Raw genomic sequence first — 288,358 nt, forward strand, 5'->3', positions numbered from 1 at the left:
AGTGTAAGGAGGCTTATAATTCATGCAATGCTCCTGTGTCAAGGGGCAACAGCCCAAAGCTCCGTGTCTGAAAAATGAGATTCTGGTTTGGATTTTATCCTAAGTCGTTACGGCTTGTTAAAGAGTTGACATTGACTTTTAGGATTGCTACTTCTAATAGGTGGCACTAGAGTCTGATTCCTCTCTGGAGATACAATATGCATATTTAATTTCCCAATTGAGCATTGCATGGCTTATAAGCCTCCTTACTCTGGCATACCAGGCATGGCACTCTCCACAAGGAGAAACGTTGCCCCTTAGATCCCAGTAAGAAGCCACTCATACAGTCAAATTATATATTACGCTTTGCACTGATGAGGAGCAACACCCCGAAACACGTGTCTGCAAATTGAGATTCTGGATTGGCTTATATGCTAAGTCATATGACAAGGGGTCAATGTTGACTTTTAGGATTGCTACTTCCTATAGATGGCGCTAGAGTTCGATTCCTCTTCCTCTCTGATGAGACAATTTGCATCTTGTAGTACGATAACTTTTCTCTTTAAAAGTACAGATTTCTCATTTTATTGAACACATTGCGGAGCTGCATAATAGCTGTGCAATGTAAGATCAAATGCATGCTCTGAGATGATCACTAATCGGTAAGTATAAAAATACCACATCGAATTGTCAAGAAAACAACACTGTCTTCTACCTGCAAAGCAGTGAATGGAGCTCATTGCTGTTTTTGATGAGTCTCTAAAGTGCATTTTCTCCAAAGCAGAGAATAAGACCAGCAGGAAAATACAAGATGATTCAGAATGTCACAGTGCGGGAAGAGGTGCAGCAGAATGGTTGCCTTGGATAAACAGTAATGCAGCAACACAATGAAGAGTTCATGCTGCGGCAAATCTTCATCTATCCGGCTCGCAGCAGCAGCATGACGGCTATTAGAAGCAGTAGTTGGGGGAAAAAAAAGGTTCATGGATGTGCCGCACCAGTAGCCCACTGTGTCCAGCCATACAAATCTCCCTGACAGGCGCTTCTTTCTTACTTAGAAGTTTGTTTCTTGTGTCCGAAGTTAGGTCTCCACATTCTGTAATTGTTTCATTTGGTCTATGGCATCATGGCTTTTTGATTTCTTCTGACCATTGACTGGCAAAGTTTTCTTGCCGGACCTGCAGATACGAGCAGTAATCATCATCGGTTTATTATAAATATCTCTATAGACAACAATTACAAACAGTTCGCAAACTCCAAAAATGTTTAAACACATTCCAATAAAACAACTTTTAGAACAGCGGGACATGCGCATACATGGCAACGCAACAGATAACAGCTCATAAAAAATTACTGTACTGTACATTAGAAACCTGTATGAATTATACCAAATAATATTCACATTTAAAATATCCTATGCAAAGCATACACCCAGTATATTATAGTAGATAGCCTCCAAACACCATGCCTGTCAAAATATGGCCACACTCTCCAGTGTCCCAACACCTGTTTCGCTTCCTGCTTCATCATGGGGTACTGGAGTAGTGTTGGCCACCGATTTAAATAATGCTCCCACTTACTATGCTGTACAATTCCCTTCCTGGTCACCTACAGTGGGGGAAATAAGTATTTGATCCCGTGCTGATTTTGTAAGTTTGCCCACTGACAAAGACATGAACAGTCTATAATTTTAAGGGTAGGTTAATTTTAACATTGAGAGATAGAATATCAAAAATAAAATCCAGAAAATCACATTGTATAAATTAGATACATTTATTTGCATTTTGCAGTGAGAAACAGGGCCGCCATCAGGGCATGACAGCCCTTACATGTGTATGGGGCCCAGTGATTAGAGGGGCCCGACCACGCTGGCGGCCCGGTCCGCGCCAGGGCCCCCCTACATTTTATTCAGGCTTTCTGCAGCTTTATTTTAAATGAAGACTCAGCGCCTGCTGGGCCCTCCCCCCCGCACCATGGTCCAGCCAGCGCCGCAATTCTCCCCGTGCACAATGGTCCAGCCACAGCACCGCCCTCAACTGACGTCACACACCGCTCTGCTCCTCCACTTCCTCATTAGGTCAGTGTGCCACGTGGGACTGTGAGAGGGACGGAGCCTCGCCGCTGGAGCGCGGCCAGATAACAAGGTAAGAAGAAATGTATTTATTTTTTTTTTAGAGCGGCAATCCGGTGGGCCCAAGGCAGACTGTGAGATGGGGGCAGCATGCTGGAAGCTGGGGCAGAATGCTGGACATAGGGCAGAATGCTGGGGCAGGATGCTGGATGTTGGGACAGAATGCTGGACGCTGGGGGCATGATGCTGGACGCTGGGGGCATGATGCTGGACGCTGGGGGCATGATGCTGGACGCTGGGGGCAGAAAGCTGGACGCTGGGGGCTGAATGCTGGACGCTGGGGGCTGAATGCTGGACGCTGGGGGCAGAAAGCTGGACGCTGGGGGCTGAATGCTGGACGCTGGGGCAGAATGCTGGACGCTGGGGGCAGAATGCTGGACATGAGGGCAGACTGTGAGAAGGGGCAGAATGCTGGAGGCTGGGGAAGAATGCTGGACATGGGGCATAAGAATGCTGGACGCTGGGGCAGAAGAATGCTGGACGCTGGGGCAGAATGCTGGGGCAGAATGCTCGAAGCTGGGGCTGGATGCTGGGGCAGAATGCTGGACATGAGGGAAGACTGTGAGAAGTGGCAGAATGCTGGAAGCTGGGGCAGAAGAATGCTGGACGCTGGGGCAGAATGCTGGAGACTGAGGCAGAATGCAGACATGGGGCAGAATGCTGTATGCTGCAGGCAGAATGCTGTACGCTGCGGGCAGAATGCTGGACGCTGGGGCAGAAGAATGCTGGACGCTGGGGCAGAATGCTGGAGACTGAGGCAGAATGCAGACATGGGGCAGAATGCTGTATGCTGCGGGCAGAATGCTGGACGCTGCGGGCAGAATGCTGGACGCTGGGGCAGAATGCTGGATGCTGGGGGCAGAATGCTGGACATGGGGACAAACTGTGAGACGGGGCAGAATGCTGGATGCTGGGGCAGAATGCTGGACATGGGGCAGAATGCAGACATGGAGGCAGAATGCAGACATGGGGGCAGAATGCTGGACGCTGGGGGCAGAATGCTGGGGGCAGAACGATGGACGCTGAGAGCAGAATGCTGGACGCTGGGGCAGAATGCTGGACGCTGGGGGCAGACTGTGAGATGGGGCAGAATGCTGGACATGGGGCAGAATGCAGACATGGGGGCAGAATGCTGGAGACTGGGGAAGAATGCAGAAATGGGGGCAGAATGCTGGACGCTGGGGGCAGAATGCAAGACACTGGGGCAGAATGCTGGACATGGGGGCAGAGTGTGACAGTGAGACACAGGAGGGGGCAGAATGTGACAGACACAGGAGGGGGCAGAATGTGAGACACAGGGCATCATTGGAGACACAGGGCATGATTGGCGACAGATGGGGCAGGGCGATGGGGCAGGATGGATACGATTTAGACAGATGGTGCAGGAGGGGAGATCATATGGGGCACAATGGATACTCATGAGGGTGGGATGGGAGAACATATGGCTGAAGCCAGGAATGAGACACACGGGGGTCAGGATGGGGTTTATTATTACCATGGGGGTTAATTAAGGGATATTATTACTGCAGTGATGTATTTATTTTATTTTTTTGAGTATACTGTTTTTAATGGGGGGGAGCAGTCCTGTTACTGTGTAGAGTGATACTATGTCGCCTTTTTTTCTTCATGTGGTGTAATGTAGAAGTTGGGAAAAAATAAGTAATGTGTTCTGCAAGCAGAGCTCTAGATAACTGTGTTATTTCCTGCAGAGACGAGCCCTGGCTGGAAGACGTGATGATGATGTGTGCTGGATGAAAGATGAAAAGCAAGGATGAAGGACTTCACCTAGAGACATCACTGGTGACGAGTTAGTGTGTTACCTATACACTGACACTATACATTGTATACTATATACAGAGGTCCTGTGTATAATGTCACCAGTGATCACTGTGTTACCTGTACATTATAAACAGAGCACCTGTGTATAATGTCATTGATCACTATATTACCTGTACACAGACACTGCATACTAAATACAGATCTCCTGTGTATAATGTCACTTATGGTCATAGTATTATGTTTTTTTTTATTAATGGTCAGTATTGTAGTATTCAGTCACCATGTGGTGGTAATATGTGGTCTGGGCGTGGTGCGGTGGTATTTGTCCCTTGTATGTGCTATTATTTGGTCACTTTGTGGTGTTAATTTGTGGTCTGGTCATGGTGCGGTGGTATTTGTTCCTTGTATTTGATATTATTCGGTCACTATGGTAGTAATATACAGTCATATGTAAAAGTTTGGGCACCCCTATTAATGTTAACCTTTTTTCTTTATAACAATTTTGGTTTTTGCAACAGCTATTTCAGTTTCATATATCTAATAACTGATGGGCTCAGTTATATTTCTGGTTTCAAATGAGGTTTATTGTACTAACAGAAAATGTGCAATCTGCATTTAAACAAAATTTGACCGGTGCAAAAGTATGGGCACCCTTATCATTTTCTTGATTTGAACACTCCTAACTACTTTTTACTGACTTCCTGAAGCACTAAATTGGTTTTGTAACCTCATTGAGCTTTGAACTTCATAGCCAGGTGTATCAAATCATGAGAAAAGGTATTTAAGGTGGCCACTTGCAAGTAGTTCTCCTATTTGATTCTCCTATGAAGAGTGGCATCATGGGCTCCTCAAAACAACTCTCAAATGATCTGAAAACAAAGATTATTCAACATAGCTTTTCAGGGGAAGGATACAAAAAGTTGTCTCAGAGATTTAACCTGTCAGTTTCCACTGAGGAACATAGTAAGGAAATGGAAGAACACAGGTACAGTTCTTGTTAAGCCCAGAAGTGGCAGGCCAAGAAAAATATCAGAAAGGCAGAGAAGAAGAATGGTGAGAACAGTCAAGGACAATCTACAGACCACCTCCAAAGACCTCAGCATCATCTTGCTGCAGATGGTGTCACTGTGCATCGGTCAACAATACAGCGCACTTTGCACAAGGAGAAGCTGTATGGGAGAGTGATGCGAAAGAAGCCGTTTCTGCAAGCACGCCACAAACAGAGTCGCCTGAGGTCTGCAAAAGCACATTTGGACAAGCCAGTTACATTTTGGAAGAAGGTCCTGTGGACTGATGAAACAAAGATTGAGTTGTTTGGTCATACAAAAAGGCGTTATGCATGCGCTGTATTGTTGACCGATGCACAGTGACACCATCTGCAGCAAGATGATGCTGCATGTCTTTGGAGGTGGTCTGTGGATTGTCCTTGACTGTTCTCACCATTCTTCTTCTCTGCCTTTCTGATATTTTTCTTGGCCTGCCACTTCTGGGCTTAACAAGAACTGTACCTGTGTTCTTCCATTTCCTTACTATGTTCCTCACAGTGGAAACTGACAGGTTAAATCTCTGAGACAACTTTTTGTATCCTTCCCCTGAAAAGCTACACTCACTGGCCACTTTATTAGGTACACCTGTCCAACTGTGTGTTAAGACTTAATTTCTAATCAGCCAATCACATGGCGGCAACTCAGTGCATTTAGGCATGTAGACATGGTCAAGACAATCTCCTGCAGTTCAAACCGAGCATCAGTATGGGGAAGAAAGGTGATTTGAGTGCCTTTGAACGTGGCAAGATTGTTGGTGCCAGAAGGGCTGGTCTGAGTATTTCAGAAACTGCTGATCTACTGGGATTTTCACGCACAACCATCTCTAGGGTTTACAGAGAATGGTCCGAAAAAGAAAAAAAATCCAGTGAGCGGCAGTTCTGTGGCCGGAAATGCCTTGTTGATGCCAGAGGTCAGAGGAGAATGGGCAGACTGGTTCGAGCTGATAGAAAGGCAACAGTGACTCAAATTGCCACCCGTTACAACCAAGGTAGGCAGAAGAGCATCTCTGAACGCACAGTGCGTCGAACTTTGAGGCAGATGGGCTACAGCAGCAGAAGACCACACTGGGTACCACTCCTCTCAGCTAAGAACAGGCATCTGATGGCTACTTTCAGCAGGATAATGCGCCATGTCATAAAGCTCGAATCATCTCAGATTGGTTTCTTGAACATGACAATGAGTTCACTGTACTCAAATGGCCTCCTCAGTCACCAGATCTCAATCCAATAGAGCATCTTTGGGATGTGGTGGAACGGGAGATTCGCATCAGGGATGTGCAGCCGACAAATCTGCGCCAACTGTGTGATGCCATCATGTCAATATGGTCCAAAATCTCTGAGGAATGCTTCCAGCACCTTGTTGAATCTCTGCCACGAAGAATTGAGGCAGTTCTGAAGGCAAAAGGGGGTCCAACCCATTACTAGCATGGTGTACCTAATAAAGTGGCCAGTGAGTGTATGTTGAATAATCTTTGTTTTCAGATCATTTGAGAGTTGTTTTGAGGAGCCCATGATGCCACTCTTCATAGGAGAATCAAATAGGAGAACTACTTGCAAGTGGCCACCTTAAATACCTTTTCTCATGATTTGATACACCTGGCTATGAAGTTCAAAGCTCAATGAGGTTACAAAACCAATTTAGTGCTTCAGGAAGTCAGTAAAAAGTAGTTAGGAGTGTTCAAATCAAGAAAATGATAAGGGTGCCCATACTTTTGCACCGGTCAAATTTTGTTTAAATGCAGATTGCACATTTTCTGTTAGTACAATAAACCTCATTTGAATCCAGAAATATAACTGAGTCCATCAGTTATTAGATATATGAAACGGAAATAGCTGTTGCAAAAAACAAAATTGTTATAAAGAAAAAAGGTTAACATTAATAGGGGTGCCCAAACTTTTACATATGACTGTATGGTCTGGTCATGGTATGGCGGTATTTGTTCCTTGTATGTGTTATTATAGGTTACTATGTGGTGGTAGTATGTGGTCTGGACATGGTGTAGCGGTATTTGTTCCTTGTATGTGGTATTATAGGTCACTATGTGGTGGTAGTATGTGGTCTGGACATGGTGTAGCGGTATTTGTTCCTTGTATGTGATATTATTGGTCATTTTTAAAAATTGAAAAATAAAAATATACTTAAATTGTATTGCATATTTTAACAAATATTTGATACGTTACAGCAGAGTAGGGCCTGGCCAAAAGTGTCTACCCTGTTATGGTGGCGGCTTAAAAAAATCTTTTGGCCAAAGCAAAAGCTGCTGGCTATATGTATGACCTGGTGATGGGAACTGTTAATGTGTGATAGGTGAGAAGTGGAGTTTATCCAAGAGAGAGCGGTGGGACGGTGGACAGTTCGAGGGATGGAGGCGGGACTGGGTGGAGCCTGTACGGAGTCTCAAGGGGGCCCTGAAAATTTTGCCAGTATGGGGCCCCGAAATTCCTAGTGGCAGCCCTGGTGAGAAATAAGTATTTGATCCCTCTGGCAAGCAAGACTTAATACTTGGTGGCAAAACCCTTGTTGGCAAGCACAGCAGTCAGATGTTTTTTGTAGTTGATGATGAGGTTTACACACATGTCAGGAGGAATTTTGGTCCACTCCTCTTTGCAGATCATCTCTAAATCATTAAGATTTTGAGGCTGTCGCTTGGCTACTCGGATGTTCTACTCCCTCCATAAGTTTTCTATGGGATTAAGGTCTGGAAACTAGCTAGGCCACTCCGTTACCTTAATGTGCTTCTTTTTGAGCCACTCCTTTGTTTCCTTGGCTGTATGTTTTGGGTCATTGTCTTGCTGGAAGACCCAGCCACAAGCCATTTTTAATGTCCTGGCGGAGGAAAGGAGGTTGTCACTCAGGATTTTACAGTACATGGCTCCATCCATTCTCTCATTGATGCGGTGAAGTAGTCCTGTGCCCTTAGCAGAGAAACACCCCCAAAATATAATGTTTCCACCTCCATGCTTTACAGTGGGGACGGTGTTCTTTGGTAGGGGATAAAATACTTATTTCTCACTGCAAAATGCAAATAAATTTATATAATTTATACAATGTGATTTTCTGGACTTTATTTTGATATTCTATCTCTCAATGTTAAAATTAATCCTACCCTTAAAATTAGAGACTGTTCATGTCCTTGTCAGTGGGCAAACTTACCAAATCAGCAAAGGATCAAATACTTATTTCCCTCACTGTAAATGGTTCATGGCCTGGGGCACACTTTTAAGTCTTATTGGACTCTCCGGACTATGTACTGAGAGGACGGGCACAGTGGGCTTCCGTAAGGCTGTGTGCCCACGTAAGCGTTTTTTAAGCGTTTGTCCCGGTCAAAACGCTTCAAAAACGCATCAAAGAAGCATCCCATTCATTTTAAATGAATTCAGCATAAAACGCAGCATGCTCATTAATTTTGCGGAAAAGTCCACGTTTTTGCTATTTTCTATGAGTCAGAAAACGCAAGGAAAAAACCGCATCAAAAACACGTGGTTTTTAAGCAAAAAATGCGTGGAAAATGCACGTTTTCTGGGAAGTTGTCCGGTTTTGAAGCAGAAATTTTCTGCATACGTGGGCACATAGCCTAAGAGTCAGGGCCAAGGTGCCTGGAACATCTGCACATACAGGAGGCCGGAAACATGGCCTAGTTGTCCTGTGGTGGAACAGTCCTTGATATCAGGGTCTGAGAAAAGAGTCGCCAGGTGAAGATTGAGATAGAACTATGTGAAAAAAAAAATAGTCTTGGGTGTCTTTAAGCTTCTCTGCATAATTCCCTTGTGAGTCACAGCTCCTTGTAAAGACCATAAGAATCAGCAAAATATAAATAGACCTATATCCCGGGAACCATATGGCGAATTTCTAAAAAGAAAAGAGTGGAATAATCAAGGGAACAGTAAGGATAAGATCCAAGCACAAACTGAACACTTGATCTGGTGGCAGGTCCTCTTTAAAGTGTTAAAGAAACAATTTTTGAGTTAATTATTCATACTTACTTTACTTCTTCAAATTTCTTGTCTCTGTAAAAATTGCTCTTTTTGATGAAATACAGTAAGACCAAGTCACAGAAGAAGGCCCCCTAAACGACAAGAGAAACACTATTATTCTGTTTATAAATGATATGAACAACTTTGGGGACCATTGTGTTACTCACATGCCTGTATTTTATGCTGAAAATATTTTTTGCCTTTTAGTTTAATTCATAATTTAGTCTTTTATCTCTCTGGCTCTGTGTGTCACAACAGCCATTGCTAGGTGCAAAATGAGTTATCTGAGAATCTGTCAATGAGCTCCGTCTGATGGGTGGGAGGTGTTTGTAACTATTATCTGATTTATAACTTCATGACCTTTCCTCAATCATACCATCTGATCGCCAATTGTTAGATTTGCTGACCATTTCCTTATAGTGGCATTTGTAGGCTGGGTTCACATGTTGCAATTGCTGTGGATTTTTTGCCGCAAAAAAAAAAAATATCGTTCTGTGTCAATTTTTCAAAATTATGGCAAAACGCTGCAGTGCTACTGCGTGAAAAAGAAAATGCAATGTAGCTACAACGAGAGAACGGAGCCTTTATTTATAAATAGAATGTGGATTTATTATAAATATTTAATTTAAGTACGGTACCGTATTTTGCGGATTATAAGACGCACCCCAAATTTTGAGGAGAAAAATAGGAAAACAACTTTTTAAATAAAATGGTGGTGCTTCTTATAATTCATGCGCCTTATTGCTTATCGAGGGTGGTGGCTGCGGTGAAGCGGGGTCCCAGGGTCGCTGCTGGAGGAGGCAAGAGTGGAGCATTGCTGCAGGCCGCAGGCTGGGATGAGGGGTGTACCGATATGCGCCGTGCCGCTGTGGGTGTCTGCTGCTGCCGCTGCAGGGGGCTCTGCCGACATTTTGTGAAAGGCCAGAGCCCCTGGCAGTTCCATTGTTTCCTGTGCAGTGGGCTCTGGGAAAATGGCTGCCGGTGGGCGGAGTATGTGCAGATGGAGATCTCTGCACCAAGATCTCCGGAGATGAGATCTCAGCGCTGAAAACTCATCTCCCGAGATCTTGGTGCCGAGATTGCCATCTGCGCTTGTGCCACCCCCCGGTGGCCATTTTCCCGGTGTCCACTGCACTGGAAACCACGGAACTGCCAGGGCTCAGGCCCTTCACAAAATGTTGGCAGAGCCCTCTGCAGCTGCAGCGCACCAGACACAGGGCAGTGGCATCGCATCGGACTCCCGCAGCGGCGTGCTGATAAGGTATATCCGCATTATATAGACGCACCCCCATTTTCCCCCCAAATTTGGGGGGTGGAAAAGTGCATCTTATCCGAAAAATACGGCAAGTCTCTAAGTTTGAAAAAAAAAAAAAGAAAAACTGGAATTAAAAAAGTTTCAGTGTGTAAAAAAAACTAAAGAGGTTATCGATTTGTAAGAAGGAAGACCGGGCCGCGGGTGCTTGTATGATACCGGGTCCGGAACTGTCGAGGCTGCGCCCAGTGTTGCCGGGGTGAAAGAATGAGGGACCAGATAGGTCCCGTGATCTGAGAGGAAGGGGCTAAGCCGGGTAGAGGGCTGGAAGCGCGGTAAAGAGTCCCCAGTTTCCTGCCGATAGCGAATTCAGAGGAAAGCATGTGGCGTGCTCCGCAGGGTGAGAGACAGCGCGGGGTTAAGCAGTGGCAGAACTTTTGCGTACGCGCAATTCAGCCAGTGAGTGAGCAGAGCGCCCGGCTAAGCAAGGGACGGTGTTCACGTGGAGGACCGGATGCCACATGCAAGACCTGAGTTGCGGTCCTCTTTGATCATAGACGCGCAGCAGCATCCGTGTTGGACAAAGACCTCTGCAGCGATTCCCACTTTGTCTGCACAGATTTATGGACTAGGGGCTCAGCGGGCAGAACCGATGACCACACGTTGCAGCCAGAAGCCGGACTGGGATCCACCTAGAGGACTCCATACCAGCTGTTGCTGATTCTACAACCCCCAGTGGACTGCCTGCGGCTGAGGAACCTACAGACACGATAAGTTTAATAGCTGGACTGTTGTTATATTGCAATTCCTGTTTTCAATTTAACTGTTGTCTCCCTGCCAGAAGTTCCCTTATTTGTTATAATTAAATTATTTTTACTGTTAACCCTTGCTCTGCCTTCCCTGCGTCACTGCATCCTGTAACCTGCTTACAGATTCATGAATTCCTTTGGACAATGATCATTTGTATTTACCTCGAATAAGGTGGAGCTTTTTCTAGCTGCTAGTGTTACATACTTGTGTTTCCATGTTATATACACTGAATGGTCAACATGCTCTACCCAGACCGAGAATTAGGACTGAAGTTATGTCTGGTACCTGTGGGAAAGACTGGAACCCATAGAGCCCTATCTTATAAGCTGTCACGCTTACCGCCGCGGGTCCCGCTCCCGCTGCCTCCACCGCGGTCACGGCTCCTGCAGCCTCTGTCTCTGCTCATGGATCCGCACTGCCCACGACCCCCTGGCGCGCCCGCCGCTCCCGGAGCGCTCCCACAGCAGGCGCGTGCCCGCCTGCTCCTCTGCTTCCTGCCCCGCGGTCAGCCTTAGTGCTCCGTCCGGTGAGCATGTGCACCTCGCACCATAAATTACAGCACAGGCTGGACCTCTCTATCTCACCGCCCCCGTGACCCTGGAGGACCCTGACCCGGAAGTCCTGCTACACTTCCTCTATATGGTAGCTTCACCTGCTGATCACTGCCTGACTATCAATTGTGTCCCACGACTGATTCTCGGGTCTACCTTCCCCTGCGTATCCCCTGCCTAGCGCCCTGCTTTGTGCCTGTAGCCTGTCTTGTCTCCCCAGCTGACCTCCTTTGTCTTTCCTTCCAGAGCCCGCCGTTTCCAGTCCGTTCCTGCCTGCTTCTGTGTCTCCTGCCCTCTCCTCCTTCATATTCTGTAGCAGTCCCTCCTCTGATCGCCAGTCTTCCCTGTCCGTCTTCCAGCCCGGTGTCCGTCTAACTCCTCCTCCAGCTGTCCCCAGGTATCAGCTTCCGCGGCGATAGTCTCCTCCAGGCCTGCCCCTAACGCTCCCTGTATAGGGGGTGGTACACCTGGCCCGCTCGCCCGGGGGCAGGCTTATCGTCGCGGTCCTGTGGGTTCACCCTTGGAGTCTGCCTAGCCTCACATAAGCTTCTTTGTAATGACCATAAGCTGCCAAGTAAAAGTATGACTAAATTCAGTGTCCTCTGGATTGTTTGCTGTGAAGGTTTGGAAAGATGAAAGTCAGGAGGCAGTGGAGGTCTATAGACCACAAGTAAGTGTGATCCAGCCCACACATAGCAGCATACTGGGACTGGGTCATGATTTGCCTGTAGGGTGCTATAGTGTGAAGAAGCAGCAGCAGCTCTCCACGGCTTCATTGCTCAGGCACCTTACAGAAGCAAGGATTGAAGAACCCTTCATGTCAGGTGTGAACAGTTCAGGCTGGTGGAGGTGGAGACCTGGTGCGGGGAATGTTTTATTGGTACAACTGAGTCCTCTGATACCTGTACATGGATATTTAGAGAACCAAATTCATCTCTTCCCAATGGATAGTTACCCTATGGCAGAAGGACATTTTTAGCAGGACAATGTATCATGATAACATACAGGTGGTATAGTCTTGTTTGTCAGGCTGGCGGAACGCACCAAATAATAAAGGTGTTAATGAGGTGCGTTCACAGCCCGGGGTCCACCGTGCAGAGATGGAAACTGTGCTAGACAATGATGGATACGATATAACAGGTGGAAGCCGGACACTGGCAGGTAACCACTGACCCGGTGCTTGCAAGAGCGGACTCTGTTACTACACAGAGTCCGCACTAGCCGGCATATAACCGTGCCCTGTTAAGCTTCACAGGACACGACTGAGAGTAGTACACCGCACAGAGCGGATGCTACGACTACACTGGCGGTCGCCACTAACCAGTGTGAGAACGGTGCTGGAAGGCGCTAGTAACTGCGCACGGCGCCGCACAGATAGCCGCTGTGGTAACTGCGGAGTTGTGGTGTCTGCACTGTCTGGTGCCCACTGGCGCTAATGGAACCTGAGTTAACTGCACTGCGGCGCTAAGCAGTACTAGTGCTAGGTGCTGAGACTAACTCTAAGACACTAACTCATACACAACCGAGGAAGGGGGATCTTAATGAGTCAGTCACTAGAATCATACATCCATCATCAGACACACCACTAAAGCAAAAGACTCCATGTCTATCATAGCGCATGGCGGGGTGGCGATGCGAACCTTTTATAGCAGCGTCTTTCTGGGACCCTCCTTATGGTCCAATCCGAGCTGGAGAAGGACCTGAACATGTGACCTCCGATCTCCAATGAGAGATCGTCCCACGGGCATGCTCAGTGGACCAAAAGGAGGACTTAGTCCCTGGAGTAGTTCGCTGCTGGCCAGCATGCGTTGCTATAGCTGGACCAGAGGTGGCAGCAGTAGCAACCAAACCCACAATGCTGGTGTGAGCAGAACGCTGGGATCGATGAGTCTGCCGAGCAGGCTCCTCTGCGGCTGGAGAGGAATGGGAGACCACTGAAGGCAAAGCTCGGGATTCCTGCTGTGCAGCGACAGGAAACTGATGCCTAGCAATGTTTTGATACTAGGAACATGACAGAATGTTTTCCTTATGTTCCTGGTCTTCACAGTCCACAGATATTATTGCTATATATAATCTGTGAGACAGAAGATAGAACAGACTGTTTGGACCATGTCAGAAGCACCATCTAATTTCCTGCACAACAAATAGTAGAATTCATGACGATTTTAATGGGGCTCCCAGATGTTGCTTTCTGTGAGGTAACATATTTTGCTGCCTGCTTTCTCACAGGAGTGAGTGTTTGTGCCACGTCTTCAGTCATCCGAGTTCATCATAAATCAAGTCAGTGACATAGGAGCTGTGTATTTAGCTTGCATGTCACTGACTTGAATTATGATGAATTCAGAAGACTGCAGACATGGCAGCAACACCCACTCCTGTGATAAAACAGGCTGAGAAATGTGTTGCTTCACATAAAGAAGCAACTGCAAGCCACTGCTGTGTCGTCTGTGGGTTGCCCTCCCAGGGCGGTGGGGTACTCCGTACCGGGCCCGATGAGCTTCAATGGGAGATGTCACGGCAGCTGGGACCCGGCCCGTGGCCCTGGGCGCCCATTGTAAAAGGGGAATGTTCAGTGTGCTTATGGTGATGAAAGTTTATGAGTGAATCGTGACGCCACCTGTGGTGTTTGGTAATGAAGATGTTAAGCCGACGCTGCAGACAGATCCTCTGGGACAGATGGTGTGGTGCAGCAGTGATGTTGTAGCCCTCCACAAGCAGGGCTGTAGTCCCAGGGCAGAGTAGGTGAAGTGACAGATAGTGTAGTGTCAGGCGCAAGGGATGTAGCGGTGCTGGGCAGGTTGGCGCAGGAATAAGTGGAGGACACCGGGGCATGTAGTTCCAAAGCTTTTCTCACAGTCTGTTGCAGTTACAGGTGCCCGCATCCGTGCCGTGTCCTCCGGGTCAGGAGCTCAGCCAACTTCCAGGCAAGATGAAGTACTCCTTTCGAACAATCCGCCAACATATGTGCCTTTTCCGAACGTCTCCCTCTTAGCGCCTTTAGTGAAGTACTCACAGTACTGCGTTACACTGGAGTTCCTCCTATCAGATGTTCCTATGAACTCTACTTGTATGGCAGACAGCTGTAGCCTACTTTGGGGACTCCTTACTACTTAGTCCCGGCTCTCCGTTATGTTGCTGTTGTGCCCCCAAGTCTTGTGTGGGAATAAAGCGATGACAACTTCTATTCCTCCGGTGTCTGCTGCAGGACCATTAGTATCCATACAACCTTGGGGACCGGACCCTGGCCTTGCGCTGTGAACTGGGGAAGGGTTCTCTTCCAACCCTGATCCTTAGTCCTCCTGTTCTCCTTACGTTCCGTGCTAATCCTTCTTCCCAATGGAGAATCAAGCTTCCTTTCTCTGTCTCTTTCCTGTGTCAGCCGACCCAGATCACTGTGGCCTGCTGCAGCACTTCCTTCTTCCATCTCTCTCCCAGGGATCTTCTCTGGCTCACCCTCTGTCCTTCTACATCCTCACTCACTCACTGAAAGCATGACTCAATCACTGAATGACTGACTCAACTCTTCCCGCTCCTTTATGTAAACTCAGCTCCACCCACCTCCCAGCACGTTTCGTGTTCCAAGCAGGGAGCCACCAAGGGGCGCTATGCTACACTCCAAGCAGGGAGCCGCCGAAGGTGCTTTGCTACACTACTTTGTGGTGTGGGGTGCAAGTGTTGGAGTGTGGTCAGGTGTCTCCACCTTACCTGGATGGTGGGGTACCACACCTCAGGAGGAGGCGCAGTACCTCTGTGGCGACTGAACCCTCAGGGGCGCCAAATCTGTATTTTCTCCTATGCTTAGAAGATGTGGTATGTGCCGACCATGAACTGTAGCAACTCTGCATGGTTGTTTGTAAAATGTTGTGCCAAGCTAACATTTGCTACATCTCTGATTAGTGCATAGCCTTATGTGAATTTCTAGGTATGAGAATTCTATAATTTGCTTACCACACCCATAAGTGCCAAGCCTGAGCCAATATTGATAACTGTTGGTATAATATTGAACTTTCCAGCCTGGAAAGAAACACATTGATAATTATATATAAATTGAGAAGTACAGTATAACTGGCAATTAAACAGGGTTACCAAATTAAGGATAATTATCACCTACCCACAAATTGTTGAGTGTCTGAACACTGGAAACCGGATTGTTCACTAAAACAGGTCTTCTTTAAACAGTTCCTAGTGATATCAGTGAGCTGTCAGTGGGATTCAGCTTGTTTCCTCTCTAACTTAAGCCCCCGTTAGGCCGGTTTCACATTTGCGCTTTATAGCGCATTGACGGCCTGCGCACGGCCGCCGCTAAGCCCCGCCCCTGCCGGCTCCCTGCCCGCCCCATCCGGTCATCGCCGCCTACTAGCGCACATGGACGCTTGCGATCTGCGCACCCTATCTTTAGCATAGGGTGCGCAGATCGTGCGCTGGCCGTGCGCTAGCAGGATTTTGCCGTGCGCTGCGCACTTTTGAAGGTGCGCCGTGCGCGCAGAAATGCAACATGCTGCGTTTGGCGCACACGGGCGCACCTTCAAAAGTGCGCAGCGCACGGCAAAATCCTGCTAGCGCACAGCCAGCGCACCCTATGCTAAAGATAGGGTGCGCAGATCGCAAGCGTCCATGTGCGCTAGTAAGCGGCGATGACCCGATGGGGCGGGCAGGGAGCCGGCAGGGGGCGGGGCTTATCGGCGGTCGTGCGCAGGCCGTCGCTGCGCTATAAAGCGTAAATGTGAAACCGGCCTTAGACTAAATGATGTCCCAGCGATCCCACCAACGATCCAACATGATGGGATTGCTGGGACATCGTTAGACAGCCCCAGCAATCAGGACCAGCGACGCTGGACGCTGGTTTCTAATGTAAACGTCGGGTATCCAGGAGCCGCACGACTCAAGGACACCCGACGTTTACCTTGGAAACCAGCGTCCAGCGTCGCTGATCGCTGGTCTCTCGCTGCCACACGCAGCAATGCGTGCTGGGCAGCGGGAGACCAGCGATCGAAAAACGTCCCTGGCCGATGCTGCACGATCAGCGATAACTGGCAGGGGGGGGTCGGTCGCCGATCCCCGCACACACAGCGATGAAATAAAACTCTTTTTTTTCCCATTTTGCCTCTCCGTTGCGGAGATATTAGCAATGTGAGCATTGACAAATAATGAATGAACTTTTGTTTAGTCCAAGTGGATGTTATCATATAGTATCTCATACAGGGATAGCCTCTATCCCCTGATGAAGCCAGGCCTCTGGTGAAACATGTCGGGGAGGCTTAGGGCACAGTTGACAGTCATTTACTGTGGTCTTGGCACTCATTTGGTGTAATCAACATGGATGTGTTTATTTATTGTAAGAAATCCAGACAGAAATACGAGACATTTCGGTCAAAAAAATGACCTTCATCAGTCAGCTGGATGGTGAAGAAACTGCATGCTACTAGCCACTAGCATACAGTTTCTTCACCATCCAGCTGACTGATGAAGGTCATGTTTTTGACCGAAACATCTCGTATTTCTGTCTGGATTATTCTACAATAAATAACCACATCCAAGTTGAATACATCGAATGAGTGCCAAGTTATTTTTTTTACAGTAGAATTGAAGGATTTGGATCCTACTTGTGCACCACCTGTTGCCAGAAGTGCCTTGGTCATTATTACATTTACCGTGGTCTGTCTATTTAAACAGGCTATTAATATGGTGGTTCGAAAACTAAATTTAATATCATAATCTAATCTTTTTTTCTAATATTCTTTAATTAAAAAATCCCTATCCTTCTCTCACTATACTAACTGCTTTATTTTTTTTGACTACTTACTCATTGTTGACGCTTCATTTGAGAATCCCAGTGCATGCAGGGATACTCAAACGAAGTGTCAGTGACCTCTGCAACCTCCTTCCCCTCTCTGAAACAAAGCATCATCTGTAACTTTAGTTTCAGGGTCTGAGCTGGTCCCTGCCCTACTGAGCAGACATTGATTATCAATTCCGATGTATGCTTAGTAGATACCTGTCACTGTGCACTATTCTACCCAGTGTACAGTGACAGTGCGCTCTCTCACCGGCTCTGATCAGAAGTGACATCACTTACGGGAGCAGCGCTGGTCTCTGTTCAATCGTTCTCTCCTTACACTGTGCACTGACCATGCACTCTGTTGCCGGCTCGTCCCTTCTGATTAGAGCTGGTGAGAGAACGCATTGCCACCGTGCTCTGAAAGTAACACCGCACAGTGACAGGAATCTACTGAGCATCTATCGGAATGGACAACCAATACATGCTAACAAGAACAGAGCCTAGCCCAGCCTCTGAAATATAGGTCACAGAGGAAGCTTCCTTTGAGAGCGGGGGAAGAGGTTGCGGTAGTGACAATAGCCTATGCCCCCTGATGATGACACTTCGTTTCAGTATCCAGCATGCACTGGGGATTCTTACACGAAGCATGAAAGAGGAAGTAGTAGAAGAAAAAAATAAAGCAGTTAGACAGTGTAGTTAGGGAAGTATGGGGATTTCTTTGATTGAAGTATATATATAAGAAAAAAAAAAAAGATTATGGCATTAAATAAGGTGTAGAATGGAAATATAAAGATGCGCACTGAGTGATCTGTCCCATAATATATAGCATTCGCTGTTGTTATGTATAGCACTGCCCCATATCATATAGCGCCCTCTTGTTATGTATAGTGCCGTTCCGCATTACATAGCGTCCTCTTGTTATATATAGTGCCGTCCCATATCATATAGCCTCCTCTTGTTATGCATAGCGAAATCTCATATTAAATAGCATCCCCTTGGTATGTATAGCACCATCCCATATTATATAGCATCCTCTTGCTATGTATAGCGCAGTCTCGTATTATATGGTGTCCTCTTTTTTATCCATAGCACTGTCCCATATTTTAATGTTCTCTTGTTATATATAGCGCCGTCCCGGATTATATAGCGTCCTTTTGTTATGTATAGCATCATCCCCTTTTTTATAGCGTCCTCTTGTTATGTATAGCGCTGTTCCTTATTATATAACATCCTCTTATTATGTATAGCGCCGTCCCGGATTATAAAGCGTCCTTTTGTTATGTACAGCGCCGTTCCTTATTATATTGCATCCTCTTGTTATGTATAGTGTCTTTTCTTATTACATATTATACTCTTATGTATAGTGCTATGTTATTTATAGCGTTGTACATAAAGTGAAAAAATTTGCCCTGCATGCATAGCACGCCGCTGTCTCTGTCGTCTTAGGCTGGTTTCACATTAGCGCTTTTTAAGCGCACGCACGGCCGGGGGTAGCTCCGCCCCCTAGCCGGCTCTCTGCCCGGCGTGCCCGCCCCTTGCTTGTAGCGCCGCCTCCTAGCGCACAGCGGCGCCTGCGATCGGCGCACCCTATCTTTAGCAGAGGGTGCGCAGATCGTGCGCAGGCCGTGCGCTAGTTGCGCTTTGACCTGCGCTGCGCACTTTTGACGGTGCGCCGTGCGCGCCGAAATCCGAAAAGTTTGATTTTGGCGCGCACGGCGCATCGTCAAAAGTGCGCAGCGCAGGTCAAAGCGCAACTAGCGCACGGCCTGCGCACGATCTGCGCACCCTCTGCTAAAGATAGGGTGCGCCGATCACAGGCGCCGCTGTGCGCTAGGAGGCGGCGCTACAAGCAAGGGGCGGGCACGCCGGGCAGAGAGCCGGCTCGGGGGCGGAGCTACCCCCGGCCGTGCGTGCGCTTAAAAAGCGCTAATGTGAAACCAGCCTAACATCTGCACATGTGCACAAGTGTGTTAATCACATGACCTATCACGTGATTTCTCAAAGGGGATCATGTGACATGTCATGTGATACATCGAGTGCTGGGGGTGCCCACACTCTCTAAACTGCATGGGGTAACACCATAGTCTTCCATGATCACATGCATTCTTTTTTCCCACAATGTTCAGTACTAATAACTAAACAATTTTCAATGAATGTATTCTAATATATTAGAAATCACGTACCTTTCCATTCACCATGATATCAAAGCGAATTCCATAAGCTTTTATCAGTGTCCTATAATCAGTCCCATTTGCATCACGGTAGTACTTGGCATATCTTCATTAAGAAAGATATGTTTGGACATGAATATATGCCAGAAGATTAGCTGCGCAGTGATAGGCAAAATTATTGTAGGTGTACAAAATTAAAAACTGACTAGCTGAATCCTTCTAACATCTATGTAGAAACAGGAGGTCAATTTTGCCTGTATTACTCATGAGTCACTGCAAAAGTCTATGGCAGGGGGAGGAGGGAGCAGCTGGGTCAGGAGTTGAAGAGAGGAATGATTTATGCAGGGACAAGAGACTTCCTGTTTCTACCTAGAGCGGAGAAAAGAGAAGAATTATCTCGGTAGAAAGGCAAAATGAGCAATTGTGAGTGCACAGTGTTATATAATATGATGACTGCAATATATTAAAGTGATAAAATCTTTGTTTGGAGTGCTCTTTTTTAATATCACCCCTCTTTTCCTCCATTAAAAATTAAGGTACAAAAAGAAAAAAACAACATACTTGATTTCGCTGTGTTCATAAAAGTCTGATCTATTAAAATATGGACATAACAAGATTGGCAAGCTTCATAATGAGAAAAGATCATAACACAAAAATAATGTTTTTTTGGTTACCTCTCCTCCCTAATAAAAATATAATAATAAACAATCAAAGGATCGTATGTTCATGAAACTGGTATAAATAAAAATGTCTGCTCACCACATAATAAAATAAACATTCTCTCATTATTATCACCAGAAAAATAAAAATATTTTGGATGTCACAAAATAACATATAGAAAAAATTTTTTTTTGCTATATGCTGAATTTTTTTTTCATTTTAAGTGAAAAAAAAAATTCAGAATATAGCAAAAAAAATTGCTGCATATTTATTATGAACATAATAAGACTGACATGTGTAATCATTATTCCAGGTCATTTTAAATGCACAATATCTACCGTAAAAACAAGATTTGCATATTTTTCACTCTTTCATCCCACTTGGATTTTTTTTCCATTCAAAACTGCAGTTCATCCCGCAAAAAGAAACAAGCCTTTGATGTCACGGAAAAAGTAAAAAAAAGAAGGCAAGGAAAGAACGAAAGAGCAAAAAATGAAAAATTCCCTGGTCCTCAAAGGGTGAATCTCATGCACATGCTGAACTTTTTCATGGTAGAGAATATATGCAGAAATTAGCTTTTACTGCATTTTTTTTTTAAATTTTGCAGAGTGTCGATTTCCATTGCGGAGATGCACCTCTTTGGTACAGTTTAGAAATTCAAGCCTAAAATCTGCACCATATGAACCTAGCCTTAGGCAACAGTGAGCAGGGAGCCTGGCTTGAGACCTCCCCATCCTTTAGCCAGAGGAGAAACGGATTTGGCCGACCATTCAGTTCTTGTTTAATGAGAAATTTATACCTGAAATTGTATCCAGAAGAAACAGATTTTCCTGTGAATTTATTGTCCAAGCGAGTAAATGAATACTGGGGATCGCACTCGGACGCATCTCTGTCCAGGTTACAGTCCCATTCTATCTGAATGCCAATAACCCCTCCCTGAGAAACGAAGCACATTTAGTTAAAGTCGTATCTTACATTTTCTTGCTATGTGTATGTGACATGGTAAATAGGTCACCACCGACTTCTCTTCCTTTTCTTTTCCTATAACATTTTATATAAGTCTTCTGACCACAATAATTAAACACGATATAATCAGCACTCATGCAGTCCCTCCAAAATCCGACTAGAGGGCACTATAACTTTAATGAATAAAATATTGGATCCTAACCTGTAATATTTTATACTATAAGGTGCTCAAAATTGAAATTACAACCAAGACGGTAAAGTCGTGGAATTATGGAAATCACATAACGTTCTGGCATGAAGGCCTTTTCATGGTGTTGCCCATGTGGCCTCCAGCTCATTCTCTGGATATTATTACGTCCATGACAAAGTCTTATCCCTGATGAGTATAGACCTCTATTCGAGCCTCCATGTCAGCCTCTGGTCTCCATCTGGAGAGCATGTAGGCAACATCTTGAAGAAGCTTTCACGAGGGATTGTCACCTAGGTCATACTCCCTGGATACTGGTGTGGGGTGGCGTAATATACGATTGTCGGACTCTAGCCCCCTTTTATAAACACTAACAGCTTGGCATTACTTTGATTTGGTCTCAAAACTGGTGTATCTGCAAAGTGTCCCTGATGCCGTATCTCAGCACAACGCCCAGCCGCATGTTACTTCTGCTACTCTGAGCAGCCTGTGTGGCCTAAACATGCTACCATGGCTGCAGTGTCTCTGGACCTGCCTTCCATCAAGACAAATGTGACATCAGTGGTTGGTAATTGCAAAGGGAGCTGCCAGCAGCGGATCTTGATGATTTTTATTGAAATGTAATTAAGCACGGCAGAACATTCTTCAGACAACTATTAATAATTTCATTAATGGCAGCCAAGATGTGGAAGTGCCGGGATTTCTGTATGTAGCGATTATATTCCATTCTGAATAAATCAAGACGTTTTAAAAAAGATTGTCTCCAATTTTTTCATTATTTGCATATCCTTAAAGAGAGCCTATAATGTAAAATACAGCTATTAATCTAGATACGGGGTTAATCTGCTGGTTAATAGCGTTCGGACACTGCACTGAGAACCCCGCTGCCGGGAGAAAATTAACTTTACTCCCCTCGGTAATGGCTCTCCAAACAAAAAAAGATAAATGTATAATTATAAGGGTTTAAATGGTTAATTATAAGGGATTATAATCAACTGAATGTGTCTGCAATACCAGAGACAGCCACCGAAAAGTGTGGCGCTGCTGGATCATAAGCTTCTCGCAACATTAAAGAGCAGCCCATAATCACATGAAGAAATTTGATTTTTCATCTAAATATTTGCGTTTATTCTTGTCTGAAAAATATGATAAAACCAGTATCAGTATTCAGACAAATCCAATTAGCAGCAGAAATGACAGCTATAAATACAATATACACATCCACCATTTTCCATAATGACATATACTCATGTAACTTACTTCCTTTGCTATATCCTGAAAGTTATTTCCAGTCCAGGAGGCAATTTTGCCCAAGTAAAATATTGGACAGTAGTTGTTTTTTTTATCATATCGACATGTCTTCAGAAATGAATCGTTTTCTGTGTTCAGAATGTTAGTTCTATGAGAGAGAATGTCGACAATACATGAAAGTGAAAACATGTCTTAGGCTAGCTTCACAAAGTGTGTTTCTAAGAGTCTTTTGGGTTGAAAAGTGCATTTTATTAAGTCTGAAAAGTTTCTTATAATTGTTTGTACTACTTTAAGCAAAGTTTGTCGAAACAACATTGATAATACTGTCCATCTTTACTGCCACAGCTGCTTTGAACATGTGCTACAAGGGAATACGGGGACTGGAATCACCCATTTATCTTTGTAATGTGTATGGGAGACATCATAGGAGCCAGTCTCCATCCACCAGCTCAGAGACAACTGAACACTGGAGACAGAGGCTGCAGAAGTGATACTGGTACAGGAAAGAAGTCATATAATGAATAGAAACTGTATTACTGCTCATGATCGCACAGATGACAGCGTAATCTGAAAAGTAGAAAAAACTTCTACTGTAGTAATTACAAATGAACAAGGTGGCTTTATTCAATTAAATGGACCCTGGTGCAAACAGGTTAAGCCAACGTTTCTGCCAAATAAGGTCTTTATCAAGGTATATCTTGAAATTAATTCTACCTAATATTCATATCGATATATTATACTTATTATATTATCGATACACAGGTCAACGAAAAAAATTTTTTTTTCTGGTGTCCAAAATATTTTAATGAATTTGGGGTATTTTTGGGGTGCTGATTCTGAATATGTCATCAGTTTTGCCAGATTGGCTCAAGTTTTTGAGATTTTTGGTATCTTATTTATAGCACTTGTTGGTAAATGCGACGCATCATCTCATTAATTTCTTTGGATTAGTACTTGAACTGAGCAGTTCTCAATATAGTTTTGTGTTAATTAGTGTTCTAAAAGTTTGTTCATAGCTTGATTTTTGCACTAACTTTATGTTGTTGTCTGTTTTCCAGTGAAAAGCATGAACTCATCATGAAGAAGTTGTCTTAACGATCCAGACTCATTCTGTTACATTTGTGGTGAATATACACTGCCAAAACATAGAAGAAACATAACACACTTCGTAAAAAAAGTGTATTTTGCCTATTTTGGGGTTATGCTTGGGGACCAAGACAAGTTTTGGGCACCACACATAGTGTGCAAAGCATGTATCGAATTATTACGAAAATGGAGCAAAGGACAAAGAAAAAGCTTCAAATTTGGTGTTCCAATGGTGTGGAGAGAGCCAAAAAATCATCATGATGACTGTTATTTCTGTGCAGTGCAAGTGCAAGGATTCAATAAGCATAAGAAACGAAAATGGGAGTAACATGGAATCTGCAAGAAGGCCTGTCCCTCATTGTGAAGATGTGCCTGTACCTGTGTTTACCATAAATAACAGTCATCATGATGATTTTTTGGCTCTCTCCACACCATTGGAACACCAAATTTGAAGCTTTTTCTTTGTCCTTTGCTCCATTTTCGTAATAATTCGATACATGCTTTGCACACTATGTGTGGTGCCCAAAACTTGTCTTGGTCCCCAAGCATAACCCCAAAATAGGCAAAATACACTTTTTTTACGAAGTCTGTTATGTTTCTTCTATGTTTTGGCAGTGTGTATTCACCACAAATGTAACAGAATGAGTCTGGATCGTTAAGACAACTTCTTCATGATGAGTTCATGCTTTTCACTGGAAAACAGACAACAACATAAAGTTAGTGCAAAAATCAAGCTATGAACAAACTTTTAGAACACTAATTAACACAAAACTATATTGAGAACTGCTCAGTTCAAGTACTAATCCAAAGAAATTAATGAGATGATGCGTCGCATTTACCAACAAGTGCTATAAATAAGATACCAAAAATCTCAAAAACTTGAGCCAATCTGGCAAAACTGATGACATATTCAGAATCAGCACCCCAAAAATACCCTAAATTCGATGAAATATCTTTGGCACCAAAAATGCTGTTGACCAGTTAGTAATATTAATTGTATCACTTAATATTGAGCAGAATTAAGAATGTTGACAACCCCCTATATATTGTTTGAACCCGAGTACAGCCCCTTCTGTATATCGTATGAGCCCTCCAACAGTCCCTTATATACTGTAAGAGCCCCACACAGTCTCCCCCATATGCAGCATGAGCCCCACACAGCCTCTCCCATATGCAGCATGAGCCCCACACAGCCTCCCCCATATGCGGCATTAGGCCCACACCTTCCTCCCCCATATGTAGCATGAGCCCCACACCAACCTCCCCCATATGCGGCATGAGCTCTAAACAGCTTCCCCATATGCAGTATAAGCCCCACACAGCCTCCCTATATACACTACATGAGCCCCACGCAGCCTCCTTATATACACAGTGAGGGAGAGAGGGTCCCCGTCGAGTGTCCAGGTTGGAACCAAGGGGACCGTCACCTGGGTTCCGGGGAAAACTGTTTCCGGGGGACAGAGTTCGGGGATGGACTGTTGTGACAGACAGATGGGCTGGGGGAGGGACCAGTATAAAGGAGGAGGGGAATTCCCGGGACGATGAGTCAGCAGAACGACACAGAAGGAGCAGGAGATCGTGGGAGCGACTGAGAGCCAGAGCGACTCACCAGAGCCAGGAAGGAGGCCGGAGACAGGAGGGATACTTCCCCTGGACATCAGTGGGACGGCGCCGAGACGACCATCCGAGAACCGCTGCCCCATGTCGACAAGCGGCCGCCGCCTTCTTCTAGCCCGAGGCTGCGGCCTGCCCGCGGTCATTTGCGGCCGTTGCCGCCCCGCTCCAGCCCGCAGCCACTGCGGCCCCAGTTCAACCCGCGGCCGCTGCCGCCTCCCCTCAGCCCGCAGCTGCGGCCTACCCGCGGTCACCCGCGGCCGCTGCGGTCTCGCTCCAGCTCGCGGCTGCGGCCTGTTCCCCGCCACCAGCAGCCGCCCTGTTCTCACCAGTGGCCGCGGCAAGTACAGCACCGCCGGCGGCCATCACTGTCCCTCTCCGGTCCACAGCAGGGGCCGGGCCTCTGCTGACCGCGGACTCCCCGTCGCAGCCGTTAGCTGCGCAGGTGGCCTGTCAATCGCCACCACACATTGCTGCCGCTTGCCCCAGGCCAGGGGCTGCGGCCCAACCGTCCAAGGACTACGCTGGAGCCTGTGGGGCTCCAGTGTCATCAACGCGCCGGAGTGCGCGAAGTCTTCGTCATCACCTCAGCACCTGGGTCCAGCAACTACTACGCCGAAAGACCACCAACCCGAACGGCGAGGGACGTCTGGACGGCTAAGTTGACTTTATAGTTAAGGACCCGTAGTCGGCCATACCGCGGCCCTATAGTGACCGACTGTTGCCGGAAGTAGTCGTGTTCTACCCGTTTGTGTGTGCTTGTATAGAACCCCCTGCGAGGGCAACCCGTGTTACCCCTTTTGGTGATCAGGCCGGGACTGAGGTAAGTTCCCTCTGGTCTTATAAACGTTAATATAGAAAGCACCTAACTGTCTCGCGACTCGTCACTGCATCCTGCTTACCTGCAAACACCACAAATGCATGAGCCCCACACAGACTTCCTATATACACTGCATGAGCCCTACACAGCCTCCCCATATACTGCATGAGGCCCCCATAGCCTCCACATACACTGCATGAGGCCCCATAGCCTCCCCATTTGCAACATGACACCCCATAGCCTCCACATGTGCAACATGATGCCCCCATAGCCTTCCCATGTGCAGCATGACACCCCTTAGCCTCCTCATTTGCAGCATGTCACCCCCATATGCAGCACCATGTACAGCATGTCACCCCCATATGCAGCACCATGTGCAGCATGTCACCCCCATAGCCTCCCCATACCCACCCAAACATCCCACACACATGAAAAAAAAATAAAACACCACATACTCACCTCAGTTCCATTCTCCAGCGCTCTGGTCTTCTCTCTGCCTTCTGTGTGCTGACTCTCCAAAGTACACAGCTGATGCGATGTTTTGACATCATCGCCTCAGATGTTTTCACAGGCTGATTGGTGGAGGAAGTGGGCGGAGGTCACTCCTCCACCAATGCTGACTGCACATAGGGAGACAACGGAGAGAGCCAGCGGGAACGGTGTGAACCTTGTGCCTCTGGTTTACAGCCCTACGGCTATCTTGGTCCGCGGGTTGGATTGAGACAGCCAGGGGGCCCGTGGGCTGCACTTCGCCCAGGTCATCAAAAAAAGGTGATATATAAATTATAGTGCATGTACATCCAAAGGGATTTATATAAGATCACAGCTATAATTAGGGTCACTAATTATAAATAATGGGATATGAATTTACACACCTATCTTAACATACGCTGGGGTAATATTAAAATATTACACTCGGCTAATATAAAATACATATGGATATCAGAACAGATAAATCATATTTGATCCATATGTAACTGGGGTAGTAGGTATGTATTTATAAAAATGGTATGGTTCCACTGTTATTAGGTTAACGTGCACGCCACAGGTCACACAGGTGCATCCAATACATAAATATAATCAGTATGCGGCTAGTGCAACCCACATATGGTGTAATCAAGTTGCACTAGTGTGGGAGACTACTGTGCATCTGACACTGCAGCAGACATGCCGCTGTGAGTAAGCTGTGAGAGACAAGTCCACTCTGCATGCGCTGTGAGAGACAAGTCCACTCTGCATGCGGCTAGCGCTGTGACCGCAAACAGATATGACAGCCGAGCCAGTGCAGGCGCGGTCTGTCTACAGCAGTGGCCACGCCAACATTGGATGATCAGTGTGTCATTTCGGACAGGCGGGCGGGCTATCTCGGCAGCTACAATCATTGGAGCCTTGTTATTACCGTATGTTTTACATAAGCTGGTATCCTGGCGAAACGCGCGTCAGGGACGCATGTCCCAATATTATGCCTGGAATGATCTTGATAGGAACATCTAATTGATTTACAAAGAGGTTACGTTATGAACATGTCAAACATAATAACATTGCGCCAATGATATATCGTATCCCATCTAATATATAAAGCTCAAGTGTGTGTATGTATGTATATATGTATGTATGTATGTCCGGGATTGACATCCGCAGCGTCGCAGCTACAGCCACAAAATTTGGCATAGTCACACGTCTGGACCCCTAGAGTGTCCTAGGCTATGTTGTGAGGCAAAATTTTAACCCCGCGTGTTCCAATTCACCAATTTTGCCCCTATCTACATAATGGGGAAAAAGTGTGTGTGTATCAAGCCCCGCCCCTCATTATGATGTCATAATGGTTGCCATGGCGATGCTGATGTCATCATAGGTTGCAAGCCCCGCCGCTCATTATGATGTCATAATGGTTGACTATGGGAAGGAGGATGTGTGATGGGTATATGGGCACGGGACTATGGGATGGAGGATATGTATGATGGGTATATGGGCAGGGGACTATGAGATGAAGGATGTGTGATGGGTATATGGGCACTCGAATATGGGATGGTGAATATGTATGATGGGTATATGGGCATGGGACTATGGGATGGAGGATGTGTGATGGGTATATGGGCATGGGACTATGGGATGGAGGATTTGTGATGGGTATATGGGCACTCGACTATGGGATGGAGGATATGTATGATGGGTATATGGGCACGGGACTATGGGATGGAGGATAGTTATAATTTGCTATAACTAACCACAGTTAGTTACTATGCCCGGGCAGCGCCGGGTGTTATGAATGGGTCACCGAGGAGGAACAACAAAAAGCTAAGTCCCAGAAAACCAGAGAGGTTGGTAACTATGCAGATTGCAGATCCCTGATCTTAACCACACAACTAATAGTAGCAGTGGAGCGTTCCTACGATGTTCCAAATGCCTCGTCACTGCCAGATGACTACATAAACCTAAAGCAAGAAAAGGGAAAACTAACTGCCCCAGAGCAGACCCCAAAGGAATAGATAGCCCCCACACATGTATTGATGGTGAAGCAAGATGAAAACACAAACACAGGCAGGAAAATAGGCTGAGCAAACGATGGGGCCCAACTAACTATAAAGAACAGGAAAGGAAAGACACTGTCTGCAATCTGCCAAAAAAAACCCTACAAAATAATGTCCAACACATCGGATAACAAAATTAACCCTAAGGGTACGTGCACACGCTGCGGAATCCGCTGCGGATTAATCCGCACGGATTTTGCAAAAACCGCAGATAATCCGCAGGTCCAAAGACCTGCGGATTATCTGCGGTTTTGCCTGCGGTTTGGTCCTGCGGATTCACTATCTCCACAATGGTGGAGATAGGAACCCGCAGCGGTTTCCGCAGAAAGAATTGACATGCAATTCTTTCTGCGGATTCAAAACCGCAGCAAATCCGCGTGGTTTTTTCCGCAGCGTCGGCACAGCGGTTTTTTTTTTCCCATTCAAATGAATGGTACTGTACACCGCAGCTAAAACTGCTGCGTGTCCGCAGCGGCCAAAACCGCTGCGGAAACGCAGCGGAATCCGCAGCGTGTGCACACAGCCTTAAGTCACTAGACTTCTCCCACTATATCAGCACTCTGAAATATTCTGAGACAGAGCAAAAAGAGGTCAATCTAATAAGGGACTAAAAAGCAAATTGGCAAATAAAGATAAATAAGAGTGGAAATTCAGCCCAGCCCAGCTGGGGCTGGCTGAACACACAAAAAACTGAATAGACCAACAAAATCAAGTGTGAACATTAGCAAAAACACTTAGCTTTGAGAAGGCTGGAACAGAGCTGAAAACCAAGACTTGAGCAGCCTGAAGCAATCACCAGCACTGACTTGTGGCGTCGGCAGTCTTAAATCCAATCTAAGATTCCTGAGGTCCAATCGTCATCATCACCATCAGGTGGTAGATCTCCACTGACCAAATCAGCCTCACCACCTCCTGTCACCACCAGAATGGAAAGCGAACTTACCACTGGTGGACCAGAGAATGAACTCACAACAGCCGGGCTCTTCAGCTAGTTAACATATAAATATCATATCACTTTATTTATAATTAGTGACCCTGCAAATATGGCCATTAGACCACCTGACCAATAATTGACAAGGGACTTTTGGTCAGGAACCCTACTCATAACATTTATTTATTTACATCTTGGCACCTTTTGGGATTTAGTGGAACACAGCTGTGATTATAATTCTTATAGCTGTGACCTTATATACATCGCCATTGGATGTACGTGCACTATAATTTATATATCACATTTTATTAATGACACAATAAAAGTTTATTTTTAGTCACACTTTTCTCCTTTTACCTTCCTTATTAGTCTATTATCTTTCTGGTGGTGGACACCTATGTGAATGATGTCCAATGAGATATGAAAATCTGTGTAAGAAGTGGTCAGAGGATCTGAGCTGTGCAGATCTAGTCACGCCGTGGCCATGATCCAGTTGCGCAATGACTAGATCCGCACAGCTCAGGATCCCCTAACCCCTTCTTACACATATATACCTTAAGAAAGGCCTTATTTGGCAGAAACGTTGGCTTAATCTGTTTGCACCAGGGTCGATTTAATTGAATAAAGCCACCTTGTTCATTTGCAACTACTAGAGTGCTGATGTTTTTTTTCTATTTATTTGAAGATTATGTCTTACTTCTGAGCACCTACTCGACAGCAACAGCACTAATACAAAAGAAATAGAAGTTAATGTGCCGGACTACGGTAAATTCAGTACAGATAGGAACATGCAATCATTTAGAAAAAAATGTATACCAGAACCGTGTATATCAGAAAGCAAATGTCACATCTTATTAGATACAATATACAACATTTCCATACATTAAACATAGTAACATAGTAATTAAGGTTGAAGGGAGACTTTAAGTCCATCTAGTTCAACCCATATCCTATCCTAACTTGCCCTAACATGTTGATCCAGAGAAAGGCAAAAAAACCCATGTGGCAAACAGTAAGCTTCACATTTGGGAAAAAAATTCCTTCCCGACTCCACATACAGCAATCAGACTAGCTCCCTGGATCAACGCAACACTAAGGAAACTAGTGTATATACCCTGTAATATTATACTTTTCAAGAAAGGCATCCAGTCCCTTCTTAAATTTTAGTAGGGAATCACTCATTACAACATCATATGGCAGAGAGTTCCATAGTCTCACTGCTCTTACAGTAAAGAATCCGCGTCTGTTAGTATGCTTAAACCTTCTTTCCTCCAGACGTAGAGGATGCCCCCTTTTTCCCATCACAGGTCTAAGAGTAAAAAGATCATTAGAAAGGTCTTGGTATTGTCCCTGCATATATTTATACATTGTAATAAGATCACCCCTAAGCCTTCGATTCTCCAAACTAAATAACCCCAAGTGTAATAACCTGTCTTGGTATTGCAGACCCCCCCAGTTCCCTAATAACCTTGGTCGCTCTTCTCTGCACCCGCTCCAGTTCAGCTATGTCTTTCTTATACACCGGAGACCAGAACTGTACACAGTATTCTAAGTGTGGTCGCACTAGTGACTTATATAGAGGTAAAATTATGTTCTCCTCATGAGCATCTATGCTTCTTTTAATGCATCCCATTATTTTATTTGCCTTTGCAGCAGCTGCCTGACACTGGCCACTAAATGTGAGTTTGTCGTCCACCCATACACCCAGGTCTTTTTCAGTGACAGTTTTGCCCAGTGTTTTACAATTAAGCACATAATTAAACATCTTATTCGTTCTACCCAAATGCATGACCTTACATTTATCCCCATTAAAGCTCATATGCCATTTATCAGCCCAAGCTTCTAGTTTACATAAATCCTCCTGTAATATAAAATTGTCCTCCTCTGAATTGATTACCCTGCAGAGTTTAGTGTCATCTGCAAATATTGAAATTCTACTCTCTATACCCCTTACAAGGTCATTAATAAATATGTTAAAAAGTGGGAAACCACAGGATGGCGCCACAGTCCCAATAGTATGTAACACCAGGCTTTGCACGAAAGTCTGCTACTTACTATATTAGCATCATATCATATGAAACAACTAGTCACGGCTCCCGGGTGTAACTGCTGCGAGGAGGGCTGCGCACCGCAGCAAGGGAGCTGAGAGCAGAGCGGTGGAGAACTCACCGGGTAGCAAGCAGGACCTGAACCACGTGACAGAGTGGGAGGTGGCCGAGGGTGGCGCCAGGGTGCAGAGGAGACGATAGATGCCTGAGAGTAGTCAGATGTGCCAAGGTCAAAACCAGGAGATAACGAGGTACCAGAGGGGTGAGGCAGAGGGATAGTCAAACGGAAGCCAGAGGTCAGAAAGCCGAGAGAGTAAAGGGACTGAGTCAAGCACGGAGAGCTATAGGCCCCGGACACCACAGCAGCCACGCAACATTGAAAAAGTAAAGCCCAGTCATCCAACACAACAGGACATCACAGCAGCGGGCAGATATAGTTGGGGAGCCAATAATGGTTCCAGTATGTGGCAACTCATCGCATGGGCAGACACCCTCAGGGCCAGGGTGAAACGGCTGGAGGAACCTACAGATGCAGTGAGTATTGACAGAAAGGACGTGGTACAAGTTCAGGGAACAGCACAGAAGGGCAGGTCACTGTCCCAGTGGCTTCTGACTCTGGGAAATAATGATCTTGTGTCTGGGATGAAACAGACCAAGGGATGCATATCCGTAGCAGAGCTGTGCAGACAGTATGCTGAGAAATCATCAGGGACGGTCCGACCCAGGCCCGCGCCTTGTGACCACGAGAGTAGCGCAGGGAAAGAAAAGGAATATTGTTTTGCAAAGCCTGTTGTAAAAGCTGTGAAGACTTTGGATGTGCTGTGTAACGAACCCAGTAAAGATGTTCTTGTTAAAGTTGAAATGGACTGTGTCTCAGTTAATGTAAATTCGCCTGGAGAGGGTCCCCCGCGACGTAGGGAAGATCCTGACGGAGCCGGACCTGGAGACACAGGTATGCTGACCAGTGGACATTATTTTTCTGTGATGAGAGGCCAGGATACTAAAGCTCAGGTGTCCTCGGCTACGACTATGGTCTTGGCTGAACCTTACAAAGTCACCGAAAATTCTAGGTATGCTGTAGATAACATTTGTGAACTGCTCAAAAGCTGGTCCATAGATCAAGGTGGGTGAGGAAGGTCATTAGTAGAGATAAGCGACTTTGCCTTTTTTCGGGTCGAGTCGGGTTTCATGAAACCCGACTTTCTCAAAAGTCGGGTCGAATGAAATCGGTCGATTATCGTGAAAAGTTGAAGGCCGACTGAAACACAAAACCTAATGCAAGTCAATGGGGAAGAAAAGTCGGCAGTGAGTGGAGGACAGGAAACACACCTACAGTGCCCATTTTAATGCCAAAAACATCAATTCTTATTACTTAAGCTTGTCAACCTTAATTTACTTTATAATAATGGTTAGGCATTGAAAACTGGGGGCTATTTGGCTAAAGTTGTGGGGGGGGTAGGGCTGGCTCCAGATTTTCATGGGCCCAGGGCCAAAGCGTGTCAATGGGCTCCTTTAACACATGCCACAATTCATGATCCTCTGATATGGCAGAGAAATAGCGGTATAGTACAATGAAAAATACTTCACTTCTTACATCTCATGACTGATATCCATTTTAAATTCTCCAATAGCTCCAAAAACGGACAGTATATAACTCCATACAGTATTATGGCAACCGCATAGTGCGCTTTACAGAGTAATGAGGCCCATATACAGTGTGGAAAAAAAGTATTTAGTCAGTCAGCAATAGTGCAAGTTCCACCACTTAAAAAGATGAGAGGCGTCTGTAATTTACATCATAGGTAGACCTCAACTATGGGAGACAAACTGAGAAAAAAAAATCCAGAAAATCACATTGTCTGTTTTTTTTTAATTTTATTTGCATATTATGGTGGAAAATAAGTATTTGGTCAGAAACAAGCAATCAAGATTTCTGGCTCTCACAGACCTGTAACTTCTTCTTTAAGAGTCTCCTCTTTCCTCCACTCATTACCTGTAGTAATGGCACCTGTTTAAACTTGTTATCAGTATAAAAAGACACCTGTGCACACCCTCAAACAGTCTGACTCCAAACTCCACTATGGTGAAGACCAAAGAGCTGTCAAAGGACACCAGAAACAAAATTGTAGCCCTGCACCAGGCTGGGAAGACTGAATCTGCAATAGCCAACCAGCTTGGAGAGAAGAAATCAACTGTGGGAGCAATAATTAGAAAATGGAAGACATACAAGACCACTGATAATCTCCCTCGATCTGGTGCTCCACGCAAAATCCCACCCCGTGGGGTCAGAATGATCACAAGAACGGTGAGCAAAAATCCCAGAACCACGCAGGGGGACCTAGTGAATGAACTGCAGAGAGCTGGGACCAATGTAACAAGGCCTACCATAAGTAACACACTACGCCACCATGGACTCAGATCCTGCAGTGCCAGACGTGTCCCACTGCTTAAGCCTGTACATGTCCGGGCCCGTCTGAAGTTTGCTAGAGAGCATTTGGATGATCCAGAGGAGTTTTGGGAGAATGTCCTATGGTCTGATGAAACCAAACTGGAACTGTTTGGTAGAAACACAACTTGTCGTGTTTGGAGGAAAAAGAATACTGAGTTGCATCCATCAAACACCATACCTACTGTAAAGCATGGTGGTGGAAACATCATGCTTTGGGGCTGTTTCTCTGCAAAGGGGCCAGGACGACTGATCCGGGTACATGAAAGAATGAATGGGGCCATGTATCGTGAGATTTTGAGTGCAAACCTCCTTCCATCAGCAAGGGCACTGAAGATGAAACGTGGCTGGGTCTTTCAACATGACAATGATCCAAAGCACACCGCCAGGGCAACGAAGGAGTGGCTTCGTAAGAAGCATTTCAAGGTCCTGGAGTGGCCTAGCCAGTCTCCAGATCTCAACCCTATAGAAAACCTTTGGAGGGAGTTGAAAGTCCGTGTTGCCAAGCGAAAAGCCAAAAACATCACTGCTCTAGAGGAGATCTGCATGGAGGAATGGGCCAACATACCAACAACAGTGTGTGGCAACCTTGTGAAGACTTACAGAAAATGTTTGACCTCTGTCATTGCCAACAAAGGATATATCACAAAGTATTGAGATGAAATTTTGTTTCTGACCAAATACTTGTTTTCCACCATAATATGCAAATAAAATGAAAAAAAAAACAGACAATGTGATTTTCTGGATTTTTTTTTCTCAGTTTGTCTCCCATAGTTGAGGTCTACCTATGATGTAAATTACAGACGCCTCTCATCTTTTTAAGTGGTGGAACTTGCACTATTGCTGACTGACTAAATACTTTTTTTCCCCACTGTATTTCTCCATACAGAATCATAGGTCCCATATAATGTTTGAAACAGTATATGATGAGCTCCACATAATGCTACAGTATATGTTGGTCCCCATGGATGAAGCTCCACTGTGTTATGGGCCCAAATAATGCTCCATTTTCTAATGCTCCAGTGCATAATGGGCCCTGTAAATGCTGCTCCAGTGTCTGATGTCCAACTTTGGAATGCTCCAGTGTATGGTGGGCCTCATATATCATTCTCCAGAGCATAGTGCTCCCCAAAAATAGCTGTCCCAACATTGAAAACAATTAAATAAGTCTCCTCGCTAGGGAATCCCTGTACTAGTCTGGAGTCCTCGTCGTCCCCATCTTCCATCTCACTGCACTTGGACTGTTTAGGCAGAGGGCGTGCAGACGTGATGTCATCGTGCTCTCTGACCAGAATGTCACTGTCAGGAAATGGGGAAGACGTCACGGCGGTGGAGCAGGGAGAGCTAAGTATTTCAACTTTGCAAGTGCTGTGATCCTGAACAAGCAGGGAGGGCCCACTCGTTGGCACAGGGCCCTTCATAGTATGCCGGTGTGTCTGACAGCGGGTGTGCTCCCCCACCATCAGAGACACTTCATTGTACTATGAGGGACCTTGTGCCAGTGCCGTTGCCAAACAGTGTGCCCACCCACCTGTCCAGGGCAGCGGCACTCGCACGGGTGCGTGCGCCAGGTGGTGACCCCGGCCCTGTGGGGGGAGGCAGCCCAGTTAGGGAGGTGGAAAAATTGGCATACGTTGATGTTGGACATTCAGAAGCTGCAAATGGAGTAATTGGAGAAGTCCACAGAAGAGGAGGACAAAAGAAAGCCATTTTTCTGGCAACGTACGTGTCAGCAAGGGAGGGTGGGACAAAATCCTTTGAAACCCATGCATGGTTCATTTTAATGAAGGTTAGATCATCAACATTTTGGGTCGACAGACGGGTCCTTTTTTCTGTCAGGATTCATGCAGCAGCACTGAAGACTCGTTCAGATAACACACTAGCAGCAGGGCAAGCGAGCTCCTGTAAGGCATATTGTGCCAATTCAGGCCAGGTGTCAAGTTTACTGGCCCAATAGTCAAAGGGGAATGACCGGTGAGGGAGAACATCGATATGGGAGGAGAAGTAGTTTGTTACCATAGTTGACAACTGCTGTCTCCTGTCACTTTCGATCGATGCAGTATTACCAGTCGTGTGGGCGGTACTTGAAAATTCAGTCCACAACATGGTCATGAAACCCCTGTGTCCAGCGCCACTTCGGCTGTGTGCACCACGAACACCTCTTTCATGTTGCTGGGTCACCCTCCCAGGGCTGCGGGGTACTCGGTACCGGGCCGGTGTCAGGGGGGTGATGTGCTGCGGTGGCGGTGACCCGGTCCGTGGCCCTGGGCACCCAATAAAATGGTGATGTTTGATGTAATGGTTTATAGGAATAGTTCGTGATGCCACCCGTGGTGTTTGGCAAGTATGATGTTAGGCCAACGCTGCATACAGATCCACTGGGACTGATGGTGTGGTGCAGCAAAGATGGCGTAGCTCCCCACAGGTGGAGCTGTAGTCCCAGGGCAGTGTAGGTGCAATGGATCAGGAGGCACGGGCAGTGTGGATGCTGATGCCCAGATGTAGCGGTGCTGAAGATGTTGCGCACGAATGAATGGAGGTCGCCAGGCTTGAAGTTTCAAAGCTTTACTCACAGTTCTTGGTACACACTGGTGCCTGCCTCCGTGCCGTGTTCTCCGGGGATGAGACTCAATCGACCTCCCGGGCAAGTCAGGGCTCTTCTCTCCAACACTCCACCAACATGTACCTTTCCTGAACGACTCCTCCAATGCGCCTTTAAGTGCGAAGCACTCCAGTACTTAGTTACCCTGGAATGCTTCTCTTCAGATGTTCCTAGAACTCTACTTGTATGACAGACAGCTGTAGCCTGCTCGGGGACCTCCTGGATCCCGGCTCTCTATCCGTGTGCTGTTGTGTCCCAAGTCTTTGATGGTAGTAGTGCATTTACAGCCAGGAGGAGGAGGAGGGTCGAATGCCTACAGCCAACTGTTTCCTATACCGTGGGCTAGGCAGCACTGTCCCACCGCCGCTGTCCCCTGAGGACCCTGCATCCACCACATTAACCCAGTGCGCAGTGATGGACATGTAACGGCCCTGGCCATGCCTACTGGACCATGCATCTGTTGTGAGGTTCACCTTTCCACTCACTGATTGCTTGAATGCATGGACAATGCGGTCTTTCACATGCACGTGGAGGGCTGGGATGGCTTTTCGCGAAAAGAAGTGCCGACTCGGTAGGTCATAGCGTGGTACTGCGTAGGCCATGAGCTCGCTGAAAGCTTTGCTTTCAACCAACCGTAGGGCATCATCTCTAACGAGATTAGTTTGGCAATGTGGGCGTTCAAAGCCAGTGTACGCGGATGAGAGGATGAGTACTTTCTTGTCCTACTCAGAGTCTCTGGTAGGGTGAGCTGGAGTTGAGAGCTGCATGTGGTGGAACTAGTGGTGGACATGGTGGACTGAGAGAGGGTTGGTGATGGTGATGGTGTTGGTTGTGTTGCTGATGACCTAGATTCAGTCTTTCGTAGCAATAACATTGTGATTCCATGACTGCTTTGCCCTTGCGACGACACCTCGACATTTGGTGGTGTGCTAACCGGTGGGCTTACAGTGGGGGAAGTGATGTAGCGTTGCTGACTACCTTCATTCGGAGCAGGTGCACATGTGGTACGTGAGGTTTGTAGTCTGTCCACGCTTGCAAGTGCATGGTGGTTAAATGTCTAAGCATGCAACTGGTATTCAAATTTCTCAGATTTTTCCCTCGGCTAAAGGTCTTTGCACACTTCTTACAGATAACTTTTGCCTGATCATTAGGATTTTGTTCAAAAAAGTGCCACACTGCACTCTTCCTACTATGGAAGACATTTTGAGACCTTGCACACTCTGCTAATTTGACCGTCTGGCCAAGCTGTCCTGCAACTCTTTTGGTTTTTGTAACACATTTTTGGACTGCTATGGTTCTGCCAAATAACAGCTGTTGCAATGTCGTTGCCTGCTGCGGATCCTCCTCCTCCTCTTCTGAGCTATTGGCAGCGGCACCCTCTTCCCCCAATGGATGCCAATCTGGGTCAACCACTGGGTCATCCATCACTTCCTCTTCAATTTCATGTGCACCTTCCTCTGTGTCACTGTGTAAGGTGGTATAGTATGCGGGAAGGGGCACCTGAGTTTCATCAGGGTCTGATTCTGCCTCAGTACACTGCGAGGACAATGTAGTGCTCTGAGTGAATGTACCAGCAGAAAAATCTAGCAGTGGCTGTGCATCAGTGCACTCCATGTCAGATCCATCTTGGACTGGGGAATTCACGATTTGACTTGCTAACCCAGGCATGGTATGTGAAAAGAGCTCCATGGAGTAATCGGTAGTGTGGCCTGCCACATCCTTCACTTTTGGTAGGGGTGAAGGACACAAGGAAAGGTGTTGTTCCTGACCAGGAGCCTCCAATGACAACTCAGTGCTTTTATTTTTTGAAACTTCAGAAGAGGAGGTGAGAGAGCTGGAGGCTGTGTCAGCAATGTAAGCCAAAACTTGTTCCTGAAGCTCTGGCTTTAAAAGTGGTTTACCTACTCCCAGAAAAGAGAGCCTTCGAGGCCTTGTGGAGCCAGACGATGATGCAAGCTCAACACCTCCTGCCTTAGGTGCTATTGTGCTTTTGCCACTACCAACAGATGCAACACCACCACCACCATCGGGACCAGCTGGCAACCCCCGCCCACTTCCATGGCGCCTTCCACCATACTTGCTCATTTTTGTGAAAATGAATCCAAAATACCACCAGCTATATGGTATTTTAAAACAAGGTAGAAGGTGTATCTACTATTGGTGATAATTTGAATCTCACTAGAGATTTGAGGACGTTGAACTATTGTCTCAGGCCCAGTAGAGATTACACCTCAATGTAACAGGCTGAAATTGAATGGTTGGATGGTGTATGACAAGGTGGAGGATGTCTATAGGATTGGTGAGAATTTGAATCTCACTATAGATTTGAGGACGCAGAACTATTGTCTTTGGCCCAGTAGAGATTACACCTCAATGTAATAGGCTGAAATTGGATGGTGAAGACAAGGTGTAGGGTGTCTATAGGATTGGTGAGATTTTGAATCTCACTATAGATTTGAGGACGCAGAACTATTGTCTCTGGCCCAGTAGAGATTACACCTCAATGTAACAGACTGAAATTGGATGGTGTATGGCAAGGTGTAGGGTGTCTATAGGATTGGTGAGAATTTGAATCTCACTAGAGATTTGAGGAAGCTGAACTATTGTCTCAGGCCCAGTAGAGATTACACCTCAATGTAACAGGCTGAAATTGATTGGTGTATGACAAGGTGGAGGGTGTCTATAGGATTGGTGAGAATTTGAATCTCACTATAGATTTGAGGACGCAGAACTATTGTCTTTGGCCCAGTAGAGATTACACCTCAATGTAACAGGCTGAAATTGGATGGTGAAGACAAGGTGTAGGGTGTCTATAGGATTGGTGAGATTTTGAATCTCACTATAGATTTGAGGACGCAGAACTATTGTCTCTGGCCCAGTAGAGATTACACCTCAATGTAACAGACTGAAATTGGATGGTGTATGACAAGGTGTAGGGTGTCTATAGGATTGGTGAAAATTTGAATCTCACTATAGATTTGAGGAAGCTGAACTATTGTCTCAGGCCCAGTAGAGATTACACCTCAATGTAACAGGCTGAAATTGGATGGTGTATGACAAGGTGGAGGGTGTCTATAGGATTGGTGAGATTTTGGATCTCACAAGAGATTTGAGGATGCTGACAATGATGCTCTCAGTCCAAGTATGAACGCAGGCAGCCTAATAAGCAGGACTGCTGCACAGTGCACACACAAAAGGGTGGAAAAATGAACGTTTGGTAACTGTGCAGAAAAGAGGATGAAAAGTATTTTTGCTTTTAAAAAAGCAGTTTGCACAGCATTGTGCAAACAGCAATGCAGCTATCAGGGAGCCTTATAAGGCAGCCTATTAACCAACAGAGCTGATGCACAAAAATAGAGCCTCCCCTGTCACTGCACACAAAGTGTTGTGTTGTAAGTGGAAATTGCTAACAGCAGAAGCAGTTTTTGGTTCTTCTTCCCTTCCTAACGCTCTCCCTTATTCAGAATCAGCAGCTGTAACCTCTCCCTAATGCTAAGATCGTCAGAAGTAAGATGGCGGTCGGCATGCACGCCATTTTATAGCCCCTGTGACGCCACACAAAGCCAGCCAATCACTTGTATGCCCTTCTCAAAGATGGTGGTGACCGATGCCTATGTCATCACGTTGCACACAGTGTGCGTCCTCCATCATTGACTGAAAAAGGGCGCTGGAAGCATCTTTTGAAACGCGATTTTGACGCTCTGGTCACCGACCTCGTGGCCGACCTCACGCTATGGTTGGGTTTCGTTTCATGAAACCCGACTTCAGCGAAAGTCGGCGACTTTTGAATATGACCGACCCGTTTCGCTCAACTCTAGTCATTAGATAAAGTCATTGCTCTTTTCCCTGATGTTAGAGGCCACGTTCACACCTTCAGTATTTAGTGAGTTTTTTATCTCAGTATTTGTAAGCCAAAACCAGGAGTGGGTGATGTGTTTCTATTATACTTCTCTGATTGTTCCACTCCTGATTTTGGCTTACAAATACTGATGTAAAATACTGACCAAGTAAATACTGAAAGTGTGAAAGTGGCCTTAGTGTAGCTTCTTGTTAAAGTATTGTTGGGTGTGTTTGGTACTTTGTATACTCCCTGTATATAAAATAAGATACAACTAAGGTGATAAAAACACATTCAAAGCATAATTATTAATTTACCAATGAAATATTAATGGAATGTTAATAAACATTCCATTATTTATCAGGATTAATGCATAATACAATGTAGCAAACATATCATTTACTGACACTTACTTTGAAAAATTGAACTTTGGAAAGCGTATGGAGTTTTTAATGTAGACTGTGAAGTTCTCTGCTTTTCCTAATAGTGGTATTCTAAAAAAGATCATATAGTATAAGTTTATACTAATATATAAAAATGAGCTAATAACACATGTTCACAATTTCTTTCAATACACGCTCACAAAATGTTGTGCTGAATCTTGTTATAATTTCATGGCTAAGCGGATTTAATTTTTTCCTAAACATAAAACCAACTTCCTTATCTTATCTACAGTATGTCTGGGGTCTCTCTAAATCATTGCATTCACACATCTACATGTACAGGCCAGACAAGTTGGAAATGTGTGTGTCTGCGGTAATAGATACCTAGATCAGCAGCGGGTACTTACTTCGATATTGCAGTACAGTAAGAGAAAATAGTCCCATGTATGCATATAGCTTCTAATTTTAGATAATTAGATAGAATAATCTAATTTGGAACGCTTCCATTTGAAATTATTTATTAATAACATTTTTAAGAAAGTGTCCACTAATTGGTGAGTAGCAGAGCTGTGGTATTAGTAGAACTATAAAGAGCGCAGCACAAGTTCTGCCTTAACACCATCAGCTATCAGTGAAGTTCTGAAGTGTATACTCCTATTATTATATTTACACATAGCAATAAGGAGACGTTGGAACAAACAAACAGCTCCAGACAGCGAGAGTCAAAAGCTGTGATATTAGGTGAACCTCTCTGGAAGAAGCCTATGGTGGTGATTTTGCAAGATTTATATCAGCAGCTTGTCAGGAGCTGAGAGGGAGGTGAGCACATAACTGCTAAGTTGGTATGTAAAAGTTTGGACACCTCTGATCAAAATGACTGTTATTCTGAACAGTTAAGCAAGACGAAGGTAAAATGATCTCTAAAAGGCCCAGACGTTAACATGCCACTATATATAGAAATCAATGAGTTGGAGAGAGGTGGCTGGGATCTTAGGAGTTAAAACATCTGGACTGTAAATACTGCACACGTGGCCATGGTCTAAGCAGGCACTAGTGACCAAGTTAGATCTGGGCATGAGATTTTTCTCGAACTAAGGAATGTTTACACAGGGAAATGGAAATATACCAGCTTCTTGTCTAGGTGGAAAAGACATCATATGAAGAATTAAAGCCTGATTATTAAGGAGGAATATTTTTTTGTGAGTGTAGACCAGAAGGCCTAGAGCAATGGTACCAAATCAGTGGCTCAGGAACTACTTATAACTTGCAGATCTCAGCTTGTGACTTGTCATAGGAGCTTTCATTAATGGGAATAGGCACAGATTATAAAATACTATACACTGGTATTATTGGGGAAAAATTAAAAATGTGCTCTAGAAGCTGTGCTCTAGATAACTGTATTATTTTCTGCAGAGACGAGTCCTGGCTGGAAGAAGTGATGCCGGTCTGCGCTGGATGAAGAAGAAAAGCAAAGCTGAAGGGATGAAGGACTTCAACTACAGACATCACTGGCGAGTCAATGTATTATCTGTACACGGACACTATAGACTATATACTATATACCGAGCTCCTGTGTATAATGTCACTGGTGATCACTGTATTACCTCTAAACTATATACTATATACATATCTCTTGTGAATAATGTCACCAATGATTACTGAATTACCTGTACACTGACACTATCACTGGTGATCACTGTATTACCTGTACACGGACACTATATACAGAGCTCCTATGTATAATGCAACTGGTGATCACTACCTGTACGCTATGTATTATATACAGAGCACCTGTGTATAATGTCACTGGTGATCACTGTATTATCTGTACCCTATGCATTATGTACAGAGATCCTGTGTATAGTGTCACTTGTGATCACTGTATTACCTGTACACTATGCAATATATACAGAGCACGTGTATAATGTCACTGGTGATCATTGTATTACATGTACACTATATACAGAACTCCTGTGTATAATGTCACTGGCGATCACTGTATTACCTGCATACTGACACTATGTACAGAGCGCCTGTGTATAATGTCACTGGTAATCCCTGTTTTACCTGTACACTATATTGTATACACAAAGCTCCTGTGTATGATGTCACTAGTGATCACTGTATTACCTGTATACTATATTCAGAGCTCCTGTGTATAATGTCACTGGTGAGTCCCTGTATTATATGTACACTTACATTAAACACTGTATACTATGTACAGAGAAACTGTCTATAATGGCACTTATGGTAGCATTAGTGTGGGTTTTTTTTTTGTTCCTTGTAAGTGGTATTATTCGGTCACTATGTGGTGATGATATGTGGTCTGGTCATGGTGTGGCAGTATTACTCCCTTGTATGTGGTATTATTTGGTCACTATGTGGTGATCATATGTGGTCTGGTCATGGTGTGACGGTATTTGTTCCTTGTATGGGGTATTATTCGGTCACTATGTGGTAGTAATATGTGATCTGGTCATGGTGTGGTGCTATTTGTTAACTTTGTTCCATTTTTTCATGGTGGCTCCAGACAACGATTTAAAGTAAATATTGGAACCTATGACTTAGAGGAAATCAGTAAGAGAATAGAAAATTGTTAGGGTTGCGGATCGCACTAAATATAAAATATAATAAAGTGCGATCGCAACCCAGAGTCCACCGTGCAGAGATGGTAAACTGCTGCTTGGTAATGGCAGACACTAGTTGAACACCGGCGGAGTAACTGCTGACCCTGTGTGAGAAGGAGCGAACTCTGTTACAGGACAGAGCCGCAGAAAGACACAGAAGCCTGTTACCTCACAGACTACGGCTTAGGGAACCGCTACTGTGGTGCCAGCGATTAACCCTAGAGAAACGCTGTGCCTTATTAGCAGTCACAGGGTGCAGCCGACAGTTGTGTTACCGCACTGTGTGCGTACAGCGCCGCCCTGGTGGATGCCACTAGCCAGCCTAAGCTTAGCTCTGGAAAGTGCAGTAACTGCGCACGGCACCGTTGAGACGGACACTGCAGCGTATGCGGTACAGAGGTGTCTCGTGCAGATGACACTCTCTGGCATAACGTATGAGAGAAGCTGGAAACACTGCGGCGCTATGCAGTGCCACCGCTCGGCCCTGACTCAGGACTACCAACATGCGTATCAAAGAGAAGGTTTTTCATAATGAGTCATTCAGCGGTTCACAAGCATCCATCATCACACACATCACTACCAATTACTGTCTATACTAGCGCATGGCCCAGCGGCCATGCAAACCTTTTATAGCAGCGTCCTTCCGGGACCTTCCTGATGGTCCAATCCAAGCTGGAGAAGGACCTGAGCATGTGACCTCTGATCTCCAATGAGAGATCGTCCCACAGGCATGCTCAGTAGACCGAAAGGAGGACTTGGTCCCTGGAGTAGCTCGCTGCTGACCAGCATGCGTTGCTATAGTTGGACCAGAGGTGGCAGCAGCAACCAAACCCAAAGTGCTAGTCTGAGCAGAGCGCCGGGATCGACGAGTCTGTTGAGCAGCCTCCTCTGTGGCCGGAGAGGAATGGGAGACCGCCGAAGGCAAGGCTCAGGATTCCTGCTGTGCCTAACATTACCACCCCTCCTAGGGCCCCCTCCTCTAAGCCTCGCTACACTCAAATGCCGCAACGAGAAGCGGAGCATGGATGTTCTCCACTGGCTCCCAGGTCCGAGCCTCTGGACCATGACCCTTCCAGTCCACCAAATAAAACTCTTTTCCACATACCAGGCTGCATTCCACAATGGCATTAACCTCAAACTCGTCCGAAGACAGGTCTGATGTCCCGGGAGATGACTCGGAGAACCGGGACATGTGGACAGGCTTAAGGAGGGACACGTGGAAGGTGTCAGTGATAGCCAAGTGTGGTAGAAGGGCTAGACGGTAGACCACCAGGTTGATCTGCTCAAGGACCTTGAAGGGGCCAATGTAACGTGGTGCGAATTTAGTGGACTCGACCCGCAGCCTGATGTTACGGGCAGAGAGCCAAACTTAGTCGCCAGGAGCAAAGGTCAGAACGGGGCACCGGTGCGTGTCGGCGGAGGCCCTCATTCTCTCCTTGGGGGCCCGGATGGCATCCTGAGTGCAATCCCAAATGTCACGTGCCTCCACCGTCCAGTATGTCACCCTGGAATCAGTGGACGACACGGGCATAGGGACAGCAACACGTGGATGCTGGCCGTAATTAAGGAGGAATGGAGTCTGACCAGTGGAATCGGCCACAGCGTTGTTCAAAGTGAACTCCTCCCACGGCAGCAAGGATGCCCAGTCATCCTGCCTGGCCGAGACAAAATGTTGCAGATATGTGACCAGGGTCTGGTTGGCTCTCTCCACCAACCCGTTTGTCTCGGGATGATAGGCCGAGGAGAGATTTAGCTCAATGCTGAGCAGGCTACAGAGTTCTCTCCAGAACCGAGACGCAAACTGGGGACCCCGGTCGCTGACAATCTTGTCCGGCATACCGTGCAGGTGGAAAATGTGCTTAATCAACAACGCTGCCAGGTCCCGTGCAGAAGGTAACCGGGAGAGAGGTACCAGATGCACCATCTTAGAGAAATGGTCGGTGACAACCCAAATGACCGTGCTGCCACTGGACTTGGGTAGTCCCACCACAAAGTCCATGCCGACCATCTGCCAGGGCCTGTCTGCTACTGGCAGGGGGTAAAGTAGCCCAACAGGCCGCTTCTGAGGAGACTTATTCTGGGCGCAAGAGATGCATGCCTAAATATAGTCCCTGATGTCACGGGCCATATGCGGCCACCAGTATGTCCTCGCCAGAAGCTCAGAGGTCCATTTTGTCCCAAAATGTCCACCCACCCTGGAAGAAAGGACCCCCGGTCGCAGACGTGCAGCAACAAATGTCTTGCCTGGAGGAACTGACTCAAGGGCGACCAGAGCCACGGTCCTCAGGCTCTCGGATGGGACAATCAGCCGAGGTTCCTCCTCCGATGACACCACGGAGCGAGAAAGAGCATCGGCGCGAACGTTCTCCCCGGAGAGAAAATGTAGGGTAAAATGGAACCGGGAGAAGAACAGGGACCATCTGGCTTGGCGAGAGTTCAGCCGCTGGGCCGTTTGCAAATACACCAAGTTCTTGTGGTCGGTGAACACCTGGAAAGGTTGGCGAGCCCCCTCCAGGAGGTGTCTCCACTCTGAAAAGGCCCACTTCATCGCTAGCAACTCCCTGTCCCCGATGGAATAATTCCTCTCCGTCGGTGTGAAGGTCTTGGAGAAAAAGAAGTATAGCTGCTTCCGACCTTGCGTGTCCTTCTGGAAAAGGACCGCTCCAGCACCAATGGAAGAGGCATCCACCTCCAGTATGAAGGGCTTATCTACATCGGGGCGATGCAAAATGGGAGCGCTAGTGAAATGAGACTTAATGGAGGAGAAGGCCTTGGAGACAGACACCGACCACAACTTGGGATTTGCACCCTTCTTGGGGAGGGCCACCAAGGGGGCTACCAAAGTCGAGAAGTGGGGGATGAATTGGTGATAGGAGTTTATGAACCCCATAAAGCACTGCACCGCTTTGATAGAAAGGGGCTCCAGCCAATCCATCACCGCCTGTAGCTTGGCAGGATCCATGGCCAATCCCTGGGTGGAGATGATATAGCCCAGGAAAGGCAAGGACTCCTGCTAAAACACACACTTCTCCAACTTGGCATAGAGGGAGTTTGCCGCAGGAGGTCAAAAACTTTGCGAACATCTCTCCGGTGGGAGTCGATATCTGGAGAGTAGATGAGATTATCATCCAGATAGACTACTACCGAGGTGGTAAGCATATCCCGGATGATATCGTTCCCAAAGTCTTGGAAGACGGCCGGAGCATTACAGAGCCCGAATTGCATCACCAGGTATTCATAGTGTCCATCCCTGCTGTTAAATGCCCTCTTCCATTCATCCCCCTCACGGATGCAAATCAGGTTGTAAGCCCCCTGCAGATCGAGTTTGGTAAACACTCTCACTCCTCGTAGCCTATCAAACAGCTCCGATATCAGGGGCAGAGGGTACTTATTCTTAACGGTGATAGCGTTAAGACCCCTGTAAACGATGCAGGGACGCAGTTCTCCGTTCTTCTTCTGGACTAAGAAGAATCTCGCCCCTGCTGGTGACACTGACTTCCTAATGAATCCCCTTGCCAGATTCTCCCTGATATATTGAGACATAGCCTCTGTCTCCAGGAGAGAAAGGGGATAGACTCAACCCCGAGGAGGTTCAGCACCAGGCAAGAGGTCAATAGGACAGTCGTAGGGGTGAAGGGGCAGAAGAGTCTCCGCTGCCCTTTTGGAGAACACGTCTGCATACTGTTGATAGTGTTTGGGGAGAGAGGAAAGATCTGCGGGGCCTTCGGTGGAAGCAACCTGAACGCACTCCCTCTGACATCTACCCTCACAGGCTTTACCCAAACCGAGAATCCTCCCCGAGGACCACTGTATATGGGGAGAGTGGAACCGTAACCAGGGAACCCCTAAGAGGACCTGATTATTATTATTATTATTTATTTATATAGCGCCATTAATTCCATGGTGCTGTACATGGGAAGGGGGGTTACATACAAAGTTATAGATATCGTTACATACAAAGTTATAGATATCGTTAACAGTAAACAAATTTACAATGACGGACTGGTACAGAGGGGAGAGGACCCTGTCCTTGCGGACTTACATTCTACGAGATAGTGGGGAAGAGACAGAAGGTAGGGGGTGCAGCAGCTCAGGCGGTGGTGAGACGGCAGAATGGTTATTGCAGGCTGTAAGCTTTCCTGAAAAGATGGGTTTTCAGGTTCCGTTAGAAGGATCCGAGGTGGTGGATAATCGAACGTGTTGAGGCATGGTATTCCAGAGGATAGGGGATATTCAGGAGAAATCTTGGAGGCGGTTGCGTGAGGAACGAATAAGTGTGGAGGAGAGTAGGAGGTCTTGGGAGGATAGAAGATTACATGAGGGAAGATATTGGGAGATTAGTTCAGAGATATAGGAAGGGGAAAGGTTGTGAATGGCTTTGTAGGTCAGTGTTAGTAGTTTGAACTGGATTCGTTGGACAATTGGGAGCCAATGGAGGGATTTGCAGAGGGGAGAGACAGGGGAGTAGCGAGGAGAGAGGTGGATTAGTCGGGCAACAGAATTGAGGACAGACTGGAGTGGTGCAAGAGAGTTGGCAGGGAGGCCACAGAGGAGAGTGTTGCAGTAGTCAAGGCGGGAGATGATGAGGACATGTACAAGAGTTTTAGTAGATTGAGGACTGAGGAAGGGACGGATTCTGGAAATATTTTTGAGTTGGAGGGGAGTCGAGAGTTACTCCGAGGCAGCGGATTTCAGGTGCAGGAGAGAGCGTGATGCCGTTTACCATAATAGGTAGATCGGGTAGGGAAGATACGTGAGATGGAGGAAAGATAATGAGTTCAGTTTTGTGTACTTTGAGTTTTAGGAAGCGAGAGGTGAAAAGGAGGATATGGCTGATAGACACTCCGGGATTCTGGACAGCAGAGAGGTGACATCTGGGCCAGAGAGGTAGATCTGAGTGTCATCTGCATACAGGTGGTACTGGAAGCCATGGGACTTTATGAGTTTTCCTAGGCCAAGGGTATAGATGGAAAAAAGTAGGGGCCCCAGGACAGAGCCTTGGGGGACTCCAACAGAGAGGGGGCGGGATGAGGAGGTAGTGTGGGAGTGGGAAACGCTGAATGTGCGGTCAGAAAGGTATGAGGAAATCCAAGACAGGGCAAGGTCTTTTATGCCAAGGGAAGAAAGAATCTGTAGCAGTAGGCAGTGGTCAACTGTGTCAAAGGCAGAGGACAGGTCAAGAAGGAGGAGGATGGAGAACTGTCTGTTAGCTTTGGTTGTAAGTCATTAGTAGTTTTGGTCAGGGCAGTTTCACTGCAGTGGTGGGGGCGGAAGCCAGATTGCAGGATGTCAAGGAGGGAGTTAGATGAGAGGTGTGAGGAAAGTTGAGCATGGACATGCTGTTCGAGGAGTTTGGAAGCAAACGGGAGCAGTGAAATGGGGCGATAGCTGGGCATAGCAGTTGGGTCAAGGTTTGATTTTTTGAGGATGGATGTAATGGTGGCATGTTTGAAAGCAGAGGGGAAGGTACCAGAAGTTATGGATAAGTTGAAGAGATGGGTTAGGGCTGGAATAATTATGTTAGTGAGGTTGGGGAGCAGGTGGGAAGGGATGGGGTCAAGTGCACAGGTGGTGAGGCGTGATTTGGAAAGGAGATGAGTAAGCTCTCCTTCAGTGATGTTGGAGAGGGAGGTTGTTAGGGAAGGGCAGAGGTCTGGTATGTGGAGCAGTTGGGGTGGTGGAACAGTAAAGGTTTGCCTTGTTTGGTCGATCTTGTTTTTGAAGTAGGTGGCAAAGTCCTCAGCAGAGATGAGGGGAGTTGGAGGTGGCAGTGGTGGGCGGAGGAGAGAGTTAAATGTGCTGAACAGTTGTTTTGGGTCGTGGGATAATGAAGACACAAGGTTTGTGAAATAGGTCTGTTTAGCAGAGGTGAGGGCTGATTTAAAGGCAAGTGTAGCTTGTTTGAAAGCAGTGAAGTCATCTGGCAGGCGTGTTTTCTTCCAACGCCGTTCCGCAACCCTTGATGCTTGTCGAAGTTTTTTGGTGAGGTTGTTGTGCCAGGGTTGCCTATTGGTTTGTCGCACTTTGCCATGCATGAAAGGAGTGACTGAGTCTATGGCTGATGTGAGGGTGGCGTTGTAGAAAGCGGTGGCACTGTCCGTGTTGTGGAGTGAAGATATGGAGGACAGCGGTAGAAGAGACCAAAAACGAATATATTCAGCTCACCTTTTTTACTTGTCACGTTGGAAGCAGTTCTTTGCTGAAGGTGCTAGGAAATGTCACAAGCTCTACGAAACGCATAAATGCCTGTCTTCACCATGGGTTTTTAACCTGTATCCTGCTTTTGGATTTTTTAATGAAGATTTCTCAATAAAGATTCTATTTTTAAGTAAGAAGATGTGCTGGAATATTTGGATCAGAGGTAGAAGAGAGTCTGAGAGTCTGTGGATGTCTAGGTGTGTGAGGTTTCTGCAAGGATGTGCTAGTGGCTGGACATGGGGGGCAGGTGAGGAGGACAAAAATGAGAAGGTGAGTAGATGTGATCAGATAGGGGAAGGGAGAGGCTGTGAGATTAGATAGGGAACAGAGGCGAGTGAAGATGAGGTGTACTGTATGTCCATCTGTGTGGGTGGCTGTGGAGAACCACTGAGTAAGTCCAAAGGATGAGGTAAGTGACAGGAGTTTGGAGGCTGCTGGCTGGTGGGTGTCAATGGGGATGTTGAAGTTCCCCATGATAATGGTGGGGATGTCAGAAGAGAAAGTGGAGGAGCCAGGTGGAGAATTGGTCGATGAAGGCAGTGGCTGAGCCCGGTGGTCGGTATATGACAGCCATTTGGAGATTAGAGGGAGAGTAAATACGGACAGAGTGAACCTCGAAAGAAGGGAGGATAAGGGAGGGTGGGGGTTGGATAGGGTTGAAGGAGCAGTGTTTAGAAAGGAGGAAACCCACTCCTCCACCTTGTCTGTTGCCAGGGCGAGGAGTGTAGGTAAAGTGGAGGCCGCCATAACTCTGTGCGACCGGGGAGGCCGTGTCAGGGGGTGTCAGTCAAGTCTCAGTGAGGGCCAGGAAGGAAAGTTTGCAGGAGGTAAAGAGGTCGTGGATCACGTGGAGGTGGTTGCTGATCGATACTCTCAGGCATGACGAGGAGGGATATCATCTCCTGATGAGACGGAGACACCGAGAGTATTAACGGGGCAGTCTGGTGGGTAATTTGAGAGGGTAGAGTCACGCCGTTCACCACCCTGACGATGACTAGCTTGGCCATCATAACCAGGGGTATTGCGTGCCGTTGAGCGAAGGCTGAAGACATGAAATTGCCTTCCGCTCCGGAGTCCACGCAAACCTCCACCGCCAGAGGCGGAGAACCAGCCTCAAGCATTCCTTTAAAGGTCAGCATGGAGGAAAACGCCGCTGATTCCAGTGAGCCCCCTCCTATGACCAGACTGCTGGCAAACAGGACGGACCACAGGTACTCGAGCGGACTGGGGCCTGAATCCCACGCGAGAAGACCCCATTGCCCCCTGAGGCTTGGACGCCCGATTGGAAGATCCCAGAGGTTTAGCAAAACCTCTGCCTACACTGGGACCGCTCCAACCTTCACTCAGTAAAGCGAAGGTCAATACGGGTGGAGACGGTGATGAGCTCCTCCAGTGTGGCGGGAACCTCCCTGGTGGCCAGGGCGTCCTTCACATGGTCAGCCAAACCTCTCCAGAACGCCAGTATGAGGACCTTATCTGGCCACTCTAACTCAGAGGCCAGCGTCCTGAACTGGATGGTGAAGTGGCTGACCAAGGACGAGCCCTGCGATAATGCCAGCAGTCGGAGCGCGGTGTCATGGGTGATTTGCAGTCCCAAGAAGACCTGTGTCAGAGTGGCCAAGAACAGAGTGGCACTCTGCACCACATGATCACCATGCTCCCAAAGCGGTGTGGCCCATTCCAATGCCCTGCTCGACAAGAGGGAAATGATAAATCCCACCTTAGCCCGCTCGGAGGGAAATCATGCAGCCAGCAACTCTTGCTGTATAGAGCACTGGCTCACGAAACCCCTATATGACGCTCTATCGCCTGAGAACTTCTCAGGCAGCGGGAGGTGGGACAAAGTCGGGACAGGGATGGCAGTGGACACACGGGAGACAGCCTCAGTGGCTGCCTGGAGCACGATTGCGGTAACATCCGCAGCTGAGGCTGGATGCTCAAGAGCTGCCAACCTGCCCTCCAGCTGCCGGATGCACACAAAAAGTCGCTGCTTGTCCACCATTATAGCCAGACTCTGGCGCTAGTATACTGTTAGGGTTGCGGATCGCACTACTGTAAATATAAAATATAATAAAGTGCAATCGCAACCCGGAGTCCACTGTGCAGAGATGGTAAACTGCTGCTCGGTAATGGCGGACACTAGCTGAACACCGGCGGAGTAACCGCTGACCCGGTGTGTGCAAGAGCGAACTCTGTTACAGCCCAGAGCCGCAGAAAGAGACACCAAAGCCTGTCACCTCACAGACTACGGCTTAGGGAACCGCTACTGTGGCGCCAGGGATTAACCCTAGAGAAACGCTGTGCCCTGTTAGCAGTCACAGGGTGCAGCCGACAGTTGTGTCACCACACTGCGTGCTTACAGCGCCGCCCTGGTCAATGCCACTAGCTAGCCTAAGCTTAGCGCTGGAAGGCGCAGTAACTGCGCACGGCACCGTTGAAACGGACACTGGGGCGTATGAGGTACAGAGGTGTCTCGTGCAGATGACACTCTCTGGCATAACGTGTGAGAGAAGCTGGAAGCACTGCGGTGCTATGCAGTGCCACTGTTCGGCGCTGACTCAGGACTCTAAACCCTACCAACATGCGTATCAAAGGGAAGGGGTTTCATAATGAGTCATTCAGCGGTTCACAAACATCCATCATCACACAGATCACTACCAATTACTGTCTATACTAGACAGCCCAGAGCCTCAGAAAGAGACACCAAAGCCTGTTACCTCACAGACTACGGCTTAGGGGACCTGAGCATGTGACCTCCGATCTCCAGTGAGGTCATCCCATGGGCATGCTCAGTAGACCGAAAGGAGGACTTAGTCCCTGGAGTAGCTCGCTGGTGACTAGCATGAGGTGCTATAGCTGGACCAGAGGTGGCAGCAGCAACCAAACCCACAGTGCTAGTCTGAGCAGAGCGCCAGGATGGGCGAGTCTGCTGAGCAGTCTCCTCTGCAGCCGGAGAGGAATGGGACTCCACTGAAGGCAAGGCTCGGGATTCCTGCTGTGCAGTGACAGGAACCTGACGCCTAACAGAAAATACTGTTGTATATGGATCACTGATATTGAGAACTTCTCCTTCATGTCCTTCTTGTTAGGAGGTAAGTATTCAGTTATTAGTGGTACATACGTAAAGGGTTTTTTCTGTGAAAAGAAGTTGTCACTTATTCACAGAATAGGTAAACACTTAATGATCTGTTGGAATCTGACTGCTGAGAATGGGCCACATTTACCCCGTTAGAATGGAGCATCAGTGAGCATGCTTTACCGCTGCTACATTCATTTCCTATTGAGACACTGAGCACTGTGATCTGCTTTTTCTGGGAGCCCTATAGAGAATTAATCGAGTGGCGGTAGGGCATCCGACCTGCCGATCTAGTCTATAACTGGGATAATTGTGCCCCGTTGGAGAAAAAAATTCCTTCTCTACCAATATGCAGATCCCAGTAGTTGGTCCCACAATGATCATTAAGTTATCACCTACAGTTGTGGCCAAAAGTATTGACACCCCTGCAATTCTGTCAGATAATACTCAGTTTCTTCCAGAAAATGATTGCAAACACAAATTCTTTGGTATTATTATCTTCATTTAATTTGTCTTATATGAAAAAACACAAAAAGAATTGTCCTAAAGCCAAATTGGATATAATTCCACACCAAACATAAAAAAGAGGGTGGACAAAAGTTTTGGCACTGTTCGAAAAATCATGTGATGCTTCTCTAATTTGTGTAATTAACAGCACCTGTAACTTACCTGTGGCACCTAACATGTGTTGGCAACAACTAAATCACACTTGCAGCCAGTTGACATGGATTAAAGTTGACTCAACCTCTGTCCTGTGTCCTTGTGTGTACCACATTGAGCATGGAGAAAAGAAAGAAGACCAAAGAACTGTCTGAGGACTTGAGAAACCAAATTGTGAGGAAGCATGAGCAATCTCAAGGCTACAAGTCCATCTTCAAAGACCTGAATGTTCCTGTGTCTACCGTGCGCAGTGTCATCAAGAAGTTTAAAGCCCATGGCACTGTGGCTAACCTCCCTAGATGTGGACGGAAAAGAAAAATTGACAAGAGATTTCAACGCAAGATTGTGCGGATGTTGGATAAAGAATCTCGACTAACATCCAAACAAGTTCAAGCTGCCCTGCAGTCCGAGGGTACAACAGTGCCAACCCGTACTATCCGTCAGCGTCTGAATGAAAAGGGACTGTATGGTAGAAGACCCAGGAAGACCCCACTTCTTACCCCGAGACATAAAAAAGCCAGGCTGGAGTTTGCCAAAACTTACCTGAAAAAGCCTAAAACATTTTGGAAGAATGTTCTCTGGTCAGATGAGACAAAAGTAGAGCTTTTTGGGCAAAGGCATCAACATAGAGTTTACAGGAGAAAAAAAGAGGCATTCAAAGAAAAGAACACGGTCCCTACAGTCAAACATGGCGGAAGTTCCCTGATGTTTTGGGGTTGCTTTGCTGCCTCTGGCACTGGACTGCTTGACCGTGTGCATGGCATTATGAAGTCTGAAGACTACCAACAAATTTTGCAGCATAATGTAGGGCCCAGTGTGAGAAAGCTGGGTCTCCCTCAGAGGTCATGGGTCTTCCAGCAGGACAATGACCCAAAACACACTTCAAAAAGCACTAGAAAATGGTTTGAGAGAAAGCACTGGAGACTTCTAAGGTGGCCAGCAATGAGTCCAGACCTGAATCCCATAGAACACCTGTGGAGAGATCTAAAAATGGCAGTTTGGAGAAGGCACCCTTCAAATATCAGGGACCTGGAGCAGTTTGCCTAAGAAGAATGGTCTAAAATTCCAGCAGAGCATTGTAAGAAACTCATTGATGGTTACCGGAAGCGGTTGGTCGCAGTTATTTTGGCTAAAGGTTGTGCAACCAAGTATTAGGCTGAGGGTGCCAATACTTTTGTCTGGCCCATTTTTGGAGTTTTGTGTGAAATGATCAATGTTTTGCTTTTTGCTTCATTCTCTTTTGTGTTTTTTCATTTAAGACAAATTAAATGAAGATACGGTAATAATACCAAAGAATTTGTGTTTGCAATCATTTTCAGGAAGAAACTGAGTATTATCTGACAGAATTGCAGGGATGTCAATACTTTTGGCCACAACTGTATAAGGTGACAACCACTTTAAAGGAAATTAAAATATTTCTTAGAAACATCTGCATATTGGATAATACTATTTGAACTATGAGTCCTTTAGCATAAATGCTCCATTTTCAGTGGATCTTACTTTGGTATTTGCCTCTTCTCTAGTGGACACCAAGCAAATATTTCACACGTTCCTGTTGTGTTAACAGCACCTGTCTTCAAGCATTTTCCTGTCTTGACCCCTGAAAAGAGAATATTGAATAATGATTACATAATCCTAAATAAAATGATGCGCCCGTGACTGGTCATTTTAAAAGGAACCCATCATCTAAGGAGAGACCTGTCAATCACCTGCACTGCTACTGGAAGAAGTCGGCTGGGCACGAAGCAGGAGTAATCTTGCCTCAGGCAGTAGACCTAGGCCAGATCTTTAAAGTTTATTTTCTCCGATACGGTTCAGATAAAAATATACCTGGTTGCAATCCTCTGATACGTGCTGGTCATTGTTTGGTCAGCACATATCAGATCACAGGTTTCCTTTAAATTCTAGGATCACTTTAGTGTTGAAATGATTTATTTTAAAAGTATGGGCTATGAGAACTGCTGCATTTAATATGTTTTCCATAGATAATTAAATACTACCAGCATTTGTATTTTTGGTAGGATTTGCATGACATGCACAATTATGAGAGTATTTGAATTTTACTCCAAAATATATATATATTTTTTATATGGGCACATTAACCCATTAACCATTTATGGCTGAAGCGTGAACGTTAACATCATACATGTTTGCAAAAGTAAAGTTAAAAGTGGTGATGGGTCAATGCTTGGCCAGCAATCAGACCCAACTATGAAATGTTACTTTTTATATAAAAATTTTCCAGAAAGCTGCAAATGAGAAAAAAAATCCACACATTCCCCTTTTGTCAAAAGTGGTATCTTTTTTAGCCCAGCTAAATTATTTGTTGTGCCATGTCTGTAACTAAATATGGCTTGACAACTCATGGTCTTCTGTGCATTCCCTGAAACCTTTGTTAACAATGAGAAGAGTCAGAAGGAACAAATGTCCTCCCAAAAGGGTCAAAAAGGCATGAGCCTATAATAAAATAATGGGTATACCAGCCTATCCATGGACATCTTAAAAGGGTTATCCACATGGTAGAAATTTGGTAAAAAAAAGCTGGCAAAGTTATAGAATAATAAAATCATTACTTTTTACCAGCACCTTTACCCAGAGTTCCGATGCTTACCCTTCTGCAGCACTCCTGGTCTTTGCTTAAATATGGGCAGCACGTGACCATGAAATCCAATCTGTGCCTGCAATGGTTAAATGCTTTACTACTGTTATCATCATTCTGTAATTGCAGAAGCAAGTCTAGGTTTTTCTTCACCTGCGGCAAAAATTCAGTTTGGTGCCCCCTCCTATATACAGGTTGAGCGGTTCAAGTAGTTGTCATATGTGACCACTCATATGTGTTTTGCACACTTACAGTCATGTGCAGACTGATACCCTCAATAGTCAGTAATAAACTGCATGCACTGCTTCACTGAGAGATGAAGGAAGAGAAACATATACAGTAAGCACAGGACTGTAAGAATGATATGCATATGAGTGGTCAAGTGATTACCGTTGGAACCAGCAAGCAGAGCTGACTCCTGACAGTGAAATATTGGTGGAATTCTGCAGTGCTGAATTTCATAATTAATGCTTCTAACATAAATACAGATGTAGTAATCCTTAACTTGTCAGAATGCACAATACTTTTTTAACATAGCCATGTATCATGTTACTTGACAAGTCATGGATTGCTACTTCTGTACAGGATCAGAAACAATAACAGTACATGAATACACTACCAGTTCCACCATCAGTACAGGAGTACATCAACAGAACTACCATCAGTACAGAGATACAACACCAGTACTACGAACAGTACAGGAATATATCACAAGAACTACCATCAGTACAAAAATACAGCACCAGAACTACCAAGAGTACAGAAATACAACATCAGAATCACCATCAGTCATCAATATATCACCAGAACCACCAACAGAACGAAAATACATCACCGGAACCATCATCAGTATAGAAATACAACATCACAACCACCTTAAGTACAGAAATGCATATCGAGAACCACTATCAGTGCATGAATATATCACCAGAACCACCATCAGTATTGAAATACAACACCACAACCACCATCGGTACAGAAATACATTACTAGAATCATTATCAGTACATTAATGCATTAGCAGAACCACCATCAATATAGATATACAGTATCACAACCCCTATCAATACAGAAATACATCAACATAACTATCATAAGAACAAAAAAAATCACTAGAACCACCATCAGTATAGAAATACATATTCAGAACCACCATTAGTTCATGCCTACATCACCAGAACTATCATCAATGCAGAACTACAGAATGACAGCCACCATCAGTACAGAAATAAAGCATGAAGCTTACTAGACCAATCAATTACAATGTCAGGTCAGCCTCATATACAATTGTATCACAAGAACCCATGAACCCCAATATGTCCTTGACAATGGTACGGAGATGGTGGGAGTAGTTGTTACCAGCCATCATAAGACTGCAAAATGAAGAGTAACCACAATACTGGTAAGATGTATTTAGTATCACAAATAAACATATACTGTACATTCATGTATCTTATGTCAGGAACACCGCACTGCACTTGCTCACTGAGCCAGTGCGCGTCCTGAGTACAAAGACTGTGCACAAAGATACCTGCGGAGCGGGGGTCTCAGTGGTGACAATGCATGCTCCAAGCTCACAGGACCTGAAGCATGTGACTGCTCGGGGCGTGGCCTCAGCGCCACAGAGCCAGGAGCTGCAGGGAAACTCCTAGAAAGGTAACTACTGGACAATGTAACCAAGGGGCACAGACAGAGACAGAAACCAGATCAAGCCGGGTCAAAGCACGAGATAGCAATACAGTACCAAAGGGTTAGACAGAATGGATAGTCAGGACGTAGCAATAGATCAGAAAACCAGAACGGGCAATAGACGGTACAATAGGGACAAACTGTAACGGAGTAACGATAGCCAAGCCAGGAGGTCAGAACCGGAAAAGACAATAATGCCAAAACGAGAAACGGAGTACTGAGTGAGGGAACGAACCGGGTCATACACGGCAAGCAAACAAGCAACGCAGAATACACGCACACCATGGGTCAGACACACCAGAACAACAATATAGCTGACAGAGAACCCTGGTAAAGAGTGAGTATAAATACCCCTCCCAGATCCAGAAAGAGGCCACGAACACTTAACCCTGTGAGTGCAGGGCAAGAACCCTGTTCAAACCATCACAGTACCCCCCTCTTAACGGGGGGGCCACTGGACCCCCAGGCTTGTCTGGGTATCTGGCATGGAAAGCCCGCACCAGACGATCGGCATGCATCGAACTGGCCGGAACCCATGACCGATCCTCCAGAGAGTACCCCTTCCAGTGTATCAGATACTGGAGTCTCCGGCGCACCCACCGGGAGTCAACAATGCGCCCTACTTCATACTCCAGCTGCCCCTCTACCAGCACTGGCGGAGCATTTGATCAGGGATCCTCTCTCACCATCCCTACAGGCTTTAACAGGGACCTGTGGAAGACATCAGAAATTTTAAAGGAGGTGGGCAGCTGCAGTCGGTAGGCTACTGGGTTAACAACCTCCGCAACTTTGTATGGGCCAATAAACTTGGGGCCCAGCTTTATAGATGGTATCTTAAGCTTGATATTGCGGGTGGATAGCCACACCTTCTCCCCTACTGCAAATGCTGGACCTGACCCCCTCCTCCTGTCAGCAAACCGCTTATAGTTTTCCTGGGCCTTGGAAATATTCCTCTGAACCTCCCTCCAAAGAATTCTAAGACGTTGTGTCGCACCCTCAGCTCCAGGACAACCTGAATCCATGCTGGAAAACTCCAAAATGTGTGTTAAACCCATAGTTGATCTGAAAGGGAGACTTCCCAGTAGATTGACTCACACGACCGTTGAATGCAAACTCTGCCATGGGCAATACCTCACACCAGTCCTCCTGCCTGGAAGAGGCCAAGCATCTCAGAATCTGCTCCAACGATTGGTTCGTGCGCTCCGTCTGTCCATTAGACTCTGGGTGGTAGGCAGTGGAGAAGGACAACGAAATCCCCAGCTTTTTGCAAAAAGCCCTCCAGAACCAGGCTACAAACTGTACCCCTCTGTCTGACACCACATTCATAGGCACTCCGTGCAACCGAATTATATGCTGCATAAATAAACAGGCCAGGGTTTCAGCAGATGGTAATGCGGGGAGAGGTACAAAGTGAGCTTGTTTTGAAAACCTATCCACCACCACCCATATCACCGAGTTGCCCCTGGAAGGAGGAAGATATGTGATAAAATCCATGGACAAATGTGTCCATGGTCTATCCGGAATTGGTAAAGGCACTAACTCCCCGGCCGGCCGGACCTGAGAACTTTTAGAACGGGCGCACACTCCACATGCAGTCACAAACTTTTTAATATCTGTTACCATAGAGGTAATAGAACAAACTGACGGCACATCTAGAACTAGTCTGAATAGGTGCATACCAAAAGGCAACTTACATATTAAATTAGAAAATAGTAACACACCAAATATGAAATATGTGAAATACGAAATTTGGTGTGCTACCATTTTCTAATTTAATATGTAAGTTGCCTTTTGGTATGCACCTATTCAGACTAGTTCTAGATGTGCCGTCAGTTTGTTCTATTACTTGTATACTAGTTTTCTGACTGAGCACTCCGCCCTTCATCAAGTGGTGATTTTAATCACATTCAATCACATGTTTGGTTCCTATCGTCCTATATATACAGGCTTTATCATGTTACTAGCCAGAGGTCAGTTCACACCAGGCAGTCAGTATAGGGACCCATTCAATCTGAGATCACCTTGTCGTTGGTGAATGGGCTCACATCTTTTGGCCAAATTTTGTGCTAAGTATCTTATATGTTTTTCAAGATTACAAAAGCCATTATGCTATTCATATTTCACTTATTTTATATTTGATATGCCTTACAAAAGCCATTATGAAATGTATTACTAAAGCCATTTTGCTATTCGTATTTCACATATTTCATATTTGGTGTGCTACCATTTTCTAATTTAATATGTATGTTACCATAGAGGGCCACCAGAAACCCATCGCAATTGCCCCCCCGGGTGGCTGCAATCCCAGGGTGAGCACTCAACATAGAATAGTGAAATTCCTGCATAAGTCTGAGACGCAAACGTTCCGGTACAAACAATTTACCCGGGGGATTACCACCCGGAGCCCGAGCCTGGGCCTCCAAAATCTCTCTCTGTAACTCAGATGAGATTTCAGCCACCACTACTCCTGGCTAAAGAAAGGAGGAGGGAGGTTCTGGAGGGGACACCGAATCAAAGCTTCGGGATAAGGCATCAGCCTTGATGTTTTTAGATCCTGGGCGGAATGTGATGGTAAACTGAAATCGAGAAAAAAAATGTGCCCACCGAGCCTGTCTGGCGGTCAATCTCTTGGCAGACTCGATATAGGCCAAATTTTTGTGATCAGTGATGACTGTAATGGGATGAATAGCCCCCTCCAGGAAATGCTTCCATTCTTCAAAAGCCAACTTTTATCGTAATTTCTCTCGGCAGAGGAAAATTTTTTAGAGAAGAAGGCACAAGGCCTCAGATTAGTAAGGGTAGGAGGGCCCTGAGACAAAACTGCCCCCACCCCTACTTCCGAGGCGTCAACCTCCACGATAAAAGGTCTTGTCGGGTCGGGTTGTACCAATACGGGGCTGAAGAAAAGCACTTTTTTAATGTCATGAAAGAATTTTTTGCAGCTACAGACCAATTTTTTACATCAGCTCCCTTGAGAGTGAGGTCCGTTAGAGGCTTTACCACCTGCGAGAAGCCCTTAATAAATTTCCTATAAAAGTTAGCCAAGCCTAAAAATCGCTGCAACCCTTTCAAGTCATGAGGCTGCACCCAATCTGTAACAGCCTGGACCTTCTTAGGATCCATGCGGAACCCCTCCCCTGACACAATCAACCCCAGAAAGAATACTTCTTGCATGAAAAATGAGCATTTTTCCAACTTGGCATACAAATGATTCTCTCTCAGTCTCAGGAGAACCATCCGCAAAGGGTGCAAGTGAGATTGGCTGTCCACAGAGTACACCAGAATGTCATCCAAATAGATGACCACAAAACGACCAATTAAATCAGAGAAAATTACATTAATAAAATTCTGAAAAACAGCAGGAGCGTTGGTGGGACCAAAGGGCATAACCAAGTTTTCGAACAGCCCTTCAGTCGTCAGGAATGCTGTTTTCCATTCGTCCCCTTCCCGGTCTCTTATAAGGTTGTATGCCCCACGTAAATCCAGTTTAGAGAACCACTTGGCCCCGGTGAGTTGGTTACATAGATCAGGAATTAGGGGGAGAGGGTATGTATTTTTCACAGTAATTTTTTTTAATTCCCGAAAGTCAAGGCACGGCCGCAAACCACCATCTTTTTTCTTAACAGAAAAGAAGCCCGCCACCACAGGTGAAACAGAAGGCCTAATATGCCCTTTGCGGAGACACTCGGTAATGTACTCCTTCATGGTTAGACGTTTGGGCCCGGACAAATTGAACAGGTGAGCCTTGGGTAATTTGGCTCCAGGGACTAGATTAATGGCACAATCAAAGGGTCTATGTGGTGGTAGCGCCTCAGCCTCACTTTCAGAAAATACGTCTTCAAAATCTTTCAGATACTCCGGAATACCTTCCAGATCGACAGACGACACTGACACAGATTTTACTGGGGTGACAATAGTTGTCAAGTTACAACATAGACCGTTAGCCATACAACCCCACTGAATGATCTCCCCCATGACCCAGTCAATAGTAGGATTGTGACGTTGAAGCCAAGGCATACCCAGTACCAGTCCAGCCGGCAGATTATTTAGAACAAAACACCTTAATTTTTCCACGTGAGTTGAACCCACTTTCAGCGAAAAGGTATCAGTCATGAAACAAATTCCCTCCTGGGTGATAGGAGAAGAATCAATTGCCACAATTTTAACAGGATCTTTTAACCTGACTGTCCCAATCTTATGAAAAGTCACAACTTTGGCATCGATCAGATTGATAGAAGAACCACAGTCAACAAAGGCGGTAGTCCCAACTGGACCGCCTGTAAGTTCTAGTTTCACCGGAAGCAGAATTTTAGTAAGTGAGGAAAAGGGTACCTGGGAGTCTGGGCAACCTCCTCGATTGTTACCCAGACTCAGTCGTTTTCCTGACGGCTTCACTGAAGAAGGGCAAGAAGGACAGTTCCTTCTCCAATGTCCAGCGGATCCACAGTAAAAGCACAATTGGTTGTTTCTACGGTGTCTCCTCTCTTTTTCCTCCAATGACGTGGCACCAACCTCCAAGGGCTCAGGACTAGATGCAGAGTCTCTCAGATTGGAGAATAAAGGGGTCTCCTGCAGCATGACCCCTCTTGCCCGCAGCCTACGGTCCATGCGGACAGCCTGGATCATAGCGTTCTCCAAAGAATCCGGTGGAGGATGAAGGGCTAGGACATCTTTCAAATGTTCAGACAGGCCTCTGCAGAACAAACCCCGGAGGGCAGCAGCATCCCAGGAGACTTCCGCTGCCCAGCGACTGAACTCAGAGCAGAACCATTCAGCAGAGTGCCTCCCCTGTGTCACACTTATCAACATATCCTCTGCCAGATGCACTCTATCAGGCTCATCATAAATGTGCCCCAGAGCCTCAAAGAACAAATTCACAGACATACGTTCAGGAGCAGAGGAAGAGAGAAAGCCCATGCCTGTGGAGCCCCCCCGAAGTAGGGAAATGACGACCCCCACCCTCTGGAACTCATCCCCGGAGGAGCGGGGCCTCAGAGAAAAAAAAGCTTGCATCCTTCTCTGAACGACCTGAACTCCCTTTTATCCCCTGAGAAAAGGTCTGGCAATTTGACTGGAGATTCAGGGGATGCCAATGACACATCTCTATCCCCAGCACTAGGAGGTCCTGCAGCGACAGCCCCCTGCACAGTATCCACCAACTGTTGCTGGGTATGGGCCATCGTGCGCTGTTCCACATTAAGTTTGTGGAACATTTGGGTCAGGTGCTTGACCTGATCAGCCAAAGCTTGTATGGAATCCATGAGGATAACACACTTTTTTTTTCCCTTCAGAGGAAAAAAAAAAACTGAAATGGTCAGCTATAATGTCAGGAACACCGCACTGCACTTGCTCACTGAGCCAGTGCGCGTGTCCTGAGTACAAAGACTATGCACAAAGATACCTGCGGAGCGGGGTCTCAGTGGTGACAGTGCATGCTCCAAGCTCACAGGACCTGAAGCATGTGACTGCTGGGGGCGTGACCTCAGTGCCACAGAGCCAGGAGCTGCAGGGAAACTCCTAGAAAGGTAACTACTGGACAATGTAACCAAGGGGCACAGACAGAGACAGAAACCAGATCAAGCCGGGTCAAAGCACGATATAGCAATACAGTACCAAAGGGTTAGACAGAATGGATAGTCAAGACGTAGCAATAGATCAGAAAACCAGAACGGGCAATAGACGGTACAATAGGGACAAACTGTAACGGAGTAACGATAGCCAAGGTCAGAGGTCAGAACCGGAAAAGACAATAATGCCAAAACGAGAAACGGAGTACAGAGTGAGGGAACGGACCGGGTCATACACGGGAAGCAAACAAGCAACGCAGAATACACGCACACCAGGGGTCAGACACACCAGAACAACAATATAGCTGACAGAGAACCCTGGTAAAGAGTGAGTATAAATACCCCTCCCAGATCCAGAAAGAGGCCACGAACACTTAACCCTGTGAGTGCAGGGCAAGAACCTTGTTCAAACCATGACATCTTATAGATGACAGCTTCCCTGATTGGAGTTACTCTCTTTTCTTCTCCATCTAGTGCAGATGGTATGATGACTTTTCAAATCCATATCTATTCTCTGGAGACTTAGATCTTGTCTGAACTTCTGAAGCACATCCCAACATGGTGCCCTTATAAATTAAAATGTCATTATAATGCTCCTGAATAAAATTATCTGCCCCACGCTGTGTCCCTAGATAATTATCCATCTCTGTGCCTCTGAATAATTGCCTCTCTCTGTGTTCCCAGTATGGTACTCACAGGTACACAGGATGCAGTGACGAGACGGAGGTGGAGCAAGCTTAAATTCAACTGTTATATAGGAGTTATAGGAATAGCTAGCAAGCTAACAACAGTTTTCTTCGCAGGGAGTTAGACAATAATACACATAAACAACCAGAAATTAACCACCCGGTCAGAGCCGGTAACTATATGACTGTGATAAGGCCAACTACGAGTCCTGGAATAATTAGAACTACCAACAGAGTGTCACTTATCCTTCTCTGACGTCCTGCAGAGTTGTTGTCCGGGAGGAGTCTGTTCGGCGTCTCAGCCGCTGGGCCCAGCCGATGAGGAGTTGTCGTAGGCTTCTAGAGTTCTGACGCCCAGGTGTAGAAGGGGCACAACAGGCCCCAGGAGAGTTCCGCAGCATTGGGCCCCCTCACAGAGGCGAGGTGGTGGCAGCTGCAGACCTGAATGTATAGGCCGCGGCCGCGGGACAGAACGGGGCAGTGGAGGCCGCGGGTGGCAGTGGTCAGGTTGCAGCCGTGAGACAGAGTGGGGCAGTGAAGGCTGAGGGTGGCAGCGGGCCGGCCACAGCCCCGGGCTAGAGTCGGGTAGTGGCGGCCGTGGGTGGCAGCGGGTAGGCCGCAGCAGCAGGCTGAAGTCGGGCAGTGGTGGCTGCAGGTGGCAGCAGGCAGGCCGGAGTCGGGCAGTGGAGGCCGCAGGTGGCAGCAGTCAAGCGACAGCCGTGGGCTGCAGTTGGGCAGTGGCGGCCGCGGGTGGCAGCGGGCAGGCTGCAGCCGCTGTCTGGAGCAGGGCTACGGCGGTCGCGAGACTCTCTGGGGCGCAGCTGCGGGTGTCAGGTCTGTGTCACTCCCTCGCGCTGCTCGGTGCCTTCCTCTCCTTGGATCAGGCGAGTCCCCGTTCCATCTCCCTGGAAAACGCTGACTTCCTCCAGTTTTCCAGCGCCACCTAGGTTCCTGCTCCCTGCTCCTTCTCTCTCTCCGTCGAGTGCCCCCTGCTGTGTCCCTGTCCTCCTTTTTATAACCACTCCGCCCCCACACTTTCTAGAAGAGTCTCTTGTCCGTCCTCTAATCACATCCCCCGGGAACAAACCCCCTAGGAACCTTGGTGACAGCTCCCTTGATTCCGGCCCGGTTACACAGCGGGGGCCCTCTCTCCTACACTTGGACAAAATATGACCCCCACACTGTCCCTCTTATGGTACATGGCCTCCACAGTCTACGGCTTTCAATTTTGTGTCGCCCCCTCATGCTCCCCTCTATGCATGCTGTCCTCTCTATCCTTTGCCCTCGTACTGTCCTCTATGCTTGCCCCTCTCTATACTGCCCCCACACTACCCAGTTTCTATACTGTGCACCTGCAAACTTTTCTTCTCTAAACTGTTTAATCACATATTGCCCCGATACTGTCTCCTCTCATGCCCACCTGCCCATAATGTCTTCCGCTACATTTCCCCACCTGCCCATCAATATGGAGACAGTTTTCACACATTCCTCTTTGCCCACATTGTCTCCTTACCCATTCCACCCTGCTCATACTGTCTACTTACACATTCCCTCCTGCCCATAATGTCTACTCAAATATTTCCAGCCTTCCCTGCGCATACTGTCCCCTAACACATTCCCACAGCACCCCTGCCTATACTGTCTTCTTACATATTCCACCATCCCTCTCTGACAGATCATGATGCTGATGTTTCTCTGACCCGGGAGAGCTGGAAGCAGGGCTTCAATAGTACTCCTGCCTGAAACACATGAATGCTGAGTGTCAGCTGTTGTTGGAGAACAGACAAATCCGACTACAGGTGGTGGAAAAATGGTGGAAAAATGCAGGTGCCTGTGAGGCACCTCGTACCGATGCATCAGGTGGCGCCAAAGGGATCCACTACCAGCTGCGCCCATAGAAAATGCACAGGGTGCCCCCTCTCTAGATATGTCCTGGCTACAGGAACAATATTGCCAGTAGTACGTCACGTAACACTTAGAGCCACAGATTGGCTGCAGTGCCCACATGTTAGCAAAGACCAGGAGCATCATGGAGGGTCAATGCAGAGTCTGTGGGGGTGAGAAAATGGGAGGTCATTTTTTGTTATTTTACAGTATCAGTAGCCATTTTTTACAAAATTTCTACAAGTTGTATAACCTCTTTAACTTCCATAACCAATTAGTGTACGTGCACACAACGTCTGCTTCATATGGATATCGCCTGGAACCTGTCTGTAAAAGTGCTTAAAAAACACCAAAAAAAAAAACCGCGGCAATGTATAAATGACTTGTTGAGCACATTTTCCATCCTTCTGAACTTCTTTTAACCACTTCAAGCTTCCAAAAGCAATGAAGCAGCTAAAAAAAAGTGACCGGTCCATTCTCCTGTCGATTTCTGTTGGGAAGACCCCCAGTCGTTTATATACACAACTAAAAAAAAAAGTCACCGGCAACAATGCTGCCTAGAAAACTACCAAGTACCTGCCATCAAGGACGCTTCACAAAAAACTGCCATCACTTTCCAGAAGCATCTTCTGCGGGTACACAGACATCTATAAGGCGTCATGTGCACATACCATTATTGGGCAAAGAAACCATAAAAATGTTAACATGGCTTTTGGTTTTTCTTTCCACATTTAATCTAGAACAAATAATTATTTTTAAGTTAAAATAAAACAAGTGGTAAAAATAATTTTGAAAAGTCAAAATGATGATTTCATAATTTTATACTTTGATGCATTTGGTAAAAAAAAATATTCAACTCTTTCTCTTCCTGTCTGACGTGAGATGAATTTTCAGACTAAATGGTTCTGCTGTGGAATCTCTGGATGGCCTTTCTTTACGCTGTACGTTATTTTGACTCATTCTCTGCGTTTCTGTTCAATTAATGGAGGCAATTTCCTCTACATATTTATGGCTTTTCTTCTCTTAGCAAAGTAATTTGTGCCATGAACAAGACATGCTGCCAGTACATTAGTAAATGTGGTCACGTTATACCATTGCCGGCAATGACTGGTTCACCCGCAGGACAATCGCTGTCGTTTGTACAATTTGCATCAGGGATCCCAAAACTCTGTAATGGAAAATATAGAAACAATATAGATTTTATTTCAAATTTTTGAGACTTTATGTTTTATTGTTAAAATAAACAATTTATTAGGATCAACCTAATCATAGAAAGGTCATAGGAAGCTGATTAAAATGATACCTTGATATATGTGATCCGATGTCTTATTCCAGAGAAATCCCCATTTTTCTTAATACGTAAATGAGCTGTTAAGATCTATGGGCCGGACATAGATCTCCCTGAGAATCTGCCTCCAGAGATTATTTTAAAAGAACTTGTCTTTTTTTTTTAAGTATTTTTTTTTCCTTGATGACTTTGTTTATCCAGATATTTTAGATGGATTTATGAAATACGACTTTTACCAAATGTAGTTTTTTTTTACAAATCTCACTCTAGTCCCAGCCTGGAGTAAGGTTTCTGGTGGAATTTTCAACTTAGTGCATATTTAAAACAAATGTAAAACTTTTTAAAGGGTAAGGTTTCTCCTTGTGGAGAGTGACATGCCAGCTCTGGTTTGTCAAGGTAAGGAGGCTTATTTGCCGTGCAATGCTCCTCTGGGAAAATAATATACAAATTGCCTCTTCAGAGAAGAGGACTTGAACTCTATAGCGCCACCTGTTGGTAGTAGCGATCCTACAAGTCACAATCAACCCTTTAACGAGTCTTGTAATATGTCTTAAGATAAAAGCCAAATCAGAATCTCATCGCACGGCGAAAAGCCTCCTTACCTTGACAAGCCAGAGCTGGCATGTCACTCTCCACAAGGAGATACCTTACCCCTTAGACCTCAGTCCTGAGCCTCTCACCTAGCCAAATCAGTTCTCATACTTTGCACTGACAAGGGCCAATAGCCAGAAACACCGTATCTGCAAATTGAGATTCTGATTTGGCTTTTATCCTAAGTCATATTACAAGACTCGTTAAAGGGTTGATTGTGACTTGTAGGATCGCTACTACCAACATATGGCACTATAGAGTTCAAGTCCTCTTCTTCTCTGCAGTGGCAATTTGCATATTATTTTCCCAGAGAAGCATTGCACGGTGAATAAGCCTCCTTACCTTGACAAGCCAGAGCTGGCATGTCACTCTCCACAAGGAGAAACCTTACCCCTTAGACCTCAGTCCAGAGCCTCTCACCTAGCCAAATCAGTTCTCATACTTTGCACTGACGAGCGCCAATAGCCCGAAACACCGTTTCTGCAAATTGAGATTCTGATTTGGCTTTTATCCTAAGTCATATTACAAGACTCGTTAAAGGGTTCATTGTGACTTGTAGGATCGCTACTACCAACAGGTGGCACTATAGAGTTCAAGTCCTCTTCTTCTCTGAAGAGGCAATTTGCATATTATTTTCCCAGAGGAGCATTGCACGGCGAATAAGCCTCCTTACCTTGACAAGCCAGAGCTGGCATGTCACTCTCCACAAGGAGATACCTTACCCCTTAGACCTCAGTCCAGAGCCTCTCACCTAGCCAAATCAGTTCTCATACTTTGCACTGACAAGGGCCAATAGCCAGAAACACCGAATCTGCAAATTGAGATTCTGATTTGGCCTTTATCCTAAGTCATATTACAAGACTAGTTAAAGGGTTGATTGTGACTTGTAGGATCGCTACTACCAACAGGTGGCACTATAGAGTTCAAGTCCTCTTCTTCTCTGAAGAGGCAATTTGCATATTATTTTCCCAGAGGAGCATTGGACGGCGAATAAGCCTCCTTACCTTGACAAGCCAGAGCTGATATGTCACTCTCCACAAGGAGAAACCTTACCCCTTAGACCTCAGTCCAGAGCCTCTCACCTAGCCAAATCAGTTCTCATACTTTGCACTGACGAGGGCCAATAGCCCGAAACACCGTTTCTGCAAATTGAGATTCTGATTTGGCTTTTATCCTAAGTCATATTACAAGACTCGGCAATTTGCAACTTTTTAAAGGATTTGCAACTTTTGATACTCAACACCTAGCAGTTAAATGGCATGTCAACATGTTTGTCGCATTTTTCTCCCACAAGATCGAAAAAAACAAAACTGACTTCAATAAATAACAAATGATGAATCGAGGCCATAGGGTTTTATTTGTGGATTTTTGAAGAAAAATCCACTAAAAAAATTCTTGAAAATACGTATTTTGGCACGGATTCTGGTATAGTTTTGTGAATAGAGATTTATTTCTGCTTCAATTGATTTAGTAGAGTAAAATACATAGAAAAAAAACAGTATCATTTTACATTAGGCATGTTTTCCCCATTAAAATCTACAGAAAGCGCCATTCAGATATTATTTGAAGTGGTTTTTGATATGGATTCTGAAGCAGAATCTACTCTAAAATTCACATAAAACCCTCAGTGTGAACACTCCCTACAATACATGCCTGCCTAGAATTGTTTGGATTTTAGCAGTGATCTCGATGTGACCATAGGCTTCAACATTCCTGAGTGGTGTTTATCCCGATAGCTCTCATCCAGTTTGTTTTTTCATTAGATGCTATTATAGGTAAATGTGATAATGGAGCTTTCTATCATATAGTAGAATATTTATATGTTCTAATTTCACTTAGTGTATAAACCACTGCTGTGGTATCCTTCTGGTAATGAGCACTTACTGTAATTTTATCACGTTTTATGACTTGACTTGAATGATACGACTTAATGTGGTGCCTAATTGAGGAAAGGTACTTTTTAAGGGAACCACATTTTTTGAACACAATACAGAACCACGGTTGTAAAATGCATGCAGTACTGTTTTCAACAGCATCACGTAATCATACACAAATTAACCCTGTATCTACATGGTGTGTCCTGAGCCTTTAACATATATATTTGGTCTGGATATTTTTTTCTGACCCTATTCTGGGGAATTGTTGAATTTCATTCCAGGACCAGGAAGCCTAGATGACCATGTCTGATCTGGAATGGATTCTACAGGGTGGGCGATTTATAAGGATACACCTAAATAATATGGGAATGGTTGGTGATATCAACTTCCTGTTTGTGGCACATTAGTATATGGGAGGGGGGAAACTTTTCAAGATGGGTGGTGACCATGGCGGCCATTTTGAAGTTGGCCATTTTGGATCCAACTTTATTTTTTTCAATGGGAAGAGGGTCATGTGACACATCAAACTTATTGAGGATTTCAAAGAAAAACAATGGTGTGCTTGGTTTTAACGTAACTGTATTCTTTCATGAGTTATTTACAAGTTTATGACCACTTTTTAATTGTGTTCAAAGTGCTGCCCATTGTGTTGGATTGTCAATGCAACCCTCTTTTCCCACTCTTGACACACTGATAGCAACACTGCAGAAGAATTGATAGTCTAAGGGGGTCAGATTCCTTGTAGTAATGCTATAATACTGTATGGAGCAATATGTGGGAATCATTATACTGTATTGAGCAATATGTGGGGCTCATGCTATATGGAGCATTATATGGAGTCCATTATTCTGTATGTAGCAATATATGGGGCTCAATATTCTGCATGGAGCACTATGTGGTGCCAATAAAAGTGTATGGAGGACTATACTGTCCGGTTTCTGAGCTATTGTACAATTTACAATAGATATCACTCATGTAATGTAAAAAGTAAATGAATTCATTGGTATTATACTATACCTATATTTCTCTGCCGTATCTGTGCATCATGAATTGTGGTATGTATTAAAGGGGCTCACTGAGACTCCTTTGCCCAGGGCCCACAAAAACCTGGAGCCAGCTCTGGACTTGGGAGTTGCCAGTGATAGTTTCAACTTCCTGGTTTGGTGGGGAAGAAGAGTTCTGAATATATACTCGTGTATAAGCCGACCCGCGTTTAAGCTGACCCCCCCTTAGTTTGCCACAAAAAACTGGGAAAACTTATTGACTCATGCACAAGCCGAGGGTGGTGCTGCACAAGGGTTAATGGTGGTCCAAAAAGATGCTCCATAGATAAATATCCCCATAAAATGCTGCAAAAGGGTTAATGGTGGCCCAACAAGATGCTCCAAGGATAAATACCCCCATATATTGCTGAACAAGGGTTAATGGTGTCCCAAGTAGATGCTCCATACATAATTACCCCCATATGCTGCACAAGGGTTAATGGTGCCCCAAGTAGAAGCTCCATACATAAATATCCCCCTCATATGCTGCTGCCGCTGCTGCTATAAAAAAAAAAAGACATACTCACCTCTCCATCACTGGGTGCCAGGTGCCGGTGTAGCCGCTGGCTCAGGCCCCCGGCACTGGTTATATTTATTGCTCCCGGTTCCATCGCTGTTTCCCGGGTCCTGTGCAGTGACGTTAGTAGACGTCGCGCCCTGACTACGTCATCGTGCCCTCCGCTAAGTCACAGCCAGAGGACCCGAAGACAGTGATGGAACGGGGAGCGGTAAGTATTGGTCTGCTCCCCCGTCATAATCTCCAGCCCCCTCCTGGAGCCCAGTCTCTTCAGCCCAGAGCCCCTGCTTCCAGCATGATGTCGGCGTCCCAGGCTGCTCCTGCATTTAGCGGTCACGTGGTACCGCTCATTAAATATGCGCATATTCATTAGTTTAAAGAGCGGTACCACGTAACCGCTGAATGCAGTAACAGCTGGGACACTGAGATCATGGGGGAAGCAGGGGGGCTGCAGAGACCGTGCTCCAGGAGGGGGGAGTATGGTCTCTGACACCCCCCAATCCCCCTCCCCTGCCGACCCCCGTGTATGACTCGTGTATAAGCCGAGAGGGAGACTTTCAGCCCCAAAAAATGGGCTGAAAATCTCAGCTTATACACGAGTATATACGGAAGTAACAGTTAGTTGGTGTAGTTTACAGGAGATATTAGCGTGGTTTTTATATTGTGTGTTTATCCTAATCCTCTCCCACTTGGGTTACCCATCCCACTGTTCTCTTAATTTCCACTCTGTTGATTTGTGAGTGTATTTGTATGATTGTAGTTTTCTTTTATTCCTATTTGTTTACCCCTGGCTGTCTGGTTAGTGTTTTCCAATACACTTTGGCCTCACACCTCCCTGGGTTTGTGTAACTGAATGGCTTAAATTAAAATGTATTGTTTGAGTTGATGTCTGAGCTATTACAATCTGCAAACATCAGAAAAGGGATCAGTGACACTTGGATGACTGTCATTAGAGTTGAGCGACTTTTGGTTTTTTAGGGTCGCGTTTCGTTTCGTGAAACCCGACTTTTCCAAAAGTCGGGTCGAGCAAGATCGTCCGATTATAGGGAAAAGTCGGGGTCGTCCCGAAACACGAAACCCAATGTAAGTCAATGGGGAATAAAAGTCGGCAGTGAGAGGAGGACAGGAAACACACCTACAGTGCCCATTTGAATGCCAAAAGCATCAATTCTTCTTACTTAAGCTTGTCAACCTTAATTAACTTCATAATACAAGTTACGCACTGAAAAATGGGGGTTATTTGGCTAAAGTTGTGGGGGGGTAGGGCTGGCTCCAGGTTTTCATGTGCCCTGGGCGAAAGAGCGCCCCTTTAACACATACCACAACTCATCATGCTCCGATACGGCAGAGAAATAGCGGTATAGTACAATGAAAAATACTTTTTACATCTCATGACGAGGCCCATCTATTTCTCCATACAGAATCATTGGTCCCATATAATGTTTGAAACAGTATATGATGAGCTCCACATAATGCTACAGTATATGTTGGTCCCCATGGATGAAGCTCCACTGTCTTATGGGCCCAAATAATGCTCCAAACATAATGGGCCCCATTTCTGCTGCTCTAGTGTATAATGGGCCCTGTAAATGCTGCTCCAGTGTCTGATGTCCACCTTTGGAATGTTCCAGTGTATGGTGGGCACCATCTATCATTCTCCAGAGTATAGTGCTCCCCAAAAATTGCTGTCCCAACATTGAAAACAATCAAATAAGTCTCCTCGCTAGGGAATCCCTGTACTTGTCTGGACTCCTCGTCGTCCCCATCTTCCATCTCACTGCACAGTATTTCAACTTTGCAAGTGCTGTGATCCTGAGCAAGCAGGGGGGGGCCCACTCGTTGGCGACGGCACTGGCACAGGGCCCCTGATAGTACGGTGGTGTGTCTGATGGCGGGTGGGCCGAACCTGCACTTTCATCTGCAGCTTCCTCTTTGTCACCGTGTAAGATGGAACTGTATATGGGAAGGGTAACCTGAGTTTCATCAGGGTCAGATTCAGGCCGAGTAGCGTGCGAGGGGAATGTAGTGGTCTGGGTCAATGTACCAGCAGATTCATCGAGCAGTGGCTGGGCATCAGTGCACTTGTGTCGCCCCCAGGAGTATGTTCGCCACAGTGGCATTACCTTCTTCCTAGGGAGTGTGATGTCATGCTTGGGAGCAACGAACGATCTCTCTAGCAGGTTAACTGATTGGGCGGCGTTATTCCCACGAGTCATGACCCTCCAAACAGCGTTCATGAAGGCAAAGTGTTTGTTTCACGTGGGCAGTATGGTTGCAAAGCTGAACCTTAAAGGAATGTCCAGAAGGGCACCACCAGGAGTGGAGCCTACGGTTAAATTCGACTCCACCTGGGAAACCTCAACCATGCCAGCTACAGAACAGATGCACACATTGCAAGCTTAATTCCGTTAATGAACGAGACTCCGTCATGCCCCGCGGTCCGAGTCCGGCTTACTAGAGGGACACGTGAGGCTCTGGCACATGAGATTGGCCAATAACTGGTGTGTCATGCCATTACATGTCCGTGTGCGCTACACTGAAAAGGCCAGCGTTTGTCGCTTACAGGTGCAGATAACCCGCTGAACAACGTTAGTGATGGGGATCACTGATGACAATTATTACCCGCGAACAATGATTTCCCAGTAAGTGCAGGTCAACCGCAGTTCCAGAATTAGGCCTAACCGTCATTCCTGAAAAAATGAAAAACTTATGTGTGCAAACCACAGGTGCTGTAGCTTGCTTAACAGCTCGCCAGCCGTTCTCACGCCCAGTATGGATTGATCAGGAGGCAGGCTCAGACGGTGTTAGGCCCAGTATGGATTGCACGTGATTACACAAAGGTTAGAAAGGGTACCGTATCCCTGGATAACATGTATGGATAGCGTACACATTCAAAATATATGTCTATACATCAGGAGGCAGGCTCAGACGGTGTTAGGCCCAGTATGGATTGCACGTGATTGCACAAAGGTTAGAAAGGGTACCGTATCCTCGGATAACATGTATGGATAGCGTACACATTCAAAATATATGTCTATACATCAGGAGGCAGGCTCAGACGGTGTTAGGCCCAGTATTGATTGCACGTGATTGCACAAAGGTTAGAAAGGGTACCGTATCCCTGGATAACATGTATGGATAGCGTACACATTCAAACTATATGTCTGTACATCAGGAGGCAGGCTCAGACGGTGTTAGGCCCAGTATGGATTGCACGTGATTGCACAAAGGTTAGAAAGGGTACCGTATCCCCGGATAACATGTATGGATAGCGTACACATTCAAAATATATGTCTATACATCAGGAGGCAGGCTCAGATGGTGTTAGGCCCAGTATGGATTGCACGTGATTGCACAAAGGTTAGAAAGGGTACCGTATCCCCGGATAACATGTATGGATAGCGTACACATTCTAAATATATGTCTGTACATCAGGAGGCAGGCTCAGACGGTGTTAGGCCCAGTATGGATTGCACGTGATTGCACAAAGGTTAGAAAGGGTACCGTATCCCCGGATAACATGTATGGATAGCGTACACATTCAAAATATATGTCTGTACATCAGGAGGCAGGCTCAGACAGTGTTAGGCCCAGTATGGATTGCACGTGATTGCACAAAGGTTAGAAAGGGTACCGTATCCCCGGATAACATGTATGGATAGCGTACACATTCAAAATATATGTCTGTACATCAGGAGGTAGGCTCAGACGGTGTTAGGCCCAGTATGGATTGCACATGATTGCACAAAGGTTAGAAAGGGTACCGTATCCCCGGATAACATGTATGGATAGCGTACACATTCAAAATATATGTCTGTACATCAGGAGGCAGGCTCAGACGGTGTTAGGCCCAGTATGGATTGCACGTGATTGCACAAAGGTTAGAAAGGGTACCGTATCCCCGGATAACATGTATGGATAGCGTACACATTCAAAATATATGTCTGTACATCAGGAGGCAGGCTCAGACGGTGTTAGGCCCAGTATGGATTGCACGTGATTGCACAAAGGTTAGAAAGGGTACCGTATCCCTGGATAACATGTATGGATAGCGTACACATTCAAAATATATGTCTGTACATCAGGAGGCAGGCTCAGACGGTGTCAGGCACAGTATGGATTTGACGGCCCAGATTACACAGCGGAGGAGCAGGGAGAGGTAAAGATTGCAAATGCTGGGGCCCTGCCCAAGCAAGGGGGGCCCACTCGTGGGCGTCGGTACTGGCACTGGGCCCCTCATAGTACGGCGGTGTGTCTGACGGCGGGTGTGCACCACCACCGTCAGAGACACTTGATTGCACTATGAGGGACCCTGTGCCAGTGCCCGCACCCAAGAGTCGGCCTACCCACCTGTCCAGGGCAGCGGCACTCGCACGGTGTCGTGCGCTAGGTGGTGACCCCGGCCAGGGGGGGGGAGGCAGCACAGTTAGGGAGTTTTAGAAAGAGGCATATGTTGATGTTGGACATTCAGCTGATGCAAAAGGCGAAATAGGTGAAGTCCCAGGAAGAGGTGGACCAAAGCAAGCCATTTTTCTGTCACCCTATGTGTCATCAGGGGAAGGTGGGACAAAATCCTTGGAAACCCATGCATGGTTCATTTTAATGAAGGTTAGATCATCCACATTTTTGGTTGACAGACGGGTCCTTTTTTCTGTCAGGATTGATCCAGCTGCACTGAAGACTCTTTCCGATAGCACACTTGCAGCTGGGCAAGCGAGCTCCTGTAAGGCATATTGGGCCAATTCAGGCCAGGTGTCCAGTTTAGCGGCCCAATAGTCAAAGGGGAATGACCTGTGTGGGAGAACATCGATATGGGAGGAAAAGTAGTTTGTAACCATAGTTGACAACTGCTGTCTCCTGTCACTTTCCATCGATGCAGTATTACCAGTTGTGTGAGCGGTATTTGAAAAATCAGTCCACAACATTGTCATGAAACCCCTGTCTCCAACGCCACTTCTGCTGTGTGCACCACGAACACCTCTGCCAAGCTGCCCCCGGCCCGTACGGCTCGTGTGAGAACCATCACCGCTGCTGTGTGCTGGGAATGCCTCAAGCAACCGATTTACCAGAGTTGCTTGTTTATTAGCCAATATTAGGTCAAGGTTCTCCTGTGGCATGATGTTTTGTAATTTGCCTTTATAGCGTGGATCCAGGATGCTGGCCAACCAGTAGTCGTCATCGTTCATCATTTTGGCAATGCGGGGGTCCCTTTTTAGGATCTGCAAGGCATAATCTGACATGTGGGCCAATGTTCCCGGTGTCAATGATGCACTGCGAGTGCTGGGTGGAGGAGCACTTTCTGGCAAATCCACATCCCTCCAGTCACGCACAAAACCCTGTACCAGACCTTGCCACGCCAACATTTTCACTTGCCCCACGAGATGCATCCTCCTCCCCTAAGTAATCATCCCCATCATCCTCCTCCTCCTCTTCTTCTTCCTCCACCTCGTCCAGGAGAGGTCCCTGAGCAGACAATGGCTGAATGTCATCAAGGATTCCCTCCTCCTCTTCCTCCTCATCAACATTGGCTGCAGACGCCTGCTCCTTAAGGTGCGTCAAAGTTTGCATGAGCAGACGCATAAGTGGGATGCTCATGCTTAGGATGGCGTCGTCTGCGCTTACCAGCCGTGTGCATTCCTCAAAACACTGAAGGACTTTACAGAGGTCTTTCAGCTTCGACCACTGCACACCTGTCAACTCCATGTCTGCTCTCAAAGTGCCTGGCCGTGTATCCTCCCACAAATGCATTATGGCCTGCCTCTGCTCGCACAGCCGCTCCACCATGTGCAGGGTGGAGTTCCACCTTGTTGCAATGTCGATAATGAGGCGGTGGTTGGGAAGGTGGAGCAATTGCTGCAGCTTCTGCATACGAACGGAGTGTACAGGCGACCGGCGGATGTGCACGCACAGTCTTCGCACCTTCTGGAGCAGGGCTGTTAACTCCGGATAATTTTTGAGGAAGCACTGCACCACCAGGTTCAAGGTGTGAGCCAAGCAAGGTATATGGCTGAGTTTTGAAAGGGCTATGGCTGCCACAAAATTACGGCCGTTATCAGTAACTACCTTGCCTGCCTCAAGATGTACACTGCCCAGCTATGACTCAGTTTGTCGCTTCAAGTACTCGGCCAGCACCTCGGCGGTGTGTCTGTTGCCCAAACACATCATCTGCAACACAGCCTGCTGACGCTTTCCACTAGCTGCTCGATAGGGGGACACATCGTGTGCAACAGTGGCAGCTGCAGATGGAGTGCTCGTACGACTGCGCTCTGTGGACGAGCTTTCGCTTCTGGAGGAGGAGGAGGGTCGAACGCCTACAGCCAACTGTTTCCTATACCGTGGGCTAGGCAGCACTGTCCCACCACCGCTGTCCCCTGTGGACCCTGCATCCACCACATTAACCCAGTGCGCAGTGATGGACACGTAACGGCCCTGGCCATGCCGACTGGACCATGCATCAGTTGTGAGGTGCACCTTTCCGCTCACTGACTGCTTGAGTGCATGGACAATGCGGTCTTTCACATGATGGTGGAGGGCTGGGATGGCTTTGCGAGAGAAGAAGTGGCGACTGGGTAGGTCATAGCGTGGTACTGCATAGGCCATGAGTTCGCGGAAAGCTGTGCTTTCCACCAACCGAAAGGGCATCATCTCAAACGAGATTAGTTTGGCAATGTGGGCGTTCAAACCCAGTGTACGCGGATGAGAGACTGAGTACTTTCTTGACCTACTCATAGTGTCTGGGAGGGTGAGCTGGACTTGAGAGCTGCATATGGTGGAAGTAGCGGTGGACAGGGCGGACTGAGAGAGGGTTGATGATGGTGATGGAGTTGGTGTTCTTTCTGATGGCCTAGAATCAGTCTTTCGTTGATATAACAGTGGGATTCCCTGACTGCTGTGGCCTTGCAACGACACCTCAACATTTGCTGCTGTGCTAACCGGTGGGCTTACAGTGGGGGAAACAATGTAGCGTTGCTGACTACCTTCGTTGTGATCAGTTGCACATGTGGCACTTGAGGTTTGGTGTTGTGTCCACGCTTGCAAGTGCATGCTGGTTAAATGTCTAAGCATGCAACTGGTATTCAAATTTTTCAGATTTTTCCCTCGGCTAAAGGTCTTTGCGCACTTCTTACAGATAACCTTGGCCTGATCATGAGGATTTTGGTCAAAAAAGTGCCACACTGCACTCTTCCTACTTTGGCAGACATTCTGCGGCCTAGCACGCTGTGATCTTTTGACCCTCTGGACAAGCTGTCCAGCAACTCTTTTGATGTTTGGAACCTGTCTTTGGAGTGCTCCGGGCCTGCCAGATAACAGCTGTTGCGATGTCGATGTCTGCTGTGGATGCTCCTCATCTGAGCTATTGGAAGCAGCACCCTCTTCCCCCAATGGATGCCAATCTGGGTCAACAACTGGGTCATCCATCACCTCCTCTTCTATGTCATGTGCACCTTCCTCTGTGTCACCGTGTATGGTGGTATAGTGTGCGGGAAGGGGCACCTGAGTCTCATCAGGGTCAGAATCTGGCTCTGTACACTGCGAGGACAATGTAGTGCTCTGAGTGAATGTACCAGCAGAATCATCCATCAGCGGCTGTGCATCAGTGCACTCCATGTCAGATTCATCTTGGCCTGGGTAATTCACCATTTGACTTGATAATCCAGGCATGGTATGTGAAAACAGCTCCATGGAGTAATCAGTAGTATGGCCTGCGTCATCCTTCAATCTTGGTTGGGGTGAAGGACACAAGGAAAGGTGTGGTTCATGAACATGAGCCTCCAATGACGACTCAGTGCTTTTACTTTTTACAACTGAAGAAGAGGAGGCGATAGAGCTGGAGGCTGAGTCAGCAATGTAAGACAAAACTTTTTCCTGATGCTCTGGCTTTAAAAGCGGTTTGCCAACTTCTAGAAAACTAAGCGTTCGAGGCCTTATGTAGCCAGACGATGACGCAGGCTCAACACCTCCTGCATTCGGTCGTATTTTGCTCTTGCCACTACCATCAGATCCACCACCAACACCATCATTACCAGCTGCCAACCCCCGCCCAATTCCACGGCCTCTTCCACCAGCCTTCCTCATTTTTGGTAGAAATGTAGACAAAATCCAACAAACTATATAGTAATGTAAAACAAGGTACAAGGTGTCTATAGGACAGGGGAGATTTTGAATTTCTGCAGACACTTGTGGACACTGGACACTTTTGGATTGTGTGAGGCCCACTGATATCTGAGTGCTATGTCACAGGCTCGATGGCACAGCTGTGACAAAAGTAACGAGAGGATAAGGGAGATTTTGAATTTCTGCAGACACTTGTGGACACTGGACACTTTTGGATTGTGTGAGGCCCACTGATATCTGAGCGCTATGTGACAGGCTCGATGGCACAGCTGTGACCAAAGTGACTAGAGGATAAGGGAGATTTTGAATTTCTGCAGACACTTGTGGACACTGGACACTTTTGGATTGTGTGAGGCCCACTGATATCTGAGCGCTATGTGACAGGCTCGATGGCACAGCTGTGACCAAAGTGACTAGAGGATAAGGGAGATTTTGAATTTCTGCACACACTTGTGGACACTGGACACTTTTGGATTGTGTGAGGCCCACTGATATCTGAGCGCTATGTCACAGGCTCGATGGCACAGCTGTGACAAAAGTGACGAGAGGATAAGGGAGATTTTGAATTTCTGCACACACTTGTGGACACTGGACACTTTGGGATTGTGTGAGGCCCACTGATATCTGAGCGCTATGTGACAGGCTCAATGGCACAGCTGTGACAAAAGTGACGAGAGGATAAGGGAGATTTTGAATTTCTGCACACACTTGTGGACACTGGACACTTTTGGATTGTGTGAGGCCCACTGATATCTGAGCGCTATGTGACAGGCTCGATGGCACAGCTGTGACCAAAGTGACTAGAGGATAAAGGAGATTTTGAATTTCTGCACACACTTGTGGACACTGGACACTTTTGGATTGTGTGAGGCCCACTGATATCTGAGCGCTATGTCACAGGCTCGATGGCACAGCTGTGACAAAAGTGACTAGAGGATAAGGGAGATTGGATTGCTTTTAAAAAAGCAGTTTGCAGAGCAGTGGGTAAACAGCAATGCCAGCCTGTCAGGAAGCCTTAAAAGGCAGCCCAACAACCAACACCACTGATACACCACAATATAGCCTCCCCTTGCACTGCACACACAGTGACTGGTGTGTTGTGCAGGCCAAATCGCTAGCAGAAGAAGCAGTTTTTTTTTCTTCTCAGCAGGACAAAAAAAAAAAATGGGAATGCTTTTAAAAAAGCAGTTTGCGGAGCAGTGGGTAAACAGCAATGCAGGAATGTCAGGAAGCCTTAGAAGGCAGCCCAACAACCAACACCACTGATACACCACTATATAGCCTCCCCTTGCACTGCACACACAGTGACTGGTGTGTTGTACAGGCCAAATCGCTAGCAGCAGAAGCAGTTTTTTTTTCTTCTCAGCAGGACAAAAAAAAAAAATTGGGATTGCTTTTAAAAAAGCAGTTTGCGGAGCAGTGGGTAAACAGCAATGCAGGAATGTCAGGAAGCTTTAGAAGGCAGCCCAACAACCAACACCACTGATACACCACTATATAGCCTCCCCTTGCACTGCACACACAGTGACTGGTGTGTTGTACAGGCCAAATCGCTAGCAGCAGAAGCAGTTTTTTTTTCTTCTCAGCAGGACAAAAAAAAAAAATTGGGATTGCTTTTAAAAAAGCAGTTTGCGGAGCAGTGGGTAAACAGCAATGCAGGAATGTCAGAAAGCCTTAGAAGGCAGCCCAACAACCAACACCACTGATACACCACTATATAGCCTCCCCTTGCACTGCACACACAGTGACTGGTGTGTTGTGCAGGCCAAATCGCTAGCAGCAGAAGCAGTTTTTTTGTCTTCTTCCCTGCCTAACGCTCTCCCTACAGAATCAGCAGCAACCTCTCCCTATACTGAGATCGGCAGAAGTAAGATGGCGGTCGGCGTGCACGCCCTTTTATACCCCCTGTGACGCCCACCAAAGCAAGCCAATCACTTGCATGCCCTTCTGAAAGATGGTGGTGACCCCTGCCTATGTCATCACGTTGCCCACAGTGTCCGTGGATCCTGATTGGCTGAAAAAGAGCGCAAAACAAACTTTTGAAACGCGACTTTGGCGCGTAAGTCGCCGACCTCGTGGCCGACCTCATCCTAGGGTCGGGTTTCGTTTCATGAAACCCGACTTTGCCAAAAGTCGGCGACTTTTGAAATTTTTCGACCCGTTTCGCACAACTCTAACTGTCATACTTGACCAGAAAGAAATGAAATATTGTAAGGAAGCAGCAGGTTCTATAGCATATTCCTGTAGAGACAGAAGGGACATTGGCTGAAGCATCCAACCAATGTAAGGGCTCATTCAGACAAGCATATTATATGGATGTGTGCGGTCCAAGTAAGGATTCACTAATGTAGTTCAATAGGGGGCTGTCAGATGGCAGGTTTTGCACACGGACTAATCGTCCATGTAAAAAAAAGAAAAGTTTTTTTCTGGATTAGAAAAAAAAGTTTATCTACCTTCTGTTACATAGAATCTGTGAAAAATGAACATCAATCAGATGAAATTTGAGTGCCGTCCGATTTTTTTTTTCACATACCCATAGTCTTGCATTGCTTTTTTAAATCCAATACTCGGGGCAACATCGAATATGTCTTCTCAATTTTGCGAGGAATCCATGGTCCAAAAAGTTTTTAAAAAAAATCAAACATCTGAAGAGCCCAATCGACTATAATAAGTGCGATTCCAATCCTGGTCAGTACAATTATGGCAATATTAAACTTACATAGATTTTTTTTAATTAAGTGAGGAAAAAGTTCAGAAGTTTGCAAAAAAAAAAGTTTTGGCTTGTGATGCCATTTAGTGAGATTTGTAATGTTTTTATTTTGCCATCAGTTGAGCTGTGTGTGGACTTGTTTTTTGCACTACCATTTTTGGGTTAGGCTACTTTCACACATCAGGTTTTCGGCGTCAGGCGCGATCCGGCGTCGTGCCGGAATGCCGGATCCGGCAAATGTTTTGTAAAACCTGATGTGCCGGATCCGGTTTTCTGCCGGATCCGTCTTGTTCTTGACAGACAAAACTGGATCCGTCTCATCCGGTTCATCCGTTTTTCTATCCGTTTTTTCGACGGATTACGCCGGATCCGGTTTTTAAAATTGACCCTTGTGGCCCCTCAAGGCAGAGTACACTGGCAGGATGACAGAGTGTGAAAGATTTGTGCCCTAACCAAACTTGTGTACCTTCTGGACCAACAGTATATACCTTTGCCAACCAAAGTTGGCTATCTTGTCATGGTCTTACTATTTTTAGCTTTAGGCCACAGGTGTGTACCTGGTTGTGTTTTATGCAAAGTATTTCACCTTTTAACAAAAGTTGTGTACATTGTTAGGAAATCACCAACAATAAACACAACTTTTTAGGTGAAATACTTTGCTTCAAACACAACCAGGAACACAACTGTGGCAAAAAGCTAAAATTTACCCACAGTTATATACCTGGTTTTGAATACCTTTTTACCTTTGAAATACCCTGTATTTAACCTTTTTTTTAAACATAGTTCGCCGCAGAAAGAAAAGACAGACAACCATTGTGAAACGATAATTTAACTTTTATTTAAAATTTTTTTTTTTTTTTTTTAATTTTTTAAAGTGCAAAAAACTTTTTTAATAAAGGTTTTAAACCCAATGGGCATTTTTATTAAAAAACACACATTACAATTCTGTGTATTGTGGGGTGGAAATACTGCTGGAGGGGCTGCGGGACACTTCGACACTGGGTGTGTGGAGAGAGGACTGGGATCGTGGTGGGGAAGGAACAGTTAGAGGTGAAGGTGTGGAAAAAACTACAGAATGGGTGGACATGTGGGAAGCAGAAGAGGTGGTGGGTGGTGGAGTGGAGGGTTGGGCAGGGACTGTAGGAGCAGATAATGTTGATGGAAAGTTGTATGGGGAAGGAGTTTGGTACGGGGAAGGAGTTTGGTACGGGGAAGGAGTTTGGTACGGGGCAGGTTGCTGGAAGTGGGGAGATGACTGGTACTGGGGAGGTTGCTGGTACTGGGGAGGTTGCTGGTACTGGGCAGGTTGCTGGTATGTAGTAGGAGGGGGAGGATGAAAAGTGGCTGGAGGGGGTGCAGATGTAATAGGAGGGGGAGGATGGAAAGTGGCTGGAGGGGGTGCAGGTGGAGGAACTACAGTGGTGGGAGGTGGAGGTTGGGAGGTAACCTGCTGTAGAGCACCGTGGCACGAATGCATTACATGCATCTGCTGGGCAGGAGAGCGTTTCCATGCGCTCCACAACAGACCTGAAAAAGGTGTGGTTTGGCGAAGATCTTGCTTCTGAATGCATGGTTTGCAGAAGTGTCTTCACCTCCAGAATGCTGGAGTTGATCTGCTGAAAGCCTGCGGAGATTTGCTCTGACAAGACTTTGAGACAGTTCTGGAAAGATGCATTCAGATGCAATAACTCTTGCGCATAACTCTTTTCCTGACCCCTCTGCCGCTGCCGCCCAGTACCCGCAGGTGTACTAGAGGCGGCAGGGGCAGAAGGGTGGGGTAAAGGGAAAGCGATCTCCTCACCAGCAGCTTCATGTAATGTAGGCGGCCACGATGCTCCTGTGCTGGTGGATGGGACAGATGGGTCGAATGTGTGGGAAGGCAGGGAAGGTGCAGATGTACCGGGGCGGTCGAAGTGTCCCTCGGTGCCGGTCTCCTCAGGGATCGCCTCAGAAGGGTCCAATCGTGCAGGCTCCCGAGTGCTGCTCACCGTGCTGTGGAATAAAGAGAAAAAAAACCAATTAAAATACTGACATGGTATGGCCCTGGCTGAAAAAAAAAAGTTACATCTTTTTCACATGTGGTGTGTAATATTTACCTTCTGGTGAGCATTGTTTCCCGGAGGAACGACAGGGCTTGTGCGTACTTGTACTTGCTCCTGCGTCCTCCAGATCCACTCGGGGCCCGCATCTCTTTATTGAACTCCTTCTTGAAACGATCCCTCACAGACCGCCACCGATTCACAATTCTGTTCCCTGAAACGAGAAAGGAGTGGTTAGTATACAACATCAGTGTTTCACAAACTCCAGTCCTCATGGTCCCCAGGGGTCATGTTTTCAGGATTTCAATAGTAAATAGAAATCCTGAACACATGATCCGTGGGGACCACGAGGACTGGAGTTCGGGAAACACTGGTTTACATCAAGCAACCGTTACTGTATATACTTACGCTCTTTAATCTGGTCCCGAGCTTCGAGGTCCTCCCAGCGGCCCACAAGGAGAGAACAGATTTCCTCCCAGAGTCGTCGGGTAATGATCAGGTCAGCGTGGCGGCGGTCAGCCATATTCCAGAGCGGCTCCCTTTCTCTGACGAGATCGATGAGGCGGTCCACATCAATCCCTCCATCCTCACCGTCAGAGTCGGGAGCACGCTGTGAAGGCTGTTAAAGAAAAAGACAAAAATAACATAATTAGCCTCCACAAAAGAAATGAAATAAAAAGTGCAAAAAAACAAAGCAAAAATATTTATACTTACACGCTGGTGACCGCCGCGTTGCTGTCGCCGACGACCCTGGGAGGCACTGCGAGGACCTCTTGGCCGAGCACCAGATTGGGAAGACTAGAGAAGAAAACAAAAAATGTTATGAGTTTGGATGTAGGCATTTGTTTGCTGTGTGTGGTCTGCAGAACATTGTTTTCTATGTGTTGTGTGTAGTGTGATGTTGTGTTTCTGCGTTTGATGCAAAAAACTTACGAATTGTGAGCCCACTCCAAGCGTCTGTCCACCCCTTCCTTCTTCTTCTGGGAGCTCCTCTTCATCTTGTGATTCCTGTTTTGAAATAAAAGGCAATGAATAGACATATATTACAGAGATGATGGATTTTGGAAATAAAAACTTACCGTCAAACGCTGACGATGCGAGGGAGGGCTCCCAGAAGAAGATGTGCTGTCCTGTTGATGGCCAGACTCCATGGCTGTGGGTATTGCTGCTGCCAGTGATGCCATTTCTGCTGCTGCTGCTGCTGCATCTCTTTGGCGGCTGTTGAATAAAGAGAAACAAAGGGCCAATGAATATCTTGATATTCCATGGCCCTAGTTTGGAGGAATGGGGGATTTGATAATTACCGTCTCTCATCTGCTTCTGGACTCCCCTCCCGTTCAGCATGCTGCTCCATTTGGGGTGGTGCTGATGGTGCTGCTGCTGCATCTCTTTGGCGGCTGTTGAATAAAGAGAAACAAAGGGGCAATGAATATCTTGATATTCCATGGCCCTAGTTTGGAGGAATGGGGGATTTGATAATTACCGTCTCTCATCTGCTTCTGGACTCCCCTCCCGTTCAGCATGCTGCTCCATTTGGGGTGTTGCTGATGGTGCTGCTGCTGCAGATGTCTGCTGCCTTCTCCTGCGCCTGGTTGCTGTCTTGGGTGGCATGTTGGGTGTGGCTGAGGGTCCCATTGTCTTGCTTATATATCTCCTGTGGGCAGAGCTACTGAGCATGCTCAGACCAAAAAAACCGGATCCGGCCACCGGATCCGGCTTTCGCCGGATCCGGCGCATTGCGGCGCTCATAGGCTTTCATTGTGTGAAAAAGCCGGATGCGCCGGATCCGGCGTGTCCGGCTTTTTCGCCGGAGACAAAAAACGTTACAGTAGACGTTTTTTCCAGACACCGGATCGCGACACATTGCGACACATTGCCGGATCCGGCGAAAACCGGATGAAACGCATGGCCATCCGGCGCGATCCGGCGCAAATGCAAGGCAATGGGGGGGAAACCGGATCCGGCATTGCATTTCGCCGGATCCGGTTTCTGTCAAAAGCGCCGGATCGCGCCTGACGGCGAAAACCTGATGTGTGAAAGAGGCCTTACACACCAACATTTTGATTCTTTTCTATTGTATATTTTTAGGCAGGTTTTGTTATGGAAAACCTCAATTTTGTCATTTCATTTTTTTTCCCCCTTATGGCATTTACAGTGGGTACAGAACGTATTCAGACCCCTTTAAATTTTCGGAATACTTATGACTAGAGATGAGCGACTTTCCCTTTTTTAGGGTCGAGTTGGGTTTCATGAAACCCGACTTTCTCAAAAGTCGAGTCGAGCGAAATCGGCCGATTATCGGGAAAAGTCGAAGGTCCGACTGAAACACGAAACCCAATGCAAGTTAATGGGGGAGCAAAGTCGGCGGGGAGTGGAGGACAGTAAACACACCTACATACCGGACTGCTTTTTTAAAGTGTGCGAAAACTCTCTCTCCCTCTCCCCGGACGCTGCATGTATCATCTTGTTGCCCACAGTGTACGTCCTTGCTCAGTGGCTGAAAAAAGTCACGTGCAAGCACTCTGGGAAATCCGACTTTGGCGCTTGTTTTGCCGACCTCATGGCCAACTTCACACTGTGGTCGGGTTTTCGGTCGGTGAAACCCGACTTTGCCATAAGTCGGCGACTTATGAATCTGGCCGACCTGTTTCGCTCAACTCTACTTATGACTAGAGTTGAGCGAAGCAGGTCAGCCAGATTCATAAGTCGCTGACTTATGGCAAAGTCGGGTTTCGCCGACTGAAACCCGGCCACAGCGTGAAGTCGGCCATGCGGTCGGCAAAACGAGCGCCAAAGTCGGATTTCCCAGAATGCTCGCACGTGACTTTTTTTCAGCCACACTGAGCAAGGACGTACACTGTGGGCAACGAGATGACGTGCAGCATCCAGAGAGAGAGATTTTGCTCACTTTAAAAAAAGCGGTCGGGCATGTAGGTGTGTTTACTGTCCTCCACTCCCTGCCGACTTTGCTTCCCAATTGACTTGCATTGGGTTTCGTGTTTCAGCCGGACCTTCTACTTTTCACGATAGTCGGCCAATTTCATTCGACTCGACTTTTGAGAAAGTCGGGTTTCAGGAAACCCGACTCGACCCTAAAAAAGGCAAAGTCGCTCATCTCTACTTATGACCATGTGATATTTCAGTTTTTCTTTTTTAATACATTTGCAACAATTTCTACATTTCTGTTTTTTTTTCTGTCAAGGTGGGGTACAGAGTGTACATTAATGAGAAAAGAAATGAACTTCTTTGAATTTACCAAATGGCTGCAATGAAACAAAGAGTGAAAAATTTAAAGGGGTCGGAATACTTTCCATACCTACTGTACCTTACAGGTTAATTCAATATTTTGATAGACTGGATTTCTATGTATGAGGCAATGCCAAATAGATTTACTTTTTTTCATGTCTTTGCTTTCAAAGGGAAGGGTGATTCATATTTTTTTACTCTTTTTTACATTTTTTTATTTTCTACTTTATTTTTTTTAGTCCTCCTAGGGGACTTGAACTGCGACTGGCTGATCTCTTGTTTTATATACTGCAATGCAGCCTGTGGATGGTCTTCACATGAGCAACAAAATGGCAGCCATGGGGGCTTTCGACAGGCCCCCTGCTACCATGGTGACCCATCAGTACCCTTTGGCGAGCATTCCATCTAAATGGCTCTTACAGTGATTGACAAGTGATTAACAGTAGCAATCTGATTTTACCTCCGGCCATGGCTGTTAGTGACCAATGCTCACTATGTAACAGTCGACATCTACCACGTGAGGAGAGAATTCAGCTCCTTAGCCACATTTCCACTTCCACAATTATGGAGCCCAGCACGGATGAACAATTATGTCCAATTTTCATTAAGGCGATGTGATATTCTATTCTAAAAGCATGGCTTTTATTGGATAATAGTCCATGATTGTGCAGTCCAGTAAAGCATGTCTCAGTTCAGAAGTTGAGTTCTCATGGGGAACTGAGGAGATTCCTGTAGACCAGCAGATTGATATAGGGTCTGCTTAGGCCTGTTTCACACTTCCGTTTTCAGCCATCAGTCACAATCTGCAGTTCCTAACTTTTTCTCTGCCTTGTCCATTTTGATGACATGTCTAATAAGAGTTAAGGGCCATCTAGATTGGGTATACCTTGCTGCAATGGGATGGCTTTTACGCTTATTTGATCAAAAACAAGGACCCTATGGTTTTACATCTGTTACTAATTTTTATTAAGTTACTGAAGGGTACATGTGGCGCCCCTGAGGCTCAGTCGCCACAGAGGTACTGCACCTTCTCCTAAGGTGTAGTGCCCCACCGTCTGGGTAAGTTGGGAGCTCCTTTCCACGCTCCAAGACTCGCACCCCACACACACAGGGTAGTTCTGCACAGCCACAAGCGGCTCTGTGCTTAGAGAGTAGCAGAGCACCTTTGGTGGTTCCCTGCTTGGAACACTGGACGTGCTGGGAGGTGGGTGGAGTTAGAATACATAAAAGACTGGGAAGGTTTAGAATTACAGTTCAGTCTGCAGAGGTCAGTCTGTGGGGGCAGTCTGCGAGAGCAGTCCCCTAGGAAAGTAGGAGAAGGAAGTCACTCAGAGAGGAGTGAGGATCCCTGGAAAAAGGGATGGAGGAAGGAGTGCTGCAGCTGCCTCGGTGACCTGAGCCAGCTGGCACGGGAAAGGAGAGAAAGGAGAGAAAGGAGAAAGACGTAGAACTGTAACCTAAGTTTCCATGAGAAAGAGAGTCAAGTACGGAACGAAGGAGTAGAGAACAGAGGAGACGTGGGTTGGAAGAGGAACCCTGCCTGTAGGTTCTCAGTGCAAGGCCGGGGCCCGGTCCCTGAGGTTGTATGGACACTTATGGTTCTGCAGCAGATATCGGTGGAATAGTTGGCTGTAAATGCATTACTCCCATCCAAGACTTGAGGCACAACAGCAACACAGATAGAGAGCCGGGAGTGAGGCGTCCCCGAAGCAGGCTACAGCTGTCTGCCATGCAAGTAGAGTTCTAGGAACATCTCTTAGGAGGCATTCCAGGGTTACTAAGTACTGGAGTGCTTCACACCACAAGGCGCATTGGCGGAGTCGTTCAGGAAGGTACATGTTGGCGGAGTGTTGGAGAGGAGAGCCCTGACTTGCCCGGGAGGTTGGTTGAGTCTTTACCCCAGAGGACACGGCGCGGAGGCAGGCACCAGTGTGTACCACGAACTGTGAGTAAAGCCTTGAAACTGCAAGCTCTGGTGTCCTCCATTTATTTGTGCGCTAACACCTTCAGCACTGCTGAATCTGGGTACCAGCATCCATACCATCCTGTGCCCCTCCTGATCCATAGCACCTACACTGCCCTGGGACTACAGCTCCACTTGTGGGGAGCTACACCATCTTTGCTGCACCACACCATCAGTCCCAGCGGATCTGCACGCAGCGTCGGCTTAACACCTCCCTTGCCGAACACCACAGGTGGCGTCACGAAATATTCCCATAAACTACATTAAAAACCACCATTGATTTGGGCGCCCAGGGCCACGGACCGGGTCACCGCCGCTGTGACACATCCCCCTGATACCGGCCCGGTACCGAGTGCCCCGCTGCCCTGGGAGGGCGACCCATACACATTATTGTTTTCATTCTAGGCTGTGTTTGTCTGTTTCGTGGCTGCAGTGTGAATGCGTGCCTACACATTACACTTATACCAACATGCTTGCTGGCCCAAGTTTTCGGCTTTACAATAAAGTTGGTGGAGTAGAAAAATGGGGTGGATGGTGGAGTAGAAAAATGGGGTGGATGAGCCTAGGAGACCATGCTGCCTTAGTGTAGGAGTCAGTAAATACACATTGGGCTTGAATGGCTTAGAGGTCTTATGGGCAGCATGGTGGCCCAGTGGTTAGCGCTGTTCCTTTGCAGTGCTGGGATTGTGGGCTCATATGCCACCAAGGCAAGGAGTTTGTATGTTCTCGTCGTGTTTGTTCCTTTAGGTCCTCCGGTTTCCTCCCATGGTCCAAAGATATACTGATGAGGAATCTAGACTGTGATTCCCTATGGGAACAGTAATGATAATGTCTGTAAAGCGCTGTGGAATAAGATGGCTCTACAGAAGCAATACAAAATGATAATAATAGGCCGAATGGACATTGCAGAAATTGTTGTGTGTTAGGCTGGAGTCACACTAACCTGCGCAAAATACGCTCCGTATTTTACATGCGTAATACGGATCAATGACCACTAAATAGTGGTCCGTAGGTCATCCGTAAGCAAGGTGAGGTCGCGTATTTTGCGCATGTGTGTCTCCGTATGCAATCCGTATGCAATCCGTATGGCGAGATTTTCTCGCAGCCTTGCAAAATGGACATTTAACGGTTTTGAGGCCTGCAAACAATTTAAATCATTAGCCTGCACCCTATTTAGACACTCAGAAACAGGTGGCTGCCTACATTCTGTACATTTCTCACCTTGCTTTCACGAGGTGTGTTGGTGTTCTTTGTGCAGCATGTCAGAGGGTCTGACATTCAATACAACCGAGCAGGTTCTCTTTACCTGGCTTTTGTCACGGCGCTTTGGCCAACCATATCCTGTGATAGTGGATCCGCGGAGGAGGAGACGCATGTGGGTACATCCACTTTTGAGGCAACGACTCACAAGAGGGCATTTTCACCGCCTCTATTCGTCTCTGCGGGAGCATCCGGACAAATTTTACCAGTACTGTCGAATGAGCATTTCCACATTTGATCGCCTCTTGGAGACAGTGCGCCCTGGGATCACATTTCAGGACACTAGGATGCGCCAAGCCATATCTGCAGAGGAGCGACTTCTACTCACAATATGGTATGTACTCCACAACCACATTCTCTATGTTCATAATGTGTGTGTTAATTTATGTTTTTTGGCCTTCTTGGACAATGTTTAATACCCTCATCTTACTCAAAATATGTTTCACCTGACACAGCACAATGTTACATCTAATATGTACTGCATATCACTTATTCATTGTGCCACCAAATATGTGTGTGTTGTTCTCTCTCATTTCCTACCAAGTTTGGTCGGCATGTAACTGATTTTTTTTTACTTTAGCCATTCTAACCTGGACTATTTCTGTTGTTCTACAGCTTCCTGTCCACTGGCCTGTCTTATGCCGCCCTCCACCATGAGTTTCTCATTGGAAAGTCCACCATTTCAGGCATAGTGAGGTCTACATGTGCACAAATCTGGACAAGACTCCATCAGGTGTTCCTACCCGAGCCCAGGATGGAAGACTGGTTAAGGATTTCAAGGGACTTTGAGGAGGACTGCCAGTTTCCAAATTGTATTGGGGCCCTGGATGGCAAACATATCAGGGTGCGTAAGCCGCCGAACTCAGGGTCCCAATTCTTCAATTATAAGCAATACTTTTCTGTTGTATTGTTGGCTCTGGTAGACCCTCAATACAAGTTTATAATTGTTGACATTGGGGCCTATGGAAGGACGGGAGACTCTAGAGTCTTCAATACTTCCATAATGGGTCGGCGGCTACGCACCAACCAGTTGGATCTACCACCACCACGCCAGCTACCAGGCTCCCCCGAACAATCAGTCCCTTATGTCCTTGTGGCAGATGAGGCCTTTCAGTTATCACGTAATGTCATGAGGCCATATCCCCGGCGCAACCTTGACCACAGGCGCAGAATTTTTAACTTGCGCCTATCACGTGCTAGGCGACTGGTGGAGTGTTCCTTTGGGATTCTTTGTGCCAAATGGCGGGTACTCCAGTCTGCCATTCAGTTGAGTGAGCAAAATGTGAATGAAGTTGTGAAAGCCTGTGTTGTTCTGCATAACTTCACCAGGATACATGATTGCTCCTCCTCTGATGGTGTTGTGCGTAGGCCGGACAATGTGCGCAGGGTGAGACCACCTATCATCCCTCAACGTAGACCGCTCTCTGGCCTCAAAGTGCGTGATATATTCACTAATTACTTTATCTCACCTGAGGGGGCTACTTCTTGGCAAGAGAATGCTGTGTCTATGTTCTAATTTTTTTTTGGTCAAAGTGTGTCTAAATATATATTACTCAAGCCTTTTTATGATTCTATGAGTGTTTCTTTGCATTGGTTGGTGTCTGTTAGTATGTTGTGAGGGATAGTGAGAAATCACACAGAGACATTAACTAAAGTAGACAAATTTTTAGTTTTGCCTTTTTTTTTTGGGTTTTGCTTAAAGGCAAACATAATTTTGCCATAACACAAATTTGGCAATGGCCAAAATGACCCTTTGGGCCTTCGTTAAGTTGATGTAACATTAACATACCAGAAAAAAACTGCAACAAACATTATGCAATAACAACATTGCTGCATGCCTACATTAACCTGGATTAGGCAACAAAGGGTGAGCTCCATCACCAAAATAAAGTCAATAAGATAACACTCACATTTCCTCATAATGTTTTCCAAACATAGAAAGATTCCACCATGACAGGCAAGGCTACCTCACATCTTTCACACAGATATTACCTGTCTGTAGAACAGACAATATTTAAGCATGCTATACTGGAAAGGATGAAAATACAAAACTCACTTGTTAAGACATAGAGAATGCTGGTCGCCTCAAATTGGTTTACTAGAGAATGCTAATAACAAAGTTGACTACTTAACTAAAGGCAAGCACACCTTTCCTATGCATTAACAAGTGATTAGTGTATTTTCATCCTTTCAGGTAACAGTATAGCGCATTTAAATATTCTCTTTTATACACACACATGTAATATCTGTGTGAAAGGCGTGAGGTAGCGTTGCCTGTCATGATGGATTGTTTCATATGTTTGGAAAACATTGTTTACAAATGTGAGTGTTAAATTATGTTCTAAATGTTGGTGAAGGAGAACACCTGTTTTTTTGTCTAGATTAGAAGCACCAGTTACATGTCACTGGACATCTCCAAAGTTTTGATTCATAAATCCTCATATGTAGGGGAAGGGGAACGGGGAGGAACAGCCTGTGGGTGCTGCTGGACATTGTGGCCAACATCGCCCTGTGTGGGGCCATACTGTTGCCCATGATTCTGTTGTTGTCCAGCCTCCTGGGCCTGTTGGTGATACTGGCCAGAGTAATAATGATGATGGTGAGGGGCTTCTTGTTGGCTATGGTAGGCCCGTGGCTCATACCCACCAAGATAGCCAGATCGTCCCCAACCAGGTTGGGACCAGCCTCCAACACTGGGTGGGTACAAGTGGCCATATTGGTGGGGTTGGCTTGATGAAGACATTTGGGGCTGCGGAATAGAAGGATGGGTAGGGGGAGGAAGGGGTTGAGGTGTTGGCCCATGTATTAGGGGCTGTTCAGACCCTGCTTGAGCAAGCATCTGTGTGGATGGTCTCATGCGCATTAAATTTCTTGGTGACAGCTGCCACCTCTCCAGAAATTCAAACACCTCATATGGGGTATTGGGGGGGGTGCTTGCATCAAGCAGGGTCTGAATACACCCCCTAATACGGAGCCTGACCTCACGGGTAAGGGCACGGAGATAAAGGGTGAGGCTACGTGCATAGGCCTCCTCACCAACATCTGTAGTGACTCTGGACAAGTAATTCAGCATCCCAGTGTCCACATTGGTCCTGCTCTCTTGAATGGCGACCTGGCGCCTTCTTCTTATTCGCCGTGTTGCTAGAGCAGCCTGTGGGGAGGGCCTGATCTGGGCAGTTGGGCTGCTGCTCAAGTTGCCCATCTCTTCCAGGATGGGTGAGGTTGCAGCTGCAGACCGTCCTGGTGGTGTGTTGTGTCGGGCAGCCATTGTGTGCTCTTGTGATGCCTCCTCTTCAGACATCCTTCTTGTAGGGGGAGAAGATGGGCCAGCCACCTCATCCCCTACAGGATCGATAACGGGATCTGCCTCTGAGGCCGTTACTCGATCCGTAAGGTTGGATTGAGTTCTGTTATGAAATAGAATAGAGGCAAAAATACATCAATATTTTTGTCCCTGTAAAGTATTTGTGTAATGTTTTTGTGTCATGTGGTGTGAGGTATGTACTTACGGTCTCAGAGCCAGAATTGGGGCGAGGAAGTTCAGCCGGTCATAATATATATATTTCCGCTTGACATGGCCAGCATCCCCACTCCTGGACCGCTGCTGGCGTTCCCGGCGGTACTGGTCCCGGATGCTTCTCCACCGTTTCATCACATCTTCCACTGCAATGTGACAGGAAAGATTGTCAAAATCACATATTTGAGAGGTCACATTTTCAAACAGTAGTCTAGGCATTGGGCCTTATGGGGTGTGCGTTCTACCCATGGTGGCATATGTAATTGGGCTGATACCCAGGATCTCATTAGCTCCCCTGAAACTAATTTTTGTGGCTAGGAGGATGAGGAGCTTGTGGCCTAAACCCCTAATTATGGCTGTGTGAAGCCACGTGTCACATCCTAATGTAACGGCCTCATGAGGCTAAAATTACATGCCCAGGAAGGGGGGGGGGGCTGATTGTAGAGTCATTTTATAGCGCGCGCTAACGTTAATTACATTTTTATGGGTGCACTTACGAATTTTCTGCTGCTCATCACGTGGTCTGTCACCGAAGTCATGGTACATCTGGCGACAGATGCGCCTCCATGACGCCTCCTTTCTTGTGCGGTTCGCATAGTTTGCATCGCGTGGGTCCCATATTTCTGGACGCTCCTGCACCAGCACAATTAGCATCTCCACATTTATGTAAGTGGACGCCATGCTGCTGCTGTACTCCGTGGAGGCGTACTTCCTGGATGTCTGGAGCGCTTTTTGAGCTCATTTGCATGTCTACGCTTCCTGATGATGGATTGGCCCATTTCCTGTTCACCAGCCAAAAGACCTGCGTATTGCTCGCAGGTCACATGTGTGGTCCGTGTGTAATCCGTATTTTTTGCGCACCCATAGACTTGCATTGGCGTGCTACGGGCGTAGTACGCTGACAATCGCAGCATGCTGCGAGTGGCACGGAGCGGAGGATACGGAGGAGAAATATACGCCTGGTGCGAGTGACCCCATAGAGAATCATTGGTCCGTGTCTAATGCGTGTTTTTGCGCCTCTCACGCACCCGTATTCCTCGCCAGTGTGACTCCGGCCTTATTCTGCATGATGCATGTTCAAACCAGCAAGCATATTGTGTTTCTGGAACAGGTAATAATCAAAATGCTTTCTGTACCATAGACAGATAGATAGATAGATAGATAGATAGATAGATAATTAGATAGATATTCATATCAGGCAGCACTACAAAAATGGACTTTATTAGTCTAGAAAATGTGATGATTTAACTCATAGAATATTATTGTTAATTAAGCAGGAATGATGCCATATCTTATGGCCTAAAAAAGTCTGTTGTATTTTTCAACTATTTTTTTTCCGGAGTTTGTATGTTATAGGTAGTATGGGAAAATACCAAAATCGCAAAGGACAGAGTAAAGAGGGTGAAAGATAAAAGTTTCCCTGCACAGTGGAGTTTTTACATTGATATGATTACAATAATGAAGTTAATGACTCTGAGCTGCGAAATCATACAAATCGTTCTGTGTGTACAAGAATGGCACTGTTTCTGGAAAAAAAAATAATTTATTTTAATTTCAAAGTACTGATGTGCACCTCGTCCTAATTGTACATGCTTATGAACAAACGTTTGCTTCATTTTTTTCCTTACCTCTCTGCATTTTTCTTGTCTTTGATTTGGGGTGACAATTAAATTTGTTACTACAAAAAAAACATTTTCCCCCTAAAAAAAAATGAAAAATGAAAAAATTCAGTGTTTTGGGTTTTGTTACTTGCATAATTTAAAGAATATTAGTTACACCAACCTGAGGCGGTATGACATAATCCACCACGTCCCAAAGTCTTGACCCGAGTTCAGTGGTGTTTGTGAAGGCAACTCCCTTTACCTTTGTTATGACAGAGCTTTGTATGGACGTGTCTGTATCTTGATAACCTTTTTTAACCACAAACACCCACCTGTCCAAAAAAAAAAAACAGGAACATATATGAGTGATTGCTTGAGGTGTCTTATGAGATAAATCTGTTCTGTTGCCCAGATGGCCTAAAGAACTAAACACAATTCTGTACCACTTTATACAAATTCTTGGCCACACGACTGAAAATCTGAACAAAACTACTGCTATGGAGAAATAAGTTATATTTTTAGCACTTTTATAAAAATATGTAAGAGGACCACATCAATTTTACTTGTAATTTATAGTTCTGGTTTCATCTTATGGGCAAAAGAACCACTGGGTCACCTTACACAGCAGTGCCATGGTGACTCTATAAACCAAGCACCTCCTAAATATATACTTGGAAATGCACACAGTAATAATTCTTTGAGTGATGTCACCAAACATATATATTACACATAACAATATAATAAAAATAGTGATATCACATCACAACCATAGTGGATGAACAGGGATAATGTAGTGATAATGCACTAGGTGATGTCACAACTGGGACATAAATACAGTGATGTCATAACTACTGTAAATATAAAGTACAGTGATATCCAACCAATGACTAAGGACCACAGTTATTTCACAGTAAAGAGAACACCATCATGATAGAGGGTTATTTCATTCATTTTTACAGTGATTCTCTGGGAGTGTTGAACATCTAAGGAGAAAATCACATATTTCAATGGATTTCTTACATTACAAGTTTTGCAAAAAGGTTCCCTGTCTACCACCTTACCCATGCTCTACAGTAGGCCAGTGATCTAAAGAATAACATTTTTCCATAAATCTACCCTACCACTCCTGTCTACTAGACGTTTGTCATTCTGCACAAGTTCTCTCTATGAGGGGGCACTGTTTCCTCTTCTAGACACTGCCAGATGTCATGGGAATTTCAATAAACCAAACAATGGTCTATGAAAAAAATGCAAATCAGCTCTCTGTTCCTGAAGAATTAAAGTTGTCTTTTCCATGCCATCTATTGGAGCTAGCTGCCCATTAAGCCAATATCCAAACCTTTTAAGAAACCTTTTTTTCCTAGGAAGCATTACCGGGCATAAAAGACTCTCTCTGGCTCTCTATTTGGTGGTCTGAACAAGGAGAACCGGTACTCCCCTAACCCTATAGTTCACTTCTTATCTGTGCATTCGCAATTATTGGTCTGTCACCAGCTCACACAACTTTAGGCTGAGGCTAGATGGAGGACTTAGGCCACATCATCAAAGATTGCTTTGTATATTTTCTACATCACAGTGTACTGCGACATATAAGTCTCAAAGTAAAAACTAGCTAGATTCTTTGCAAATTGCTTGTTGCGATCCCAGGACTTTGCAAGTCACATATTCACCTATATTATGCTGCAATGTGACAACGACAAAGAGTGATCTTGGGGCTCTCAACCTGTGTCACGGCCAAAGTCACCATGTAGAACCACTCTTATGTGTACCATCTTGTTTTGCTTTTTTTTACTTAAAGATGACTGGTTCGTTGTGTAAAACAGAAAAATATCAAGTTTGGGACAACACCTCACCACACAAATTGATATGTAGGTAGTGGCTGCAAGTCAAGTAAGGTAAAAAGAGGATGATTCCAATCCTCCATAAGATCCAAAGGTGAAGAGAGCGACAGCAATCCATGGCTTCATAAAGACCTATCTGTTTTGTAAGGTCTTCCTGTATTATGTGATGTATTAATATAGAAAAAGATACTTTTTCTGCCGTGGATCCTGTTGTTGCTCTCTTCACCTTTGTGTAAAGCAAGCACTTTTTTTTACCTTTTGAGTCATGCTTATTTCCTTATCATCTGCAAGCTTCCAAGCGAGGTCCTTACGCCCCTTGTTTTAATTGCTAATCAGTTTGTTACTATCACTGGTTGAGTTCTTCTGTGCATGTTCCCTCTGATTGATTGCAAAGTATTGAAGAATAAGTCAGCACTTGCTAAAGTAGCACGATGATCACAGATGCAGAGATAGATGCAGCGACCGGGCCCAGATGATCAGGGGCTCACCAAACCCAGCAGAAATTTCAACTGTTGATGTCGGTGTGCACATGAACGGGGGGCATGGCATTTATACTCGCATCTGTAAGACGTGACCCAATCATAACAGAATCACCAGCCTAAACCGCAGATTCTAGGGTACTCAAAAGCAGGAGAGAATTGTGAAAAAAAAAAAAGTGTCAGAATTTTTTTTTTATATGTATTTTTTCCTCTTTTTCTCTGGGGCCATAGGAGAATTTTTTCTTTAATGGAGATTAAGCAATTGTCTGATCGTGTTGAGCAGCTCGCTGCTGAAGTGTGGGGAATTTCCACCTATCTTGCTCAATCATCTGCTGTTGAACCAAAAATCCCTACTCCTGATGTGTTTTCTGGGGATCGGTCTAAATTTTTGAATTTTAAGAATAATTGTAAACTATTTCTTGCCTTGAAGCCTAACTCATCGGGGAGCTCTGTGCAGCAGGTTAAAATTGTCATCTCCTTGCTGCGTGGCGATCCCCAGGATTGGGCTTTTTCTCTGACACCTGGAAATCCTATTCTGACTAATGTGGACACATTTTTTCAAGCCTTGGGGTTGTTGTATGATGAACCTAATGCTATTGGTCAAGCTGAGAAAACCCTATTGGCATTGAACCAGGGTCAGGATTCTGCAGAGTTATACTGTCAAAAATTCCGAAAGTGGGCGGTCCTTACTACATGGAATGATGGTGCCTTAGCAGCGCTCTTTCGGAAGGGTTTAGCAGAAACCGTAAAAGATGTTATGGTGGGATTTCCTGTTCCCTCCGGTCTTGATGATTCTATGTCATCAGCCATTCAAGATGATCGGCGTTTACGTGAACGTAAAACTACACGAGAGGAATTGCCACCTTTTGGACAAATGTCTGAACCTATGCAATGTGATAGAGTTTTGACTAGGGCGCAATGTCAGGAGTTTAGAAGGCGTAATAAGCTGTGTTTTTTCTGTGGAGACGCCTCTCATACTATTTCTGTCTGCCCTAAACGAGAAAAACGTTTTGCGCACACATTTGCTGTGGGCAGTGTACAACCTAAGTTCCTTTTGGCAATTACTTTGATCTGCTCCTTGCCTACATTTTCAGCTAAGGCTTTTGTAGATTCAGGAGCAGCTTTGAATCTGATGGATTTAAACTTTGCTAAACGTTGTGGTTTTCTTATCATACCCCTGCGGACTCCTATCCCTTTGAGGGGTATTGATGCTACTCCTTTGGTGGAGAATAAACCCTAGTTTTGGACCCAGGTGATAATGCGGGTCGCCCCGGACCACCAAGAAAATTGTACATTTTTAGTGCTGCACAACTTGCATGATACTATTATTCTGGGTTTTCCCTGGTTGCAAACTCATAATCCTGTTTTGGATTGGAAATCTGTGTCTGTGGTGAGTTGGGGTTGTCAGTGTGTTCTTAGTGACACTCCTGTTTTCTCCACCGTCTCATGATATTCCTGACTAGAGTTGAGCGACTTTTGGTTTTTTAGGGTCGCGTTTCGTTTCGTGAAACCCGACTTTTCCAAAAGTCGGGTCGAGCAAGATCGTCCGATTATAGGGAAAAGTCGGGGTCGTCCCGAAACACGAAACCCAATGTAAGTCAATGGGGAATAAAAGTCGGCAGTGAGAGGAGGACAGGAAAACACACCTACAGTGCCCATTTGAATGCCAAAAGCATCAATTCTTCTTTCTTAAGCTTGTCAACCTTAATTAACTTCATAATACAAGTTACGCACTGAAAAATGGGGGTTATTTGGCTAAAGTTGTGGGGGGGAGGGCTGGCTGCAGGTTTTCATGTGCCCTGGGCGAAAGAGCGCCCCTTTAACACATACCACAACTCATCATGCTCCGATACGGCAGAGAAATAGCGGTATAGTACAATGAAAAATACTTTTTACATCTCATGACGAGGCCCATCTATTTCTCCATACAGAATCATTGGTCCCATATAATGTTTGAAACAGTATATGATGAGCTCCACATAATGCTACAGTATATGTTGGTCCCCATGGATGAAGCTCCACTGTCTTATGGGCCCAAATAATGCTCCAAACATAATGGGCCCCATTTCTAATGCTGTAGTGTATAATGGGCCCTGTAAATGCTGCTCCAGTGTCTGATGTCCACCTTTGGAATGTTCCAGTGTATGGTGGGCCCCATCTATCATTCTCCAGAGTATAGTGCTCCCCAAAAATTGCTGTCCCAACATTGAAAACAATCAAATAAGTCTCCTCGCTAGGGAATCCCTGTACTTGTCTGGACAGGTGCTGTAGCTTGCTTAACAGCTCGCCAGCCGTTCTCACGCCCAGTATGGATTACACGTGATTGCACAAAGGTGAGAAAAGGTACCGTATCCCCAGATAACATGTATGGATAGCGTACACATTCAAAATATATGTCTCAGGAGGCAGGTTCAGACGGTGTTAGGCCCAGTATGGATTGCACGTGATTGCACAAAGGTTAGAAAGGGTACCGTATCCCTGGATAACATGTATGGATAGCGTACACATTCAAAATATATGTCTATACAGCATGAGGCAGGCTCAGACGGTGTTAGGCCCAGTATGGATTGCACGTGATTGCACAAAGGTTAGAAAGGGTACCGTATCCCCGGATAACATGTATGGATAGCGTACACATTCAAAATATATGTCTCAGGAGGCAGGCTCAGACGGTGTTAGGCCCAGTATGGATTGCACGTGATTGCACAAAGGTTAGAAAGGGTACCGTATCCCTGGATAACATGTATGGATAGCGTACACATTCAAAATATATGTCTCAGGAGGCAGGCTCAGACGGTGTTAGGCCCAGTATGGATTGCACGTGATTGCACAAAGGTTAGAAAGGGTACCGTATCCCTGGATAACATGTATGGATAGCGTACACATTCAAAATATATGTCTCAGGAGGCAGGCTCAGACGGTGTTAGGCCCAGTATGGATTGCACGTGATTGCACAAAGGTTAGAAAGGGTACCGTATCCCTGGATAACATGTATGGATAGCGTACACATTCAAAATATATGTCTATACAGCATGAGGCAGGCTCAGACGGTGTTAGGCCCAGTATGGATTGCACGTGATTGCACAAAGGTTAGAAAGGGTACCGTATCCCTGGATAACATGTATGGATAGCGTACACATTCAAAATATATGTCTCAGGAGGCAGGCTCAGACGGTGTTAGGCCCAGTATGGATTGCACGTGATTGCACAAAGGTTAGAAAGGGTACCGTATCCCTGGATAACATGTATGGATAGCGTACACATTCAAAATATATGTCTATACAGCATGAGGCAGACTCAGATGGTGTTAGGCCCAGTATGGATTGCACGTGATTGCACAAAGGTTAGAAAGGGTACCGTATCCCCGGATAACATGTATGGATAGCGTACACATTCAAAATATATGTCTCAGGAGGCAGGCTCAGACGGTGTTAGGCCCAGTACGGATTGCACGTGATTGCACAAAGGTTAGAAAGGATACCGTATCCCTGGATAACATGTATGGATAGTGTACACATTCAAAATATATGTCTATACAGCATGAGGCAGGCTCAGACGGTGTTAGGCCCAGTATGGATTGCACGTGATTACACAAAGGTTAGAAAGGGTACCGTATCCCTGGATAACATGTATGGATAACGTACACATTCAAAATATATGTCTCAGGAGGCAGGCTCAGACGGTGTTAGGCCCAGTATGGATTGCACGTGATTGCACAAAGGTTAGAAAGGGTACCGTATCCCTGGATAACATGTATGGATAGCGTACACATTCAAAATATATGTCTATACAGCATGAGGCAGGCTCAGACGGTGTTAGGCCCAGTATGGATTGCACGTGATTGCACAAAGGTTAGAAAGGGTACCGTATCCCTGGATAACATGTATGGATAGCGTACACATTCAAAATATATGTCTCAGGAGGCAGGCTCAGACGGTGTTAGGCCCAGTATGGATTGCACGTGATTGCACAAAGGTTAGAAAGGGTACCGTATCCCTGGATAACATGTATGGATAGCGTACACATTCAAAATATATGTCTCAGGAGGCAGGCTCAGACGGTGTTAGGCCCAGTATGGATTGCACGTGATTGCACAAAGGTTAGAAAGGGTACCGTATCCCTGGATAATATGTATGGATAGCGTACACATTCAAAATATATGTCTATACAGCATGAGGCAGGCTCAGACGGTGTTAGGCCCAGTATGGATTGCACGTGATTGCACAAAGGTTAGAAAGGGTACCGTATCCCTGGATAACATGTATGGATAGCGTACACATTCAAAATATATGTCTCAGGAGGCAGGCTCAGACGGTGTCAGGCACAGTATGGATTTGACGGCCCAGATTACACAGCGGAGGAGCAGGGAGAGGTAAAGATTGCAAATGCTGGGGCCCTGCCCAAGCAAGGGGGGCCCACTCGTGGGCGTCGGTACTGGCACTGGGCCCCTCATAGTACAGCGGTGTGTCTGACGGCGGGTGTGCACCACCACCGTCAGAGACACTTGATTGCACTATGAGGGACCCTGTGCCAGTGCCCGCGCCCAAGAGTCGGCCTACCCACCTGTCCAGGGCAACGGCACTCGCACGGTGTCGTGCGGTAGGTGGTGACCCCGGCCATGGGGGGGGAGGCAGCACAGTTAGGGAGTTTTAGAAAGTGGCATATGTTGATGTTGGACATTCAGCTGATGCAAAAGGCGAAATAGGTGAAGTACCAGGAAGAGGTGGACCAAAGCAAGCCATTTTTCTGTCACCCTATGTGTCATCAGGGGAAGGTGGGACAAAATCCTTGGAAACCCATGCGTGGTTCATTTTAATGAAGGTTAGATCATCCACATTTTTGGTTGACAGACGGGTCCTTTTTTCTGTCAGGATTGATCCAGCTGCACTGAAGACTCTTTCCGATAGCACACTTGCAGCTGGGCAAGCGAGCTCCTGTAAGGCATATTGTGCCTATTCAGGCCAGGTGTCCAGTTTAGCGGCCCAATAGTCAAAGGGGAATGACCTGTGTGGGAGAACATCGATATGGGAGGAAAAGTAGTTTGTAACCATAGTTGACAACTGCTGTCTCCTGTCACTTTCCATCGATGCAGTATTACCAGTTGTGTGAGCGGTATTTGAAAAATCAGTCCACAACATTGTCATGAAACCCCTGTCTCCAACGCCACTTCTGCTGTGTGCACCACGAACACCTCTGCCAAGCTGCCCCCGGCCCGTACGGCTCGTGTGAGAACCATCACCGCTGCTGTGTGCTGGGAATGCCTCAAGCAACCGATTTACCAGAGTTGCTTGTTTATTAGCCAATATTAGGTCAAGGTTCTCCTGTGGCATGATGTTTTGTAATTTGCCTTTATAGCGTGGATCCAGGATGCTGGCCAACCAGTAGTCGTCATCGTTCATCATTTTGGCAATGCGGGGGTCCCTTTTTAGGATCCGCAAGGCATAATCTGACATGTGGGCCAATGTTCCCGGTGTCAATGATGCACTGCGAGTGCTGGTTGGAGGAGCACTTTCTGGCAAATCCACATCCCTCCAGTCACGCACAAACCCTGTACCAGACCTTGCCACGCCAACATTTTCACTTGCCCCACGAGATGCATCCTCCTCCCCTAAGTAATCATCCCCATCATCCTCCTCCTCCTCCTCTTCCTCCACCTCGTCCAGGAGAGGTCCCTGAGCAGACAATGGCTGAATGTCATCAAGGATTCCCTCCTCCTCTTCCTCCTCATCAACATTGGCTGAAGACGCCTGCCCCTTAAGGTGCGTCAAAGTTTGCATGAGCAGACGCATAAGTGGGATGCTCATGCTTAGGATGGCGTCGTCTGCGCTTACCAGTCGTGTGCATTCCTCAAAACACTGAAGGACTTTACAAAGGTCTTTCAGCTTCGACCACTGCACACCTGTCAACTCCACGTCTGCTCTCAAAGTGCCTGGCGGTGTATCCTCCCACAAATGCATTATGGCCTGCCTCTGCTCGCACAGCCTCTCCACCATGTGCAGGGTGGAGTTCCACCTTGTTGCAATGTCGATAATGAGGCGGTGATTGGGAAGGTGGAGCAATCGCTGCAGCTTCTGCATACGAACGGAGTGTACAGGCGACCGGCGGATGTGCGCGCACAGTCTTCGCACCTTCTGGAGCAGGGCTGTTAACTCCGGAAAATTTTTGAGGAAGCACTGCACCACCAGGTTCAAGGTGTGAGCCAAGCAAGGTATGTGGCTGAGTTTTGAAAGGGCTATGGCTGCCACAAAATTACGGCCGTTATCACTAACTACCTTGCCTGCCTCAAGATGTACACTGCCCAGCCATGACTCAGTTTGTCGCTTCAAGTACTCGGCCAGCACCTCGGCGGTGTGTCTGTTGCCCAAACACATCATCTGCAACACAGCCTGCTGACGCTTTCCACTAGCTGCTCGATAGGGGGACACATCATGTGCAACAGTGGCAGCTGCAGATGGAGTGCTCGTACGACTGCACTCTGTGGACGAGCTTTCGCTTCTGGAGGAGGAGAAGGAGGAGGAGGAGGAGGGTCGAACGCCTACAGCCAACTGTTTCCTATACCGTGGGCTAGGCAGCACTGTCCCACCACCGCTGTCCCCTGTGGACCCTGCATCCACCACATTAACCCAGTGCGCAGTGATGGACACGTAACGGCCCTGGCCATGCCGACTGGACCATGCATCAGTTGTGAGGTGCACCTTTCCGCTCACTGACTGCTTGAGTGCATGGACAATGCGGTCTTTCACATGATGGTGGAGGGCTGGGATGGCTTTGCGAGAGAAGAAGTGGCGACTGGGTAGGTCATAGCGTGGTACTGCATAGGCCATGAGTTCGCGGAAAGCTGTGCTTTCCACCAACCGAAAGGGCATCATCTCAAACGAGATTAGTTTGGCAATGTGGGCGTTCAAACCCAGTGTACGCGGATGAGAGACTGAGTACTTTCTTGAACTACTCATAGTGTCTGGGAGGGTGAGCTGGACTTGAGAGCTGCATATGGTGGAAGTAGCGGTGGACAGGGCGGACTGAGAGAGGGTTGATGATGGTGATGGAGTTGGTGTTCTTTCTGATGGCCTAGAATCAGTCTTTCGTTGATATAACAGTGGGATTCCCTGACTGCTGTGGTCTTGCAACGACACCTCAACATTTGCTGCTGTGCTAACCGGTGGGCTTACAGTGGGGGAAACAATGTAGCGTTGCTGACTACCTTCGTTGTGATCAGTTGCACATGTGGCACTTGAGGTTTGGTGTTGTGTCCACGCTTGCAAGTGCATGCTGGTTAAATGTCTAAGCATGCAACTGGTATTCAAATTTTTCAGATTTTTCCCTCGGCTAAAGGTCTTTGCGCACTTCTTACAGATAACCTTGGCCTGATCATGAGGATTTTGGTCAAAAAAGTGCCACACTGCACTCTTCCTATTTTGGCAGACATTTTGCGGCCTAGCACGCTGTGATCTTTTGACCCTCTGGACAAGCTGTCCAGCAACTCTTTTGATGTTTGGAACCTGTCTTTGGAGTGCTCCGGGCCTGCCAGATAACTGCTGTTGCGATGTCGATGTCTGCTGTGGATGCTCCTCATCTGAGCTATTGGAAGCAGCACCCTCTTCCCCCAATGGATGCCAATCTGGGTCAACAACTGGGTCATCCATCACCTCCTCTTCTATGTCATGTGCACCTTCCTCTGTGTCACCGTGTATGGTGGTATAGTGTGCGGGAAGGGGCACCTGAGTCTCATCAGGGTCAGAATCTGGCTCTGTACACTGCGAGGACAGTGTAGTGCTCTGAGTGAATGTACCAGCAGAATCATCCATCAGCGGCTGTGCATGGCAGTGCACTCCATGTCAGATTCATCTTGGCCTGGGTAATTCACCATTTCACTTGATAATCCAGGCATGGTATGTGAAAACAGCTCCATGGAGTAATCAGTAGTATGGCCTGCGTCATCCTTCAATCTTGGTTGGGGTGAAGGACACAAGGAAAGGTGTGGTTCATGAACATGAGCCTCCAATGACGACTCAGTGCTTTTACTTTTTACAACTGAAGAAGAGGAGGCGATAGAGCTGGAGGCTGAGTCAGCAATGTAAGACAAAACTTTTTCCTGATGCTCTGGCTTTAAAAGCAGTTTGCCAACTCCTAGAAAACTAAGCGTTCGAGGCCTTATGTAGCCAGACGATGACGCAGGGTCAGCACCTCCTGCATTCGGTCCTATTTTGCTCTTGCCACTACCATCAGATCCACCACCAACACCATCATTACCAGCTGCCAACCCCCGCCCAATTCCACGGCCTCTTCCACCAGCCTTCCTCATTTTTGGTAGAAATGTAGACAAAATCCAACAAACTATATAGTAATGTAAAACAAGGTACAAGGTGTCTATAGGACAGGGGAGATTTTGAATTTCTGCACACACTTTTGGACACTGGACACTTTTGGATTGTGTGAGGCCCACTGATATCTGAGCGCTATGTGACAGGCTCGATGGCACAGCTGTGACAAAAGTGACTAGAGGATAAGGGAGATTTTGAATCTCTGCACACACTTTTGGACACTGGACACTTTTGGATTGTGTGAGGCCCAATGAATATCTGAGCGCTATGTGACAGGCTCAATGGCACAGCTGTGACAAAAGTGACTAGAGGATAAGGGAGATTTTGAATCTCTGCACACACTTTTGGACACTGGACACTTTTGGATTGTGTGAGGCCCAATGAATATCTGAGCGCTATGTGACAGGCTCGATGGCACAGCTGTGACAAAAGTGACTAGAGGATAAGGGAGATTTTGAATCTCTGCACACACTTTTGGACACTGGACACTTTTGGATTGTGTGAGGCCCACTGATATCTGAGCGCTATGTGACAGGCTCGATGGCACAGCTGTGACAAAAGTGACTAGAGGATAAGGGAGATTTTGAATTTCTGCACACACTTGTGGACAGTGGACACTTTTGGATTGTGTGAGGCCCACTGATATCTGAGCGCTATGTGACAGGCTCGATGGCACAGCTGTGACAAAAGTGACGAGAGGATAAGGGAGATTGGATTGCTTTTAAAAAAGCAGTTTGCGGAGCAGTGGGTAAACAGCAATGCAGGAATGTCAGGAAGCCTTAGAAGGCAGCCCAACAACCAACACCACTGATACACCACTATATAGCCTCCCCTTGCACTGCACACACAGTGACTGGTGTGTTGTGCAGGCTAAATTGCTAGCAGCAGAAGCAGTTTTTTTTTCTTCTCAGCAGGACAAAAAAAAAAAATTGGGATTGCTTTTAAAAAAGCAGTTTGCGGAGCAGTGGGTAAACAGCAATGCAGGAATGTCAGGAAGCCTTAGAAGGCAGCCCAACAACCAACACCACTGATACACCACTATATAGCCTCCCCTTGCACTGCACACACAGTGACTGGTGTGTTGTGCAGGCCAAATCGCTAGCAGCAGAAGTAGTTTTTTTGTCTTCTTCCCTGCCTAACGCTCTCCCTACAGAATCAGCAGCAACCTCTCCCTATACTAAGATCGGCAGAAGTAAGATGGCGGTCGGCGTGCATGCCCTTTTATACCCCCTGTGACGCCCACCAAAGCAAGCCAATCACTTGCATGCCATTCTGAAAGATGGTGGTGACCCGTGCCTATGTCATCACGTTGCCCACAGTGTCCGTGGATCCTGATTGGCTGAAAAAGAGCGCAAAACAAACTTTTGAAACGCGACTTTGGCGCGTAAGTCGCCGACCTCGTGGCCGACCTCATCCTAGGGTCGGGTTTCGTTTCATGAAACCCGACTTTGCCAAAAGTCGGCGACTTTTGAATTTTTTCGACCCGTTTCGCTCAACTCTATACCCGAACATGATGCTATGCGATCTTATATCAAGGAGTCATTGGAGAAGGGTCATATTAGACCATCCTCTTCACCTTTAGGTGCAGTTTTTTTTTGTGGCCAAGAAAGATGGTTCATTAAGGCCTTGTATTGATTATCGTTCCCTTAACAAAATCACTGTTAAATATCAGTACCCATTACCCCTGATTTCTGATTTATTTTCCAGAGTTAAAAGTGCCTGCTGGTTTACCAAGCTTGACCTCAGGGGGGTGTATAATCTTATTCGCATCAAGCACGGGGATGAATGGAAGACGAAGTTTAATACTTCGGAGGGACATTTTGAGTACCTGGTGATGCCTTTTGGGCTCACTAATGCCCCTTCTGGCTTCCAATCTTTTATGAACGATATTTTACGGGACTTTGTGGATAAGTTTTTGATCATTTATTTGGATGATATTTTGATCTTTTCCAGTGATTGGGATTCTCATGTGGAACATGTCCGGACTGTGTTCCGGATTTTGAGGGAAAATTCCCTGTATGTTAAGGGATCGAAGTACCTCTTTGGTGTACAGAGGATTTCATTTTTGGGATTTATTTTGTTTCCGTCGGCTATTGAAATGGACCCGGACAAGGTACAGGCCATTTATGATTGGGTTCAGCCCACTTCTTTGAAGGCTCTCCAGAAGTTTTTGGGTTTTGCTTATTTCTATCGTAAATTTATAACTAATTTTTCTGGTATTGTCAAACCACTGACTGATCTGACCAAGAAGGGCGCTGATGTGGTGAATTGGTCTCCAGAGGCAGGCACGGCATTTCAGGAGCTTAAGCGGAGATTCACTTCTGCTCCGGTTCTACGGCAACCTGATGTCTCACCAGTGCCGTAACTATAAACTTCAGGGCCCCGGGGCAAAACTTCACAGTGGGGCCCTTCAACATTTCAATTACTAGAGGTTGTGCGGAACGTGGTGAAGCCTGCTACGCATTGTTGTATACAACACACAGGCTTCACCACGTTCCGCAAGACCTTTAATAGATTTTGTTTATGATGCAAGTTTTAGAAGTTAAATATTCAGTGAATATGTTTGGACAATTAATAAGGTGAATAATAATTCCAAATATTGCACAATTTTCAAATAACTGTATATGTTTATTAAATATTAAGTAGTTTTAAACAGTATATAGTTAAACTTTGTTCACTTAAGCATAACATTACTTAAACATTACCAATTTGTTAAGTTTTAAACAGCTACTTAAACATTTCTTTCCTAACTTTCAGAGAAGCGAATTCATCAATTACTTTGTCAAAGTTGATCTGTTGAGCTCAATCATTCTCAATTGAAAGTAAAGCTAAGCTGCTGAGTCTTTCTTGATCCATAGTACTTCTCAAGTAGTTTTTGATGAGTTTAAGTTTAGAGAAGGATCGTTCAGCCTTAGACACAGTCACAGGAACAGTCAAATACATGATGCACGCTATGCAAACGTCTGGATAGCTTGATGAAAGTGAAGAATGCTCAACTATTAGGAAATCAGCAAATTCCTTAACACTTCATTTTTTCCAGTTGCTTTTGAAACAAATTTTTTACTGAACATAACTGTGAAGGAAATGCTGGAGTTACATCATCTGCAAACTTGTTAACAAAATCAACAGCTTTTTTGTGAATATCTCTTTCACTTGCACTGGCCAAAAAATCAGGTTGTATTACTTCATAAGAGTCAAGAATAGCTTTCATCCCTTCAAAGCGGCGATGAAGTTGAGTACAAAGTGTGTCTACCACTGGATAGAACACAGTAACTCGGAAACAAGTTTTTGGGTCTGCTAATCTCTCGTCTTCACACAACTCATCAAAGTGTTTCTTCACTTTCCTTACTCTGTTCTGGTGAAATTCATTTTTTATTCCCCATCGACTACACACATCTGATGCTTCAGAAACAAGTGCTTCCAACCTTTCACGCATTTCAGTTATCTTTAACAATGCATTACCCAATAACTCATATGCAGACAAGAGGTCCATGGTTTCAGATTGTAAGGATTTCGATACGAGGTTGAGAGTCTCTAGACTTCACACTGCACAACCAAAAGTAATACAAAATCAAAATTTCAAGTTTGTTCTTTAGCTGCTGTGCTTCATTTCTTTCCTTGCTTTTTTTGGGAGTCAAAGTTATGTGAGTAAGACTTTTCATCACGTCACAAAACCTGTGCTTCAGTGCATACACTGCATCATGTCTGCCAGACCAACGAGTTGGATTAAGAGTTTTCAGTGTTACTTTCGATTTCGAATTCAGTGAATCGGGCTGAGCTTCGATGCAGTACACGGATTTCAAATCTTGCCAGCGAACAATACTATTACCAAAAAAGCAATATACACTTTGAATTGTTTCAAAAAACTGGCTCACCACTCGGTTCTCTTCCACAGCATCCTTCAACACTAAATTAAGGTTATGAGCAGCGCAGTGCACAAAGTATGCGTGTGGGGCTTTTTCTTTAATACGCTGCTGTACTCCATTGTGTACCCCACTTATGACTGCAGCACCATCATAGCCTTGTCCCTGACATTTGGTCAAATCCAAGTTTTTCTCTTTCAATGAAGTTATTATTTCTTCTGCAAGACCTTGCGCAGACTGATCTTTTATCTCTCTAAAGGATACAAAAGTTTCACATAGTTTGATTTCAATAGGTTTCCCCTCTTCATCATGAACTATTTTGACACAACGGTAAACTTCACTCATCTGATCAATTTTAGCTATGTCCTGGGTGGTATCTAGGATCAATGAAACAAACAAGAAATTTTGAAGCTCAACTACAATTTCATCCTTCATTTGTAAGGCTAATAGATTAATAAGCTCATTCTGAATTTTAGGACTGAGGTATTTCACAGTCCCTTGCGGACCTGGAAGCAATTCTTGTAGTACTGGGTCATATTTTGACAAAAGCTCAACTATCGAGAGAAAGTTTCCTTTGTTACTATATTCTAACTTTTCAATAGATCCACGAAACGCAAGATTACATGTTGCAAGGGTTAATGTCACATTCAGGATTCTTTCAAGAACTTTACGCCAAAAGCTTCTTTCACTCTCCACATTTTTGTCGAAAACGTCTTCTAAAGTACCACGTTTCCACCATTGCTCATAAACTACACAAGCATGTGTATGGCTTTTGGATGCTTCATGAACTGAGATATGTTCTGAAATATGCTTCCAGTCTCGAACTCCGGTTGTTGAAAACGGTATTACACGATTTCTGTATTCAAGTGCTTCCGACTGTGACTGAGGGAATAGCCAACATGGCAAGCAGTAAACACAATCTAATTTTGTTGAGTAACGTAACCAACTTCTTTTAAGCTTCAACCCTGACTTTGTGTTGATAAAATAATAGCTACTTGAAAAAGATCGACCTTGTTGATTGATATCCTAGGGAAATTGTCCATCAGGCTGAATTGGACCAGACGCTATCAGCATACGTTTCTTATCTTGATTTTCAAACACAGTAGGAAAGGCATTGTAGTAGGCAGAATCTTCGTCTTCCAAAAAATTTGGTGTATCATTGGTTGGGTCTGTTATATCTTCTTTGCCTATAAATTTTTGGTTTTTCGAGTCATTATCATTATTAAGGTTGCCTTGTTCCGACGTATCTGAATTTAATTTTTGTGAGATTTCAATATCATTCCCTGTCGAGTGGTTTTCAACATCCAGCCATGCTGCTAAGTTCTTCGAACTTTTTTCAGCCTCCAAGTTCCTTCTTTTCGCAGTCTGTCTTTTTTTATTTCCACTTAGCTGGTGCCGAATTTGTTTTATAATAAACGGTTTTATTAACACACAATCACAGTACCGTATTTTCCTTTTCCGGCATATGACTACTTTTTAACCCCTGAAAATCTTCTCAGAAGTCAGGGGTCGTCTTATACGCCAGGTGCAGGGCGCCACCTACTGGCAAAGAGTCGAGACAGTGTGGCAGCCCAGGATATGTGCACTGAGTCCAGCTGCTCTCTCCAGGAGGAGAGAGACTGGAGCTGACATTTCTGCCTCCCCCAGCAGGTGCCCGACATCAAATACTACAACCCCCGACCACAGGTACAGCAGTCACTATTGCTCCCTCCCTGTTGTGAGGAGAAACTGAGTGGGGGTTGTACACAGCTCTGATTATTGAAAACAAGAGGCAGATGACTCACTGAGAAGATAGATACTGCATGACCCGGACCGGGAGGAATGTATAATTATGAAGACTTCCTCCTGATCTCCTCCCCTCCCCCTCGCAGCAGTATAGACCTGCAGACTGTAGAGAGGCAGGGCTTCTCACAGTTTGTCACAGAGATATTTGTGTCTGCTGAGACTGTCTCCTCTCAATGCTGAGAGTTTGTTACAGTGTGCACTGTGCCTGCCTTGCCAACTCTCTGTGATCTCCAGACTAACATATTGTTACAAATCTTGTGCTATGAGACTCTCCAGGCCAGTGCATGTTTCCATTCATTGACAGCTGGCAGAGCTCCTGGAAATTATTGAAATGAGAGTCTCCTGTCCTCCGGGTGACATTGTCTGACAGGAAAGTTTGCCCCCTGTACTCCCCCAACCCCCCCATCTTGACACAGGCACAAACCCCTCTCCATGTCACCTACCCCCTCACGGTGCTGGCACATCCCAATCCCCATATTCCACCCCTCTCCATGTTTATAGTATATGGAGGACTATGGGGGTGCAGTATACTATATGGAGCACTATGATGGTGCATTATAATGGGTGACTATGGATGATGCACTATAATATACGGAGCCAATTATACTATGTGGAAGTCATTATATTACTGGGAGGGCTCTGTGGGGGGCATGATAATACTTGAAGGACTATGAGGAAGCCTTTATACGTCACCAGTGTCACTTACTGGGCTGCTCAGTGTAGTTTTCATAAAATCACAGTTCAATCAGTTTGAGATTAACATTGTAGGACTAATCAAATAGTCCAGCACATTCATTTACTGCTAAATATGAAGCAGGGAAAACAGTAATTATATTAAAATTACAGCAAGCAGCTCAGTAAGTGACACATCGCTAGAATCCGGGTCTCTATCTCTACATTAGGCTGCTATAAGATGGGATGGCAAAATCCTGGTGACAATGTCCCTTTAAGGCTGTGTGGGGGCCATAATACAGTGTGAAGAGATGTAGGGGCCATTATACTGTATGAAGGGCTGTGTGGGGTTCACAATGGGAATCATACCGTAGAAGAGGGGTAGTCTTATACGGCGAGTATATTCCAAACTCTATATTTTAACTGGAAAAGTTGGGGGTCGTCTTATACTCCCAGTCGTCTTATACGCTGGAAAATACAGTATTACTAAATACTATCTACCTACACACGCACTACAACTACTATATGCAACACAGACTGCACTGACGATCCGACACTGGCCTCTGACGGATGAGCAAAGGCCAATGAGCAGTTCAGCAGTTGGGGTAAACAAGACCTCACTGTTAGTGCACGTTGCGTCGCGTCCGCTGCCTGAACTATTGGCTGAGTCACCGCCTGGCGCGACACCACACGATCAGCTAACAGTCTACTGTCTACCATAGAGCTCCTGTTACTAAGCGAAATAGCATTTCCCTGTTCAAAGTATAAATGAACAAAAAACATTTACGCTTGCACTTTCATGGATCTTTTCGTTATTTTTATTAACTTTAAACTCAAATAATATAGGAGCTGGGTATTTTATGAGAAATTAAAGTATTAAAATACAATTTTTTACCATCAGTTTGGGGCCCCTTGGGTGGTTGGGGCCCCGGGGCAGTGCCCGGCTGCCCCGGTTGTAGTTACGGCCCTTTGTCTCACTCCCATTTCAGGTGGAGGTAGATGCTTCTGAGATTGGTGCAGGAGCCGTTTTGTCACAAAAAGATCCGGTGACTTCTAAAATGAATCCCTGTGCCTTCTTTTCTCGAAAATTCTCCCCATCTGAACGTAACTATGACATGGGGAATCGGGAATTGTTGGCCATGAAGTGGGCATTTGAAGAGTGGAGACATTGGTTGGAGGGAGCTAGACATCAAGTTGTGGTCCTCACCGACCACAAGAATTTGATTTATCTTGAATCAGCCAAACACTTGAATCATAGACAGGCTAGGTGGGCCTTGTTTTTTACGCGTTTAAATTTTGTGGTCTCTTTTCTTCCGGGCACTAAGAATGTTAAGGCGGACGCCCTTTCTAGGAGTTTCTTTGAGGATTCTCTTATTGTGACCGAGCCTACTACCATTCTAAATGAGGGGGTAGTTCTTTCCGCCATCTCACCCGATTTGAGATGTGCCCTGGAGGAATTTCAGGAGGACAAACCTGAACATTGCCCTATGGGAAAATTGTATGTTCCTGACCAGTGGAGGAAGAGAGTAATGTCTGAAATTCATAAATTCATTGCTCCGCGTTGGCTGGTCATCCAGGTATTTTTGGTACCAGAGATTTGGTGAGTCGGTCTTTTTGGTGGCCTGCCTTATCTCGTGATGTCAGAAATTTTGTGCAGTTCTGTGGGACTTGTTCTCGGTCTAAACCCTGTTCTCACTCTAGTGGGTTGTTGATGCCCCTGCCGGTGCCCAAGAGGCCATGGACTCATATTTCAATGGATTTTATTTCTGATCTACTTGTCTCTCAGAGAATGACTGTTATCTGGGTGATTTGTGATAGATTTTCTAAGATGATCCATCTTGTACCACTCCCAAAGTTGCCATCTTCTTCAGAGTTGGTGCCCTTGTTTTTACAACAGGTGGTTCGGTTGCATGGGATTCCTGAGAACATTGTGTCGGACAGAGGAGTCCAGTTTGTTTCCAGATTTTGGAGAGCTTTTTGTTCCAAACTGGGAATTCAGTTATCTTTCTCCTCTGCATTTCATTCTCAGACCAATGGGCAGACTGAGAGAACAAACCAGACTTTGGGAGTCCTATTTGAGATGTTTTATATCTGCTGAGCTGGATGACTGGGTCTCATTTTTGCCCTTGGCCGAATTTGCACTAAACAATAGAGCTAGCTCTGCCTCTTTGATGTTGCCCTTTTTCTGTAACTTTGGGTTTTATTCTCGATTTTCTTCAGATTTTCTTCAGGGCAAGTGGAATCTTCGACCTGCCCAAGTGTGGACACTGTGGTAGAGAGAATGCAGCAGATTTGGGACCAAGTGGTGGATAAGTTGTCCTTCTCTCAGGAAAAAGCCCAACGGTTTTCCAACCGGCATAAGACCATTGGTCCCCGGTTTAAAGTGGGTGATATGGTCTGGTTGTCATCAAAGAATATTCCTATGAAGGTTGCGTCTCCAAAGTTCAAGCCAAGATTCATTGGACCTTATAAGAATTTGGAGATTCTTAATCCTGTTTCTTTTCGATTGGCTCTTCCAGTTACGTTTAAGATCCATAACGTGTTTCATAAATCTCTGTTGAAGAGGTTTGTGGACCCAGTAGTTCCTATGGCGGTGCCTCCTGACCCTGTATTGGTTAAAGGCAATGTGTAATATGAGGTAGAGAAAATATTGGATTCTCGTTTGGCTAGATGGAGACTCCAGTACTCAGTACTTGGTCAAATGGAAGGGTTATGGCCAGGAGGATAATTCTTGGGTCTCTGCTTCTGACATTCATGCCGATAGATTGGTTCATGCTTTTCACCGGGCCCATCCTGATCGGCCTTGTGGCATGGATGAGGGTTCAGTGACCCCTCCTCAGGGGGGGTACTGTTGTGAATTTGCTTTCTGGCCTACCTCTGGTTACTAGTGAAAGTAGTGGAGCTGGTTCTCTTTCCGGGCTCCCTCTGGTGGTTACTGGAGGTAATGGAGCTGATCTAATTAACAGAGGCCTGCCACCTGATGATGAGGAGGATGACTGGAGATCTGGAGTTTCTGACTGGATTTAAGACAGCTGACTCCCTCTATCCCTGCTGGTGATTTTTTCCTGCCTCCTGAGGTCAGTCCCTGCATGCTCAAGCTAAGTGTTCTTTTGCTATTGTTCACATTTGATCTGGTTTTGTCCATTTCAGTTTTGTGTGGTCAGCCAGCTCCGGCTGGTGCTGAGCTGAATCACCATCCATATGTTACTGCTTGTGCCAGTTTGTTTTGTCCCTTATTAGATTGGCCTCTTTTTGCTCTGCTTTTAGAATATACCAGAGTGCTGATATAGTGGGCGAAGTCTAGTGACTTAAGTCTTTTTTCTATCAGAAGTGTTGGGCTTTTTTTGCGTGATTGCAGTCAGAGTCTTTCCTTTCCTGTCTAGTCATTGTGGGCCCCATCGTTTGCTCAGTCTATTTTCCTGCCTGCGTTTGTGTTTCCATCTTGTCTCACCGACAATATATGTTTGGGGCTATCTATTCCTTTGGGATCTGCTCTGGGGCAGTTTAGATTTCCCCTTTCTTGCTTTAGGCTTATTTAGTTCTCCGGCTGTGTCGAGGCATCTAGGATCATCGTAGGTATGCTCCACGGCTACTGCTGGTTGTGTGGATAGGATCAGGGGTCAGCAATCCACTTAGTTACCAACCTCTCTGGTTTTCTGTGGCTTGGTTTGGTCTTGCTTTCCTCCTCGGTGACCCAATCATAACATGGCAGATTTGGAGTGGATATGGGGGATTCAATGTGTGTGAGGAGATTTGTAGTGGGGATGGGTGTATTTAATGTGTGTGGGGGTGTGGGGAAATTTGGAGTGGGGATAGGGATATTTAATGTATGTGGGGAGATTTGGAATGGGGATGAGGGTATTTACTGTGTGAGAGAAGATTTGGAGTGGGGATGGGGAATTTAATGTGTGTGGGAAGATTTTCAGTGGGGATGGAGGATATAATTTGTGTGGGAGGAGATTTGGAGTGGGGATTTAATAAGTGGGGAGATTTGGAGTGGGGATGGAGGATTTAATGTGTGGGGGAAGATTTGGAATGGGGATGGAGGATTGTTATGATTAGGTAACCGAGGAGGATAACAGGGGAATAGGCGAGGCAGCCAGTTAACCAGAGAGGTTGGTAACTTAGCGGATTGCAGACCCCTAAACTGACAACACAACTAGAATTAGCCGTGGGACGTACCTACGATGCCCTAGACGCCTCGGCACAGCCAAAGAATTAACTAAGCCTAAAGAGAGATAGGAGTAAAGCTAAACTGCCCCGAAGTAGACACCCAAAGGAATAGATAGCCCCCGAACATATATTGCCAGTGAGACAAGATGAGGCACAAACACAGGCAGAAAATAGAGTAAGCAAATGATGGGGCCCAAACTGGCTAGATAGAATAGGACAGGAAAGGATACTCTCTGCAATCATGCAAAAAACCCTAAGAAAAATTCCAACACATCTGATATGCAAAAATACTGAGGCCACACGACCTCTCCCCCACTCAATCAGAACTCTGGTGTAACTGGACGCAAAGAAAAGATACTGATATAACAGGGGATTAGAAATACTGCAAGACTGACATAAGCTGTGGCAAAAGAAACAGAGTCCAGCACAGGTCCCAGCAGGGAACCAGGCTGGACTCACACCAGCAAGGCAGAAATCAGAGAAAAGCAAACAATGGAGCAAAGGCAAAAAGATTCAGGCAGACAAATAACTTATCTGAAAGGTGCAGGACGATGCAGGAGGGAAAGCAGACTTCCAAAATGCTCAAGAAGAAAACCAAATCACTGGCAAGAGCTGAGGGAAGGTTGCTCACTTAAATCACTCCAGTCTGTAACACCTGACCTCCAATCATCCTGCTCAGGTGATTGACTTCTGTCAGCCAAACCAGCTCCATTACCAGCAGCAACCACCAGAGGGAGCCCAAACTCAGAAGCCAGGTCAACAGTACCCCCCCTTGAGGACGGGTCACCGAACCCTCACCCATGCCACCAGGCCGATCAGGATGGGCCCAGTGAAAAGTGCGAACCAATCTCTTGGCATGAATGTCAGAAGCAAAGACCCAAGAATTATCCTCCTGCCCATAGCCTTTCCACTTGACCAAGTATTGGAGTCTCCGTTTAGCCAGACGAGAATCCAACACCTTCTCTACTTCATACTCCTGATTACCCTTAACCAATACAGGATCAGGGGGCGCAGCCATGGGAACTACTGGCTCCACAAACCTTTTCAACAATGATTCCTGTAACATTCCTGGAAGAGCCAAACGGAAAGAAACAGGATTAAGGATTTCCAAAATCTTATAAGGTCCAATGAACCTTGGCTTAAATTTTGGAGATGCAACTTTCATAGGAATATTTTTTGAGGACAACCATGTCACCAACTTTAAACCGGGGACCAATGGTCCTATGCCGATTGGCAAACCGTTGGGCCTTCTCCTAAGAGTGAGACAACTTATCCACTACTTGATCCCAAATCTGCTGCATTCTCTCTACCACAGAATCAACACCTGGACAGGCCGAAGCCTCCACCTGCCCTGAAGAAAACCGAGGACGAAACCCGAAAGAGCAGAAAAAAGGAGATATCAAAGTGGCAGAACTAGCCCTATTATTTAGAGCAAATTCAGCCAAGGGCAAAAAAGAGACCCAGTCATCTTGATCAGTAGATAAAAAACATCTCAAATAGGTTTCCAAGGTCAGGTTTGCTCTCTCAGTCTGCCCATTGGTCTGAGGGTGAAACGCAGAGGAGAAGGACAACTGAGTTCCCAGTTTAGAACAAAAAGCTCTCCAAAATCTGGAAACAAACTGGACTCCTCTGTCAGACACAATGTTTTCTGGAATACCGTGCAAATGAACCACCTGCTGTAAAAACAAGGGCACCAACTAAGAAGAGGATGGCAACTTCGGCAGCGGTACAAGATGGACGATCTTGGAAAATCTATCACAGATCACCCAGATAACAGTCATTCTCTGAAAGACAGGGAGTTCGGAAATAAAATCCATATATATATTGGTCCATGGCCTCCTGGGCACCGGCAGTGGCACTAACAATCCACTAGAATGAGAACAGGGTTTGGACCGAGAACAAGTCCCCCAGGATTACACAAAATTCCTGACATCACGAGATAAAGCAGGCCACCAAAAAGACCGACTCACCAAATCTCTGGTAGCAAAAATACCAGGATGACCAGCTAACGGGGAGCAATGAATTTCAGACATTACTCTTTTGGCGCCCCTGAGGCTCAGTCGCCACAGAGGTACTGCACCTTCTCCTAAGGTGTAGTCCCCCACCAACTAGGTACGTTTGGAACTCCTTTCCACACTCCAACACCTGCATCCCACACACAGGATAGTTCAGCACTGATCACATTGCGGCTCATGCTTAGAGGGTAGCAGACACCTCTGGTGATTCCTTGCTTCGTAACACGAGATGTGCTGGGAGGTGGGTGGAGTTGAGATCCATATAAAAGAGTGGGAAAGTTTGGAATTAGAGGTCAGTCTGGGGGAGTCCCAGAGAAGAAGGTCAGTCTGGGGGTGAGTCCCAGAGAAGGAGAGCAGGCTGACAGAAGGTCAGCCTGACGGGGGGACAGGCGGTGGAAGACAGTCCGTCAGGAGAGGCAGAGGACTGGTCTTAGTGGAAAGATCTCCCATGGAGAGGAATAGCAGAAGGAGTGCTGCAGCTGCCTCAGTGATCTGAGCCAGCTGGCACGGGAAAGAGAACAGGAGAAAGACGTAGAACTGCAATCTAAGCTTCCATAAGAGAGAGAAGGAACAGCGCGGAACGAAGGAGTAGGAGAACAGAGAGGAGTTGTGGGTTGAAAATGAAACCCTGCCTATAGGTTCTCAGCGCAAGACCGGAGCCCGGTCCCCGAGGTTGTATGGACACTTATGGTTCTGCAGCAGACACCGATGGAGTAGTTGGCTGTAAATGCACTACTCCCATCCAAGACTTGGGACACAACAGCAACACGGATAGAGAGCCGGGACCCAGGAGGTCTCTGATCAGGCTACAGCTGTCTGTCATACAAGTAGAGTTGTTAGGAACATCTGACAGGAGGAACTACAGAGTAACCACAGTACTGGAGTTCTTCACACTAAAAGGCGCAATAGAGGAGTCGTTCAGGAAAGGCACATGTTGGAGGAGTGTTGGAGAGGAGAACCCTGACTTGCCCTGGAGGTTGATTGAGTCTCTACCCCGGAGGACACAGCACAAAGGCAGGCACCAGTGGGTACCACGAACTGAGAGTAAAGCTTTGAAACTGCAAGCCCTGGTGTCCTCCATTCATTCGCCGCTAACACCTTCAGCACCGCTACACCTGGGTACAAGCATCTATACCATTCTGTGCCTCTCCTCATCCATTGCACCTACACTGCCCTGGGACTACAGCTCCACCTGTGGGGAGCTACACCATCTTTGCTGCACCACACCATCAGTCCCAGTGGATCTGCATGCAGCGTTGGCTCAACATCTTACTTGCCAAACACCACGGGTGGCGTCACAAACTATCCATATAAACTATATTACAAACATCACCGCCATTGATATTGGGCGCCCAGGGCCACGGACCGGGTCACTGCTGCTGTGACACATCCCCCCTGACACCGGCCCGGTACCGAGTATCCCACAGTCATGGGTGTGAGGGCGACCCACTCTTCTCCTCCATTGGTCAGGGACATGTAATTTCCCCATAGGGCATCGTTCAGGTTTGTCCTCTTGAAATTCCTCCAGGGCAAGTCTCAAATCGGGTGAAATAGCAGAAAGAACCACACCCTCATTTAGAATGGTAGTAGGCTCAGTCACATCAAGAGAATCCGCAAAGAAACTTCTAGAGAGGGCATCCAACTTAATATTCTTAGTGCCCGATCAGGTGATTGACTTCTGTCAGCAAACCAGCTCCATTACCAGCAGCAACCTCCAGAGGGAGCCCACACTCAGAAGCCAAGTCAAAAGTGTTCACAACAGAGGATTTAATGTGTGGGGGGGAATTGAAAACACAAAATGAGGAGCAAAGGGGGAGATGCAGAGCATGTATGAGGAAACAGCATGGGGCATGTATGAGGAAAAAGTATGGAGGGATGGGTGCAGACACAGTATGGTGAGGGGGGTTGGGTGCAGATAGTATGGGGTGCAAATGTGGGAATGTATGCAGGCACAGTATAGGGAGTAAGGGTGAAGGGATATGTGCAGACACAGTATGGGGAGTCAGGAGTATATGTGAGTATGCAGTATAGAGAGTGAGGGGGTAAATATATGAGGAGACATATATGGTGAACAGGGGGAATGTGAGAGAAGACAGTATGAGGAGAGAGGGAAATAGTGTGAGGACACAGTATGGGGGGAGAAAAGTGGGTGGGCACAGAATAGAGATTGAGTAGTGGGGAGGCGTAGCATGGGGGGACAGTGTAAGTGTACAGCCAGGATGTGACAGTATACCAAGGAGGGGGAGTGTGATGAGAGGGTACAATATAGAGACTGGGCCCTATAGGGAGGACACAGTGTGAAGAGGGGTCCCAGTATGGAAAGGAGAGGTCAGTGTGAAAAGCATGCAACATAAGAGGGACAGTGTGGAGGTCATATTTTGTGCATACAATATAATGAGGGGCAATTATTTATTCAGGGGCTCAGTGTAAGGTCGGGGTCACACTAGCATATGGCATCGGATGCGAGAGCATCGGATGATATATACTAATGACCGTTGGCTTCTGCTCTGCTGTGAGTAGGAGCAGAGTGTCATGCGACTGTGCTCAGAGCATGTCGCACAGAGAGGATCAAAGCACAGCTGCGGAGGAGGCTGAGAAAGTAATTTCTCCATCTCCTCCATTGCCAGGGTAAGCGTATATTGCATAGCACTCGAATGATATCCGAGTGATGTGCGCTTTGTCACTCGCACCTATAGACTTATATGGGTGCGAGTAAGCCGAGACGCGGCCAAGTGTCGGTGACAATCACAGCATGCTGCGATTTCACTCGCACGTAGAATACGGCCGAGAATAAAAACGGTGATGGGAGCTGCCCCATAGATGAATACTGGTCTGAGTGGTATGCAATGTTTTATCGCATAGCACTCATCCGTATTTATTACTAGTGTGACGCCGGCCTAAGGCAGATATTTTTATTCATGAACATTATAATGACAGTGCTATTTTTATGGGCATCATGTGGAGATTTGCTGCAGAAGACCGGAGAAGATGGAAGTCTGCAGAGACGGCTGTGGATGAGAAAACTCATCATGGGGTCTGGACAAGATAAAGATAAGGAGAACGACTCAAGAGACAGCGTCATCTATAAGGTGCCTGGATGTAAAAGTTATTTGTGATACTGACTAATTCTCATGTTTTTATTTATGTTAGGAGCATCAGAGGGGTTGTCAAGGTTTGTGATGAGTCTGCAGGCATTCTATGTGACTGTAGACTTCTGAATTCTCACAGTGATCACTTCACGCTGTTAGGATTCTCTTGTGCAGGCGATTTATATGCATGCTGTCACGGTCTGATTAGACAGGTGTGGCCTCACTCAATGAGAATGAACGGAGAGAGGCCGGGCACGTCTAGTCGGAATGTGGCCAGACAAATCACATGCTTGTGCTGACATGACCGTTCACTCTTGCCACCGGCAAGGAAGAATCCTAAATGTGAGCAGTGTATTCGCTGTGAATATGTGGTAAAGGCAGGTACGTGGGATGCAGTGACGAGGCGTAAGACGGATTAAACTTTAAGGTGTATCTTTTATATATATAGAAGCTGATAGGGGCTATCTTGAGCAACCAAACAAGGTAACAACATTTGAACCTCGGTGACAGTCCCCTTGGTTCCGGCCCAGACACGCGGCGGGGGCCCCTCCTCCTACACTCCCCCATCCTGTATGCTCCCCAGTCCTCGGGCCAGAGCTTGGGTAGGCCTGGGTTGGCCTTTCAAAATTAAAGTTTTCTTTGCCATATGAACTGATCTTGTTCGTGGTGTTCGGGGGGTTTGCCGGCGTCTTGGTTCGACTGCAGTGGAGTCTTTTGGCGTGGTGGAAGGTGGTGGAGTGGTCGGATCTGGCGGGTTGACTGGGTCTACTGAGATATTATTCCTTGGAGTGTCTGTTTGTACTGCTGGGAGGTCTTCTTCGTCGCCCAGGTCCCAGGGGTTCTGGGACCTGAGGGGTGGTCTCGGGTTGCATGGGGTCGGTGGACGTACAGGGCCGCAACATGTTACGGTGCACAGTACGAATAGGGAGGGCCCCGTCTTTTTCAGGTTGTATTTCGTACACCGGCACATCAGGGCTTACTCAGTGCTATACTCGATAGGAACTTCCATTCCACCGAGGTTCCAGCTTGTTCTGAGGGCGCTCGTCTAGTACGAGTACCCTATCTAATAGCGTTTCTACCTGGAGGATTTGGGCTGGGGTAAGGCCAGAAAGTTCGGCCCGCATTCTCTCCAGGATGGTTCGGCCCTTTCCCTGGGTCGAGGACCCGGCAGTTTGAAGAGATCAGATAGACACCGTCCAGGGGTCCTCTACCTGCACCTTCAATTGGATCGCAGGGGCTGGAAGCACCTCTTCCAAAGGCCTCACCAACTTTGCCATTTCGACCCGGGGCTTTAGGATGATGTCTTGGTCCTCTAGGTTGACGCAGCACACCAGGACGGTCTCCCTCTGCACAGTGGCTAGGGTGCGGACCACCAAGACGCCAGGGTGCAGGCGTTCCGAGAAGCATGGCTCCACTTGCATTTCCACTCCCTCTAAGGGCACCGGGGCCCGGATAGGTAAGGCCACTACTGTCTGACCGACCAGCAGCACGAGTGGAGGAGCCGGTGGCACGATCACTTTTTCCAGGGCCTCGCCCTCCTGGCAGTCCTGGAGGACTCGCGCCCCCCTCACCAACTGCTGGAAGACCCATCCTTGGGGCGTGCGTGAGCCCCACTGGTTCAGGGTCTCTTGCATGGGGTCATTAAGGAGTAGATTGCCGAACTCCTGCAGTATATTCATACCCAGGGTGACTGGGTGGTTGTTATTTGTGTATCCATGTGTCAGGATCACTCCCGGCGGCCGAGGGATTTGCCACATAACGTCATCTGCATCCAGACCACTCTAGTGACAGGAACCGGTAGCTGGTTGGCGGCTACCAGTCTTATCATGGACCCCCACTGGGGCCTCACTGCCTTGGGAAAATGCTGCCGAAAATAAGTTGCAGGCATTGTCGTTACTTGCGACCCCGTGTCCATTAGGCACATATGGCACGGCCCTCGACCTCTGCCCATATCACTGGACACTTTACGACCAGATCTTCGGGACTTCCACCACCGCATGTCGTGGCTTCTGGCATCGAGCGGCATCCCCCCAGCTCAGAGCCCTCTAGTTTAATGGCCGCCGGGGTGGGCATCTCCCATGCCGCGGACATTCTCGTGCGAAGTGGCCCAGTTCCCCGCACTCATTACACCGGGGTTGCGAGGGCCGGCCGCCCCGGGAGTTGCGAGGTCCCCAGGGCACCACGCTGGAACTAAGCCATCCACTCGTGACCTCGGCCCTTCTTTTCACTTCAGCCAACTCGCCTCTGATGCTCTTCAGCTCTTGCTTCATGTCTTCTACCCATTGGGGCTCTCTGACAGGGTTCACGGAGGCCTCCACGCTCCGGACCTTCCCCACGGGGACCGTCAGCCCCTGCTCATGCTCTCGTGCGCGCACCTGATTCCCCACCTCGGAGAAACCATACGCGGGTGCACCCGGACTTGCTCCCGTAATGCCTGCTTTGTCAGAGGGTCTCGAAGTCCGGTCATTAATACATCACGTAGGGTAATGTCAAAGGGTCCTACCGCTACACTGTCCTTCCGCTCGATGGCCGTGTATAAGGACATTCATGTACTGGGTGATTGTCTCCCCCTCTCCCTGCATACGACTGAACAACCGGGTCCTCAACTCCAACACATTCGTCGGATCCCCATGGGTCTCTTCCAAAATCCGCAAGACCCTAGCAAAGGTGTTGCGATGTCCTAGGGGCCTCAACATTACCGAATCCCGGACCTCCCCATCCAATGCCATGAGAGCTACTTCGGCTTCCAAGTCAGGGGTCATCGGATACATTCTAAAGAGCCCTTGCATCCGCTCTGTCCAGCTCCACAACATGGTGTTGGTGTCGGAGAACCTGGGCAGGTTGCTCAGCATAGCCCCCAAGGAGATACTGGACCGGGAGCCCTTGTTACTTGCTGAGTCTGCGGCCCTGCTTTGGTCCGCGGCACCTTCGTCCACGCTCGGAGACTGCATCCTGCTGACTACACCAAATGTGGTAAAGGCAGGTACGCGGGATGCAGTGACGAGGCGTGAGACGGATCAAACTTTGAAGTGTAAATTTTATATACCGTATATATTCGAATATAAGCCGAGATTTTCAGCCCATTTTTTTGGGCTGAAAGTTCCCCTCTCGGCTTATATTCGAGTCATATACACCAGGGGGTTGGAGGCGGAGGGGGGGCGGGGGTGTCTGGTCATACTTTCCCGTCCTGACTCTGTCTCTGCAGCCCCCAGCTTCTCCGTGATCTCCCTTCCTTCCTTCAGCAGTCACATGCGCATATTCATGATTTTTAATGAGCGGTACCACGTGACTGCTGAAGGCAGGAAGGGAGATCGTGGTGAAGCTGGGCGCTGAAGAGACAGCGCCAGGATGGGTAAGTATAGCGATACCCACCTGTCCTGCATCCATGGCTGCTTGCTGCTGTCTGGCACGTCATCTGTCAGTGACGTTCAGACAGCAGAAGGCACAGTGACGTGGTTAGTGCGTGCCGCGCCCCCTGCAGTGTGAACGTCACTGACAGATGACGTGCCAGACAGCAGCAAGCAGCCATAGACGCAGGACAGGTGAATATCTCAGGTGCCAGGCACCCAGAGATGGAGAGGTGAGTATGTCATTGTTTTTATTTTTAAATGCAGCAGCGGCAGCACATGGGGGCATAATGTATGGAGCATCTTATGGGGGCAGCATATAGGGGCATAATCTATGGAGCATCTTATGGGGCAGGATATAGGGGCATAATCTATGGAGCATTTTATGGGGGCAGCATACAGGGGCATAAGCTATGGAGCATCTTATGGGGGCAGCATATGGGGGAATAATCTATGGAGCATCTTATGGGGGCAGCATATGGGGGAATAATCTATGGAGCATCTTATGGGGGAAGCATATGAGGGAATAATCTATGGAGCATCTTATGGGGGCAGCATATGGGGGCATAATCTATGGAGCATCTTATGGGGCAGCATATGGGGGAATATTCTATGGAGCATCTTATGGGGCAGCATATGGGGGCATAATCTATGCAGCATCTTATGGGGCAGCATATGAGGGCATAATCTATGGAGCATCTTATGGGGGCAGCATATGGGGGCATAATCTATGGAGCATCTTATGGGGGCAGCATATGGGGAAATAATCTATGGAGCATCTTATGGGGCAGCATATAGGGGCATAATCTATGGAGCATCTTATGGGGCAGCATATGGGGGAATAATCTATGGAGCATCTTATGGGGGCAGCATACAGGGGCATAAGCTATGGAGCATCTTATGGGGCAGCATATGGGGGAATAATCTATGGAGCATCTTATGGGGGCAGCATATGGGGGAATAATATATGGAGCATCTTATGGGGGTAGCATATGGGGGCATAATCTATGGAGCATCTTATGGGGGCAGCATATGGGGGCATAATCTATGGAACATCTTATGGGGCCATAACCTTTATGGAGCAGCATATGGGGCATATTATTCTATGGAGCATCTTATGGGGCCATTATTAACCTTTGTGCAGCATTATATGGGGTGTATTTTGTATGGAGCATCTTATGGGGCTATCATGAACTGTATGGAACATTATGTGGGGCTCCTGATTCACTGTGGACATTCAAAAACATTTAACCTACTGATGTCTCAATTAATTTTACTTTTAATGGTATCTAGTTTTATTTTTTAAATTCACCAGTAGCTGCTGCATTTTCCACCCTAGGCTTATACTCGAGTCAATAAGTTTTCCCAGTTTTTTTGTGGCAAAATTAGGGGAGTCGGCTTATACTCGGGTCGGCTTATACTCAAGTATATACAGAATATAGATCGGCGAAGGCCGGTCACTATAGGGCCGCGGTATGGTCGACTATGGGTCCTTAATTACTAAGTGTCACTTAGCCCTCCTGACGTCCAATGGCGTGCTGTTCGATGATGCTTCAGTATCGCAGTCGCTGGGCCTAGCCGACGAGGATCTGGCGAAGTCTTCAGGCGTTCCTATGCCCAGGCAAGGAGGAGGCACAAAAGGCCCCTGGAGAGTTCATTGGCGGGATACCCCCCAGCGGAGGCAGCGTGATACCGCCTGAGAGCGGGAGAATGGAGGCCGCAGCCCCTGGACAGGGACGGCCAGCGATGATGCTGAGTGGCGGCAGGTAGGCCGCTGGCACAGCCCGAGGCTGTGCTAGGGGAACTGCGGATGGCAACGGGTAGGCCACAGCCGCGGGCAGGGCTGTGGTTGTGGTGACCATGGAGGGCGGCGGGCAGGCCGCAGCTGCAGGCTGGAGTGAAGCGGCAGCGGCCACAGCCACGGGCTGGAGCGAAGGGGCAACGGCCGTGGGCGGCAGTGGGTAGGCCGCAGCTGCTGGCTGGAGTGAAGCGGCAACGCCATGGGCGGTCGGGTGGTGTTCCTCTGCTGGACGGTTTGGTGCCGTCTCCCGTCTGCCCACAGTGAGTCTCTCTTCCGTCCCTCCTGTCGCTGTCCTCTCTGGTTGCTGTTGGAGGCTCTGGCCACGGGCTGGAGCGAAGGGTCAACGGCCATGGGCGGCAGCGGGCAGGCCGCAGCCGCAGGCTTGAGTGAAGCGGCAATGGCCACGGGCGGCAGCGGGCAGACCGCAGCCACGGGCTGGAGTGAAGCGGCAACAGCCATGGGCGGTCGGGTGGTGTTCCTCTGCTGGACGGCTTGGTGCTGTCTCCCGTCTGCCCACAGTGAGTCTCTCTTCCATCACTCCTGTCGCTGTCCTCCTCTCTGGTTGCTGTTGGAGGCTCTGGCTCTCAGGCGCCTTCTCGGTCTCCTGCTTCTTCTCCCCTGGTCTGCTGACTCACTCTCGCTCGCGTCTTCCGCCCCTTTTATATAAGCTCCTCCCCCAACCTTTCTGGAAGCCTCTGAGGTCCGTCGTAAACAGTCCCCCTAGGAACCTTGGTGACGGTCCCCTTGGTTCCGGCCCAGACATGCGGCGGGGGCTCCTCCTCCTACAAATACACCATTAATCTAGAGAAAAAAAAATTCTTAACTAAATATACAATATGTAGTATATACTGTATGTGGTACTATATATACCATAATCAGAATTACCAATTAACTGAAAAACCTAATTATATTACCAGTGAGCCCCCCTCTGATTTCCGCATAGATGTGCTATTCATTTTTTTAAAGGACATGATGTACACATTATCCTATTGGTGTATTCAGACATTCTCTTTTCTTTTTCTAGATCAATGAAAAAAAAATTGATTTGTTTGATCGTTATGCCGACGAATCTCATACATGCCTCTGAGTGGGTTCCTTTTATGAATGGACACCACACAGATACTATCTGTTTTACATTTATGTGTCATTATTTAACAAAAACAAGAATGTGTGAATTTGGGCTGATTCATGGCTGTTTGTGGATGAATATTCCTACGAGCTATGAGTAATATGCTACATTCACTCTTGCCTATTATAGCGCTTCCTTCTTTCTCTGATGAATACACTTATTAAGATAATTTTACCCATCCCGACTCCAAACTGGCTGAACCTGCTCAATACAAGGTCATGTCAGGATAAGCAATTCATGGAAGGAACTTGAGTGATTTACTGTATGGACGCTGAAACATTGAAGGTGTTTACATGCAACCATTAAAAATCAAAAATCCTACAAATAGAATAATTCAGTTTATGGAAATATTGAAACATTTTACTGATTTATTTCACTTGCTTATTTAGCACCATTAATTCTGCGACACTTTACAGATATCAGCATCTCTGCCCCCATTGTGGCTCACAATCCCTATTAGTATGTCTTTGGTGTGTGGGAAGAAACAAGAAAATCTGAAGGAAGCGCAGTCTGTACCCGTCCTGTCATATAATAGGATTTGTCTATTTTAGAGAACATTTTGGAGACAGTACAGCCTGGTTTTACACTATCAGCAACAGGGTCACGTGAACCATTAAACCACTGTTAATAATCTGCATAAATCTACTAAAAAAGACATATCTCTGCAAACAACTGTACACATCCTATCAGTAACTTCTGCATAGATTTTATCTCAGCTGCAAAGTTTTTATAATGTAAAAGCGGGAGCCAACCATTAGAAAAATGATCCATCGCCTCATTCTGTTAACTTGTTACTCTATCTTAACTTATCTTTTGCCACCTTCTTCCTTATTTTGGAGCCTTTTTACCTTTAGATGTTTAATTTCCTTTATTTTGTGCCAACATCTTGCTTTCCTAATTCTTTTAAAGTCCTTTTTTTCTTCTACTTTTCAGATTTCTTTTTCTCTCTTTTGAACACTTTCCTGCTATGATGACTGCTTTCATTTTCTTACTTTTCTTCTTTGCTTATTTATCCTTCTCTTTGGATTTTGTGGAAAAATACCCATTAATCACTGCTGGAGAATATAATGAATCTTTACATAACTTAACCGCAGTCAACAATATCCAGATATCTGCGATAGGAGTTGATCAATTGGACACGCAATGGTAGGGCCAACGGTTGAACCAAAATGGGCTGGGGATAACTGAGAAGGAAATGGATCCGTGTAATCTGGTGATTATTAGAATGAATAAGAGCTGAGCGAATGAATTTGCAGACATCATCGTTATGGCATGACGCAAACATGATTGACTACAAGTCAAAAGAGGATCCGGCAGTAGGTGTCAGTTTGTAGAGCATCGGTGTGGCTGCCACGAATTGCTGAGTGGCCACTGGACCAGTCAGTCATGTCAATGTTTTCTCTCATTTTTAAGAATGATTGTTCTAAAAGACTTGGTTACACTTATGTAAAGAAAATCTGTCAGAAGTAATGCTGTATAGCCTTGGAGTCTACTATGAGGGGCTACACACAAAGAGCCAGAACTCTCATTACCATCTTCAAGAAAAACGGTGCTTGTGATTTTTCTGCTATACTTAGCTACAGATGTTATGAGCAGTAGAGAGCAAAAAAACAAAGATAGCATAATATAATATTTGATCAGAAAACATACGGAACATTTTCCCTTTCTGCTTAAGTTTGGGTTAAAGAAAAGTTACACAATCAGGGAAGAAAAAATAAATTATCTTGTCTACCCTGACGAGCAAAAGGGTAACAATTTTTAGAACTTTTGACCATCAGGCCCCATATCTCACCATCCACTACCGCTTCGGACATGAGACTACCATCATTTTACAGACAATCATCTTGACTATCTCATGCATAAATTTGACTTGCAACAATTTTGATATGAGTAATTATGCAGATTCTTGTCATCATACTGCATTGTTACTGTTTGCTCCTAAAAATCTAAATGTTAATTTTTATTTTTTTTTAGCATTTTGTAAATCCACCTTTGTCTTTCAACACTGTCTGAATCCTTTTGGGCACGATCTCGATCAGATTCAAAAATGTGTCTACGGAAATCTGATCCCAGGTTTCTTGTACATTTTTCCAAAGTTGATGCATACTGGTCGTTGACCTGCTGGAACACTGTGTCATCCTTTTCATACCCATAGTTCTCGATTGCGCGATGTAGCAAATCTTGTAGGATACTCACATATAGCTCAGCATTGAGACCACCATTAATCCTGGTCAAGTATCCAAAGTCTTTGATTGTGAAACTACCCCATATCATCAGGCTTCTTCCACCGAACTTGACAATTCCTTAAGTTTCTCGATCCGTTAGCCCTTTTTGTCCATGTTTCTTCCATACCCATTTTCACCAATCAGAGCCTAGTCTATTGAATTTCATTTCATCACTTCACATCAATCTTCTACTGTCCACTTTTTGTACTTTTTTGCAAACTCAAACCAACGCTTCTTACATAGCTGCAACTCAAATTTATGCATGAGATAGCCAAGATGATTGTCTAGAAAATGTTTGTAGTCTCACATTCAAATGCATAGTGGATGGTGAGATATGGAGCCTGAAAGTCAAAAGTTCAAAACATTGTTACCCTTTTGCTCATCAGTGTAGATGGATGACCACTGTAGACAGTTACAAGAGGTCTACAAGTTGGTGACACAGATTCGGGACAATAGACCGATACTTGCATACAGAACTCTACATAAATTAAACTTAAATGTAGGAGATCTGGGGTTTTGCAAAATAAATTTACACTGGAGACTAGGATAACGTTGGAGAGGGAAAGGAATTCAGCACAACTGGCTGGTAATGTTCATTTTTATTTTTAACCCATTAAAGTACAAATGTCCATGGTAACATTAAAAAAATGACAAGATTTAGGCAGCCCTGTCTACTATGTACATCTGTGAATGTAATGTGTTTGAAAAGTTAACCAACTTACAGTAGATTATCTATAAACTGTAAAAATAAATTCACATATAGTAAAGAGAAAGCAAGCTCACCTAGTACTTGAATTCCAGCTTGCAACGAACCAGGTGGATTCACACTAGACAATGTGCTCAAGGAAAAAAAAAAGTTGTTGTTCCAGCGTCTGGTAAAATAGTTCTTTCTTTATTTTAAGTCCATTAAAAATTTACAAAAATTACAAAGGCTGCATAGACAGGGCAAGGGAGCAAGACGCTGTGATAAAGAACGCAAGTGAGAATTCGAAATGCGTCTTGCTCCCTTGCCCTGTCTATGCAACCTTTATAATTTTTGTAAATTTTTAATGGACTTAAAATAAAGAGAGAACTATTTTACCAGACGCTGGAACAAATTTTTTTTCCCCCTTAAACTGTAAAAATGCCCAATTGTATGCCTCTAAATATGCCACTGGACACCATCTGACCATGCAGCAATCCTATGTTACACACAAGAAAAGCTCTGGCTTCAGATAGGGCTCTGGGAGGTCTCCACTTTTTCTATTAACCTCCTGGAGGTTCCAGGAAAGATGGCAAGTGTGTTTTAAAATGTTAAGATGTACAATAACAAATTATATTGTGGTACCATGTTAGCCAGAAAAATCGATGTGCATACTTTTCTGCCCAATCATGACAAAAGTATTCTCGGAGTGATACTTTTCTGGTTAGCCAATAAAGGTATCACTCCGAGAAAACTTTTGTCATCATTGAACAGCAAAGCATTCACATCGATCTTTAAAATGTTAAGAATGTCAACAAGGGATAAATCAGCAAACTATTTAAAAAGTATAGATAATATTCTACCTTTAAGAACAGAAATAATTATGATGTAACCGTAAGAGATTAGTCACATAAGTTGCATCCCTATTTTAGGTATTTCAGCTTCTGGCAGCATAATGGATAACAATGCCATAATGTTCCTAAGCTAGGTGCAATATTTTTGCACAGTTAGAAATGTGAATACTTTGTAATATGTAACTTGGTCAAAGCCCAAGGGTTGTCATAATTAAATATCATCTTGGCAGTCAAAAGAAATAAATTAAGAATCTGCAGTCTTCCCAAGACCATTCACTTAATCACTGCGGTAGGCTTTTTGGCCTGATACAAGCTTGTAGGACATGCACAATGCTAAGAAATGGGAAATCTGGATCAATTGTCACTAGTGATAAATGTACAAACTGTATTTGCATAAAGCCACTGAGACCCTGTGCAAACTTTACAAGCCACTTTGCATGTGAGTGGGAACATAGTATCAGGTTTATTGTTATTTTTGTTTTATTTCCCAGACTCACGTCAATGGAAAAATACAATAATTTTACAGTGCCAAAAAAAATCAATAAAACTTTAAATTAATCACGTTAATAATAAAGCTTTATTTATTGGATATATAAATCCAAATGTCAGTCCTTCCTAATTTCGGTCTGTACAGTTCACATCTGCTGTTAATTCAGATAATCAGTAGAAACACTTAAACACATAAGGGTATGTGCACATGTGGCGCCCCCAGGAGTACGGTCGCCACACTGGCTTTGCCTTCCTCCAGGGGAGGGTAATGCCAGGCTTGGAGGCAATGATGGGACTCTCTCACAGTCAATCCATGCATACAACACAGTTGCCCTCCTGACCAGCAGGGGGAGCTCTGACCCAGGATTGAGGGGAGGAGTGATCCGTGAGGGCCAGGAGGAAGAGTAAACAGTTAGTCTGCGGAGGGTGAAGAGTGCAGACGGGGAATGCGAAGCTGGAGGTTGAGCTGCAGCAGGCAAGCTCCCTCAGCTTGAGAGCGCACAGAACTGGAGTCGGGTCTCTACGGTGGCAAGGGTACTAACGGCCCTGCCACAGATACCCGAGGAGTAGGAGGCTGTAGATGCCCTGCTCCCATCAAAGACTTGAGGCACAACAGCAAAACGGATAGAGAGCCGGGGATTCGGAGAATGAGAGGAGTCCCAGAGAGAGAGGCTACAGCTGTCTGCCGTGCAAGTGGAAGTCTAGGAACATTTGACAGGAGGAACTTCAGAGTAACTAAGGACTGGAGTGCTTCACACACACAGCGCTATTAGGGAGACTGCACAGCCCATCTGAGAGAGAGAATCTCTGAGTTGCTTCTTCCAGGCTAGCCTGCTCCAACACCATCTGTGATCAGGACCCTGGACTGCAGTTACCAAGTAAAGGTACAGAAATTGCACCCCGCTGTGTTGTGTCTGTTTCCTAACCTGTCGGCACTGCTACATCCCTGTGCCCATCACTTATACACTGCCCTGGGGTTACAGCTTCACCTGTGGGGAGCTACACCATCTAAGCTGCGACACACCATCAGCCCCAGAGGATCTGCACGCAGCGTTGGCTAACACCTCACTTGCCAAATACCACGCCATTGATATTGGGGCCCAGGCCACGGACCGGGTCACCGCTGCTGTGATACATCATCCCCCTGACACCGGCCCGGTACCGAGTACCCCACAGCCCTGGGTGAAGCAAGGGCGACTCACACACGTTGCTGATTCGTGTGTGGATTTTTCCGCGCGGAATCTGCAGAGTCCACAGGTCAAAATGCCTGTGTTTTACCTGCGGATTTACTGCGGATTTCACCTACGTTTTTACACCTGCGGATTCCTAGAATGGAAAAGGTGTAAAAACGCTGCGGAATCCGCACAAAGAATTGACATGCTGTAGAAAATAAACTGCTGTGTTTCCGCGCAGAATTTTCCGCAGCATGTGCATAGCGGTTTTTGTTTTCCATATGATATACCCATATGTGCACATACCCTGATACATATGTAGATAGATATTGTAAGATGACTGTTAGACACATAGTGGATTGTAATGCTTTAATATATATAGGACTAAAAGCGGTTAATTATCCATAAAACATTGATTATGACCAGCTGAAGAGTTAGGGGAGATGGCTGCTTACCATATCTCCAACTATAGGTGTGGTTCACTTTGTAAAATGAGGCCTGGTTGTCTCACAAATCAGTGCGTGTGGAGGTTGCACACTTTTGACTGCTACAGAATTACTGCATGTCGTGGATGAAAGGCGGCTATAGGCCAGGGAGAAGCGTCAAACAGAATGGAGGATCTGATCAAACACCTGGTGCAAGCCCAGTAGCAACAGCTACAGCAGCACCTGCAACAACTAGCACAGCAGGAGACAAGCTGCTTATGCAACAGCTCCAGCAGCAGCACCAGCACCAACAAATACATCAGCACCAGCAAAAGTACCAAAAACAGCAGCAAATTGAATTTCTCACAGAGGCAGTTCATGGCACGGTGACAGCTCCGACTCTAAGGTCAGCTGATGATTTTTCTATACGGAAGACCCTTGCAGAAAATGATCCCTGGTGATGATATAGAGGCCTTTTTAACCATTTTAGAAAGCGTTGCCGATAGGAAGAAACTCCCACCTGAGCAATATGCAGAAGCTCTGGCGCCTTACTTAATGAGGGAGCCATAAAAGGCCTACTATGATTTAGCGTTATAGGAAGCCAAAGAATATGCAAAATTAAAAATGGAAATTTTGTCATCCTTGGGGGTGACAATGTCTGTCAGGACACAACAGGTCCAACGCTGAGCATATCACTGTGACAAACCTCTTTGCTCCCAAATGTTTGATCTGCTGCACCTTTTCAAAAATTGGTTGTAGACTGAGTCCTCTACCCCAGTGCAGATGGTAGAGCGAGCTGTAATGGACCGGTTCGTGCACTCCCTTCCGAGCCCAGTGCAGACTTGGGTTGCCCAGGGAGATCCCCGGAATGCTGTTGACTTGGTCAGACTTGTCGAAAGGTATCAGGGGCTTGATGGTTCCTTGATGAGCCAAACCATTCCATACTGGGAGTCCCATCAGGAGGTGGGGCTAAAAAGTGGGTGGGGCATCCAAAGTCCAAGGGGGTGACAGAGGTAATGCCGAGGGTCTCATCGTGGAATGTAATTTGTTGGAGATTTCACGGCACAGGTCATACTGCTGCTCATTGTCTCCTGACCACTGAGCAAATGGACTGTAGCATGGGACGCTGGTTTTCATTTTACTCATATCCGGCTTGCAGTGTGGACTGTCCATGTGGCGAGGGGCCCCAAGTTCATCATCATGTAAAGGTGAATGGTCTGCAAATGACTGGACTCGTGAGGGCCCCAATCCCTCTCCAATTGATCCCTGGGAAGAAGGTATGCGTCCACTGCATTCACGGGGATGATAAAGACTATTCGGTGGCCAGAGTGGTCATTGATACAGCCCAAGGTACTGAGTCCCATGAGGTCAGCATGGTCCAGGATTTATTGCATCCAATTATCATAGACCGGGACTTTGTGTTGCTTTGGGACTTGTGGGAGAGGGGCAGAGACCTTAATTGCTCGGGTAAGAGAGGGGTTGGCCCTAAAGAAGTCCTTGTACTAATACCCACAGTGGAGAGTAAGTTTTTGGCCAAATAACAAGGGCCCTATGAGATGGTGGAAAAGCTTGGTGAAGAGAACTTCAAAGTTCATCAACCAGAAAGACGAAAATTGTACCAAGTGTACCATGTCAATCTTATCAAGCGGTGGCAAGACAGGGAGACCATTAAAACTCCATGTTTACTGGTTAAGCCAGAAGCAGATGTTGGAGGAGTCGAAATAGTGGAGATGCTCTTGAAAGCCCTAAAACAGCAGTGTCGGGAGTTGCTGCAGCAGAAAATGGACCTGCTCTCAGATTTGTCAAGATGAACAAAGGTCATAGAACACTACATTCTGATGGAATCCCATATTCTTGTGAATTTGAAGCCCTATCGAATTCCCAGGCCCGGCGAAAGGTGATCTCCAAGGAAGTAAAGTATATCCTGAACCTCAGAGTCATTGAGGAATCCAGAAGTGGGTTGTCTAGCTTGCTTGTCCAGGTTCCAAAACCCGATGGCGAATGGAGGTTTTGTAACGAATATAGGAACCTGAATGAAGTATCCAAGTTTGACGCATAACTTATGCCATGTGTCGATGAGCTGATCAAGACACCTGGGCCAGCAAAGTACATAACCACCTTGGATTAAACAAAGGCATATGGGTAAATCCTCATGTCACAAGAAGTCAAGGAGAAGATGGCTTTCTCCACGCACAATGGTTGCTTCCTATTTATCCAGATGCCGTTCGGACTGCAGGGAGTGGCGGCCACCATCCAGAGGGGCATGGACATGATCCTCTCACCCCATAAGAATTACACCCTGGCGTTCCTCGACAATATTGTCAACTTTAGCCCGGATTGGTGATGTCATCTGCGAAAGGTCCAGGTGGTGTTTGATGCTCTCAGGAAGGCAGGGTTTACCATAAAGTTGAAAAAATGTGCCATGGGGAAAGAAGAGGCCAAATACCTAGGATATATAGCAGGTAGAAGTGAGATCAAACCCCCAATCAGTAAAGTGGACACAAACCAAAACTGGCTGAGACCACTCTAAAAGAATTATGTTAGGCTTGGTTCATATTAGCGTTCCTCAGAGCTGCGGACTTCCTCTGTGAAGCTCTGCCCACTGCCGAACCTCCTCCGGTCAGCTCCGCCTACATCTGCAATGTTAAAGATAAGTACGCAGGCCGTGCGGATGTATGCGGATGCGTCTGCATGCATCGTTTTGACGATGCTGTAAACAAAACAAATTGCAATACGATGCGTTCGAAGCGGTTTGCCGCATCGTCAAAGCGACGCATGCAGACGCATCCGCGTATATCTGCACAGCCTGCGTACCCAATGTTAAAGATAGGTACATAGGCCGCATGCAGACGTAGGCAGAGCTGACTGGAGGAAGTACGGCAGTGGGCAGAGCTTCACGGACGAAGTCCGCAGCTCTGAGGAACGCTAATGTGAGCCTAGCCTTACTGCATTTCTGTGAATTGTGGGATATTATTGTTGGTTTATCCTAAAGATCGCCATGATAGCCGCACTCCTGACCAACCTTCTCTAGGACACAAAGATGTTGATGGCAAGCGGTTTTCTGGAGCAGACATGGCGTTCCCAGAGTTGAAGCTCGCCATATGCAAACAGCCAGTCTTGGTCATGTAAGGGGGTGAAGTACAAGAAGAATCAGAAGGGGGTTACCTCCTCTGCTCCGTGCCCGGAACCACATAGCCGGGCAGCAGGGTTGCTGGGGGGGAAGACTTTTAGACCTGGACTGCCTGGATCATGTGTCTGTCAGAAGCAGTGGGGAAGGTGAAGGGGCACTGGACAGGAAGCAGTGCATGCTGAGGGCGTGAAAAGAGAGTGCGTGTGAGTCAGAGCAGCGTGTGCAGCAGAGAAAGCAGGTTGCAGCCGCGCTCACCAGAAGAGAGAGTACTCCCGGTCAGAGGGCTAAGACAGGAGGACGTGACATAGAAACTGCTGTCTGTGAGTAGGTGGACTCGGAGTCCCCATTGATTAGAGGAGAATGTCCTCCTGACCGTGCAGAGACGGTGACCAGGGCACGCAGCCCCGGTGTCCGGTCAGAGCCCCTGATTCTGGCTGAGAGACTTTACAAAGGATGGAACATCGTTCCTGCAGAGAGACTGTTAGTTTGAAAGCAGAGACTCAGAGCAGAGGAGACCCAGTTTGCCCAGTGTCCCCCCTGCCTCCTGCATTAACCCCTGAGGCCCCGGTTACATCCTACAGAGACTACAGAGCTTACAGAGACTACAAGACTACAAGTGCAGCTATTGACGGTGCCTTCGTTGGAGAAGACGACCCTACAATCAAGATTTCATCAGACTGATAAGTTGCAAGAATACCCGTTAATTATCGTAGTTCTGCTTGACTGTTTGATAACTTTGTCTAGTTTTCATATACTGTTAAATCACTATTACCTTGTCAGTTTAACCACCACTGTTTTCTCCCTGCGAGGAGATTCTAACCCCTGTAAATAAACCCTTTGTCTTTTGGTCTGTCTCTGTTCCGTGGTGACATACTCAGCACCTGCACGTTATTACAGTCACACCTGACTTCAATATGGAATTCATGGTCCAGACAGAGGTTTCAGAGGTCAGGTTGGGAGCCGTGTTGTCCCGGAAAAAAAGACAGAGGAAAATCCAATCCTATATCTAAGTAGGAGATTCTCCTCCTGTGAAAAGAAATTTGATATCATGGAAAAAGAATGCTTGGCCATCAAATGAGCAATTTACACTCTGAGACACTACCTGATAGGCCGAAAGTTTAGGTTAGTGTGAAACCATGTGCCCCCGAGATGGATGAGCGAAAGAAAGGGGAAGATTGCCTGGGTGACTAAGTAGTTTTTTGGTGCTCCAGGACTTCAGCATCCATGTGGAGCACAGGCTTGGGAAATTACACGGTAATACAGATGCCCTGTCTGGGCTTCCCTGTTTAGTGACTGAAAGTGCCAAAACCCTCGGCTTTGGGCAGAGGGAGGGGATATGTGAGAAGATCACTGTTAACATAATGAAGGGGAGATGTGTGTCACTGAGGATGATAGTCTCAGCGATATGAACCTGGTAAAATGCTCCAGCACACTATGTGCTGAGAGGGGTTCATCAGCCATATTAAGGGCTGGGTTTTGTGGACAGTGAAGAGTGGTTGAGAGGATGTTCACCATATCCCCACCCCAGGATGTGGCCCAGATGGTAAATGTGGAGCCTTTTGGCTAATTTAGTGTTCAGTTTGTTGGGAGATAAGATCACTGTGTTAAAGAGAGGTCAACCTTGTTTTTTTCCCTGAAGGGGAAAACCTCGCAGTCACACAGACTGTATTGTTTGCTGTTTTGTGTTTCCCGTTATGCCAGAAGGGCTGTGTTTGTTTATCTAATTTCACACTGGTTTATGCAGTACATTTTTAATAAGTCAGTTGAAAATTAAATGGAAAATGTTCCTGTGACTACCTCTTGGAGCAGCGGAGTATGCCGATCTACCATAATATATACTATATATTGGAGGGGATTTTATACAATCAAATGTGGGAAAACTTTCCTTTAATGAGCCTTTATTAAAGGATTTTCTGCTTCTTTTTAATTTCACCAAGGTTTAGTAGGAAATATATGGTACTTACTAGAGATAAGCGAACCCAAACTGTAAGGTTCATGATTCGTACAGGACACCTAGTGTCTGGTGCTGAATTCTGAACATGGACTTCTCCCAGAAGTCCATTTTAGTGTTGAGAGAGATTCTATGGGGTACTCCGCTTCCTTTGACAGCTCCCTAGCCCTTTTTACAACCATTTTACAGCACCAAAGTTTGGGTCCCCATTGACTTCTATGGGGCTTGGGTTCAAGTTCAGATAGAGTTCTGGTGCCCAAAGCAAACTTTGAACTATGAACTAGAGTTCGAACATCCACGGGTCCGCTCATCCCTTGTCCTTACGCTTAGTCGTTTAGTCAACTGAGCATTTGTCCTATTTCATTAGATTGAAGTCAAAATGAGTGAGTGGACTCTTGAAGTGAACAACTCCAAAGTTAAGATCCTTGCCTCGAAGACTAAACATGACCCTGGGTTACATGGTTAGACATACATTTGAACGGTGAAACTACAGGGGAAATATGTAGATGCCTATATTGTCCCCAAAAACAGCAAATCACTGGGGGTTCAGCAACGGTAACCATGTAGATCAGGTACAGTACATCTATACACTAAATGGATTGATTAAATAAGCCATTGCAATACATACTATAGAGTTATACACCTAATGCAGGCACTGTGAGACTGAAGGAAAAAGTCCATGCTGCCATTCCCAGCACATTTTCTCAATTGGTTCTCTCTCCTTTGCTCTATATGCATCCATACTTCTCACATGCAAAGAACATCAAGTATCTAATTTTCTATGAATTTTTGCCCTTACATCAGATAGCACTTTTTCTGACTTTCTGAATAACAGTCTGGCTAGTATTAAACATGATCATGGTAAAATTCTATATTTCCTTCTACAAGCAACATCTTTTCCTCGATATGAATCCTGTCCCTTAATAAAGAAGATTTTACTGCATTGATTATGCAGTATTGGTGCGACAGGCTGGCGAATATGCAATGCAGGACATAGTTCCTGTTTTAATTTTTTTTTGGAAAGGTTATTAATGACTAGTGATTGGCCAGGAATCTAGTTTATTTTTAGAATTCTCTAACAGCAGGTATAAATCACCTCACTAGATGCAGTGTGGATTCCGAGTCTGTTGGAACTGAGACATTATCTCATGGACAATGCTTCACCATTTTATGAGCTCATAAGATTTAAAAAGCTATTCTTCCACTACTGGAAAATCTTTAATTAATAGCCTTAGAATGCTGCATAAAATAATGGAAACAAGGCCAAGTGCCTCAACTATGTACGTAAAAATAGGAACTGGGTTCTAGATAAATTGCAGCAGGTGCTCTGTACTGACGAGTCAAAATGTGAAATATTTGATGTTGCAAAGGCAGTTTGTTCACCAAAAGACTGGAGAGCAGAACAACAAGGCTACAGCTAGGTCGATTCATAACTGGCTCAGTGATCGTATGCAAAGAGTGGTAATTAATGGTTGCACATCCAATTGGAAGAGTGTTTCAAGTGGGGTATCACAAGGTTCTGTCCTGGCCCCAAAATTTTTATAAATGATCTAGATAAGGGAACTAAAGGTAAACTAATCAAATATGCAGGAAATGCAATCCTAGGAGGGATAGCTAACACTAGAGAAGACAGAGACAGGATTCAGAAGGATCTAGATAAGCTTGAACTATGGGCAGTAACTAATTGAATGGTATTTAACTGGGATAAATGCAAGATTCTACATCTGGGCAAGAAAAACGAAAATTACATCTATAGAATGGGAGGAATAGAACTAAGCAACAGCACATGTGAAAAAGACTTGGGTATACTAATAGATCACAGACTGCACAAGAGTCAACAGTGTGATGCAGCAGCAAAAAGGCCAACATAGTTCTAGGATGTATTAAGAGAAGCATAGAGCCCAGATCACGTGAAGTAATTTTCCCCCTCTACTCCTACTTAGTAAAGCCTCATAAGGAATACTGTGTCCATTTCTGGGCACCACATTTTTAAAAAGACATTGAAAAACTGGAGCAAGTTCAGGAAGAGCTACCAGGATGGTGAGCGGACTGCAAATTATGTCCTACGAGGAACAGATAAAAGGATCTGGGAATGTTTACCTTGCAAGAAAGAAGGTTAAGAGGAGACTTAATAGCTGTCTACAAATATCTTAAGGGATGTCACAGTGTAGAGGGATCATCTTTATTCTCATTTGTACATGGAAACATGAGAAGCAATGAAGCAATGGAATTCTAATGAAAGGGAGAAGATACAGATTAGATATTAGAAAAAACTTTTTGATAGTGAGGGTGATCAATGAGTGGAACTGTTAGGGACGGCGGAACGCACTAAATATAAAATAATAGAAAGTGCGTTCGCCGCCAGGGGTCCACCGTGCAGAGGTGTTAAACTGCTTCTATATAATGGCAGACGCACAATATGGCGGTATATCGCACACGGGTTAAACGTCACCCAGTGTGCACTGGGCGTTCTCTGTTAGCTTCACAGAGACGCTTAAGGCATTAACATAAATGCTGAGCCTGTTGGAATCACAGGTCTCAGAGAAGTGCATGCACGGTGTATGGTCACAGGAGCTGGGCCCCAGGCAGAGGGTCAGAGTCCGTCTAGACCTACTGTGCATGCGGCGTCGCTACCGCGGACGCCCACAAATGCTGCAGACTGCAGCGCGGCGACTGAACCAGCCGCTGTACAACAATGCCCAAGAGGGGGCGCACTGTCGGACGCTAGTACTGTGTAGATGTGCAAATGTGGCCTGTAGCGAGCCACTGACTGACCCTGACTCTAAGACTAAGTCCCTATCCACACACGTAATATCAAAGGGAGGGGATCTTAATGAGTCATTTGCAGGTTCATGCATCCATCATCATTCACACAGTAGCAACTAGAGACTATACTAGCACATGGCCGAGGGGCCATGCGAACCCTTTATAGCCAGGACCATCCGGAAGCTGCCAGATCCCTGAGATGGACCAATCAAATCTGGAGAAGGACCTGGACATGTGACTCCCGATCTCCAATGGGAGATCGTCTCGTGAGCATGCTCAGTGGAGTGACAGAAGGACTTAGCCTCTGGAGCGATTTGCTGCTGAGCAGCCTGCATTGCTATTGCTGACCCAAAGGTGGCAGCAACAGCCAGACCCACAGAGCAGGTCAGGGCAGAGCGTCTGGAACGCCGGGACTGCTGAGCAAACTCCTCTGCGGTCGATAGATAAAGGGAGACCGTGAGGCTCTGGATTCCTGTGGAGCCGCTGCAGGAACCCGACCCCTAACAGGAACAGGATGCCATGAGAGGTGATGAGTTCTCCTTCAATGGAAGGCTTCAAACAGAGGCTGGACAGATGTCTGTTTGAGATAGTTTAGTGAATCCTGAGCTGCATTGAGCATGGGGTTGGACACGATGACCTTTGAGGTCCCTTCCAACTCTAACATTCTATGATTCTATGAACAATAAGTGTCCACAGTCAACATTGAAGCATGGTGGAACCTCCTGCAATTTTGGGGTGGCATTATAGGCAATGTAGTTAGGAATTTGGTCAAGATTAATGGTGTCCTAAATGCTGAAAAATACAAGCAGATACTTTTTCATCATGCAATACCATCATGGAGGTGTCTGATTGCCTCCAAATTTAATACTGCAGCTTTAAAATGACTTCAAACATACAGCCACTGTTATTAAGAATACAAAAAAAAATTAGGATATAAATGTTACATCCCCCACTGCCCTAGACTGATGATCCAGTAACAGTATTGACATTTGGCTGCAATGTTTTTGTGGATATACCTTATGTTTGAGGGCAGGTTGGGCCAGGGACAGGGTGGCATTCGCACCCGGGCTGGTCTTTTGGTATGCATTTGAGAGGGCACTTCCAAGTTATTCACCATTATTGAACCACACACTGTTAAGAGAGACATGACTCCTCTCTCACTGCCCAATGAGGAGAATTGCCTATGAGTAGATATGAGCAGGACAAAGAGCAATATATAGATAGAAAATCACTGTTGTGCTACTTTTGGACTGAAAGTGTGGACACAGCTAACAGTGGTGTTCTGTATCTTGAAGGATGCATGCAATAGAGGTAGATGGGAGTGCACCGCACACAGGATAACTAATCAGCAGGACTCCAAAGGCTGCAAACCATACTGTTGCTTCAGAGGTGTATCTAGGTTTTCCGGCAGCGGGAGCGAGAATTCAGTTTGGCGCCTCACTTCATGCGGTTTGAGTAGTCGTCGTGTGACTACTCATTCATGTGAGATTTGCTTACTTACAGTCCTGTGCTGATGAGCTGCGTTTCCTTTTTATCTCAATGTTCACTGAAAAACTGGGAGAAACAAAAAGAAAAGCACGTGACTATAAGTATGAAAATTGTATATGAGTGAAGTAGCCATGTGATAACTGCTGGAACTAGCAAGAAGATCTAAATCCTGACAGTGAGACATGCTGTTAGGATTGGCATGCTACAGGGCTTAATTTTATAATTAAAGGCTTGTCCAGTTTTGTGATGAAAGTCTACGGTCATTTTAGGTGTCTGCAGCCTTCTGAGTTTTCACAGTGTGTGCACTGCGCACTTTTAGGATTCTGCGATTTGTAAACTTCAGGCCACATTCTGACTAGATGTTTCCAGCCTCGCTCAGTTCATTTTCATTGAGCAAGGCCACACATGTCTAGTCAGCAGGTGACAACGCACTTTCACCACTGGCAACAGAGAATTTTGACAGTGTGCAGTGTGCTCTGTGAGAATCCAGAAGTCTCCTGTCACATAGCTGCCAAGTAACTGCAGATTTTCATCACAATCTTGGACAACCCCTTTAATGCTCCTAGCATAAATAAAAACATAGGCGCTCTTAACTTGTCAGCTGACACAACACTTTATTAACATAGGCATGTAACACAATTTTACAAGTTGTGAATTATTACATGTGTGCAGGATCAGAACCAACAACAGCACAAGAATATATCGCCAGAACCACCATCAGTACAGAAATACATCAGTACAGAAACACAGCATTACAACCCTCATCAGTACAGAAACACATCACCAGAATCACCATCAGTATATGAATACATCATTAGGACCACAAGTAGTACATGTATTCAGCACCAGAGCCACCATCAGTACAGATATACATCAACAGAATCACCATCATTAAATTAATAAATCAATCAGCTGAACCATGATTAATACATGAATACATCACCAGAACCACCATCAGTTTATGGTAAAATTAATTGTAATGTCAGGTCAGACTCATACACATTTGTGTCCCTTGAACCTACAACTCTCAGTATGTTCTTAACAATGGTAAGCAGATCCTGGAAGTTTTTATTATCGTTTTAGTCATCATCAGACTTCAGACCATCCATGCAGAATGAGAATTAGACAGTATCACAAATAAACATTTACATCTAGGTATCTTATGGATGATGTCAACTTTGATTGAACATTCACTTTCTTTTCTTTATCTTGTCCAGGCGCCATAACGACTTTTCACATCCACAGCTCGCCTTGCAGTCTTCCACCTTCTCTGGTCTTCTGCAGCACATCCCGCCACAATGCACTTAAAAATTGCAGCATGACTATAATGCTCTTGCATAAAAATATCTGACCTATGTTGAGTCCCTGAATAAATAATTGCCTCTTACAGTGTTCCCTGCACAAAATATGACTTCCACACACTGTCCCTCTTATGGTACATGGCATCCACACTGCCATCTCCTTTCCTTACTGGGACCCCCTCTTCACAATATCCTCTCACACTACATTGGGAAAATAAGTATTTGATACACTGCCAATTTAGAAAGTTTTCCCACCTACAAAAAATGGAGAGGTCTGTAATTTTTATCGTAGGTACACTTCAACTGTGAGAGACAGAATCTAAAAATAAAAACTAGAAAATCATGTATGATTTTTAAATACCACATTTTTCAGACTATAAGACGCACTGGACCATAAGACACACCCCAAATTTTCAGAAGGAAAATGGGGAAAAAAAATGAATGTGGCAAAAAGGAGTCCGTTTTACAATCTTGAATTCAGCTTACCCGGGGGGAATCGGCAGCGCTGGTGGCAGTAGGAGTCGGGCGATTCTTCCAGTGGTCCGACGCTGCAGGGCGATGATCTCCCTCCCAGCCTGTTGCGGCTGGTGCGGCAGGTTCAGTGGTGCTCGGTGGTGTGGGAGGCTCCGGCAATATTTTCTGATGTCCGACGCTGCAGGGTGATGATGGTGCGGCTGGTGCAGCGGTGCTCTGTGGCCCCATGGCCACATTTTTTGAAAGCTTGGAGCCTCCAAACTTCACCTTGATGCTGTAGCCTCGGGGAAAATGGCCCCCAGAGGCGGCGCATGCGCATATTGAGATCTCGGTGGGAGACAAGATCTCGGAGACAAGATCTCAATCTGCGCAGGCACCGCCTCCAGTTCGTAACAGGCTCCTAGAGGCAGGGCTCTGTATATACAGCTCTGGCAAAAATTAAGAGACCACTGCACAGGTTTATAAAAATCAGCTTCTCTACATGTCTGACATGTCTGGGCAGGTTAAAATTTTCCTGCAGCACAATGCGCCATGCCACACAGCTAGGTCAATCAAAGTGTGGATGAAGGACCACCACATCAAATCCCTGTCATGGTCAGCTCAATCTCCAGACCTGAACCCCATTGAAAACCTCTGGAATGTAATCAAGAGAAAGATGGATAGTTACAAGCCATCAAACAAAGAACTGCTTACAGTTTTGTACCAGGAGTGGCATAAGGTCTCCCAAAAGCAGTGTGAAAGACTGGTGGAAAGCATGCCAAGACGCATGACTTAGGAATGTATGACTAATAGTGTTGAGCGATACCTTCTGATATCAGGAAATATCAGATCGGATTGGATCGGACTGATACCCCAAAAATATCGGGTATCGCCGATTCTGATACCGGAAACCCATTCAAGTCAATGGGGCACAAATATCGGAATAAAAATAAACCCTTTCTTTCCTTGCACATCCAGTTCGGGAGGGGGGAAGAGTGTGGGCGGTGCGTGGGCGGAGACTGTGCGTGTCTGTGTGTGCGGGCGGGGTCTGTACGGGCCTCTCGGGGGTCTGTGCGGGCTGCCGGGGGTCTGTGCGGCCTGCCGGGGGTCTGTGCGGCCTGCCGGGGGTCTGTGCGGCCTGCCGGGGGTCTGTGCGGGCCTGCCAGGGGTCTGTGCGGGCCTGCCAGGGGTCTGTGCGGGCTGCCGGGGGTCTGTGCGGGCCTGCCGGGGGGTCTGTGCGGGCCTGCCGGGGGTCTGTACGGGCCTGCCGGGGGTCTGTGCGAGCTGCCGGGGGTCTGTGCAGGCCTGCCGGGGGTCTGTGCGGGCTGCTGGGGGTCTGTACGGGCCTGCCGGGGGTCTGTGCGAGCTGCCGGGGGTCTGTGCAGGCCTGCCGGGGGTCTGTGCAGGCCTGCCGTGGGTTGTGTGTGTGTGTCCCATCGGGCTATGCCTGCTACAATGACAGTGACTGACACATTAGCCAATGATGGGATAGTAGTAGTCCCATCATCCGGCTAATGTGTTGAATGTAAAAAAAAAACAAAAAAACAAACAAACATACATACTACATACATATATACAATATTCATACAACATACATACTACATACTACATACATACTTCATATATACTACATTCACACAACATACATACTACATATATACTACATTCATACAACATACATACATACTACATACATACTACATTTATACAACATACATACATACTACATACTACATACATACTACATATATACTACATTCATACAACATACATACACACTACATATATACTACATTCATACAACATACATACATACTACATTCATACAACATACATACATACTACATACATACTACATATATACTACATATATATAACATACATACACACTACATATATACTACATTCATACAACATACATACATACTACATATATACTACATTCATACAACATACATACAACCTACATATATACTACATTCTAACTACATACATACTACATTCATACAACATACTACATACATACTTCATATATGCTACATTCATACAACATACATACATACATACTGCATACATACTTCACATATGCTACATTCATACATCATACTACATACATACTACATATATACTACATTCATACAACATACATACATACTACATATATACTACATTCATACAACATACATACATACTACATACATGCTACACATATACTACATTCATACAACATACATACATACTACATACATGCTACATATACAGTATACTACATTCATACAACATACATACTACATACATACTACATATATACTACATTCATACAACATACATACTACATACATGCTACATATATACTACATTCATACAACATACATACTACATATATACTACATTCATACATCATACATACATAGTACATAAAACATACATACTACATACAATACATTCATACAATACATACATATAGACATACAGTACATATAACATAGAGTACATACTCACCATCACTTGTCACTTTGAATGTAGTATATATGTAGTATGTATGTAGTATGTATGTATGTATGTTGTATGAATGTAGTATATATGAAGTATGTATGTAGTATGTATGTATGTTGTATGAATGTAGTTTATATGTAGTATGTATTGTGAGAATCATGTGGGAATAGTGGATGAGGGCAGGTATATCTCGCCCAGATTCCTTTCCTATGTGGCCTAGTCTGGTCAGTATCGCACCTGCTTACTAATGGATAATGGGAGGCGGATATAAAAGGATGCAAGGCGGTTGTGTGAGTGTCTCAGCCTGGGAACACAGAGAGCCTGTCTGTGTGAGAGACACACGTGAGTGGAAGCAGTGCCCACTGCAACTGTGGTTTGGCTGGATGGGAGAAGCCCGCCAGTTGGTAGTTAGGTTGTCCATTGTTTAGTTAGTGCCGGACAGGCAAGGATTTGTCTTATGTTTTATTTCCTTTTTGCATTGCTTTCACCGTTAATAAACCTGACTCAGGGTCAGTTACACTCGAATCCCAGCTCTGCGCCTGAGTTTCATGCTGAACGCACGTGACCTTTGACCCCAGCAAAGGCGATCCCGGAGTGTTTTATCACATTGTGGTGGAGAATGCGGGCATCACGTTGCAAGCATGAGCATGGAGGACGTGGTGAAAGCGCTGGTACAGTCCACCGCCGTCCAGCAAGAAGCTAATCGGGTGATGATGGCCCAGCTGAAGGAGTTGGTGGACATGACAGCTACCGATCGTTCGCTTCTCCAGCAGGTGGCGCAGCGCCTGGCAAGCCTACAGGAGGTTAACCTGGAAGCCGAGTCGAGAGTGATTCACGTGAGTCGGTACTGGCAGAAGATGACGACCGAAGATGACGTCGAGGCATACCTGACCACGTTTGAACGGACGGCGATGCGAGAAAAATGGCCGAAGGCACATTGGGCCGGCCTGATTGCCCCGTTTCTTTCCGGTGAGGCCCAAAAGGCGTATTATGACTTGGAACCTGAAGCTGCGCAGGACTTTGACAAATTGAAATCCGAGATCTTGGCCCGGCTGGGAGTGACGACCGCTGTCCGTGCACAGAGAGTGCATGAATGGACTTATCAGCCGGATAAACCACCGCGGTCACAGATGTTCGACCTGATCCACGTGACGAAGAAGTGGCTACAACCCGAGGTGTTGACAGCGCCAGAGATAATTCAGAGAGTCGTCATGGACAAGTACCTGAGAGCTCTACCGCCAGCCCTGAGGAAGTGGGTAAGCCATGGAAATCCTACGACGGCAGATCAACTGGTGGATCTGGTTGAACGTTACTCCGTGGCGGAAGGACTCCGAGACGACGCTACCCCACCTCGTTCTTCATCATCTCCACGGGGAACCGGTAAGACTGTTCCAGGGAGTAGGGGAGATGGAAAAATCCCTAAGACAGTGGGGGAGGAAAACGGGACTGCCCGCACTGCGAGGCCGAGAGTAACGAACTATGGTCTAAGCAAGGGGCCCGTTAGGTGTTTCCGCTGCCAAGAGATGGGACATATTGCTGCGAACTGTCCGGTCACTACTGAACCCATGCAGTGCGACGTCACAGACTCTAAAAACCGCATGTCTATGGTGGCACGGGTAGTGAGTGTGAATGCCGGTCAAAAAGATGTGGAAAAACATTTGTGTGATTTAACTGTTGATGGCAAAAATGTGGTGGCATTGTTAGACTCGGGAAGTGTGGTGACTCTGCTGAAGGCCAGTCTGGTGTCAGCCCCGACTGGACCATCAGACAAATTTTCTGTAACGTGTGTGCATGGAGACACCTGTTCGTACCTCACCACGGTCATATGCATTACTACTTCCTATGGGTCTGTGCAACATAAAGTGGGACTCGTCCCGGCGTTATTGCATGATGTTATCCTGGGCCGGTATTTTCCCCACTTCTGGCAATTGTGGGAGAATCAGTTGATGCCCTCGGGTAATAGTGTACATGATTCTTCTCCCAGGGCGCGTGTGGGTCCCGAACCCCTGGAAGAGGTCTCCCCGGAAGACTCGGGGGAAGAGTCTGCTGGAAATGACCTACAGTTCCCGTTTTCAGTCATGGCGGGTGATACGGAGGAGACCGGGGAAGAGGAGGAGGCCGACAGCCGTTCACCTCCCCGTTTGCCGGATTTGGAAGTTCAGAAAGATGACTTCCAAAGCGAGCAAATAAAGGATCCTACCCTTTCTCAGGCTAGGACAAATGTAAAAGTGATAAATGGGGTACCCGTTGAACCTGGCTCTAGGTTGGCATATCCCTACATGGTTCTGGAGAATGATTTACTCTATCAGATAGAGAAAAAGGGGGAAGATACGGTGCAACTATTAGTCGTGCCAAAACCCTACCGGCGGCAGGTGCTGGACCTGGCCCACGGACATGTGATGGGAGGTCACCTGGGAGTCCAGAAAACCACCGAAAGGATATTACACTGTTTTGTTTGGCCAGGCATGCATCACGATATTCGTGTATATTGTGAGTCTTGTCCTGACTGCCAAGCCTCTGCACCTAAGCCCCGGTTCTGTAGCCCTTTGGTACCCCTACCTATTATTGAAGTCCCGTTTGAGAGGATTGGGATGGATTTAGTTGGGCCCCTTCCACGGTCTGCACGTGGACACCAACATATCCTGGTCATCTTGGATTATGCCACTCGTTACCCGGAGGCCATCCCTTTGCGTAACACGGCCACCAAGGCGATTGCCAAGGAACTGGTGCATGTGTTTAGTCGGGTCGGTATACCAAAACAGATACTCACCGACCAGGGGACCCCCTTTATGTCCAGGGTAATGAAGGAGCTCTGCCGATTGTTACAAATCGAACTGTTACGCACATCCGTGTATCACCCTCAAACAGACGGGTTGGTCGAACGGTTCAATAAAACTCTGAAGCAGATGCTGAGAAAGGTGATAGACAAGGATGGGAAGAACTGGGACCATTTACTTCCGTATTTGCTTTTTGCCATAAGGGAAGTACCCCAGTCTTCCACGGGATTCTCGCCTTTCGAGTTATTGTACGCCCGACGTCCTCGCGGACTGTTAGACGTTGCAAAAGAAACCTGGGAGGGTCAGGTCACACCGTTTAAAACAGTGATAGCTCACGTCACACAAATGCAGGACCGTATTGCGGCTGTTATGCCTATCGTCAAAGAACACATGATACAGGCTCAAGGAGCCCAAAAAAGAATCTATGATAGGGGCGCCAAGATCCGTACGTTTGCACCCGGAGATAGGGTGTTGATCCTGGTCCCCACGGTGGACAGTAAGTTCCTGGCAAAGTGGCAGGGCCCCTTTGAGATTAAGGAAAGAGTTGGTGAAGTAAACTACAAAGTATACCAGGCAGGTAAACGGAAACCTGAACAGATTTATCATGTAAATCTGATAAAACCCTGGAAAGATCGATCAGCCTTGTCAGCGGAGCTGGCCCGTCCCGTCTGCTCACATACCGTACCGGAGGTACGGGTTGCAGAGACTCTCTCGGAGCGGCAAAAGACTGAGGTCAGGCAGTTTCTACTTCACAACCAAAAGTTTTTCTCAGAAAAACCCGGGCAGACTACGCTAATGAAACATGACATTGTAACGGAACCTGGTGTCACAGTTCACGTAAAGCCCTACCGAATCCCGGAAGCGCGCCGTGAAGCCGTTTCCCGAGAAGTGAAGGCAATGTTAGAGTTAGGTGTCATTGAGGAATCGCACAGTGCTTGGTCCAGCCCGATTGTGCTAATTCCTAAACCGGACGGCACCATCCGGTTCTGCAATGACTTCAGGAAACTGAATGTGGTCTCAAAATTTGATGCCTACCCTATGCCCCGGGTCGACGAGTTAATAGATCGGTTAGGAAAAGCCCGGTATATTACGACCCTAGACCTAACAAAGGGGTATTGGCAGATCCCTCTGGCGGAGGCTGCCAGACAAAAGACGGCATTTGCTACCCCAGAAGGTCTATTTCAGTATGTGTATATGCCGTTTGGACTGCACGGAGCACCGGCGACCTTCCAGAGACTGATGGATCGAGTCCTGAGGCCACATAGGCGGTACGCTTCGGCCTATTTGGACGACATTGTCATTTACAGCTTGGACTGGGAGACTCATCTCCAGAAAGTACAAGCTGTGATTGACGACCTGTGGGAGGCAGGTCTAACCGCGAACCCCAAGAAATGTCACATCGGGCTAGAAGAAGCCCGGTATTTGGGGTATGTAATTGGGAGGGGTGTTGTTAAACCCCAGGTTGATAAGATTCAGGCAGTTCAGGACTGGCCGCAACCTGTCAACAAGAAGCAGGTACAAGCCTTCCTGGGGATCGCCGGCTATTATCGCCGGTTCATACCCAATTTTGCAGCCATCGCTACCCCCCTGACGGATCTTACAAAAGGGAAAGACTCCGTCATGATTAAATGGAGTTTAGCGGCTGAAGAAGCCTTCCATAGCCTAAAACGGGCACTTTGCTCTCAGCCCGTACTGGTGACTCCGGACTTCTGCAGCGAGTTTGTGGTACAAACAGATGCCTCTGATACCGGTATCGGGGCCGTACTCTCACAAGTGAGGGACGGAGTGGAACACCCAGTCCTCTATCTCAGCAGGAAGCTGAATAAACACGAGCAAAGGTATGCAGTCATAGAAAAAGAGTGCCTCGCCATTAAGTGGGCTCTAGAGGCCCTCAAATATTACCTGGTGGGCCGAAAGTTCAGGCTGATCACTGACCATGCCCCTCTCAAGTGGATGCACTTGAACAAGGAACGGAATAGCCGGGTGACCCGGTGGTTCCTTGCCCTGAAGGCCTACACTTTTACGGTGGAGCACCGCCCAGGGGTACAGATGGGAAATGCAGATGCCCTGTCCCGAGTGCACTGTTTGGCGGGTGTCATTGCTCGACCGGAGTGGTCTGAGCAGAGGGGGGGATATGTGAGAATCATGTGGGAATAGTGGATGAGGGCAGGTATATCTCGCCCAGATTCCTTTCCTATGTGGCCTAGTCTGGTCAGTATCGCACCTGCTTACTAATGGATAATGGGAGGCGGATATAAAAGGATGCAAGGTGGTTGTGTGAGTGTCTCAGCCTGGGAACACAGAGAGCCTGTCTGTGTGAGAGACACACGTGAGTGGAAGCAGTGCCCACTGCAACTGTGGTTTGGCTGGATGGGAGAAGCCCGCCAGTTGGTAGTTAGGTTGTCCATTGTTTAGTTAGTGCCGGACAGGCAAGGATTTGTTTTATTTCCTTTTTGCATTGCTTTCACCGTTAATAAACCTGACTCAGGGTCAGTTACACTCGAATCCCAGCTCTGCGCCTGAGTTTCATGCTGAACGCACGTGACCTTTGACCCCAGCAAAGGCGATCCCGGAGTGTTTTATCACAGTATGTAGTATGTAGTATGTATTTTTTTTTTTACATTCAACACATTAGCCGGATGATGGGACTACTACTGTCCCACTGTCATGTCGCCGTCAGACTCGGGGCCTGCTGTTCCGCCCTCAGCCACTAGGAGGCGACGGACTGTCACGCCGCCCTTGGGCTCGGGGCCTGCTGTCCAGGCCTCGGCTACCAGGAGGCGCCGGACTGACATGTCATCGTCGAATTCAGGGCCTGCTGTTCCGCCCTCAGCCACTGGGAGGCGCCGTGGCTCGCGCCCGAGTAATGGCGGCAACAGTGAAAGGGCTTCGGCGCAGGCGTCTAGTGGACACAGACTCCGCTCCTCTGTCAGTCATGAAGGGGTTGGTGCATCGTCATCAGGTCTGGTCCTGGGGGCGATCCTGATGACATCATCAGCCCGGGAGCCTGTGAGGGATGACCTGATCCCTCAAATACCTTTGGACTGGGCTTGCAAGCCGCCGGATATATTCTTGGTTCCCCTGCGTGTTACTGTGTGAATTGCTGTTGACTGACTCTGACTTTTGCCTGGACTTCTGACTCTGCTTCTGCCTAACGATTCTGTACCTCTGCGACTCTCCTGGTTTATGACTCTGGCTTCGGCCTGGAATCTGACTCTGCTACTGTCTACTGTTTTTGTACCGTTGCTGCCTGACTGGTTTAGTCTCGGATATCATTGCCTCTGTGTCCTGTAGTGGAACACCTTTCTGGCGACCGTCCTGCTCTGGTCATTGCTCCTATTCAGACAGTGCCTCCTGGGCTCTGCTATAAATCCAGATCCCTGTATAGGGGTAAAGGGTATCAGTGTTTCTCGGGGTGCTGTCTGGCTGCAGTCCAGACCGCAGGCAGACGTCACACCCATCATTGACTAATGTGTCAATCACTGTCATTGTAGCAGGCATCGCCCGATGGGACTTGTAGTCCCATCGGACGATGCCTGCACACACACACAACCCCCGGCAGGCCCACACAGACCCCCGGCAGGCCCGCACAGACCCCCGGCAGGCCCACACAGACCGCGCATCATGATGACCTCATGTCAGCAGCCAATCACAGCCATGCCATTAGTTAACATGGCTAACACAACTGGCTCATTGCATTATGGGAACTTCCGATTCCGGTATTCGATATAGTAAAAATATCAGAACTCGGTATCGGAATTCCGATACCGCAAATATCGGCCGATACCCGATATTTGCGGTATCGGAATGCTCAACACTAATGACTAACCGTCCTTCTTCCCACAACCATATGAACCCCCTTATCAGCACTTAACTATAAATAAAATACCATACTGCGTGACATTGGATATAAAGGCCACAGCAGCCCAATTTATTAAACAACATGTAAACATAAATAACATCAAACAACATTAATTTTTCTCTGAAAAAAGAGTAGAGGGATTGAAGGTTCAATCATTTTTGAAGATTGCAAAAAACAGCTCCACCATTTCAACCTCCAGCCGCACCACAACCGGCCCAGGGGGACCCAGTTGCCCATACTTCAATCATTCTGTAAAAATTCCATCAAAACAACACCACCATGAAGCCCCCGGCCACACCGCAACCGGCCCAGGGGGACCCAGCTGATTGTTGCCCATTCCAAAAATGTCCCGCTGAGACCTCTCTCATTAGGGACCCATTTTAATTCAAACACCAGCTTAACACTGATGGGAGTCACCCAACCCTTCATTGGGCTCCCCCAACCTCCTTTGGTGTAAGCAACCTCCTTCAAAAAAACCCATCCTCTTCCGCCACAGCGAGCAGGCATGACTCCTTATGCCTGTGAGTCCCACCACACCAAAAGAGCCTTTTCGACTCTCCCATCAACGCTAAGGCCCACATATCTATACCAATATCATTTAAATGGACCCCATCCAACCGCAATAATTCCTTGGATGGAACTTCCAGGTCCCGATGACTACAACCCCCCAGTGCAAAGCAATAAAACAGGAGACCTCCCTATTCACCTTGTTCTGAGCTTTATTTATCCGCTCAACCGATCTGGCGTGTTTCCATGCCAACCGTGCAATGATGTCTGACCACACTAGAACTAAACCCAGATAGGATGCCAAGAACCTCAGACAGTCAAACTTGATGTCACGGATCAAGTCCATAGACATTCTGTAGTCCAAGTCATTCCCCCCGCGCATGCAAAACAAGTATATCTGGGGGCCTATCCAGAGTAGCGTGAAAATGAAATTCGGTCAACATCCAGCTCCACAACAAACCCCTAACACCAATCCACCTCACCAAAGCCTCCTCCTTCGATATGCCAAACTGACGCCCCGTCGGTCTTGCGTCGACCCGAATAGCATCCCAGTACACGTACGAGTGGCCTAACACCCAGATCAGCCAATGGGGTCCTGAAACATAAAACAAAAGACAGAATGCAACAACCCTTCTACAAGTTAATAACGCAACCAAACTGCCAGAAAAATTGGAGGGGAGATGGGGGTCCTATAACATATGAGGCCGAATGTAAGACCTATACCTTGCAGACTCCCAGCGACCAATCTTTTTCACAGCTTTAACCCCCAAACCCCACTGAGCAGCTTCCGTGGCCACCCCAATCCGAAATGAATGAGAACCAAACTCTAAGCCATTCAAACTACGAAGAGCCAGTCCCCACCTTAAAATGGTAATAAACTGATACACCGATAATGAGCCATCCTGATATACCAAAAATGAACCCTATTCAGGACCTCTCACCTCCAGGAACGAAGAAACCCATCTCACTGGGCACTCAAACAAACCGACCACACCCCACAATTCCACAAACAACCCCTACCGGCTGTATCAGTCTTTGACCACCTCAGATAGCACCTTACAGACTCCTCAGAGCACACTACATCCTGTAATAACAGCCAACCCTAACATTTAACATTGCTGCCACCAGATCATTCACAATAAATGCGTCAAAAAATGCCAAAACAAAGGCTGCCCCAAACAGCCGGCATTCATATTCCGAACTACACACAACACCAAGGCAACGTAACAGCTGACCCAGTATTTCAAACAATACTGGGTGCCGACAATCCCTTACCGGATAACTCTTGTGAAATGCTTACATCGCCTGACAAACCAAAAAATCCTTAGTAAAATCCCTCCAACCCATAAGTTTAAAGAAAAACGCCAAACCTGCTAACCTACCCGCTACCACCGAAAAAGACAAGCCCTTCTAAAATGCTTTGCCAATCATAAACAATAATATATTGGGAGGGTCAGATTCAGTCACATGCTCACCAAGCGACTCATCAAGCTCTCGCCAAAGACGCCACACAGAAAGATACATAGACCATGCACCAGGGTTAACCAAACGTCTCAGCAGATTCAACACTGAACGGACACTATCTCCCACAACCGCCGGGGCAAATCGGTCTCCAAATGCTCCGCATCCGGTGCCAGTTCCCGAAAATGACCCCACTGGAAGCGAGACAATGCATCAGCTATTGAATTCTGAACACCTGGTACATGCTCAGCATGAAACCAGACATTAAAAACCAAGCAACATAGACAAAATCGGCAAGGAACCAGCCGACAAGTTGTTAATACAGTGCGCGACGCTCAGATTGTCACAATAGAAACGCACTTTCTTGTTCCTCAGCTCAGTGCCCCATGCCTCTAAAGCTACTACAATCGGAAACATTTCCAGCAGCGCCATATTCCTTGTTAGACCTGCCGCTTTCCATTCTACCGGCCACTCTCCCACACACCATCTCTTGCCGAAATAAGCCCCAAAACCACACGAACCAGACGTGTTTGTGAACAAAACGAGATCCACATATGACATAACTTTATCCAACCATACCGACCTGCCATTATAAGATTGAAGAAAGTCCACCCAAACCGACAAGTCCGCCTTGTGCGCCAAATTCAAACTCACAAAATACAATGGATGTGTAACACCGGCCGTCACCTGAGCTAAATGCCGTGAAAAAACTCGTCCCATGAGTAAAATTCTACATGCAAAATTCAACTTACCCAAAAGAGATTCCAATTGACGCAAGCGCAATTTCTTCGCCTGCAAGGTCTCCTGCATACAAGACTTCAAGTCTACCAACTTGTCCTCTGGCAAGCGGCATTCCATCTTAACTGAATCCAATTCAATTCCTAAAAATTTCAAAATTGTTGAGGGGCCATCCATTTTTTCCGAGGCCAGCGGAATACCAAAATGAGAAGCTACCTGTTTAACTGTCCTAAGCAGCAAAGAACAAACTGTGGACCCAGCATGCCCAAGACACAAAAAATCATCAAAATAGTGCAAGACTGAATCCAAGCCGGATTCTTCCCTCACTACCCACTCAATAAAACAACTAAACTTTTCAAAATAGGAATATGAGATTGAACAACCCATTGGTAAACAACAATCCACATAATACTGACCGTGCCAAAAGCAACAGAGTATATAAAAACTCTCAAGGTGCACCGGAAGCAAGCGAAAAGCGGACTCAATGTCTGTTTTTGCCATCAAAGATCCTTTTCCCAGCCTTCCCACCCTGTCCACGGCCTTATCAAAAGAAACATAGGATACCGACGCCAAACTTGGATCAATACCATCATTAACAGAACTGCCCTGAGGGTAAGACAAGTGATGGATTAAGCAAAACTTATTAGGCTCCTTCTTGGGCACGACACCAAGCAGTGAAACACATAAACACGGTAACGGCGGTTCCAAAAACGGACCCGCCATACAACCCAATGCAATCTCCTTATTCAATTTGTCCCTAACCACTGCAGCATGCTTCCTAGCAGACAGCAAGTTGTTAGGCTGCCCTGAACATGGTACCGCAGCCGATGGAATCATAAAGCCAAACTTAAAACCATCACTCAACAACACAGCCGCCTCCCTATCCAGATACCTATTTAGAAACGGAAGCATCTGATCTATCCTCACTGGTGTCCTCCCTTTTTGAAGAAGCGTCATTTGACTTCCCCTTTCCTCTCTTAAAGCACTTGGAATGGCTGTGAGACCCTCTGCAGCCCGAACATTCATGCTTATATTTGCAGGATGTGCCGAAACGGCACTCCCGTTCGTTAAACTGCCAACATACACCCTTTCTGGAACCTGCCGAGGACGCCACCAAAATGGCAGCGTCCCACTTACTCCTGGGAAAGGACAGCAAGGCTGACTTCGGTGCTGCATCAACTGTAACCACAAGCTAATCTCCTTGTGGTCCCACCGCAAACTCGGACGGACCTCCTTCCTTTGCCTGAACTGCTCGTCATACCTAAGCCATGCTGTCCCACCATAAACTCGGTATGCTTTGCCTATGGAATCTAAATAGCAAAATAATGCAGAACAATTCTCTGGAGCTTTCTCCCCAATGACACTCGCTAATGTGTTAAACGCCTGTAACCAGTTCAGAAAAGTGCGAGGAATAAGATGATAACATCTGCGCTCCTCTTCATCCTTCTTACTCTCATCAGGCTTTACCCTGTCCAGATTAAACTTTTCCAGCGGCAACAGAGAAAAAATTTCCACATACTCATCTTTTCATATTTTTTCTCGCACTTCCTGCTTCAAATGAGCCCCTAAAGGGCTATCAAAGCACGCATAAACCTTACCCCTCACTCTGTCATCCAACCGAACTACATCCACTGTAGTCACCGCAGCCGCTGGTGATGAGACCGTTTCATTAACTATCACTGGAGCAACGGCAACTGGTGCGGGACTACCACCACTAACAACCAGCGGGGTCTCCACAACCCCTGCTGACCCTGAAGCACTGGCGCCACCCTGCCAAACACCACTAGGATCTGACACAGGTGACAAAAAAACACGCACCATACTAAAAAATTCCGACACCACCTCGCTCACATGTTCAGAACTCACCGCACTACCAGCTGCCAAACCCCTCCGAAAATACCGCTCATTCTCATCCACATCATTCACATTTTCTCGAGGCGCATGCAGACCATGTGTCTTACCAGGCCGACTACGATGGAGCCTCATAACAGCCATTTTGTGTCCTCCGTGACGATCACCTTCGCTGTCTCCACTGTCAGACGATATCTGGCCTTCCTCTTCAGAGGCAGAGTCCGGCTCGCGGACATCGCCCGGTAAACCAGACGTAGTCAAACCACCGCTAGACCTGGAGCTTCTATCCACCGTTGTGCGTAGTCTGGAAGGCGGAGAGACTTCAGCCACACACCTGCAGCCCGCATCCCGGCAGCAATCTGCCTTCTCCTATGGACAGCAGACTGGCCTCCACTGCTGCCGACATCACGGATGGGTTTCCTCTTGGCTCCAACCACCAATCTTCTGGATCACCGCCACCTAGGTCCAGCTGCTCCCGCAGCACTGGCTCCGAGTGGATTCTCCAGCTGTTCCTCTTGGTCAGCTCCAGCTGACCGGGTCTCAATCCTACCCACAGCTGTAGCATAGGCCCAGCGCGGCTGCACCTGCCGCTCTGTCTCATCTGCTCCCAACGACTGCTTCCTCATTCCACATCCAGTCGCTCTGGCGGTCGGGACTTCCTGGAATGACTCTGAGGTGCAGAGGCTGCAGCCACCTCAACAGTCCCCCCATCGGCATTCTGCAGCTGATCCTAGAGCCACTGCTGTCCTCTGCTTTCTGCCAAGGCACGGATCTTCTGGACAAGTGCCTCCATGACATTCCAGGTAAGCTACTATCCCGAATGAACTACCCCCTACCACCCCTCACCTTATGTACCCCCCCACAGGATACCTCCCACTAACCAATCACAAAATCCCACATCATTCCCCTGACTCTATACTCCTCCCCTCCAAATTCATGGCCAAACTCTATCCCTCACATTAACCCTTTCCTACCCAGAGTTATGGCCTAGCAAACCTCCTTAGTTATGCGACCCACCCCTTAAGGGGATAGAGTCTGGGCCATAATTGAAAGCTGTGATTAAAAATCATGGTTATTCCACAAAATACTGATTTCTGAACTCTTCCTCAGTTAAAACATTAGTATTGTTGTTTCTAAATGATTATGAACATGTTTTCTTAGCATTATTATTTTTTGCTATTTTGACCATTTCTCATTTTCTGAAAATAAATACAAAATTTAGTGCTTGGAAATTCGAAGACATGTTCTCAGTAGTTTATAGAAAAAAAAGCAATTTACATTTTACTCAAAAATATACCTGTAAAGAGAAAAATCAGGCAAACTGAAAATTTTGTAGTGGTCCCTTAATTTTTGCCAGAGCTGTGTGTATATACAGTGGGGAAAAAAAGTATTTAGTCGGTCAGCAATAGTGCAAGTTCCACCACTTAAAAAGATGAGAGGCGTCTGTAATTTACATCATAGGTAGATCTCAACTATGGGAGACAAACTGAGAAAAAAAAATCCAGAAAATCACATTGTCTGTTTTTTTTTCATTTTATTTGCATATTATGGTGGAAAATAAGTATTTGGTCAGAAACAAAATTTCATCTCAATACTTTGTGATATATCCTTTGTTGGCAATGACAGAGGTCAAACGTTTTCTGTAAGTCTTCACAAGGTTGCCACACACTGTTGTTGGTATGTTGGCCCATTCCTCCATGCAGATCTCCTCTAGAGCAGTGATGTTTTTGGCTTTTCGCTTGGCAACACGGACTTTCAACTCCCTCCAAAGGTTTTCTATAGGGTTGAGATCTGGAGACTGGCTAGGCCACTCCAGGACCTTGAAATGCTTCTTACGAAGCCACTCCTTCGTTGCCCTGGCGGTGTGCTTTGGATCATTGTCATGTTGAAAGACCCAGCCACGTTTCATCTTCAATGCCCTTGCTGATGGAAGGAGGTTTGCACTCAAAATCTCACGATACATGGCCCCATTCATTCTTTCATGTACCCGGATCAGTCGTCCTGGCCCCTTTGCAGAGAAACAGCCCCAAAGCATGATGTTTCCACCACCTTGCTTTACAGTAGGTATGGTGTTTGATGGATGCAACTCAGTATTCTTTTTCCTCCAAACACGACAAGTTGTGTTTCTACCAAACAGTTCCAGTTTGGTTTCATCAGACCATAGGACATTCTCCCAAAACTCCTCTGGATCATCCAAATGCTCTCTAGCAAACTTCAGATGGGCCCGGACATGTACAGGCTTAAGCAGTGGGACACGTCTGGCACTGCAGGATCTGAGTCCATGGTGGCGTAGTGTGTTACTTATGGTAGGCCTTGTTACATTGGTCCCAGCTCTCTGCAGTTCATTCACTAGGTCCCCCCGCGTGGTTCTGGGATTTTTGCTCACCGTTCTTGTGATCATTCTGACCCCACGGGGTGGGATTTTGCGTGGAGCACCAGATCGAGGGAGATTATCAGTGGTCTTGTATGTCTTCCATTTTCTAATTATTGCTCCCACAGTTGATTTCTTCACTCCAAGCTGGTTGGCTATTGCAGATTCAGTCTTCCCAGCCTGGTGCAGGGCTACAATTTTGTTTCTGGTGTCCTTTGACAGCTCTTTGGTCTTCACCATAGTGGAGTTTGGAGTCAGACTGTTTGAGGGTGTGCACAGGTGTCTTTTTATACTGATAACAAGTTTAAACAGGTGCCATTACTACAGGTAATGAGTGGAGGAAAGAGGAGACTCTTAAAGAAGAAGTTACAGGTCTGTGAGAGCCAGAAATCTTGATTGCTTGTTTCTGACCAAATACTTATTTTCCACCATAATATGCAAATAAAATGAAAAAAAAACAGACAATGTGATTTTCTGGATTTTTTTTTCTCAGTTTGTCTCCCATAGTTGAGGTCTACCTATGATGTAAATTACGGACGCCTCTCATCTTTTTAAGTGGTGGAACTTGCACTATTGCTGACTGACTAAATACTTTTTTTCCCCACTGTATATATATATATTTATATATATATATATACCATATATACTCGCGTATAAGCTGAGATTTTCAGACCATTTTTTTGGGCTGAAAGTCCCCCTCTCGGCTCATGCGCGAGTCATATATGCCAGGGGGTGAGCGAGGGAGGGGGAGCGGGGTGACAGATCATACTTACCCCCCCGGCGCGTCTCTACAGCCTCCCCCCCACTTCTCCCACGGTCTCAGGCTCCTTCCTTCAGCGGTCACGTGGTACCGCTCATTAAAGTCATGAATATGCACATATTCATTACTTTAATGAGCGGTACCATGTGACTGCTGAAGAATAGCTGCCAGAGACTGCACCAGGAGGGGTTGCAGAGACTGCGCCAGGAGGGGGTGAGTATATGCGATATTCACCTGTCCTTGGTCCATTGCTGCGCGCCGCTCTGTCCTCTGCGTCCTCTGGTTGTGATATTCAGGTCAGAGGGCGCGGTGATGTACCGTGTTTCCCCGAAAGTAAGACCCTGTCTTACATTAATTTTACCCCAAAAAGTCCCACCCTGTCTTACTTTCGGGGGAGGTCTTACATTAGCCGAAAAAAAATGACAATTTCTTTTTAACCAATAAATTAACATTTATTAACATGCTGTTATACCCCATAACAGTGCCGTATCCCACTGCACACAGCCCCACACCCCATAACAGTGCCGTATCCCACTGCACACAGCCCCACACCCCATAACAGTGCCGTATCCCACTGCACACAGCCCCACACCCCATAACAGTGCCGTATCCCACTGCACACAGCCCCACACCCCATAACAGTGCCGTATCCCACTGCACACAGCCCCATACCCTATACAGTACATGTTTCCCTACTTGGTTTTTAAATGCTGGACGTTTTCCTCTGCGGTGCGGCTGTGGGTGCGGAAGGCCTGTGCTGCAGGGAACGCTGTGCCAATCAGCAGGGAAACAGCGGTGACGTGGGGCTGGGGCGGCCAATTACAGCCCAAGCTGCTGGACCAATCAGTGCTCGAGCCGGGGGCCGGCGGTGACGTGGGGAACAGGGGCGGCCAATGAGCTGTTGAGCTGGGCGGATTGCGGGGTTAACACGGCGAGTTAACCCCATGAGCGCTGGACCCGCCCAGCTGCACCTGAGGACCCAATGGGGGACAGCGGCGGCCCAAAGGTAAGGGCCTTACATTTCACAGCGGCCCCCAACCCTGCCTTACATTCGGGGGAGGCCTTACATTGAAGGACCCCTCCGTAACCCCCACCCTGTCTTACTTTCGGGGGGGTCCTACTTTCGGGGAAACAGGGTAGTTAGTGCGCACCGCGCCCTCTGCGATGGACCGTGGACAGGTGAATATCTCAGGTGCCGGGGCCCTGAGCCAGCAGTGACACCGGCAACTGTCCCCCATAGAGCGCCCATGTCCCCACCTGCTCAGGACAAAGGCACCTGGCCCCTAGCAACAAGAGGTGAGTATGTCATTTTTATTTACTTGCAGCAGCAGTGGCAGCATGTGGGGCATATTCCATGGAGCATCTTATGGGGCATCTTATGGGGCACCTTATGGGGCATATTCTATGGAGCATCTTATGGGGCATAATCTATGGAGCATTTTATGGGGCCGCATATGGGGCATAGTCTACGGAGGATCTTATGGGGGCATAATCTATGGAGCATCTTATGGGGCATAATCTATGGAGCATTTTTTGTGGCAGCATATGGGGCATAATCTATGGAGCATCTTATGGGGCCATAACCTTTATGGAGCAGCATATGGGGCATATTATTCTATGGATCATCTTATGGGGCCATTATTAACCTTTGTGCAGCATTATATGGGGTGTATTTTGTATGGAGCATCTTATGGGGTCATCATGAACTGTATGAAGCATTATATGGGACTCCTGATTCAATATGGATATTCAAAAACATTTAACCTACTGATGTCTCAATTAATTTTACTTTTATTGGTATCTATTTTTATTTTTGAAATTTACCAGTAGCTGCTGCATTTTCCACCCTAGGTTTATACGCGAGTTAATAAGTTTTCCCAGTTTTTGTGGTAAAATTAGGGGGGTTGGCTTATACTCGGGTCAGCTTATACACGAGTATATACTGTGTGTGTGTGTATATATATATATACATATATATATACACACATATATATACACAGCAGTATCACCTATATATAATGTATATACACATCAGTAGCAGTATCACCTATATAATGTAAATAGACTGCTGTACATACCTTACATTATATAGGTGATACAGCAGCAGTATCACTTATATATTGTATATACAGCAGTCTATATACATTATATAGGTGCAACTGCTGTATATACATCAAAAAAGTTTTCATTTTGGAACTCACCCAAGTCCCTGAGATGGCGGGGGGAAGATGAAGAGCTGAGGCGGGTCCTGTCCAGCGTTGGCAGTGAGAGAAGATGATCCTGCTGAACTTGGGAGTGTACTTTGATGCTGGTACAGGATGGCCAGCGTCAGACACAGATGGAGGTGCCCTCTGCAAACCGTGACTGTGGAACTTGGCCCTGTGTGCACGCGCGGTCTCCTGCTTGCCTGGGCTACCAGGGCACGCAAGCACGAGGGCCGCGGCCGCAGTTGTGCTCATGCACTGATGCAGGTCTCCACCACAAAGTGGGCCGCAGGCCCTTTAAAAATTCTGTGTGAAGGCCCGCGTTTGTGCGCTAGCACCGCTGTGGCAGCGGCCCTTGTCATGCAACTAGACAGCGCGCTCACATAGGTCCTTCACACAAAAGATTTAAATGGCCGGCGGCCCACTTTGTATATTTATTTTTATCTTTGTTTCTTTTATGTATTTCTTATTTTTTCTAATTTTTCATTGTAATTTTATAACCAAGGTCTCATTTTGCCCCTCTCATAGATTAATCCATTTGATACGTTTAGCTCCTTTTAGAGATACATCCCACGTTATAGGAGAGAGTCCGGACGCCATTTCAACTTGCACTGCGTTCCACTATGCGGGTCACCGGCATTTCTTACCATGACGCACTTCCGGTCTGTGTATTCCACCTGGCGTTCCATGGGGCTGCGTTCATTACAATCGGACGCACTTCCAGGACGCTGGCACACGTGCACCTGGGCGCGCAGTTTATAATGGACACAGTACCCGACCACCGGCACCCTGCCTTCAGTGCCCTCACCATTCACAGCGGTCCATCCGTTATTCATACAGGCGCCATTGTCACGGATCTTTCACTTCTGTTCGTCTATGGTAAGCATATCAGGTTTTCACACGGGCACATTTAGCTGGGCTCCCTTTGCTTATTGGTTGCTAACTACAGTATATCATTGCCTCTTGTCAGCAAAATTGCAGGCGGCTTCATTCAATTACACAAAAGAACACACAGACATCACTTGAGGTTTATAAGGGTAAGAGACATTCTGAAAAGAAAATATATATATATATATATATGTATAAATATCCTAAAAGAATTTTTTTGTTTTTTACTCCTTTTTTTGCCACCTCTTCCCCCTTTTTTTTATTCATTTTTTTAAAACATCTCTTCCCCCCCTCTTTTTTGAGCTATACAACACTATGTATCTTCATGGTTCCAATATATGCTGATATATAATTAGCGTTTTTTAATACCCCGCTGATAGTATTTCTCTAATTGATATAGTATCGGCTTTCTTTACAATGTCTGAATGTCAATTATGCAGATTGATCATATTTCCTGAGTTTGTACGATGCACAATAGGCATATTTAACTATTCCTGTTTTGTTGTCATATCATATGCCTCTTGACATGATATATTTTTTCTTGGTACAGAAAGTATGAATATTTCTTGTGTGAATTTTTGAATTTTTTTTTCTATAGTACAGGAACGCCTCTTGATTTGGGTCTGGCACCCATTAATCTCTATCTCTTTATACTATAGCTTTCGATGCATTGTAATTTTTTATATATGCATATGTTAATGTGTAAATCAGTTCACACCTATTGACTATTTGTTTTGCATTTTTTTCCGTTTTTTTCTGTTTGTTTATTTAGTCTGAAGAAGGTCCTAATTGAGACCGAAACATTACACATTGTTATAAACCTGTCTTGTTTATTCACAAGATAAGAATCCAGTGTGTTTTTCTCTTGAAAGAGAGTGCCGGAATTTTTTTCTTCTTTTTCACTTTGTGGTGGAGATCTGTCGGCCCAACGGGCATCTGCCTGTCTCGGCAGGTGCTCAATCCAGGCCTGGTGGACAGGTGTCAAGTCCTGCTGGAGAATGAAATTTCCATCTCCAAAAAGCTTGTCAACAAAGGGAAGCATGAAGTGCTCTAAAATTTCCTGGTAGACGGCTGCGCTAATTTTGGTCTTGATAAAACACAGTGGACCTACACCAGCAGATGACATGGATCCCCAAACCATCACTGATTGTGGAAACTTCACACTAGACCTCCAGCAGCTTGGATTGTGGCCTCTCCACTCTTTCTTCAGACTCTGGGACCTTGATTTCTAAATGAAATGCAAAATTTACTTTCATCTGAAAACAACACATTGAACCACTGAGCAACAGTCCAGATCTTTTTCTCCTTGGCCCTGGTAAGACACTCCTGGTGTTGTCTGTTGGTCATGAGTGCCTTTACACAGTGATGAGATGGAAATTTCATTCTCCAGCAGGACTTGGCACCTGTCCACACTGCCAAAAGTAACAATAACTGGTTTAACCCCTTTCTGACATGAGATGTACTATACCGTCCATGTGCCTTGGGCCCATATGACCAAGGATGGTACAGTGCATCTCAGCGATTGGCTTCGCATACAGGTGGTGTGCAGCCAACCGCAGCCGGGTGTCAGCTGATTCTCACAGATGACACCCAGCATTAAGTGCCAGGAGCGGTCACGGACCGCTCCTAGCACTTTAACCCCAGGAATACTGCGATCAAACATGATCGCAGCATTCCGGGAGCAGGCAAAGGGATGACAGCCCCTCTGCCTTTGGATCGGAGACCCCGCGGCGTGACGCAGGGTCCCGATCGCTGCCATGGTAACCCGATGTCGTCATGAGCTGAGCATGTCAGGAAGTCTCTCAGGTCAGTGTGCACTGAGTGCAGCGCTGACAGCTTCTGTAGCATGCAAACGCTGCTTCATCTGCATGCTATAGAAGCAATCAGCCTGCAAAAAATGAGTGTCCCATAGTGGGACAAAGTGTAAAAGTTAGAATGAAGTAAAAAAAGAAAAGGTTAAATAATTGTAAAAATATTAAGAAAAAAAAAGAAAATCAATATTTATTCTTTCACTAATATCATCATACCGCCGAACAAAAAGTGGAATAACACGCGATCACAAAGACGGATATAAATAAGCATGGTACCGCTGAAAACGCCATCTTATCCCGCAAAAAAAAGAGCTGGCATACAGCGTCATCAGCAAAAAAATAAAAGTTATAGCTGTCAGAATAAAGTGATGCAAAAACAATTATTTTTTCTGTGAAATAGTTTTTATTATATAGAAGCGTCAAAACATAAAAAAATGATATAAATAAGGTATCGCTGTCATCGTTCTGACCCGAAGAATAAAATTACCTTATCAATTTTACCATACACAGAATGCTGTAAACGCCCCCCCCCGCCAAAAAAGAAATTCATGAATTGCTGGTAAAATTTTGCTCATTCTGTCTCCCAAAAATCGGAATAGAACGTGAACAAGAAATGTCATGTGGCCAAAAATGGTACCAATAAAAACGTCAATTCGTCCCGCAAAAAGCAAGACCTTACATGACTCTGTGGGCCCAAATATGGAAAAATTATATCTCCCAAAATGTGGTGATGCAAAAACTATTTTTTGCAATAAAAAGCGTCTTTTACAGTAGCGTGTGACAGAAGCCAAACATAAAAACCTGCTATAACTCCTTTTTCACACGTTCTGATATTTTCAGTATCAGAGATGTCAGTGTCCATGTGTGTAATGTTTGCAGCACAAGTGTAGCACATGTGTGCCTTCATCAGTACCACACAGACGGGTGCCAGGGAAGAAGCTTTACAGTAAGCGCTGTTCCCCGGCGCCGGGTGCTGAACACGACTCTCATCATTCTCTTCTGCTCTGCCAGTGATCGGCGCAAGAAGGGAAGAATGATGAAAGTTATGTTTATCCTCTTAACGACCGCCAATATGCCTTTTAACGGCGGCAGTTAAGGGTACTTAAACCACAGTGCCGCTTTTTAATGGCACTGAGGTTTAAGGTTATAGCGCCCCCCAGCGTCAGAATTTCTCCGGGTTCTCGGCTGCCAGGGGTAGCCAAGACCCCATAGAACATGATTCAGGTCGGTTTTCACTGACCCCGGTGTTTCGATCGCCATTATTAACGGTATAACGGCGACCGCAAAAAAATTTAGATTTTCCATTTAATTTCTCTCTCCTCTGATGTGATTGCACATCAGAGGAGAGAGAAATAGGGTCCCCCCGATCACCCCCCCAAGTACCTCCGTTGTCCCTGCAGGCCCCTCTGAAGTCCCCCGGGCCACCGGCTTCTTCTGCTGGGGGAAAATGGAGGGAGCATGCTCAGTGCGCCTGCCGAGATCTGCCGGCCGGCACCCGGCAACAATAGATTTTTTCCTATTGGTTCATTTTGATCACTGTGATAGAGCCTATCACAGTGATCGAAATAAAAAAAAATAGTAAATCAAATTTCCCCTTTATCATCCCCTTAGTTAGGGAAAAGTAATAATATTTAAAAAAAATTATTTATCTCCATTTTCCCGTTAGAGTTGGGTTAAAGTGAGTTGGGCTAAACTTAGGGTTGGGGCTAAAGAGGGTTAGAGTTGGGGTCAGGGTTTGGATTTCGGTTACAGTTGGGATTAGGGTTAGGGATTAGGGTTAGGGTTGGGATTAGGGTTAGGGGTGTGTTAGGGTTAGATTTGTGGTTAGGGTTGGGTTTAGGGTTAGGGGTGTGTTGAGGTTAGGGTTAGAGTTAGAATTGGGGGGTTTCCACTTTTTAGGTACATCAGGGGCTTGCCAAACGTGACATGGCGTCTGATCTCAATTCCAGTCAATTCTGCGTTGAAAAAGTCTCTTCCGAGCTTTGCCATGCTCCCAAACAGTGGTTTACTCCCACATATGAGGTATCAACATACTCAGGACAAATTGCGCAACAACTTTTGTGCTCCAATTTCTCCTGTTACCATTGGGAAAATAAAAATTGGGGGTAAAAAGATCATTTTTGTGAAAAAAATATGTTTTTTTTATTTTTACGGCTCTACGTTATAAACTTCTGTGAAGCACTTGGGGGTTCACAGTGCCCACCACACATCTAGATAAGTTCCTTAGGGGGTCTACTTTCCAAAATGGTGTCACTTGTGGTGGTTTCCACTGCTTAGGCACATCAGGGGCTCTCCAAACGCCACATGGCGTCCGATCTTAATTCCAGCCAATTTTGCGCTGGAAAAATAAAACGTCGCTCCTTCCCTTCCGAGCTCTGCTATGCGCCCAAACAATGGTTTACCTGCAAACATGGAGCATCAGCGTACTCAGGACAAATTGTACAACAAATGTTGGGGTCCAATTTCTCCTGTTACCTTTGGTAAAATAAAAAAAGTACATTTTTTGTGAAAAAAAGGTAAATGTTCATTTTTTTTCAACATTCTAAAAATTCCTGTGAAGCACCTGAAGGGTTAATAAACTTCTTGAATCTGGTTTTGAGCACCTTAAGGGGTGCAGTTTTTAGAATGGTGTCACTTTTGGGTATTTTCTATCATATAGACCCCTCAAAGTGACTTCAAATGTGATGTGGTCCCAAAAAAAAATGGTGTTGTATAAATGATAAATCTCTGTTTAGCTTTTAACCCTTATAACTTCCTAACAAAAAAAAATTTGGTTCCAAAATTGTGCTGATGTAAAGTAAACAAGTGGGAAATGTTATTTATTATGTATTTTATGTGACATATCTGTGATTTAAGGGCATGAAAATTCAAAGTTGGAAAATTGAGAAATTTTCAAAATTTTCACCAAATTTCCGTTTTTTTCACAAATAAATGCAAGTCATATCAAATACATTTTACCACTATCATAAATACAATATGTGACGAGAAAACAATGTCAGAATCACTGGGATCCATGGAAGCGTTCCAGAGTTATTACCTCATAAAGGGACAGTGGTCAGAATTGTAAAAATTGGCCTGGTCATTAACATGCAAACCACCCTTGGGGGTAAAGGGGTTAAAAACAGTATCACTGTGCTTGATTGGCCAGAAAACTCGCCTGACCTTAGCCCCATAGCCAATCTTTGGGGTATTGTCAAGAGTAAGATGAGAGACACCAGACCCAACCAGATGAGCTGAAGGTTGCTACCAAAGCAACCTGGGCTTCCATATCCCCTCAGCAGTGCCACAGGCTGATCGCCTCCATGCCACGCCGCATTGATGCAGTAATTGATGCCAAAGGATTCCCCACCAAGTATTGAGTGCATTTACTGAGCATACATTTTAGTAGGCCAACATTTCGGATTTTAAAATCATTTTTCAAGCTGGTGTTATAAAGTATTCTAATTTACTGAGATAATGACTTTTGGGTTTTCATTGGCTGTAAGCCATAATCATCAACATTAACAGAAATAAACACTTGAAATAGATCACTCTGTGTGTAATGACTCTATATAATATATGAGTTTCACTTTTTGCATTGAAGAACTGAAATATATTAACTTTTTGATGATATTCTAATTTTGTGAGGACCACCTGTATATTCGCTGCCATTGAGCAGAGATATTGAAAATGTTGCGATTTTGATGGACAAAGTAAATTAGGTTTGTTGATATAAAAGTGAAAAATCTATTAAATAAAGCAATAACTCTTTATCTGCAAAATGTGAGCATGTTAGTGATAACCACATCTCGGATGAATTATTGGAACTGTAGTTGACTTTCAAGTTGGCAGTTCTTAAGGACTTCCCAAACCACTAGTTAAAGAGTATCATAAATCAAAAAGCCACTTATAGTGAGTCATGATAATTAATCTGTTACAGGACCCCAGCTAATCCCATAAACGACTTAACCAAACTGTAAAGTCAACGCTTTAGTGAATTAATCATTACCGTCCTTGATTTCACTATTGCCTCTGCGGAAGTATTGCAAGCGATATCTGTCTTCAGCAATCTTATCTGTAGTATTATTATACCCTTGTTCTGTCCTTTAACCACCCTGATCTATCTTTGGCATAATGAAATAATATACCGGACACCGCCAGTAACTGTATCAAAAAGTTACATGGAAGGGAATGTAACTGCACGCAGTGTATTGGCATAAAACAGGTGAACTGCATAAGACAGGACAATGGCACTAAAATCTGTCATTGGTAATATTTGTACCAAATGGTAACATTTCCTTTTAAAGGGAATCTGTCAGTAAGTCAACACCCTCAACCCTCCAAACCTCACATATGAGCGTTCATGTATTTGAAAGTTAAATATAACTTCTATCTGTTGCTGCAATCCTGAGAAATTAACATTTTAATTAATATGCAAATGAGTCATTAAGTTGTCTGGACGTTACAAAGCACTTCCTGAGTCTCTGCTTCCCTAGGCTGTTTCCTAACCAATAGAAGCCTCTTTAGGATAATTGACAACTCACTGTCTGTGTAACATCAGGTTCCAGCAAAGGAAATCAGACAGTGAGATATCAATCAAGCTATAGAGTCCTGGGCTAGGCAGGGGCTTGGGAAGTGCTCTGTCAAGCCCAGAACACTTAACGCCTCATTTGCATTTGTGTGAAAGTGATGAATCCTCAGAAAGGCAGCAACAGATAAAAGATATAAAGGTTCTGATGTATTTACATTTCAAAGCACTGAATGCCAGTATATGCAGCTTGAGAAGGGTTCATCATACTGACAGGTTTCATTAAAAAAAAAATCACCATGATTACATACCTAGCATATAGTACCTGGCTGAAATAGAGATTGTGCCTGTGTATATTATATTTAATTTAGTTAGTGACAACAGCTATTTTTATAGAAGCCGTATTGATTGTTCAACATAATGTTGTGCTTGACAGTCTTAATGAACGGCTATCTGGAGTACAAGGCACCTAATTCATTAAGAGGCGCACACCATTTAATGAAACAGGCAAATCTCTTAACTGATGTGCATGTGTAAGGAAGAGTACCAGAGTAGGGGTACCTTTTACACGCCAGTTCCGGAACTGCCGGGGCTGTCACCAGTGTTGCAGGGGGGAAGATCTTGAGTGCTGGACGAATCGGGTCATGTGACTGGGGAAGACAAGGCGGGACTATATAGCGCACAGCTCGCACGGGAAAGCTGAGTGGCAGGAAGGGTGCTGTGACTGCTGAGAAAGCAGAGCTTCTTGTTTGCGCAGACCGTCCCTACAGACCCCCTGCAGAGAGGTTGATCACTGATAGGCATCCAATTGACAGGTTCCCGTCTCTCTCACGCCACAGACTGTGCTGTTGGTAGAACGCCGCAAGGAACTCCCGGCTAGGCCAATACCTATTGTACAAGGACTTGCGCACACACCGCTGAGCGAGAGCTCGGTCCGGTGGTCCATCACGTTGGACCTCAGTGCCAGACACTGTTAGGTACGGGAAATCTAACCTCTTCCCAGAGACTTCGTCGAGACGTCACGTGCCACTGTTGTCGGTGCCACCATTGTACTCCCAGCTGCCACAGACTTCATCTGAACCTCACGTGCCGCTGTTGCCAGTGCCACTGTAGGAACCCTGCTACGCTGCACACCAGAACACTACAGTTTGATAAGTTTTCCCTTTTCTTTCTGAACTATCATTCATCCCTTTTCTATCCCGTTCCAAACTCCCTTTTCCGTCATTTGTCCTATCACACCCCTCCATGCCCTGTTACTCGCTGCGTGGAGTGTATTTGGAGTTAATAAAATCCTGTTAACTCTTGATCTGTCTCATATCTGTGGCGACATCCCATGTTCCTGCGATTTCTACACATGTTCGCCAGAATTGTGTTCCAATCGGGGCCTGGACTACATTTCTGCAATAAAGTGACATCATTTTTATTAAATTGACAGGCATGCCCCATCTTGCCCCTGAGCCAGCCATGCTTTGTCCATAATGGTGTAGCTGGCCGGGACTGGCGTGTAAATTCCAAAAATCTCAATATTTGTGCTCATCATCAAAGCTGCACAAAAATATTATGACTTATTAAGGTGATTTCCGCCAGAATACTGGTGTAAACATTTTAATGAATCAGCTCCCAAGCATATTTAGTCTCTGCCACACAGTCTGACTGACAGCTGCAGGTTGTACTGAAGAGGAAATGGGCCACAGATAACGATATTGTGACTAGGGTTCAGTTAGAACACCAGAACTAGCCTATCAGAAGTAGCACCCATATTTGGCTCAAATATCCCCTCCATCCATGTTAAACTGCACTACAATTTTTACTACTCAAATGCAAATAAAAAGAGAATAAAAAACACAAAGAAAAATTTTGCAAATAGGAGATAAGATTTAACATATTACAAAATGCTGAAAATGTACTAATCTGTCTTTAAAAATAGGAACATTTCCAATAATCGCAGCCAGTGGTGATTATGGGGAGTGCATTATATAATATGGAAGACCATGGGGAGCGCATTATACTATATGGAGGATTATGGGGGGTGCATTATATTGTATGGAGGACCATGGGGGTGCATTATATAATATGGAAGACGATGGGGGTGCATTATATTGTATGGAGGACGATGGGGGGTGCATTATATTGTATGGGGGACCATGGGGAGCGCATTATATTGTATGGAGGACCATGAAGGGTGCATTATATTGTATTGGGGAAAAATGGGGAGCACATTATACTATATGGAGGATTATGGGGGGGTGCATTATATTGTATGGAAGACCATGGGGGTGCATTATATTGTATGTAGGACGATGAGGGATGCATTATATTGTATCGAGGTCCATGGGGAGTGCATTATATTGTATTGATGACCATGGGGAGTGCATTATATTGTAAGGAGGACCATGGGGGGTGCATTATATTGTATGGGGGACCATGAGGGTGCATTATATTGTATGGAGGACCATGGGGAGCGCATTTATACTATATGGAGGATTATGGGGGGTGCATTATATTGTATGGAGGACCACGGGAGGTGCATTATATTGTATGGAGGACCATGGGGGTGCATTATATTACATGGAGGACCATAGGGGGTGCATTACATTGTATGGAGAACCATGGAGAGTGCATTATATTGTATAGAGGACCATAGTGGGTGCGCATTACACTATATGGAGGATTATGGGGGCTGCACATTATACTATATGGAGAACTACAGTTGTGGCCAAAAGTATTGACACCCCTGCAATTCTGTCAGATAATACTCAGTTTATTCCTGAAAATGATTGCTAACACAAATTCTTTGGTATTATTATCTTCATTTAATTTGTCCTAAATGAAAAAACACAAAAAGAATTGTTCTAAAGTCAAATTGGATATAATTCCACACCAAACATAAAAAAGAGGGTGGACAAAAGTATTGTCACTGTTCGAAAAATCATGTGATACTTCTCTAATTTGTGTAATTAACAGCACCAGTAACTTACCTGTGGCACCTAACAGGTGTTGGCAATAACTAAATCACACTTGCAGCCAGTTGACATGGATTAAAGTTGACTCAACCTCTGTCCTGTGTCCTTGTGTGTACCACATTGAGCATGGAGAAAAGAAAGAAGACCAAAGAACTGTCTGAGGACTTGAGAAACCAAAATTCTGAGGAAGCATGAGCAATCTCAAGGCTACAAGTCCATCTCCAAAGACCTGAATGTTCCTGTGTCTACCGTGCGCAGTGTCATCAAGAAGTTTAAAGCCCATGGCACTGTGGCTAACCTCCCTAGATGTGGACGGAAAAGAAAAATTGACAAGAGATTTCAACGCAAGATTGTGCGGATGTTGGATAAAGAGCCTCGACTAACATCCAAACAAGTTCAAGCTGCCCTGCAGTCCGAGGATACAACGGTGTCAACCCGTACTATCCGTCAGCGTCTGAATGAAAAGGGACTGTATGGTAGGAGACCCAGGAAGACCCCACTTCTTACCCTGAGACATAAAAAAGCCAGGCTGGGGTTGGGGTTGCTTTGCTGCCTCTGGCACTGGATTGCTTGACCGTGTGTATGGCATTATGAAGTCTGAAGACTACCAACAAATTTTGCAGCATAATGTAGGGCCCAGTGTGAGAAAGCTGGGTCTCCCGCAGAGGTCATGGGTCTTCCAGCAGGACAATGACCCAAAACACACTTCAAAATGCACTAGAAAATGGTTTGAGAGAAAGCACTGGAGACTTCTAAGGTGGCCAGCAATGAGTCCAGACCTGAATCCCATAGAACGCCTGTGGAGAGATCTAAAAATGGCAGTTTGGAGAAGGCACCCTTCAAATATCAGGGACCTGGAGCAGTTTGCCAAAGAAGAACGGTCTAAAATTCCAGCAGAGCATTGTAAGAAACTCATTGATGGTTACCGAAGCGGTTGGTCGTAGTTATTTTGGCTAAAGGTTGTGCAACCAAGTATTAGGCTGAGGGTGCCAATACTTTTGTCTGGCCCATTTTTGGAGTTTTGTGTGAAATGATCAATGTTTTGCTTTTTGCTTCATTCTCTTTTGTGTTTTTTCATTTAAGACAAATTAAATGAAGATAATAATACCAAAGAATTTGTGTTTGCAATCATTTTCAGGAAGAAACTGAGTATTATCTGACAGAATTGCAGGGGTGTCAATACTTTTGGCCACAACTGTATATGGGGACATTATACTATATGAAAGACTATGTGGGGCCATTATAATATTTGGAGGCCTATGTGGAGGACTATTATACTGTATGCAAGCAATTTTACAGTGTGAAGGTTTGTGTGGGGTTCAGCATACTGTGTGGAGGTCTTTATACTGTTTGGAGGCACATTATACAGTGTGGAGAGGTGTGGGACCATTATTATGTGTGTAGGTCTATTATACTGCATAGAAGGATTAGTGTGGGTCACAGTTGGGGGATCATACTGTGTTGTGTCACCATACTTTGCCTTGGCGTCTGAGGTGGGGTACAGTAGGGTCAATATACTGTGCATGTGGAGGCTAATGTGGAGGACTTCACCATGGGGGTATCATACTGTGTTTGGGGGGCACTGTTGTTTGCATCATACTTTATTAGGACAATGAAAGAGGGATCTAGGACTGCAGCAGGCGGAAAATCACTATGTAAAGGCTAAAAAGTTGTGGGACATGCTCTTCTGTGACCCCGATAATACATATATTTTGTTTGAGCAGGGAGGGGGGTTCGGCAATTAGAACTTCTGCTTTCTATATACTTTTCTGATCGCAGCCTAAGGTTTTTCTGCAATTTTCTTTCTACAAACCTCACCCAACAGGTAAGATCATTACCTCCAGAAGTTAATTTACCTTCTCCCAATTCTGATTCATGTTTCATATACAAAGCCAGGGTGGGGATGATTGTAACCTTGTCACTTATAACAAGACCCGTCAGTTCTCCTGACATGTCTATTTAGTAAAAACAGAATAAAACAATTCTGAAGCATCATTCCTATGACAATCATTAGGTATTTCTTATGCTATTCCTCTTGGAAATGTATGAATAATTTAACAACTTGCCATTGACGATCGCCTTATCAGAAAGTGATTGGATGGTGTCTAATTGTGTAGGGGTACATCCCACTGACAAGAGGAATGCTAATACCCATTTTTCAATACATTGGTACAATATGCGGAGGAATAACAGAGGGACACACAATGCCCCAAAATAATTTTCTCATATGTAAAGCAAGTATTTATTAGAACAGACATGTTGGCAAAGCGGACTCATCCTTTTAAAGGGACAGATTAATCATAAAGTGACCTACACTTAAAATCACTTATATTTGGTAAATGTTAATTTTTCTTATATCACTATATATGAAAAAAATAGTGATTCTTACAGTTTTCACACTGGCTGCTATTCTAGCTTCAAACCTTCTGTTCTTTCAGTAAATGCACATGAACATTAGCAGAAATAGACTCGCACCCTGCTAATCGTATTGAAGCATCTAATGAGCATGTGCATGATTATTGTGCAGGGAGGGTGAGAAGGTCAGCTGTGACATGATTGTGAATGGTAGATCCTGTGTTTTCAGCCATCTATGGTGGTATTTGTTGTTGTAATCCTGCCTCTGAGGATAATGAAACTACTGAAAAGTCTTCTTTAAAGGACAGTAAGTATAAGTCAAAAATAACTTCATTAGTTAGTATGAAAATTGCAAGATTTCTAAAAAAAAATTTTAAATAGCGTGAAATTAAAAAAAAAACATTTTCAAAAAAAAGATTTTTTTAAAAAAAATACATTTAGCACAAAAACCTGATAGGTCGTTTTCTGATATTACATTCTCCTAAGGACTCGTGCTGACACCCATATATACCTGGGACAAGTGCTATCCGTCATTTTGACTGCTAGCCCTCGTCCCCATGTTACTCTATGAGGCTGTGCACATGTCCAACTTTTTCTTCCGACCAAGTCGGTCCAAGTACTCACAGGTCATAGGGTATGAACCATCAGTTATATGCCAGAAAAACATACCCTTCTATTAAAATATAAAACTTTATTGGTATACAATAAAATGAGGTATATCCCAATTAAGGTTCTATTAGGAATCTGCTTCTTGCCTAACAGCGGAGATTGGCACAATAATCACGTTATGGCTCACCCTCAAGACAATCCCTAAAATATCCCTTAGCATTCAATAGTTCATGAATAAATAAAGAGGGTCATATAGTATTTACAGTGGGCTGCAACAATGCAGTCACTTAGTTTAGATTCCTGCTCTGCCGCCACGTTTCCCCCTTTTATGGGTATAAAAGTTCCTCAGGGAACGAATTTCAAATGCTGGCACAGTCGCCCATCATACTGGCCCAAGGGTAGTGACGGCATTAGGTCCCTCTTAAATATATGTATGTATATATATATATATATATATATATATATATATTTTAAAAGGCTTGAGAAAAGCTCACATTTCTAGCCAAAATGTTGCCTTTATGGGCTATTAAATAGCACTTTTTTCACTTCTTCAGTTGGTGTGCTGCCTTCTCTTTTTTCCTGTGACTATATTTGCACTTTATCGGGATCTAGTTGATCCTACTAGAGTGATTTATATACATTTATTCACACTTTTTTTATTAGATGGGTTCTCCACTACTAGGACAAACCCTTCTTGATCTATATGTTCAGCCCCGATAAAATAAAAAAGCCTATACTCACCTCTTGTGCTGGCGCTGTTCTAGTGGTGTCGGCACTCACGGTCCCGGGGTTCTCATGCGGTTGTATGACACGTGATGCCCGGTACCCAATCAGTGCTGGCGTCACTGTCACCACCTTAGGACGTTTTGAACATGAAGAGGACGTCAGAGGTCAGGTGCATCCTGGGCTTCCTCTTCATGTTCAAAAGACCAAAGGCAGGGACGTTGACACCACTGCTCATTGGGTGCCGGGCTCACGTGTCATAAAAATCGCATGAGAGCTCCGGGACCGCAAGTGCCGACACCGCTGGAATAGCACCGCAGATGAGTATAGGCTTTTTTATTTTATCAGGGCCAAACATTTAAATCAAGAAGAGGTTGTTCTAGTAGTGGATAACCCCTTTAAGTGTATTATAATGTATACCAATAAAGATTTATATTGGTCAGAGGAAAAATCGCAGCACGCACAATTTGCCTCCAAGAATCGAATGGCACTCACTCATTCAACTCCATGGGTCCGTGGAAAAAATCAGATATCGATTATCACAGACTGACATTATAGAAAAGGTGGAGAAACTTTTTTTTTTCACTCCATCTCCGAGAAAAATGGATCACGCTCTGATTATACTCTGATCAGAATGATCAGTATAATAAGATCGATATTCTCGGTGGTGGAGAAAACAGTTGTCTGCACTCTTGCCTTTATACTAATTCGAGACAAACTTTGCCATAAAAATGAACGTGCAGGAAATGTGTTAATGAGTATGCGGCGCCCCTGAGGCTCAGTCGCCACAGAGGTACTGCACCTCCTCCTGAGGTGTGGTATCCCACCATCCAGGTAAGGTGGAGACTCCTGACCACACTCCAACACCTGCATCCCACACAACACAGTAGTGTATCAAAGCACCTTCAGCGGCTCCCTGCTTGGAGTATAGCAAAGCACCCATTGGTGGCTCCCTGCTTGGAACAAGAAACGTGCTGCGAGGTGGGTGGAGTTAGATTACATTACAAGGCACGGGAAGACTTTAGGACAAGAGGTCAGTTGGTTAGAGAGTTGGAGAGAAGAAGATCCCTGGAGAGAGGGATAGATGGATGGAAGTGCTGCAGCAGATCCCAGTGACCTGGGTCTGCTGGCACAGGAAAGGAAGAGAGAGAGCAACATAGACTGAAAGCCTGAGTCTCCATAGAAAGAGAGATTAGTTTGGAACGTGAGGAGTAAAAGGGAACAGAGGACGTGGGTTAGAAGAGAACCCTTCCTAGAAGTTCCAAGCGCAAGGCCGGGGCCCAGTCCCAGAGGTTGTATGGATACTAATGGTCCTGCAGCAGACACTGTAGGAATAGAAGTAGTGACCACTTTTTTCCCACACAAGACTTGGGGGCACAACAGCAACTGGATAGTGAGCCGGGACTTAGTAGCAAGGAGTCCCCGAAGCAGGCTATAGCTGTCTGCCGTACAAGTAGAGTTCATAAGAAGATCGGACAGGAGGAACTCCAGTGTAACTCAGTACTAGGAGTACTTCATTTAAAGGTGCTATAAGAGGAGACGTTCTGAAAGGCACATATGTTGGCGGAGTGTTGGAAAGGAATATTCCATCTGGCCTGGAGGTTGACTGAGTCCCTGACCCGGAGGACACGGCACGGAGGCAGGCACCTGTTTGACAACAGACTGTGAGTAAAGCTTTGGAACTACATGCCCTGGTGTCGTCCACTTATTCCTGCGCCAACCTGCCCAGCACTGCTACATCCCTTGCACCTGACACTACACCATCTACGTGTCACTTCACCTACTCTGCCCTGGGACTACAGCCCTGTTTGTGGAGGGCTATAACATCACTGCTGCACCACACCATCTGTCCCAGAGGATCTGTCTGCAGCGTCAGCATACATCTTCATTGCCGAACACCACAGGTGGCGTCACGAATCACTTATAAACTTTCATCACCATAAGCACACTGAAACAACCCCTTTTACAATGGGAGCCCAGGGCCGCGGGCCGGGCTATAGCTACCGTGACATCTACCACTGAGGACCACCGGGCCCGGTACCGAGTACCCCACAGCCCTGGGTGTGAGGGAGTCTCAAGTACTTAGTATGATGAATATATTATAATATTGGCATTGTACAATCGTTGCAGCCTAGGTTAGTAATTGCTAAAAGTGAGAAGACAACCTTAAATGACTGACTAAATTATTGCTAAATTAAACCACAAGTGCAGTTGATGTCTAATGTATCTCACTCCCTCTGTGCCCCCCGCAATCCATACTGATACTTATGAAGACAAAGGAAAATACATTTAAAAACATAAAGAAAAGAAAATTGGCTAGAAAATAACTTTACACATAAAATTAATCAGTTGCAGATAAAGGTCTGGAAGTATGATGGTGACATTCACTATATTTTAGAGACGGAGACAAGAAGCGAAATTACTTTTGTATTGTATCATATAAATGATTGAGTACATATACATTACAGATGACGAGTAGATTGTCCATTACATTACACATATAGCAAGGGAGAATAAAAAGAATGAGCTTCCAGCAGCAAGGAAAAATCCTTATAAAATGTCCACCAATGGGTCATTTCATTTTTTTGGGGTGGCATTGCGTGACTTTAGTTGGTCTGGCAGTCCCATGTAAAACTACTGAAAATACATTGCGTTATGACAATGCCTTGTGCCAAATGACAAACTCCGCACTGCTCCAGTACAGTCAGCATATACCCAGCACAGGCATGCAGTATATTAATTAGATACAGTAATAAGATAAAGAGTTCTTACCCCACTAAATACGCCAGAATAAGGAGCTGAACAATACGGAATAAGATCCCCACCTTTTTGTTCTTGGCAATGACATATTTTTCAGTCTTATAGTCAAAGAATGACATGAACAAGCCTTTCCATTCGAGGTGCCCCATTCTGTCTGCTCACATTGCAGCAGTGAATGAGGCAGAGAGAGGAAGGGAATGCAGCTCTGAATCCGGCACAAGTGCTGAAACATGAGAAAGAGACAGCTGAACCCTGAGCCTCTGCTGTCTGACTGTGCTCCCAGTAGGGCAGTCATCACAGTAGGTGACAGAGTGAGGGAGATCCCAGGGTCACTGTCAGTACAACCCTCTAACTACTGTAATAAATGATTCACACCATCTTTTACTGATGAGGTTTCGGATCTACACCAATCGCAACTCTCACTTTTTTTGTTAGACGACTTTTGCGCTATGTTTGTTTCCAGGCTCGAACTGGCCCACAGGGTAACAGGGGAATCCACCGGTGGGCCTCTGTGCAGATCTGGGCCCCCAACCCCATTGTATAGTCAACACTTGGCATAATTCACTTCATTCACTCTGTACAGAAAAATGCAGTATATCATAAGGCCTGGTTCACATAGCGTCGCAGAGCGTTGACTGGCTGCGTTAACGCTATAGCATAACGCGATATACATTATGCTATACCGCTAGCGCTGATGCTTCATCATCGCTAGCGGTGACGGAGCCTCAGACGCTGCAGCCCGCATCCGATGCTCCGTCAGTGAATGACGGCACCTCGCGAACGTGTGCCACTTTACGGCAAGCGTCGTGGTGCGCCACATAATGGGGATCTATGGCAGCATTAATGGACTGCGTTACACCGCGTTATACCGCGGTGTAACACAGTTTGTTTAACAGACTGCCATAACGCAATGTGACCCTGGCCTTACTCATTCACCAAAACTACGGTAAATTCTTTTTGTATTTTGAAACAGTCCCTGAGTATTAAAGAATTAATTACTACATTACAGTTTGGAATGTTGTAAATTATGATTGCACAATTGTAGACCATTCTTTATTGTACTGATTACACAGGATGGGCCACAAAAAAGAGGCATGTTTCCTTTACGTGGGTCATGCAGGATAACACTTATTGGCTCCTACTCATCAAAACTGTCTTTGTTGTTCATGGGAACCAAATTAGAAAAAAGAACTGCACTCATTAGTCAAAAAGGAGGAGGTGCACGGATGGGGTTCCAGCCCTTACAATATGTGGAATCTGGCACGCTCGGGGGATGCGCTAATTTTTGTTGCAATCAAGAAATAGTGTATCAATATATAACGTTTCGGTCTAGATGACCTTCATCATATCAACACTAGCAACATATAATTTCATAAATGTCTGAAGATTAGACTCCAGTTGATTAAATTTGGGCAGCACAGTGGCTCAGTGGTTAGCTGGAGTCCTGGGTTCGAATCCCATCAAGGACAACATCTGCAAGGAGTTTGCATGTTCTCCCCATGTTTGCGTGGGTTTCCTCCCACACTCGAAAGACATACTGATAGGGAATTTAGATTGTGAGCCCCATCAGGGATAGTGATGAAAATATGTGCAAACTATAAAGCGCTGCGGAATATGTTAGCGCTATATAAAAATAAAGATTATTATTTATGTAGAGATAGAGGTAAATTTGTGAATGAGGGTAGTGTGATATTTGTTTGCAGGTGAAAAGTGGGCCCCCAAAGTCAACGTTACTGGTGGGCCCTTGGCACCCCAGTCTGATACTGTTTGTGTCTCTCCATTGGGGTCTTCCTTCTGAATGCCATTCATGTTGTATTTTTATAGCTGACGAACCATTGTATGATGAGGCATCGGAATCCAAAAGTCGTCTACTTTCGACTCCATTTGCCAATTTTTTCCATCACGGTTTTTAAAAAGTTCCAAGGCCCCAGAGAATTCTCATAGGGATAAAACATACGGTAGCTTTTGCCATATGCTTTTAAAAATGGAATAAAAGCTATGTTTTGTCCCTATGAGAATTCTCTGGTGCCTCGGATTTTTCTGAAATCATGTAGCCTTGGACCTTTTGTACAGATCGGCCATTGGTGCATGAGAAATATCCACTGGATTCAGTATTTTTTTTTCCATCAGTGTCCATCTTTTATACCCGGTAGACTACACTATTTTGTCCGGCAAAAAAGAGAGTCACCACCAGAGGTAAAAAAAAAAAAAAAAAAAAAAGCCATTTTCAACTTTTGATTTTGTATAATTATACTCTGTCCGCTTTCGGTCTGAATCCAGTTTTTCTGGGCTTTAGATGAGATGGGAAAGGATGCACAGAAGTAGTGGTGGTAGCCTTAGACATTAGTGTAGTCATTGACTTCACATTTCTTTCGAGTCGTGAACTCTAATGCCTCTTTAAGAGTAGAAAATACACTTTATGTGGTTGGTTTTTCAGGGTTTTTTTAGGAGAGACACCAATGAGACATCAATGTTTGATCGCTGGAGGTTTGACCATGGTGACGCTAGAATACAACAATGAACTAGAAAACCTTACACAGAGTTACTAGGATCAATGGGGTCACAGTAATCAGACCCCTGTTTTGGCGTTGATAAGATAACATAACTTAGTGATAAGCCATGAATGCCTCTCATGGGCCTCATTCAGACTTCCATTTTTTTTGCGTACGAGTGCTATTTTAGTGCTTGTACCTACAAAAGTGAATGGGGGCATTTACATGACCGTGATTTTCCACAGACCAAGTGACCTGTGGAGAACTGTGGAGACATGTCTGATTTTGATCTGAGTGTCAGATTAAAATCATTAATGCAAGTTTATTTATCCATGAAAAAATTCAGATACCACTTGGATGGCATCTGAATGCGATCCAATTTTTATGGGCTGCTACATAGGAAAAGAACAGACATTTTTCTTTCACTTACAAGAAAAACTGATGACACTTGGATCAAACTCTAATGAAACTCTGACTCTTGTACGTGAAACAAAACGGACATCTGAATGAGACGCTAGAGGGGTTCACCACTACTTGGACAACCCCTTCTTGATCAATTTGTTTGGCTCCCATAAAATAATAAATTTTATACTCATCTCCCGTGCTGGCGTCATTCCCACGTTGTCAGCAGTCACTCTGTCGGGGCGGTGTTGTGTTGTGACACGTGACACCGGCGCTCAATCATCGCTGGCGTCACTGTCTCCACCTTCGGACAAATCAATCATAAAGAGGAAGTCAGAGATCATCTGCAGCCTGGACATCCTCTTCATGTTCGATTTGTCCAAAGGCAGAGACAGTGACGCCAGCGAAGATTGGGCACCGGACATCACGTATCACAACAACCACACTGGAACCCCAGGGAGAGCGACTGATGACAACATGGGAACAGCACCGGCACGGGAGGTGAGTAAAGGCTTTTTTATTTTATGGGGGGGCCAAGTGAGGGGTATGACAAAAAGTTGTCCAAATAGTGGACAGCTCCTTTAAATGATCACTGTCATTATATTTTTATACATGAATGAGTGGAAGTTCGCTCTGATGGAATAATGAAGGCTGAAGACTTGAGTTTATACTAGGAGACTGCCGGGGGACACAACATTGAGTTCTGAGGACCTGTTCAGGTCTTGGAGGTAAATATACATTTTGTTATTTATTATGTGAGGCAATTAATAAGGGGTTTTTCAGTAATGGTGATCCACTTAGGTTGGTTTTACACTTACTGCATTTTTTGCGGTTTGTTATTGCGGCCCGTTTATGCGGGCTGTATCACCGCATTTTTTGTGTTGTACCGCAATAACGGTCCGTTTTTTCCCCCCAATACTATGGAAATAGTATTGGGAAAAAAACGGCGTTCTACAAAACCGGAAATGATGGCGCGCCGCAAAAACAAACTTCCGTTTGTTTTTGCGGCCCCATTGATTTAAATGGGGGCCGTGTCGGTACGCCGTATAAAAGATTGAGCAAGCTCGATCTCTTATCACGGCCGCAAAAGCGGCCCTCGCGGCCGTACAGCACATGGTGCACCGTGAAATTTTTGCGGCCCCATAGAAATCTATTGGGGCCGCAAAATCGGCCCCCAAAAATACGGTAAGTGTAAAACCAGCCGAAAGACAATGATAAAACAGGATGCTGTAAGCTCCTTAGTGGTGGCTGCTTGAAACTAAGGAGAATTCAACTCTTCGACTATGCTGTCTACTGCCTGCTATTAAATGTAATCTACATTTAGCAGCAGAGATGACTAAACAGATTACAGGATGTGGGGGTGGCTCTTTAACGCTCTGTTTCTGCTCTCCTGTGTAACTACATGCAGGCATAATATAACAGGGAGACAGGTTTTCTGTCCAGGATAGGCAAGACATTGGACAGTGGAAAGAGCAATGCATGATGAGAAGTAAGGGAAGGGAAGTTCTGCACCTATAGTGCTGTCAGAATGCTGATGAACAGGAACTGCTAACTTAATAGATGGATGACAAGTTATTAATGACTTGGTGCTAAATGGTAACATTTACTTTAAGAAACAATATTCTGCTGTTCAGTTAGGTTAGTAAAACAGATATAAAGTCACAAGGCTAAAAGTTCAATTGGCTCTAGGAACAATTCAAGCACAATAGGGTTTTATCCAAATAGTGTATAAGATAAAGAAATACTGATCACCTTGTGTGGTTTTGTGAGACACAACCCTAGTAAGGGTTCATACAGTGTCATATTACCAATGGTGGCAGACCACGCGGCAGCTATGTGGCTTGTGAGTAATGGGTGTATAGTGCCAGGCATTGCATTTTCAACTGTATCGGCATCCATTATACTGTTTGGAGGGCTACAGTGGAACATTATACTGTATGAGAGCAGTTATACAGTGTGGAGGTTTGTGTGGGGTCCATCATACCATATGAAGGGTAGTATGGAGGCCATTATGCTGTTTGAAAGGCTGTGTGGAGGCCATTATACTGTTTTGAGGGCTAGTGGAGGCCATTATACAATGCGGAGGGTTATGCTGGTGCCTTCATACTGTGTGGAGGGCCGTGTGTGGAGGGTTATGTTGGGTTATCATTCAGTGTGGAGGGTTGGGGGGGCCATTATACTGTATAAAGAAATATTTGGGGGCCATCATATTGTGTAGAGGGCTGTTTTGAAGACACAGATTGGGCATCATACTGTACTGGGGTCACCAAACTTGCTGGAGGAGGGGGGTACAGTAGGGTCATCATACCATGCGTGCGGATGGTACTGTGGAGGAATTCACTGTGGGGGTATCATGCTGTGTTTGACAGACACTTGTTGTCATCATACTTTATGGGGCAATGAAAGGGGAATCAGGTGTTCTATAGGAGGAAAATTACTTTGTAAGGGCTGAAAGGCTGTGAGAAATGTGCTTCTGTGACACTGCCAGGTTTTATTTTTTTTCCTTTTTTTTCCTGTGGAGGGGCTCAATTAGGACTCCTGCTATGGTGTACCATGATATCTATGTGCGCCCATGGTTTCAAAATAAAGGTTTTCCAGCTGCTGAAGCTCTATAGGTTGTCAAATCAAAAGTAATATTAACCTCTTCACGACTTTGGACCAAGGTTGTGTCTCTTCCTATGATGTGTGCTCTGATGCTGATCTCATCAGCTGTCATGTGCCTCAAACAGCCGCAGGTGTATCCAAGATCCACCCGCGGCTGTTGACCAATCACTGTGTAACGCAATTGCCGGCGCCCTTGCATAGTTCCCCTTCATTCACGGATGCCGGCATACTCACCACCTCGACTGCACGGCATGGTCCTCGGGGTGCTCCCTGCTTCCTGTTTTTGTGTGTGCTGCACTCCTAGGCAGTGCACCTGCTCACTGCTCTTAAAGGGGCAGTGTACACACATAGTAAAATGCCCGCAGGCAATTGCTGGGAGGCATCTTGTATAAAATTCACCCTCCCCAATAGGGAGGGGCTGAAGCAACTATCATTAGGTAGTATGGTAGTCTACAAGTGAGTTGTGAGGTCTCATGGCCCTGGTATGGCCAGTGTCCTGAACCTGAAGTCTCTGATCCTTGTGCGACCAATCCTGAACCCTAACTACCTGGTCCTTGTGCGGCCAGTCCTCAACCTTAAGTCCTGGGTTCTTGTGCGACCAGTCCTCATGCCAAAGTCCCTGTTTCTGGTGCAGCCAGTCCTGAACCCTAATGCCGCTCTGGCGGTAAGTGAATCTACAGTGAGGGAAAAAACTATTTAGTCAGTTCTCCTGTAATTGACATCATAGGTAGACCACAACTATGAGAACAAAATGAGAAAACAAATCCAGAAAATCACCTTGTCTGATTTGGCAAGATTTATTTTGCAAGTTATCGTGGAAAATAAGTATTTGGTCATTAACAAAGGTTTATCTCAATATTTTGTTTTATATCCTTTGTTGGCAACGACAGAGGTCAAACGTTTTCTGTAAGTCTTCACAAGTTTGGCACACACTGTTGATGGTATGTTGACCCATACCTCCATGCAGATCTCCTCTAGAGCAGTGATGTTTTGGGCCTGTCGCTGGGCAACACGGACTTTCAAATCCCTCCAAAGCTTTTCATATGGGGTTGAGATCTGGAGTCTGGCTAGGCAACTCCAGAACCTTCATATGCTTCTTACGAAGCCACTCCTTTGTTGCCCTGGCGGTGTGCTTGGGATCATTATCATGCTGAAAGACCCTTCCATGTTTCATCTTCAATGCCCTTGCTGATGGAAGGAGGTTTGCAGTCAAAATCTCACGATACATCCCCATTCATTCTTTCATCAGTCGTCCTGGTCCCTTTGCAGAGAAACAGCCCCAAAAGCATGATGTTGCTACCCCAATGCTTCACAGTAGGTATGGTGTTCTTTGGATGCAACTCAGCATTCTGTCTTCTCCAAATACGACGAGTTTTGTTTCTACCAAACAATTCTACTTAGGTTTCATCAGACCATATGACATTCTCCTAATATTCTTCTGGATAATCCAAATGCTCTCTAGCAAACTTCAGACGGGCCCAGACATGTACTGGCTTAAGCAGGGGGACACATCTGGCACTGCAGGATCTGAGTCCCTGGCGGCGTAGTGTGTTACTGATGGTAGCCTTTGTTACGGTGGTCCCAGCTCTATGCAGGTCAGTCACTAGGTCCCCCCATGTGGTTCTGGGATTTTTGCTTACTATTCTTGTGATCATTTTGACCCCACATGGTGAGATATTGCATGAAGCCCCAGATCGAGGGAGATTATCAGTGGTCTTGTATGTCTTCCATTTTGTTATTATTGTTCCCACAGTTGATTTAATCACACCAAGCTGCTTGCCTATTGCAGATTCAGTCTTCCCAACCTAGTGCAGGATTACAATTTTGTTTCTGGTGTCCTTTGACAGCTCTTTGGTCTTCACCATAGTGGAGTTTGGAGTGTGACTGTTTGAGGTTGTGGACAGGTGTCTTTTATACTGATAACAAGTTAAAACAGGTGCCATTACTGTGGAGGACAGAGGAGCCTCTTAAAGAAAAAGTTACAGGTCTGTGAGAGCCAGAAATCTTGCATGTTTTTAGGTGACCAAATACTTATTTTCCACCATAAATTGCAAAATGAATCTTGCCAAATCAGACAAGGTGATTTTCTGGATTTGTTTTCTCTTTTTGACTCTCATAATTGTGGTCAATGATGTCAATTACAGGCCTCTCTCATCTTTTTAAGTGGGAAAACTTGCACAATTGGTGGCTGACTACTTTTTTCCCCCACTGTATATCTGAGACTCGTGTGTCTGAACAGGTGCCAATATGACTGTTCCGTGTATCCGGACTTCTGAAACCACTCTCTAAATTAGCCCAGTTTGAGACTCTGTGTCCGTAATCGTTCTGCAGTGGATCTTGAACCTAGTAGTCTGAACAGAGTTCTAGTCCTCTCAGTGTATGTGTACCCAGCTGCAGGATCATGGACTGCCTAAAAGTGTTACCTGGTGGCAACCTGCAGCTCAAACCTGAATCCACCATCAGGAGCTCCAGTGAACAATAGGCAGCTGCTTAGCTACACCCCTCCTAGGCAAGCCCAGCATCTACCAGCAAGAAAGCCAGGAAAAAATGTTGTTTCATGTGCAGACACTTGATGCTCTATTGGAACCCCTGAAGTCAGCTGTACCAGCCCAAGTTGAAGTACCTATAGCTGTGCTTATTCAACATGAAAATTATGCTCCTGGTGTGGAATCCATCTTGCCTGATCCACCACGGTACTATGGGGATTTGAAGCAGTGCAGTGGGTTCCTAGAGCAGTGCAAGTGGCACTATGAAGTTTTGAACCATCAGTTTTCTTCTGGTCAGGTCAAGGTGAGATTCCTAATGTCCTACCTAGCATGAGATACCCTAGCATAGCTCAACCCCATATGGGAAAAAGGGCCTCCTATTACCTCGGACCTGCAGGCCTTTCTAGTGACCTTCCGAAACATCTCTGATGAGCCGAATCTGGAATCTTCTGCGGCATCTTCCCTTACGAACTACCAGGAGCAGCCCAGACTGGTGACGCGTGTGAGGAAAATGTCAAGTTTGGATTTGTCCTTCCAAAGACCACCCGTTTCCCAGCCTGTTGAAGCAGCTACCTGTACAGAATCCATGAAGGTCGACAGCAGTTAGCTGGCTGAGCAGCAGCTGAAACTCAGCTGTGAGAAGGAATTGTGATATTGCTGTGCTTGTGTGGAAAATTCCGACTGTCTTTGTGCTGAGAAGTCTAAAAAACGCCAAACCCTTGGGCCAGTAGGAAAGGCTGCCCTCTCCACCGATGACTATGACTGAATCCGTGGCAAGTGGAGGCTTTGGTTCAGTGAGAAAGTTTGCACTAAAAGCCGTGAAGAGTCGGTGTCAGAATCCGAGTAGAGTGTTGTCAGGTGAAGGACAAACCCTACCAAAAGACAGTCAAGTCATTTCCAAACAACTAGAGCTTCAGATTGTAGCATGGTATATTGGGATCGCCTTCCATGTGCTATCTGGTTTTCCCATAGGTCATCCAGAGCTGAGAACTCAAGTGCACGTTCTAGTCTGGAGACCCCAGGTGGTGCTTTGTTGGGGACAGAAGAGTCACAAGAGGTGTCTGGTCCCAATACATCCAGGTCAGTTAACAGTGTCACCATCTTCTCCACCAGATATGCTAGTCGCCGACTCACTGTGTGCTGGCATCTCCAAGGGAAGGAAAGCGGAGGCGATGTCACTTCACAGTCCCAACAATTGTTCAAATGATATCCTCCCAGTAACCTCCCTGCCTTCTAGACATGTCATCTTGGAGACCAGGCTAAAGATGGACCAAGTGAAGGTATCTTCAGTTTCTAGATGGTTTGGTGAAGTGAATGTCAAGGCTGTGGCATCTTTCAAGTCTCTGAAAAGGAACTCCAGTTGGTCCTTGAATCCTCCGGGGTGGTAGCTGATCTCAATGAATAGAGAGAGACTCTCCAATGCCAAGTTCCGGGGACTACGCTGGCTTTTACCTATGCTAAGGATGGCTTGATGGAGATAAGCATCCTAGTCGTGAAGATGGTGAGAGATGTCACATTTCTTCTAGTGGACAGGATAAGTTGTGGTCCTGAACAGAAGTAGTGGTAGTACGAAAAGAGGTGCTGGCCTCCAACTCGTCTGCAGAGAATCCTTGGCGGGCTTAAAGAAGAGGGGCATAGGGTGGTTACTGTAAGGCCGGAGTCACACACAACGTATAAAAATCGGTCCGTTTTTTACGGCCGAGAATCGCATCAATGTTTCATAAACGGTGATCCATATGTAATCCATTTTTGATGCGAGGATGCGATTTCCTCGCATCAAAATATCCGTGTGACATCTGTATGGCATCTGTACTGCGAGATTTTCTCGCCGGCTTGCAAAATGGACATATAATGGGTCCATAGCCTCAAATATTCGTGAAAACATATATACAGTCTTTACATATATATATATATATATATATATATATATATATATATGTCAGTGAGACACATATATATATATTTATAATATTTATATTTCATAGAGATCTAGATAGCATACAGTAAACCATTGCATGTCCATTATTTTTTATATGTCCCTCACTAATAATGTTAGTAGTGTATGTGTGTAAAATTTTGGAGCTGTAGGTGTTAAATTAAAGGTTTAATTCACGGAGAAAACTGGTGTGGGCTTCCGCCCAATTTTCTCCGCCAGAGAGGGCAAGCCAGTGACTGAGGGCAAATATTAATAGCCAAGAGAGGGACCATTGTTTTAGGGCTCCCCTGGCTAAAAAAAATCTACCCCCTGCCACCCCAGAAAAGGCACATCTGTAAAATGCGCCAATTCTGGCAGTTACCCGCTCTCTTCCCACTGCCATGTAGCGGTGACATATGGGGTAATAAGGGGTTAATGTCACCTTGCTATTGTAAGGTGACATTAAGCCTGGTTAATAATGGAAAGGTGTCAATAAGACACCTTTCCATTATTAATCCACTAGTCAGAAAGGGGTTAAAAAAACACTCACACATTAAGAAAAAGACTTTTAATGAAATAAACACACAGTTTTTCCATCTTTATTACACTCCCAATCCAATCGAAGCCATCATTCTCCTGTAAAAAAAATCAAAATAAAAAAACAACAATATCACCTACCTGTCTGCCCTACAGTCAAGTCCCACTCTGCAATCCATCTGAAGGGGTTAAATAATTTACAACTGGGAGCGGACGCTAATGCGACCGGCCCAGCTGTAAACCACGGAGGAATGACAGAGAAGCTGCCAGTGCAGCCTCCCCGCCTGACCGGAGATGAACTGATTAGCGTGGGAAAGTTTCTGAACATTTTCACACGCTGTCAGTTCACCGCGGGTCAGGCGGGGAGTCTGCGCAGCCTTAGTGACTACCGCTGATGTCACTAAGGCTATGTGCACACGTTGCGGAACTCCCGCGGGAATTCCGGAATTCCATTCCACGGGAAAACCGCATTTTAAATTCCCTTGATTTTCCCGCGGAAAAACTAGCGATTTGCAAGCGTAATTAGCTTGCAGAATGCTAGTGTTTTCCAAGCGATCTGTAGCATCGGTTGGAGAACTGATTGACAGGTTGGTCACACTCGTCAAACACAGTGTTTGACTAGTGTGACCAACTTTTTACTATTGAGGCCGCCTATGCAGCATCAGTAGTAAAAAGATCTAATGTTAAAAATAATTTAAAAAAAATAAAAATCGTGTTATTCTCACCTTCCGACGTCCCGCGCAGCCTTCCCGATCAACGCGATGCTCCCGTTCCCAGTTATGTCTTGCGAGACCTTTGATGACGTATCAGTCTCGCGACACTGTAGCGGTCTCGCGAGACCGCTACATCATCACAGGCCCTTGCCGCAAGGCATTACTGGGAACGGGAGTTGGCGGGAGCATCGGTAAGGCTGCGCGGGAGACTGCAAGGTGAATATAACCCGATTTTTTTATTTTAATTCTATTTTTTACAGGGATATGGTACCCAGAGCCTTGAGGACAGTCTCCTCTCCTCCGGACCGTGGGTATCATCCGCAAATGTTCTGCTTACTTTTCGCATAGTGTGCACAGCCACACGCGGAAAGTAAGCAGAACAATGCACTCCTATGTGGGCGGAATTGCCGCGATTCCGCAAAATTAATGAGCATGCTGCGCATTTTTCCGCAATGCGATTCCGCCACGGGAAAATCTGCAGCATTAGAACAGCATTGCGGAATCCCATAGGATTGCATGGGATGCTGTTTTTTTTGCGTTTTTGCGGCAAAATCGCAAGTTAAAAAAACGCCGCGAAAACGCGAAAAAAATGCAACTTGTGAATGCAGCCTTAGGCTGCGCTGACTCCCCGCCTAACCTGAGGTGAGCTGACAGTGTTGGAAAGTATTCAGAAACTTTCCCACGCTAATCAGTTCATCTCCGGTCAGGCGGGGAGTCTGTGCAGGCAGCTTCCCTGTCATTCCTCCGTGGTTTACAGCCGGGCCGGTTTGACCTACATGCTGATGAGGGCCCAGTTCTAAGCTTTGTACCGGGGGCAATAGGACTCTATTTACTCACTGAATACTGGGATAATTAGGAAATGTTCTTAGATTTACTTTCTCTGTCCTGATTTAGGCTGTTTGCCCACGTTGCTTTTTTTATTTCCGTCGCGTTTTTGCCGCAGCGGAAACGCTAAAAAAAGCTAGCAAAATGCATCACATTGATTTTCAATGCAATTCCGCATGTATTTTATCCGTGGCGGGGAGTTGCGGAAATGCTGCTGACAAATCTGCAGCATTTATGCAACGTGGGCACATAGCCTTAGTGCAGCATAGAAGGTGGTAATGATAATACAATACATATGATAAACGGTGGATGGCATTTATTACAGTTTGAATGCACTGATTTACTGTATGTAAACAATGTCTCATATCGGGTTCTGTAATGATTTTACAGATGCCGACAATTAATTTTTCACCTATTCTGCTATCTAGATCTCTATGAAATAGAAATATATATATATGTATATACACTCACTGGCCACTTTATTAGGTACACCTGTCCAACTGTGTGTTAAGACTTAATTTCTAATCAGCCAATCACATGGCGGCAACTCAGTGCATTTAGGCATGTAGACATGGTCAAGACAATCTCCTGCAGTTCAAACCGAGCATCAGTATGGGGAAGAAAGGTGATTTGAGTGCCTTTGAACGTGGCATGATTGTTGGTGCCAGAAGGGCTGGTCTGAGTATTTCAGAAACTGCTGATCTACTGGGATTTTCACGCACAACCATCTCTAGGGTTTACAGAGAATGGTCCGAAAAAGAAAAAAAATCCAGTGAGCGGCAGTTCTGTGGCCGGAAATGCCTTGTTGATGCCAGAGGTCAGAGGAGAATGGGCAGACTGGTTCGAGCTGATAGAAAGGCAACAGTGACTCAAATTGCCACCCGTTACAACCAAGGTAGGCAGAAGAGCATCTCTGAACGCACAGTGCGTCGAACTTTGAGGCAGATGGGCTACAGCAGCAGAAGACCACACTGGGTACCACTCCTCTCAGCTAAGAACAGGAAACTGAGGCTACAATTTGCACAAGCTCATCGAAATTGGACAGTAGAAGATTGGAAAAACGTTGCCTGGTCTGATGAGTCTCGATTTCTGCTGCGACATTCGGATGGTAGGGTCAGAATTTGGCGTAAACAACATGAAAGCATGGATCCATCCTGCCTTGTATCAACGGTTCAGGCTGGTGGTGGTGGTGTCATGGTGTGGGGAATTTTTTCTTGGCACTCTTTGGGCCCCTTGGTACCAATTGAGCATCGTTGCAACGCCACAGCCTACCTGAGTATTGTTGCTGACCATGTCCATCCCTTTATGACCACAATGTACCCAACATCTGATGGCTACTTTCAGCAGGATAATGCGCCATGTCATAAAGCTCGAATCATCTCAGATTGGTTTCTTGAACATGACAATGAGTTCACTGTACTCAAATGGCCTCCTCAGTCACCAGATCTCAATCCAATAGAGCATCTTTGGGATGTGGTGGAACGGGAGATTCGCATCAGGGATGTGCAGCCGACAAATCTGCGCCAACTGTGTGATGCCATCATGTCAATATGGTCCAAAATCTCTGAGGAATGCTTCCAGCACCTTGTTGAATCTCTGCCACGAAGAATTGAGGCAGTTCTGAAGGCAAAAGGGGGTCCAACCCGTTACTAGCATGGTGTACCTAATAAAGTGGCCAGTGAGTGTATATACAGTATATATACTGCTCAAAAAAATAAAGGGAACACAAACAGCCTGTTGCAAATGGAATAGTATTCCCTTTATTTTTTTGAGCAGTATATATATATATATATATACCTATACTATGTGTATGTATATATATATATATATATATACACCTATACTATGTGTATATATATATATATATATATATTCTATCTATGCTATTTTAACCTGTCAGTGTGATTTTACAGCATAGCGCACTGAATTGCCGGCTTTTCTAAACAACAGCGGTGCGTATTTCTCGCAAGTCACACGCGTGGTCCATGTGTAATCCGTTTTTTTCTCGCCCACATAGACTTGCATTGGCAAGTCTCAGGCATAATACGGTGTAAATAGCAGCATGCTGCGATTTCCTCCGCACGTATAATATGGGTGAGAAAAAAACGGATAATGGGAGCTGCCCCATAGATTAACATTGGCCAAATGCTATGCGATTTTTTTTTTTTTTTCTCGCATTGCACTCGTCTGTATTTCTCGCTAGTATAACTACGGCCTAATGCTATTTCCGGCGCGCCTGCATGGAAAAAAAATCAATATGCTGTATAGAAGGTAACGGTGCGGTTTATTTTTTCAATGAGTTTCGAAGTTCTCAAACTTCTTCAGGAGAGCCACAAAGAACTTTTTGATTTAGAAATATTTGTTATTGAACCATCACTGGTGGGGATGTCTAGCTGAAATCATAAATGCCTAATCAAAATATGAAATGCTCTCACAGATTAAATACCATAAATAAAAACTATTTTAGGAAATTTTAGAAACACATCTGTCACATTGCACTGACCAGCATAACCTGCTGTTTCATTATTCTTATTCATATGTATAAAACTTTTGCTCTGAGGTCCTGGTATAAACAATTTGATCTGACATCCTGGTGATCTTTCTGGCTTTTATAGATTTGAAAAATACACATCAAAGATTTGCACATTTAGAATTTCTTGATTCATTGAAACTTTTCCTGATTTTTCAAATCTTGCTTTCATTTACCTTTATAGACTGTAAAAAGTGTACTCAAACTGTAATAAATGCCATCCAGCGTTTATCATACGTATTGCTGAGACAGCTCTGTCAGACTCACTACCACCTTCTATGCTGCACTAAATCAGGACAGAGAAAGTAAACCTAAGAACATTTCCTAATTATCCCAGTATTCAGTGAGTAAATAGAGTCCTATGGCCCCCCGGTACAAAGCTTAGAACTGGGCCCCCATCAGCATGTTGGTCTGATGTACAGACGTGTTTGTTCTACAGAGACTACAGAGAAAATATATAAATCTCATAGAAAGCATTCATTTTCTAAGTAATAATCCTAAATAGCAGTTATACAGATATGAAATATCACTATGTTATTATTGAACAAGTCCACTATACCAAAACTAACATACTAATAATAAACCACATATAGAGGATAAGTACCGCCACACCATGACCATACAGTATCACCAGATAGGACCCTATTCTTCCAAGCTTTTACAGTAAATATCTGGTGTGTGAAAAGTTGCAACATTTTTTTCACAATGCAAGGCTGTGCTAAGATTTTGTGCCTTTGGTGGTTCTGAAGAAAGATTTGTGGTGAGGCGCACACAGAGATGCATGTCACTTCACATCTCACCTCATTCATTAAGCAGCAGTCATTTCTTCATGAATCAGGTGTTTGCATTCCACCACATCCATCTTGATGATTTCGGACCTTAGTGTCTGAGCATAACCACTATCCTGCTACTGAACAAAATCCAGTTTACCAAGACAAATATTCCGAAAATATCTCATGCAAGGGACAAATACTGAAACACCATGACCAGATATGTTACCATCACATAGTGACCAAAAAACACCACCATACTGAGAATTATCAAAAGCACAGTACTAACATTACTATTTCCATTTTCACTTTTCTCCTTCATTCGGCACAGACCACTTTGATTTATTCTTTTTGTACATTTTGCACAGATTACTTGTGTGTGCAGCAGTTTCTTTTTCCATTAATCCGTTATATTTACTGATATCCAGCATGGCCTTTGGTATATAGTGATTATAACCTGCTCTAGTACCATTAGGGTCTATTTAGGGCTCAGCAGAGCCAGACGTCACTGAGCGGGGGCATAATTTTCTGTACTTTTAGGATGCTAACCTCCACTGTCAGGTAGGTGCAAGAGGAAGAACAAGATCGAAGGTATCTTTCTCATTCCGGTTCCAGAACTGCCGATACTGTCATCAATGTTGCAGGGGGGAAGACTTCCGGAGAAGGACCGACCCTTACATGTGACTGAGGTAGGCGGGGCAGAGTTAAAAAGCACTGCGTGCGGGAAGAGGGTTAAAGTGCAGTCAGGAAACCAAAGCAGGCAGTCGGGTAAAGTGACTGCCATGATGGTCATGACTGCAGATCTTCCCGTGAGCGCAGGCCGACATGACTGCGTACCTGGGTACAGGTCCGTTGCAAGTAGTTGACGGACAGTCTGTTCCCCGGTCTCCTCCATGCTGGGAGGTGACTCACAGATGAGACCAGAGACTATAACGCTCTCGCTCCACTCTAAGCTGCAGGTGACTAGGCCAGAGCCAAGTTACCAATACACAGCGAGTGATTCCTCACTCCGGCGGTTACTTAGAATCATAGAATCGTAGAGTTGGAAGGGACCTCCTGGGCCATCTGGTCCAACCCCCTGCTCAAAGCAGGATTCGCTAAATCATCCCAGACAGATATCTGTCCAGCCTCTGTTTGAAGACTTCCATTGAAGGAGAACTCACCACTTCTCGTGGCAGCCTGTTCCACTCATTGATCACTCTAACTGTCAAAAAGTTTTTTCTGATATCTAATCTGTGTCTCCTTCCATTCAGTTTCATCCCATTGCTTCTAATGTTTCCTTGTGCAAATGAGAATAAAGATGATCCTTCTGCCATGTGACAGCCCTTGAGATATTTGTAGACAGTTATTAAGTCTCCTCTCAGTCTTCTCTTTTGCAGGCTAATCATTCCCAAATCCTGCAACCTTTCCTCATAAGACAGGGTTTGCAGACTGGTCACCATTCTGGTCGCTCTTTTCTGAACTTGCTCCAGTTTGTTGATGTCTTTTTTAAAATGTGGTGCCCAAAACTGGACACAATATTCCAGATGAGGTCTGACCAAAGAGGAGTAGAGGGAAATAATGACTTCACGTGATCTAGACTGAATGCTTCTGTTAATAAATGCTAGAATTGCATTTTGCTGCTGCATCACACTGTTGACTCATATTCAGTCTGTGATCTATTAGTATACCCCAGTCTTTTTCACATGTGCTGTTGCTTATCCCTATTCCTCCCATTCTATATATGCTTTTTTCATTTTTATTGCCCAGATGTAGTACTTTGCATTTTTCCCTTTTAAAAACCATTCTGTTAGTTGCTGCCCACTGCTCCAATTTATTTATATCTTTTTGAATCCTCTCTCTCTTCTCTAGTATTAGCTATCCCTCCTAGCTTTGTGTCATCAGAAAATGTAATCAGTTTACCCTCAATTCCTTCATCTAAATTGTTGATAAAGATGTTGTACAATACAGGGCCCAGGACAGAGCCCTGTGGTACCTCACTTGAGACATTCTTCCAACTGGATGTGCAGCCATTTACGACCACTCTTTGGGTCCGAATCCGATCACTAAGCCAGTTATGAATCCACCTAACAGTTGCCTTGTCCATTCCATTCTTAGTCATTTTTTCAATAAGGATTGTGTGAGATACTTTGTCAAATGCTTTGCTGAAGTCAAGATATACTATATCTACAGCATTTCCCTCCCTGTACTGGAATAGCACAGTGTTTGGAGTTCCTGGGTACGAGAGCTTCCTGCGTCCTTCAGAGACTCTTCTCCTGCTCCGTAGTTTGAAACCCAGTTCTCTACAGACACCTCCAAGACGTCACATGCCGCTGTTGGAGAACCGAGACACTGCAATCAAAAAGACTACAGACTGATAATTTTTTCCCTTTTCCTTCTGAACTCTCGTTTGTCCCTGTCCTACCCCGTTCAAACTCTCTGTCCCGTCCTTTGTCCTATCATTCCTCTCCGTGTCCTGCCACTCCCTGCGTGGAGTGTATTTGTTGTTAATAATATCCTGTTAACTCTTGATCTGTCTCCTGTCCTTGACTACATCTCAAATTCCTGCAGTTTCTACATAGGATCAAATGTAGGACTACATTTAGGACAGTATTATAGTGACTGTACAATTTTTATCATGTGTTCATGCTACTTTTTTGCTTTTGTATTTTTACATTGTTGGTGTTTGTTCATGATAATTTTAATACATTACTAATAAAGAGTACTGTTTTTAAAGGGGATATTATGTTAGACCTTTCTTCCAGCCAGGACTCAGTCTCTGCAGAAACTAACACACATACATCTATGATTGATCACGTCTACAGCACACTCCGCACTCTTTCCCCACTTCTGCACTGTGCCAGATGAAGAAGAAAGGTGCAATAGTAAAGTCCAGTAACAGGACCTCCCTTTTGTTCTTCCCATGGTCACAATATCCACACAAAATAAACTATATTACTATGTTTCTTTTTGTGACCCCCCCCCCCTCATACGATATGTCCCCCCATGTAATGGTAATTTCCCGCATACAGTAGAAATGTATCTGTTTGTGTTCAAATAGAACAGTAATTCCCCCTTCCCAGTGGCAATAATACAGGAGTAACATACAATATTTCTGCCCCATACAAAAATAGCTTCCTTATCTTTAAATTATTAATTAATAATGTATGGGCCACAAGGGGGAATATTATCAATGTCCCTTATTTTGGAGCAGCATTGTCTTTGAATTGGCCTCCCAAAGTAATTATATCTCCCACTTACTCCCACTTGCTACTCATTCTGGCCCCATACAGTAAAAATGTCACCCATCTTGCAATATTTCTCCTCCTTCTGGCCATCCTCATTCTCTATTATAGAATGTAGGATATTGTAGGATGTGCCCCATTCTATAATAATTTTCCCCTCCCTATCCTGTCGTAATATCCCTTATCCAGGCTCCTTTATCCATCATCACTGTCCATATCGGGGATCACAATCTAGATTCCCTATCAGTATGTCTTTGGAGTGTGGGAGGAAGCTGGAGAACCCGGATGAAACCCATGCAAACTCCTTGCAGATGTTGTCCATGGTGGGATTTGAACCCAGCACCCCAGCGCTGCAAGGCTGCAGTGCTAAATCCTGAGACACCGTGGTGTCACCTTTTCCTGGTCCCACAATGTGCTACTTTCTCTTCCTTATCCATATCCAGAGCAGGGGGGTGGTGCAATGCACAGCAGTTACTCTATGTCATGTGTAAGGAGGTGACAGAGGCTATCATATGCTTCCCTCTCTTTGGACATTGTTCACATTTTATGTGTGCGGTTCCAGAGCGTTTATAAGTGTTAATGTGTTTATATACTGCAATGTGAATGTATTTGATATGTGTTGTATATAGTAATAGGGTTAGCATAGGACAATAGGGAAACTAGATTAGTGGGGCACACTAGAGATAGGGAATAAGAGTCTTAGGGTACCGTTACACCTAGCGACTCACCAGCGATCCCGACCAGCGATATGACGCAGTCAGGATCGCTGGTGAATCGCTAGGTGGTCGCTAGTGAGCTGCCACACAGGCAGATCTCACCAGCGACATCGCAGGGGACGGGGGTCGCTACTTACCTGTCAGACGCGGCGATCCTGCGTCCTCCCGCCCGGCTCCACACGTCGCTCGTCGTCACAGCAGGAAGCGCCGCAGGAAGAGACCGATGAGAAATGAACCAGCAGCTTCTCGCGCGATCAGCGATAACCAGCGGGGGAGCCGGTCGGAGGTAAGTATCACATGCAGCGATATCGCTAGCAATATCGCTATAACGTCACAAAATCGGTTACTTTACAGCGATATTGCTAGCGATAAACGTCACAAAATCGGTGACTTTACAGCGATATTGCTAGCGATATCGCAGTGTGTAACGGGGGCTTTAGAATAGATATACTTAGCATAGGGGTTTCCAGACTGGGAGGAGTTACAGAGTAGTGTAGTGCAGAGCCTGGGCAGCCTTGCCAGGGTAAGAAGTGCAGATGCAGTAGTGAGCAAGGACAGTCTGACAGCTGTGGGGATAAGGTTGCTTCGGAAAGAAGGGGCCCCAGGCTGAGTGGCGTGCAGGCGGTCATAAGCTTATACAGAACCAACCAGAAGAGGATCTAAGGTCTATGACTGAGGCAGGTGAAGCTGAGATGGCGAGCCTGGCACCTTTTCCTTTTGAAGCCTGACAAGGGAATGGAAGGGAGTTGGTAGGCCTAAAGGCATGGACAGGACAGGGCTTGTCTAGAAAGAGCAGTGATTTCCAGGACGGGACAGGGATTGTCCAGGAAGAGCAGTGATTGCCAAGTTGGGACAGGGATTTTCCAGGAAGAGCAGAGATTGCTAAGACAGGACAGAGAGTGTCCAGGAAGAGCAGAGATGGCTGAAACAGGACAGAGATTGTCCAGGAAGAGCATAGATTGCTAGGAAGACAGGGAAGTCTTAGGAATGTCACTCTGTACACACTGTGCCACATCTGTGATGGAAGCCCTACTGCTAAGTAAAGTTGAACTGTTGAGAAAGGACATTGTTTCTGGAGTTGTTTGTGAAGCTCGTGGATCCAGACCTGGAGTGACAGGAGCAGAGGGGACTCTGACAATAAATGTGAGTGTTCTGTTGTGCACGCTGTGCATACATCAAAAGGAACATTATGTTATATCTGTGGGGCGCTAGGGTGTGGGAACACTACAGCTCGTTGCCACGACTACCACTCTGGCTGCCTTACACATGCACCTCCTGAGATGGGTACGTCAGCGTGCGATGCCAGCCTATGGCAAGCCAGAGGTGTGTATAGCCTTTGCCATGCAGGGAGCCATTTGCTCTCTGCATCACAATATATTTCTACTGAATGTGTGTCATTACACCCCTGCTAGTATTTAAAGGACTATGAGATATCCAGAGCTTGTTCATAAGGTGTTGCAAACTGTTGGCAGCGGATTATTCAGCATACTCTCCAAGCGTGCGACAATAGAGCTTCTTTATTCAGGAACAAACAGGAGCAATATATGATAAGCTTAATAGATTAGGAATAAATCATTTGTCTCTATCTGTGCAGTATCTACAGCAGGCTACTTATCTCATACACAGGCACAGGAAAAAACAGGAAATACAGTCACATGCTCTCCCTGTGTGAGCCTCTGGGAGTTTTTTTTGTTTTGTTTTATCTTTATGAATAGCATACAAATCTAGCAACTAAACACTCATAGACAGGAATGGAGTTATTGCAACAAACATATTCCAACACAAACCAACTGGGTATCAATTATAAGCTCCTTCAAATACGGAAAATGTAGAAGCATCCTAAAACTACACAGTATTATTAAGAGGTATATGGATAATTTGAAAAAGGTAATACCATATTATGTGGACGATTCCTTGAGTATTTTTAAGATGCTAGAACAGTATTGTCTACGATTAAGGCCTCATTCAGACATCAGTGATTTTTGTCTTACATAAAACCACAGACTAATTTATATCATTGCTGGATCAGATTTTCGTCAGGGTTTGCTCAGTGTGTCAGTTTCAGCATTAGAGTTTCATCAGTGATTTTTTTCATATATCGCAAAAAAGAGAAAAGTTTCAAAGCCAACTTTTACAATGTTAAAAACAGACAGCACACGGATTGCACATTCATGGCATTCTTGTGCTAGATGTGATTTTTCATGGAACTTTAGACATGTATGTATATTTTTGATTCTTGATTCTGATGTAAACAGACATATTGTCATGATCCATGCTGGATCAGGACTGATAAAAAGCACAGGTAACCTTTTTTTTCTTAAGCTGTGCTTAGGTTTGGTTTTGCCCCTGGTGGCCATTAGGATAATTGCACTGTGGTGTCGTTTGTTCTAAGTTTGCCCCCGGTGGTGGTGAGCGTCATTGCACTCTGATTTCTTTAGTTAAGTGCACATTATTATAATGCCGGTGTGATTGCTCTGGCTCTGGTATAAAAGAGTCACAGGTGTTGCAATCAGTGTTGGTGATAGTGTTCGTTTCAACCATCCTTGGTGGAGGAAGGAGGTGGAGAGCGTTCCTTGCAGCACTGTCTTAGCCCTGGTGTGGAAGGAGTCATAGGGGATTTCCTTGTAGCTCTGACAGAGCTTGGTGGCAGCGATTTCAGGAGGAGAGCTGCATTCTGGTAGTGGACTCTGTTGCCAGGAGCAAGTGCAACAGAGTAAAGCTAAGTGGTGTTTCCCTGTTTGTGTTTTTCCTTAGTGTGTATTAGTACAGCGGTGGGGCCAGTGCCTGCGCCACCCGGCTCCCTAGCAAGGGATACGTGTAGGGTGTGCTAGGGTGACAGGTTCCTGATCGGTGCCCGATGCGGAACCGACATAGGGAGCGTTAGGAGCGATAGGGATACTGACTCAGGGGAGTGCAGCAGGTCTCCATGTCCCCTTTCCCTATCGCAGGGTCCACCATTGTAACTGTTTCCCCTTTCCCCGTGTCTTGTTGTTTTAGTTACCGGCCTGCGGGCCGTGTCACACAGGACAGTATCACGTGCCGCGTCTTGTTCTTTTAGTTACCGGCCTGCGGGTCGCGTCACACAGGACGGGTCATCGTGACACACATCACCATGATTTTTTGTGTTGCAGACACCTGGGACCCAATTCATTAAAGCATATACAGTAGCTTTGAAAAGTCCCAAAATTTTGGCCCAACTCTGAGTTACACAAAAAATTAGAAACTTTTGGCATTTTCACGCCATCTTTTCCCAGCTCTGGCAAAATGGGAAGAGCTAGGGTGGGATGTAGCTACAGCGGGGCACGACTCCACAGTTTGTCTAATTCATGATGAGCTGTGGCATTCCCAACGCCACAAATCTTACTGTGGTCGGGAAGAGGCGCAAACCACTTGTCAGATGCTCCAGATTCATGAAGAGGTGTGCACCTCTTCATAAATCATTAGTGTCTTATCACACCCCCTAATGAACACCAGAGACAAAATCTCCGTTCTTGATGAATCGGGGATCAGGTTCATTAAAAAAAAACAGACGTGAACACAGATAGAACATAGTACGTGAAAAATGGACGTCTGTATATATTTCGGTTTAGAAATTAATTGGCAGCAATCAGATGTAAACATTTAGGAATACGCACTGGCACTGTATTTTATAAAGCCGCTTTATCATAAGATGTCGACTGAAATTGGGCTGACCTCAATAGGCAGAGAGGAATGACGATAATATAGTCTTGGTATAATGTTGTGAACATAAATTCAATATGTTGAGATTTGGAAGCAAATTAAATCAAGTACATTAAGCATATGGTGAGGAATACTGAGCAGTGATACGTATGTGTATATTGATTATAACATCACAGTAAGGTCAGGCTGACATTGAATTAGAATAAAGCTATATTAAGCATATGATCTAATGTAACCTTATCAGCTATAAGTTTGTCTACAGAAGGTAGAGCTAAATTCAGCATTTGCAAATGTGTGGTGCTAAACATTATCTCTGGCGCCACATCTAATAAACTCAATAATACATACTATGTTTTAACTACCTGTATATACTCGTGTATAAGCCGACCCATGTATAAGCCGACGCCCCTAATTTTGCCACAAAAAACTGGGAAAACTTATTGACTCGCGTATAAGCCTAAGGTGGAAAATGCAGCAGCTACTTGTAAATTTCAAAAATAAAAATAGATACCAATAAAAGTGAAATTAATTGAGACATCAGTATGTTAAATGTTTTTGAATATCCATATTGAATCAGGAGCCCCATATAATGCTCCATACCGTTCATGATGGCCCCAGAAGATGCTTCATACAAAATACACCCCATATAATGCTGCACAAAGGTTAACAATGCCCCCATAAAATGCTCCATAGAATATGCCCCCATAAGATGCTCCATAGATTATGCCCCCATAAAATGCTCCATAGATTATGCCCCCATAAGATGCTCCATAGATTATGCCCCCATATACTGCCCCATAGATTATGCCCCCATAAAATGCTCCATAGATTATGCTGCCATATGCTGCCCCATAGATTATGCCCCCATAAGATGCTCCATAGATTATGCCCCATATACTGCTCCATAAGATGCTCCATAGATTATGCCCCATATGCTGCTCCATAAGATGTTCCATAGATTATGCCCCCATATGCTGCCCCATAAGATGTTCCATAGATTATGCCCCCATATGCTGCTACATAAAATGTTCCATAGATTATGCCCCCATATGCTGCCCCATAAAATGTTCCATAGATTATGCCCCCATATCCTGCCCCAAAAAAGGCTCCATAGATTATGCCCCCATATGCTGCCCCATAGATTATGCCCCCATATGCTGCTCCATAGATTATGCCCCCATATGCTGCCCCATAGATTATGCACCCCATATGCTGCTCCATAGATTATGCCCCCCATATGCTGCTCCATAGATCATGCCCCCATATGCTGCCCCATAAGATGCTCCATAGATTATGCCCCCATATACTGCTCCATAGATTATGCCCCCATATGCTGCCCCATAGATTATGCCCCCATAAGATGCTCCATACATTATGCCTACATATGCTGCTGCAAATAAAAAAATGATATGCTCAACTCTCCGTCGCTGGGGGCCAGGTGCCGGTGTCACCACTGGCTCAGGGCCCTGGCACCTGAGATATTCACCTGCCTCCGGTCCAACGCTGCTCGCCGCTGTCTGCCGCGTCCTCTGTCAGTGACTGTTCAGGCAGCAGAGGGCGTGGCACACACTAACTACGTCATCGCGCCCTCTGCTGCCTGAACATCACAGACAGAGAATGCTGCCGACAGCGGCGAGCAGCGTTGGAACGGAGACAGGTGAATATGGCATATACTTACCCCCTCCTGGCACAGTCTCTGCAGCCCCTTCTCCCACTGTCTCCCTTCCTTCAGCGGTCACGTGGTACCGCTCATTAAAGTAATAAATATGCGCATATTCATGACTTTAATGAGTGGTACCACATGACCACTGAAGGAAGGAGATTGTGGGAGAAGCAGGGGGGCTGCAGAGACCGTGCCGGGGGGGTAAGTATGATCTGACATCGCCGCTCCCCCTCCCCTGCCAACTCCCTGGTATATGACTCGCGTATAAGCCAAGAGGGGGACTTTCAGCCCCAAAAAATGGGCTGAAAATCTCGGCTTATACGCGAGTATATATAGTATGGGAATTATACACATACACACGCAGACAAAATTGTTGGTACTCCTCTGGCAAAGATAGAAAATTCATAATGGTCACTGAAATAACTTGAAACTGACAAAAGTAATTTTAAAATTAAATTTACTGAATATCAACTAATAAAATGTAGGCATTGCTTTTAAATCATGGTTCAACTGAAAAGTTTAGAGAAATCAAAAATGGCCTGGATAAAAAATGATGGTACCCCTAGAAATGATTGAAAATAATTTGACCATAGGTACATGTAAAACTAAGATGTGTCCTGTAATTAGCATCACCAGTGTCAACAAACCTTTATTCAAGTCAGTCTGCCTATTTGAAGGGTGAAAAGTAGTCACAGTGCTGTTTGTTATCGTGGTGTGTACCACACTGTATATAGACCAAAGAAAGCTAAGGAGATAGTTGTCTCAGGAGATTTATCAGCTTGATGTTCCTCTTACTACAGTTGCACATATTATTCAAAATGTTAAGGTCTATGGGACTATAACAGTGGTGGGATCTCACAGATTGTTCCCTGACACTCAAGGGTTAAATGTATTTTTATGCATTTGTATGTGGTAAAGGTATAATTACTTCTGAGGCTGCAGTTAGCTGGGACAGGGTTAACTGAAGTGGCCAGCCCAGTTGGGAGGTGGAACTGAGTGCTAGTGACAGAGGCAGGAAGTGACAAGTTAGTTAATGCAAGGGCAGTAGTGAGTATGCAGCAGGACTTTTGGCTGCTAAGGACAACGTGAACCTAATATTCGTGACCCTAATAATACCCTTCCGTATGATTCCGTCTAATGGCCAAGGGCAACCTTGAGATGGACGTCAGGAGCAAGGGGCACACTCAGCTTGTGAAGCCAAAGGAAAAGATGGACTCAGACCACATGGGACAGAAGGTATTGCAATCCAGATATACTGCTAGTGGTGAGGAAGAAGGGCTAGGAAAGCCAGAGAGGGAGATATGCCACTTATCTTGAGAACCAGGGCTAAAGTTGTATCGGGAACCTGTGGGAAAAATGACAACTCATTGGGCCTTATCCTTTGTACCTGTCTGTAAATACTGTACAGACTGCCATTCTCAAAGTAAAAGTTTGTTTTTTGTGAACCACGTGTCTCCTGGATTATTTGCATGCCTGGTTCCAGAAAAAGGATTCCTGGAGTCAGAAAAACCACACAGGCCAAAAGTAAATGGGAAGCACCACATACACAGCAGACCTTGTCTGTAGGATACCAGAGTGAGTGAGGACCAAAGCTCGCCCATGACTACCTAGCTTGAGCATCTCACAGGACTGTAACCAATCTCCCTGGAAGTGGAAAATTGATGACAAATTGAAGAAATGGATAATATGAATGATAACCAAAGAGACCACAATACATTTTAAAGAAATTAGAGATGAACCCCAAAGTCAAGGTACATCAGTGTCAGATCGTATCATCCGTTACTGCTTCGGCCAAAGTGGTAGACGACCAAGGAGGAAACCACTGTTGAAAGCAAATCATAAAAAAGTGAGACTGAAATTTGACAAAATGCATACCGACAAGTCACAAAGCATCCAGGAGAATAACCTTAAAGGGAACCTGTCACTCCCGCAGGCGTTTTTAAGTACAATAGCCACCTTGTGCAGCACTAATGATGCATTCTGTCAAGGTGGCTCTTTTATTTAGCGTCCCTTCCACCGCCGAAATAATCATTTTTAAAATTGGTCAGACATACCTGATATTTGTCAGGGGGGCTGCCCTGCTTAGCTTTGCCCCTACTGGTCACATGGTGCTGACGTCATCACAGGTCCTGCTGGCACCCACTGCCCTGCTGAGCTCCGCCCCTACTGGTCACATGGTGCTGACGTCATCACAGGCCCTGCTGGCACCACTGCTTGCTGAGCTCCGCCCCTATTGGTCATATGGTGCTGACGTCATCACAGGTCCTGCTGCACCACTGAAAGAATATTACAGCGCAGATGCGAGAAAAAGAAATGAACGCTGAGGAGGCTGTGCCAAATTCAAAAGCTGGACATGATTGACGTATGTGAGGCTATGTGTCCAGGGGGGAAAGACCTGCCCCCCTGACAAATATCAGGTATGTCTGACCAATTTTAAAAACTATTATTTTGGCGGTGGAAGGGATGCTAAATAAAAGAGCCACCTTGACAGAATGCAGCATTAGTGCTGCACAAGGTGGCTCTTTTACTTAAAAACGCCTGTGGGGGGTGACAGGTTCCCTTTAAGACAGATAAAACATAACTGGAGCTCTATGACAAGTCAAATAAGCTCTATGTTCACAGATGCAAAAATGAAGTAAAGGAAAGAACCTTATATCTACTGGGAAACAGTAAATTTTGCCAGAACTAAATAAGTAAAAAGCAAAAGTGCATTTAAATAACACATGGTTCTTAGTAACACTGTTTTTGATCAAAAATAGCATAAAAACCATCCCACCGTCGACAAGGTGACCCTGATCTGGACAGTCCTACGCTGTCTAGTATTAAAAACCTTAACATGTGTCAGAGTTGACCTCAGTGTGTGAATAAGGGTCGGCAAAGGACAGGGTCCCGACCTGTGGACACCAGCCTAGGATGCTTCTAAATGTAATTTCCACCTCAAGGGAAGGAGGCCACACCCGGGCTTGCACAGAATGCAAAAATGTAAAGAAAAAACACAAAACTTGAGCTTGGTTTAAGTTGGTATATATACAGTACATAAATGCATTTTAGTCCAGTGTGCTTTGAGCAAGACTATTATACGAAATTCCGGTCTTGAGGATGTGAGAGGGACCAGGGCTGTAGCCGTTGTTGAGGATGATTGTGCTCAATCACGCCCTGGTCCTCCACCACATACACACAATGTCCCTTCTGCAAAGTACCTTTTTGTTCGCTGTCTTGTCCACCAGGGTCCTCTCTGGTATGCTGAGGATTTTCTTCTTGAGGTTCCACATAAAGAGAGACAGAGTCAGGTTTCAACTTAAAACAAATGACTTTGCTTAGCTTTCTTCTCAGAATGTCCAGTTCACACTTAGGTATTGCTTAGTTTTCTTCTCAGAATGTCCAGTTCACACTTAGGTACAGCAAACAGTTCTTTGCAAAGCTTGACATTCTCTGTCCCTGTGCAGTCCCTCACTTCTTTAGGAATATCACAGGGTCGTATCGTCCTTTCCAGTACCGCAGTGTTCTGTCTGACCAGTCTGACTAGCTTTAGGAGTTCCCTGTCCGTTTCGCCCAAGACATGCAGGCGTCTTCCTATGTAGCTGTCTGGCACCATCCTGAAGCTGCCCTGTATTCCTTCACCTTCCTGGTGAACTGTTGCTCTTATGCCCTGGAAGGCTGGGCTCCTCACTTCATCATTGCGTTGCTATCTGCCCTGCTTGGGATCCCAGGCCCTACTGACTGAAAGTGTGGGAAAATGACTTTCCCACAGTTGGCCCCTCCTAAATTAACTAGTTCCTATCTTTCTCTCTGGTGTTCTACTATGCCCCCCTCTAGTGGGCTATTCGGAACATACACTTTCCCTACAAGTTATCACATATGTATACTCAGTATATAACATGACAGCATTACAGGACACAACTATATATACATATTGGACATACACAGCAAGCCATTTAACATTTAATACCAGTTTTAACCCCTTAAGCCCCAAGGGTGGTTTGCACGTTAATGACCGGGCCATTTTTTACAATTCTGACCACTGTCCCTTTATGAGGTCATAACTCTGGAACGCTTCAACGGATCTAGGCGATTCTGAGAATGTTTTCTCGTGACATATTGTACTTCATGTTAGTGGTAAAATTTCATTCATATAACTTGCGTTTAATTGTGAAAAGAATGGAAATATGGAAAAAATTTTGAAAATATTGCAATTTTCAAACTTTCAATTTTTATGCCCTTAAAATAGAGAAATATGTGACACAACGTAATTACTAAATAACATTTCCCATATGTCTACTTTACGTCAGCACAATTTTGGAAACAAAATTTTTTTTTATTAGGAAGTTATAAGGGTTAAAAGTTGACCAGTGATTTCTCATTTTTACAACAAAATTTACAAAACCTTTTTTTTTAGGGACCACCTCACATTCAAAGTCAGTTTGAGGGGTCTATATGGCAGAAAATACCCAAAAGTGACACCATTCTAAAAACTGCACCCCTCAAGCTACTCAAAACTACATTCAAGAAGATTATTAACCCTTCAGGTGTTTCACAGGAGCAGAAGCAACGTGGAAGGAAAAAATTAACATTTAACTTTTTAGTCACAAAAATGATATTTTAGCAACTTTTTTTTATTTTCCCAAGGGTAACAGGAGAAATTGGACCCCAAAAGTTGTTGTCCAATTTGTCCTGAGTACACTGATACCCCATATGTGGGGAGGAACCACTGTTTTAGCGCATGGCATGGCTCAGAAGGGAAGGAGTGTCGTTTGACTTTTTCAACCTAAAATTGGCTGAAATTGAGATCGGACGCCATGTTGGTTTGCAGAGCCTATGATGTGCCTAAACAGTGGAAACCCCCCACAAGTGATCACATTTTGGAAACTAGACCCCCTAAGGAACTCATCTAGATGTGTGGTGAGCACTTTGAACCCCCAAGGGCCTCACAGAAGTTTATAACGCCCGGGTGTAAAACTATAAAATCATATTTTTGTCACAAACATGATCATTTAGTCCCCAATTTGTTATTTTCCCAAGGGTATCAGGAGAAATTGGACCCCAAAAGTTGTTGTCCAATTTTTCCTGAGTGCGCTGATACCCCATATGTGGGGGAGAAACACTGTTTGGGCACACAGCAGGGCTTGGAAGGGAAAGAGCGCTGTTTGATATTTTCAACCTAAAATTGGCTGAAATTGAAATCGGACGCCATGTTCCGTTTGGAGAGCCCATGATATGCCTAAACAGTGGAAACCCCCCACAAGTGACCCCATTTTGGAAACTAGACCCCCTAAGGAACTCATCTAGATGTGTGGTGAGCACTTTGAACCCCCAAGGGCTTCACAGAAGTTTATAACGCCCGGGCGTAAAAGTAAAAAATCATATTTTTTCCACAAACATGATGGTTTAGTCCCCAATTTGTTATTTTCCCAAGGGTATCAGGAGAAATTGGACCCCAAAAGTTGTTGTCCAATTTGTCCTGAGTGCGCTAATACCCCATATGTGGGGGAGAAACACTGTTTGGGCACACGGCAAGGCTCGAAAGGGAAGTAATGACGTTTTGGAATGCAGACTTTGATGGAATGGTCTGCGGGCGTCATGTTCCGTTTGCAGAGCCCCTGATTTACCTAAACAGTGGAAACCCCCCACAAGTGACCCCATTTTGGAAACTAGACCCCCTAAGGAACTTATCTAGATGTGTGGTGAGCACTTTGAACCCCCAAGTGTTTCGCTAAAGTTTATAGTGCCCGGGCATGAAAATATAAAATCCTATTTTGGTTCCAAATAAATTATTTTTAGTCCCCAATTTTTAATTTTCCCAAGAGTAACAGGAGAAATTGGACCCCCAAAGACGTTGTCCAATTTGACCTGAGTACGCTGGTACCCCACATGTGGGAAAAAACTGTTTAGGCACATGTCGGGGCTTGAAAGGGAAGTAGTGACGTTTTGGAATGCAGAATTTGATGGGTCTGCTGGCGTCATGTTCCGTTTGCAGAGCCCCTGATGTGCCTAAACAGGAAAAAAACCCACATGAGACATCATTTTGTATACTGGACCCCCAAAGAACAAATCTAGATGTGCCCCCAACTACACTAATGTAAATTAGTAGTGTATGGAGGTGTGGTACAATTTGAAGCAATCCTTCATACACAGGCCAGGTTTTTCGGGGCAGGTGTCGCACTGGTAAATGGTGTCCTTGCGTATTCCCTTTTTGTAACACACTCGGCACCTTTTTTGCGGCTTACCTTTTCTACCAGTTGGCGGGACCACCCCCGGAAAATGCTGACCTGGTACGATACGAGCACCTTCAGTTCTGGAAGTACTGGGACCCGCTCCTTCCTGAGCGCCAAACATCAGGGCCTTAACCACTACCTCCTGGAAATGAAGGTACGACGTATCGGTGGGGTGTGCACATTGTGACAGCAGAAATGCGTTGAGCATTGCCATTTGTACGATGTGCACGGCCAGCTTTTTGTACCATGCCCTTGCCTTTCTGAGAGCATTGTACGGTTGGAGGTATTGATTGGAGAGATCAACGCCCCCCATGTTTTTGTTGTACCCCACTACACAGGTTTGTTTTCTGACCTGTGTGGAGGTACCCCGTACAGCGCAGAGGGTGCTGCGATCACAGTGTATGGTGGTCAAGAGATGGACATCCCTCTTGTCCTTGACCACCAGCAGGTGGTTGCTACATTGGGCTCTGCTCTCACCTTTTCTGAGCATCTGCCCAAGTAGCATCTTCGGAAGGCCTCTCTGATTTTTGCGGACAGTACCGCAGGCTGCGGTACCTCGCGCAGAGAGGGATTTGTAGAGTGGGATGCTGGTATAAAAGTTATCAGTGTAGAGGTGATAACCTTTATCCAGCAGTGGGTGAATCAAATCCCACACAATTTTCCCACTCACTCCCAGGACAGGGTGACACTCAGGGGGTTCAATCCTGGTATCCTTTCCTTCGTAGACTCTAAACCTGTGAGTGTACCCTGAGGTACTCTCACAAAGTTTGTAGAGTTTGATTCCATACCTGGCCCTCTTACTGGGCATGTATTGACGGAATCTGAGCCTTCCCTTGAAATGGACCAAGGACTCAACCACGCTGATGTTCCTTTGAGGCACGTACACTTCAGCAAACTTTTTGTTGAAGTGTTCGATGACCGGCCGAACTTTGAACAGACGGTCAAAGTTGGGGTCATCTCGTGCGGGACACAGTGCATTATCGGTATAATGCAGAAACTTGTGGATGGCCTCAAAACGTGTCCGGACCATGACCATTCGGAACACTGGAGTGTTGTATAAAATATCAACACTCCAATATTGCCGAATTTCCGGCTTCTTCAGTATCCCCATGTGGAGGACCAGGCCCCAAAACTGCCTCATTTCAACTGCGTCCACAGGAGACCAGTTGGAATATGTTGAAATCGGGTTTTCTGCCAAAAATTGACGAGCGTACAAATTAGTTTGCTCCACCATGAGGTTAACAAAATCCTCAGAGAAAAAGACTTTGAAAAAGTCTATTTCTGTGAGGCTGGTGGTGTCAAACTTGATTCCTGATTCTGCCACAAAATCAGGAATCAGTGGCTCGTAATTTTCGGGGGGCGAAGTCCATACAGGGTCTACTGAATCAGCTTCGGGCATGGTGGGTGCTGCCTCATCTTCTGTCCTGGAGCGTCTGCGTGGCGGTTCCGCAGGACCCGAGGAGGAAGATGAGGAGGGGGAAGAGGAAGAGGATGAAGAATCCGAAAAATAAAGAAAAGTTGGATCGTCATCCTCGCTATCAGTGTCGGAGGCAAGGTAAGAATATGCCTCCTCCATTGAATAGCGCTGTTGGGACGAACGCGATGGGCGGGACATTTTCTGTGAAAGTGGTGCTTGGGTGTACTTTATTTACAACTATGTGTAGGTGTGGGGGAGCTAGTGATTGGTGCACACTATCCTGTAAAGAAAAAGCTAAAAGAACAAAGGAAATGGGGAGAAAAATACCTGTGAAAAGAAAAGTCTAAGGCTAAGTGCACACGTAACGGAACTCTCGCGGAAATTACCGCGAGAATTCCGGAATTCCAGTCCGCGGGAAAATCGCATTTTAAATTCCCGCGATTTTCCCGCGGAAAAACTAGCATTTTGCACGCGTAATTAGCTTGCAGAATGCTAGCGTTTTCCAAGCGATCTGGAGCATCGCTTGGAGAACTGATTGACAGGTTGGTCACACTCGTCAAACATAGTGTTTGACAGTGTGACCAACTTTTTACTACTGAGGCCGCCTATGCGGCATCAGTAGTAAAAGATAGAATGTAAAAAAAATAAAAAATAGTGTTATTCTTACCCTCCGACGTCCCGCGCAGCCGTTCCCAGTAGTCCTTTGCGAAAATGCCGCCGATGACGTCAGTTCTCGCGGGATCGCGACGTCTCGCGGTAATTCACGATGACGTCGCGCGAATGACCACGAGACTTCGCGATCCCGCGAGAACGGACGTCATCACGAGCATTTTCGCAAAGGACTACTGGGAACGAGAGCGTAGAGAGAAGCGGGAAGGCTGCGCGGGACGCCGGAGGGTGAGAATAACAATATTTTTTATTTTTAAATTCTTTTTTTTACAGGAATATGGTACCCAAAGCCCGGAGGACAGTCTCCTCTCCTCCGGACCGTGGGTACCATCCGCAATTGTTCTGCTTACTTTCCGCATGGTGTGCCCAGCCACATGCGGGAAATAAGCGGAACAATGCATTCCTATGGGTGCGGGATCGCCGCGATTCCGCAAATTAATGAGCATGCTGCGGTTTTTACCGCGAAGCGATTCCGCCGCGGTAAAAACCGCAGCATTAGCACAGCATTGCGGAATCCCATAGGAATGCATGGGATGCTTATTTTTCGCGGCAAAATCGCGCGGTTAAAACCGCCGCGGAAACGCGAAAAAAACGCTACGTGTGAACTCAGCCTAAAACAGCAGGCCCTAGCTCTGATAAGTGAACGGTGTCACTTATCAAAGTTCAGTGGCGGCTGCTGGGTGTGCGTACAGATGTGGTGCAAGGGGGGGTGAAAAAAAGGAAATCAGCAGGCACAAGCTCTGATAAGTGAACTATGTCACTTATCACAGTTTGGCGGCTGTGCGATGCGAATGAGGAGTTGGCGCTAAGGGGGCTGCTAAATGTGCGCACAGAGGTGGCGCAAAGGGGGATGGAGGGGGTAAAAAGTGGGGGAAGGAGGGATGAAGAGAGATCGGACAGGGATCAGGGATTAGCACTTACACTTGTAGTTAGGTGGCGCAAAGAGGGGGTGAAAAAAAAGGAAATCAGCAGGCACAAGCTATGATAAGTGAACTATGTCACTTATCACAGTTTGGCGGCTGTGGGATGCGAATACGGAGTGGCGCAAAGGGGGCTGCTAAATGTGGGCACAGAGGCGACGCAAAGGGGGATTGAGGAGGTAAAAAGAGGGGGAAGGGGGAAGGGTGGGGATGAAGAGAGATCGGACAGGCATTAGCACTTACGCTTGTAGTCAGGTGGCGCAAAGAGGGGGTGAAAAAAAAAAGAAATCAGCAAGCACAAGCTATGATAAGTGAACTATGTCAACTTCTCAAAGTTTGGCGGCTGTAGGATGCGAATATGGAGCTGGCGCAAAGGGGGCTTAGAGACAAAAAGCAAGCACGAGTGTTGATTGGTGAACTACGTCACCAATCAACGCTCGGCGGCTGCTAAATGTGTGCACGGAGGTGGCGCAAAAGGGGGGTGGAGGGGGGTAAAAAGAGGGGGTAGGGGGGTGAAGCTAGATTGGGCAGGGATCCGGGATCAGGCAATACTTACAGTTGTAGGGTTTCCTTTCTTCTTTCTTTAGCAGGTATTGTGATGCTACAAGCTGCTGTGGCACCACAATACCCAGCACACCAGGAGATCCAGACGTATGACCACTCTCTAGGGAATCCTCAGCTAGTGTGAGGACCCCCTGCAGAGCTGTCATACAGGTCAGGGGCAGGTCACAGAGCGGTCACATCGCTGCTGTGACCTGCCATTGGTGGGATCGAATGATAATATCGATCCACCAATCCCTGCACTGCCTGGTGACCATGGCAACCACCTAGGATCGGAGCTCACAGCTCCGATTCAAAGGCAGGTCATGCCCAGGTCAACAGGAGGGCACAGAGCGGTCACAGAGTGACAGCTGCTGTGCCCTGTGGTTGGCGCGATCGCCGATCTAATCGATCGTGCCAACCAGCTCCTGCAGGCCCCACTGGGCCTGTATCAGGTCCCTGCCTAGGATCGGTGCTAACACAGCACAGATCCGGACCGATACTGGCAGGGCAGAGCGGCGCTATAGTGCCGCTGTGCCCTGCGATTGGCGCGATCGATGCGATCGGCGATCGCGCCAATCCGGGGGGGTTTTGCCGGTGCCTGGCGTTGCCAGGCATCGGATCCAGGATCGAGTACATCGGTACTCGATCCCAGCCTAGCACATCATTGTTTCAGCCGCGCCGATTGGCTGAAACAATGAGAAGCGCTGTGATTGGCTGTTTCGATTTCAACAGCCAATCACAGCGATCGGGAGGAAGGGAGTGCGGCGACAGACCCCTGGATGCCGAGGCCATCTACCATAAGGTAGGATGGCGTCGGAATTTTAATGCGATCATCGCGACTGAAGTCGCGATGTCGCATTAAATGCCATGACGTACTATCGGGATAGTACGTCTCATGGCAGAAAGGGGTTAACTGGGATGTGTTTAGGGGATGTGGGGCATAAACCAGTCTCTGTAACCCCTTACAAGGACATCTTCCATAAAGTGTATAGAATGTGGATGTGCATGTGTTTTTTTGCCCTAGGAATGTGATGTCAGCATAGTAACTGTTAGGACATTCATGAATGCAGTTACTATAGTCATGTAACAGCACCAGTGGTGCAGCAATGGAAGGAATACTGGTTGTTGCCCTGAATGCAAAATTCTTAGCGGAGCAAAATTCAAATGAAAAAAAAAAAAGCAGATGAGTCACTAGTGCTGAATATCTGGGGCAATGTACTTGCCCAGCTCTTTTGGTCGAGTACATCTGATCTGATCTCCATGTCAATACCAATTTAATCACCAATGTATCTGCACAATATCATACTAATTGTTTCCAATGGGAGGGCAGGGAGCTGTAGGCTCCTCCATCTTGTAGGCCACAGGCTGCTGTATGCCTACATCCCGCAAGATATCAGCATCCTGGCACAGGTAGGGCAATGACGTCACAGCATTATGCCGCCTTTGTCAGCCCGCTCTTTGGGCAGGGGAGAAAAGTAATTAGACTGGGGAATATATTCAATATAAGAGCTTGCTCAAACTACCGTATAACATGGTCAAGTGCTATCCTATGTTTTATTGGCTAGCACTTGGACCAATGATCCAGTGCCGACCAGCACTTTATATCTTCTTTCGATTCGGCATGAGAAAACAATCACAGCATGCTGCATGTGTATCCAATAATCGGAACATGTGTACCTATATACAAGTCTATTGGTGAGTGTGAAACATCGGACTGCACTCAGATGTCATCCAAGTGCAGTTTGACTACCGCAGACACAGTCACTGGAGAAGATGGAGAAATTAAGTTCTCTGTCTTTACCACACCTGGGATATGATTCTAACGTGAGGGAATCACAGCACTCAGATCAGACTTTAACTGACTTTTGAGACGAATGTCATTAGCATAATAGGCCCCATTCTCTCGCATGAGAGAATCGATGGTCATGTGACCCCAGCCTAATGCATAGGCTTCATAGCCTATGCTTTCTATTGAATACGTTGTCTGCTCTGTGTGTGCGATCAGACAGGAGCTATATGTGTGGCGCCCCCAGGAGCAATGAAAGGATCTCTCTATCAGGTAAATCCAGCACACAGCACAGTTCCCACTCCAGGCCAGCAGGGGAGCTCTGAAACAAACTGCTGAGGAGCTGCTCTCTGCTGCCAGGAAGAGGAAGTTAGTCAGTTTGTGTGGAGAGGGGGAAGAGTGTAGACATGGAGAGATGAGCTGGGAGGATTGAGCCGAAGTTGGGCTCACTCCTAGCTGAAGCGCATCGTCCGGAGCCTGGTATCCGAGATTTTATGGAAACTGATGATCCTGCAGCAGAAACCGGAGGAACAAGAGGCTGTAAATGCTCTCTTCCCACCTAAGACTCGGAGTCACAGCAGCAACGTGTGTGAGCCAGAGAGAGAAGGCTACGGCTGCCTGCCATACCAGTGGAGTTCTAAGTGAGAGCAAGCAAGAGGAACTTGAGTGTAATTCAGAACTGCAAGTACTTTAGATTAGCGCTAGAAAGGAGACTACACAACCCATCTGCATAGAGAGATTCCAAAGTTGCTTGCAGGCTGATTGACTCCTGTACCATCTGTGATCTGAACCCTGGATTATACCTTCAGTAAAGAAGAAACTGCACTCTGTCGTGTTCTTTGAATCCTTCCTGCAACCTACTCAGCACTGTTGCATCTCTATGCTTAACACTACACCATCTACCTCAACACCTATTACTACTGCCCTGAGACTACAGTTCTACCTGTGGAGAGCTACTACACCTTGGCTGTGCCCCACCATCTGTCCCAGAGGATCTGCACCGCAGCGTCGGCTTAACACCTTCATTGCCGAACACCACAGGTGGTGTCACGAATCATCTACCTATAAACTTTATTCAGCTACATTTCACCTATTTTACATGGCCAGGGCCACGGACCGGGTCACCGCCACCGCGACCTATCCCTTTTAGACTCCGGCCCGCTACCAAGTACCCCAGAGCCCTGGCGGGCGATCCATTTTCTCCTATTTGCTGAGCTGTACGCTCCTGTCTGTTGAGCTGTATTCTCCTGTCTGCTGAGCTGTATACTCCTGTCTGCTGAGCTTCTTGCTCCTGTCTGCTGAGCTTTTTGCTCCTGTCTGCTGAGCTTTTTGCTCCTGTCTGCTGAGCTGTATTCTCCTGTCTGCTGAGCTCTACGATCCTGTCTGCTGAGCTCTACGATCCTGTCTGCTGAGCTCTACGCTCCTGTCTGCTGAGCTTTATGCTCCTGTCTGCTGAGCTGTATTCTCCTGTCTGCTGAGCTCTATGATCCTGTCTGATGAGCTGTATTCTCCTGTCTGCTGAGCTGTACACTCCTGTCATGTTCCAGGTTGGATCTGACAGATTAAATGCACAAAGTAACCTTTTTTTTCCTTTGGCTGTGTGCCAAAAGTGGTTTTGCCCCCAGTGGCCATTAGGGTCATTGCACTGTGGTGATTTCAGTTAGTTTTCCCCCCGGTGGCCATTAGGGTCATTGCACTCTGATTACCTTAGTTTGTGTACGTGATTATGTAACAGGTGTGATGGCTCTATAAAAGAGTAGCAGGTGTGTTAATCACTGTTGGTGATATTGTGAGTTCCTCATTTGCAAGCAAGCCTGGGTGAAGGATGGAGCTGAAGGAAAGTCCCGGGCAGCTCAGAGAGAGTCCTAGAGTGGCAGTTATGGTGTCTGCAAGCAGGGCTGGCATGGATTGATGGAGTCGCAGCGATGGTGTCAGCAAGGAGTTTTTGCATGGCTTGGTGGAGTGGCAGCTATGTTGTAGAGCTGCACTCACGATGCTGGACTCGGTTGCTGGAAAGCTGGACTCAAAATGCTGGACTCATTGGCAGAAAAGCTGGACTCATTTGCTGGACTCTGTCTCTGGACAGCTGCATGGAGGTGGTGGACTCTGGTTGCTCCAAGGCTGCACTATGGTGTTGGACCCAGTCGGAGGAAAAGATGCACACAGGTGGTGGGCTCTGTTGCTAGGAGCATAGGCAACAGAGCAAAGCTAAGTGGTGTTTCCCCTGTTTTGTCACTTTTCCTTATGTGTGTTTAGTGCAGTGGTGGGATTAGTTTCCGCACCGACCAATTCCCTAGTGAGGGTTTAGGTGCAGGGTGAGCTAGGGTTAAAAGGTATCCTGAGCGGCGCCCGGTGCGGAACCGGCCTAGGGAACGTTAGGAGTGTAGAGGCTCTGACTCAGGGGAGTGCAGGAGGTCTCCACTTCCCCCGTTCCCTATCGCAGGGCCACCATTGTTATTGTTACCCAGGTTTTCCCTATTCCCTTGTCTTATTGTATTAGTTACCGGCCTGCGGGCCGCGTCACATAGGACAATTACACGTGCCGCGTCCTGTTGTATCAGTTACCGGCCTGATGGCCGTGTCACTCAGGACGGGGCACGTGACAGCTCCTGTCTGCTGAGCTGTACGCTCCTGTCTTCTGAGCTGTATTCTCCTGTCTGCAAGTTTATGATCACTTATAAAATGCAGAAGAAATGCTAGTCTAAGGGGGTTACTGCTCAGAATTATGATGTCTAAACGAGCAAGACGTTGGGGATGGAAATCATTGTATATTATTTACATTAATGATTGTTTTCTGTACATTTTTCATTTGCAAAGTTCTGGGATTTAAACAACTACGGGAAAAAGGTCTGAATCAAGCGATATTCAGAGAAAAGAAGACCAAGACAAAGAGACAGATGCACAGCCTGAAAAATATTACATGTGGAAACATCAAGAGGCAATAAATAAGTAATATTAAATATCTTTTTATACATGTTGTCCTACTCCAAGCTGTATAGGCTTTAAAGCCAACTGCCTTTTATGTAAATCAGGTGACTTGCATCTCTGTAATGAGGAGGGGTGTGGTCTAATGACATCAACACCCTATATAAGGTGTGCTTAATTATTAGGCAACTTCTTTTCCTTTGGCAAGATGGGTCAGAAGAGAGATTTGATGGACTCTGAAACGTCAAAAATGTTGAGATGTGTTGTAGAGGGATGCAGCAGTCTTGAAATTGCCAAAGTTTTGAAGCGTGATCACCGAACAATCAAGCGTTTCATGGCAAATATCCAACAGGGTCGCAAGAAGCGTGTTGATAAAAAAAAGGCGCAAAATAACTGCCCATGAATTGAGGAAAATCAAGTGTGAAGCTGCCAAGATGCCATTTGAAACTAGTTTTGCCATATTTCAGAGCTGCAACGTTACTGGAGTATCAAAAAGCACAAGGTGTGCCATACTCAGGGATATGGCCAAGGTAAGGAAGCCTGAAAAATGACCACCTGTGAACAAGAAACATAAGATATTTCTTGGCCCAGTCTTGACATTTTATCTTAAGACTGATTTCCAGGACGTCCTATCCTGACAGCACGATGGGGTTGTCCTTTCATCCTTACAGGGACAGGAAATGCATGAGAGGTTAAAGGTCCCCTCCTGAACAAATTATTAAACAACATGTATGTTAATACCTGGATAAGAATGAAGTGATTAAACAGAGTCAGCATGGGTTTGTAACTAATAAGTCATGTCAGACTAACTTAATTTCCTTCTATGACGGTATCACTGATTGGGTGGATCAAGGAAATGCTGTAGATATAGTATATCTTGACTTCAGCAAAGCATTTGACAAAGTATCTCATACAATCCTTATTGAAAAAATGACTAAGTATGGAATGGACAAGGCAACTGTTAGGTGGATTCATAACTGGCTTAGTGATCGGACCCAAAGAGTGGTCGTAAATGGCTGCACATCCAGTTGGAAGAATGTCTCAAGTGGGGTACCACAGGGCTCTGTCCTGGGCCCTGTATTGTTCAACATCTTTATCAACGATTTAGATGAAGGAATTGAGGGTAAACTGGTTAAATGTGCTGATGACACAAAGCTAGGAGGGATAGCTAATACTAGAGAAGAGAGAGAGAGGATTCAAAAAGATTTAAATAAACTGGAGAAGTGGGCAGCAACTAACAGAATGGTTTTTAACAGGGAGAAATGCAAAGTACTACATCTGGGCAATAAAAATGAAAAAAGCATATATAGAATGGGAGGAATAGGGCTAAGTGACAGCACATGTGAAAAAGACTTGGGTATATTAATAGATCACAGACTGAATATGAGTCAACAGTGTGATGCAGCAGCAAAAAAGGCAAATGCAATTCTAGGATGTATTAACAGAAGCATACAGTCTAGATCACGTGAAGTCATTATTTCCCTCTACTCCTCTTTGGTCAGACCTCATCTGGAATATTGTGTCCAGTTTTGGGCACCACATTTTAAAAAAGACATCAACAAACTGGAGCAAGTTCAGAAAAGAGCGACCAGAATGGTGACCGGTCTGCAAACCCTGTCTTATGAGGAAAGGTTGCAGGATCTGGGAATGTTTAGTTTGCAAAAGAGAAGACTGAGAGGAGACTTAATAGCTGTCTACAAATATCTAAAGGGCTGTCACATTGTAGAAGGATCAACTTTATTCTCATTTGCACATGGAAAGACTAGAAGCAATGGGATGAAACTGAATGGGAGGAGACACAGATTAGATATTAGAAAAAACTTTTTGACAGTTAGAGTGATCAATGAGTGGAACAGGCTGCCACGAGAAGTGGTGAGTTCTCCTTCAATGGAAGTCTTCAAACAGAGGCTGGACAGACATCTGACTGGGATGATTTAGCGAATCCTGCTTTGAGCAGGGGGTTGGACCAGATGGCCCAGGAGGTCCCTTCCAACTCTATGATTCTATGATCCACACTCCAGTGTTTTTCCTGTCCCTGTAAGGACAGACACGAGAGCGCCGCAGAAGCGCGGCATCTAGCAAGCAAGAAATTACCGAGGGCCAGGAGGAGCGGGGTCCAAACGCCAGATCCTCCCATCAGAGGGCCCGGGGCGGCACCCCCCCAAGGGGAGTTCTCCGCCAGGCATCCCGTGAAGCGCTGCTCTGGGACTCGGAGCCGCTTCCCCTCAGCGGGGTTCTCGGCTCCTGCCGCATTGTCCAGAGATGCTGGAGGCGTCGACGGACGCATCACTTCCTGGCGCCCGTTGACAACTTCCGGCGGCGCCATGACAGTCGACATCAGCGCGGCTGGACGCGGCGGACAGGTGGCTCAGGACAAGGTAGGATAAAACTGGGGAGGGGGGCGACCAGGCAGATGCGCTGTAGTCACTCCTCACCATGGACAACGCCGCAGAGCCCGAGCAGCCAACATCCGTAAGTAGGACTCTGGAGTGGGGCTGTATATTCCAAAAGGCAGGAGCTTAATAAAACTCCTGTTCTTGTAGGAGAAGACGGCACCGGCAGCCACAGCATCGACCTCCAAGAGACCCAAATGCCCCATCTGTGCCAATAAATTACCGGGGTGATGAAAAAAACCCCTATGTGAGGAGTGCACCCTGAAGATCATCAGGGGCGAACAGGCCTCTCTTTTTGCAGATATACGCACAATGGCCAGAGAGGAGGTCCAGGCATCCGTCTCCAGACTGCTACCCGCTCAGTGTTCCAGCCAGCCCCAGGCTAAGAGGCCAAGATGGGAGTCCGATCAGTTGTCGGACAAGGAAATCCCTGACACGGACTCGGAGGAGCAAGGCGAGATCACCTCTGAACCCCTGGAGATAGGGATGAGATACCTCTTCTCCTCGGACAACACGAACAAGCTTCTCAGCGCCTTGAGAAGCACCATGCAAATTGAGGAGGCCCCAAAGACTAAATCCATCCAGGATGAGATGTTCGGAGGCCTGAGAGCGAGGATCTGTCAGGTCTTCCCAGTTAACGACCATATCCGTTCGATGCTTCTGGAGGAATGGGAGGACGCCGAGAAACAACTAGTCATACCTCGAGACTTTAAACTTAGACTACCATTTAGCCAGAAGGACATTAACACTTGGGACGAGGTGCCTAAAATCGACACCCCGGTGGCCAGGGTGTCAAAGAAGACTTCAATTCCCTTTGAAGATTCCTCCAGCCTCAAGGAACCCATGGACAAGAAGGCCGATGTGCTCCTGAAAGGGGCTTGGGAGGCCTCTGCAGCGGTTATGAAGACAAACATAGCCGCCACATCGGTCGCCAGATCCATGCATCTATGGATCGACCACTTAGAACAACAATTGAAGGATAAAACCCCTAGAGGTGATATCTTAGAAGGCCTTCCCCTGTTAAAAATCGTGACCGAATTCCTGTCGGACGTCTCAGCTGAATCCATACGATTCACGGCCAGGAATAATTCTTTGTCCAATGCGGCTCATCGAGCCATTTGGATGAAGACCTGGTCAGGGGACTATCAGTCAAAAAATAAGTTATGTGCCATACCCAGGTGGGAGGGTATTTTGGGCCGGCTTTAGATAAGATCCTGGAGAATGCCTCGGTTGACAAAAAAGGTCTTCCGGAGGAAAAACCAAAAAGACAATTTCCCTTTCAGAGACCCCGATCTAAGGAATATAGAGGGAAGGGGAAATCACCTCGCTGGGAGTACACAAAAGGGGGGAAAAGTAGGGCTCCCCCGTCTCGCTCCAGACAAAGCTGCAGGAGACAATGACGCCATACATGTAGGGGGTCGCCTCAGACACTTCCCGTGGGCATGGGAACTCATCTCTCAAAACCGGTGGATCCTCACTATGGTCTCCCAGGGCTATACCCTCGAATTCACAGAACTCCCCCCAGCACGGTTCGTCGTAACAAATCCTCGGTCCAGGACCCTTATAGACCCCATTTGGGCAGACATAAAGGACCTGCTAAAATCAGGGTTAGTAGTTCCGGTCCCAGAAAAGGAAAGAGGGCCACTAAAAAACCCTCTTCACCGTAAAAAAACATTGAGGGACAGTCGCACCATTATAAACCTAAAGCCATTAAATTAGTGGATCCGATACAAAAGATTCCGATTGGAGTCGCTAAAGACCACCACCCCACTGATAACCGCGTTCCGGTCTATGTGCACAATAGATCTAAAAAGCGCATACTATCATGTTCCCATCCACCCTCACTCTCAGAAGTTCCTGCGCTTTGCACTAAAAAAAGGAAGCAGGTACTACCACTATCAGTTTCAGGCTCTTCCCTTCGGCTTGGCTTCAGCATCTCGAGTATTTACGAAGCTTGTCGCCGAGATGGTGGCATACTTGAGGCAGAATGACATAATCATCGTGCCATACCTAGATGACTTCCTGGTAATATCCCAGTCAACGGCGGAGTTAAAGCAACAACTAGTCTCGGTGATAACCACGCTCGATAGCCTAGGTTGCATCTTGAACAAGGAGAAGTCGGACCTGCAACCCAGTACCCAGAGGAAATTCCTGGGAGTCATGTTGGATTCCAGGAGAAGAATCTCGTTTCTACCAGAGGAGAAAAAGAAACCCATCAGGGACAAGGTTCATCAGCTATGGCGGGATCAGAAATCCATAAGGACTGCTATGAAGATCCTGTGTACCCTGACCGCATGTATACCCTGTGTAATGTGGTGCCAGGCCCACAAAAGAGGCCTACAAAGGGAGATCCTAACAAAATGGGACAGACGGCAGTCCTTTCTGGACAAGAAGATTCGGCTATCCCCAGCATTGAAAGCATCGCTAAAATGGTGGATCAGTCACAGGAATATCAGCCAGGGGGTGCCTTGGATCCTATCACCATCCGTAACGATCATTACGGACGCCAGCAGAGATGGATGGGGAGCCTATCTGGAAGGAAAGTACCTGCAGGGAACACGGCCTGGAAACTTCAGCGCGCAGTCCTCAAATTACAGAGAGCTACGAGCAGTGTGGGAGATGTTAAAATGAAGCAGCTCAGAGCTACGGGATCAACACATAAAGATCATGTCAGACAACATGACTACAGTAGCCTTCCTAAGGCATCAGGGGGGCCCAAGACACAGGAAACTGCAGGACCTAGCAGCCCGCATCCTCACCTGGGCAGAAAACAATGTTCGCTCCTTGTCAGCAGTATACCTAGAAGGCTCCCAGAACAGCATAGAAGATTATCTGAGCAGACAGGAAGTCCGAGCCACCAAGTGGGAATTGTAGGAAGAGATCTTCAGAGATCTGTGCCATCGGTGCTATATATCGGAAAATTTGGAAGAAGTTCTGCTCGGAAGGTGGTAGTACCCCCATAGACCCGTCTCGCCAAAATTTCCCTCAGATCCTTGACTTTCTGCAGGCAGGATTTAATAAGGGCCTAACTCCAAGCACATTAAAAGTCCAGATAGCAGCTCTAAGTTCTTTCTTTAAATTCTCCTTAGCCTCTCATCCATGGATAGCGTGGTTTACAAAGGCCATCCAGAGATTGAGACCCACGTTAAGGAAAACGGCTCCCCCGTGGGACCAAAATCTGGTACTTAATGCCCTATGCAGGCCTCCTTACGAGCCAATATCCGAGATAGACATCACAAGGCTCACACAAAAAATGTCTTTCTGGTAACCATCACCTCAGCCAAGTGGCTGGGCGAAATCCGGGCCCTGTCAGTCCAGAACCCCTACATACAGATCTTCGAGGACCGCATAATGCTAAAACTGAACGCAGGTTTCCTTCCTAAGGTGGTATCTCCCCAGAATTTAAACCAGGAGATAGTCCTACCCTCATTCTGCCCATTTCCAAAAAACGATAAAGAAAAGCCCTTTCACTCATTGGACGTCAGACGAGCAGTCACACGCTACTTGAGTGGCGACAGGACACAAAATTGTTTGTGCAGTACGGGAGTAAAAATAGGGGTAGAGGCACATCTACACACACCCTAGCAAGATGGATAACATCAGTTATCACCTCAGCGTACGAAGCCAAGGGGTTACCTATACCAGAGGGACTTAGAGCCTATTCCACCAGGGCAATGGCAACATCATGGGCAGAGAGGGCGGGAGCCTCAGTAGAGCAGATATGCAGGGCCGCCACCTGATCTACACTAAACATTTTCTGTAGACATTACAAATTGGACACGTTAATAGCCAGCCAGACGACCTTTGGTCGTAAGGTGCTACAAGCTGTAGTCCCACCCTAAGCGAATTCCTACTTTGGTATTCCCCATCGTGCTGTCAGGATAGGACATCCTGGAAAACGGAGATTAGACCTACCAGTAATGTTATTTCCAAGAGTCCATCCTGACAGCACTGGTAGTTCCCTCCCGATGATTTGTATTTGTGTTACTATGCTTGTACTAAAACTCAATAAATATTAATTGCATCCATACTGGTGTGGTACTTGGAAAAGTCACTGGAGTGTGGATGTGGGAGGGGAACTTTAACCTCTCGTGCATTTCCTGTCCCTGTAAGGATGAAAGGACAGCCCCATCGAGCTGTCAGGATGGACTCCTGGAAATAACATTACCAGTAGGTCTAATCTCCGTTTTTTCTAAGGTTTTATGGACCGATGAAATGAGAGTGACTCTTGATGGGCCAGATGGATGGGCCCGAGGCTGGATCAGTAAAAGGCAGAGAGCTCCACTCCAACTCAGATGCCAGCAAGGTGGAGGTGGGGTACTGGTATGGGCTGGTATCACCAAAAATGAACTTGTGGGACCTTTTCGGGTTGAGGATGGAGTGAAGCTCAACTCCCAGACCTACTGCCAGTTTCTGGAAGACATGTTCTTCAAGCAGTGGTACAGGAAGAAGTCGGTTTCGCTCAAGAAAAACATGATTTTCATGCAGGACAATGCTCCATCACATGCATCCAAATACTCTACAGCGTGGCTGGCCAGTAAAGGTCTAAATGAAGAAAAAATAATGACATGGCCCCCTTGTTCACCTGATCTGAACCCCATAGAGAACCTGTGGTCCCTCATAAAATCTGAGATCTACAGGGAGGGAAAACAGTACACCTCTCGGAACAGTGTCTGGGAGGCTGTGGTGGCTGCTGCATGCAATGTTGATTGTAAACAGATCAAGCAACTGGCAGAATCGATCGATGGAAGACTTTTGAGTGTCATCGTAAAGAAAGGTGGCTATATTAGTCTCTGATTTTTTTTTTTTTTTTGGTTTTTGAATGTCAGAAATGTTTATTTCTAAATTTTGTGCTGTTATATTGGTTTACCTAGTGAAAATAAACAAGTGAGATGGGTATATATTTGGTTTTAATTAAGTTGCCTAGTAAATCTGCACAGTAATAGTTACCTGCACAAACAGATATCCTCCTAAGATAGCCAAATCTAAAAAAAAAACACTCCAACTTTCAAAAATATTAACCTTTGATGTTTATGAGTCTTTTGGGTTGATTGAGAACATAGTAGTTGTTCAATAATAAAAAGAATCCTCTCAAATACAACTTGCCTAATAATTCTGCACACAGCGTAAGGTTCTAAAATTGGGTTCTGCAACTGAAACAATAGTAGAAAGCACTCAACTCTATTTTTCAAATTGCAAAAGTTTAGTTGTTCTGTTTATCATTAGGCAATCAAAAAACATGATGTTTCTATAAAAAAAATGATATTTCTGAGGCTGAGGCCTTGAATTCCAGATGCTAATCATAATGCAAAAGACAAGAGCAGTTAGAGGTGTGACCGGCCTCACACTGTGATTTTCAAAGGACTCACAAGATATTCAAAAGGAAAGTTATACTCACCCTCACGTATCCCCCACAACTCATTTTCTGATATAAACCTGGCCACTGATGATCTCTACTTCCTTGTCCCACTTCGACACACTGGAAATATCTCAGCCAAGGGCTGGTTCAAGTCAGTTTACACTGCAGCTAGTGACTTACTGTTGACATTTCCTGTCTTTTATGATGGAACCAAGAAGTAGAGACCAACAGGGACTAGGGAAGTATCAGAACAGGCACTGTATGGTAACAGTGAGGGAGAATATTGCTTCTTTAGGGTTTGCTCACACTACTGTGGCTAACATGGCTAAGTGCTGTCCGATGTTTTAGCACTCGAACCAATGTTATACTACGGGCTAATGCTGATCTATGATTATTTTATAATGCCAATTCGGCATGAGAAAACAATTGCATCATGTTGTGAGTTCCTCCGATGGTCTGATCTCACTCACCCATACAAGTGCATGTGATACATTGGACTGCGCTCGGATGACATTGTAAGGTGTCTCAGAAAAACACCCCAGTTTGGCTTTCTACTTCTCTAGCTAACTGCAATGAACTTGCTTGTCGATTTCCTTCAACCCTTCTCATCATTAGGTGTTAACTTCCGTGGCCAGCCTGGACATCTCAGTGAGATGGTTGCAGTTCCATTTTATGTCTGATAAGTAAAGCCTTGCTGATCTTCCTGTAGCCTTCACCTTTTTTGTGTAAAGAAATGTTTTTCTTACAACCTTTCACAAGCAACTGTCTACTGCTTAACGAATAATTAGACTTACCTGTGGTTGAATTCTTGGTAATTAGAATATTGTAGTGTAATACCTTTGCTCCTAGGACTTTCATTGGTGTGTACTCATTTGCAACATGGTCTTGAATGAATTTGTTATGAAAATTACTTTCTTGTGTGTACACTAACAAATCTTGTTTTTAATCAATGGCCCACATTTGTGGGGGTATTTTTTTTAGTATGGTTGATTCTGATCGGAAACTAAAGGTTTTCTGACTAATCTGTTGGAGTCTACTCATTTATGCTAAATACTATATACATGATTGCTGGCAAATTTTGCCAAAATCATCCATATCTTGACTGTTTCTCAATCCATACTTATATGCAACTTCTAAAGTAAAGTCTATGCCAACACTAATACTTGATGTCAGTATAGGATGATCCCATCTGAACATTGTTATAAAAATATACATAAGAAAAGGCTGTTCTTCTATTTTATTATTACCAATTGTGTTTCACCCAAGAATTTAGATTCTGCTAAAATTTTAAGGAACATTACTTAGGTTTACAGTATGTAATTAAGATTAAGAATATGTAATTAATGCTGTCTATTAGACAGTGTATAGCAGCATAAGATGGTATTAGTAAAGCTATACATTATCTGAAAAATACACTCACTATTTTACAGTGTAATTACTGTTAAACTATTTATTTCTGATACATTAGTACTAGTGTTGAACAAAAAGATTCCCACTGTCCTGGTCCTGCATCCAGTCCCTTCTTCTGTCGCAACTGGAACACTGCAGCAGTTCAACTGGAATCCAGAGCCTCACATTCTGCAGTCTCCCATTGTCTTTCGACCATAGAGGAGATTGCTCAGCAATCCCGGCTTCCCAGACGCTCTGCCCAGACCTGCTCTGTAGGGTAGGCTATTGCTGCCACCTTTGGGCCAGCAATGGCAATGCAGGCTGCTCAGCAGCAAATCGCTCCAGAGGCTAAGTCCTTCTGTTGCTCCACTGAGCATGCTCACGAGACGATCTCCCATTGGAGATCGGGAGCCACATGTCAAAGTCCTTCTTCAGATCTGATGGATGCGTGAACCTGCGAATGACTCATTAAGATCCCCTCCCTCTGATATTACGAGTGTGTATAGGGACTTAGCTATAGAGTCAGCGCCAGTCAGTGGCAAGCTACAAGCAACTACAGCATCCTCCACAGTGCTAGCGTCCGACAGTGCGCCTGTTTCCAGGCAGTGTTTGTCGCCGCGCTGCAGTCTGCAGCTCCTCTTGGCGTCCGCAGTTGCAATGCCGCACGCAAGGTAGGTCTAGATGGATGCAGACCCTCTGCCTAGGGACCAGCTCCTGTGACCATATACCGTGCGTGCACTTCTCTGAGACCTGTGACGCTAACAGGCTCAGCCTTTTTGTGTTTTTCACTTAAGGCAACTCTGTGAATAAACAGAGATCGCTCAGTGCACCTGGGTGACGTTCAACCCGCGTGCGTAATACCGCCATATTGTAGGTCCGCCATTAGCTAGCAGCAGTGTTAACACCTTCTGCACGGTGGACCCCGGGCGGCGAACGCACTTTACGTTATTTTATATTTAGCGCGTTCCGCTGTCCCTAACAAGACTTTGGTACACTAGATGAGGTGCAAACAACAAAGGGTTAATTTATTTACAGTTAAGCAATGCAGTGTTTAGGAAAATGCAGAAACGGGTATGCAATGAAAATAGACAATTTACAAGGATAATATTCTCTAGCTGGGCCGTCAAACAGCACGGAGCACCAACTATAAGAGCTCAGAGTATTTATCCAACTGGCAAGACAACACAGTAAAGTAATGTATGATGCTACACTAACTATAACCTATCTGGCCTCTGGTACACCGGCCACATGGCTATCATGGTCTATCTATTGCAGCCTATCCTAAACCCTAGCACGTGCACAGAAGAGGGTAACACTCACAATAGCGTTAGTATATCAGTCCAATCCCAGTGGCCCCTGCAGCTTTGCAAGATGGTGCGCACTTCTTCCTGGAAGCTCTGTGCAACGTAGTCTTTTCCTTGTGTGCAGGTCCAGTGATGCTCCTAGAAACGGTGGATTCCCTCCTCTGGATTCCTTTCTTGTCTTTTCTTCGTGGCTCCTCACAGCAACATAGGAAAGCCACCTTGTTTTCCACAGAAGAGTTTACAAAGTCTTTCCTTTACAGCTCAGGCACGTGTCGTTCCTGCAGAAATCTCGGCTCTCTCCTCACACACAGAAAAGCAACCCTTCCCCTCTCCAGTCTGGCAGAAGAAACCAAACAGTCTTTACAGCAGGGAAGCACAGAATGTCCCACTGCTCTAACCAAGGGGGTTCTGTCTCTTAAAGTGGCAGCTTGTCTCTAGGGTCCATAGCAACACCACCCTTTTAAATGCCTCCCTACTTAAAGATAGTCGTTCTCGACCATCACAGCATTAAGGTTGCAGTGGGATAGAGCCACTTGCAATGAGGAACAGCACCTATAGTGTAGAAAACACAAGCAGAGAAACAGCCAGAGAGCACTGTTCTATGTATCAGGCTCTGTTCTATGTATCAGGCTGGTGGAACCCCTGCAGTGGAGCTCTGGGATCTCCGGATGTCTTGACTATCGTACAGAGGAATACTTGCTTCAGGAGTTGTAGTAGGCTCTTGTCTGGACTCCTCGTCATGTGGCGGCAGTGGTGCCTCCGGAAGATTACTATCTCTGTCCGGCTGAGGGCCTCCCACTGGTGTTTCCGCCGTCACTCGTGACAGGCCGTCGGCATTTACATTTTCAGTGGCAGAGCGATAACGGATGGTAAAGTCAAACTTGGCCAGGCGAGCTACCCACCGCTGTTCCCAGGCCCCAATTTAGCATTCTCAAGGTGGGCCAGGGGGTTATTGTCCGTTCGAACTTGAATCTTGGTCGCTGCCAGGAAGCCCGCAAACTTCACTGTCATGGCCCACACCAGGGCCAGGAGCTCTAACCGGAAAGAGCTGTAATTGTAGGGGTTTCTTTCGCTGTCTTGCAGGGACCTGCTAGCATACCCGATGTCTATCTCATGTCCATCCTGTATTTGGGAAAGTACTGCACCGAGTCCATGAAGGCTACCGTCTGTGTACAACAGGAACAGTTGATCAAAATCTGCGTAAGCCAAAATCGGGGCTGAAGTAAGAGCATTCTTTATAGCCTGGAAGGCCTCATCTCGCCTCTGGTCCCAAGGGATGCAATGGGTCTTCGGCACTCCGATGGTCCCCCTCAGCAGCTCATTCAGTGAATCCGCCACCATTGCGAAATCTTTGACAAACCGTCGGTAGTACCCGGCGAGCCCAAGGAAGGCCTGGAGTTCCCTCACTGTTCGAGTGACTGGCCAGTTCTGGATAGCAACCACTTTTTCCGGTGAGGGTAAAACCCCGTCTTGTAACACTATGTGGCCCATGTACTCGATCTCTCTCTTGAAGAGATGGCATTTCTTTGGCTTCACCTTCAGATTATGAGCCCGCAGTTTTCCAAGTACCTGTTCAAGCCGGGCAAGATGGTCTTTGAACGAGGCAGAGAACACAATGATGTCATCCAGGTAGATCAGAGTAGCCTCAAAGTTTAAGTCTCTGCACTACTCCTGAATCCAGCATCTGCCCGAGTAATGTCTTTACCTCTTGATACATCTTGGGTAGGATTTGCCGGTATCGTTCTCAAATTGGACGAGCGTCCCCGGTTGGTATCTCGTGTGTGATCGCTTGGGTACAGCCAAAATCTGCAACGTGACGAGAGAATGCGGCCTGATTTTCCCACAGCATAGCTTTGATTGCCTGCACTTGCTCAGGGCCTAGGGCCTTCACATCCACTTCCATTTGATCCAGGATGACCCGCCCACTCCACTCCAAGGTTGGAGTCTCTTCGGCCCTGAAGTGACTGCCAGAGTCCACCCGGTACTTTCTATTGGCGATAAAGACATCTCCTTCTGACTCACCACTTTGCCCTTGTGTAGGTACACCCGGGCCAGATCTGTCCCTCGCGGCAAGGTGACCTCCCCGGGGCCCACGTTCAAAGCTCTTATGGACACGTGTCCTCGTTGGACCACCGATATCGTACGAGCTATCATGACTTCTTGGCCCACTCCTCCGTCTACCACAGGCTGAACAATCACCTCCAGCCTGTCAAGGTTGCGATGAGTCCCCACTGGAAGGTGTAATTTACTTTCTCGCTCGGGAGGCAGGATTACAGGATCTTTCCCTCTGCCCTGATAACCCCTACCTTCTGATAGGACGGCACACTCTTCAGGGTCCCACAGACGCGGATCAATCGCTGAAGGGCTTCTTGAGTAGGCTTGTGTGTAGCAGCCTTCTTCCAATAACTGGGTCCCCGTTTGGTAAACATTATCTGATCGAGTTCTCGTAGGATATTCATTCCCAGTACTACAGGCACATCTTCTTTGATGGGCTCAGGGACTAGCAGAATCCCTTTCTTTCCCACTTCTTGCCCACAGATTCGAATCTTCATCCACATGACCCCTGAGACCAGGATTGGTTGTTGATTGGCATCAAACAACTGGATCAATATCTCCTTCTCTGGCTTGGACAGGGCCTGAAAATGCTGTTTGAAATATGATTCTGGCATCGTTGTCACTTGTGACCCAGTATCTATCAAGCAATCCACTGGAACACCCTCAAATTCGGCACACAGGATGGGAGTCCCAGCAATCAAATGTTCGTTATGATAAGGTGCGGTTTCTCTTCTTGCCTCCCTCGCAGAGTGCTGCGTTACTGCAGGGGTTGGTAGTTTAACAGTGGCTGTGACTGGCTTTGAGCATAGTTCCGACAGTCTCTGGCAAGGTGCCCTTGTCCTCCACATTCCCAGCATTGGATGCCTCCTCTCCGCCAAGTGGCACCCCGAGCCTGTATTCGTGCCTCCGATGTCTGACGGGAGGGGGCCTGCACCCACTGATCCCTTATGGGTCAGGCCGAAGAGTGGTTATATGAGTACGATAGGTCAGACTGTTGTTCTCCCATTCTTTGCTCCCATCCGGGTTAATTTGTCTTGCATACTGACAAGAGACCGCTGCAAGTCTTGCACGACCTGGACCAGCGCCTCATGATGATTTGGGTCCCCTCTAGTATTGGCACCCTGGACACGCTTCACCCCAGACCCGTAGCTATCTTCCTTGCTTCGGGACACTGCTTCTGCCAGGAGTTGACGGAATGAAAGAGCCAGATCTGCGCTGACCCATTCGGACAGTGCTCTCCTCAAGGATGTGTTGTGCAGTCCCGGAATGAATTGTTCCCAGAGTATCCAGTCTTTGAAGCCCATGCCACTGAGCCCATCTGTCTCTTTCCTCTGCACAGGTGCATAAATACCAAATGAAACAGCCAGCCTACAATCAGGGATTGGCCGTGTGGTACACCAGTGCAGAGAAATAATCCGCATGTGGCAGTGTTCACACAAGGAATGCAGGGCTTCTGGTTCACAACCATATAGGGGGGCTGCCCAGTGCCAACTAGAATGCATCCCGTGTTAACAGAGGCCACAAGTTTGCACAACCATTTGGGCCCAATTGCACCCTGAAAAAAATATAAAAAGTGCACAAAAAACATCAATATATGTAAGGTATTGGTTGATATTAAGGCCTTAATACAGAAGCTGGCAAACTGCGTCAAAGTTCCTTACACTTGCCAGTCCTACTCTAACATGAAAACTTCAAAAAGAGGAAAAAATCCTCCAAAAAATTCAGATACAAACCAGACAGGCCTAAATGCATCTGCACTAATACAGGGTGCAACGGACCCAAGTAAAATGGCAGCTGCACAGGTGCATAAATACCAAATGAAACAGCCAGCCTACAATCAGGGATTGGCCGTGTGGTACACCAGTGCAGAGAAATAATCTGCAAGTGGCAGTGTTCACACAGGGAACGTAGGGCTTCTGGTTCACAACCTCTTAGTAACACCATATAGGGGGGCTGCCCAGTGCCAATTAGAATGCATCCCATGTGAACAGAGCCACAAGTTTGCAGAACCATTTGGGCCCAACTGCACCCTGAAAAAAAATATAAAAACTGCACAAAAAACATATGGGCCCAAATGGTTCTGCAAACTTGTGGCCTCTGTTCACACAGGATGCATTCTAGTTTGCACTGGGCAGCCCCCCTATATGGTGTTACTAAGAGGTTGTGAACCAGAAGCCCTGCATTCCCTGTGTGAACACTGCCACATGCGGATTATTTCTTCTGCACTGGTATACCACACGGCCAATCCCTGATTGTAGGCTGGCTGTTTCATTTGGTGTTTATGCACCTGTGCAGCTGCCATTTTACTTGGGTCCGCTGCGCCCTGTATTAATGCAGATGCATTTAGGCCTGTCTTGTTTGCCCCTGCAGCTTTGCAAGATGGTGCACACTTATTCCTGGAAGCTCTGTGCAACATGGACTTTTTCTTGTGTGCAGGTCCAGTGATGTTCCTAGAAACAGTGGATTCACTCCTCTGGATTCCTTTCTTGTCTTTTCTTCGTGGCTCCTCACGGCAACATAGGAAAGCCACCTTGTTTTCCACAGAAGAATTTACAAAGTCTTTCGTTCACAGCTCAGGCACGTGTCGTTCCTGCAGAAATCTCGGCTCTCTCCTCACACACAGAACAGCAGCCCCTCTCCAGTCTGGCAGAAGAAACCAAACAGTATTTACAGCAAGGAAGCACAGAATGTCCCACTGCTGTAACCAAGGGGTTTCTGTCTCTTAATTTGGCAGCTTGTCTCTACGGTCCATAGCAACGCCACCCCCTTACATGAGTACCATGGAGGATCAGACTCTACGCCAGGCCAGGTCAGCTTGAAACTTTTTGCTTAACTGTAGTTAGTACATAATGGCCCAATTCATCATTACATTATGGGCCCGATTCTGCTGCTTGATGAGGACATGTGCTGGGACCAAATGCATGAGCATTTCATTCATGAATCGGGAGCATTGGAGGAGTGGCATACACTTCTGCATGCACCTCATCTCAAATCCTGCTCCTGTCTCTACTGGACTAAGATTCATAGCGTAGCGAAACCTTCATGAAGTTGACTAGCAGCAGACTCCTTGCACCTTTTCCACCCCAGCTCAGCCCACTTTGTTGTAGCTGGGTGAAAATGGTGTGAGAACAGCAAAGACCAGAGTTCAGTGCAGAGGAAATGGGAGCGAGGCGAGTATGTGGTTTTGTCATACTGTATATATTGAGGCTATGTGTGGCTCATACTGTATATATGGGGCTGTGTTCACTTTTATATGGAGGGACTATGTGTAGGATCATACTGTATATAGGGAGCTGTGTGTGATCATACTGTATAATGAGGGCTGTGTGTGTGATCATACTGTATATAGGGGGCTGTGTGTGGGATCATACTGTATATAGGGGCTGTGTGTGATCATACTGTATATAGGGGGCTGTGTGTGGGATCATACTGTATGTAGGGTTCGGTGTGTGGGATCATACTGCATATAGGGGGCTGTGTGTGGGATCATAGTGTACACAGGAGGGCAGTGTGTGGGTTCATACTGTATATAGGGGGCTGTGTATGGGATCACACTATATATAGGGGCTATGTGTGGGATCACACTGTATGTTGTGTTCTGTGTGTGGGATCATACTGTATATAGGGGGCTGTGTGTGGGATCATACTGTATGTAGGGTTCGGTGTGTGGGATCATACTGCATATAGGGGGCTGTGTGTGGGATCATAGTGTACACAGGAGGGCAGTGTGTGGGTTCATACTGTATATAGGGGGCTGTGTATGGGATCACACTATATATAGGGGCTATGTGTGGGATCATACTGTATGTTGTGTTCTGTGTGTGGGATCATACTGTATGTAGGGTTTGGTGTGTGGGATCATACTGTATATAGGGGGCTGTGTGTGGGATCATAGTGTAGACAGGAGGGCAGTGTGTGGGATCATACTTTATATAGGGGGCTGTGTGTGGGATCATACTGTATATAGATAGGCTGTTAGTGAGATCATACTGTATATAGAGGGCTGTGTGTGGGATCATACTGTATATAGACAGGCTGTTAGTGAGATCATATTGTATATAGGGGCTGTGTGTGGGATCATACTATATATAGGGGGCTGTGTGTTAAGTGATACTATTAATATAAAATTATTATAATTAATATATTATTAATAGCGAGCTAATTAATGTCAGCCTCCATGCTCCCTGCTTACCACTTTATGTCCCGTGATATGGAATATGGGACTAGTTTATGGAATGCGAGTGCCGCTTTTTCTGGCATCTTATCTAATACATAAAGCTCAAAGTGTGTATGTATGTGTGTGTGTGTGTGTGTGTGTGTATGTTTGTATGCCCGGGATAGGCATCCGCACCGTCGCAGCTACAGCCACAAAATTTGGCACAGTCACACGTCTGGACCCCGAGAGCGTCCTAAGCTATGTTGTGAGGCGAAATTTTAACCCCGCGCGTTCCAATTCACCAAACAATTTTGCCCCTATCTACATACTGGGGGAAAAAGTGTGTGCGCGTCAATCCCCGCCCCTCATTGTGATGTCACAATGCCCCTATTTGCATACTGGGGAAGCAGTGTGTGCGTATCAAGCCCCGCCCCTCATTATGATGTCACAACGGTTTCCATGGCAACGCTGATGTCATCATAGGTCGCAAGCCCCGCCGCCGCTCATTATGATGTCATAATGGTTGACTATGGGATGGAGGATGTGTGATGGGTATATGGGTACTGGACTATGGAATGGAGGATATGTATGATGGGTATATGGGCACGGGACTATGGGATGGTGGATATGAATATGGGCACGGGACTATGGGATGGAGGATGTGTGATGGGTATATGGGCACTTGACTATGGGATGGAGGATATGTTTGACGGGTACATGGGCACGGGACTATGGGATGGAGGATATGTATGATGGGTATATGGGCACAGGACTATGGGATGGAGGATGTGTGATGGGTATATGGGCACTTGACTATGGGATGGAGGATATGTTTGACGGGTACATGGGCACGGGACTATGGGATGGAGGATATGTATGATGGGTATATGGGCACAGGACTATGGGATGGAGGATGTGTGATGGGTATATAGGCATTGGACTATGGGAAGGAGGATATGTATGACGGGTATATGGGCACGGGACTATGGGATGGAGGATATGCATGACGGGTATATGGGCACGGGACTATGGGATGGAGGATATGTATGATGGGTATATGGGCATGGGACTATGGGATGGAGGATATGTATGATGGGTATATAGGCACGGGACTATGGGATGGAGGATATGTATGATGGGTATATGGGCATGGGACTATGAGATGAAGGATGTATGATGGGTATATGGGCACTCGACTATGGGATGGAGGATATGTATGATGGGTATATGGGCACGGGCCTATGGGATCGTGGTTATGTATGATGGGTATATGGGCACAGGCCTATGGGATCGTGGCTATGTATGATGGGTATATGGGCACGGGACTATGGGATGGAGGATAATTATAATTTGCTATAACTAACCACAGTTAGTTACTATGCCCGGGCAGCGCCGGGCTCTTCAACTAGTTCTGCTATATAAGCTGAGCCCCACCATATTCCTATATGAAGTGATACAAGAGGTCTCTGTGTACACTGGTTTAGCTGATTAGTGTGGTGTCACTCTTTTGGAGTTGTAAAAAGCTATTAGTTTATGTATTTCTCTCACATATACAACATTTTTTTTGTGTGCCACCCCCTAGGACTTGTTCCCAAAGCCATGCACAATTCTTATAAAAAGACTGTAATTGTTAAGTTGCATAAACTAAGACTGTCATATGGCTCGAACGTCACTTGTCATTGTGCAGCCAAACAAACGGATGAAAAATCACTGCTGTCTGAATGAGCCCTAAGGTGGTTTATAGTTAGGAGTATGTGAGATGTAGATGACTGTAGGATTCTAGAGGCCCCGTCCCTTACACATTGAAATTTTGTGCAAATTGCTGAGCTCGGTAGACAGTCTAATGTGTATGGAGGTCGTCCCAACTCTCCACCGACAGGCAGAGAAGATAAACATCCAGCATGTCTGATTTCGGACTGCTGATCCTTTTGTTCTTGGCTGCATAAGCTACCACCAGAGGAGACGACACAGAAGCACAAACCAGAACAAGCGTTCCCGAGTATGGACTAGTTAGGAGAGACTTCTGCTGGCCAAACCATCGGCTCAGTCATCATTCAGTTGACAGCTATCAATTTATCTATTATGTAAGGGGCCCCCCTAAGCTTGAACCTAGAAATGGTGTTCCCAAATTCTTTTTACCATTGGATATTTTCTACCATTTAGTGTTTTCCTGCCAGTTTGAATCAGCTCTGCCGAAATAGGTAGAGCCGGAATGGGGCCGGGTGAGGGAAAGGTGCGTGATCATGACCCCCTGTCAAACTAATCAAGAGTGCCAGTTCCAGTCACTAACTGAAATAGTAATTCTGGTGCAGCACACAGTGGCATGTGCCACTTAATGAATTTAGCGCCTTCTACTCCAGCAAAAACTGTGTGGTGCGAGTGTTCACTTTGCCAGTCTTGATTAATCGGCCCCCATGTGTTTGAGAAGAACAGTCCCCTATTCAGACAGCCACTCGCCTCTCCTTCTCTTCATCCTTGTTGGCACATGATCAGTGGCAGCTGTAGCCCCTGACTAGATGCAGCAGCGAAGTGCTGACCAGGCCAGGATAGTGTAGGGGGACCCATTCGGCAGGACATAGTAATCATGGGAGATCTAAAAACAATTTTTTGCATCACAGTTTTGCTACACATTTAACACAAAAAAGGAGTGTGTAACCCGTTTAACTTTCCAGTTCTCTACTCTATAATGGTGCATAGTACTGTATATACCCAAGGTCACTACACACATAATAACCCTATGGAATATAGATGATGTCACTATAACGTACAGTCTGGGGCAGCCTAACTATATACATAACTAGCTGAAGAACCCGGCGCTGCCCGGGCATAGTAACTAACTGTGGTTAGTTATAACAAATTATAATTATCCTCCATCCCATAGTCCCGTGCCCATAAACCCATTATTACATCATCATTACTATGGCAACCATTATGACATAGCCATCACCATTGCTACTTATTAAGTCATCGTCACCATGGCAACCATTATGAAATCATCGTCACCATGGCAACCGTTGTGACATCATCTTCGCCATTGCAACCTATTATGCCATCAGCGTTGCCATGGCAACCTTTATGACATCATAATGAGCAGCGGCATCAGCGTCGCCATGGCAACCATTATGACATCATAATGAGGGGTGGGGCTTGATACACATAACCCAATGGAATGCCGCAGTGGTGTCACAATGAAGGCTTCCAGCGTGTACGAAGGTCACAGATTCTGATGAAACAAGTCACCAAACCTTATAACGCTTACACAGGTAATATATGTAAATATCCACAGAGCGCAACTTTATTTGTTAGTTCTGTATGGATATGGCTACTCTTAGTATGCACCTGTTCACACCAGTTTTCTGCTTGGAAGTGATGATCAGTCTTTTGATATTATTAGGAAGCTTTCTCTGGGGAAAAATGAACAGCTGAACTATAGTTGTGAAATCCTACAATAAGCTCTCGGCCGGATTCACGGTGCGGCTGCAGTTTAGTTAATGGTCAGGAGAGTGTAACGGTAACACCCCAGTTGAGAATCCTTGGGCCATCGGCCACCACATGTGCATGTGGTTTTGGCTGCATATGGCACTTGCCTAAAATTCAATCTTTTCCGACACGTGACCTTTGATTTAATATGTAGATTTTAGCCTTGATAAAAATGAACTTTGAGAAAAAGCATTTTTATCTTTCATGATTTGTTGTAAACTCAGACCAGGCAGTCTAATGATGGGCCGGATTTAATAACCAGCATTAATCACTATGACACATTTTACAACTGTTTTGTCAAAAAAATTAGTATTGACACATAGACACAATTATTTTTTATGTCTCTTTATTTGAGCAGGGAATAATACAATAAGTAATCTAAAAAAATAATAATCTCATTCCACATGATAATCCCACAACACTTAATGTGTTACACTTGATTGACAGAAATATATATATTGTGCTATTTATCCCAACCATTGTGAACTGTGTATCAGTTGTACGATCAGAGCCATGAGCTCATGTACCCACATAGTCCCAACAGCTCGGCTGTCCATGTACATACATGGCACATACATGGCACATACATGGTACATACTAACAACTTGATGAATTCTCAGCTGTGGTATAAAGATCAAGGTAACAGACATTATCAGCTGTGTTGAAATCCAACTACCTGATCCTTCTCTCTCCAGACATCTGATATCAGGAGAGAATGAAGAAATCCCCTACGCATTGGTAGTTTCACCTGACTGTAAAGGAGTTGTCCCCTACCGGTCACCCCCTTATAAATGGGTCATGAGAAGTAACAAAAAAATTATAGTAACCCCTTGGACTGCTGCTCCTCCTCCATGGTCAGAGTTGCTTTCCCCATTGTTTTCTGTGATCAGCATCCATCAGAGGCGTGACATGAGTGCTGCAGACAATCAGTGGCCGCTGATTGGCTGCAGCATTCACATTTTGTCAAGAGTATAAAGAAATAGTATTTTTTTCAGCTTGGTTTGGATTAAAAGCCCCCGTACACATGAAACAGCCGATCGTTCGGCCATCAGCTATCTCTCCCGAGTTCACCATACACAGGAACGTTCAGCTCCGTAGATCTCTTCTGTGTTCTTTATGAGAGAATGAATGCCAGACTCCTCTGATGGTGGCTTAAAAAATAAAAGGATCAGTTGTTGGAAATCTGACATGTCGGATCCTTCTCTTCCGACATCATCGTCGGAATATCAATTCCAATTGTCACTCGGAGTAGATGGTTTTCGTGTCTAGGCAAGGAAAAGACTTACAAGTGAGGGCCAGACTTTTCTGTTGTTGTTTGTCATCATCTTCTGTGAGGACTTGGAAGTCCCCCATATACGTTAGAAGGGTTCAGCCAACATTAGTCTAATATATTTGTGGGCCTTAAATATGAGCATTGCAGCTGTTCAGCGCTCAGTGATTGGCTGCATCACTCACGAGAAGTCCCTGTTTTATGTTGGTCCCACCAGACCGGCGGAGGATGCAGTGCTGATTCTTTAAGTTTTTTTTCTTATGCAAATTGATAACAACTCCTATATTCATTTCATATCCAGCATTCAAAGATACTAATGGAGAAGAAGCTCAACTGGCACTTACCAAGTCTTGGTAAGGATGAAGATGACGAACCCACAGAAAGGGATTTAAAAAAATTAGAAGAACATTATAGAGTGGCTGAGATCATGAAAGCGTCCTTCAGAAAGCAGACAGAACATCATCTTCTTAGTCAGCAGTAAGTTTGATTGTCTCCGTTTCACAGACATTGTAGATCAATTCTATATATAAAATCAATTTCTTCTTCTGAGATTAGACACTTTTGTGGGAATTTGGATAACAGTGATATCTCTATGGAGCCAGATATGTCACATGTGACATCATTTAAGTCAGTTTCTGGAGAGAATATAGTAAATCTTTTGAGATGTTGAAGGCCTCTCCTTTCCCACTAAAACCCCCAAATTTTGTCATCAGATTTGAAAAGTCGATGGGGTAGAACAAAAATCATAAAATGTGAACGTTTGCTTAAAAAAAAAAACTGTTTTTCACCAGAAAAGTGTTAACTAACATTAAGCCCTTATTAAAATTCCCCAATTGTTTTAAATAGGGGAATAATCTTCAGTCTCAAGAACAATGCTAGATTGTGATGAAATCTGGAAATGCACCTCAATATCAGGTCCTTCTCATGTATTGTACTATTATAGAAGAGTTGTCTCATTAAGACAACCATTTAAGAAAAAAGAGCTCATCCTGGCCTCTCGAATTTCCAGAGGTGAGGTCTGGTGTGATCCTAAAGAGAACATCTAGGAGACATATAGCATTACATTCTGCTCATTCAAATAAACTTGCCAATGATATTGATGGATGACTGGACTTCTGTTCTTGGTCACAAAGAGTCCCAGGCAGGTACGGACTGGGGCTGAAATTCAGCCCTGGCATTTGAAAACACACAGGCCCATGTTGTCCTCGTCCCCAAGCACCAGATGGAATATATTACCAATCTTACCCTGTGTGGAAGAAAGCAAGATTTACTATAAGACCAATATTTCTAATGATACCTCCGTCACAACTCTTAACAGTATGGGTGTCTTGAGAACACTGATTCTGTTAACAACGTAGCAGACAAGGTGGCCCACCACCAGTCAGGCTCTTCTGGCATCTGCCAGATGGCCAGTCCGGCCCTGGTCCCAGGTGAGAACCACCTTCTATTGCATCCATATGACTGATGGGGATGGCAGGCCATATAACATAGTAAGAGAACGCTCAGTTCCCCACGCCAATACTACCATGGTCTCCACCAGGTTAGGTACTTTTTGAGGACCAGGGAAGCGTGTCTGCAGTGATTGGCTGGGTCTCTATACTTCCTGCTCTGTATGGACAGACATGTCTACTGCAATCAGTGATTAGCCGCAGCATCACATGACAGACACTATTGGCATCCAACTGTCCCAATTGGCTACAATGGGGTCACTAGACTTGGATTGTAGTGTCTGCCCCCAGAAATAAATAGCCCATCATTCTGTACTCTTGTTTCTGCCGTCTTTATAAGGAGTCTGTGATGCGTGATGCAGACAAAGCCTCTGACTCCGATGTGAACCGAGCATCAGTCATCACATGTAACAGTATATTTATACAAATGACCAAAACATTGTATTATTATAGAACTGAAATAAATCTGCTGAAGGAGCAACAGAAAGCAATGGAACTTTCTAAATTGTGCAGAGGATCTCGACAATGTATTCTGAAAGATCAAGAGAGCGCCCAAAAGCTTTGTGAACTGGCAGAAGCGCAAGACCAACATAACCGTCTTGTAGAAGAGCAGAAGAAACTGATAAGTGACCTGAACATGAAGGTAGTGTGTGCTATTGTTTATTACCGTAATGGAAACCTGTCATGAGGATCATGCTGCCCGAACCACAGACTCAGACGCCGACTGCGCGATTGCAGCCAATTATGGTTTTGTCTAAAATGTTGCGGTAATTCAGATTATGCACACTTTAAAAAGTCGTCCAAGAACTGTGACTCAACTGACTAAACCAATATGGACCCAGGCCACCTTCGCCCTCCCCAGTCTCTTTGAATGACAAGTGGAATAGGGAGAAGGTGGCTGGAAACTTGCCATGGACTAGTCAGTCAAGATCCATAGAGGCCGAGTCATCACAGTCACAAAAATTTGTAAAAAGTGTTGAAAAGTCACAAAAATGTTGCGCAAGTTTTCATGTCAATTTGTATCAGCCATGCCAAAATTGGAGGAGCTGAGAAGGAGCCAGGATGGTATTGGCAACACCCTCCTGCCCAATTCATCAAAAATGCCCTCATTTCTGGCGCGGCACACAGAGGAACATGTCACTGAGAAGAAGCGCTAAATTCATTAAGGGGCATTGTCCTCTTCATGAATAAGTCTCCTTTTGTGTTCCACCATGATCGGCGTTTTGTGAGCAAGTGCTATGCTTGATGAATCAGTCCCATAGTTACTGCCGGCTTTTAATTCCGAGTGTATTCAGAAACACTGCAGCGTTTTGGAGTAAAACATACCTGGCTGTAATTGCGCAGTCGGTATCTGATTCATGATCAATATAATGATCTCATGACAATAACTAGCTGTACACAGAATGACCACATACCATAGCAGTAACCATTTCCTATGAAAGCTGACATGTGTCTAAAATGATGTAAAATGTTTGAAACTGTGTACATGTACAGTGACATGTAAAAGTTTGGGCACCCCTGGTCACATTTACTGTTAACATGAACAGTTAAGCAAGTTGAATATGAAATAATCTCTAAAAGGCCTAAAGTTAAAGATTACACATTTCCTTTATATTTTAGGCCAAAAAAATTTTGTCATTTTTTTACCTTTTAAAAGGGAAATGCAAAAGTTTAGGCACCCGTGGAGATGTGTGTGCTCAAATAACTTTGACCAAGGTTTCAGACCTTAATTAGCTTGTTAGGGTTATGGCTTGTTTGCTATCATTGTTAGGAAAGGGCAGGTGATTCAAGTTTCCCATCTTTATAAAAACCCAACCTCCTCTAACCTTGTGCCAAAAGCAGCAGCCATGGGTCCTTCTACGCAGCTGCCTAGTACTCTGAAAATGGTGGAGGCCCACAAAGCAGGAGAAGGCTATAAGAAGATAACAAAGCGTTTTCAAGTTGTCCTTTCCTCAGTTCAAAATGTTATTAAACATTACATGAACAGGAACTACATTTGCCAGCGCATGCACACTTCTGTTTTTCGGCTTTGCCCACAGTTAAGCAAAGTGTATTGTGCAGGTGCAAAAAGCAATATTTCTAAGCAGGCGCAAGATGTCACACGGCACAAGAGGCGTTATCCATGCCGTAGGACAGCGAGCAACAGCCAATGGGAGTGATGTAGAGTCCCAGAACCACGCCCATTGGACCGGACTGAGAAGATTACCATACAGAGCTGGAGACATTAAAAAACGTTTTCATGAGTATACAAGGGGAGTCAGGGGGTTCTGTAAGGATGTAGGGAATGCATAGCAGACACTGAATAGGGCGATATTTTTAGCTACTATATCACAAAACTGGTAACAGATACCCTTTAAGAAATGGCAGTTAAGAGGAATAGTGGAGGTTAGGATAATGTCTGGAAGACCAAGCTAAATCAAATCAGGCAAATCAGATCCCCGTTTGACTGCAAAAGACCTTTGAAATATATATCAGAATCTGGAGTTGTGGTACTTTGTTCTACCTTTCTGAGACACCGGCACAAATATGGCCTTCATGGAAGAGTCATCAGAAGAAAACCTCTCCTGCGTCCTCACCATAAGTATGCAAAAGAACATCTAAGCAAGCCTGATGCATTTTGGAAACCAGTCCTGTGGACCGGTTAAAATAGTACTTTTTGGCCACAATGATCAAAGGTATGTGTGGACAAAAAAGCACAGAAATTCAGGAAAATAACATCTCGCCAGCCATTAAGCATGGGGTGGATCAATCATGCTTTGGGGCTGTATTGTAGCCAATAGCACAGGGAACATTTCACGGATAGAGGGAAAAATGGATTAAATGAAATTTCATAAAAATTCTAGACCATAACATCATCTGTAAAAAAAACAAGTTGAAAAGAGGATGGCTTCTACCAATGGATAATGATCCTAAACACACATGAAAAGCCACAAGAGACTACCTCAAAAGGCGCAAGCTGACAGTTTTACAATTGCCCTCACAGTCCCCAGATCTGAACATCAATCAAAATCTGTGGCTAGACCTCAAAATAGCAGTGCATGCAGGACGACCCAGGAATCTCACAGAACTGAAAGAATTTTCCAAGGAAGAATAGATGAAAATTCCACAAACAAGAATTGATAGACTCTTGGCTGGCTACAAAATACATTTACCAACTGTGATACTTGCAAAAGGGGGTGCTACTAGGTACTAGCCATGCAGGGAGCCAAACCTTTTGTATCTGCCCGTTTTCCACTTTGTAATTTTAAAATGTAAAATATGAAAAAATGTGTGTATGTGTATATATATATATATATATATATATATATTTGCCTGAAATACAATGTGTCATCTTTAACTTTAGCCCTTGTAGAGATCATTTCATCTCCAACTTGCTTAATTGTTCACAATAACAGTAATTTTGATCAGGGGTGCCCAAACATATACATGTCACAGCATACGTAACACACATAGATACACAACACATTACAAGCAAGCAAAACACTGTTTTGAGGCAGGCCAAAGATCATATAACTAGTGTACCTGATTATCGGCCCATCTAAACAGGCTCCTGATCACCCAAAGAATGAGCAAAACACTCGTTTGTTAATTAGAATGAATTTTAGGTAAACTGTAAAATTATTGTTTTGGGCATCATACCATGCTGTGCAAACAGGACATGTGCTACTTTTATAATGATGTTATACTGTATGTACACAGAACGATCGAACTATTGTTCTGTTCATGTAGAAGTGTGGTCTAAACAGGCTGCTAAGTGACCAATTGGCCTGCATCAGCCAATCAGCGATCATTTAACGGCTGCGTTCGGCATGCGTCAATGTGCCCATATTCTGCAGGAAGGGAGTTTTTAGGGGCAGATACTGGACACTGAAACATTGCAGCAGTAAGGCTATAATGGATGGACGGGAGGCTACAAGAAGCTTTACATGAACAGTGGAAGGAGAGGGCACATTAATATACTGTAAAAGAGAATGTGCCCTCTTTCCCCAATGAACACACTTTGCTTTGGCAAATGTCTCTGGCACGTGTCACCTTTATTTAACAACCAGTAATCACCTATTCACAGGCCAAATGCAACATGTTAACTCTAATTTACGATAATTTATTACAGATAAAAGAAAAAGAAGAAGAAATTGTACACCAGAAAAAGGCAATGTCCAACACTAAAACCTCACAAGGACGTACTGTTCAGCTGGAAAATGAACTGCAACACGTATGTATCCCTTCTCTTCTCACACTGTACTCCCGGCATATGGTCTGCTCTGCCTACACCAAGCGCTGTCTGGCAATCCCATAACCTCTGCAACCCTTGTCTATATATAGCATAGCTGGGAAGGACAGGTTTAAATCCTAGCTCTGCAGTGTATGTTTAGATACACCTGTGGGGTTTTGCTAAAAAAAAAGGAAGTAGCTTCATGGAGTGTCAGTCTCCTGAGGGAGGCTCAGTCTGCTGGGTGAAGCAGAGACAAGTGTGCTGCTGGTGAGTGATAAGCCAAAATGTGAACTGTATCTGAGGGAGACCAAAGCTTCATTGTCTGTGTGAATGCTACCTAACTCCTAATGGTTAATGCCTACCAGAGAAAGTGAATCCCAACAATATAGTGTTTAATGTAGTCTAAATATATTACACTCTAGATAGGGCTGCAACGGACATAGCTAAAGTGTAGGCCCGGACATCACAGGGATTTAAAGTAGGAGGCAAGAAAAAGGTTAATAGCTATTTTAGCTAGGAAAGGATTAATAGTTAATTTTGTATATCCACAAAAGAAAGTTAGGGAGCGTGGGGTTTGAGTTTAGGTCGCTTGGGATTCTGTTTAGGAACGCATAGGAAGTTATGTGAAAGGGGGTGGGGGTATCTGAGGTACCTTAAAAAGAAAAGTTGGAACTGTGGATCTTCATCTTACCTTGTGGATCGAGGAACAGTGAACCATCAGTCCTTATGTTATGCCCCTTTTCTTCTGCTATCATATAAATTCTGGCGGTTATGTGATGGTCTTTGGTTGTTTAATATCATGTCATAGCAGCAGGAGATGAAGAGGTCAAGGATGGCCTTGGTTAATGGAGATAGCATTACATAGATATGTTGACCCTTCATTATTGAGTTATGGTTTAGTTCCTGCTGGAACGGTTCCCAGGGAACAGAAATTAGTAGAGCTGACAGCACCATGACATTAGTCCACCCTGAGTTGAAGCTCTGTGACTTAGTATTTATTCTGGTGCTGTCCATTGGTGTCAGGCCATCCAGTATCTCCTCGGAAAAGAAATTGCATTTATGATGTATGTCGCATGTGCTGTGGCTATTTCTTTCCATGTCACCCAGTGCTATGTATTAATTGTTAAAGCTATGTTAACGTTATTTCAATGAAGTCACATCACAAGTCCATACGGAAAAGAGTACCAGATTCCGCTATCCCACATCTAGGAACATGGCAGAAAATGGACACTGCACAGTATACAATTTTTTACAATGGGAGCTAAAGGCTTATGTATTGCACTATATGCCATATGTTTGATGCTGTTGTCAGAGGTGTACAATGTATGTGATGTATCTGGAAAGCTCCTCTAACAGAAGCAAATTAAGAAATGCGGATAGAGTTTAAGGCCAGCAAACTCAACGATATATGGGAAAAACCTTACTTTTGAGACCAAACTTTTGGTTATTCATAAAGTGTGGAACAATCAATTAGAATATTGTGATGTATCTTAACACAGGTTACTCAAAGTTTTAATGTGATCAAAACTGAAAATGAAAAACTCAAGGAGAGTATTAACCATCTGCGCTTCAAGAAAGCAAAATATCAGTACCTGATTGATAAAATGCACCAGAAGATTACCCATCAGAAGGCCCTCACTGAGAAAATGCAAGAGAGGATCACGTCCATGCATAATGAAAAGTAAGTGACCTCTATCTGCTAAAAAAAGAGCATGGACAGCACCTCCAAGAAATCATACATTGATCTAATGCCGCTAGGTTCTTAGCTTAACATGCTGATCAGACTGTATGATGCCCACTGCCACGTCACGGCGACCCTTAGTGAGTACTAAGTTTTATCGCCTTAAAGGAGCGGAGTTGTGCGCTAACCACCATCACAGCGACAATGCACCAGCAGGGCGGGTGGCCTGGTGTCTCACAGCGCCCATGATGGAAAATAGAAAAGACAAAAGACACATAGCGCGAGCTCATGTGTAAGATCTTAAAAAGAATTGTTGTTCGTAACACTGTCTTTATAAGAGTTAACCTGAGCTGGAGTTTCTCTAAGGCCCCCTTCACATGTATGTGTTTCCGGTACGTGTGGCATCCATTTTCATACTTACCGGAGACACGTATCCACATGTACCCATTATAACCTATGTGGCAGCTCACATCCGTGTTACGCACATGCAGACATGTCCATTTTGTACTGGCAGCTCAGATGACATAGACCAATAAAAGTCTATGGGTCCATGTGATATGTACTGGAATAGAATGCAGAATTGAAATGACTGTTTTTTATGTGTTAAAGATGTGCAAAGATAATAGATAGATATCCGTCATATGTATAATTTCACAACCCCATGACACATTATAAAATTGCACCCTTTAGTGCCTTGCATGTAGTGTTTATTGTACAGCTTTGTATTAACCTAATAAATAATTAAATAAATGGAAAAAAAAACACTTTGGGTCATCCCCATTTTTTGTAATCCGCAAAGGTAAAGCAGACAGCTTTGAGCTGATATTTTCGGGTTAGGAACGTCCATGATTCTTGATTCCGTCCCTGCCTAAAAATACTGTCACACATCCTCCCCAGAAGTGGCGCATCACATGAGATACTCCAATTTTGGCGTTTCGCCTTCGTCTTGGCTCTTCCTGATTCTCTGGTGGCAATTAGGGTAATGGGGTTTGGGGTTGATATCAGCTGTTTGTCCAAAAACACAGCTGACATCAAGCCCTGGTGTTAGTAATGGAGAGTTGTCTATCAGACACCCCCATTACTAACCCAGGAAAAAAAAGAAACTAAAAAATAAATACTTTATTTAAATAAACACTCCGACACTTTCACTGGTTCACCATTTTATTAAATTTTTTAAAAAATAACACGCGGTGCAACGTAGTCCACCAAATCAGACATAGTTCAGCGAAGAGAAACCTGAAAAGAACATATACACAAAACACAGAGAAACACAGAGAAATAAAACAGAGACACTGTCACTCATTCACCCTCACAGGAGAATGTTACTGACATCACCACTCTTCATAATCACTGGGTCTCGCACAACACTGCGTACCTAGAAGTAGACGTTTGCAAAGCCTATGGAGCGTCAGAACGAGGATACATAGGTTTGTACGGAGGATTCACTGGACTTCATTGGACTCGCTTGGACTACGTCAGACTTGCGTGGGAACATTTTTTTTAAAGTGTTGAACCAGGGAAAATGTCTCGGAGTGTTTATTTCCATGAAGAATTTTTTTGTGTGTGTTTCCTTTTATCCAAGGTCAGTAAATGGGGGTGTATGATAGACACCTCTCCATTACCAGCACCATGTTTTCATGTCAGGTGTGTTTTTGGACAATTCTCACCTGACAACAACCCCAAGCACCATTAGCCCAATTTCCAATGCACCAGGGCATCGGGAAGAGGCAAGGTGAACTGCCAGAAATAGGGCATCTCATGTGATGCTCCACTTTTGGGGCGGTTGTGGCTGATATTTTTAGACTGAGGAGGGACCAATAACTATGGACCTTTCCAGCCTGATAATAAAAGCTATTTGCTGTCTGCTTTACATTTGCTGGCTATCAAAAATGGGGGGACCCCACCTTGTTTTTATTTATTTATTAGGTTAATACAAAACTGTACAATGAACTCCATATGCAAATCACTAAAGGATGCAATTTGATAATTTGTTGTGGGATTGTGAAATTATATATCTGATGGATATCCATATATTTTTCTATCAATCTATTTATCTGTTTATCTATCTGTCTATCTATTTAGTGTCTATCTATCTATTATCTTTACACATCTTTAACACATAAAACACAAGAATTTCGAGAATGCATTTTATTCCGGTACATGTCACACAGATGGCATGCAGACAGGACCCAGATGGTACATAAGTACACATAGATGGCACATGGATGGCACACAAGTACACATGGCCAACAGAAAACCACCCAGAAAGTAAAAACGGATTGTCTCTTGCTATGTTTGTTTAAGTAGACATGTGAAGGGGGCCTTACACAGTATGGAGACCGCTGCTCTGGGTCTAATTCGGATTTGTCCATGTTGATACGATGAATAATTGAATGGATAGTGGAAAGGGGAATAACATTACTTGCACTGATAGCCTTGAAAAATAGCCTGGACTCCATTGGTAGCTTTTCTGTGCCCATGCGTTTTGCAGACTAGCGCAGACTCCATGGTCATGAAGCCTTCAACCTGGAGTGTGCACCACTGTGCAAAACCTTTGAGAACAGGAAAGCTATCCGCCAAGTCTGGGCTATTTTCCCAGGTGAACAGCACTAGTAATCTTGATCCCCTTTCAACTTTGTATTTCTGAACTTCACCATCACTATAATTGCAGCACTTGTGGGACTAAATTATCAAACTAATAAGTGTTATGTCATAATCTTATAGAACTGATATCCAGACAGATGTCCTGACCATTAAAGACGCAGCAGAAAAAGAGTCTAAAAAATATGATATAAAGATTGAAGAGCTTAACAGATATCTCGACCATCTGAAGAAGCAACAGCAATTTAATGAAACAAAATTGTTTGATCGCTCTTCAAAGGAAAGGGAGCTGCAAAAAATGAGACAAGGTAAAGTTAGGCATAGTCCGTCATATGTTTGATTGATTGATATAAAAACCTGAGAGAACACCGCAAAAAAGGTGGAGTGCATACCACCATAAAGCCGGGGTCACACTAGCGATGAGTAAGGACGAGTGCTATGCGATAAAACATTGCATAGTACTCGAACCAGTATTCATCTGTGGGGCCGCTCACATCAGCGTTTTTTTCTTGGCCGTATTCAATGGGCGAGAGAAATCACCGCATGCTGCGTTCGTCACCAACACTCGGCCGAGTCTCGGCGCACTCGCACCCATATAAGCCTGTGGGTGCGAGTCACACAGCGCACATCACTCGGTTATCATCTGAGTGTTGTGCAATATACACTGACCCCGGCAATGGAGGAGATGGAGGAATTCATTTCTCTGCCTCCTCCGCAGCTGTGCTCCTATCCTCTCTGTGCGAGAGCCTCAGAGCACAGTAGCATGACACTCGGATCCCGCTCGCAGCAGAGCAGGAGCCGAGGGTCATTAGCATATCGCATCGGATGCCATACGCTAGTCTGACCCCGGCCTAACACTGCAACTCACGGTCAAATATGAAGACAGCGTGAGGTCATGAGGTAGTGAGAGGTAGAATAAAACATAACTTTTACTAAATTGTTTAAAATACAAAAATGCTGCCTATAAACAAAATACTATCTCAAACAAGGTGAATACAAAAGTGTCTAATCTTATAATCAAACGCTCATAGAAACATAGGGTCAGAAAACAGGTCATGAAAGTCCAATCCTGAGATGTGAATTGAACAAAATCACACCTGGAATCAATCTACTAAGAGGATAGTGACCCATTCAATGACCCATGTGGCCTTGATCATATTGTATCATGAGATTCCCGGACAGTGATCCAGGTAGGACACCAAACAAATTCATTGATCATAAACTCATAAGCTGTAATGAGCCATCATATAAGGTAAATAAGACAGTGGTCTAACAGTCCTAACATGAATGTAATAACAATAGAGACAGTGGTCAACTATTTTCAATGTGGTTAACGTTCTTAGACAGTGAAACATCCCTTCATCATCATATACTGTAACTCATTGTGTATATAGAGATCTAGACAAAGGAACGTTCTCACCCATACAGATGGTACGCCAAGTATGGACGGGAGCCAGGACACTTTGGTTCTTTGTTTTGGTCAATAAGGTTCAGACAAAAAAAGAGTGAATCACCCTATAGATTCCTATATTGGGCTAATGTGATCTGACATCCCATTCCCATAAAGCTCCCGCCCTGATAAAGGCAGTCCACATCAAGCCCTGGATAAAAAGCCCTGCACTCTCCCTCGTTGCGCCCTACACGTTTCTTTCTCTTTGAGTATTTAAGGGACCATTCGCACCTATGACATTTGCAGAGAGACAGTTCTTTGTGCAAGAAAAAAATGTCTCAGTCCTTCCTTGCAGAGCTATCTCATCAACACTTGCAATCAGAAAGCACTTTTTATCCAGGGCTAGTTTTTTTTAACATTCTAGGACAAGTTTCTGTCATTATAACAAAACAGCGCCCATTTTAATTCTAAAAATGAGTATGATAAAATGAGTGTGATTTGCTTTTTAGAAGTAATTCGGAATGTATTTTTAATGAAATCTTCTTTGGTTATTTACATTTTTATATTCCAAAAGAACAACCTCTAAAATGTTGTCTCCAAATCACTAATTATCATCTGCCCACATGATCATGAGAACAGCAGTGCATCGCTGCTTCATAAAGCACCGGAATAGGTGATAAGTTGTAATTATGGGACAACTGACGCTGCGGTTACTTTTATAGGGCCAGCCAAACTAAGAGTGCATAAAATATCAGCTGCTGTGCCCCTCTGGTAGATCCTATAACTCCACTCTACAAGTAGAGATCTCAGACAGGCCTGAAAAATATTGAGAAAAATACTGAAAATGACCAATAGGCCAATACAATGCTAGGCCTTGGTTGAGTAATAAACTTTTCCTTTTTTTTTGTAGGAAAAAGACTTGAAGAAGTGAAAAAGCACAACCAGGGAATCATTGACAACTACAACTCCATCTGTGAGAGGCTAAGACATATATTTGGACAACAGGATGTAGACCTCGACAAGATGGCAAAGCGATATATGTTGAACGACATGAAAATGTGCTCACTTTTTACCTACGTCAACGAACTGAATAATGAAGTGGAAGAGATTAAACAAGACATCAAATCTTCTGAGGTGAGAGTTGTCTGACCAGTGTCACCTCTTTCAGGAACACTATTGGGGGTTTTTCACTTTGTTTTTGTGTATGAGGGTGATCAATGAGTGGAACAGGCTGCCACGAGAGGTGGTGTGTTCTCCTTCAATGGAAGTCTTCAAACAAAGGCTGGACAGACATCTGTCTGAGATGGTTTAGTGAGTCCTGCATTGAGGAGGGGGTTGGACACGATGACCCAGGAGGTCCCTTCCAACTCTACCATTCTATGACTCTTCCTGCCATTGTGTGAATATCTACTCATTCTTCTTGTTTTTATTGTTCATCTAGGATGAAATTTTAAATTTGGAATCTTGCAACAAAAACCTGTTGGATGAGCAACTCGTCAGGCAGAAGGAATTAGAGGTAAGAGATTGTTATTATGGAGGATTATTGGGGTCTCTTCCCTCCAACTAGACTGCTAGACTGCTCAGGGTCAGTACGGAATGGTATGGATATGCCGATATTTCAATATATGACGGGATCATGCTTTGTTTTTTCAGAAGGAACAGATATTGTGGCTTGTCTGTCACAGACCGCTCTTTGGATGGGTTTAATAGCGCATTACCTTCCACCACTCATACACCTACAAATGATTGCCCGATTTAAGCTTCATTATAGTGGTATTAGATCTGTGTTAGAAAGCACCTTTGTATACTGATATCTATTCCTTCCTGGTAGTGCCGCATCCAGCGCCCTATATACAGTCACGCTAGTCCATGCTGATGTCCACTCCTGATATACCAGCCCCTGGGCTGTTGATTGATGCAGATGATGGTTATTATAGCATCCACACCCTGCTGCAAGATTTTGCATTGTGCAACGTAGTAAACATACAGGGCAAAAATGTAGTCAAAATCCTGGGCCTGAATCATACACAAAGTTGTATAGCAAAGAGGGGGGGAGAGAAAATGCCAGACATTAATGCCATCTAAATATATCCTTTAATAAATTATATATAATTGGGGAATTAAAAACATATAAAAAGAAGGGCCTAAAACAGAGGTGACGTGGTAAAACATGTAAGGAAGTGGCTATCGCACTACACACAGCTCCATGCTGGCTTAGTAGATATTTGGATATTCAGCATCCCTGTTTTTTCTGCTGTAGGTGTAACAGTGGTCAGAATACTGAGCTCTGTTTCATCCCGCCCACACCCATGATTGACTGATCCCTTTATACACTGTACATTGTCAGCAAGCTGCCAATCAGTGGTGAGGGCGGGATTACACAGATTAGCCTGGCTGGCCTGCACATGACAACTAGTCATCTAATGATAATCTCCTCCTGATAAAATACTGATTGTATCGAAACTACAGCACACAGCTAAGTGACACATCCTTGGAATCAGTGTCTCAGCCCCCACATCATGATGCTCTCAGATTAAATAGAAAAAAAACTGCTGACATATTCCATTAGCCCAGAAAAAGGTGCCATTTTCAAATTGTATTAGCGGAATAATTTCATAGGTGAAGTTTCTCTTCCAAGGTTTCTCCCAAGCCCTATTTGAATTATGTACTTCCAGATTAGATTACAAGGTTAAATGGAATCTGTCAGCAGATTTTTGCTACCTCATCTTTGTATCACTGTGTGTTGCAACTGCTGCATGCAGTAAACTATCAGAGTTCTTAGATGAAGCATGTTGCAGAGTTCAGAAAGCTGCCCCCTGCCCACATCACAGCTTTCTGTGTACATTGACTATTGACAATGAGCTACTTATCAGAGGAGGGGTCGTGGTCAGACCAGGGCTCGCGTGCACTGTAGTCCAGGCATTGATAATCTCCTGATGATGATACCTTCATTGTATGAAAACAAAAGCACACAGCCCAATAAATGACACATAGCAAAAACCTGCTGACAGATTCCTTTTTCTAGATGGCAAGGACTGCATTTACTTGAACGATGCATAGCATATGGTATGTGGTATCGGTCACCATATTGTGTATGACTAGTTTGCCCCATGGTCACTCATATTACTGTATACAACACATACATAACCATTAAATCACTCTTCAGATCCCAGTTTAAAATCATTACTGATTTTAATTGTGTCATTTGTTTAGAACAAAGTGACTTTTCAATGATCAATGGACGTAAACTCATCGAGCATCTGAAGGCTGGATTCCAAATCACCCAAAAATCCAAGTATAAAAATGAAATCACAATGTTGCACTAAGCATCTGTGCTTGGTTTGAACAGTCATTTTGTGCTGACAGATGCTTCCTTTGAATGTTCCTTTTTTTGCATGATGATAATGGTATTTGCATTTAGAAATATTATTTTTGATGCACATGTATTAATTAGCATCTAAATCCTCTTCATTTTGGATTTATATTGGATGTCTTTACCTTCTTGTATACATAGAAGTAAAAATATATCAAACAAAGGTAAAAAAAAGTCTCAACAGTCTTAACAAACCGCAATACTGCTTTTTTTCTTGGGAGTGGTTCAGACAATGACAACATGTGAAAAACTCTTCCTGCTGTTCTAAAATCCAGGGATTTGTGACTCATGTTTGGAAGCTCATTTCTATTGATAAACCGACTCATATCTCTTCTTCTTATGTGAAATTCTTGCAGGAAAAATTGCAGAACATTTCTGAAACAACAGAAAAATATAAAATTAAATACAGCGAAATGAGTAGAGAACTTTTACTAATAACATCGGCCGCTGAGGATTTGGTGAACAATCTGGGTTGTGACATATCATCAATGGAGAAGAAGCTCGGATCTGAGAAACCCACATGTCAGGAGAAATTACAGTATTTCAGTAAGTATTGTGTAATATACGACCCTACTGAAGAAAGTGAGACGTTATAAAGGATTTGCTGAATCATTTGTCCCATATTATAGCAGAATCGGACGCAGACAGAAGAGGCCCAGGTGCAAGAACAACATATGGGCCCTTCGCAGTCCAACATACAATTACACCTGCCTTGGAGGTGTGAGGGGTGCTAGGGCCATAGTCGTGGCTGACATAGATTGCTCAGTCACGCCCTGGTCTCCCGTCACATGCATACAATGTCCTCTTTGCAACGTACCTTCTTTAACGCCTTCTGAACCACCAGGGTCTTCTCTGATCTATGGTGGGTTCACTCCTGTCAGTATCATTCAAAGAGAGACAGAGTCCAGTTTAAACTTGTAACAAACAAATTTTACTTGAATCCATTCGCAGTATGTCCAGCTCAGTTACAGCAACATCACAGAGAACATCACAGTACGCATCTTTGTCTATTCCTGTGGTTTTCCCCACTTCTTCTAGAATGCTCCCAGGTTGTACCGACTCGTCCGCTACTGCAGTGTTCCTTCTGTCCAGCTTAACTACCTTCAGGAGTTTCCCTGTCCATTTCACCCCAGACATAAGGGCATCAGCCCATGTAGTCAGCTGCCACATCTTGGTGCTGCCCTGCATTCCTCTGCTGCTGGGGCCTTCGGGTCCCAAGCCCTGGACGACTGGGCTCCTAGATTGAATGTTATGTGGTCCACTGTGTTCCCCGGGCTCTAAGGCCTTATTGGACTGTCTAGGATCCCTGGTCCTACTGCCTAAAATGCTGGGAACTTGTTGGCTTTCCCACAGTTGGCCCCGCCTAAACTAACTGTTGCCTATCCTAAACTAAGTGTGCTAAAATGCCCCCACTAGTGGGCTAACTTAATTACTATGATTTCCCTGAACAATAATATACATATAACAGCATTAAGTACATAAAATTATTTTTCAAAGTAAGACATTCAGAACCGGGATGTGTTTAGGGCATAAACCGTTTCTGTGACCCCTTACAGAGGTAGAAGTGGGCCCCCTTTACCTCTTGGGCCCCTGAAAAGCTGCTTCCTCAATGTTGCATTGGCTTTCTGCTGCATCATTAGAAATTAAAGGGAATCTGTCAGCAGGTTTTTGCTATTTAATCTCAAGACAGCTGGAGATAGAGGCTGAAACACAGAATTCAGGGATGTGTCACTTGTCAAAGTGCGTGCTGTAGTTTACTAACTGTGAAACATTTATCACTGCAAGATTAATATTGCTGGACTATATTAGTCTGGCAACGCCCCCTCCCCCTGTGATAAGCAGCTCACTGTCTATAGAGAAAGCCTGGTGTGGGCGGGGTTAGCTTTCTCAGCTTTGCTTCATTCTAAATCTAAAAGCTCTGAATGATTCAGAACAGCTGCACCCAGTAATCTAAGTGATACATCGTTGGATTCAGCTTCTCTTTGCCTATATTATGCTGCTCTCAGATAAGGTAGCAAAAAAATTCTGCCATAGTCCCTTTAATTGCGTATTGTTTTTGTTTGCATAGAATTGCAGAAACCATGCTGCCATTAAAAGTAAGGAAGCCATTACTAAATCTTTCCTAGTGATGCAGCGGAAAGCCAGGGCAACATTTAGGAAGCAACTTGTCAGATGCACCTCGTATGCCTGCTACTCGTGTACCGAGTGCTATGTGCCTCCTCAACCTGAAACCGGGTTTACGTGAGAAAACTCCGACAATTTTTTTCTCACGTGCCATCCGTGTACAATACGTTTTTACAGCAGCAGCTATTAACCATTTATATGACCATGTACAGTTTCCTATGTTAAAGAATTGCAATGTATCCATAAAAAAATGGATGGTATACTGTGGCTTCATATGGGATCTGTTTATTTTTACACACCCATAGACTTCAAAGGGTGAAACTGAATGAAATTAGTACATACTACGTTTTTTTTTCATACATGGATTCGGTCCGTGAAAGAAAAATCACTTTTCTGTACTGCCCCATTGAATAACCTTGGTTCTTGCGCTGTCCTTTTTTTCGTAGACATTTGGACTGAAAAAAAGCTTGTGTGAACCGATCCTAAAACTGTAACTTGTTCACAAATCCCATGTTTCTGGCACATTAAAATGCATGGACTCCTATGTAAAGGTCACCAAGCTGCAGTTTCTGTCCAGTAATGGGACTCACCGCTTGCTCCAGTTTTTTCAGTACCAGCTGCTCTGCCATGGTGGCAGCTTTGTCTATCTGTTTTGTGCCATGGAACAAGTTTTCAGTCACTGTCTCTGGCCGTCAGCGCATGATGGATGTTGCATTTATGACATCTAATTTTGATTTAAAAAAAAGTGTGACTTGAATTTTTCATTATGTTTTTCTTAGAAATTTTGGAAACGGAAATGGACAAACTAATACAGCTCCACAGTTATTGTGCATTACGTGATGTGGCTCCAGGGAGTCTTGCATCTACCACTATTAGCTCCACTTTGGTCCCGTCTAAGGTGTCTTGTATTTTGGGTCACAAGAAGATTTCTTTACCATCCATGCCAAAAACGATCAAAGTCACTGATGACACTGGTAAGTTTTATAGATTGCATTATAAGCAATGCGTGGATTTTACTAATAATCATAGGCTGAATGATAAAGAATACATTTTATAAGTTTTTGAAACATTGTAACAGAACAATTGAAAACAATTACAAATATACAAATATTGAAGACGCTCACAAAGAGAGGATACACATATCAGGAATGGCCCAAGCAAGGGATTTAAAATTCAGATTATAATAAACTCAATCCAAATTGTCCTGCTGTGAGGACCCCCATCAAAAAGCTGAGCATTCAATTCCCCCCACAGCACCACCACAAAACAAATTACAAGGGTATTTAGAATTTAAAAGCAGAAAATGTTGTTAAAAGTATTATTTATATTCAATGGCTAATTCCCTGCTGTTTCCACGTCACCGTTCCGGTGGTTTTCATCTGTCTTACTTTTTTGAACTGATGACTAGAGTTGAGCAAATATGTTCGGAATCGGTCGCCGAATCTGAATTTGCCATATTCGTGCCAGATTGGTGCCATATTCGTGCCAAATTTATGTTTGATGATCGACTCCGAACATATTCGGTCATTTCTACTCCCATTGACTCCAATGACGTTCGGCTGTGTTCAGCGAATGTTACAAAAACCATATTTGTCGCCGATCATAATTGGAACAGAATTTTCAAAAATTCGCTTAACTCTACTGATGACGTGCCAATATCTGGCCTCTGTGGTGTTTCCATGCACATGGATCTGGGACATCCTAAATGAGGCAGAGAAAGCTTCTACAATGCCTAATTATGACATTCTGTGAAGTATTTATGTCATACATTATATATGGTTTTGTAGAGGTAGATAGATTGGTTTATTATGATTTCATTATTGTGTCCCGGATAGTGATGTGTGAACATGCTCGGATAAGGTGATATCTGAGGATGCTCGTGTGCTAACGGAGTCTCTTCAGCGTGCTCCAATAATATGTTCGAGTCCCCGCGGCTGCGTGTTTCGCGGCTGTTCGACAGCTGCAACACATGCAGGGATTATAAACAGGAAATCCTTGCATGTGTTGTGATTGTCAAACAGCCGTGAAACACGCAGCCGTGGGGACTCGAACATATTATTCGAGCACGCTGAAGAGACTCCGTTAGCACATGAGCATCCTCGGATATCACCTTATCAAAGCGCGTTCACTCATCACTAGTGCCGGAGCTTGGAAAACCCAAATCATGGCAAAGAATTGTCTCTTAGTTCGGGCTCATTCAGGCGTCTTTCTGTGCTTTTCATGGTTAGAACTCATATCTAGTTTAGTCTATGGGGCTGTTCACATGCTTGATTTTTTTTGCCAGCCCAGTCTGTGAGCAAACTAGCGGAGAAATGTTTGATATTGATCCAAGTTTCAGATCAAAATAAGCAATAGAAGTCAAGTGCCCTCCACAGACTGCTAGATAAGAGGAGTTAGAAAAACTTTTACTTTCTCATCTGAGAAGAACTTATGACACTCGGACCAAAAAAAAAAATGGACATCTGATTGAGCCCTTCTAAGATGACCGGCCCTTCTTGAACAACTATTCCATCTTCCTAAATAGTAGTAAGCATTTGGCAGAATACTGACATGTTATAAACCCGCTGAGGAATATCACTGCGGTGTATCTGAAGCTGAACCAGTTATTAGGACAATGTTTTAATTTCGTCACTTGATGTCGGCAGGGCTTGAGCTTTCCTGGGCTCTCAGACTAATTAAATACAATTAAAAGGCTGTTTACACTCAACAATTACAAGAAAGCAGGAAAATGATCACTTTAAGGCAACGTTCAGTATTTGGTCAGTATTTTCCATTAGTTTTTGTAAGTCAAAACCAGGAGCGGGTGACAAGTACAGAAGTGGTGACGGGTTTCTATTATACTTTTCCTCTGATTGTTCCACTCCTGATTTTGTCTTACAAATACTGAGGTAAAATACTGACCAAATACTGAACGTGGCCTAAAGCTGGGACTACACAATATCTTTGGCTGGGACACGGTGGCATGGCCGTAGATTGCTCTGTGCCTCTGCTACGTCACACTGTGATGACAATCTCTTTAGGCTCTGACTTTTTGCGGATTGCTTGTTGTGGTTGCTGTACCCACAATGTGACCCAATACACTTGTATTAACCTGCAATGTAGGAGCGGCCCATAGCAATCTTTGGCTGTATGACCTGTGTCACTACCTAAGTCGCCATGTAGCCCCAGTCTTAAAAAGAACCTGTCAGCACAATTTTTTTGTAATCTAAAGTAATACAGATTAAATTTATACCTTTGCTGAAGGCCCCTCCTCATGCCACCAGTGGAAAAATGATGAATATGGTAAGGGGAATAGCAAGCAAAAATAAAACAAGTAGTATTACACAATCTAACTTTGCAGTTAGCCTGAATGTTAGGATGACGCTTTTCTTTTAAATCGTAGAAAGCACACAGCTAACTTATACAGATGAAACTATAAATGGCTGCAGCAATGGAACAAACAAAGTTTAATGTTGGATCCTGGTTGCCATGGGTGATGGCACTTTTGCAGAGTCCATTGGTTCATTAATGCATAGGAACAAGATTCCATCCACAGCTGGTCCTATTATAACTCCAAGTTTTGAACCACAAGTCCCAGAAATGTCCCATTATAGATAGCTCTTAGTTGTGCAAAAAGTTTGCCCCTTCCTCATTTCCTGTTCTTTTGCATGTTTATCATACTTAAATGCTTCAGATCAGCAAGCAAATTTAAGTATTAGAGAAAGATAACACAAGTAAACACAAAATGCAGTTTTTAAATGAAGGGTTTTATTATTAAGGGACAGAGAAATCCAAACCTACAGTGCCCTGTGTGAAAAAGTGATCGACTCCCTCCCTTAATTTGTGTTTTAACTGTGGTTTATCACATCTTTGGGAAGCTGAGCTCAAATTCCTTAGTTACACTCATGCCTGGATATTGCCACTCCTGTTCTCCATCAAGAAATCACTTAAATAGGACCTGCTTGACAAAATGAAGTAGACCAAATGTCACGGGTATGTCAGGCGGCATCTAGCAGACACCTTCTTAACCCTTCTGACTCTTTGACCCAGTGGCAACCTTTCTCTGGCTCTAATTGACACACCTGGACCTGTTTGTTTATAGATTCCCAGCCTGCTACTGGGAGTTGTCAGTGAAACTTTCATTTCCCTCTGTTGAGGCTTGGAGCTATAGCAGTCGGCTATCTTCATCTTTAGTGTTGCGGGAGGATGTCTTTATTAAATCTCTGAGTCTACTCAAGATCGGTGTTCCTCTTGTTCGTCTATCCCAGGTGTCTTTAGTGGTAGTGGTGATCGACTAGTGTTTCCCCTCATCATTCTCTAAGTAGGGCTTATCGTCAGGGTCAGGCAGGGATTAGGTTCCTGCTCTGCAATAGGTGCAGAACCTACAGTGGGGGAAATAAGTATTTGGTCCTTTGCTGATTTTGTAAGTTTGTCCACTGTCAAAGACATGAACAGTCTATTTTAAGGGTAGGTTAATTTTAACTTTGAGAGATAGAATCCAGAAAAATCACATTTTATAAAGTATATAAATTTATTTGCATTTTGCAGTGAGAAATAAGTATTTGATCTCTATGGCAAAGAAGACTTAATACTTGGTGGAAAAAAAATCTTGTTGGCAAGCACAGCAGTCAGACGTTTTTGTAGCTGATGATGAGGTTTGCGTATGTGTCAGGAGGAATTTTGGTCCACTCCTCTTTGCAGATCATCTCTAAATCATTAAGATTGTGAGGCTGTCACTTGGCAACTTGGAGCTTCTACTCTCTCCATAAGATTTCTATGGGATTAAGGTCTGGAGACTGGCTAGGCCACTCCATGACCTTAATGTGCTTCTTTTTGAGCCACTCCTTTGTTGCCTTGGCTGTATGTTTTGGGTCATTGTCTTGCTGGAAGACCGAGCCACGACCCATTTTTAATGTCCTAGCGGAGGGAAGGAGATTGTCACTTAGGATTTTACAGTACATGGATCCATCCATTCTCCCATTGATGCGGCCAAGTAGTCCTGTGCCCTTAGCAGAGAAACACCCCCAAAACATAATGTTTCCAGCTCCATGCTTGACAGTGGGGACGGTGTTCTTTGGGTCATAGGCAGCATTTCTCTTCCTCCCACACAGCGAGTTGAGTTAATGCCAAAGACCTCAATTTCTGTCTCATCTGACCACAGCACCTTCTCCCAATCACTCACAGAATCATCTAGGTGTTCATTGGCAAACTTTAGATGGGCCTGCACATGTTGCCTTCTTGAGCAGGAGGACTTTGCGGGCACTGCAGGATTTTAAACCTTTACGGCGTAATGTGTTACCAATGGTTTTCTTGGAAACTGTGGTCCCAGCTGCCTTGAGATCATTAACATGTTCCCTCCCGTGTAGTTTTAGGCTGATCTCTCATCTTCCTTATGATCAAGGATACCCCACAAGATGAGATTTTGCATGGTGCCCCAGATTTCTTCCATTTTCTTACTATTGCACCAACAGTTGTCTCATTCTCACCCAGTATCTTACTTAAGGTTTTGTAGTCCATTCCAGCTTTGTGCAGGTCTATGATCTTGTCCCTAACATCCTTATATAGCTCTTTGGTTTTGCCCATGTTGTAGAAGTTAGAGTCTGACTGATTAATTGAGTCTGTGGACAGGAGTCTATTATAAAGGTGACTATGTCAGACAGCTGTCTTTAGTGCAGATAATGGCTTGATTAGAAGTGTCTACCTGGCCTTTAGGAGCAGAACTCTTAATGGTTGGTAGGGGATCAAATACTTATTTCTCACTGCAAAATGCAAATGAGTTTATATAATTTATGCAATGTGAATTTCTGGATTTTATTTTTGATATTCTATCTCTCAATGTAAAAATTTACCTACCCTTAAAATTATAGACTGCTCATGTCTTTGTCAGTGGGCAAACTTACAAAATCAGCAAGGGATCAAATACTTGTTTTCCTCACTGTATAGAGGGATGTTTAGGGCAGACAGGGTGACTTTAGATCTCACAGGAGTTATTTCAGCTCACCTCACTGTTTCTTTGCTGGCATGATGCAATCCGAGCACGGATTAGTCTCTGCAAACCTGAAGAATGTTCCAAAAAATGGGGAAATCCAGCTCAAAGGATAAAATGATTTTTATTTTAACTTTAGTAAAATCATTAGTACAAAATGGCAGCTATGTACAAATAGGTATACCCATTGAAGGGAACTACCTTGGACTGAATTGCAGAGCACCTGGGCGCGCTTCGAACACCCAAGTTCTTAGACTCAGGATGCCTAGGGGCCTCCAGTTCCCCCTTCAATAGTGTTGGGCTCCCTTTTCCTCATACGTTCGTGTTGCACTTAGTCTTTCCTACACTGTGCGTGACATCAAAAGGACCTGAATAGCTAGACATCATGCCGCAATCCAAAGAAATTCTGGAACAAATGAGAAACAAAGTAATTGAGATCAATCAGTCTGGAAAAGGTTATAAAGCAAATTATGAAGCTAAAGCCATTATCCACAAAAGGCAAAAACCTAGAACAGTGGTGAACCTTCCCAGGAGTGGACGGGCGACCAAAATTACCCCAAGAACAAAGTGATAACTCATCCTAAAGGTGTAAAAATACCCCACAACAACATCCAAAGAACTGCAGGCCTCACTTGCCTCAGTTAAGGTCAGTTTACATGACTTCACCATAACAAAGAGACTGGGCAAAAATGGCCTGCATTACAGAATTCAAAGATGAAAACCACTGCTAAGCAAAAAGAACATAAAGGGTCGTCACAGTTTTGCCACAAAACAGCTTGATGATCCCCAAGACTTTTGGGATCTGTGGACTGATCTGTGGACTGAGAAGACAAAGTTGAACTTTTTGGAATGTATATGTCCCATTATATCTGATGCAGAAGTAATACAGCATTTCAGAAAAGGAGCATCATACCACCAGTAAAATATGGTGGTGGTAGTGTGATGGTCCTTGTTTTGCTGCTTCAGGACCTGGAAGACTTGCTGTGCTAAATGGAACCATGAATTCTGCCATCAACCAAAAAATCCTGAAGATGAATTTCCGGTCATTTGTTCATAACCTCAAACTGAAGCGCACTTGGGTTATGCAGCAGGACAATGATTCAAAACACACCAGCAAGTCTACCACTGAATGGCTTAAGAAAAACTAAATTAAGATTTTGGAGTGGCCTAGTCAAAGTCCTGACCTTAATCTGATTGGGATGCTGTGGCATAACCTTAAAAAGGTAGTTCATGCTCAAAAACCCTCCAATGTGGCTTAATTACAATAACTCTGCAAAGATGAGTGGGCTAAAATTCTCGCAAACGCTTGATTGCAGTTGCTGCTGCTAAAGGTGGCCTAAACAATTATTAGGATTTGGGGGCAATCACTTTTTCACACAGGGTCCAGTAGGTTTGGATTTCTTTCTCCCTTAATAATAAGGACCTTCATTTAAAAACTGCAGTTTGTGATTACTTGTGTTATCTTTGTCTAATATTTAAATTTATTTGGTGACCTGAAACATTTAAGTGTGACAAACATGGAAAAGAATAGAAAATCAGGAAGGGGGTGAACACTTTTTCCCATAAATGTACTTGTCTCCAGTGGAACCACAAGTCCCAGTAATCTACGCATTCCTCGATGTGGCAGTTCTACAGTCACACAGGGTTCCAGCCTGAAACTTCAGGATTTAATTGCTTAGGGATGCGAGGCAGAGTTCTTCTCCATGATGGGAAGCCAGGAGGAGGTGGGCAACCCTACAAAACCTGGCTGCTTTGCAGTTGTAGTGTAGCTCCCAGAGTCACTTTCCTCTCACATGGAGCTGCAGAACTATCAGTCTGCACTTGATGCTCTCTTTCTGGTTCACTGCTTTCTCTTTCCAGTAATGTATGACAGTCCTCATTTTCTTTGATACTCTCTCCTCCTGTCAGACTCAGTTTCTTTACACCAGTCTCCCCCCACAGGGGTTACATTCATATAGGATTTATTGACGGTATTTCATATCCATTAGTTAAACTGCGGTAAGTAGAGTATTACGTTAGCATTTCAGGTGATGACCCTTCAACAGACGTATAAGCTAAGTTCAATGCATATACAACATATAGGCCTTAATACAGCTGGATCCTGGCTGTCCCTGTTTCAAGGAATCCCACCCCACAGCCTGGACCCCTTTGACCTTTATGCATTGAACATAGCCTTTACGTCTGATGAAGGTTCTTCACTCAAAACATTAACGTAATACTATACTTACCGCAATGTATCCAATGGATATGAAATACTGACGGTAAATCCTACTTGAAGCCTTAATTAATTGTGTAGTTCCTTCACTCTGTCTATAGGAGCTCAGTGGTTGGCTCCAAAGGAGCTATCACCCTTCTCAGTCTATCTCAATCTCACTGCATTTGTCACCTACCTGTTTGGTTACTGCTCAGAATTATGATGTCTAAACAAGCAAGACGTTGGCTACGGAAATCATTGTATATTATTTACATTAATGATTGTTTTCTGTACATTTTTCATTTGCAAAGTTCTGGGATTTAAAGAACTATGGGAAAAAGTTCTGAATCAAGCAATATTCAGAGAAAAGAAGACCAAGACAAAGAGACAGATGCACAGCCTGAAAAATATGACATGTGTTAACATCAAGAGGCAATAAATAAGTAATATTAAATATCTTTATTCATGTGTCCGTAATGTAAATCCTACATTTATTCACTACAGCCCTGCATCCATCAGCAGATTGCTGACACTATTTACATGCAGCAGAAAAGGGAAGACATCGCTCCAATACCAATGTACACTATGTGCGGAATTATTAGGCAAATGAGTATTTTGATCACATCATCCTTTTTATACATGTTGTCCTACTCAAAGCTATATAGGCTTGAAAGCCAACTGCCAGTTATGTAAATCAGGTGATTTGCATCTCTGTAATGAGGAGGGGTGTGGTCTAATGACATCAACACCCTATATAAGGTGTGCTTAATTATTAGGCAACTTCCTTTCCTTTAGCAAGATGGGTCAGAAGAGAGATTTGACGGACTCTGAAAAGTCAAAAATTGTGAGATGTCTTGCAGAGGGATGCAGCAGTCTTGAAATTGCCAAAGTTTCGAAGCGTGATCACCGAGCAATCAAGCGTATCATGGTAAATATCCAACAGGGTCGCAAGAAGCGTGTTGATAAAAAAAGGCGCAAAATAACTGCCCATGAATTGAGGAAAATCAAGCGTGAAACTACCAAGATGCCATTTGCCACCAGTTTTGCCATATTTCAGAGCTGCCACATTACTGGAGTATCAAAAAGCACAAGGTGTGCCATACTCAGGGACATGGCCAAGGTAAGGAAGCCTGAGAAACGACCACCTTTGAACAAGAAACATAAGATATTTCTTGGCCCAGTCTTGACATTTTATCTTAAGACTGATTTCCAGGAGTCCTATCCTGACAGCACGATGGGTTGTCCTTTCATCCTTACAGGGACAGGAAATGCACGAGAGGTTAAAGGTCCCCTCTCACATCCACACTCCAGTGTTTTTCCTGTCCCTGTAAGGACAGGCACGAGAGAAGAAGCGCGGCATCTAGCAAGCAAGAACTTACCGAGGGCCAGCAGAAGCGGGGTCCAAACGCCAGATCCTCTCGTCAGAGGGCCCGGGGCGGCACCCCCCTAAGGGGAGTTCTCCGCCAGGCATCCCGTGGAGCACTGCTCTAGGACTCGGAGTTGCTTCCCCTCGACTCCCACCGCATTGTCCAGAGATGCTGAAGGTGTCGGCGGCCGCGTCAATTCCGGGCTCCCGATGACAACTTCCGGCGGCGCCATGACAGTCGACATCAGCGCGGCCGGACGCGGCGGACAGGTGGCTCAGGACAAGGTAGGATAAAAGTGGGGAGGGGCGACCAGGCAGATGCGCTGTAGTCACTCCCCACCATGTTCTTGTAGGAGAAGACGGCACCGGCAGCCACAGCATTGACCTCCACGAGACCCAAATGCCCCATCTGTGCCAATAAATTACCGGGATGATGGAAAAAACCCCTATGTGAGGAGTGCACCCTGAATATCATCAGGGGCGAACAGGCTTCTCTTTTTGCAGAAATACGCACAATGGTCAGAGAGGAGGTCCAGGCATCCGTCTCCAGACTGCTACCCGCTCTGTCTTCCAGCCAGCCCCAGGCTAAGAGGCCAAGATGGGAGTCCGATCAGTTGTCGGACGAGGAGATTCCTGACACGGACTCAGAGGAGCAAGGCGAGATCACCTCTGAACCCCTGGAGATTGGGAAGAGATACATCTTCTCCTCGGACAATACGGACGAGCTTCTCAGCCCCTTGAGAAGCACCATGCAAATTGAGGAGGCCCCAAAGACTAAATCCATCCAGGATGAGATGTTCGGAGGCCTGAGAGTGAGGATCCGTCAAGTCTTCCCAGTTAACGACCATATCCGTTCGATGATTCTGGAGGAATGGGAGGACGCCGAGAAACGACTAGTCATACCTCGAGACTTTAAACTTAGACTACCATTTAACCAGAAGGACATTAACACTTGGGATGAGGTGCCTAAAATTGACACCCCGGTGGCCAGGGTGTCAAAGAAGACTTCAATTCCCTTTGAAGATTCCTCCAGCCTCAAGGAACCCATGGACAAGAAGGCCGATGTGCTCCTGAAAAGGGCTTGGGAGCTATGAAACGACCACCTAGAACAACAATTGAAGGATAAAACCCCTAAAGGTGATATCTTAGAAGGCCTTCCCCTGTTAAAAGTCGCGACCGGATTCCTGGCGGACGCCTCAGCTGAATCCGTATGATTCGCGGCCAGGAATAATTCTTTGTCCAATGCGGCTCATCGAGCCATTTGGATAAAGACCTGGTCAGGGGACTATCAGTCAAAAAATAAGTTATGTGCCATACCCAGGTGGGAGGGTATTTTGGGCCGGCCTTAGATAAGATCCTGGAGAATGCCTCGGTTGACAAAAAGGCTTCCGGAGGAAAAACCAAAAAGACAATTTCCCTTTCAGAGACCCCAATCTAAGAAATATAGAGGGAAGGGGAAATCACCTCGCTGGGAGTACACAAAAGGGGGGAAAAGTAGGGCTCCCCTGTCTCGCTCCAGACAAAGCTGCAGGAGACAATGACGCCATACCTGTAGTGGGTCGCCTCAGACACTTCGCGGGGGCATGGGAACTCATCTCTCAAAACCGGATCCTCAATATGGTCTCCCAGGGCTATACCCTCGAATTCACAGAAACCCCCCAGCACGGTTCGTCGTAACAAATCCTCGGTCCAGGACCCTTATAGATCCCATTTGGGCAGACATAAAGGACCTGCTAAAATCAGGGCTAGTAGTTCCAGTCCCAGAAAAGGAAAAAGGGCCACTAATCAACCCTCTTCACCGTAAAAAAGAAAGTTGGGGGACAGTCGCACCATTATAAACCTAAATCCATTAAATTAGTGGATCCGATACAAAAGTGTTATGAGCTCATTTTCTGCTCCTCCAGTTGAGAGTTCTCCTTCCATTCTCACTCTGGTGGTGACAGGAGGTAGTGAGGTTGGTTTAAGTGGTTGTGATCTGCCACCTGATGAGAAGGATAACGACTGGATCTCTGGAGTTTCAGACTGGATATAGACAGCCGACGCCCTATCCTGCTGCTGGTGATTCAGTCTGCTTCTCAGCTCTCTTCCAGTCTTCTTAAGTTAAGTTTGTTTTTTTGCTAATGTTCACACTTGTGCTTGTTGGTCAATTCAGTTTCTTGTGTGGTCAGCTTGCCCCTGCTGGGGCTGAACTTACACTCCTATTTATCTGTATTTGCCAATTTGCCTTTTTGTCCCATATTAGATTGGCCTCTTTTTGCTCTGTTTCAGAATATTTCAGAGTGCTGATATAGTGGGAGAAGTCTAGTGACTTCAGGGTTAATTTTGCTATCAGATGTGTTGGACATTATTTTTGGTAGGGTTTTTTGGCAGATTGCAGACAGTGGCTTTCCTTTCCTGTCCTTTCTAGTTAGTCGGGCCCCATCACTTGCTCAGCCTATTTTCCTGCCTGTGTATGTGTTTTCTTCTTGCTTCACCGTCAATACATGTGTGGGGGCTGTCTTTTCCTTTGGGGTCTGCTCTGGGGCAGTTAGTTTTCCCTTTTCTTGCTTTAGGTCTATGTAGTCTTCCGGCGGTGACGAGGCGTCTAGGAACAACGTAGGAACGCTCCACTGCTACTGTTAGTTGTGTGGTTAAGATCAGGAATCTGCATAGTGACCAACCTCTCTGGTTTTCTGGGACTTAGCTTTTTGTTGTTCCTCCTCAGTGACCCATTCATAACACAAAAGATTCCGATTGGAGTCTCTAAAGACCACCACCCCACTGATACACCGGAATGCGGCTATGTGCACAATAGATCTAAAAAGCGCGTACTATCACGTTCCCATCCACCCTCACTCTCAGAAGTTCCTGCGCTTTGTACTAAAAAAGGAAGCAGGTACTACCACTATCAGTTTCAGGCTCTTCCCTTCGGCTTGGCTTCAGCACCTCGAGTATTTACGAAGCTTGTCGCCGAGATGGTGGCATGCTTGAGGCAGAATAACATAATCATCGTGCCATACCTAGATGACTTCCTGGTAGTATCCCTGTCAACGGCGGAGTTAAAGCAACAACTAGTCTCGGTGATAACCACGCTCGAAAGCCTAGGTTGCATCTTGAACAAGGAGAAGTCGGACCTGCAACCCAGTACCCAGAGGAAATTCCTGGGAGTCATGTTGGATTCCAGGAGAAGAATTTCGTTTCTACCAGAAGAGAAAAAGAAACCCATCAGGGACAAGGTTCGTCAGCTATGGCGGGATCAGAAATCCATAAGGACTGCTATGAAGATCCTGGGTACCCTGACCGCATGTATACCCTGTGTAATGTGGTGCCAGGCCCACACAAAAGGCCTACAATGGGAGATCCTAACAAAATGGGACAGACGGCAGTCCTCTCTGGACAAGAAGATTCGGCTGTCCCCAGCATTGAAAGCATCGCTAAAATGGTAGATCAGTCACAGGAATATCAGCCAGGGGGTGCCTTGGATCCTATCACCATCCATAACGATTATCACGGATGCCAGCAGAGACGGATGGGGAGCCTATCTGGAAGGAAAGTACCTGCAGGGAACACGGCCCGGAAAGATCAGCGCGCAGTCCTCAAATTACAGAGAGCGAGCAATGTGGAAGACGTCAAAACGAAGCAGCTCAGAGCTACGGGATCAACACATAAAGATCATGTCAGACAACATGACTACAGTAGCCTTCCTAAGGCATCAGGGGGGCCCAAGACACAGGAAACTGCAGGACCTAGCAGCCCGCATCCTCACCTGGGCAGAAAACAATGTTCGCTCCTTGTCAGCAGTACACCTAGAAGGCTCCCAGAACAGCATAGCCGATTATCTGAGCAGACAGGAAGTCCGAGCCACCGAGTGGGAATTGTAGGAAGAGATCTTCAGAGATCTGTGCCATCGGTGCTATATATCGGAAAATTTGGAAGAAGTTCTGCTCGGAAGGTGGTAGTACCCCCATAGACCCGTCTCGCCCAAATTTCCCTCAGATCCTTGACTTCCTGCAGGCAGGATTTAATAAGGGCCTAACTCCAAGCACATTAAAAGTCCAGATAGCAGCTCTAAGTTCTTTCTTTAAATTCTCGTTAGCCTCTCATCCATGAATAGCGCAGTTTACAAAGGCCATCCAGAGATTGAGACCCACGTTAAGGAAAACGGTTCCCCCGTGGGACCAAAATCTGGTACTTAATGCCCTATGCAGGCCTCCTTACGAGCCAATATCCCAGATAGACATCACAAGGCTCACACAAAAAAAAGTCTTTCTGGTAGCCATCACCTCAGCCAAGAGGCTGGGCGAAATCCGGGCCCTGTCAGTCCAGAACCCCTACATACAGATCTTCGAGGACCGCATAATACTAAAACTGAACGCAGGTTTCCTCCCTAAGGTGGTATCTCCCCAGAATTTAAACCAGGAGATAGTCCTACCCTCATTCTGCCCATTTCCGAAAAACGATAAAGAAAAACCCTTTCACTCATTGGACGTTAGACGAGCAGTCACACGCTACTTAAAGGTCACGCAAGAGTGGCGACAGGACACAAAATTGTTTGTCCAGTATGGGGGTAAAAATAGGGGTAGAGGCGCATCTACACACAGCCTAGCAAGATGGATAACATCAGTTATCGCCTCAGCGTACGAAGCCAAGGGTTTACCTATACCAGAGGGGCTTAGAGCCCATTCCACCAGGGCAGTGGCAACATCATGGGCAGAGAGGGCGGGAGCCTCAGTAGAGCAGATATGCAGGGCCGCCACCTGATCTACACTAAACATTTTCTGTAGACATTACAAATTGGACTCGTTAACAGCCAGCCAGACAACCTTTGGTCGTAAGGTGCTGCAAGCTGTAGTCCCACCCTAAGCGAATTCCTACTTTGGTATTCCCCATCATGCTGTCAGGATAGGACGTCCTGGAAAACGGAGATTAGACCTACCGGTAATGTTATTTCCAAGAGTCCATCCTGATAGCACTGGTAGTTCCCTCCCGATGATTTGTATTTGTGTTACTATGCTTGTACTAAATCTCAATAAATATTAATTGCATCCATACTGGTGTGGTACTTGGAAAAATCACTGGAGTGTGGATGTGGGAGGGGACCTTTAACCTCTCATGCATTTCCTGTCCCTGTAAGGATGAAAGGACAACCCCATCGTGCTGTCAGGATGGACTCCTGGAAATAACATTACCGGTAGGTTTATTCTCCATTTTTTCTAAGGTTTTATGGACCGATGAAATGAGAGTGACTCTTGATGGGCCAGATGGATGGGCCCGAGGCTGGATCAGAGCTCCACTCCAACTCAGATGCCATCAAGGTGGAGGTGGGGTACTGGTATGGGCTGGTATCATCAAAGATGAACTTGTGGGACCTTTTCGGGTTGAGGATGGAGTGAAGCTCAACTCCCAGACCTACTGCCAGTTTCTGGAAGACATCTTCTTCAAGCAGTGGTACAGGAAGAAGTCGGTATCGTTCAAGAAAAACATGATTTTCATGCAGGACAATGCTCCATCACATGCATCCAAATACTCCACAGCGTGGCTGGCCAGTAAAGGTCTAAAAGAAGAAAAAATAATGACATGGCCCCCTTGTTCACCTGATCTGAACCAATAGAGAACTTGTGGTCCCTCATAAAATCTGAGATCTACAGGGAGGGAAAACAGTACACCTCCTGAAACAGTGTCTGGGAGACTGTGGTGGCTGCTGCTGCACGCAATGTTGATCATAAACAGAATCGATCGATGGAAGACTTTTAAGTGTCATCATAAAGAAAGGTGGCTATATTAGTCTCTGATTTTTTTTGGGTTTTTGAATGTCAGAAATGTTTATTTCTAAATTTTGTGCTGTTAAGTTGTTTACCTAGTGAAAATAAACAAGTGAGATGGGTATATATTTGTTTTTTATTAAGTTGCCTAATATGTCTGCACAGTAATAGTTACCTGCACAAACAGATATCCTCCTAAGATAGCCAAATCTAAAAAAAAAACCACTCCAACTTTCAAATATATTAACCTTTGATATTTATGAGTCTTTTGGGTTGATTGAGAACATAGTTGTTGTTCAATAATAAAAAGAATCCTCTCAAATACAACTTGCCTAATAATTCTGCACACAGTGTAAGGTTCTAAAGTTGGGTTCTGCAACTGAAACAATAGTAGAAAGCACTCAACTCTATCTTTCAAATTGCAAAAGTTTAGTTGTTCTGTTTATCATTAGGCAATCAAAAAACATGATGTTTCTATAAAAAAATGATATTTCTGAGGCTGAGGCCTTGAATTCCAGATGCTAATCATAATGCAAAAGACAAGAGCAGTTAGAGGTGTGACCGGCCTCACACTGTGATTTTCAAAGGACTCACAAGATATTCAAAAGGAAAGTTATACTCACCCTCACGTATCCCCCCACAACTCATTTTCTGATGTAAACCTGGCCACTGATGATCTCTGCTTCCTTGTCCCACTTCGACACACTGGAAATATCTCAGCCAAGGGCTGGTTCAAGTCAGTTTACACTGCAGCTAGTGACTTACTGTTGACATTTCCTGCCTTTTATGTTGGAACCAAGAAGTAGAGACCGACAGGGACTAGGGAAGTATCAGAACAGGCACTGTATGGTATCAGTGAGGGAAAATATTGCTTCTTTAGGGTTTGCTCACACTACTGTATAACATGGCCAAGTGCTGTCCGATGTTTTAGCACTCGGACCAATGTTATACTATGGGCTAATGCTGATCTATGATTATTTTATCATGCCAATTTGGCATGAGAAAACGATTGCATCATGTTGTGAGTTCCTCCGATGGTCGGCTCTCGCTCACCCATACAAGTGCATGTGATACATTGGACTGCGCTCGGATGACATTGTAAGGTGTCTCAGAAAAACACCCCAGTTTGGCTTTCTACTTCTGTAGCTAACTGCAGTGAACTTGCTTGTCGATTTCCTTCAACCCTTCTCATCATTAGGTGGCCAGCCTGGACATCTCAGTGAGATGGTTGCAGTTCCATTTTATGTCTGATAAGTAAAGCCGTGCTGATCTTCTTGTAGCCTTCACCTTTTTAGTGTAAAGAAATGTTTTTCTTTTCCAAGTTTTATGACATTTCTCTTCCATGTGGTGCCATTGCTGACAGCATGAATGGTGAGGGGGTTTTCTTTAATTCACAACCTTTCACAAGCAACTGTCTACTGCTTAATGAATAATTAGACTTACCTGTGGTTGAATTCTTGGTAATTAGAATATTGTAGTCTAATAACTTTGCTCCTAGGACATTCATTGGTGTGTACTCATTTGCAACATGGTCTTGAATTAATTTGTTATGAAAATTACTTTCTTGTGTGTACATTAACAAATCTTGTTTGTAATCAATGGTCCACATTTGTGGGGGTATTTTTTTAGTATGGTTGATTCTGAACTGAAACTAAAGGTTTTCTGACTAATCTGTTGGAGTCTACTCATTTATGCTAAATACTATATACAAGATTGCTGGCAAATTTTGCCAAAATCATCCAACGTCTTGACTGTTTCTCAATCCATACTTATATGCAACTTCTAAAGTAAAGTCTATGCCAACACTAATACTTGATGTCAGTATAGGATGATCTCATCAGAACATTGTTATAAAAATACACATAAGAAAAGGCTGTTCTATTTTATTATTACAAATTGTGTTTCACACAAGAATTTAGATTCTGATAAAATTTTAAGGAACGTTACTCAGCTTTACAGTATGTAATTAAGATTAAGAATATGTAATTATTGCTGTCCATTAGACAGTGTATAGCAGCATAAGATGGTATTAGTAAAGCTATACATTATCTGAAAATACTCTCACTATTTTACTGTGTAATTATTGTTAATAAACTATTTATTTCTGATACATTAGTACTAGTGTTGAACAAAAAGATTCCCACTATCCTGGTCCTGCATCCAGTCCCTTCCTCTGTCGCAACTGGAATCCAGAGCCTCACATTCTGCAGTCTCCCATTGTTTTTTTGACCATAGAGGAGATTGCTCAGCAATCCCGGCTTCTCAGACGCCCTGCCCAGACCTGCTCTGTAGGGCTGGCTATTGCTGCCACCTTTGGGTCAGCAATGGCAATGCAGGCTGCTCAGCAGCAAATTGCTCAAGAGGCTGTCCTTCTGTCGCTCCACTGAGCATGCTCACGAGACGATCTCCCATTGAAGATCGGGAGCCACATGTCCAGGTCCTTCTCCAGATCTGATGGATGCATGAACCTGCGAATGACTCAATAAGATCCCCACCCTCTGATATTACGAGTGTGTATAGGGACTTAGCTATAGAGTCAGCGCCAGCCAGTGGCAAGCTACAAGCCACTACAGCATCCTCCACAGTGCTAGCGTCCGACAGTGCGCCTGCTTCCAGGCATTGTCGGCTAGTGGCAGTGTCTGTCGCCGCTCTGCAGTCTGCAGCTCCTCTTGGCGTCCGCAGTTGCAACGCCACATGCATGGTAGGTCTAGATGGATGCAGATCCTCTGCCTAGGGCCCAGCTCCTGTGACCATATACCGTGCGTGCACTTCTCTGAGACCTGTGACGCTAACAGGCTCAGCCTTTTTGTGTTTTTCCCTTCAACTCTGTGAGTAAACAGAGATCGCTCAGCGCACATGGGTGACGTTAAACCCACGTGCGTAATACCGCCATATTGTTCGTCCGCCATTAGCTAGCAGCAGTGTTAACACCTTCTGCACGGTGGACCCCGGGCGGCGAACGCACTTTATGTTATTTTATATTTAGTGCATTCCGCTGTCCCTAACAAGACTATGGTACACTAGATGAGGTGCAAACAACAAAGGGTTAATTTATTTACCGTTTAGGAATGCAGTGTTTAGGAAAATGCAGAAACAGGTATGCAATGAAAATAGACAATTTACAAGGATAATATTCTCTAGCTGGGCCATCAAACAGCACGAAGCACCAACTATAAGAGCTCAGAGTATTTATCCAACTGGCAAGACAACACAGTAAAGTAATGCATGATGCTACACTAACTATAACCTATCTGGCCTCTGGTACACCGGCCTCACGGCTACCGTGGTCTATCTATTGCAGCCTATCCTAAACCCTAGCACGTGCACAGAAGAGGTTAACACTCACAATAGCGTTGGTATATCAGTCTAATCCCAGTGGCCCCTGCAGCTTTGCAAGATGGTGCGCACTTCTTCCTGGAAGCTCTGTGCAACGTGGTCTTTTCCTTGTGTTTAAGGAGAAAAAGAGAGCTACTAGGTAGTGAGTATAAAAAAGAGTATCATTTTATTAAATGAATAATCAGGACTTACAACATTTTAACAGTTTAACATATAAAAATGAGCAAAATGAGACTGTAGCAGGATAACCCAGGTGCGACACAATGGGGGCACCAATGCCCATATACACATAAATACCATCAAAAAGGTTAATAACAAGCGTATAACCAGGTAACAGGTGCATATACAATGGGGGATCTCAAAAAATAAACGGTCTGAGTATATGAGACAGCAAACAGGTAAACATAAGGTGAATACCAATATGCATGTGCAAAGCAAAGCTATAATGGACTTCCTGCGCTAAGCAAATCTCATGAAAACATGTGCCAAGTTGAGACCGAATGAGAGAAACTCACCACAAGATGTGTAGGGCAGCGGAAAAGACCCCAGGACCAGGTGTAAAAGCCCCAACGCACATTTCGCATGCACAAAGCACCGCTTTCTCAAGGGGAGTATCTGCAGGAAATGTAGAAGGACCTTAAGAACACATGTGACCCGGTCAGCTGGTAATCGCTGGGCCAATAGCAGCGGTGAAGTCGGCGCATGCGCACTGCGCGCGACGGGACCCGGCAAGAGCAGGAAGGCATCAAGTCCCCAAGCGCACGCGCAGAGGGAGAGGGGAGTTCCCGAAGAGCGCGCGAGGGACATGAAAGGCCTGCCGCATCCCCGGGACCCGGGCACACAGAGCGCACGTGCACACAGCGCTACTATGCCACCAGCACAGCAGGGCTGCCACTAGGAATTTTGGGGCCCCATAATGGCAAAATTTTCGGGGCCCCCTTGAGACTTCGCCCGGGCTCCACCCCAGCCCCACCTCCACCCCTCAAACTGTCCACAGTCCCACCTCTCTCTTGGAAAACTGCACTTCTCATCAATCACACATTAACAGTTCCCATTACCAGATCACACATCTAGCCAGCAGCTCTTGTTTTGGCAAAAAGATTTTTTAAATCTGCCACCACAACAAGGTAGACTCTTTTGACCGGGCCCTACTCTACTGTAACCTATTAAATATTTGCTAAAATATCCAATACAATTTAGATATATTTTTTATTTATTTTTCAATTTTTAAAATGACCAATAATATCACATCGAAAGGAACTAATACCACCGCACCATCACCATGTCCAGACCACATATTACCACCACATAGTGACCTATAATACCACATACATAGAACAAATACAGCCACACCATGACCAGACCACATATTACCACCACAGAGACAAAATAATAGCATATACAAGGGACAAATACCACCACACCATGTCCCAACTACATATTACCACCACATGGAGACCAATAATACCACATACAAGGAACAAATACTGCCACACCATGACCAGACCACATATTACCACCAGTGACAGAATAATAGCACATGCAAGGAACAAATACCACGGCACCATGCCCAGACCACATATTACCACCACATGGTGACCAATAATACCACATACAAGGAGCAAATATTGCCACACCATGACCAGACCACATATTACCACGACATGGTGACTGAATACTACAATAATGATCATTAATAAAAAAAATAATACTATCACCATAAGTGCCATTATACACAGGAGAGCTGTACTTAGCACGTAGTGTCTGTGCTCAGGTAATACAGTGATCACCGGTGACATTATGCACAGGACCTCTGTATATAGTGCCAGTGTACAGGTAATACAGTGATCACTGGTGACATTGCACAAAGGCACTCTGTATATAGTGTACAGGTAATACAGTGACCACATGTGACATTATACACAGGAGCTCTGTATATAGTGTCAGTGTACAGATAACACAGTGATCAGTGGTGACATTGTACAAAGGCACTCTGTATATAGTGTATAGTGTCAGTGTACAGGTAACACACTGACTCACCAGTGATGTCTCTAGGTGAAGCCCTTCATCTTTGTTTTTCATCTTTCATCCAGCACACACCGCCATCACGTCTTCCAGACAGGGCTCGTCTCTGCAGGAAATAACAGAATTATCTAGAGCTCCGCTTGCAGAACACATTCCTTATTTTTTTTCCCAACTTCTACACTACACCAGATGAAGAAAAAAAGGCGACATAGTGTCGCTCTGCACAGTAACAGAACCGCCCCTCCATTTAAAACAGTATCCTCAAAAAAATAAAATAAATGCATCACTGCAGTAATAATATCCCTTAATTAGCCCCTATGGTAATAATATCCCCCATCCTGACCCCTGTGTGTCTCATTCCTGACTTCAGCCATATTTTCTCTCATCCTGCCCTCATGAGTATCCATTCTGCCCCCATATGATCTCCCGATCCTGTCCCATCTACATCGTATCCATCCTGCCCCATGATCCTGCACCATGTGTCTCCCATCCTGCCCCCTGTGTCTCACATTCTGCCCCGTCCTGTGTCTCACTTTCACATTCTGCCCCCTCCTGTGTCTTACTGTCACATTCTGCCCCCTCCTGTCTCACTGTCACATTCTGCCCCCTCCTGTGTCCTACTTTCACATTATGCCCCTTCCTGTGTCTTACTGTCACATTCTGCCCCCTCCTATGTCCTACTTTCACATTCTGCCCCCTCCTGTGTCCTACTTTCACATTATGCCCCTTCCTGTGTCTTACTGTCACATTCTGCCCCCTCCTGTGTCCTACTTTCACATTATGCCCCTTCCTGTGTCTTACTGTCACATTCTGCCCCCTCCTATGTCCTACTTTCACATTCTGCCCCCTCCTGTGTCCTACTTTCACATTATGCCCCTTCCTGTGTCTTACTGTCACATTCTGCCCCCTCCTGTGTCCTACTTTCACATTCTGCCCCCTCCTGTGTCTTACTGTCACATTCTGCCCCCTCCTGTGTCTCACTGTCACATTCTGCCCTCTCCTGTGTCCTACTTTCACATTATGCCCCTTCCTGTGTCTTAGACTGGAGTCACACACAACGATTAAAAAAAGGTCCCATTTTAACGGTCCGAAATCGCACAAAAGTATCTTAACCATTGATCCGTTTTTGATGCGATTTTTCTTAATTGATGCGATTTTAATCGCATGTAAGGATCCGTTTGACATCCGTCTGGCGAGATTTTCTCGCAGAGTAGCTAAATGGACATATAATGGAGCCCAGTGACAGGTTTCCCCACACAAAGAATGAATAGATCTAGACACATACATGTCATAGAGACACATTAATATATATATATTACAAATTCATACAGTTAATCATAGCAGAATAGCCGCTGAAACATTTGCCAGTTTTTGTATAATTATTCTCCTGCCCGACATGAAATGACACATGGTTTACATATAGTTAACCATTTAATTTCATGTTTTTTTTGTTATGTCTATCACAATTAATTAGATGAGGGTTTGTGGGTAAAATTTTGGACTTGTAGGGGTTAATTTAAGGGGTTAATTCGTTGTATTAAATTGCAGGAACTCCTGCTGACGTCACTGAGGCTGCAAGGAGTCCCCGTAATTTCATACAACGAATTAACCCCATAAATTAGTCAGATTACTTGTAGGAATGCTCAGACCTGACACCCATAATGAGGTGGTGCACCATCTTGCTGGAAAAACTCAGGAAACGTGCCATCTTCAGTGCATAAAGAGGGCAACACATCATCATGTAGCAATTTCAGATGTCGAGTGGCATTGAGGTTTCTATTGATGAAGCACAGCCCCACAATCTCTGAACCCCATATACCACACCATACCATCAATTATGGGTGTCAGGTCCGAGGATTCCTACATAAATAGTTTCCTGGAAAGTAGATTGGTCGTCGTGAGCCAGTTGGATGGCCCCCAAGATCTCCTGATCTGACCCCCTTAGGCTACTTTCACACTTGCGCTTTTTTGCTGCGTGGTCTTTGCGCACACAAACGCATGAAAAAAACGCATCATGCGTTTGTGTGCGTTTTTTTGCGGGTTTTCTATGCGCACCCATAGACTATAATGGGTGCTTTGCTGTTAAAAAAACACATTGCGTGCGCATACTTTTTTGGGGGCAAGTCGGACGCACAAAAAATGCAACAGGATGCATTTTGTGCACCCGAGACCACACTACAAAAAAACACATACGCATACAAACGCGTACAAACGCATGTGCATGCGCACCTATGCGCACCCATGTTAAAGTATAGGGAAAAAATGCATGCTTTTTTTGCGCTAAAAAACAGCGCAAAAAACGCAAGTGTGAAACCAGCCTTAGACTTTTATTTTTGGGGTCATCTGAAGGCAATTGTCTATGCTGTGAAGATACGAGATGTCCCCTCAGATCTTATGCTGGTGACAAGAATGATTTCTACACTGGAAATGACAATGTTATTGCATATATAGAAAACCTTGATATTCGACTCTGATTTTTGCTCCTTTGTTCTTTTGAATCACTGTTTATTGTTCGTTGTTTATTCTTATATGATGTTGCAATATATGTTCATATGATTACAAAACGAGATGTGCAGCATCTGAAACAACAGATACTGGAAGCCTGTGCTAGCATTTCTTCTGCGGTGTTGCTATCAGTGTGCCAAGAATGGGAGAAGAGGGTTGCACTGATAATCCAACACAATGGGCAGCACTTTGAAGACATTTTATAAGTGGTCATAAACTTGTAAATAACTCATGAAAGAATAAAGTTACGTTAAAACCAAGCACACCATTGTTTTTCTTGTGAAATGCTCAATAAGAATGATGTGTCACATGACCCTCTTCCCATTGGAAAAAATAAAGTTGGATCCAAAATGGCTGACTTCAAAATGGCCGCCATGGTCACCACCCATCTAGAAAAGATTCCCCCTCCCATATACTAATGTGCCACAGGAAGTTGATATCACCAACCATTCCCATTTTATTTAGGTGTATCCATAAAAATGGCCCACCCTGTAGTCTTCCTTCTGACACTTCTTTAAGTCACACGAATATCTTATAACGGGTGGGGCACATTTTTTCTGTCAAGGGCCTTTTTATATATTTAAACCATCCTTCGAGGGCCATAAAAATGGTACGCTAACCCTGCCCAAAATGTAAAATAAGTCTTGATGCTGGCACTGGTGCAAGGATGTAATCTTAGTAGCGAACGCCGAGGGCGTTTGTTCACAAAGCAAGAAGAGAATAAAAGACAGCTGGCCATCAAAACACAATTGCTGGTCTACAATGTCTATAGTCTGCCCAGGGAGGCTAGATAAAAGGTCTTATGTCCCACGGGCTCGAGATTCTCCACCCCTGTCTTAGGACATCAAATTTTTCATGAAAGTCACTGGCTTTGGCATCATAGAATGTTAGAGTTGGAAGGGACCTTCAGGGTCATCGTTAACAACCCCCTGCTCAATGCAGGATTCACTAAACCATCTCAGACACATTTCTGTCCAGCCGCTGAAGAATTCCGTTGATGGAGAACTCACCACCACTCGTGGCAGCCTGTTCCACTCATTGATCACCCTCACTGTGGAACCAGAGTGTTACATTTCCTTAAAGTTAACAACCAAAGAAACATCAATAAAGAAAAGTTTCTACTTAATAGTTTTTAGATCTAAATTAAGTGCCATAAAATGAAACAAGCTTAATTTGAAATTCTTTCAATCAGACAATTTTATAAAAAAATGAAGACCATAGAACCACATACTGATAGCTTTATCAAAAAATTAAATGATTACTTAAACCAATATAACTATAGTGAATGTTATAAATGAACAAGCAAATGAATCATGAATTCCATTGTTTTCAATTTTAAATGCGTATTTTCAGCATTCGCTTCTAACAGCCACCCCTCAGACGGCCTCAAGGTGGAGGGTGGATTCTTTTTGGATGTTGTAGGTCCCGAGTGTGCGGCCATCCTCAAGCTGTTTTCCAGCAAAGATCAACCTCTGCTGATCAGGTGGGATGCCCTCTTTATCCTCGACCTTTGCTTACATATCCTCAATGGTGTCGCTGGGCTCTACTTCAAGGGTGATGGTCTTGCCAGTCATGGTTTTAACGAAGATCTGCATTCTTAACTGGAAAGGACAGTGAGTAATGATTGATTAATATAAAATTTCAGACTTTAAAAAGGCTGAAGAATCTGGTAGATTGATAACATTTACATCTTGGTTTTGCTTCAACAACATAATTATTATCTGTATATGGAATAACAGATTCAGATCTTTGCTTAAAGGGAATAAGTCACTAGGCTAATAAAGTCCTATCTGATGGCAGCATAAAATAATTCCAGATCAGAGAGTTGTTTTTTTTCAACTGCTTTCAATAACTCCCTGTTTATCTTGTGCAAGTGTTCATGTTGCACATTTGCTGTAGATTGATAGCTATCTACTCATGCACAGTATGGAGAGAAAGCTCTCAATCAGTAGCGGGTTGGTAGGAGGAGTTGCAGCTTATGCATATTACAAGTTGTCTAGGACTTATATATTGATATGATGAATCTAAAGCCCCCGTCACACACTGCGATATCGCTAGTAATATCGCTGTAAAGTCACCGATTTTGTGACGTTGCAGCGATATTGCTAGCGATATCGCTGCATGTGACACTTACCTCCGACCGGCTCCCCCGCTGGTTATCGCTGGTCGCGCGAGAAGCTCCTGGACCATTCCTCGTCGGCCACTTCCTGCGGCGCCGACGAGCGACGCGTGGAGCCGGGCGGGAGGACACAGGATCGCCGTGTCTGACAGGTAAGTAGCGACCCCCAACCCCAGCGATGTCGCTGGTGAGATCTGCCTGTGTGGCAGCTCACTAGAGACCACCTAGCGATGCACCAGCGATCCTGACCGCGTCATATCGCTGGTCGGGATCGCTGGTGCATCGCTAGGTGTAACGGTACCCTAAAGCACTGCTGTATAGTTTTAGGAGCTCTTGCTGAGGGGTCAATCAAAAATCAAGGCTTTTTTTATTATGATTATTATGTCATCTAGTTTTATAATCCTGTTTTTAGTTCCTATATTATATATCCAATTATAATGTATATGTGTTTGCATTGTACCTCTACCACTTGATTCTCATAGCATACATTGTATTGATTACATTTAGTCATTGCGAAATTTACAATTTAACACACTGCCCCTTGTTTCTGTATTTTATGGGGTGCTTCTAACTTTTTTTTATTTAAGTAGTTGTGTATATATTTGTTTGTAATTAATAAAAACTGGATATGTTTGCATATATTGATTGTTTGGTATTTATTTTGGTTTAAGGAGTAATTTATAGGTATTTCTTATATATTGATAACCTATCCATGATAGGTCATCAACATGAGATTAGTGGGGGCACAAAACCAGATGTGAGCAATGTACAGAGCTGAACACTACCACTGTGTATATTGTTTAGTGTCCCCTGCCATGTACTGAAGTATATCTTCTAGTCATTTAAGAATTGGAAAGTTCATCAAGATACAAATCCCAGACAACCAACTTTAGGACTTAGTAGAGATATCGCCCACAGCATTCTCTTTCAGAGGGACACAAAGTCCAAAAAACCAAGGAACAATATAGTAAACAGCGTCTAAACAGGTGATGCTCCAATCAAGACTTGGTTTATTCTGCCATATACAAAAGACGATGTTTCGACCTATGATGGTGCAACAGTTGGAACAACACCTGTTTGGACGCTGCCTATTGCTTTTTGATCCCTTTTATGAACTTATCAGTGGTGCACATAATGAACAGGACTCCAGCACTGCAGAATATAACCAGGGCTATAATACAAATGACTTAAAGAAGTTGTCCACTACATTTACATTGACGCCCTCTATTCTTAGGATACAACATCATTGTCTGATTGGCTGGGGTCTGGCACTCGGCACACTTGCCCATCATTTGTTATCCGTGTTGGCGGCTGTGACTGTAGGGGGTATTGTATATTACGGTTATACCTTTGCTTTTCTCTTTCATCCCGCTGCCGTTATCTGAGTTGGCGGCTGTGACCACCGGCCGGAAGTGCTTACATGCGGACATTGGCTGTCTCCTTGTAGTCATTGTGGCTTGTTACTGAACATCAACCTCCTATTGAATTGGAGGCAAATGTGTAGTATCCCAACGGTGGCCACTACAAGTAGACGGCCAAGCTCCGCAAGTAAGTATTTTAGCCAGCGGTCACCGGCACCAATAACAACTAATTGGTGGGGATGACGAGTATCGTACCCTGGCTGATCAGACGTTGATGGCCTTCCCTAAGAATAGGGCATCAATGTAAAAGTAGTGGACAACCTCTTTAAAGAAATAAAGTAAATAACTCATCACTAGCACATAGGAGAGCATAAATCTGTTAAAAGTTTCCTTTTAAATTCAGAAGACACATTTATTTGCACAGTGACAATTTAGTGCCTTATTTCATGATAACCCAGTAAAGTGGTGAACTGAATTTACAAATGTGTCTTTGAGGAGTTTCTCTGTATACACAATAACCCCAAAAAATCTTATGATAATATGTAGATTAGTACATAATACAACAGTGCAGTTAGTAATAGTGAATGTTACATACCTTCCTTCTCTCCTAGGAATGACAGCGAAGGTGTGATTCTGCCGAAATCTAAGCGCTGTGGATGCAGTCACTGAGGACAAGCGAGTATATATACTGCTGAGTGACATCAAAGAGAAAACCAACCAGTTCCTCCAGTCTAAAATATTCAGTAGTCTTTTCTCAATCAAGAATTCTTTATCACTCTTAGGTAAAATGTCTTAATAATCAGTTCCCAAAAAGGGCATCGCCTTGTAATTAAATCTTCTGTGTCTCTGTAGGGGTCAGGGCAGGGCTGAGGGAGATGAGGCGATGATGCGGTGGTACTGCTGCTGATAGGCAGAAGAGGTGTGCTGGTCCAACAGAACTGGGGGGTGACCCACTTCTTAGCGCAAACAGACTGGAGACTGAGACAGCACTGTAGTTCAACAGGTCTGATTTTATTCACCAACTTTGCCGATGTCCACACTTTAATACAGGACTGTTCACTTTTCCTCCTCACACAGACCCGGGTACCTTAGATGCCTTGGTGTCCTCTGCGGTTCTCATCACTATGGCTGCCACCACAGAGCTTCCCCGTTCAAAGTACATCGGTACCTTTCCCGTTCAGACTGCCTCCGTCTGATGCTCCTGTGTTCCTGGGTCACCCCCGGTGACCGTCTGAACTGTCTGGTGCTCTCTGAGGGCTCTTCACTGTGCAGCAGACCCTCCTTTCATAGTGAGCTCCCCTGGCTGACTGACTCTTCCGGAAACTTCCCTCAGCCTTTATACTGCCAACCTAGGTAGCCCCGTCCACCGTCACCTGACAGTCACCTTTGACCAATGAGAGTGACCTTGACCTATGGCAGTTACATAACTACTTTCTCCTGTGCTCCCCACTGCCCTCTAATGGTCATTCTCATTACGGCACCCTTTTCTCCTCATCTCAGTGTTTCTACTTCTACACTGAGCTATTCCCTCTGCCTCTCACTTCAGGCAGATCCCTATGTCAGGTCAACCTCCCCACAACTCCGTGTGTCATCATGAAAATGAATCAAGATGAGAAGGTCTAGCTCATGATCTCCTAAAGTGTGCGCTATGACTTGTAGTTATGTACAGACAATATGGTGGAAGAACATTTTTTTTTATTAGTGGTACTAAATAAGTGTAAATATAGTATATTAAAGGGTTACGTTTATTAACCCCTTAACCCCCAAGGGTGGTTTGCACGTTCATGACCGGGCCAATTTTTACAATTCTGACCACTGTCCCTTTATGAGGTAATAACTCTGGAACGCTTTCATGGATCCTGGTGATTCTGACATTGTTTTCTCGTGACATATTGTACTTCATGCTAGTGGTAAAATTTCATTCAAATAACTTGCATTTATTTGTGAAAAAAATGGAAATTTGGTGAAAATTTTTAAAATTTTGCAATTTTCCAACTCTGAATTTTTATGCCCTTAAATCACAGACATACAGCACACAAAAAACTTAATAAGTAACATTTCCCACATGTTTACTTTACATCAGCACAGTTTTGGAACCAAAATTTTTTTTGTTAGGAAGTTATAAGGGTTAAAAGTTGACCAGCGATTTCTCATTTTTGCAACACCATTTTATTTTTACGGGCCACATCACATTTGAAGCCACTTTGAGGGGTCTATATGATAGAAAATATCCAAAAGTGACACCATTCTAAAAACTGCACCCCTCAAGGTGCTCAAAACCACATTCAAGAAGTTTATAAACCTTTCAGGTGCGTCACAGGAATTTTTTGAATACTTAAAAAAAAAATGAACATTTAACTTTTTTTCACAAAAAAAATACTTCAGATTCAATTTTTTTTATTTTACCAAGGGTAACAGGAGAAATTGGACTGCAAAAGTTATTGTGCAGTTTGTCCTGAGTACGCTGATACCTGATATGTGGGGGGGAACCACTGTTTCGGCGCATGGCAGAGCTCAGAAGGGAAGGAGCGCCGTTTGACTTTTTCAATGCAAAATTGGCTGGAATTCAGATCGAACGCCATGTCACATTTTGAGAACCCCTGATGTACCTAAACATCAGAAACCACCCACAAGTGACCCCATTTTGGAAACTAGACCCACCAAGGAACTTGTCTAGATATGTGGTGAGAACTTTGAACCCACAAGGGCTTCACAGAAGTTTATAACGTACAGCGGTACAATTAAAAAATTATATTTTTTCCACAAAAATGATCTTTTCACCCCCAAATTTATTTTTCCAAGGGTAACAGGACCCTAAAAGTTATTGTGCAATTTGTCTTGAGTACGCTGATACCCCATATGTGGGTGTAAACGACTATTTTGGCGCATGGCAGAGCTCAGAAGGGAAGCAGCGCCATTTGACTTTTTTGGCTGGAATTGAGATCGGACACCATGTCACGATTGGAAAACCCCTGATGTACCAAAACAGTGGAAACCCCCCACAAATGACACCATTTTGGAAACTAGACCCCCCAGGAACTTATCTAGATGTGTGGTGAGAACTTTGAACCCCCAAGGGCTTCACAGAAGTTTATAACGTACAGCCGTACAATTAAAAAATCATATTTTTTCCACAAAAATGATCTTTTCACCCCCAATTTTTATTTTTACAAGGGTAACAGGACCCTAAAAGTTATTGTGCAATTTGTCCTGAGTACGCTGATACCCCATATGTTGGTGTAAACGACTATTTGGGCGCATGGCACAGCTCACAGAAGTTTATAACGCCCGGGCGTGAAAATAAAAAAATCGTTTTTTTTCCACAAGCATGATCTTTTAGTCACCAATTTTTTTATTTTCCCAAGGGTACCAGGAGAAATTGGACCCCAAAAGTTGTTGTCCAATTTGTCCTGAGTATGCTGATACCCCATATGTGGGAGAAAACTACTGTATGGGCACACGTCAGGGATCGGAAGGGAAGTAGTGACGATTGGGAATGCAGACTTTGATGGAATGCTCTGCGGGTGTCATGTTGCATTTGGAGAGCCCCTAATGCACCTAAACAGTGGAAACTCCCCACAAATGACACCATTTTGGAAACTAGACCCCCCAAGGAACTTATCTAGATGTGTGGTGAGCACTTTGAACCCCCAAGGGCTTCACAGAAGTTTATAACGCCCGGGCGTGAAAATAAAAAAATTGTATTTTTTCCACAAACCTGATCATTTAATCCCCAATTTTTTTATTGTCCCAAGGGTAACAGGAGAAATTGGACCCCAAAAGTTGTTGTCCAATTTG

General features: G+C 45.3%; 2 protein-coding genes and 1 long non-coding RNA gene across 3 annotated transcripts; 1 reads left to right on the plus strand and 2 right to left on the minus strand.

Annotated features, from left to right (window-relative positions):
* Positions 1-445: 445 nt before the first annotated feature.
* Positions 446-180,878, minus strand: P2RX5 (purinergic receptor P2X 5). The gene is made up of 12 exons (XM_073565318.1): positions 180,695-180,878; positions 95,770-95,920; positions 95,616-95,687; positions 66,914-66,989; positions 54,897-54,996; positions 40,866-40,946; positions 22,546-22,684; positions 20,932-21,068; positions 19,485-19,578; positions 15,471-15,536; positions 8,919-9,001; positions 446-1,157 (listed from the first exon to the last, which is right to left on the minus strand). Exons 1-12 carry the CDS (start codon positions 180,829-180,831, stop codon positions 1,061-1,063), a joined length of 1,233 nt encoding a protein of 410 aa, XP_073421419.1. The 5' UTR covers positions 180,832-180,878; the 3' UTR covers positions 446-1,060.
* Positions 180,879-241,419: 60,541 nt separating this feature from the next.
* Positions 241,420-266,561, plus strand: LOC141077980 (coiled-coil domain-containing protein 63-like). The gene is made up of 10 exons (XM_073564775.1): positions 241,420-241,595; positions 243,020-243,209; positions 246,678-246,779; positions 248,279-248,460; positions 251,185-251,369; positions 253,362-253,585; positions 253,893-253,967; positions 256,181-256,370; positions 258,728-258,922; positions 266,419-266,561. Exons 1-10 carry the CDS (start codon positions 241,435-241,437, stop codon positions 266,544-266,546), a joined length of 1,632 nt encoding a protein of 543 aa, XP_073420876.1. The 5' UTR covers positions 241,420-241,434; the 3' UTR covers positions 266,547-266,561.
* A 15,698-nt stretch (positions 266,562-282,259) lies between these two features.
* On the minus strand, positions 282,260-285,220 carry LOC141079496 (uncharacterized). The gene is made up of 2 exons (XR_012228435.1): positions 285,156-285,220; positions 282,260-282,681 (listed from the first exon to the last, which is right to left on the minus strand). It is a non-coding gene; the product is annotated as an uncharacterized lncRNA (long non-coding RNA).
* Between the last annotated feature and the right edge of the window lie 3,138 nt (positions 285,221-288,358).

This window comes from Dendrobates tinctorius, unplaced genomic scaffold (genome assembly GCF_039654945.1).
Source record: "Dendrobates tinctorius isolate UK_male_01 unplaced genomic scaffold, ASM3965494v1 ptg000016l, whole genome shotgun sequence".
Lineage (NCBI taxonomy): Eukaryota > Metazoa > Chordata > Amphibia > Anura > Dendrobatidae > Dendrobates > Dendrobates tinctorius.

Bases quoted from the DNA above. Each gene is read 5' to 3' on its own strand.
- P2RX5 (XM_073565318.1), bottom strand. From the start codon at position 180,831: ATGGGGCACCTCGAATGGAAAGGCTTGTTCATGTCATTCTTTGACTAT. The intron at 40,947-54,896 runs GTAAGATCCACT...GATCTTTTTTAG, and splicing joins GAGAAGAGGCAAATACCAAA to AATACCACTATTAGGAAAAG. The intron at 9,002-15,470 runs GTAAGCAAATTA...CTTGTCGTTTAG, and splicing joins GCTTGGCACTTATGGGTGTG to GGGGCCTTCTTCTGTGACTT.
- LOC141077980 (XM_073564775.1), top strand. From the start codon at position 241,435: ATGGAGAAGAAGCTCAACTGGCACTTACCAAGTCTTGGTAAGGATGAA. The intron at 253,586-253,892 runs GTGAGAGTTGTC...TTGTTCATCTAG, and splicing joins AAGACATCAAATCTTCTGAG to GATGAAATTTTAAATTTGGA. The intron at 253,968-256,180 runs GTAAGAGATTGT...AAATTCTTGCAG, and splicing joins TCAGGCAGAAGGAATTAGAG to GAAAAATTGCAGAACATTTC.